The sequence below is a fragment of the Panthera tigris genome, chromosome D2 (assembly GCF_018350195.1).
Source record: "Panthera tigris isolate Pti1 chromosome D2, P.tigris_Pti1_mat1.1, whole genome shotgun sequence".
In the NCBI taxonomy this organism is placed as follows: domain Eukaryota; kingdom Metazoa; phylum Chordata; class Mammalia; order Carnivora; family Felidae; genus Panthera; species Panthera tigris.
Window position 1 is genome coordinate 57,988,681 of NC_056670.1, and position 288,358 is coordinate 58,277,038.

The following is a 288,358-nucleotide window of genomic DNA, read 5'->3' on the forward strand; positions in this document are numbered from 1 at the left end:
ATTCAGAAATCTCCCTTGAGAGTCTGCTATGTTGCAGGCTCGGTGCTAGACTCTGGAGGCAAAGCAGCCAATCAGCCTGAGCTGGTCTCCAGATGCAGCGCGGACTGGCACGGAGCCTCCTGGATGCAAACCACAGCCCCAGAATCGGGAAATCTTACTGAATCCTGCTGAGTGTGTGCACCGCCACATCAGAGGGCTAACCCCGGGAACAGAGACCATTTGGAATTGTCGTGAATACATTTATATTTAAATATGTCCCAGATAATAAAATAGAAAGCATGTTTCATCTGATGGGAGAGCAGGAACAAGCCTTTCTAACGTGTCACCCCAGCGCTGTGGATTTCAGGCAGGGACTCTCTGGGGCCGCTTCGTCTCCTCATCTTCTTCCCTAGCTGACCCGGGGCTGAACTTTCTTTGGTAAGACTCTGCGTCCGTGCCCTGGGTTGGGAACTCTCCTCCTAGGGGTTGCTTGAGGGATGCTTCTCTTGAGATGGAAGTTAACCTGGAAGAAAGAAAGAAGCAACTAGGTGGGGAGAGGAGTCAGTTTTCCATTTCCTGGAATTCCAACTGGGGAGAACCTGTTTGGACCTGGTTTGACCACACTTCCAGGTCCTGAGGGCAGGGCACTAGGGAGCATTAGCACAGCAGGGAGCCACAGCAGCACCACGGCATCCAGCCTGGCTAACGTTCCCAAGAGGAGGTACATAATCACTGGTGATGACATAGGGTATACCTGGATGAACTTAATATACATTTATTTTATAAGTATGAGAAGAAAATGACATCCACACTTCAAACAACAATTTCACGGATACTGTTGCTTAGGACCAGAGCTATGACGGATGGTTCCATAATAATCCCCTTCATGCCAATGTGTGAATCACAGGTGTTGTGCTCAGGCATGCCAATGAATACCTCACATCTTCAGATCTAAACCTGCTGCCATAATTGCTTGAAAATATAGATAGTGGAGATGATACAGATTATTCATATGGATTCTTAAATTCCAAATTTCCATGTGCAGTGAACGTGTCCTTTCTGGCATAAGGCTGAAACCTGCCCTCTGTCTGTGGCCTGCAGATGTGAAGACGCTTCTGACTGAAAAGTGTAGGTCTGCAGGCTGTGGAACCTTCCTAGGAGGAGGGAGTGGCACAGTGTTCTAACCACATTCCCCTGAGGGATCCCTGGCTTCCAGGCCTTGGAACAGTCTGAGCTGCTGAAGCCAGCTGGGAGTTGAAAAACATGCACGCAAGCTCTCCATGGGGTCATTTTCCGCCCCTTCCACGAAAATCCATAGCCAGCTTTTCTGCCAGTTCCCCAAAGTAGAGGAAATCAGAGCTAATTACATCATTACCATTTCTTATATAGTAATTCAGAGATCTAGGAGAAAGAGAGAGAAAGAGAGGGAAAGGGAGGGAGGGGAAGAGAGACAGAGAGGGAGAGAGGGAGAGAGAGGGAGAGAAAGGGAGAGAGAGGGAGAGAGAGGGAGAAGGCAGCAAAATAAAGGAAGGGCAGGACAAGGAAAGGAGCTGACCTCTGGCAGGCTGTGGGGAAAAGCAAAGAGGACACTGGACTCTGGGAGATGGTGTGAAAGAGGCTTCACTGTAACATGAAAACCCTCCAGTAAATAATCCTTTTTTCTTTTTTCTTCCCTTGGCCAGATGGATCTCTGTTTAGAAAAACGAAAAGAGAAAGTGGCTCTACCGTGATCCGCAAATGGATTCTTAGTTGTTTTCCCCTCTGGGTATCATGTCCAAAAGACAACTTTTTTTTCCTTTCTGGGGTATATTTGACATAATGATGGGCTATCTTAATTTACTGAAAGGCTATATCACAAAGAAGTGACATCTTTTGAAGTAGATTACTTAAGAGGCTGCGCAGCCGTTTGCACCTGGCATTGAAGAGGGCTTGCCACGCAGGGCGGAATCCGCCCGTGAGGCTGCCTATCAGCCATTTGACTTTGGGGGAGAACGAGAAAAGGGCTGGAGGCTGGTGCGGGGAGAAAGCTGGCTGAGAAACTGGGGCCAGATAACAGGTTGCAGTGGGAGCTGCCTGATCTGCAAGTGGAAGTAGTTTTTATAAGGGGCACGAGCTAGGACTAGCAGGAGGAGAGGGGAAAGGGGGAACTATCTAGAAACTTCAGAGGACTCTTCAGAGGACATAAAGAATTCTCTACTTGGGTCCTCGTGTTAAAACCTGGGTTATGCACCCAGGTTGTGAGTTTAGCATGAGGTCCTTCAACACACTGGCTAAGATGGCAGCCCTGAAGGCCCCAGAGAGGTTCCAACGGGGGCTCCACTCGCTCACTGTGTGACTTTGGGCATGTTTCTTCTCTAAGTTTGTTTCCTTGGCCATAAAAGGGAAGACTTACGTGTCCCTGACAGGGATGTGAAGGTTAAATGAGATAGTTCTGGAAAGCTCTCATATAGTGTCTCATACATAGGAACCATTCAGTAAATAGTACCTATAACTATTGAGGACAACAAGCTACTTGACTGCAGAGTCAACAGAGAAAGGGGTGAGTGGGTCTGCTGGGCTCTAGGGTTGTACAGAGAAGGAACTGGACAGAGCAAGGAGGCCCCAGAGAAGAGCAGACCTGTGGGGAAACAAGGTCTGTAGGTGCTCATTAAATAGAACTGCCTCATTACCTCTTCTTCACTTGAGAAATCTGAGGACTAGTGTCCATGACCTCTGAGCTTCTTCAGCTCTGGGATCTTAATCTAATACGACCAAAGCTGAAAAGGTCCAGGCAGTAGGTCAAAAACATTCCTTGCTTCTCGTCCTACCTATAAAAGCCAGCTGTGGCCAGCTGAATACCGGGGAGTAGCTGGCTCTTTGGTCAAGGTGAGTGGAAAGCAAGACTGCCGGGCATACGGGGCACCAGGAGGGGGCAGAGTGCCATCTGGTGGTAGTCCTAGTTGACGGCACAGAGCTGGCAATCCAAGGGAGTGGATCTGGGCAAGGTCTGTGGGATTATAAAGGAGCATTTGTCGAGCACTTTCCCTGTGGAAGTCACTGTACTAAATACTTTATGTGCACTTTCCCATTCCAACCTCTTATAAAGCAGGTGCTGTTCACACCAACTTACAGAGGAAGAAACTGAGGAAGAATGATTAGGTAATTTGTCCAAGGTCTCTGGACAGAAGATAGTACTTTTTAGAAGAAGACAGTGCTTTTCATCACTATGCTATGTGAAACAGAAGAAAGAGAAAAAGCCAAAGGAAGTGGGGAAGGATATAATAGGAGAATGACAGAAGAAAAATAAGCATATGAGAGCAATGAATTTTTTTTTAAGTGAAACAGGGAAGCTCAGCAGTGATTAGAACCATGCAATAGGCTGTTTATGACTTTGTGTAAGTGATCTTTACAGTGCTCTGTGAATGTCAGCCTAACTCACCAGTTTTGGTTCTCCAGGACCCACGGTCACGGTCACTGTCTCTGGGTCGAACCCCGGTGCTGTGGCAGTGACAGTGTAGGTACCTGGAAGCAGTAGCCGGAAGTAATCGCCATGGTCACCTAAAAGTTACAAGAATAGAACTCAGTCTGCTGATTAGAAATCTGCCATTTGGGGCCTTGATAAGACAAATGATCTGAGGGTTTTAGCTGACCACAAGCTTGAATTTTTTTTTAATAGCATGATGAAACTGGCTAAGATCTAAAAGCATCTTAGGCTATTTTATGTAATAAGAGCATGGGCTTCTCAGCTCATGGGAAGTAGAAGTTTCACTGTGCTCTGTACTGAGCACAGCAGTGTGTTTAATTCTAGACCCTGTATTTTAAAACAAACTCATGTCCAGCGAAGGGTCACTGGGAGATATGCTGAAAGATCTATGAATGTTTTGTGTGGTAAAGAAACTACATGAAACTTCTGTTTCAATGTTTGAAAAGCCACTGTGAAGAAATGACATCTACCTAAAAAAGTAAGAATGAGAAGTATGAGTTTAAACTGTAGGAGGAAGATTTTGCTAGAAAGAAGAAAAACTGCTGTGACAAACAGAGCTATTGAAAAAGACATGGATGCTTTGTGAAATCGTGAGCACTTAGAGACTGAATGAGCATCCCTGGAACAGCTACACAGTTGTGCAGTGCACAGTCTGAACTGATGGCCATGGTCCTGCACTAATGGACAGGACAGGACGGCCCTGGGTTAGAAAACCAGCCATCAGTGGTGTTGTATGTATGTAATCTTATATTGAGTCAGAGGGCTGGACTAAATGACCACTGTAGGTCTGATTTGAGAATCCTATTTTCAATATTTCTTCCATCGCCTTCTAAAGGGGAAAATAAAATTCAAAAGAGAGCCTATTTTTCTATGGCAGGGATATACCATTTTGGCTAATGACTTTGTATCTCTTTAGAAACAATTGTGACCATGCCTTTAACATTTAAGTGTATAGCAATGCATAAGTGAAATAGTAAATGCAATTAAGAATGAGACAGGTGCGCCTGGGTGGCTCAGTCAGTTAAGCTTCCAACTCTTGATTTTGGCTCAAGTCATGATGAGTTTGAGCCCCACATCAGGCTCCTTGCTGGGCTGCTTAAGATTCTCCCTCTCCCGGGGCGCCTGGGTGGCTCAGTTGGTTAAGCCTATGACTCTCAGTTTCGGCTCAGGTCATGATCTCATGGTTTCATGAGTTTGAGCCCCGTGTCAGGCTCTGTGCTGACAGTGTGGAGACTGAGATTCTCTCTCTCCCTCTCTCTACCCCTCCCCCCGCTCATGCAGTCTCTGTCTCAAAATAAATAAAAAAAACTTAAAAAATTAAAAAAGATTCTCCCTTTCCCTCTGCTTGTCCCCCCATCTCTCTCTCAAAAAAATAAAATAAAAAATAAGTTTAAAAAAGAATGAGACACACAATAAATAATAAGGCAGTATCTTCTCTGCCCCCTTTAAATGCCTGTAATTTCTTTTAAAATACTTTAGCAGAAGCAGTGAATTATCATCCATATCTTGGATAGTGTAAGTTACACCCCAGGGGCTGTCATTTTCTTAACTGGGAACTTACACCCAAGAATGGTTAGATAGCATGTATCATAAAGGCCCAATTCCAGATACAGCTATGACTAGGGCTTTGGCTATGTTTATTTGTAATCAATACTAGATGCTTTTCTAAATAGCATAATGAATATTGGCAATGAGTTTCTTCAGTAGTGAAATGAGTAATTTGTTAATTTAGCATAGTGAGTGTTGGAAGTGGGCTCTTATTGGTGGAATTAGCGGTATTCAATATATAGTGATTGGCTGGAATGTTTCAAAGACATTCCCTGCCTGTGCATGAATAGGGTATGAAAATCTAGCAAGCCCTGAAGTTCTGAGGGACGCCCAACGTTTGATCCCTAAACGCAGGTCCAGCCACTGGTATGGAGGATTCTGGTTGCATTGGGGCTTGAACTCACGAACCATGAGATCATAACCTGGGCTGAAATCAAGAGTCGATGCTTAACTGGCTGAGCCACCCAGGTGCTCCCCTGTCCCTGTTTCTATCACCTTTCCTGTCCCTACCCCCAGTGTCCTTGACACCCCTGCTAGTCTCTCTGGCGTACAAACTGGCCTCCTGATATGCTGAAAAGAGGTGAGGACACGAAGGCTTCCCTCTCACTCCACCAAGCAGTGGCCACCTACCTGAAGTGACATCATGGTTAATCCCACTAACAGAAATGACAGCCTCCGCAAGGTTATTATAATTCTCATCAAGCACCATTCCCTTGATGCCCTGGTGTACCTGTAGGAAAGTTTACAGGGCACAGTTAGGACCACAAAACAGGCATCCAGTGTTTGGGAGTCCTCAAAGCTTTCTCATACATTTTTGCCTTTGATCTTCACAAAGATTATGGTAACAGCCGCTTGATTAACTTGGTCTCTCTGTCTTCCTATTCCCGACAATCTCTTCTCACAGAGCAAGGTGACCCCTGAGAAAACCTAAGGCAAATCACAACACTAGCCTACTGTCTATCTCTATGGAACTGACTACTGTTGACACTTCATGTAAGTAAAATTATACAATAGTTGTCATCTTGTGACTGCCTTATTTCTCTTTGCATGATGTCCTCAGAGTTCATTCATGTTGTGGCATGTCTCAGAATTCCCTTCTTTTTTAAGGCTGAAGAATATTCCATTTTATGTCCCTACCACATTTCATTGATCCACTCATCCATCAATGGACACTTGGGCTGCAACCTGGGTTGCTGTTACCTTTTAGCTATTGTGAATAATGCTGATATTAACAAAGGTGTGCAAATATCTCTTTGAGATTCTGCTTTCAGTTCTTTTGGATATATGCTCAGAAGTGGGATTGCTGGATCATAGAGGCTATTCTATTAGTAATTTTTGAGAAACCACATACGGCTCTTCATAGTGGTTGCATCATTTCACAGTCCCAGCAACAACACACAGGGGTTCCAATTTTCCGCATCCTTGCCAACGCTTGCTATTGTCTGTCTTTTATTGTAATTTTTTTTTTTTATTTATAGAAGCCATCTGAATGAGTGTGAGGTGGTATCTCATTGTGTAATTGATTTGCATTTCCCTAACAACCGCTTGTTGGGGGCCTAGCACTTCCTGTTGTGCCCACATCAGGGAGCCCCTTCTCCTCTAGACAGCTGCATGATCCTCTCCCTCACCTCCTTTGTGTCCATTTCAATTCATTTTCTCCATAAGGTTTTCTTCACTACATTTTGCATCTAACATGTTATGAAATTTACTTTATTATTTTGTTCATTGTCTATCTCTCCTAACTAAAACATAAGCTATATATGGGCAGGGAAATTTGTTTGCCCATAATCCCTAGCATACAGTACTGTTTCTGACAGATAACTGTGCTCAATAATGTTGAGTGAATAAAATGGCTCAGTAGAAGCAGCCCAGATGTACTGTACAGAATCAAAGCAGAAGTCAGCACTGAGCCTCACAAAAACCCTTGCTACCATCAGAAAACACATCTCCTTCTGTAACTAAGAAAGTTAAAGAATAGGATTTTACCTGTTCCAAGAATTGGATTAGGGCTTCCCGATTACCCAGCCACTCACGCTGTAATTCCTCTTGGCGGGGAAACTTGTCACAACTCAGTTCCAGTGTGATCTCAAAACAGTTGGTGTGGAGATAGTTAAAGTCTTGCATTCCTGAGGGAAAGAGAGTGGTAGCGGATCTACAAAACCAAGATCACACAAATGCCCCACTTCAACTCTCTTTTTTTTTTTTTAATTTTTTTTAATGTTTATTTATTTTTGAGAGAGAAAGAGCGTGAGTAGAGGAAGTCCAGAGGGAGAGAGGGAGACACAGAATCTGAAGCAAGCTTCAGGCTCTGAGCCGTTAGTACAGAGCCCAAGAAACACGGGGCTTGAACCTGCAAACTGCAAGATTATGACCTGAGCTGAAGGTGGACGCTTAACCAGCTGAGCCACCCAGGCGCTCCCCACCTCCACTCCCGTTAACCAAGATTTCTCCTCCACCACCACCACCCTACCCCTCTGTGACCTTCTATTCTACCTCTTGATCTCCACTTATTTTTCTCCTCCATAAAATCTTCCCCAATTTCCCGGTTTTCTCTCTTCATAAATGCCCATTTTGTTATCACCATCCTCTCCTTTTCTCCATCTCAACGCTTAAATTCACTTCTTGACCTTCTTAGCATTTCCAAAGTCTGCTTGTTAGTCATGCCTTGATATTAGACTGCACCTGTACTGCTTCTGGGGGGACAGATCTTCTCTCTGGGTGATGATGTTCTTCAGACCCTGGAGCTTAGAGATGAGATAGATATCTTGTTTTCACAACCCTCCTCCTATCTGAGACTGCTGCACTAACCTGAGAGCAGTTAACTCAGGAAAACAGGCCCCTGAAAAAACAGAAGGCAGCTATAGTTCTCTTCCATCTAATGCTTGTCTGCGTCTATCTTCTACATTATTCAATTGAATCAATTATTTTTTTAATATGTTCCTGATCATTAGAGTGGTGTTTATATCACAAATGTGTTTGGGTTAAAAACTATTCATTTAATCAACTTTTACCTGCTCTAAGTTAATGAACATAAGCAGCTGTTGTAGAAAGAATAGAGAGAGCTGAAGAACAACTGTGACCTCTTACATTGGATCTCTCTCTGCATCAGAATAATCTAGAAGGCTGTGTCCAGCCAAATACAGGTTTCTGGGCCTTAGGTATGGGGTGAGGTCCCCTAATCTGCAGTTCTAACAAGTTCCCAGCTGATGCCAATGACGCTGGTCCAGAGACCACACTATTGGAACAATCATTTTAATGAACTGAATAACCTTGGAATTGTATCAGCTTATTTTGGGGCAATGATTCTCAGTGGAAGCATGGGCCATGCTTTCTCAGATGATGGGAAAGGGGAAAAAAAAACAAGTACAATTTGGGAAAGTATATTTGAGATTTTAAACTGTGTGGGGGGCACCTATTGCTTTCTTAATGCAAACTAAAAAAAATAAAGTTCAACAAAATCTTCTTACCTTGTGTTCAAGCAAGTTGTCAGCCATAAGAAGTCTACCACTTCCCAGTACATGGTGACTCCTTAACCTTCCTCCTTCCCACTTTCCATAGAACCAGCCATCAGTTCAACCCTTACCAGGGAGCTTTCTGTTATCTGGGCTCTGTCCAGGTCAGATTTGAAAGGATAGGAGAGACAGCTGCTAAAACATGATGCCTAAAAGAACCTGGCTTCCTGCTTCAGTCTCTTCTCTATCTTTACGGTCACTGTCTACCAAAGGTTCATAAACAGACTTCTTGCCTCTTGGTGATGGGGAAGGGCCAGAGAATGGAGAGAGAAGCCTCTTGCTCAAGGTTTCTGCTATGCTGTCAGTGGCCAATGTCCATGGCAAACTCCAGCTCACAGGAGATGGGCAGACAGGGCACAGAGAGCATATATCACAGGAACTGTTGGCATCTAGGCCAGCTCCTTTGGTCATCTGCTGCTCTGTGAGGTATACCTCCATGCTACTTAGAAAAGACCCTAACATCTATAAGCCATGCATTTCCAATGCTTTATGTACATTGTTTTATTGAATATTCACATCAAAATTATAATGCAAGTATTGTTATTCTTAAAGTACAGATGAGAAAAAGAGGCAGAGAGATTAAGTAATTACCCTGAAGCCACATAACTGGTAAATGGGCAAGCTGGGATTCAACCCAATGTACCCTTACAGCCATACTCTTAACCACTTGACTACAGTATTTCCCTCCTATGCCCTAATCTATAATGTAAACCCCAAGTTTTAAAGGACCACATAGTGGGACACCTGGGTGGCTCAGTTGGTTGAATGTCTGACTCTTCATTTCGGCTCAGGTCATGATCTCAAGGTCGTGGGATTGAGCCTTGAGTCAAGCCCTACATCCAGCCCTGCATTGGGCTCCATCCACTCTGAGCATGGAGTCTGCTTGGGACTCTCGCTCTCTCCCTCTGTGCTTCTCCCCTGCTCTCTCTCTCTCAAATAAAACAAATAAATAATAACAAAAAATAATAAAATAAGAATTAAAAACAAAAAATAATAAAGGACCACAAGGTATCCCTACCTTCATTTTAAAGAATCAGAACATGACATTAAATGCCAACTTAAGACTTCTCCATTGCTCAGATCTCTACTTGAATGCAAAATTCTATAGTATTCCTGTTGTTTCCCTGAGAAAAAGTGATAATTTAGGAGAGATGAGCCCTATTCCACCTCAACTTAAAGCACTGTTGTGCCCAGGACTCTTCTTACCCTTGCTGAGAGAATACCAGGAGGCCCCATTGGTGATGCCGTCTGGGAAGTAATCCCCACAGTTCCATCCCTGGTGCATCCATCCATGTGCATAGGAGTACACCTTGGCCAGCTGCGGGTAAAGTGGATGGAGAACGACTTGAGTGCTCCCGACTCCTCGGCAATGCTCACACTTAGAAGTAGGGTGATACCACGAAGCCCCACCCTGTATAAACAACTCATTACTTGCTTTAGTGAAAGAAAATACCAGCAGGCATAGGGAGAAGGTGTGTGTGTGTGTGTGTGTGTGTGTGTGTGTGTGTGTGTGTGTGTGTGTGTGTGTTGGACTAGAGTTAGGAGAACTGTGTTCTGATTTTTCCACCTGCCTGGGGATAAGTTTCAAGTGCAAAGTGAGGGGTGACACGAGGTGACATATAAACTCCCTTCTAGGTGTACCATATTCTAGCTTAATTTTATAAAACAAGGAGCAAGTAAAATAGGCCTTTACCATGAAAAGAATTACAGTAGAACCCTCTTACCCATGGTCTCCGTTACTTGTGGTCAATTCGGGTCTGGAAGCAGATGATCCCCCTTCTGACAACATGTCAGAGGGTCAGTAGTAGCCTAACACTAGGTCACAATGTCATTCCCCTTTATCTCACCACATAGGGATTTTATCATCTTGTATCATCACAAGAAGGGTGAGTATAACACAGTAAGATGTTTTGAGAGAAATTCATTTAACTTTTATTGTAACTTATACATAACTATTATTATAGCATATCGTTCACATACCTTTTATTATAATATATTGTTATGATTGCTTTATTTTATTATTAGTTATTATTGTTAATCTCTTACCGCACCTAATTTGCAAATTAAACTTTGTCTCATGTATGTATAGGAAAAAATTATATATAGGGTTCAGTACTATTGCAACTTCAGGCAGTCACTGGGGGCCTTGGAACACATCTCCCATGGATAAGGGGGGAATACTGTATATATTAGGTGTGAGAGGTGTGTGTTGGGGGAAGAGGAATATATGCGGAATCTCTATAATTCCCTTTTAGTGCTACTTTATAACAGTGGAAAAAGGAGATTACTAGAGAAAGTTATAGTAATCTATTTTCTTTGCAAAGCAGTAACTGGTGTTATTCTCTATGGAATTCATTAATTGATGAATTGATAATTAATGTTTATTATTTGTATTAATTATACATTACTACTAATATATTAACTATAAAATAATCTGTTGATTTTAATCTCTTGATTTTATTTGAACTATTAGGTAAACATTTTTTCATGCACATGGTCTATTTTTCATTAACATAGTCGTATTACCATAACCTCGTAAATCAGACCCCCTAAATCCTCTCCTGAGTCCCACATTCCTCTGGCCGGACAAGCTGCCATTCTGCGTACCTTCTGGAAAAGCTTGTCATCGGGTGTGGGGGTATTGGCAGTGCGGCGCACCCCTCGGACCCGATGCTCCAGGGACTTGTCATATGGATAATTGGCCACCACTGCTCCTCCGTGGAGATTGGCTGAAAGAACAAAGTTGAAGGAGCGGATCCAGTGGATCACAGCCTCAGTCTCGGGCTCCACCTGTGGACAGACGAGGGGCTGGCAGTGAAGCTGCAACCGGAGGTGCCATCCAAATGAGTTTGTCAGGAAGTGGCCCGAGAGGATAGTACGTCTGAATAAAACAAAGAGTGTCCTCCTGGATATGAGCAGAGGAGATGGGAAAACTCTGGTCTTTTGCATAATAGTTTGAAAAATTTAAGTGGAAGGATGCCTGGGTGGCTTAGTCAGTTAAAGCATCCAACTCCTGATTTCGGCTCAGGTCATGCATGACCTCACGGTTCATGGGTTTGAGCCCTGTGTCGGGCTCCATGCTGACAGTGTGGAGCCTGCTTGGGACCCTCTCTCTCCCCCTCTCTCCCCCTCCCCCACTCATGCTCACTTGCTTTCTGTCTCTAAATAAATAAACTTAAAAAAATAAAAATAAAAAATGAAGTGGATGGACTCTTTTTCAAAATGACATTAAAATTGGAATGTGGAATTCCAATATATAAAGTAGGTAAAGGGAGAGCATTTAGGGAGGTGAAACTATGGTATATGATGCTGTAACAGTGGACAAATGCCACAGACCATAGAATGTATACCATGAAGAGTGAGCACTAATGTAAACTATGGACTTGGGTAGTTCATCAAATGTAACAAATTACCACTCTGGCTGGGGGATGTGAACAATGGGAAGCAGGGAGTATATGGGGACTCTGGACTTCCCCTCAATTTTGTTGTGAACCTAAAACTGCTATAAAAAATAAAGTCTCTTGGGGCGTCTGGGTGGCTCAGTCGGTTAAGCGTCCAACTTTGGCTCTGGTCATGATCTCGTGGTTTGTGAGTTCGAGCCCTGGGTCAGGCTCTGTGCTGACAGCTCGGAGCCTGGAGCCTGGAGCCTGCTTCGGATTCTGTGTCTCCCTCTCTCTGACCCTCCCCCGTTCATGCTCTGTCTCTCTCTGTCTCAAAAATAAATAAATGTTAAAAAAAATAAAAAATAAATAAAGTCTCTTATTGAGGACTCATCTCAGCAGGCACAACTCGCGGCTACTGAGAAACTGGAAGTTCAAGATGAAGCTGTCTCAGGCATTCAAGAAAACACACAGACTCCAACTGTACAAGAGCAGAGTAAAGAAGAAGTTGATGAAATAGGTGTGGCAATTAAGGACATAGAACTGGTCACGTCACAAGCAAATGTGTCAAGAGCAAAGGCAGTCCCAGCCCTGAAGAGCAACAGTAATGACGTTGTAAATGCTATTACGGAATTAACAATGTAACCATCTGAAAACAAGAAACTTTTTTTGGTGTTTCAAAAGAATAGCTGCAGCTTGGTCTGGAATTTTGTACTGTTTCTATGATTAATAAGTTATGGCTTCTTCTTGGATGAGAAGAGAGAAAGAGAGAGAGGTTTGAAGAGGGTGGCATGGCTGGAGAGCTCAGGGACCCGGCTTGGCTTCTTTCTGACAACAAGGAAGGGATTCTCCAATTTACCCATTGCTCCAGTGGCTTCTGAAGCACCTCTGCAGATATTAAGGGCTCTAGTAAATACACCTGGGAAGCTGGTTGACCCAAATGATTTTCAACCTCCTCTTTACACTACTGCATCCGCTGTAATGTTGACAAGTAGAACACACTCCTGTGGTCATATTCAAATTTAATGGATTAGATATAGTATGATACGGGCCAGTCTTGCCTAAGTAGTTGAATTCTACCCTCTTGATTGCATATTATGTTCCTAGTGAGTGACAGCATTCTAAAGAAAGCCTTGAATCTACTTGGATTGGCAGTGTAAGTAAATAATTTACAGTCTTCAGTGTTTTCCCTCCTCTCAGGATGGATTTGCTTAGAGGTTATGTGGTGTTAATGTGTTAATGGCTCCCCTTGGACTAGCGGTCAGCTGAGAAGGCCCCCATCTTTGCCATTCCTGAGGGACTGGATGAATAGGGTTGAGTCTTGCCCGATCAAAATGGATAAGATACCAAAGGCACCAGTCCTGCTCTGTGACCAGGGCTCAGATCCTTTGAAGCAGCCCTTTCTCCATGTCCTAAGCCACCATCCATCAGCATGAGGCCAGCTTCTCACTGCTCCTCTCCCATCAGGAGCAAGAAGACTTACTTTTCATTGCCTTTTTTCTTCTAATATGGAGAAAAAGGAGCCAGTGGAAGTCTAATTACTATTGGCTCAATTACCTTATTTTACTTGGACCAGTTTAATAAATCAGGACATCCTTCCGGCTAGATATGCCAACTACTACAAAGTTAGTTTTGACTTATTATTTACTTGAGCCAAGGGCATAGTTGCTATCTGAAATCTAAACTTGTCAGCAATGACTCTGCCTCATTTTCAAGGGGGAAAAACTGAGACTATTCTTTCTGGAAACTCCCAATAGAAAGCCTTACACCTGCAATCTCTAAGTTTAAATATTCACAAATAGAATGTTTAAAGTACCTTATACAGTAGAAGGAACAGGGTGGTGGTGGGAATGCTCTGAGAATCACAGTGGTTATTCCCAGGAGCACTCGCATTACTACGGGTGGCATTCCAGGCCTCCAGGCCTGGGTGCATCAGCTGGGCTCCTCAGATTGTGAGTAAGGGAAATGACAGTAAGGTAAAGCAGCTGAGAGTTAGACAGAAAGGGCAGAGGAAAACTGTAGGAGTGAGCTGCCTGAGCTTCCTTCTGTAGCTAATTGTTGGTGAGCACACAGTTCATCACATGTAAGAGAGATTTATCTACAGAATGCTAGAGTCCTCTTTTGATGGGATAATGTGGTAGAAAGAATGTTGCCTTAGGAATCAGAAGGCCTGGGTTTTAATCCTGAGTCCACCAATTACTAGCTGTGTAGGTGTAAACCAGGGACGGATCTCAGCCCTGCTTCGTATGTTCACTTCACAGCATTACAAATCAGCTGAAACACTGGCTAAGTAAGCATTTTGTAAAATGGTAAAGTACTGCACAATGGTATGATAACCGCTTTCACTTCGCTACCACTAACATCAAACAGCATGTGCTCTGGGAGGGCCTCTTTGCTGGGGGAGAGAGTGAATACAAAGAGCGGAAGATATAGTTCTTGCCACTCTACACAGATTAACACAGAGTTGAGTGGATGCTTAATTCGTGCTTGTTTAATTGATGTGGAGATTTCGAGAAGCGATTCCAGAAGCTGATTTACCCGCTTTGGCATGAACATTTCATCTCCTACCTGACTCTTCCAGTTGTCTGGGAGGGGCAGGTGGTGGTTAGGGCCTCCGTGTTTCTCATTGTAGTAGACATAGGTGTTGAGGTCGGGGAAGTTGCGGTTCAGGTCCACTCCATTTGCGTTGTTCCTGCCAACCAGGTATCCAGAAATGTCTGTGCCCTAGCAGGAAAATGGAGAAACGAGAAAGGAAGATTTCAGACTGGATCCCATATTTGAAGTACACTGCATAGTTTTGGCGGGGGGGGGGGGGCGCATTAGGTTAATCTATCAAATGATGCACCATTTTCTCCATTAATTTATCCAAAGTCCCAGCGGTGGGGTTCACATTTCCCTGTAAACCACGTGTCGATGGTAGAGATCCCAGGAGACACTCTGACAAGACTGGATGTTTCAGGATAATGGGAACCCTATTTTTAAAATATGGCTTTATTGAGGTGTAATTTACATACCATAAAATTCACCCATTTTAAGTGCACAATTCAATGAATTCTAGTTCCCACTGAGAAGAGTCGTGTGAGCATCAGCATAATCAAACTTTGAAGTATTTCTAACGCCCTGAAAGGAGACCTCACGCCCATTCAATCACTCCTCATTCTTAGTCCAGCCCTACGTAATCACTCTCTGTCTCCCTAGATTTGCCTTTTCTGGTCATTTCACTAAGTGGGATCACACACTTCATGTTTGGCTTTTATCACAGGACACAATGTTTTTTGAGGTTCCTCCACGTTGTAGCATGTGTCAGTATTTCATTCCTTTTCATTGCTGAATAATTTTCCATTATTTGGGTTTACTTACCAATTAATAGACTATTAGTTTCCTAGGGCTGCTGAAACAAATTACACAGACTGGGTGGCTCATCACAACAGAAATGTATTCTCTCACAGTTCTGGAGTCCGGAAGTCTGAAATCAAGAGATCAGCGGGGTCATATGCTCCAAAGGCCCTAGAAGAAGGTCCTTCTTTGTCTCTTCCAGCCCCTAATGGCTGCCAGCCATCCTTGACACACTCCTTGGCTCACGGATGTATTGCTTCAATTTCTACTTCCATTTTCACAGGGCTTCTCCCTGATGGGTGTCTCTGTACAGATTTCTTTCTTCTTAGAAGGACACCAGTCATATTTGAGTTGGTCACCCCAAGCCAGTATGATTCCACCTTAGCTTGCATATGTAAAGACTCTATTTCCTAATAAAGTCACAGTCAGAGGTTCTAGGTTAGACACGAATTTTGGGGAGGGTGCTATTCAACCCTGTACATGGACATCTGGATCATTTCCACTTTTTGGCTACAGTGAATAACGCTGCTATAAGCATTCATGTACAAGTCTTTGTACAGATGTATGTTTTCATTTCTCTTGGGTAGTCACCAACTAGTAGAACTATTGGGTCATAATTGAAGTCTATCTGTAACCTTTTCAGAAAATGCTAAACTGTTTCCAAAGCGGCTACACCATGGAAACCACCCCCACTGTTTTTATTTTTTTTTTTATTTAGGATCCTTGTTTACCTTTCTTCTCATCAATGTCAACCTCCTGCATTCCTTTATTTCCCTGCTCACACTTCAGCTTGTTATCATTTATTTGGTCATGTATTCACTCATTCATTCATCCTTTTAGCCAATCAACATTTACTTAAATGCGTCTCTACTCAAAGTCCTCTGAAAAACACTAGGAAGGGAGATAATGAGACGTTATGCTTACCTTCCAGGAATTCACATTATATACGGGGAGATAGATATATATGTAAATAATTAAAATATATAAAGTGGCAGAATAGTGATATGTTCAAAGGCCATCACAAAACTGAAATGCCATCTAATGTTTTGTATGGCATTAGAGAAGGGGAGGAGTGTTCACTGGAGCCCTGTGGATGGAGAGGGTGGAGCCCAAATTAGTAGCAGTTCCTAGAAGTGGGGTGAATGGATGGATGTGCTAAGCTAAACACTCACAGATGTACTACCATTTTCATATTTAAAAAAATCTTTATTGTTCTTAGATTTCTCTATTTTTCATGGCACTCTGCTCATATTTTATTCCTATATCTCGTTGAGAACATATTTTTTTTTTAAAGTTACTTTAAGTTCCCTAATTCATTCTGCTCTGATATAAAATATCTGTGTGATTTTTCAGTTTGGGGTTTAATTTTTCACTTCTATGAGATAATGATTTTCATCACGCTTCCAGGAGTTTTTCACTCCTTGCTCATTCATATCAATGTAGCTCACAACTGTCCATATTAACAGTTACATTAATTTACTTATTAGTTGATTTGCCACTCACATCAGATCATTAGTTAGGCTGCAGGTAAAGAGTTTCCTTAACAGAAAGTTCCCATAAACAGGGTAGGTGGTGTATTTGTTTCCTATTCCTGCTGTAAAAAATTACCACATACTTAGTGGCTTAAAACAACACAAGCATATTATCTTATAGTTTTGGAGATCAGAAGACTGAAATGGGTTTCATAAGAGTAAAATAAAGACACGAGCAGGGCTGTGTTCCTTTTGAGGTCTCTAAGGGAATCTGCTTCCTGATTTTTCCAGCTTCTAGAGGCCACCCACATTCCTTGGCACGACATCTTCAAAGCTCTCTGTGGCCTTCTGCTTCCCTCTTCCACATTTAAAGCACCCCTGTGATTGATTACACTGGACCCATCCAAATAATCCAGGATATTTTAAAGTCAGATGATTATTTTACCTTAATTCCACTTGCAACCTTAATTCTCCCATGCCATGTAACATAACATATGCACAGTTTCTAGGGATTATAATTTGGGAAACTTTAGTGGGGTGGAGGAAAGGGAGATTATTCTGTTTTACCTACAGGTAGCTTTAAAGTTTGGTGGCCAGGCAGGTCTCCCCTGTATAGCCCTGCAGACAGGTTTCCTCTGGGTATGGCAGGTAGTTCTGGAAGTCTGAGAACCTGAATAGGCTTCTCTTGCACTCAGGTTCAAGCTCTGCTCCCTCTGAACAAGTACACAGCAGGTGAGCAGAGGTGACTGGCTCCCCAGAGATGGCTCTAGGATTTACAAGGCTGGCAGGGATTCCCCCCACTTCCCCTCACCCCACTTCATTCTACAAGAGATGTGGGCAAGTCTGAGGTTCTCTGGTTTCTCCACTGCAATATAGGGAAGGTTCAATAGAAGGAAAGCAACCAGGCTGGAGGTCTCCCCCATATCTCTTCCAAATTTTCCTGCTGTTTTGGAAACTCAAGCCTGAAGATGTTAATGTGCACTTCTCTGATTTTCCAGTGGAGGAACAAAGCTTTCTTTTTTCATTTGATGAGTTGTGTTGGCAGGAAGCTGTGAGAATGCAAGGGTCAAATTTGTGTTTCATTCAGCATCTTGGTTCCATTCTCCTCCCTGCCTCTACTTACCTCCCCAGCACTATTCTTAAGTAGGTTAAAAATGGGATGGGCCAAAAGGACAGACGCCTCATGGTTCTACTTGTACGGGATAGAGTGGTCGGATTCATGGAATCAGAGAGGAGGATGGTTGCCAGGGGCTGGGAGGAGGAGGAAATGGGAAGTTACTAATGAAGGTACCTAAAGTTTTGGTTGAGCAAGATAGATAAGTTCTGGAGACTAGCTATATGACACTGGACCTATAGTCAACAATACTGCATTGTACACTTAAAATTTTGTTAAGAGCATAGACTTGATCTTTGGTGTTCTTACCACAACAAAATACAAATTTTTTAAAAGTTAAGTAGTGAAATCTAGTTTTAAAAATGAAAAAAATTTCAAGACTACCCCAAATAAATTGGAAAAAAAAAAAAAAAAAAAAAACCTCTTTAATTTATAATTCTTTACCCCAAACCCCAAACAAACCAGGTTTAATTAAGCACAGCTTTTAAAGGAACATATCCATTATGTAAAGCAGATGCCTGGCTTCACGCCCCTCCCCCCAAATTCTAATTTAGTAGATGAGGGTTGTGGGGGGGGGGGAACCTAGGAATTTATATTTCAAAAAATCTTCAGGTATGATTCTGATGCACAGCCACACACACACAAAATCGTTGATTTAAAGTTAGGCACACTGACATTTTAAATTTACGTCAAGAAATAAAGTAAAAGCCCACAGATCCCTGCAAAATGTAACTCTAAAATAAAGAATTAGGGCTCCTGGGTGGCTCAGTCAGTTGAGTGTCTGACTTCAGCTCAGGTCATGGTCTAGCAGTTAGTGAGTTTGGGCCCCTGCATCGGGCTCTGTGCTAACAAGCAGCTCAGAGCCTGGAGCCTGCTTCAGATTCTGTACCTCTCTCTCTCTCTCCCTCCCCTGCTCATGCTCTGCCACTCTCTGTCTCTCAAAAATAAATAAATGTTAAAAAAAAAAATATTTAAAATAAAGAATTAAAAGGCTGAGTATGATGCTAGTAGAGGAAAAAGTCGTACATAAATACAGTAAAATATTCACTGAGCAAAGCACACAAATGTCTAATCGCTATGGTGTACACCTGAAACTAATATAATATTGTATGTCAATTATACCTCAATTAAAAAAAAAAGAAATATAACCAAATGCATGAAGAATCTAGAATTAGCCCCTGACTTCGCCATTCTGGGCCAAGCTAGTTCTGTTTCCCTCCCCCCAGCCCAATGCAAACGGTAAGTGTAGTGTGGCAGGGAGAAGAGTGTTTAGAGTAAGAAGCTAAAAATTGAGGGAAGGAGGTTTTGCAAGAGCCCTTCACACCTGGTTAGTAGTTTCCAGTTTAAAAAGCACTGTCACAGATATTGCCTCATTGATCCCCACAACAAAACCGGGAGGTCAGCCGGAAAGGTGTGGAGGCAGCCCACGTTCACTGCCTAGGGAGCCACAGCGCTGAAGCGGGTCGGCACACTGTTGTATTTCCACCCGCCTTTTCTCTATTGCACAGTGGCATCTACAGCGGGACTGGGCTGATGCTTTTACGGACTCCCCGGAGGGCTCTCGCCCCGGGGCTCAGTACCTGGGCGGCAGCCACCTCGTAGCCGTCTGGGTTCATGGACGGCATGATGTGCACGCGCGTGCCCTCCACCAGCCGCACGATGCGCTGGTTCCCGTTCCGGAACTCCTCGCACAGGAACTCCGCCAGCTGCAGCAGCAACTCGCGGCCCAGCACCTCGTTGCCGTGCATGTTCCCCACGTACTTGACTTCCGGTTCCACTGCAGGCGCGACAAGAACACGTGAGAAGAGAGAGGATGGGGAAAGTTTGCAAGTGGCAAGGATTCCTAACGTTGCATAGGAACCTTTTCCCTCTCTTCGCGTAATGAACACATGAAAATCTTATGCTTCCATTGGGTCTTTTCCAGTGATTCCCGAGGCCCTTTTGAACAAATTACAATCATAAATGCTACAAAAATCCATGCCATGGAGCCCCTTCTGTGTTCATTACTCCTAATCTTCACAGAAAACCTGTGAAGTAGGCATCATTAGCTCCAGAATGAGGGAGGTGCGGAAGCAGCTGAGTAACCTGTTGGAGGTCACCTAGTTATTTAATAAGATGGAGGCCAAAGCCCAGGTGCATTCACAGTAGCCTGGTGCTTCTCAGAAACAAGTCTTTTCAGGTTAAGAATGGTGTTTTCACAAGAAAGCAGGCTTTCCCTACTTGGGTTATGGCATAACAGTTCCTAATCATCCCAGTTGAAAACTTAATTTTACAAATTTAAGTCAGATCATGTCACTCTTCTGCTTAAAACCCTCCAGTGGCTTCTCACTTCATTCTAAAAGCCAAAATCTTTACACAGGCTTATAAGGCACTACCTGATCTCCTGCCTAGGATCCCTATCCCCAACCATACTGCCCTGACCTTGCTTCCTCATCGTTCACTCCGCTGGAGCCACAGGGGGCTTCCTTGCACTCACACACACCAAGCACACTCCTGTTCTTTCCTGTCTGCAAAGACTTTCCAGTTACAGTGTGGCATGCTCCATCACATGCTCAAAACTCACCTCAAAAAAGAAGCTTTTCCTAAACAGCAACAACCCCCTCTCCTGCTTATGGCATTCTCTATCTCTCTTTTAAAGGTTATTTTTTTCTCTATAGCACTTTTTTTTATCTGACTTAATATGTATTTACTTAGTTACCCATTTGTTGCCAGTCTTACATGGCTAAAATTAAGGCCCCTGAGGGAGGTGTCTTTGTTTTATCCTGTTTGTTGTCTATTCAGAGTCTACAAAATAGACAATCAGTAATTGATAATCAGTACTAGATAATCAGTAATATTTGTGGAATGAATGATGAATGCATGAAAGGAATGAATGGATTAACAGCTAAATTATAGGGCATCAGAGAAAAGAGAGATTAGCGAGGGCTGGAATAGTATGAAAGAGCTTCAAGAAGGCCTTGAATGCATGGAGTGAGGGGGTTGCCCTAAAACTAGTACCCACAAGCTTCCGCAATGAACACACACCCCAAAAAACATGGTGCTTTCTATGCAAGTGTTGCTTCAAAGCAAAGTCCTTATCCTTATTTAATGACATAGACTTCCTTGAGCCAGTGCCCCCCCCTCCCATACCCTCCTCACTGGCCATGTAACATTCTAAAGCTGTCACAGACAGGATCCATTGAGTGTGAGGTTGTCACTAAAGGATTTTAAGCAGGGGAGTGAGAAGATTAAATATTTGGGAAAAGTATTCTGGCATCTGTGTGCTGAAGGGAAGTTTTAGAGAGTGGTGGCAGGTAGGGTTTGAAAGAGTCGGGAACCTAGTGTGATGATATAGGCAGGTTGCAATGATGTTTGGCTGGTGTGGGTGGTGTGGAAGTGGAAAGGATGAGAGAGATTTGAAACTGACGGTGTTTAGGAGGAACAGACATAACTTGGATGTCACAACTGCTCTAAGTCAAGATATGAGAAATTAGACACAACTTCAATGCCCATCATTCAATGAACTGTTAAATACAACCATGCAATGAATATCATGCAGCCAAAATTATGATGAAGATGTACATTTACAGATATGGATATTACTTATAAAAGACTATGAAATGAGAAAAGCTGTTCTATTATGATTCCATTTTTATAAAAAAAAATATGTGTATGTGTGGGGGGTTGTTAAACATGCATACAAAAAAGTCTGGAAGGATATGCATCGATATGTTAACAATGATCATCTGTGAGTGGTAGGATTATGGCGTGAGCTTTTTTGTTTGTTTGTTTCCATACCTAATTTCTATTTTAATCTAAATACAGGTTGCTTTTATAATAGAAACAAATTAACAAAAAGTAATGCAGTGCATAAAACCAATTCCCAAGACCTCAAACTATCTCCAGGATCCCATACGTATCATACTGTCATTCCCCAAAGAGAATGACAAACCCAAACCCTTTGAGGCTTCCTGAAAGAACTAGAAGAGCTGATTGTTTCTGCTTATGTCTCCTGAAGCACTGGTTAAAGACAGCGTAACAGCAAGGAAGAAAGAAGGGTAATGGGAGGGAAGGCAGGGGGGCTGGGATGGGAGGAGGGAAGATGACTCACCTTTTAGCATTAAGGTCTTGAGCAAACAGAACCTCCAAAGGAGGAACAGACTAGAGCCTGAATTAGGGTTGTAGCTCCCCAGAGGCAGGAGCAATTTGAGGGCTAAGTGGGGAAATATTTAGCACAGATGGAGGAAGAGGTGATATTTTATAGGTGGAGGGGTCCATGGACTTCCCCAGAAAACAGCCCCAATTACTGGATTTGTCAGGGAAGGGTCCTGTCCCATACACTCCAAGAACTGCTCAGGGCTTACAGGGCTCGTGGATTCCAGGGTAGTCGCTGAATTCCAGCACGTAGAGGTGTCTCCCCTTCACACTGCGCCCGATGCTGTAAACCCGCGTGATGTAGGGGCATTCGTTGTGCACCTTGTACAGCGTCCGCACAAGGTCATCATAGCGGTGGTGGCGAAAGGTCACTGGGGCAACCAACTTGAAGAGAAGGAGGAGATGGAAGAAGACTGAGAGCAGGCCTGACATCTTGACAGGCTTTTTCAAAGAGACCCACTAAAATGGGCTCCACCTTTCCCAACAACCAGTCAAAATCCAAGGGCCAAGAACCAGCTCTTCCTAGTTTCCCGCCAGTAAACACCAGTGCCACAACACCTGGCAAGGAAGTTCAGAATTGTCCCGTTCAACGCTGGAAATTATTTATGTAGCTCTGGGATAGCCACTCATCTCTCCTCCCCCATCTCTCTGATTTTCCTAATCCAGGGAAACCTTTTGAAAGGCTTTTGTACTCCCCCAGATTGGGTAGTTTCACTGATTCTGGCTTACTGATTAACTGGACTGTAAACAGGCTTCAATAAATAGTTGCTTATAACCCTTTGATTCCCAGAGAATTTTGAGAAACTTGGCTTGTGCTTATTCCCTATATTACAATTTAAGGAGATGTATTAATTAGAATTCTCTGTCCATTTCGATCAATCCCACACACTGCTGCCAGACTCTTTCTGAAGCACAGCTCTGTCTTGTCTCCTTGCTCCTCAAAAATCTTTCAACAGTTGCCATTGAGAAAATGGAAAGATGAGCCATAGGCCAGGAGAAAAATAACTGCAATTCACAAATCTGACAATATATCCAGAATACATCAAGAACTCTTACAACACAATAATAAAGCAACCCAATTCGAAAATGGGCAGAAGATTTGAATAGACATTTCACCAAAGTAGATATATGAACAGCTAATACGCACGCACATTTAACGATGTTCGCCATTATTGGTCACAAGGAAATACAACACAATGAGGTATCACTTCACATCCACTAGAATGGCTATAATCAAAAAGTCACAATAACAAGTGTTGGTGAGAATAGGGAGAAACTGGGACCCTCGTGTGGGAAAATAAATGTTGCAGCCACCTTGGAAAACAGTTTTGCAGTTACCTAGAAGGTTAAGTTTATACTTACTGTATGACCCAGTAATTTCACTTCTACGTATCTACCCAAGAGAAACAAAAACATACATCCACACAAAATGTGTACATGAATGTTCATTGCAGTATTATTTAAAATAGACAAAAAGTGGAAACAATCCAAATGTCCATTCACTGGTGAACGGATAAACAAAATATGGAACATCCAAAAAATGAAATATCATTTGACAATAAAAAGGAATAAAGTACTGGCATATTGTATAACATGGATGAACCTTAAAAGCATTATGCTTGGTGAAAGAAGTCAGATACAAAAGACCACATATTATATGATCCAATTAACATGAAATGTTTATGAAAGGCAAATGTATAGTAAATAAAAGGTTGCATAGAGCTGGGAGTGGAAATGTAGAATGACTATAAGTGGGCAGATGGTTTCTTTTTAAGATGTTAGAAGTGTTCCAAGATTAGATTGTACAACTCTGTAAATCTACTAAAATTCACTGAATTGTATACTTAAAGCAGGTGAATTTTATGGTATACAAATTAGATCTCACCAAAGCTGCTTTTTTTTAAAAAAGAAAAAGAATGAAGTACAGTCCCTCCCCCCACAGTTAACTATAAATTTACTATATAACCTAACAACTCCACTCTGGGCACCTATGCAAGAGAACAAGGACTTGCACATAAGAATGTTCATAGCAGTCTTGGGGCACCTGGGTGGCTCAGTCGGTTAAGCGTCCGACTTCTGCTCAGGTCATGATCTCACAGTTTGTGAGTTTGAGCTCTGCGTCGGGCTCTGTGCTGACAGCTCAGAGCCTGGAGCCTGCTTTGGATTCTGTGTCTCCTCCTCTCTCTGCCCCTCCCATGCTCATGCTCTGTCTCTCTTTGTCTCTTAATAATAAATAAATGTTTTTTTTAAAAAAGAATGTTCATAGCAGTCTTAATCATAATAGCCAAAAGGTTGAAACTACCCACATGTGCATTAACCAGTAAATAAATAAATCAAATGTGGTATAACCATATAACTGAATACTTCAACATGGATGGACTCCAAAACCACTATGCTAGACGAAAGAAGTCAACATGAAAAACCACATATTAAATTATTCCACCTATAGGAATTGTCATACAAAAGTAAACCTACAGAGATAGAAATCAAAATAGCGATTGCCTGGGGCTGGAGATGGGAATGGGGATTTACTGTAAATAGGCATGAAGAATCTTGCTGGAGCAATGAGGATGCTCTAAAACTGGATCATAGCAATGACTGCACAATTCATTGAATTGTACACTTAAAATGAGTGAATTTTATGGTATATAAATTACACCTGTTTTCCAAGAACAAAGTTTCAGTAGATCTTCATGTGCTGCAGTGTTAAAATCCAGAGGCCTCAGCCTGGTCCTCAAGGCCTTCCTACATGGTCCAGGTGTGACTTGTCATCCAGACTCAGCACACCACACACTGTCTTCTGAGCATGCCCTCTTCACCTGCCTTCCTGCTTTTGCTTGAGCTGTTTCCCCAGGTGCCTCGACCCAGCTCTCAATCCTGGGTCTTCCTCACCTCCCCTTGCAATTGCTACTACAATCAGTCTTTGTATTTCCAATTCTTATTGCTTTGCCTATTAATGTACTTACCTACTATGTGCCTGGTGGGTGTTAGGATATAGTGCAGGCTCACTGACACCCTGGTCCTGTCATCTCGGATGGCCGACAGCCTCTAGCACAGAGCCTGGCATAGAGGCACCCTTGTTAAATGAATGAACGAACAAATCCATTAATGATGTTTCATCTTGCATCCTTCTGCTCTATCTCTAGCAAACTTTCCCAAGGAAGTCCAATGCTTTTATAACCTGTCAGTAAAGACCACTATTCCCTCTTAGATATATCGGGTGAACACTGTATATCCAGGCCAACCTGGCCCACAAATGGTCCAGAGGGTTGACCCTAGATAAACACCAAATTCGTAGTGGCATAGGGCTGCCGCCTTACGCCCATTACTAAAATCCCATGGTATCTGATAAGATCCGGACACCCCAGGTGGTGAATCAAGAGAGAAGGCTGTGAAGGCATTACGGACGCTGTCACACATTAGGCCTTTTTTCTAGGACAATACCTACTGTGACAACTGAAGGCTTGGCTTAGTGGCCCTCAGATAAGCCCAAATTGTTCCTCGGTAGAAGAATTCCCCTTTCTCTGGCAAATGTGCCTATAGCTCTTAGGGGACCTCACTCATGCTACACAGATGACTCCTCTTCTCTAGGAGAGGGATGTACCCTCCCTGCCTGTTTGAACTTTGGGTTGTTGTAAACAGGGAACCCTCTATATATCAGAGCTGAGGTTGGCACTTCTCTGGGATTCCACTTTGAGCACCGGAACACATGTCCTAAAGCCAGAATGCATGCAATGCCTCTCAAAACACCTAGAAGTGGAAGGAGTCTGAGTGTCAGAGAGATATGATATTAAAAAAATTTTTTTCCAGCTTTAATGAGATAAAATTAACATAACATTGTGTACATTTAAGGTATACAATGTGATGATTCAATACATGTATGTGTTGCAAAATGATTACCACGATAGGGTCAGTTAACACTTCTATCACCTCACTTATCTTAGTGTGTGTGTGTGTGTGTGTGTGTGTGTGTGTGTGTGTGTGTGTTTGTATGTGTGTGCATATGGCGAGAATATTTAAGATCTACTCTCTTTCCAAGTATATAATAGAGTATTGTTAACTACAGTTACTGTGCTGTACATAAGATCTCCTGAACTTATTCATCTTACAGCTGGGAGTTTGTATCCTTTGACCAACATCTCATTTCGTCCACTCCCCAACCCCTAGCAACCACCATTCTGTTTCTATGAGCTTGGCTTTTTTAGATTCCACATATAAGTGAGATCATACAGTATTTGTCTTTGACTTATTTCACTTAGCATAATGCATAAGGATATGATTTTAAGTAAAGTTCAACTCCCTCTTAGGTCATTTGACCTTGGGCAAATTAATTAATTTCTCTAAACTTCAATTTCCTTCTGTATAGGATGGAGAAGAAACAGGTCCTTCCTCATGAGTTGGGTGGATCAGATAAGATAACACATGTAAGGCCTTTTGCACAGTGCCTGGCACACAGTAAGGGCTCCATACATATGATTAGCAGATTAATAGTAATAGCAGCAGCATTAAGCAATTATTCTGTGCTCAAGACCATGCTAGATGATGGCATACAATTCATTCATTCAACAAATACATACATAAGGCCTTTACCATTAAAGGCTAATGGCTTTACTTATTATTTTTGATATAGAATAAACCCCAACAAAGACCCCTGCTCATGTGGTGCTTACATTCTAGTGACGTGACAATCAATAGCGGAAAAGGCAGTCCCTATCCTCAAAGCTATGGCTGAACAAACACAACACTGTGGGGGACATGATGTATGTATTCACTTGGGACCACTGAGCTGGGTCACGTAACAGCTTTGCTGGGTTTGGGAGAGCATGTGGGCACTGAATTAGATCAGAAGGTCCTGTCTCCCACTGTGGCAGGTGTAATAATAGGCCCCCCAAAATGTCCACATTCTAATCCCTAGAAGCTGGGAGTGTGTGATGTTACACGGCAAGGCACAAAGAAGTTTGCAGATGGAATTATGGCTGCTTATCAGCTAATCTTGAGACAGAAGGATTACCTGGCCCAGCCCTGTGTGATCACAAGGGTCCTCAAGAGTGAAAGACGAAGGCAGGAGGGTCAGAGCCACAGTGATGAGATGTGAGAAAGAGGGCAGATTTTAGGCACTTCCTCTTTCCTGGGTTCTCAGTATCCTCACAGTTACCCCCTGCCTGGTCCAAGAAATCTCCACTACTTCACAATTCTACATTGTTTTACAGGGTGCCAACTAGCTCCTTATTTATTCCCCACGACAGCCTGGGGAGGAGGGTACTGTAATTCCCGTTTCAGAGGAGGGATTTTCCCAGGGTCACACAACTAAGTAAGTAGTGGAGGAGGGCCTGAACTCAGCACCCTTCAGCGCAGTGAGCCCAACATCCTACTCAACTAGCTCCAGTGAGTACAGATATGCAGCAGAAGTAAGGTCCCACCAGGGACATGTGAGCAAAGAAAGGAGCTCACCAAAACTTGTAAGGGATTGAGGAGGGGTAGAAGGATGTTAACATTAAGTAGGGAAGTGGGCAGCAGTCCTCCTCCTGCTGTTACTCCTCCCTAGACCCTAGACAAGGGAGAGAGGGAGTGAGAAGGAGGGGGAAGAGAGAGAGAGACAGAGACAGAGACAGAGAGAGAAGGCAGAGGTTGTGGGTTTTAAATTTTAAACTTTAAAATTTCTTTCTATCATCCAGCAGTAACTCTGAGCTCCTGCAGGACAGTCTCAATGTCATTTAACCCTGCTTAATAAACATTAGTGGGCTAGACATATAGATGAATCATACATCCAGCGCCATTCAAATCACCAATCACTCTCTGAGATAGATTTGGGGTTTAAGTGTTATGAGAGAGCAGAGCAAAGAGGACCTGGCCAAGCATGGAGAGTAAAGAATATTGGTCCTCAGGACAGACCAAGCTCCTACCGATGCTCCTTGCTGGACTGTTCTTCTCACAGCTTGTCACATGGGACCTTCCCCTGATCCTCTCACCTAAAGAGGCCTCTCCCTAGTTAGGCTTGGTCTTAGCTCCTATTTATTTTATTATCTTTTAATTTTATTTCTTAGAGAGAGCATGAGCAGGGTAAGGGGCAATGGGAGGGAGGGAGGGAGGAGGGGGGGAGAGAGAGAGAGAGAGAGAGAATATCTTAAGCAGGCTCCATGCTCAGCACAGAGCCCAACATGGGGCTCAATCCCACGATGCTGGGATCATGACCTGAGCTGAAATCAAGAGTCAGACGCTCAAGTGACTGAGCCACCCACGTGCCCCTAAGGGGACCATTATGTCCCATTTACATATATGAGAACCCCTAAAATTTAAATGATTTTCCCAGATCATACAACTTACATCTGGCAAATCTGGAGATTAAATTCGTTGTCTGACTCCAAAGCTTTCCACAATGCCAGAATGCCTCTGTCACGTTGGCCTGGTTATATCATGACACTGCCTCCAATTTGGCTTCCTGTTCTTAAGGGTACCTTGAAAATAATTCTTTTTTAAAAATGACTTTATATGCTTAAGTAAAAATGAAATATGTTTGTTATAAAAATGCAGACAATACAGAAAAGAACAAGGAAAAAAATAAGATGCTACCCCCACACCCCATCAGCTGAGAATAACCCCTACTATCAATTGGTGATAGGCAATTCCATTGGGATGACTCTTAAATTAAATTTGCTCTTTCCCTCATCTGCCTCCTCAAACTGGGAAATATTACCACAATTGATCCAATTTCTCAGGTCAAAACCTGAGACTCATCTACAATGCCTCTTTTTAAATTTTTTTTAAGTTTATTTATTTTGAGAGAGAGAAGGAGAAAGACAGAGTGCAAGCGGGGGAGGGGCAAAGAGAAAGGGAGACAATTCCAAAGCAGGCTCCAGGCTCTGAGCTGTCAGCACAGAGCCCGAACTCATGAGAGCTCATGAACCATGAGATCATGACCTGAGCCAAAGTCGGACGCTTAACCTACTGAGCCCCCCAGGTGCCCCTCTTTTTATGTTACTCATCATGTCACCAAGTTATACAGACTCCGCTTTAAGATATATCTGGAAACTGACTACTTCTCTCACCTTGACCACTGTCATCCTAGTCCAGGTAACCATACATTTCTAGCTTGAATGATGACAATAGCCTCACCATGTATTTCTTCTTTGGATAATGACAACCACCTCCTTGAATATTTTCCTGTTTCTATTTTTGCCCCACTAGTTTTATTAACAACATCATAGCCAGAGTTTTTAAAACATAAATCAAATGACTTTCCAAATCAAAATAGTTCAGTAATTTCCCACCATACTTAAAGTGACATCAAGGCCTAGTAAGCAACAGTCACAATGTCCTTTCTATTCCTTGGACATACTAAGCTCATTTCTGCCCCAGGGCCTTTTTAGTTGCTATTTTCCCTGCCTGGAATGCTCTTTCCTAAATCTGTGTGGCTTTTCCCTTTACATCATTTAAGTTCACACTCAAATTCCACCACTTTAGAGAGGCTGGCTCTGACCTTCCTATCCACCTAAACTAGTCCCAGGCTGCTATCTCTTTCCATTCTCTATCCCTTTACTGGACTCTTCTTTGTAATACTTATCATTACCTAGAGGCATATTATGTAATTATTCCTTTTTTTTTGTTTTTTGTATTCACTACTAAGATATAAGCTGCAGGAAGGCAGGATTACTGAGTTGTTTTTTTCACTGCTTTGTCCTCAATGTTTAGAATACTGCTTAGCACATACTAGGTACTCAATAAATGTTTGTTAAAATGAATGAATTCACAGATAGAAGGATAGATGAATAATTTTCCAAAAAAGGGATCATAGGGTCTTAACAGACTTAACAGAAGAAAAAGAAGTTGAAATAAAGCTGAAGGAATTGCTTGCCTTTAGAAAAATATCTCTTTGTAAGATGAAATAAAATGCCAAATAATGGCTCTAAATTTAAAAAAAAAGCATAGAAATCATTAAGGGATGGTGGTCGTGATGCTGTTATGTTTTTCAACCCCATATTTCATTGTTAGATGGTAACTATTTGGTCCATGTGGTAACAGAGCTTTTTGTTTGTTCATTTATTCATTCCACAAAAATATAGTCAACACTTTGTGTTAAACTCTGGTATGGGGATAGATAGTAAGACAGGTAAGATCCCCACTCTCATGGTGTGTGTGTGTGTGTGTATGTGTGTAGAAAATAAATAATAAATACATAATGATGGAGATATTTTCAGATTTTATTTATGAAGAAAATAGTATGTGGTGATAGAGACTGGCCCAAGGTGGGCTAGGGTGAGTTGGGGTGGCTGATTCCATTTGGGGATCAGAGATGGCCTGTGCAAGTGACATTTGACTTGAGCTTTGCATCATCAAAGGAGTCAATCAGGGGACTCTCTGGGGACAGAGAGCAGTCCAGGTAGATGTGGAGACAGGGCACACACCCAGAGCAGTGAGGGATGGCTGGTCTCGGGACTGGAGAGCCAGTCCAGTGTAGGAGCTTGGAGACCAAGGAGGCCACACATCCAATGGGAGAATAGGAAAGTGGCACACACTTTATTCGTGTGGCAAGGGGTTCAGATTTTATTCCAAGAGTAAGGAGAAGCCATCAGAAAGCTTTTTTTTTTTTTTTTTTTCTTAAGTAGGCTCCACACCCAGCGTGGAGCCCAACAACACGGTGCTTGAACTCACAACACTGAGATCAAGACCTGAACTGAGATCACAAGTCAGATGCTTAATAGACTAAGCCACCCAGGTGCCCCACCCCAAACTTGAAGTGAGTTTTCCCTTCTCCTAAAAGCTCCTTTGCAGTCTAATGACTCCAGATTTCTGTTAGTCACATTATTGGTCATGCTGTAAAATTTATATTCAGCTCTGTGTCCATAACTCTCACAAGTGTTGAGCTGTCGTTCAGATTTAAAATGGTACAATGTTTATCATCATTGTTAAAAAACTGTGGCTCCTCTTTCTCCCTTCCTCCCTCCCCCTGTTTTTTTTCTTCAGAAGAAAAACTAAGTTTATTGTTTCCCATCATTACATATTAAACAACAAATTTGTGGAGACACACACAAAAAAAAAGACAACAGAAATGCAATTTAAACCTGATACAAGTTATTCTTTCCATGATATTAGGTTGATACCTTTCCAAAATGTATTTGTCCAAAATAAGTTTTGTTTACTGGTCAAAACCTGCCATAAAAATCAAGGCTGTCAGCGTCTTTTCTATTCCACAGGTCTTGATAATAGAGTCCTCATAAAAAGTCATGTACTCTCCAAGCTTTAAGGCTGTGCTGATGCCTGGACAGACATTCCAGCCACCAAGAAGGAGCCCACTTTCTTCCTTTAAAAGCAAACTTCCCACTCTCACACACTGCCAGTGAGAATGGATAACGGGAATGTGGTTTATACATATTCAGCAATAAACAGGAATGAAGTACTCGTACATGCTGTAACACGGATGAACCTTTTAACCATTATGCTAAATGAAGGAAGCCAGTCACCAAAAACCTAATTATTGCATGATTCCACTTGTATGTGGTGTATGCATGATAAATAAAGCTGCTGAGAAAATAAAAATAAAAACAAAAACAAACTTCCTAGGTTTACACCATGGCTTCCACTTACATTTCACAGGCCAGAAGGCAGTCACATAGTCGTGCCTACATGGAAGGGAAGCTGGTACATGTAGTTTTTGTCCCAGACAGCCATAAGCCCAGCTAAAAATCAGTTCTGTTACAATAAAAAGAGAGGACAGATACTGCAGAACATTTGATCATCTCTGATCCACCTTAGACCTTGGCATGCTACCCATGGAGGGTCACTGGATGTACTCCCCAGGAACACGACACTTCATTTTAGGTAAAGTGATCTCCTTCTCAGAGTCTGTGCAGGAATGTGTTGGCTTTGTGTGCTCACATATTCTAGATCAAAATTAATTTCATCTGTCAGTCATTCTTTACAGTTTCGTTCTGTAACATGTCCCTTATTTATTGAAGGTAGAAGTTTCTTTTTAACTCTTTGCTATTTTATTTTGTTTTCAGTTGGTTTCAAGAGTTAGAGGTGAACCCAAAATGACCTTTTCCTACTATCTTTAACTCCAGTTTTTCAGGATAAATACTCTTGAATTCATTTTCTTTTAAATGCAGCCCTTTCAGGATTTTGCAGAAGGTAAAAATCCTCTGGGGTTTCCTCTAGTTTTTGAATCTAGCCCCAACCTCCAGTGCTGGATTTCTGTGCTCCCTAGACAGGCTGGCTGCTCTCCTCCAGGTAAACTCCCCTGAGACCTCACCCCCAAGCTGTCGGCTCCAGTCATGTCTCACTTATAGATAAAGGTTTGGTGTAAACTATGGAGTGCTATGTATACATTGGGTGTATTGATTAATTTCTTATCTCCTTGACTAGGATGCTTTCCCCTTTTGCTTGTTCCTCAGGGACCTCAAATGCAACCCCTTCGAATCTAAACACAGTGTCTCTTAGCCGCTCCTCTTGGGAAACGGCACCACCTGTTGCCCAAGTCAAAAACATGGGAACTGTTGTAAGTTCTCCCTTCTCACCCATTTCCCAAATGTCCTCACTCCCTAAGCCCTCTCCATTCTCTTTCTTAATCATCCTCACAGCTGCCCCATGCTCTTCACCTCTACCGCCATTGTCTCAGTTCTGTTCTCATTCATCCTGGACTGGATCTGCCTTCCTGCCTCGGACTCAACCTCCTCCCGCTGCATGTGTCACACTGCAGCCAGCGACATTTTTCTTGGCGCAAACCACACCTTGTCTCCTGTTCGCCCCTCCCATCACTGTTCAGATCCTTTTTTGGTTCTCCACTCTCCTCAGTTAAGTTCAAGCTCTTTCCCTGGCAACCAGGCTCTCTATGGCCTTGTGTTTACTGCCTGTCCCACATCAGATCTCTCTTCCCCAACACCTTTCCTTCCTGCTAGCCATACCAAACAACCCACAATCCTTCAAAGCCTCTACGTGTTTCCCCCCAATCTCTAAAAATTATGGTAAGATACACCAACAGAAAAGAGGTTTGATACCTTCTCTCTCTCCACTTGGAAGCTATCTGCCTCCTATTTGTGTTTCAAATCTAAGTTAGGCATCATTTTCTCTAAATCTTTCCTTTCACTTACCCCTAGTCTGATTCAGTGTCCTTCCCTCTGTTTCATAAAACTCTGTGCACACTTCTCTACATAGTATTATGCTGTAATTGTTGGCTTACTTGTTTGTCTTCCCTGATTAAAATATAAGGTCCTTAAGCCCAGAGGCAATATCTTGTTTCAGGATTCCCAGTCCCTAGCCTATACGTGAATTATAGAACAGAATTAAACAAATGTTGAAAAGCAATAACAAATAATGAACTACCTCCTCTGCATTTACATTTTGTTGACTTTAGAACAGGGCAGGAAATGACTAAGTGGAATTTCAGAAAACCAGGCTCTTCCATATGCCCCCACGAACCCTAATTCCAACAGGGCAATCATTGGTTCAGTGACATGTTGACTCAGATTGCCCTCCAGCCAGTGGAAAGCATGCACAGCATGGACTCTGAAATCTGTTCTGTGTACCAGTATTGCCTAATTTGTCAATAGCTTGTACCTGTGTAATCCTTATCCTTGTTGGAGTAAAGTGGTTCTGAGTTTGAAAAAAAACTAATGTAATGTGTGTTTACTGATATGACATCATATCAGGTATCACAGTATCAGGCAGAAGGTTAACTGAAAAAAAAGAAGCCTGATTCTAAGTGATCTGGTCATCTGGGATGAAGGGACTAATGTACATCAGACTTTGAGCAATGGACCATGGGTCCAAAAGTAGTAGGGGGCAACTATATTTATATGTGCTCTTATTTCACATTTTAATGTCTCTGAAACTAGACGTATCTTCAAACAGATGGCATCTTAAATTCAGAGAAATACAGTATTACAGTGAGAAGTATAAGAGAGACCCAATGTCACTATTATACCAGAGAAATATAATAACAAGTATTAGTTGGTTGAATAGTGCCTCAGCTTGGAATTTCACACGAGTCCAGGAAACAGAATGGGAAAAAGCAATGAATGGTTTACAAAGAATGTCTAAAAACTGGGGCACCTGGGTGGTTCAGTTGGTTAGGCATCTCACTTTTGATTTCAGCTCAGGTCATGATCTCATGCTTCGTAAGTTCAAGGCCTGCATCGGGCTCTGTGCTGACAGCGCTGAGCCTGCTCCCCTCTTTTCTGCCCCTACCCCACTCTCTCTCTCTCAAAATAAATAAATAAACTTAAAAAAAAGAATATCTAAAAACTTAAATTTGCATTGACTATGGGAGAATTTTCAGTGACTTGAGAGTAAAAAACCATCACATATGAGCGCCTTCTAATTGTCAGAGAAAATACATACGTTTCATTCATCCTCAATCTCCTAACCTTGGAAGGTAGGTGTTACCAATTCCACTTTTTATATGAAGATCAAGAAAGTCTGGTCCTGCCCCAAGTCACACAGCTGGAAAATGTCACAAATGATCAGATTTGAAAACCTGTTATTAGCTCTGTTCTATTCTATGCTCCCTCCTGAAGTAAGCACTAATGCTAAAGATAAAAAACTGTCATCTAAGACTGCAAGAAAATTTTTTTCAGTTTGAGCAACTGGAGCATCACTGAAGATCAACAGATCCCTTCCATGTTAGAAACTAACAGGGAACGAAAGTAGGAAGGAGAGGCCTGAGCAAGCTTCTTGAGTGTGGCTTATAAGACCCCTGAGAATGGAAATTGATGAGAGATATTTCATCCCAAACAATCATAAATGTAAAGTTAAGTCCAGCTTCAGGAAAAATTCAGAACTAGAAATGATCACTCTGACTATAACTTTTGGATCTAATTATGTAAAAGTCTTGGGATTTAAAATTTGACATCACTAAGGCCGAAGGTATTTTGCCCTAAATCCTTCTTGTTGTGATTGCAAATGTGTAGAAATACCTATTTACCTGACAAGACCTTTGCGTGAAATCAAATCCTCCTCATACATCAACATCAGCCTGTCTAGCCTGAGTTCACCAAGGCCCCTTGGAAACTCTAGACTGGACTGTTGACTGACTCCCTGTAAGTAGCCCGATTCCTTCCAGTTCTGGTTGGTGCCTGGTACTAGGAAATTTCCCTTCTTCTTACTGGCCTGTTTCAATCCCATACTTCTGACGTTCCAGCATGCCTTCTGCTGGGATATTTTCTTGAACCTGAGTCTTGACACTGCATATCCTGAGGCAAGGTTTAGAAGACACCTATGAGCCATGAAGTACTTTCCAGTCATCATGCTTCTATTTTATCAGGACAATTTGTTCTAATTATAATTTGGGGCTTGTATATATATTCTTTCTTTTAAAGAAGTTTTATTAAGATATAATTCACATACTATAAAATTCATCCATTTAAGTGTACAGCTCAGCGGTTTTTAGAAAACAGTTGTGCAGTCATCACTGCAATTTAATTTTAGAATATTATCATCAGCTCACCCCCAGCCCCCAAAACTCTGTGCTCATTTGCTGTCACTTTCCAGACCTAAGCAACCACGACTCTGCTTTCTGTCTCTATTGATTTGCCTGTTCTGGACATTTCATATAAATGGGATCATACGATATGTAATCTTTTGTGTCTGGCTTCTTTTATTTAGCATGTTTTCAAGGTTTATCCACATTGTAGCATGTATTCATTCCCTTTTTATGGCCAGATAATATTCCATCGTATGGCTATTCCATTTTGTTTATCCATTCACCAGTTGATAGACATTTGGGTTGTTTCTACTTTTTGGCTATTATGAACAATGCTACTATGAATATTCTCGTACAGGTTTTTGTGTGGACATAGGTTTTATTTGTTCTGGGTATATATACCTTGGAGCAAAATTGTTGGTCATATGGTAATCTTATGCTTAGCATTTTGAGGAACTGCCAAGCTGTTTTCCAAAGTGGCTGCACCATTTTACATTCTCACCAGAAATTCATAAAGATTCTAGCTTCTCCATATTATTTAAGTACTTGTTCTTATCTGTCTTTATTTTAGCCATCACAGTGGGTGTAAAGTGGTATTCCATGTGGCTTTGCTTTGCATTTCTCTGGTAACCAGTGATCTTAATGAACTTTTCATTTGTTTATTGGCCATTCATATATCTTCTTTGTAGAAATGTTCAAGCCCTTTGCCCATTTTTGAAATTGGGTTATTTGTCTTTATTGCTGAGTTACCAGAGTTCTTTATATATTCTGGGTACAAGTTCCATATCAGATATGGTTTGCAAATATCTTTTCCCATTCTGCGGGTTATCTTTTCACTTTTTTGATGCTGCCCTTTGAAGCACAAAGGTTTAAAATTTTGATGATGTCTAGATTATCTTGTTTTTGTTATTTGTGCTTTTGGTGTCATTTCAAGAACTATTGCCTAACTCAAGGTCATGATTTTCTCCTATTTTTCTTCTAAGAGTTTTATAGTTTTAACTCTTACATTAGGTCTATGAGCCACTTAGGAGTTAATTTCTGTGTATGGTTTAAGGAAGAGGTCCAACTTCATTCTTTTGCATGTGAATATCGTTATCCCAGCCCCATTTGTGGAAATAACTATTCTTTCCCTATTAAGTTGTCTTGATACCCTTGTTGAAAATCAATGGACTATGTGAGGTTTCATTTCTGGATCCATTTCTGTATCTTCAATCTATATGTCTATCTGTATGCCAGAGTCACACAGTATTAATTACTGTAGTTTTGTGGGTTTTTTCCTCCAAGTATAATTGTTTTTTAATAAAGAGAATTACAAAGGATGGAAAAATCAGCTCAGAAAGTCCAATTACTTTTTTTTCAATGTTTATTTTTGAGGGAGGGAGGGAGAGGGAGAATGCAAATGGGGGAGGAGTAGAGAGAGGAGAACAGAGGATACAAAGCAGGCTCTGTGCTGACAGCAGCAAGCCTGATGTGGGGCTCAATTCACGAACTGCAAGATCATGACTGAGCCGAAGTCGCACACTCAGCTGACTGAGCCACCCATGTGCCTCCCAGTTACTTCTTTTAATAGATCGATTTTTGGACAGAGTAACATCAATTTTAAATACTATTACATAAAGCATGATGGAGAAAAGAAACTTTGCTTTATAATTAGAAAACTCACAATAAAACTTGCCACAAGAAACAAAAACAAAAACAAGCCATTTTGAAAATAAACAGTCCATGCCAAGCTAGTCTAAAATGAAACCAGAAGTCTTCAAAAAGAAAAAAAAATTCTTCCTTTTCTCTCTTTTTTATGGTTTCTGAAATTGGTGAAACTCTAATTCAAAGGTTGCTGAGCTGTTCTGATTTGGCTCCTTTGGTATTTGTTTTTTCACTACTCTTGTCCTTGGATTTCTCTTCTTTCGTAACATCTACTTTTTTTTGCCCTCAGTTTCCTTCTTGTCTTCTTTGATTCTAGCTTTCTTTGCTTTTTCTTTATGATAGCATTTCTACGATCTCCTTTTCCTTCCTCCTCAGAACTGAGAATCCCTCATCACAAGCTATCTATTTACCTGATGTTCAAATAGAAATTCTCTTATCTGAATCTTCTCCATCTTCGTCTTCACTGTCTTCCTGAACAGCATCTTCTGGAATAGTTTGAATCTGGATGCCACGTGCATGAGGTAGCATGTGTAAATTTTTGAATAAATGCTGTTTTATCTTTTCCATAAATTCTGTGGTGTTCTGGTTTGTCATGATTGAAGAACTAATACGCAGTTTGAAGACTGGTCCAAAATATTCAAAGTAATCATTATGTGGCAATTCACTGGAAACTTCACAATTATGGGTGGGCTGCAGTCTTACATGTTCAATATCAGGCAACATTAGATTGTCTATCCACCCCACATGCCAAGCATCAGTTAATGGTAAATTGAAAGTTTTTACAACTGCTACACATTTAGCATGACCTTTGACCATCAGATTGAAGCAACCAAGTCTCATCAGTGAGTCCACACCACACTGTAACCATAGCACTAGGCTGATACATCTCCATCACTTTTGAGATAATAAGCTTACATAGCTGCCCATCTGACTCATCATCTATACCGTCTCTTATTGGAAAATTGACAAGAGTATTTGCCTTTTCTTGCACCAATGTCCCTCAAGTCTCCTGTTCCAGGTAAGTGTTCCCCATATTTATGGAAAGATACAGTCATTACATGGTCTGTTACATAAAAAGCTTCTTGAGCACCATCACCATGATGAATATCAATAATATATAAGACTCTCTGGTGATACTTCAGTAATTTAAGGGTGGCAAGTACAGTATCATTAACATAACAGAATCCTAATTCTTCGGATTTCTTAGCATGATGTAATCCTCCAGCCCAGTTAACAGCCGTATCGGTTTGAGGTTTGTTTGACTTCAAAGCCCCAAGTACTAGTTGAAAGCTGACAAAACTCAGAGTCCATGAAACTCTGGGCAATTGTCTCCATCACTAAATTTCTGCATCTGCTTACGATACTCAGACATGTTCATGTTACCTGGTCTTATTGAATGCAGACATTTGAGATACTCATCACTGTGGTATTTTGTCATTTCTTCAGCCGTGGTTTTATGGGAACTGTATATTTTCATTTTTCTATATAACCCATAAGTTCACAGCAAGTTATGGGTCATGAGGATTCTATGAGATTTCATAGGCTGACCCTGTCCATAAAAATAATTTCCAATGTCACCATCTTGGTAGTAGACTTTCTTCTTGCCACTTTCCTAATAGGAGGCCATGTACTCCCAGGCCACAGCTGGCTCCCAGCTCTGGCTCCTCCTCTCCCTCTGGTGCTGTGGCCTCAACCCAACTCAGCGTTGGCAGTGCGGGAGAGAAGGGCAGGCTGAAAGGTGGAGAGAAGAGGGTGACAGGAGAGCTCAAGAGCACTTAGTGTATATAGTAAAATATTGACAGTGATTATCTCTGTAGGGTAACATTTTTATTTTTTTGGTTTGCTTTTCTGCATTTTCCATTTTTTATGTTGAACACTTATCATTGTAATTAGAAGCAAAACATATCAACTGTTAGTTTTGAAACTACCAATAAAATGATTGGATAGGATAACAAGGAAAAAAAAATGTGTGCTGACCAATCCTAAGTTGTCTGTATGACCTTATGGGGAATAATAACTGGAAGCCAGCCAACCAGCTCCTGCACAGAGGCAAGGATATGTGGGGCTCTGAATTTCAGAGGGGAAGAAAGAAGAGAAAATGACCAAGATCTTTTTGATGGCCCCTGGCTTCAGAAATCAGAAAATTAATAATGGTTAACAGTTTGCAAAAAACAGAAATGGGTACATTTTGTTTTGGAAAAGTCTGTAGTACAAAGGGGAGATCAACAGACAAAAGTATGCAAAAACAAATTCCTTGGTCAGCTGGTGATATATGACATCTGAATTGGACTTTCTTTGGTTTCTTTAAAAACTTGCATTGGGGGCACCTGGGTGGCTTAGTGGGTTAAGCATCTGACTCTCAGGTCAGGTCATGATCTCACAATTCATGGGTTTGAGCCTGTGTAGGGCTCTGTGTGTGCTGTTGGCATGGAGCATGCTTGGGATTCTCTCTCCCTCTCTCTGCCCCTCCCCCACTTGTGCTTTCGCACTTGCTCTCTCTCTCAAAATAAACAAACAGTAAACAAAAAACCATGCATTATACTCAATTACCAAACACAAAATAGTTCCTGGATGACTTGCCTGATCTTACTGGTGTACAAACTTAAATGGCTTCATCCAGATTTGGAGAATTGTAACAATTTGATTTGATTGACTTGGCTATCACCAGTACATTGCTTATTTATGCCATAAACTCAGTGAAGCTAACAACTGTCCAGAATGTGCATGTGTATGACCTGGGTGGATGTATTTGTAGTAACCAAGGGAAAAGGGCACAAAGTATTGTTTACCTGAAGCTGCTATTTTTATCCAAAAAGTGTCCTGGATCAAACTTCTCTGGGTTGGGAAACTCCTTGCAATTGAAAAAGACCAAAGACAGTAATGCAATACAGTAGTACCCTGGAACCAAGAAATGGAGAGTGAAATGGTACTTTATCACATTTCGCCTTGGTTCATAAAAAAAACTAACACTCTTAATTACAGTGGCTTGAAAAGGCCTGAGCACTCTTAAACTTGTCTAATGAGTGATTTTCTAGAGTTATGGCTATTTTACACACACTCTCATACATTATCTTTTTTTTTTTTTTTTTTTTAATTTACATCCAAGTTAGTTACCATATAGTGCCACAGTGATTTCAGGAGATTTCTTAATGCCCTTTACCCATTTAGCCCATCCCCCCTCCCACAATCCCTCCAGTAACCATATTTTGTTCTCCATATTGAAGAGTCTCTTATGTTTTGTCCCCCTCCCTGTTTTTATATTATTTTTGCTTCCCTTCTCTTGTGTCCATCTGTTCTGTGTCTTAAAGTGCTCATATGAGTGAAGTCATATGATATTTTCATACATTATCTTTTACTGAGTAATAAGATAGTGCTCAGTGGGAAGAGCAACATCATGGTCAATGTGCAATGATTAATTGTTGAAAAACCCGGGTTTGCAACCCATATTGTCTAGACGTGAACTTCACTGGAATTGCTGTCTCAAGTCTGGAGCTTACATATCACAATTTTTTCTTTCTGAATTCAGATGTGAATGGAAGAAAATGAGACATGAAATTTTATGAATCAAGCCCACTTCCCTCACTTGTAAAATGGGGTGGGGTAACCAAAACAACACACTTTCTTCCTCTTGTGAAAAGGTTTTTATGAAGATTAAATGACAAAATATGATGATAGCCACAATTTATACTGGACCCATCACATTTACCTGACACTGTGCTTAGCTGTTTAGAAATCTCATTTACTTTTCACTTCAGCCACGTCCAGTAGGCTCTTTGTTCACAAGTGTAAATGAGGCAACTGACATTCAGAAAGGAAAAATAATTTGAGGTTAGACTTTTAGCAAGAGGCACAATTAGAATTTCAACCAAATTCTGATTATAAAGTACCGCTATTTAAGTGAAGGCTTTCTTTTACCATTTTTACTTTATTTTGTTTTTCCTTAAACATTATTTTTTGATTACTGGAGTAGGTGTTACATGCACATGGTATAAAATATAAAAAAATATACAAAAGGGTGTAAAGTGGAAATGAATCTCTCTTCCTATACTCTTCTGGTTTCCTTCTTGATGTAATCACTGTTACTCACTTATGATATATCCTTTGGGAGATAACTTATAGATTAAAAAAAACAAAAAGACACACACATACACATCCCCATTTTCACACAGCAGCATCCTATGGCATTCTGATGCTTGCTTAGTATCCTACTTTATTAGAATAAGGGAATTGTAAAAAAAATCTTTTTAAATGAACATTCAGGGATATTCCAGTCTTTAAATATCACAAATATTGCTATGATGAATATTCTTATTTGGGGGGAATTACTCATGAAGGATAAATTCCTAGTAGTAAAAGTGTGTATTTGTTTGAGCCACCAAGAATACATTTCCATGTAAACCCCTCCATGTGAGGTAGGGGTATTTTTTCCAACTCCCCCAGAGTTTTCTAACCTCCATTGAATAATCCATATTTTCCCTCTAGGTTACAAGCTTTCGAAAAGGCACCTTTAATCATGTACTAAGTTTCCATATATAATTCAATTTATTTCTATACTTTAATTGACTAAAGAAGCTACAGTACAGTACTTCAATAACTGTGATTTTTTACTTTAATATTAGGTAGGGCTGTTGTGACTGTTCTTTTAAAATTTTCCCTATCAAATTTGGGATGTTAGTTTAGATCAAAAAAATATCTGGTTGATATTTTTTATTGAGATCTCATAAATGTATAAATTTGATTTTGGGATAATTGCTATTTCTTCCTTCCCATTGAGTAAGTTATTATTATACTTCTCTTTAACAGTTTAATGTTTTTCTATAAATCTTGAGATTTCTTGTTTATTCCTAAGTATTTTATCCTTGTTTTTATTTATTTTTTAAATGTTTATTTATTTTTGAGGGGGGTGCAGAGAGAGTCCCAAGAAGGCTCCATGCTGTCAGCACAGACCCTGACACAGGGCTAGAACTCACAAACCACAAGATCTTTACCTGAGCTGAAATCAAGAGTTGAATGTTCAACTGACTGAGCCACCCAGGCTCCCCATCCTTGTTTTTATTATTAAAAACTTGCCTTCATTATGTTTATTTACTTAGGTTTTATTTTAAATAGGGCAGCAATTAATTTAAATAATAAATTTGTATCTAACCAATGAATAATTCTATTTTTACAATCATGTTCAGATAATTTTCTTGTATTTTCCAGGCACAATTATATCATCTACAAATTTGCCTCCTTAAATTTTTTTATCTTGTTCCCTTTTTTTACTTCTAGTAATGGTAGATAGACATGTTTTATTCTTGATATTAATGGGTATCCTTTTATAAAGTATTTTATCAATTAGCATGATTTGAGAAATATGTTTTCTCTGGCTAAAGAGGCATTCATCTATTCCCATTTTACTAAGGACTTAAAAAATTTTAAATGGGTATTAAATATCAAAAGCATTTTCTGTGCAAGTGAGACCATCATGTGATTGCCTCCTAAATTCTATTTACGTGGTGAATTTTACTAAACTAGATTTCCTGGTGTTAGACCATTCCTGTGTTCCTAATTATCCTCACTTGGTGGTGGTGTAGTGTTTTTTTGTGTTTTTTTTTTAATTTTTTTTAACGTTTATTTATTTTTGAGACAGAGAGAGACAGAGCATGAACAGGGGAGGAGCAGAGAGAGAGGGAGACACAGAATCTGAAACAGGCTCCAGGCTCTGAGCTGTCAGCACAGAGCCCGATGCGGGGCTCGAACTCACGGACCGTGAGATCATGACCTGAGCCGAAGTCGGACACTTAACCGACCAAGCCACCCAGGCGCCCCATGGTGGTGGTGTAGTGTTTTTAATGTGATGCTAAATTATGTGTTGATATTTTTAAGATTCGTAGCTGTTTCTGTTTTGTAGTGTTTTGGTCATGCTTGCCACCTTTTCTTCCTCTTCTATTCTTTGGAACTGTTTAAATGTAAAACCCAACCCCTTGGGGCACCTAGGTGGCTCAGTTGGTTAAGCGTCTGACTCTGGTTTCAGCTCAGGTCATGGTCTCAGTTTGAGAGTTCAAGCCCTGCGTCAGGCTCCTCGCTAACAGTGCTGTTAGTGCGGAGCCTGCTTGGGATTCTCTTTCTGCCCTTCCTCTGCTCACTCTCTCAAAATAAACAAACTTAAAAAAACAAACAAACAAACAACAACCCAACACCTGTTAATCACTACAGAAAACTGACTACATCCTCAGTGTGCATGTAAATGTTTTGGTAAATGTCAAGTGCTCTACAAATATTAACTGTTAGAGGTAGCAATATCCCAAATGTCATGGCATGTGAAGTCTGGGGAGAGAATTTGGGTTAAAGGTTGACACTTGGCTTGATTATCTTAGAGCTGCAGACACATTTTCTGTCTCTTCTTCCTTTTTTAAATCCATCATGAAAAATCAGATTCCAGTTCCTATGTGATTCTCATTACTAGAAATCACTGCTCCCCTAATACATTCTGTATGAGAGTGGAAGGGGACCCTGGAAACCCCAGATCAGCCTCCCCTACTCTAGGAAGGGAGAAATGCACCCCAACAATTACCATGCACAAATCATTATGCTAGGTGTCTAAACATATGCTGCTGAACCCACTGAAGAATGCTGTAAGGATGTATAAACAGGCTCAGAGATGTTAGGTAACTTCCCATGGTTACACATTAAGTCCTGACATAGACACTCTACCCTAAACTCTATGTCCTTTTTCCTCCACTACTCCCTTTCTTGCATTTCACATTCACCCTTTTGTTCTCTCATGAAACAAAATTCACCAATGCCTATGGGCCAGGTCCGAGCAATAGATACCACTCCAAAGAGCAGAATCATGGTCCCTACCCCGAAGAGCTGAACACTTGTGAGAACAGACATGAAACAGGTAATGGGAGATATGTGAAATAGTACAAAGACAGAAATGTGGAATGCTGACCTGAGCCAGCAGTTGACCTTTCTGAAGACATGAAGACTCACCAGGAGTTAGCAAAGGAAAATTAGAGCTATATGTAAGGGGGAAAAATGAGCCAGGTGGATGGAACAATATATGCAAAGGGACAGAGAGAAAGCACATTTAAGGACCCAGGCTGGAGAGGTCTTTGGGAGCCAGATGACAAAGAGCCTTGTATGCACACATCTGGGATTTATTAATCCCAAAGCAACGAGAAGCCACAAATTCTAATTCACAAAATCCCTTCCTCCCAGCAAGAGGCAGAAATCACTTAGTTCTAAATCACTTCATCTTAATACGTAATACTTAACATCTGAATTAGGTAAACTCCCCTGGTCTGCAGCAGCAGATGTAGGTTACCATGGGGTTGGATTCCACCGGAACCCAAGTAAAGGGCTGCTTTCCCCAAAACTCCCCCTTACTGAGCCCCGCTGCCCCAACATCACTGTGAAATTGTTCCCTATGAGGGAACGGTGAGAGCTAGGAAAGAGCAGGTCCAACCCTGGCTTGTGGACTAACACTTGAATTAGTGAAGTCAGTTCTAGTTTGTACAATTTGCCCTTCCTCCTCCTCAGTACAATTGTCTCTTCCCTTCCTCCCTTCTTAGACTCACTCAGAAAGGGCATGACGTTCCAGCCTCCCTTTCCTCTTCGGCTGCTGGCCACATCCCACCAAGAATCAGAACATTCCTTGTTACATTCTGTGAGTCAGGAAGAGCAGAATCCCTGCTTTCAAGATTCTTCTACCCAGGAAACAGTATTTTGAGAAGAGTGTAAGAAAAGCCTCTACAGTTGAGTTAAGCTAGTAAATAAACTGGCTACCTAGTTGAAATGGGCAAGACAGCCTTAGGGGCATGTGAAGACAACAGACAAGAATGGAGACATAAGGAAAAAATACAAATCACTGATAGTAAAATAATTTTATTTAGTTTCTTTTTTAAAAAAGGTAGCATTTCACATATAAATTTAGACTTCAAGATTACAGTGTGTATTTGCCAAAAGGAACATCCCTGCAGGAGGGATAGACTTAGAGCCTGAGCGAGCGCTGGGAAGCACACTCCAGGGAGAATCTAAGTGGAAGTAGTTTCTTTACAACTTCACAAAGCTAGTTCCCTGTTCCTCAACTCTGCCACTGGGGGGGTTGTAAGAAAACCCACATCCAACACTTCGGGGCAACGGCTTTTAGCTTATGGGAATAGGAAACATCTCTAGGAATGAAAGCACAAAGGTCAATGACCCAAATTTCCCACAATAATCATTACCTATCTGCAGCAACAATACATGACAGGTGAAGAGTTTATTCTTCTATTTCAAATGTTCTTTGAAGGAGAGCTAGAGAACATAAAGAGAGCGTATATAATAAGCGAAAATGAAAAAAGGATTCTCTCCATATTACAAATGCCTCTCTAGTATAAGGCCCAGGGAAAAGCCCCACTCAAATCTGGGATTCCTTCCCCACAGAAAGTGTTTGGCACAACCCACAAGCTGTCATGAGACTGACAGGACTGACAGCAAAAAGGTTTCTGGAAGTGGTCCCATGACTTTTCTGTCTGGCTTGAACACAGTATTCATGAAAGGTGTCTTAACAAGCTACAAACTCAGGCCTAACTATGGGGCACACTGTTTCAGGAAAGCTAATCTGAAGGGGAAAAGGCCCAGATGAAATAGGTCTCCCACAGCCACAGGAAAACTCGTAACTCACTCTGTCATCCTCTCAAGGGAGATTAAATCCCCTGGCTGCCCAGGAAGTCAGTGGAATCCTGACTTCCTAGGGAGGGTGAGAGCCAGAGAACAACTTTGATTTCAGAATCTCAGAGCCAGGAAAAAAGGAGACAAAGATGACCAAAGATGCTTTCTAAGTTACTCTGTCCCATACTATGTAGGCTCCAGAAGAACAATATTGAGGAGAATCAGTGTGCTAGTAACCATGGCAGCCCTAGGATTCGGCCTTCAGGTAGAGGTACTGGGGCAAATAAATGTACCCCAAATCCAGTTTTACAAATAAAAACTTCCTGCAGTTATGATACAATACTGTGCAGTGAACAGCTGGGAACTGTATGCTGCTCCTATTTCCGGTTAAAGCCCTGTCCCGCTCTTGGCCAGACAGAGCTGAGAAGTGACACATAAGGAAGGAGTGGCTAAAAGCCAGGCACCTTAGTTACAAATGGCCTGGGGCAGTGATGCAGACAGTCATCATCCAATGGAGAGGAAGCGGGGGCCCCAGAGCTGTGGTTCAAAGCAAAGGTTTCATCTTACCCAGAACTTCAAACCAAGCTCTCTGAGCCTACTAATGCAGTAATAACTAGTGATTAGGAATCCCTGGCTGGGTGGCAAGGTACATATCTCAGCAGGCCACCAACTCAACTATAGGGAAAAAAAGGTGCAAATAATATCAAGTAAATCATTGCTCAAGTGGAAGATCATTTCCTGGAGAACTTCAGTGGACTAGATGCTAATCACATGGATGAATGCTGGGACTGGACCCCAAAGAAAGCCTGGGCCCCAGGCGTGATTGGTCGTCTTTACACTTACCGCATCCTGACATCTTCTCTGGCCTCTTATGTCTCGAATGGCCAAGCACACATTTCCCCGGGGACCAATGTAAACATTATTCAATAGATCTCAGCTTAGAAAAACACAGCTTGTTATATAATTCATGTCTAACATTCCAGTGCAGGCAGTATCTTAGCATCAGACTTTCCCGGATTTACGAGTACCAGTTCAGAAGGGAACACACACAGGATACTTGATAAACTGTGGCTGAAGACATTTGGGTGCCAGACAGTTGGTTCTACCCTGCAATCAGTTGATAAGCCAGGGCTATCACAGGAGAGGCAGAACAGACAGAGCACAGGTTCTCTGTGAATCTGAAGAGTCATATAACCATTGTTCCCACTTAACCCCTTGGGCCACATCTTGATATGGGAGTACATTTCCACCTCTTGCATCAACCTGTGCTCTCCTTGTTTTGGATGGGGCTCTCTCCAGAGGGTTCAAGAGCCTCCTTAGAGAGGAGAGAGCTTTTTCTTCCAGTCCTAACATCTGAATATTTTGAAGCACAAGAGGAGTCCATGAACATGCTAGGGATGTTGCTGCCAAAGTAGATCTTACTGTTAGAAGCAATGGCCTGGTACCTTTTGAGCTCCAGATATTCCGGGGTCAATTTGTGCTGTGTGGGGGCAAACAAGAGCAAAGGCATCAGGACACTTCAGTGCAATAATCATCCGTCTCTTTCCTTACACACATTTCCCCTACTGCTCTCCTGAACATCACTACTCGACTCTGAGTCATTGCCAATGATCTTCTCTCACTCTGAAGTGTGGCTATCACATTAACAGCTGTATTTTAGACTTGAAGTTCCTTACACAAGCTCCTGTCCTAATGTAGAGAGAAGTTGTTCATTTAAAAAAAAAAAAGGATTGAGGAGATGGGTTTGGGGAACAATGGTAACTAACATTTCTATAGTGACTTGGGGCCTGAAAAATGCCTTCATATATACTTTTATATTTCATCTAGCTAAATTCAACCTAGAATTAGTCTGGAATCTCTGCAGGTTCTCTTAAGAGGACAGGTCAATGGATGAGAATGGCAGAGCTTCAAAGGGGCTAGGCTCATATCCTTATTTGTGATTCTGCTTTTCTTGACCACATTCTAGAAGTGGAAAAGATCTCAAGAAATCACCTGATCTGTCCTCTTGCCTCTACTTAGAAGCTAGATGTTTAAACTGATTGTGATAGATGTTTGTCAATCACCAGATCGGTCACAGTTTTAGTTTTTAAATTTAAATCATGATGCCAAGATGTATCTAACCAAAACCTCTCAGGGTTTATTATTAAAACTAATTTCTAATATTCCGGGAAGATACTTCCCCCAAAGCCTTTCCCTAGTAATCCTCCCCTCATTGCAAGTCCCTGGCCTGTCCTCTAGGCCAAAGCCCATCTTGACCTTCATAGTACCCCCCCCCCCACCCCAACACCTTCCACTCCCTGGGTCTACACTCTCTCCAGTTGATTCACATCCTCTGCTGAAACTGCCATCAAATATGGTCACAGTGCATAACCAAATTACCTCCTAATGCCTTATTAATATAATACCAATATCCAAACAGCATTTTTCAAAATGGCATAAAACTGCTGTCCCTTTCAGCATAAGGCTAACCTCAAGGACAAGGTCTTGATACTTGTGCCTGGATAGCTTCTCCCATAACAGATTTGGATTGCTAGTTTTATTATTTATTTATTTGTGTTTGTTTGTTTTTATTTATTTTTGAAGGAGAGAGAGAGAGCACGAGTGAGGGAGGAACAGAGAGAGAGGGAGACACAGAATCTGAAGCAGGCTCCAGGCTCTGAGCTGTCAGCACAGAGCCTGATGTGGGGCTCAAACCCACAAACTGTGAGATCATGACCTGAGCCAAAGTTGGACACTTAACCAACTGAGCCACCCAGGGGCCCCTGGATTGCTAGTTTTATAAACTAAAGTTTCTCACCTTGCCTCCACCTTGACCAAATTCCATTGTTTCGATAGAGCTGTGTCTCCAATATGTTAAATTTACTTCTAAATTTATACTGGATTTCAAAGTACTGACAACTCTCACTCTATCAACCTATCATATCATGCCTTATCATTTCTTCTGAGCCCAGAGCATGTTGTTCCTTTCTAAAATGAAAGAATTTAAGACCTGTGTATACTTTAAATCTTGACTCTAATCCTTCAAACCACACCACTTTGGCAACCTCTTTCTCAACTCTTTCAACGTTCTAATCTGCAATGTTCTCTCTGCAATTAATAACTTTATCAACCTTGGCCATATTCTTCCCTTTTCAGAATACACAGGGGTTCTAGTTGCCTCTTACCAATTCCTGCTTACTAGGCCTGCATTCTCTAGACTTAAATTAACCCGAGTCTCTATACAAAAACTGTTCACCCATTTCACCCAACCTCCTACCTCCAATTGTCACATGTGAAATTCCTCACAACTAGAATATTTTTTAAATCCAGTAAACAAGCAGTATTCAGTTAGGGGCATTTGGAAAGGTATGGGGGGCGGGGGGGAGAAGGTGCTGACTGTTCAAATAACCGGTGAGCACTACTGACACGTAGCAGGCAAGGGTCAGGAATGCAAAATAGTCCGTAATGCATGAGATACCATGTCTTCAACAATGAAAAAGTTTGCCACCTCAAAATGCCAAGAAAGTTTCTGATGAGAAACACTGCACTAAACGAACTTAGCATCTATGCAAAGCTACCTGGAAAGCAACTCTAAATGGACTTTACTCTTCTCTTGTTACTCCTGTCATTCCATGAGAAGATCCTCACCTTTCCTGATTACTAAGCCCTGACAGAGCAGTACAGATGAATGGTTTATAGCATTTGACCTGTGTTTATAGATTTGTCCGCTATTGTCCTATCTCCCCACTTTTACAAGGAACTACACAAAGGTCTCTCCCCGTTGAGTGTGCAATATGACTTGATAAGTGATTGGTTGTTTCTGGAGAGTATGATGGTAACTACCAATCTTTGACACTGGATAAATCACCTCTATCATATTAGAGCCCCCCCACAAAGAAAAGCAAAACCCCAAACACTATATTATTAGGAGTGTGGCATGGAGAGCCAATCACCTTGTTTGAGGTGGCATATTTGTGTGCAGCGTAATACTCAGCATCTGCCTTCGCCTTCTCTCGGGCCAGGAATGCGGCATCTAGCAAGCAAAATAGAGTCAAGAGTGTTTAAAACAAAGGAAAGTTGCAATCCACTTCCTCAGCTGTGTAAGGGTTTACACACACTATGTTAAATAGGGGTCTCTTTTTCCGCTGCCTGATATTTTGATCACTTATTTTTATTCATTTATTTTTAAAGATTTCATTTTTTTTTTTAAAGTAATCTCTATACCTGACACGGGGCTCAAATTTACACCCAAAGATCCAGAGTCATATGCTCTACTGATTGAGCTAGCCAGGCACTCCTCAATCACTTACTTTAAAGGCATGTAACAACATTAGCAGTTTTCAAAACCCAGTCCCCAGACTCTTTTCCAAGGAGAATACTCTCGTCATTGTTAAAGAACTTTCAGCTCATTGCAGCCTACTTCATTTTTCACCTAAAGCTGCTCCTTCTTTTCTCTACCCATCATCACCCAAAAAGCCTCACACCCTACCCACGTCTAGACTTCAAGTAAAACAATGAAGTCCAGACATGAAAGCTCTGCTCTATATATTGCACTGTCCCCATCCCCTCCAAACTGGATCCAGAATCAGTTAATGTAGAATGACAGGACAGGAACCAGCAATATACAAGCAAAAGAGGTTGAATGTTTGGTCTTCAAGACTGTGAGCTCAGAACATTAGCATCTCACTGTATGAAATCTAGGAGTTTGAGAGCCTTTTACGAAAACTAAGGCTGCTTTTTTCCTGGCTAAATTTTTTGTTATATTTTTGGTTGACGGGTAGGAAAGAAACTAGTAGTGGTGGGGGTTTCTTATATATTCTTTACAACTGATTATAGGTAATTCTCATATTTTGTCTGCCTGAGGACAAAGTGGTAGCTAATAAGCCACAACTTAAGGACAGAAAATGAGCGATGAGTTGCCTATAGTCACAAACCAACCAAGAGCTAAACATGTAATGGTAATTTAAAAAAATCTGTCTATGAGCATAACAGGGCAGCCACTTCCTCCAGACCGGATTATTCTGTCGATGGCCTTCCCACCCACCATAATCAAGAAATCAGTCTCTGAAGCAGAGAGGCAGTTCAAGATAGTCAGAGCCTCTTTTCTCCCTGATGTACCTTCAATTTCAGAAATGCGCTTTTCAGTTTCTTTCTCCATCACCTTCTGCTGAAACCGAATTTTTGCCACTTGTGCAATCTTCTCTGCTTCTATAATTATACACAAAAAAAGATACATTCAAAAACATTTCTCTAGGTCTGGAAATACTTAGAATCAGCAGCATACAGTTTTAACACTTAGTCATATAAGGTTTTATGGGCTGTTTCATTGTTTTAAACATCCAGACTGTACACAACTCAACAGAAAAAAGGGAATTTATTTCCTATTTCACTGTTGACAGTGCTGGTTTTGTGGGAAATGGGAGGGAATACAAAAGGTTAACAACAGTTCCAGTCCTTCATGGGATTACACAGCAGCGGTCCACAAGCTAATGGGGAAAATGATACTTCGTGAAAGTACTCAGAACAAAAACAAAGCAACATAAATGCATGGCAACATAGGACAATCTTATAAAACAGCAGGAGAAAGAAGGAATAAAGATAAGTTAAACCAAGAAAGGTCTTCTGGAAAAAAATCTTAAAGAAAATAATGGACATGACCTAGGAGGACATGGCAAAAGGAGTAAAGACAAGAAGAACAAATGAACAGTCACAATGAAGAGGTCATTATGGAGCCAGCTGACCAGAGAACAAATAATTAGAATAGAAAGAAAGCTAGAAGACCTCCATCTTGAGTAATGGGCTAAAGAATTTAGCTTTAATATACTCAGGATCAACTTGTTGAAGTTACCAAGAGGGAAATGACAAGATGAAAAGATCAGAGGAGAATTCTGACTGTGGTAGAACATAAAAGAGAAAGCAGGCTAATTCATCTGACACTGTGAAAACAAGTGTTGGGGGTGAACATGTTGGTTGCAGCAGACAATTATAGGCAGGGAAAACCAAACACCCTCAAGTACACCAGCGGCCTAACCAAAAGATCCAGGACCAGGGAAGAAAGACTCTTATTACACTTTTAATTCAATCACTGCAATTCTTGAAGAACATTCTCAGTTCTTCTTTTCAGCCAAAGAGGATGAGTATTTTAACACATCTTATCTCTGTCCCTGGGGGAAGAGTATAATAGAAAAAAGATTTCTAAGTGTTTTCCTATTTCCAGAAGATCCAGTATCCTTTAGCATTGACGCCAGCGCATACTTCCCTATTTCCTCATTAGCAACACATCAACTTGTATCACCCCAACTCCCAAATAGACTATGACGTTCTACTGGAAATAACAGAAGGCATTTGGAGCCTATAGCTATAATCCAGAGAATCGTGTCTCAACGTAGGGAAATGGTTGTGGTCATCCCACTTAACGCTACTCTCTGATGTGTAGAAATAAACCAATAAGAGCATGAGTCAGGTTCTAGTTCTAGAAAAATGGTGACATAGAGTAATGAGAAAACCCCCCAGCTAACAACACCTTAAAGTGCTAGACAAAATGTAACAATTTTTTTTTAATGTGTGGCTAAGATGCTAAGAAAGAATGAGAGATCCTGAAGACACATAAGCAAAGGAAGAGTTGAGAGCTGAGAGCTGGTATAGGAAGAGCTGAGAACTTAGACAAGCAAGGGAGATGGACCTGGATTGTTGCCCATTCATGGCCAGGAGGTGACGCCTTGAGAACTGTATAAAACTGAGACCACTAATGGGCTTCAATTCCACTGAGACTAAAAACCTCTACCGACCACCCCAGTGAAGAGAAGTAAGCTTGTCTCTACCTAGACACACCACAAAGACAGAGAAAAATTATAAAAGTAAGAAGACAAGAGGAAGCCAAACAAAAATGAAATAATATCACCACAGTGACAGAAAAAAAGTAAGTTTTGTTGGGCTTAGAACTGTAGGCTAAATTACTAATTCAAGAATGAAATAAAATCATTTCAGACTAAGGAAGAATGAGTAAGTTATCCATTCCTTAGCATTTATTGAAAAAAAACCAAAACAAGAGTAACAAACTAGTAGAAAAAGGAATGAATTGCCAAAAACAATGGAGAGGGAAAAAATTAAGTAACGCCTATAGATCAAAATGGATGTTTACTGTAAGAATACATGATGATAGTAATAATGAGGGAATAAAAAGAACATAAAACTAAAATACGAGGTAACTATGTAAAATTGAGGGACAGTGATAAGAATTAAAGCATTCTACGGTTTTAAGAGGATAGAATGATTAGCTTTAGATTCTGTCAAGTCAGGTACGCTTATTAACATTTTACAGGTAATGACTAGTTATAGAAACATTCTAGAAACAACATAAACTTCCAATTAAGTAAAAGGAAGAAAAGAATAAAGAAAATCCAATCAATTCAATACCAATCGGAAAAGAGAGAAAAAAGAAGCAAAGGAAAAAAATGCGTGGTAAATAGCACAAAACTAAATGATACAAACAAATCCAAATATAGCAGTAACCACAATAAATATAAAAAGACTAAACTCACCAGTTAAAAGACAGATTCTCACATTGGATAAGATAACAAAATCCAGCTATATGCTGTTTACAAGAGACACACCTAAAACATAATGACATAGAAAAGTTGAAAGTAAAAGGATGGGAAAAGATACATCAAGAAAATAACTAACCATGAGAAATCTGGCATAGTTATAATTTCATTAGACAAAACAGATCTTAAGCCAAAAAGTGTGTCTGGGATAAAGAGGGTTATTACATAACAGGAGCAATTCTCCAGGGAGATGTAACAATCCTGAATGCTCTTAATGATACAGCTCTAAAATATGTAAAGAAAAAAAATTACAAGTCAACAAATCTACGGTCATGGTGGGAGATTTTAACACACCTCTCTCAGTAACTGATAGCTCAAGAAGGCAAAAATTAGAATACAGAAGATATAAACAACACAATTCATAAGCCTGACTGAATGGATAAACAGAGAAAATTTGCATCCAACAAATAAAGAAAACACATTCAATCTTTTCAAGCACACAGAGAACATTTACCAAAAAAGTACCATGTACTGAGAGGCCACAAAGCAAATTTCAACAAATACTTCAGAATCCATATAATAGATCATATTTTCTGACTATCATGCAATAACATTAGAAATCAACAATAAAAAGGTAGCCCCCTAAAAACCCAGAAATTGAAAAATATACTTTTAATACTTCATAAGTGAAAGAAGAAATCACAATGGAAACATTTTACAAAAATTAAAAATGAACACCAATAAACTACATTTCAAAACACGTGAATAGAAAAAAAGAAAATATATAATCTTACATGTTTCAATCAGAAAAGACTGAAATCTAAAGAATTAAGTAATTCAAGAAGTTAGAAAAGAACCAGTGAGAAAACTCAAAAAAAGAAGTAGAGGAATAATAAAAATAAGTGTAAATAATGTAATTGAAAAGTAAGAGACAAAAGAATCAACCAAATCAAAATGCAGTTCTCTGAAAAGATGAATAGAGTATCACAGACCTCTGGCAGAAGTAATCCAGCAAAAGCGAAGGCACAAAAAAACAATACTAGGAATGAAAAGGGGCATGCACATTTGGTAGCAGATTTTAAAAATTATAAGAGAATTCTGCAAATTTATGTCCCCACATCTGAAATTTCAGATGTGAAACAATTTTCTAGAAAAGCATAACTGCTCAAACTTAAAGAAACAAGTACCTGAACAGACCTATAGTTAGTACAGAAATTAAATCAACAGGCTAAATGTTACCACCAAAAACAAGCATATGAGAGAGCACAAACCCCACTAGACCAAGATGGTTTTTTACAAGAGTTCCATTAAACCTACAAAGAGGAGATAATAACATATTTTATACAAAATGTTCCAGAACACAGAAAAAAAGAATGCTCTCCAAATCATTTTGAGGCTAGTGTAACCATTAAAAGAAGAAAAAACAAACAAAAAAAACCACCTGACAGTACAAGGAAAAAATTATAAGCTGAAATTTATAAAAGTAAAAATGAAGACATATAAAAGTAAAAATTTTAAAGAAATTATAAGCAAGACATATAGAGAAATGTACTGAGGTATATCTCCTATATCATGATCAAATGGGTTTATCCCAAGAAAGCAAAATAATTCAGGAAAAGAAAATCTACTAATATAATTCACCACATTAAAAGCTTTAAAAGGAAAAATTAGAAAAAATATACAAAGAAAAAATTCTAAGAGTTTTAACAGTCATTTATGATAAAAACCTCTTGGCAAGCAAGAAACAGAAACTTCACGAACCTGATAAAAGTTAAGTACAGCAAACATCACTGGGACTATTTAAAGTTAGGAACAAGACAAGAATACTTGACGCTACCTTTCTTTTCAACACTGCACTTTAAGTCATAACCTTGAAACCAGGAAGATAAGAAGAGTAAAGAGGTATGGGACTACAAAGGAAAAACCAGAACTGTCCTGATCTGAAGATAGTTTGACTGCTCACAACAGGAGACTATTAGAAATAATAGCATTTTCAGCAAGACTACTAAACAACAACAACAAAATGAACAGCATACCTATACAAAAGCAAAAACCAGTTAGGAAAATCCTTCAAAAAAGATCCTATTTATAATGGCAAAAAGGTTGAGGAATATATAGGAATAAATCTCTAAGAAAGAAAGTGCCAGAACCTTAAGAAGAAAATTATGATACTTTTTGAAAGACACTTCTCATAAATGGAGAAATAAAACAGATTTATAAGACTCAGTATAAGTCTGAGTAAATAAATAAACAATTTAATTAATCAATTCTCTCCAAACTGACATGTATAGGTAATGTAATTCCAATCAAACCTCAACACAGCATTTTGTAGAACCTGATCCGGTTCTAAAATTTATATGGAGGAATAAAGGGCCTAGGATAGCCCAAGACATTTATAAGAACATTTAGGAAGAGTAAAGCGGAATAGTTAAGGAGAAACTTGCTCTCCCAGATAGCAAGACTTAACATAAAAAGCAACAGTAATTAAAACAAGGTAATTCTGGAGAAGGATAGACCATGAAATTAGAACAAAATAGAGACCACAGCAACAGAACAAATTATATACAGTACCTTGTTATATGATAGGTGTGGCATTAGAAAAAAGTAGAGAAAATAATGAACTTCTCAATAAATAGCCTAAAATAATTGGCTTGCTATTTGGAAAAAAAAAACTGAATTCCAACGTCACACTAAACCCTAAAATAAATTCCAGATGGACTCAAGATTTAAATATGAAAAGCAAAACTTTAAACCTTTTAGAATAAAATTATTACTTTGGGGTTGGGAAAGAATTCTTAAACAGGATGGAAAAAGCACAAATCAGAATGGAAAAGACTGATGAATTTGATCACATGAAAATTAAATATATATGAATGTCAAAGACATCATAGAGTTCAAAGGCCACAAAGTGAGAGAAGATATTTCCAATGCATAAATCTGGGAAAGGATTAATATCCAGAAGATACAAAGAACTTCTATAAACCAGTCCAAAAAAAGTAATCAAATGGGCTAATAATATATTAACAAGCAATTCACATACAAAAAAAGAAACCTGAATGGCCAATAAACAATATTCAACTTTACTAGTTATCAGAGAACTACAAACTGAAATTACATGATACATGTCCACCAGCAAACTGACATAAAATTTAAAAGGTCTAATGACTCCAAGAGTTGAGGAGGATATGCAGAAATGGGAATCAATTATGGCAGCAAATGAACTGGAACTCAAACCCTGCTGAAGAGAAGGTAAAATGGTAGAATCACCACTGGAGAGCAATTTGGCAATACCGTATGTTATAAATTTGAAGATGTATGTACCCTATGACCCAGCAATTCAACTTGGAGGTATGTATTCCAGAGTAGTGCTTCTTCAACTGCCTATGGAAGGAACAGCACCCTCCCCCCCTTTTTCTGTATTTCAATTTGTTAGGAAACAATATGTTATAAATTATAATAAAAATTAATTACTTGGAAAAATATTAAAAACAAAAACACAGGGTCCAGTTTTTTATTATTAGACATAAAATTACTATATAATACTATAAGAATTTCTAAGCACTCATTGTCAATTTCTGTCATCTCATTATGGATCAGAAACAAAAAGCCGATGATACAAGGCAGTGACCAACACTACATGTTGAGTAGCACTATCACAGGAAAACTCCAAATATGTGCACAAAGACACATGGACACTGGCGTTACTGCGGCACTGCTCATAGTAAGGAAAAACTAGAAACTACCTAACTCTTCAACAGTAATTCATCAGAATGAACTGAGGTCCACTCATAGAATGAATGCACAGCAGTTAAAAATAACCACATCTACACATACCAATATGAATAAAACTCAAACAATGTTGGTACGATAAAGGCAAGCTGTGAAATAAAAGGTAGAGTCTGATACCATTTTTAGGGTTTAAAACAATCCTATGAATTATTATTACATAGTTATAATAAAAATATAAAAATATGGACAGAAAGATTACACAAGCTTTAGAGCAGAAGCTACTCAGAAAAGATGAGTCAAGAAATAGGACCAGGTAAGAGAACACAGGGGGCTTCCAACAGATATATAAATTTATTCTTGAAAGAAAGTATGACCTGAAGGGATGTGGCAAACACTAAGCCTTCATTTTATTATTCTCTGTACATTTCTGCATATTTGAAATAGTTTACAAAACACCTCTTAAACTTTCAGCATCCCAAGGAACAACAACTGACAGCCTAAGAGGTCAGTCCAATACACAGTCTCCTGGAGTGTTTGGGAAGCCTCTGTGATTCAAATAAGGTGTAAGCAATCCCGCCGTACTGTCGGAGAGGGCAACATCTAGCCATCCAGATAAAACTAGGTACATGTCAACAGCAAGGATGCATGCTATAAACATAAGCTTTGGCCAAAAAACTTCCCATTCTTAAATTGTATGAACAAAAACTCTACCCCACAGAGGCCAGTGGTGCCCAAAAACCCTATCCATTTTCCTTGTCCTTGAAAAAAGTAGCAGTAGCAGCCACACATGGTCTCGAGCCAAACCACTTCATTAAGTACTGGCACCATCAGGTTTTAAAGGCTGTAGGGCATCTGAATGTACAAAAGAGTTTCCAGAATTCTCCACTATGTATGATGCAATCTTATTTGATCCCATCAATATCCATCATCAGACTGACAAAGAACAGGACAAACTCGTAATACATGTACTTTAGAAACAACCAATTCAGAAAGAAATCAAAGTACCTATAACAGCCTTTTTCCTCTCTGTCTCAGCTTCTTTCTCCACAACCTTTTGTTTCTGTGCAGCTATAAGAAGTTTTGTCTTTTCAGCCTCCCTGTGAAGCAAAATATTATAAAAATTAGAAATGATGTGCAGTCACAGGCAGTAATTCTGACTCTATGGTGGGTCAGAGAACCATTTCAACACGAACTTTCTGATCCACTATGGTGCCAAGAGAGGTGTTACCTTATTTTACTTATAATAAATCTGAGGCTGAAAGGTTAAATGATTTGCCCAAAGTCACCCAGATATAGGCATCAAATTTATACGTCTGAATTTAGTCTGACCTTTTCCTCTAACTGTATCATGGAAAGGCCTGTGATCTGGAAGTACCCGGAGTATATAAATGGTTCTTTTACTGTTAGGCCTCCAGCTAGCCCATACAGCACTCTGGGCCAAATAGCAAAATGCAACAACCTCTGGGCAGATGCAGTCCCTCAGGTACATGGTCTGACAAGCAGAATGGAGCTGGATTTCAGCCCCTCCTCAGGCACTCTTTTGCAGTGGCCCTGCTTGTTGTATGGAAGACATAATTAGGTGGCAGTTATTAGGTAGTGAACTAGTGCTCAATGTAAAGAAGACTTTTCTGAGAACCTGAGTGTTCTAATAATGGAAATGGCTGGCCTATCACTAAGCATGTACAAGTGGTGACTGGGTGACTACATGGCAGAAAAAGCATAAAAAAGACTACTATTAGGTGGAAGGTTAGATCTCAAGGTGGCTTTTAATTCTGGGATTTCAATAGTCTACAAAATTAGAAAGATCCAGATTTATCTGAAAAGTAACTCCAAGAGTTTCCCTAAAACATTTCCCCCCAAAGATCTCTTCTTTCCTCCTGCCCAAATTGATAAAGACATAAAATGGCATTCTGGATACTACAAATTATTTGAGGGCAGAGAACATACAGTCTTCATGTTTCCATCACTAGAAGCTATCATGTTGAGAGCCTAAGTTATCCTGAGCCTTCAATTAAAAAAATTTTTTATACCAATGGATCAGACTCATGATCTACCCAGCCTGGCACTCTGCTTTATAGCTTCAAAAAAGAAGTTCCTTTTCTACAAATGAAAAGAGAAAATAAAACTCAGCATAATAAAAGATACAGACTCGGGAACAGTAAGGACTCAACCGTATATTACCCCAGGAAGAATTATTATTACTTCTTGGATCCCCTATACTTATACAATCTGTTGTATTCTTCACTTGTGCAGTTATTTTTCCAGCATTTCATATTTTTCCTCTTCAAATACCAGCCAAATTTCCTAAAGACTTTTGTTTCTTCTTTTCACTACCTGTCACACAAGAATAATACTGCCATTTCAACTACAATAGGTATTCCCCTAATATGGATCTTCAGAACACTTAGAAATTAATTTCATGTCAAGCAAGTAACTTCTCATTCCCAGTCAGCCCTGGACACATAAAAGAGAAGACTACCAGGAGTCAATTAAGGCAAAGCTTCCCCAAAGCAAATTATAAAGATCTAGGTGTCATTTTGGATACACAACCACATAAAATGAACATCAAACTTTACGCCAATAAAGTGTTTCTATTCTTACCATTACAACACAGTAACACAATACAGGCACTCCCTTCAACCTTACCAGCCAGGACTCCTTCTCTTCTCTATTAGTATTTAATTCAAGATAATCATGTCCAAATTACAATTCCTTAGCTTTCCAACAATAGCTCTATAGCAAACTGCATACTTAGCCTCTAACGCTGCTCCTGAAATGTTCATATATAAAGGGAAAACTCATAATAATCTAGTGAATTAAGACACAAGAATAGATAATATTATTAGAATTAAAGAATGGAAAATAGATATACACCCCACCCCAGAGTGTAATATCTCATATAGAAGTTTTCTCTACACTGGTATATTAATAACTAGACAGCCCTAAAAAAAAATATTGGGCTCCCAAGCATATTACTCACATTAACTCAAAATTTCTTCTTATGGCTTCTGGGATTTTGGGTTTTGTAACACGCACAGCCTAAAAAATAAAAGTGAAAAGCCAAAGTATATTTGAAAAATAAATCTTCAAACTAAATCTACAGAAAAGCTCCTCATATGAAAGTAATAAAGCAACTATGACATAGCTGCCTACTAACACGTGTGGAGATTCCACTAGAAAATCTGTTTTTCATGCCATCACACCAAGAATCAAAGATACTCTGCTTTTTACTTCCTTAAAAAAAAAAAAAAAAAAAATGCTTGGCTACAGGAAAAACCACTCTATCCACTGAGGAAATAAACTCCTTAAGGGAAAAGGTTCTCCCTTAAAAGACCTCCACAAAGCTCTTCAGTTGGATACTTTTGTTTCCTTTCCAGGCTTGCCAACCAAAGAAACACAAGGAAGGCAAAATTCCAAGATTTAAATTGTAAAGTAGGAAACAGTCAACAACAAAAATAAAAGCAAACAAAATTCAGGTCAGTATATGCAACTTAATAACAGTAGACAATAAACATATTTACTGTTTCTTAAACCTGTAATCACTCAGTACTGGCCATACAGAAACAGTCCAAAGCTGAAGGAAAACAAATACCAGTTAACAGCTTACATTCTTTCTTGCCAGGAGCTCACTTAGAACAAAGTCTACTTGTCTTTTTTAGACATTGTTTACGAGATACTTTGTTTCCCTAACCGTAGTGTACTTTGACATTAATTAAGATTATCTATTTGGGAACGGCAGCTTTTTGAAGGCTGACTTCTCCATCAGAAAACTGATCTTTCAAAAGCTTTTGATTTAACTAGTTAAACATCACTCCCCCCCCCCCCCACATTACAAACACACACAACAAACTCCTGATGTGAAGAAAGTTTTAATTTCCCTCTGAAAACTGGCTAAACTTAAACAAAGCCTCTATGCACATAACCTTCTTTTAAAAGCCTTTTAAAAAGACTTAAAAACTTTTAAGCAACACAGCCTTTCCAAGATGTGAGAGAACAGTCAAATCTGTGAAGAATTTGAGAGCTATCATAACTAAATACAAGAATTAGTGAAACGGAGTAAGAAGCTGGGGACTCTAGTGAGGAAACTCACTACGTGCTGAAGGTGGGGCATATGAGGCCCTGAGGAACAACGCACAGAGATACCCAGAAGACCAAAATTCCTAACAAGCATTTGTGAGAGATGCCAGATTTCAAGATGTGACTACCAGAACACAAATGACTTCCAGTATGTTTTAATATGATCCAGGAGGAAGCACTATCATTTTGCATTTAATTAAGAAACTGGCCATATATTTTTAGTCTTTTTTTTAAATGTCTATTTATTTTTGAAAGAGTGTGAGCAGGGGAGGGGCAGAGAGAGAGAGAGAGAGAGAGAGAGAGAGGGAGACAGAGGATCCAAAGTGGGCTCTGTGCAGAGAACCCAATGTGGGGCTCGAACTCACAAACCATGAGATCATGACCTGAGCTGAAGTTAGACGCTCAACCAACTGAACCACCCGAGCGCCTCAGGTTTGTTTTTTAAAAAGCATAAAATAGGACTGTCTTCTGAAGATTTCTATTTTGCTGTATGAGGGAGGCTGAAGAACATACTACATGCTTGCCAATCTTGGGAATCTCATAATTTTCAAGTATGTGTAAAGTAAGCACCTACTGTAACAGGTAACGTAAGTTATCATAACAGACTTAAAAAATAAAATGACAACATATCCCAAAACAATGCCCAAAACACACACACACACACACACACACACACACACACACACACACACACAGTAAGTGGAGAGGGGAAAGAAAAAAGCTAATGAAATGAATATATCTGAAAGTGACCACTGGGGTATAAGCATGTATTTTATTTTATTTATTTTTTAAATGTTTATTTTTGAGAGAGAGAGAGAGAGCATGAGCGAAGCGGGGAAGGAGCAGAGAGAGAGGGGGACAGAGGATCCAAAAGAGGCTCTGTGCTGACAGTAGAGAGCCCGATGCAGGGCTCGAACTCCCAAACTGTGAGATCATGACCTGAGCTGAAGTCAGACGCTTACCCGACTGAGCCACCAAGGTGCCCTTAAGCATATATTTTAAATGGAAAGCCAGCATATAATATAGTCACTCTCTTACATAAGAAAAAAAAATATTTAAAAAATATCAAAGACACATATTTTCACCACTCAAATTTGCCACAGCAGTTGTTCAAGAAGAAAAAAGTATAAATACAGACAAGGGAAAAATTAAATACTGATTATTACAGAGAATGCTTGTAAGTATTAACTGGGTGCCTCATCTGTGCCAAGTACTGTTTGTTCTAGGCACTATGAATACAGCAATGAACAAGGTGAGACTGCTCTCATGAAATTGAAATTTTTAAGGGGAGAAAACACAATAGATAACAACAAAAAGCAAATAAATGAATAAAAAAGTTTCAGATAGCTATGAGTGTCATGTGAAGAATTAAAATAGGATGACTTGGAGACTGGGAAACACTAGGTTGTGGAGGGGAAATTAAGATTTTTATTTTGGCATAATTATATAAATAAAAATCTAAGGAAATTCATAAAGTTTCAGTCAAGTAAGATATATAGGTCTAAAGATCTGTTGTAGAACATCGCACATACTGTCAATAATGTATTGTGCACTTAAAATTTAAGAGGGTAGATTTCGTGTTAAATGTTTATACTACATACACAACAAACAAATTCAAGGAAATTAACCAAAAAACTTTATTAGAGACAGTGAAGTCAACAAACTAGTAGATACACAATAAATTCACCAAGAATCATTTGGATTCCTCAATGCTTACGCAAAAAGAGACAACATATTTAATAGCATTAAAATTCAGTGAATTCATGAGTATTGATTTAATTTGGGATATGGGTTTCTCACCTAGGTCAGAAATTCTAAAAGAAACAAAAGTGATGATATGCCTAAGTAAAACCATAAACTGTGTTCCTAATTTTAAACTTATATGTCAATTTAGATACCTGATATAGCTTGAAAATATCAATAATGAAAGCTCATCTGGAAGAATAAGCTGGCAGAAATATCAAAGGCCACTATTTTTGAAAAGATAATATATCTCACGAGATTTTAAAAGTGAATAAAATGTTAAATTATCATAACAGACAGTAATGTGTTAAGGAAGGAAGGCTGACAAATAGCCTGGAAGATCTGAAAAAGCATTCCAGCTCTTGTAAGAAACTTTAAAAAAATTTTTTTTTAATGTTTATTTATTTCTGAGAGAGAGAGAGAGAGAGAGAGAGAGACAGAGCATGAGTGGGGGAGGGGTAGAGAGAGAGGGAGACACAGAAATCAGAAGCAGGCTCCAGGCTCTGAGCTGTCAGCACAGAGCCCGATGCGGGGCTCGAACTCACAAACTGTGAGATCATGACCTGAGCCAATGTCGGTTGGGTCGCTCAACCGACTGAGCCACCCAGGTGCCCCTCGTAAGAAACTTTTATGACAAAATTAAGCAACCAAAACAATGAAGATCTTGATCAACCAGTTTAAAAACGTATTACAAAGCGACATTTTTTTCATTCAGTGACTGGTTTTATAAAAACAAATAAATATAACTAAATTTGAAAGATCTTTCTCACGCGATGCAGAAAATGACGTAAAAGTGAAAGTGCGGCAACTTGAGAGGAGGGGAGATGGTGAGAGATAGTGACTTGGCTTAATGAGGTGGCAGTGAAGATGGAGGAGTGAACAGTTTTATGGATTTTGGTGGTAAAATCAGCACGATATGGGGTCTGATTAGATGCCAAGGATGAGAGCATTGTCAAAGATGCCTCCCACATGTCTAGATTTGTCTGAAGAGAAAGAGGGGTCATTACTAACAAGATGGAAAAAATAAGGCAGAAACAGATTTGATGGGAAAAAGTTTAGGGCTGAAAACTAATGAAGGAATAGGAAACGGAAAGATCAATGGAATAAAGTCCAAAAAAACAGTACTACATAATAGGATTTAGCAGGCAATACAAATGGTATTTCAAACAAGGGAGATGGAGGCATAAATTATTCAGTAATTCTTGTTGCTACCAAATTGGGGGACAGAGAATTGGAACCCTACCTCACAACTGACATCACAATGGACTCCAAATGAATTAAAGATTTAAATCTATTTTTTTAAATTTATTGATTTTTGAAAGACAGAGTGTGAATGGGGGAGGGGCAGAGAGAGACAGACAGAATCTGAAATAGGCTCCAGGCTCTGAGCTGTCAGCACAGAGCCTGATGTGGGGCTCAAAGAACCGTGAAATCATGACCTGAGCTGAAGTCGGACACTAAACTGATGGAGCCACCCAAGCGCCCCTTTATTTTTGAGAGAGGGAGAGAGAGAATGCGCGCAGGGGAGGGCTACAGTGAGAGGGAGACAGAGGATCCAAAGCAGGCTCTGTGCTAACAGCAGATAGCCTGATGACACGGGGCTCGAACTCATGAACCTTGAGATCATGACCTAAGCCAAAGTCAGACGCTTAACCAACTGAGCCACCCAGGTGCCCAAAGATTTAAATCTAAAAACACAACTGTAAAAGCAGAGAAAAATGTGGTAATTTCCAATTTTATTTAAATTTCTATATTATAAAGTGGGGAAAGTGGCTTAAAGCACGCCAGCACTGTAAAAAACCATAAAGGAAAAAATACTAAAATTACTACATAAGTTTAAAGCTTCAGAATTGCCAGGGGGGAGGGAGGTGGAAATTAAATGGTAAAAAAAAAAAAAAAAAAAAAACTAGGAGAAATGTTTCCCATGCATTTAAGAGTTGTAATAACTAACATAATTCACAAATGAAATACAAATGGCCAAGAAATATCCTAGGGCATTCAACCTCGATAATTAATAGAAAATACCAGAATAATTTCTCTGAAAGGATGGAGAGTGGGCATGCATCTGTTTTTGGGTACACTAACAATCTAATGTGTAGGAAACTACAGCTCACCAACACTAATGATGACAGATGTAAGATACTAAAATTTTCTGAAAGGCCATTTGGCAATATGTATCAAAAGGCCTCCAAACAGGGCATATAGTTTGACTCATCAATCCTACACTTAATAATTTGTTTAAGGAGCATACTTTTTGGGGATGAGCCCTGGGTCTCATATGTAAAAGATGAATCACTGGGTTCTACTCCTGAAGCCAAAACTACACTGTATGTCAACCAACTTGAATTTAAATTAAAAACAAATAAATAAATAAACTAGAAAAAAAAAGAATCTATTGTAAGGGAAGGACTGTAAAACCCTGTCATTGCAACGTGTGTGACAGTAAAAATTGGAACCACAGACTAATTAAATAAAGCCATTAAAGGTGATGATGTAGTGAATCTATATTTTTGACTTGAAAAGATGCTTATATATACTGTTAGTGAAAAAAGCAGCTATGGTATGATTCCACTTTAACATTATTTATACCTATAAACAAATATACGCTCCTCTAGATTAAGAAGAATCTAAAAAAATACAACTGTTATCTCTGCAATGGTATGACTATGGGTAAATTTCATTTTACTATTCATCTTTTTCCCAATATCTAGTTTCTTTACAACACACAGAACACGTTTGTATAAAAATATTCAGAATATACAAAATACGACAAATCAGTAAGAAAATTAAAACAATACAACAGAAAAGTGGGCAAAGGATATGAATAGGCAATTGACACAACAGCCAAAGAAAAAAAATCAAAAGATGCTCAACTTCATTAATAACTAAAGAAATGCAAATCAAAGAGAGATAGAACATCACTCCATACAGCAAAAATTAGCATATCTAATTGCTTCAAATGCTTGTGAGGTTTACGTAGAAACAAGTATGCACATATATTGTTAGTAAAAATAAAGATTTATACAGGTTTTTGAAAGATAATTTGTACATAACAAGATGTGTCAAGAATGTTCACTACCCTATTGTTTACTAATAGCAAAAAATTGGCAACAGAGAACTAATTATGTAATATAAGGCAAAGTATTCTAGGCAGCTGTTAAGAAGAATGAGCTGCATCTCCCAAGTAACAACCTGAGCAGAATCTAAGAATCTGTCACATTCATATTTTTTATCTTTATTTTCTTTTCATATTTTTTACCTTTAAAATTGAAAAGCAACTCCAGCCACAACTGAATGGACAACCAAGAGGATTTTATGAAGTTAGCTGTGGACTTTTCAAATGACCTCTTAACTTTGGCAACACCCCCTCAGGCACCAGTCAGAGATAATGGCACAGTGTGAATGGGAAAAGGGAAAACCCTCACCACCTTTCCAGTCTTGTTTCTGAGCTCACATATGATCACTCACAGTGAAGGTACATTCTCAATGGTGTGACACTTCGGACATGTGACACCAAGAAAAGTTTTCTCTTTAGCTTCAGTAACATTCGTCACCACAATAGCAGATCTCCTAGAAACTCTAAGAAAGGACACTAGAGAAGCCATATTACCACTTCTCAGGTAATCCAGATCTACAGCAACACCTTTTAATGTTATTGACCATGACCACAGTAAGACATGTATTTTACAGTGACACCCAATATAAACACCTACACACTTAAATAAAAAAAAATTTCACAGAATGACAAACTTAGTACATGTCATGTGCTCTGATTTCTTTTCCTCTTCAATTTCATTTTATTTACAATGCTGGTCATGATCCACTAAAATTGATTTTAGAATCTACTTACGGATTTCAACCCAATCTGAAAATATACTGACCCACAAAAGCAGGCATATAATCTCTCACCATTCTATCTCCTAATACCACAGCCGCCACCACCACGGCCACCAAATTCACCTGCTATCTTACTTTCATTCAGGCCATGCTACCCACTTGAAATACCTTCCTTATTCCTGCCCCCCCATATAAATCCTGATAATTCTTCCATTCCCATCTAAAATCCCAACTCAATCATAGTCGTTTCCAGGCAGACTCTCTTGAAATATTCTATAACTCTAAACTCTTACAGCAATAATCATCCAATCAATATATCAATTAATCATACATGACATCTATTTTGATAGAATTATTATTCAAATTTTATATTTGAAATCGTTGTTCAAAATCTTACTGAGACTAAAGCCTTACTCTTACACTGATTTATCACCATTATTGTATCTTAATAATGCCTCACATACAAGCAGTGCACGAATTTCATTTCCTTGTAAGAGTCTCTCAGCTTATCTGTTCCTTCTAAGAGTTCAGAAGAAAAGGACACCCAGGGTAAGCTACAAGACTATTTTACTTTGCAGAGACCTAAAGTCAAAGTGAGAAAGCTATTCTATAAAATACCTTAGCGCTTCAATTCAATAACTGCTGAATAAACAATGTCCAATGAAAGAACAATTAAATTCAAAGCCCTCAAAATTCCTAGAGATTTTCCCTAAGAAAAGGGCTTACCTGTATGGTGAGGCCTGGAGCCATGATGTTCAAATCTTTCTGCAGAGCTTGCTTCAGATTTTCATCTATTTGATCTGTTTTTGAGGCCAAGAACAACAATTCTCATGATACTCAAAAAAATTTTTTTCATTGTATTAACACTGAAAGAAATCCAATCACTATTAGACCTAAAGTTTCCATGGTACTGTTCTTTTGTAAAGCTTAAACCACTGCACATATATATGAAAACAAAACTACCTACATATTATAAATGTATAAATTATTACATATATTTAAAACTTATATTTAATTTTCCTTTTGTATAGGAGAAAATGTGAAGAACTGTCAAACAAAGAAATTAAGGGAAGAAAGATGATAAACAGGTTGTTTATCAGAAGAAAAATGATAAACAGGTTGTTTATCCAATAAATGGAGACTCTAAGTCTCTAATATCTTAATTCAGTGTTGTTACTTAACATGTGTCCTGATTATCATAAAAACCAAATTCCTATCCTCAATCCTTAACCCGAATCTCCAAATAACTAAATTTCATTTCCATGGACCTCTGCCCATTATTTTGGATTTAAAAAGGGTGCCTGGGTGGCTCAGCAGGTTAAGTCTCTGACTTCGGCTCAGGTCATGATCTTGCAGTTTGTGGGTTTGAACCCCGTGTCAGGCTTTGTGCTGGCAGCTCAGAGCCTGGAGCCTGCTTCAGATTCTGTGTCTCTTGCTCTCTCTCTGTCCCTCCCCTGCTCATGCTCTGTCTCGCCCCGTGTCTCAACAATAAATAAATGTCTAAAAAAAAATTTTTTTTAATAAAAAGGGAGGGGGGAGAGTTCACAGGAAGGTCTTTGAAGTATACAAGAATGGACAATAAAGCTATCACTTCACTTGGCTTTTTAACTTATAAATTTTCTACCTCAATAGTACTCTCACCATTATTAAAATGACCAGTGATGTGACAAATCAGGACAGTTGTCTCATATACCTAGTAGTTGTGAATCATCAATGAGGGATCAATTGGTAGATCTCTAAAATGATTAACCATCCCTATGCCTGCCTGTAAGAAATTCACTAAGAATTCCAGGAGGGAGAAGTGAGCAACCAACAGCAACAGCCCAATCACGGGTCACAGCTTTCACTATCACAAATGAAAAGTAACTTGTGCAGAAAGAGTTAACATAGCAGTCCTGAAGCTGTGATCCTTAGAAAGGCTTGTCTGTAAGTTGGCCTTTGGCTGTCACCTGGGAACTTGAATTTGGAAAGGATTTCCACTATTCCAGGAACTGGTAAGAATGACTCACTGTGCCTAAACTGTTTATACAACCAATGTGGTTTATGCTGAACATGTGCCTTCCTTCTGGGAGTCTGGAATTTTGTTATGTACTAGGCAGAGGATGCCTATATGTTAGCTTCCAATAACAATTCTGGGAATTAAGTATCTAATGAGCTTCCCTAGCAGACAACATTTCATATGTGTTGTCACCGTTTAATACCAAAGTGTATCCTTGCATGACTCCACTGGGAGAAGACTCTTGGAAGCTTGTGCCTGCTTCCTCTGGATTTTACTTTGTATATTTTTTGCTATAATACATCTTAGGTGAGAGTAGAACATATATTGAGTCCTGTCAGTCTTCCTAGCAATTCATCAAACATGGTGGTGGGTCTTGGGAAACACCAAGAAACAGACTTCTACTAAATTTCCTCAAATTATCTATTAAAATAACAACAAAGCTAATTTTCACTAAATTATCATAGTAAAAAAACAGAATATAGTCTATAAATAATGATCTTTTTCTAATCTCTATCAAATTATACATAGTGCATTTCAGAAAATGGTTCTCATTCTTAAAATATCTTTTGAGTAACTATTTGCTTAATTTAATGATAAGAAATTTTAAACTTCAGATAAAGAATATTTTAAAGACAAATGCTCTATTATAAATTCAGAAGAAATGCTGAAATAACATAATGTTTACTAATATTGTTATAGTGTCCACAGAGTTGACTAAGATTTCCAACTCATCATTCACATATTTAAAACAAATAAGACACTCACCAAACAATTCAATGTAAACTTCTTGAAGTGTATGGGCACTGCAAAACTGGTTCAGTTCATGGTGGATTTTATTGAAGATTAAGGTCTTGTCATAATCTGCAGTGTAGTTCCTCACGATATCAAACACTGAAGGAAAGGTACAATCCATTTTTACCCATGTACCTTCTAATTCAGCCAAGGTAAAAGTTATAATATACATGAGAAAAAGTGACAACAGAATAGTGAAAACATGAAACACAATTCACAAACATTGAGCATTTCTTGTGCTGAATTTTCCAGATATTACTACATTTGCAATTCTAATGGGCAAATTTTGAATTCCATACTAAGAAGAGTCTACATTATCTTGGAGGTAATAAGGAACTGTCAAAATTTTCAAACAAGGGCATGACACAATCACATTTGTACTGTGGCAGCAGTGTGAAGATGAACTGTGGGGCAGGGCAAGTATAAGGCAACTACTGCAAAGCAAAAGTTTAGCTAAGAGGTAAAGAGGGCCTGAATCAATTGAAGAACAGTGGAAATAAAAGAAGGAAGCAGCTGCAAATGACCATTTTGGAAAGGTGATTTTTTGTTTTTCCTCAGATTTTTATTTAAATTCTAGTTAGATAACATATAGTGTAAGATAAGGTCCAGGAGTAGAATTTAGTGATTCATCACTTACATATAACACACAGTGCTCAAGTGCCTTCCTTAGTACCCATTCCCCATGTAGCCCATCTCCTCCCCAACGAAAAGGTAGTTTTTAAAGGCTGTAAAAAGATACCAGGCTCAAAGGAGAAGAAGCAAACGTTCACTGGGCCAGGCTTTATATCAGGGAATTTATGTACATTACCACTTAATTTCCACAAAAAAACCCTCCAAATTTTGCATAATAGGAAACAGAATTTCAAAAATGTGCCTAAGGGCACATACTAGATCACACCAGACCCATGCTCTACCTATTAAAACATTGCTTTCTTCCTTCAGACCCAAAGACGAGTTCTACTGGCTTTCCCATGGAGGATATCAGGTATAACTGGATTCCAGATCACAACTGATAGGCATTCAATAAATACTTGCTGACTAACTCATTTGCTTGGTCATTACCAAATGAACTGTTGATCCAACAGTTTCCTTATCTCTGGTTAGAGAACCAGCAATAAATTCCCTTCGTCTATTTTTCCAATCATAATCCATTCCACTGATTTGTAACCAGGGAAAGTAGATGGAAAAAAAAGACAAGGAAAATAATCACTGAAATATATAATCCAAATCCACTTGACAGTAATACAGCTTGCTCTCTACTCTGAAATTCTTTTGCTATTTGTGCCTGTACCAGTGCCATGAAATTTAGCATGACCTTATATTCCAACATACATAAATACATACACACATCTATGTATATATATGTGCTGGTATCATGTCTTCTGAAGTACAATAAAAAAACCCTGAAGGAAAAGGCTCTAACTTCACCTTTTTAAGCTGTTTTTGTCAAACACAGTATCCTGTACGTATCAACATACATGCAAATTTTAATAAAAAGGATCAAGATAAAATGGCAGATCTTTCAAATGAAAGCAGAGTCTCAAACAGACCCACATACACCTGTGTTCATAGAAGTATTATTCACAATAGCTACAATGTGGAAGCACTCCAAGTTTCCATCAATGGATAAGTGGACAAACAAAATGTGGTATATACACAAAGTATTATTCAGCCTTAGAAAAAAAGGAAATTGTGACACATGTTACAACACTGACGAACCTTGAGGACATTATACTAAGTGAATAAGCCAGTCACAAAAAAGACAAATACTATGGTTCCACTTATTATAAGGTACTTAAGAGTAGGCAAAATCATAGAGACAGAAAACAGAACAGTAGGTGCCAGGGGCTGGGGAGAGAGGGAAATGGGAGTTAATGTTTAATGGGTAGTTTCATTTTTGCAAGATGAAAAGAGGTAGATGGCGTTAATGGTTGCACAACAATGTGAATTTTTTTTTTTTAAGATTTTACTTTTAAGTAATCTCTACACCCACTGTGGGGCTTGAACTTATAACCCTTAGATCAAGAGTCACATGCTCTATGAACTGAGCCTGCCAGGTGCCCCTGTGAATGTATTTAATACCATTGAACCGTACACTGAAAAATACTTGAGACTGTAAATTTTAAGTTATATGTATCTTACCACAATAAAAAAAAAAAGTTGGGGGAAAAAAATCAAACATAAAAAAAAAAAAAAGCAAATCTTTCTCCATAACTTCTAAGTTTTTGATTTGAATAGTAACCACTCCATCTCTGTGGCTTTTCATCTTTTACCAAGTGTTTTCCCCATACTGAGAACTTTCAGATCACTTTACAAGTTATAGCAAATCTCAACTAGAAGCTTTCTATGGTTATAAATCAATGTGTTCTGATCTGTTACAGATTTTTAGCATGCAAGAAAATTCTCTCTCATCCTGACTGGATAAAATGCTACTTTCTAGAAACTCTAGAAATAATCAATGACCATCTTGCTCTTCGAAAACTCAGATGAGAGAAGAGTAACACATAAAGTTACAGAAAGTCAACTCTGTTTAGGACTTGTGACCTGTTTCTGCCACCATTTCCCAGAAATAGAAAAGATTCTCATTTTTTTATATATATCAGAAATGAATGAGGTCATAAAACTTTAAAACTACCCTTTTATTCCTTAAGGAATCTCTTCAGATATAAATACTCTAATTGTAACTATAAAAACAACAGAATATATGGGTACCATACCTGCACAAGGGGCCAACATATTAACCACTTCTATTCGGTCAATATAGATCATGACCCCACCACTAAAAACAAAGAAATGGAAAAAGTGTGAGCTAAATAAAATTTATCATAATCCCAGATTCCCACATTGTCAAACATATCCCACATGGTAGAAATTTAGAAGGAAAATCTAAAGTCATACACTACTCATTAATTAAAATAACCACTACTCAATCACCACTCAAACGTCCCTGTACACATTTAATCTGGCTCCTCTCATAACCAAGTCTCACCTCTGTAACTGAAGCAATCAAATCAGCTCACATGAAGACTAAATGTATAACGTAGGGCTACTTAGGAACTTTGCCCTTATTAACTGAAGCCAACAGCTAACGCAGTACACTTCTCAAACTTTTCCATCAAGGGACCAAGTAAAATGGTTCCCCAAGGTGTATTAAGACCAGCCACGGGCTGACATTTTTTTTTTTTTTTGGTCTCCTGCCTTATCTTAATAATTCATGAGGAGTTTTAATCTTTTTAAACTGTATTTATTCTAATATGAAAAAAGACTTTCTCCTCAAACCCTCAAGTAAAATTGACACTCCAGAAAGATAGGTCTTGTTAAGTAATGGCTTCCTGTACTTCCTGGCCTATTAGCACAGACCCTGAGGTACATGTGAATCTCAATTTAAGATTCATGAAGTTAGAGATTTTGAAACTAAACAACTAAGTCTTCCTAACAACTTACAAGGACATTTTCTTTCTGATATAAAAGGTAATACCTGCTCACAGAAAAAAATCTGAGAAAATAAGGGAAGCATGAAGATAAAATTTACCCCAAATCTCATCAGCTGCCAATTTTGAGTCCTCTCTAAAGGAAATCCATAAAAGAGAGTTACAGAGAGATCTAGGAAGAACCTGATATCAAATATATAAACTTAAAACAGAGGGAAATTCTCCCTTTTTATAAGCATTTCTGTCCGTCCATAGATGGCCAAGTCTCTTTTACAGGCTTGTAATACTGACAGTCATTTGAAATAGGGCATTTAAAAAAATACCTTGAATTTTACACTCTTTTTTTTTTGTTACACAATTCAATGTTCTGATTATACTCTAGAAATAATTTAGGCTTTGCTTGCTGTTCTTTCCCTAAAACTCTTTAGGGCAGAGACTTTCAAAGTAAGGTCCCCAGACCAGCAGCAGCAGTATCACCTGGAAACTTCTGCTAGAAATGCAAATTCTTGAGCCTCATTCCAGACCTCATGAACCAGAAACTCTAATTAGATAGCATTTAGTAGTACAGATGACAAGAAAGTGAGATGATTTCATTTGAACTATTTGTTATTGAGTACGTACTCTGAGTCAAGTGCTGGTTAGGCACTTTATATACACTAATCCTAATCCTCACAATAACTCTGCAAGATAGGTCTTATTACCCAACTTTTAACAAACAAGAAAACTAAGCCTAACTAAATCCATAAAGGCATGTATGGGAACAAGGAGTATATGGGAACTCTCTGTCCTTTTGCTTAGCTATCAAACTATAAGTGCTCTAAAAAATAAAGTCTATTAAAAAAAAAAAGTCAATAAAGCACACAGGGCAGTGCTGATGTATGAAGTTAGGTCTGCCGGTTCCGAAACTACTTTTTCCAGTACCAAATGGCTTCTAAGATGGAAAGCTCGGAGACACAGCTTTACTCAAATAATCCCAGAAAAGAAATCCTCCTGGGTTACTATCATGTCTATCTGAAAGATTAGTTTAAGTAATCACAGTTTGTGGACAGAAACTCCATCTGAATTAAAGAGAGGTTAGTAAGCAAGGAGAAAAGCTTACCTTGTTCCGCAAGGCACATTTTTAACTTCATCAGTTTGTAGTGTTGTCTGAGGAAAAGAAAAATATTTCATGAATACTCAGGACACATATTGTCAAAGAACTACTGGTCCCAGAGGAAAACCTACAGAGAACTGCTAAGAGGTAAGTACAGAAGAGCTCCATTACAATTTCAGTCCCCAAAGATTAGCTATCAGAGTAATTTCTTTTTGCATCCTAGTAGATATGAAAAATAAAACAAAATATTTTATAGCTAATGTCCCAATCAAGATGCATATGGACAACCCAGAGTGGGAAGGTTGATTGGGGGTGGGAGCTGGGGCCAAAAAAAAAAAAAAAAAAAAAAGGCACCCTTAGAAAGTTTCAATGTTTAGTCTCTCAGAGTCCCTTATTTGCCTGGAGCTGGCCTAGGATTGCAAACTACATGGCTTACCCACAAGGATACTACCATTAGGACTTCTGCTCTGCACTTTAATTCCACTGCATATTCTGGATACACTGAACCTTATTTAAGAATACAGCAACATATTACTTTATGGAATACGAACAAAAAAGGAAGCATGATCTTTGTTTCTAAAAGCTCACAATCCCACATAGGACATAAAATCCTCATAAAGCAATTGATGACATGTACACAATAACAGATTATAAACTGAATTGCTAGGTATTAAGTGATAAAGAGTAGAATAATAGTTTGGAAAGCTCTCCAAGGTGAAGTATTTATAAGCCACGTCTAGAGGGAGAGAAATAAGAACACATCTTAGGTTCAATAGCTCCTCGTGCCAGGAGCTTCTTCAGTCCTGAGCATATAGACTGTACATTATGAAGAACACACAGGAAGACCTTGTGACCGTCACTGGCTTTTTGCTTTTTCTGCGCTTAAGTAACAAGTATTGGCAAATGACACTTTCTCCTGGCCCTGCCCATAGGGACCAACATTGTTGTCTTTCCAGTCCAAACCACCCATCTTTCTCTTGCCTGAGTGCGAAGGGAGGCAGTCCATCTAGGAAATGGGACCATGAGTATACACTTGAGGAACATCTGGACTGCTATTCTGGAGCTTTATTTCTGGTGTGTTTGTTTCACAGTTATTTGAAATGTTTAATAAAGCTTCAAAAACTTAAAAAAGGAGCTATCCTATCAAATACACACAACTAAGGACAAACCACATGTATAATGATAGGAAGCAAGCTGGCTTGCCTGGAGCAAAAGGGGCGATATAGAGGAGAGTGCAAATTCTGAGAAGAGAATGTGAAATTAGACAGTGGGCCCTAAATGTTCACTGGCGGGCTTGGGCTCTCCCTAGCTCATCTAACATATAGCCACCAAATGAACCTTTCAAAATATGTTTTTTCCTAATTCCTGTGCTTATATGTGATGCAGTCCTCATTATCCATCTTATCTGGAGGTAGAAAAACCAGCTAGGAAGCTAAAGTATTGATTTATTTAAGTTAATGTAGTAAAGGCCATGGAAATTGAAAGCTGTCAGTCCAGGAGACCTAACAGAGGAAGGTTGTAATAACTGGTTGTATATAACATTCCAGGGGAGAAAAGAATAGAATATAACCCTAGGGTTGGGAGATTAGGGTGACAGTAAACATTAGTGACAGGTTCTAGGCACAGTGAGGGGAGGTGAAGAGAGGAGTTCAATTTATTTCCTTCAAAACATTAACCAAATTCAATTTCCATATTCCACGTCAACTCTTAATATACATCCCTATTTAAACCTAGAGGATAGGGGCACCTGGGTGGCTCAATCGGTTAAGTGTCCAACTTTGGCTCAGGTCATGATCTCACAGTTTATGAGTTTGAGCCCGGGGTCCGGCTCTGTGCTGACAGCTTGGAGCCTGGAGCCTGCTTCAGATTCTGCGTCTCCCTCTCTCTGCCCCTCCCAGATGTGTACGCGTTCGCATTAAAAAAATTTAACAAAAAACAAACCTAGAGGATATTCTCTAACCTTAAAGAACTAGGAAAGAGTTCAAACATTAAATCCTCAATATCCTATCTTCATGTCCTTTTATAGTTCTTTTAAATTATCTCCAAAATTATCATCTTCCCAGTATGAATATTTATTTTAAGTCTTTTTAGGGGCGCCTGGGTGGCTCAGTCAGTTGGGCGACTGACTTCAGCTTAGGTCATGATCTCATGGTCTGTGGGTTCGGGCCCCATGTCGAGCTCTGTGCTGACAGCTCAGAGCCTGGAGCCTGCTTCAGACTCTTTGTCTCCCTCTCTCCCTTCTCCTCCCCTGCCTTGTGTTCTATCAAAAATAAATAAACATAGAAAAAAAATTTTAAGTCTTTAGTTATGTAATATACTTTAAAGGCTGAAAGTTTTTATATTTCCCTAAGCATAGCTTTTTTTCTTTTTATTTCATATACAGGATTTCACATTTCCCGAGATGCTACTTATACATTCCTTTCAACTGCCAAGTTCGTTAAGCCACTTGTTTATACAGGTTGTCTTCTCATGCGTTCCAAAAATTCCTAAAAATAAATTTGTCTTGTTCTTATAAGAACAGTTTCTTAAAAATTTTATTAATGTAATCCTTTCCTAGAATGTTATTGTGTCCCATATGAAGAAAGAGCACTACTATTTAGCCACAATGGATCCAGCCTTTAATATTTTGTAGATGTATATTAGCTTACACTAAAATCTTTTTACAAATTTCATGTCTTAAGAGTTTGACAATTTATTATTATATATGTATATATACATATACACTGCATATCTGCTGTATGCAGTTAACCTTTAAATTTGTTTTAATGTTTACTGTCTGTATCTTTTATATATCTCCGCATCAGTATGACTCAAAATACTAAGCTCCAAGAAAGCAGAAACAGATTTGACTGACTTTGAACAAGATTTTTAAAAAGCTCCTTATCTATAAGGGTCTGATGATGCCATTGATAACATCATTACTGACTGGGCTGTTGTTGAGGTCATGTAATTTAAACCCCTTCTTTCATGGAGGAATAACAATGGTTAAGTCATTTTTGCAAAGTCATGTAACCAATTAGTGCCAGAGCCAGAGCCATTACCTAAGTCTCCAGGTTTCTGGCCCCATGTTCACTACACCATACTGCTTCCTAAGAAATCAGCTCAATTTAACAACTTTCATAAGCAGAAAGGTCAGAAATACAAATGTGTTACAACCTCTGCCTTCAGGAAGTTTGGAGACTCTCTGGAAAGAAAATACACAAAGCAACTTTGAGAGTACAAGCAACATTACTAAAGGAAACATGACTAAGAGCCAACATTTACCATACAGACTTTAGGAGCTATAGATTAGAAGAAGGATTTGCAGTGAGACTTTAAAAGGCTAGCAAGATTGAGATAGGAGAGCAGTAATGAAGGAGAGTTGGTGAGAGAAGAGGCGACAACATGAACCAAGGTAAGAATGAAAAAACAAGGGAAAACAATATGGAAAGAAGTCTGACTAGGAGAAGAACACTACATTTCACTTGAATGGACACAATTCTTGCCCAAAGCCATCTAAAAGGGAACTGGAAGGAAATCTGGAGGATTTAAGTATTCGTAATGAAACTCTCACTAGAAGGAAGCCTAGACTTAAATTACAAGATTAAAAACATTGAATTTTCCTGAGTTCTGGAAAAATTAACAGCAGATACTACACAAACTTCTGAATCCAAAGATGTATGATCACACTGAGCTTGCAAAACTAGGCACAATCTAATCCTGTTTTTTCATCTTGTTATAACAAAAGATATTTACTAAGTGTCTCCCATAGCCAAGATACTGTTTTCAACGGACAGATGCTTATTTCAAATATTCTGGGATGCTGTCAAAATAAAACACTCAAAAAGGTTCCATATAAAATTGTGCTTAATGTCCCAGGTAGAAAAGTTGTGTGTAAAAATTCAGATCCTCCTGGTTAACAGTGGCCCAGGAACTGGTCTCTATGGAAACCAAACACCTTTCTAAACCAAGTAATCACTGGTTTGTACTTCTGTGTTTCAAAGTCCTATTTTACTTTGACATGAGAAACAAAAACCATACTGCATACCACTATATAGATGGGGGAGGTGGGTCCTTCCAAGTTGCCTGGCTCATACTTCTAACACACTTCGAGAGAGTGAGGTGGTTCAAAACCAGAACTTGTGCTGTGACAGTTGTACTCTGAACTTTGTAACTCCTGCTTTTAAGTAAATACCACCATTTGCTTAAGCAATAAGGAAATCCACCTCCACCCATGAGTGTGGTAACTATTCCTGTCACACTTGTCTACCCAGCGTGGGGGCTTCCCTAGGAATCACTCACCTGCACAGATCTGAACGTAGTAATGAAAGGCAACATGATATGATAGCCTGGTCCACTGGGGCTAGTTAGTAAAGCTCCTCCCCTGCAAAAAGATGTTTCAATTTGACAAGATTATAAAGACAGAAATCCTCTTTCCAAATCTAAAATGCTATAATAAATATTCACTCTTACTCATGCTATGGACCTACTAAAGCCTCACTAATATGAGTTGCTCATGAGGAACAATTACTGGTCTCTAAAATATCTGCCAAAGGTGAAAAAGATCAAATTAAACTGCCAATGTTACACTTTGTTTCATAAGCTCAAACAAGGATACCTCTGGGTCTCTAGCACTGCTCTCGGTACAAAGGATCCTCCCTCATCTTTAAGCTTCTGAGAAATAATCGTGAAAAAAATTCTAATGGCTCTCAGTTGCTGTACTTTAACTGTACATAACATGAGCCCTATTAAAACATAATACATTTCATCACCAGGTTGAAAAAAGAACACAAACTTTCAAATAAAGAGAAAATTTCTGAGGTTCAAGACTCTTTTTTTCTACCTACCTATATTAAAATACTGGAGGCATAAAGTCTGTGTTAAAAATAACAACAAAAACTCGGCATGGAAAAGATGAAGGGTGAAAAGATAAAACTATAAACAGATAGTATATAAGTGTGGGCTTATTCACCAAATTCTGAAATGTGAGAAATATGAAAGTACATCTTGGAAATTCTAAAAAGGAGGCACTTGGCAGGCAGGTATAAAAAAGAAGTCCTGTTTACATAGTGAATAGTAAATCCATAGAACCTGCCTTCTTATCTTGAAAACATTAATAAGTTTGCAAATAATTCATAACAAATAACTAAGAAAAAATGAACTGAAGTCTGTCTCTAATTCTTTGAGAGCCATACCTTGAAATGTTCCTTCCTTGGTTTTACCATTAGGAAGACAACGCTGAACCAGATGGAAATATGAATTAACCTGTCATTTGTTATCCTAGATCTCCATCTGCTAAGACCTATCACTAAAATTGTATTTGAAACTAGCACTTCACAGGAAAGACCGTTTCTAAGATTCAGGATGGATCTAAAAGTAAAGTTGAAGTTCCTTCAAATACATTATTGCAATTTCTCCAAACTGTCCTCGGTCTACATCAAAAGGAACTGGTTGTAACTACATTGAAGGAAAAGCTATTCTACCTCAATTAGACAGCAACACATCCCACGCTACTCCCTTCCTCAATTTGAAAAGAAAGGGTAAGGTGGGAGGAGGATGGCCCATCAATGCTATATTTATGTCTCTCAAGTTCCAGGGATATAACAACTGTCATGGTCATCATGGCCTCCTAAGCCAAAACCAGTCACTACGGGCTATCAGAGGAAAAAAATCGAAGAAACGACCACAAACAAGAGCAGAGTTTCTCAATGGCATCTGCGACTACAAACTAAAAGCCCGTACAGCTGTATGGAATATAGCAATGACTTATCTACCTCTTCAGTCACAGTGGAGCGACTACTGCCTCTCTTTCTTCCTTCTTCGTTTTTCCCACAAATAATTGAGTTTGCGGTCTATTAGGAATAAATGTAGAAAATCTGAACCTCTGCACAAAATGCAGAGAGCACTAAAACTGTCCAATACTTAGAGGGTGCTTGACCCTCATCCTCCCCTAGGGCTGGGACGAAAATCACTTCCTAGGACTGGAGAGCTCCCCGATGCTGCAAGAGGGGACAACTTCGTAGACTCACTCTTAACGGGAGTCCCCTTTCAACCTACTCCGGAATCTGAACTGACTGCACACGCTGCTCACCTGTAGTACACAGCCAAGTGTCCTTCCTCGATCTTGTGGATGGAGGCGTAGAGAAGGACAACCACCAGACCCACCACCGCGGCCACCAGAACCCGGGCTTGAGTCATATTCATCCTTGTTCCTCCTAGATGGGGGAGGAAAGGATCCCCAGCCTCGTGAGTACCGACGCCACCCCCCCCCCGCCCCCCAGTTTCCACCCTGTCTCCGGAGACCCGGCCTCCTTCCGCAGGGCGAGCCAGAGAGTTCTGTGCCCCTTTTCTCGCATACTTCCCTCCTCACACAGCCTACTTCTCCCTCGCCAACCCCTCCGCCCGAAAAGGGCCGCGGGCCGCCCCTACTCGGTGAGCGTCCTGACACCCCCAATCTCAACGGCCGCTGCACCCACCCCCAACCTTGGCGGAAGGCACTAACTGAGAAGGGGCCAGCCGCAGACACCAGGGGAAGGCCGACCCTAAGGCCGCGCCTCACCGATCAGTGACGCATCGCCCCCGCCTGCACGTGCAGCCGCCTCCCGGGCCGCGCCAACCGCCGCCAACAGCCGGCCCCGCCCACTCGCCCGGCACTGCGGCTGCGCAGCCACGCACGCCGACGTAACTCTCCCCGCGCCACTAAGAGACGGGGAGCGGGCGGGACAAAATTCTCCCGGCCGCCCGCCTGCGGTGGTACTTGCGCTCCTCTCTGCGCAAGGCTGGTTTCCTGCTATGAAAAGAGAAGGGAAGTCCGCAGTGTGGAGGAAGCAGAGATATAGAGGGAAGGAGAGGGCGCCTGGGACGAGGGATTGGTCAGTTTGTTCTTGTGCAGAAATCCACTCCCGTGCTCTCTGTGGTAGCTGCTCCGTTTGTCCTTTTGTGGTTTATACCTTGTGACAACCACATGCTTCAGGCACGGGTCCTGCACGAATTCAGGAGCAATAGACCTGTTGCAATAAAAGTATTGTAGAAGTTCAGGAGAGGAAGATATTCAATCTGACCACATCTTTCATCCTTCAGGTGTTTTTCTGAGCACCGATTAACGTGCCAGAATATTGATCCAGTGAGGGCTTTATGAAGGCCATCCCAATAGAAACAGAATAAGCACGTGAGTGTGTGTCTGTTTGGGGGAAGGGGGTCATCCAGGTAGCTCAAAGAGTATTGCACCTTTCTTGAAGCCCGAGTGATGGAAAGGAGTGGTATAACAGGTTTGGCCAGGCCCAGATTTTGAGAGGCTTGCATGCAGTTTTTCTTCAAGGAGAGGGAGCTGAATGACTAGAGAACAGAAAGACTTTCTTTGTACTGCAGTCTTCTGTTCTTTCAAGTTATGGGTCATGTGCATATATTACCCAAAACAAAAAAGGCAAAGTTAAAGAGTAGAGATGGGAATGAGATGAACACAAGGGAAATAAAGGTAGCGTATTAAAGTAGGTTGGGCAGTAATCCTGTAAGCTCAAAGCCTAGTGGGACCAAAACCGGACAAGGGAGATGAGGGTCCCGGAGCCCTGTAGCCTTGGGCAGAGAAGTGTGGGAAAACAGTACTTTAGGGCCAAAATAGCTGCAAAATGGCTTAGAATGGAGGCAGAGAAGCCAAGCAGTTAGGAAACTGCAGGCCTAAGGTTACGAAGGTAGTAACAGTGGAAATGGGAAGTGGTAAATAGGATTTCAAGCCTTCATTAAAACAAGACCACTCTGCCCTCTCCCTTCAATAAATGTACTTATCTGTACTGTTCATAGGACTTTTATTACCTACAAATGTCTGGGACCTTGTCTGTTCTAGGCATATAATATTAGCAAAGCTTAGCTATTTTAACTTCCAGAAAGCAAAACGAAGTTAAAACAACTTGTTCCAGCCCGTTTTCTGGATTGATTTTCTTAGTTTTTCGTAATATTGCTGGAATTAGAAAATGAAATAAATGTATACCATTTACAATCGCCATTCCACTCTGAAAAGGTGTGACCCAGTAAAAAAATAGTCAACTCATGCATCAGAAACAAGTCTGAGGTGATCTCACTATAATTTACTGTACTGAGTCAGAACACCTGCCTGTATTACATGGATCAGGCTACCCTGACGTCACCCCAGCCACACCATAAACTGGCCACACCCGAACACAGATCTCTTATCAATTATTATAGTGACATTTAGAAAATATGCAGTCATCTAAACAATAAATTTCTTTAATAATCATTTCAATGCTTGGATGGCTTGCAGTGTTCAAACTCCCAGATAAGCATTCTTGTAATGCCTTTGTTAAGGGTTTCTGATCTTGCCATCTAGCTCAATATTCTAAGCAACAGGTATCCAATAAATGTTTCATTGATTAAAACCTTCTAGAACTAGAGGGGTATCTGGGTGACTTAGTCGGTTAAGTCTGCCTCTTGATCTCAGCTCAGGTCCTGATCTCACGGTTGGGAATTCAAGCCCTACACTGGGCTCCATGCTGGGTATGAAGCCTACTTAAAATAAATAAGTAAGTGAGTAAGTAAATAAACAAATAAATAAATAAAATAGGGGCAACTGGCTCAGTTGATTAAGCATCTGACTTGTGATTTTGGTCCAGGTCATGATCTCACGGCTCATGAATTTCAAGTCCTATGTCAGGCTCTGCACTCACAGCACAGAGTCTGCTTGGGATTCTCTCTCTCCCTCTCTTTCTGCCCCTCCCCTGCTCTCTCTCTCTCAAAATAAATAAAAACAAAATAAATAAATACATACATACCTAGAACTAGAGAAGCAAGGGACAGGCTGCCTATTAAAACAGCAGACACAATTTCCATATTTAGAGAAACAGTAGTACCAGATGACTAAAAAGTTAGAAGACAGCCCCAAGATTTCAAACTTAGATGATGGAAAATGACACTACTAGGAAAATGAGGATGGTGTGACTAAGACCTCAGTTTATAGAGCAAGATATGAGTGAGTATGGTTTTTAGACATGGAAAGTGGTGACGGGAGAAAAGACGATATTAAAAGAAGCTACCCAATGCTGTTTTTACTATAAGTCCTGTTTAATTCCTAAGGAAAGTACAGTGAGGGCCTGTTATGTTATTCTGTGCTTCAGTTCCACTTCATTGAACCATCACATTCCCAAACCATATTCAACATTCTGTTGTAATCTGATCATAATGAATAGAGATTCTACAAGTAATTTAAAAATCATTTAATACACAAAGTGGAAAACTGTCTAGAATATAAAAGCATTTCACATTTTTTAAAAAACACAAAAGACCTTCTAATTTATTTATTTAACAGATGATAGATGGACAATCCTTTATCTGAAACCCTTAGGGCCCAATGTTTCAGAATTAAAAAATTTTCAGATTTTAGAAAAGTAATTCAGTGCATACACCATCCTCCATAAACACCCAGCAGGGTCTGTGGCAGCGCTCCCCCGCCCCCAATAATCAAACATGTTACTATTTCCACAGCAAAATAAATGAATATTCACACTAAATGGGATAAGCAGATTCAATATCAGTTCAGGTTAGATTTGCAAGCAAATGAGTTTTGTTACCAAGCTTATGAAAAATGTTTTCAGAGCTTTATATTTGGAATTACAGATAAGAGAGTGTAGATCTTTATACATTTGTAGAACATGAAAAATTCATTAAACAAATGACCCATTTTTTACAAATGAAAAAACAACAGTTTTCAAACATATTATAAATTAACGGCATTTTCTTGATATTATTAAATGTACATCTTAAATACATATACACATAGCACATTTAACAAGATTTATTTGAATCAACTGGTATTAAAGACACAGATGCTGGGGTCCCTGGGTGGCTCAGTCAGTTAGGCATCCAACATCAGCTCAGGCCATGATCTCATGGTTTGTGAGTTCAAGCCCTGCAAAGGGCTCTGTGCTGACAGCTCAGAGCCTGGAACCTGCTTCAGATTCTGTGTTTCCCTCTCTCTCTGCCCCATCCCCTGCTCATGCTCTGTGTCTCTCTCAAAAATAAACATTAAAAAAAAAGAAAAAAAGGATACTGTCAAATGTGCAGTAAAAATGAAACTATTAGGATTAAGTTAACTCCTTATGATGCCAGGAAGAGCATTTTTTGAATGCAACACAAGGAGGTAGAGTTTAATCTTCATGAAGTACAGTTTTACTTGTGAGCAGTCTCTTCCACAGAAACAAAGGCAAACAACTTTTACCTTGAATGCATGTTAGTCATATATATTTATGTGTGTATACACACACACACACACACACACTTTTGGCCTTATGCCCAAAAGTTAAATGACAAAAGATGTTTTTAGTCAGTTAAACATTTTATCAAGTTTGAAAACAAATGGATTGCTGTGCTTAAATAGCTATCGTATTTAAACAAGTCCACTAATGTTTAAGATTCTGTCTCTTCAGAGATTAAAATTACCCAAAGTGAAAATACTGTCCTTGTAAAATCATGCAAATTTTCTGATCATAGTCATTTCTTCAATTTGCTGGTGTCTGAAGAATGATTTCATGGGAGAAAAACAAATTTCCAACACGTGCTGCGACAACTTCCATAGGTTTGGGGACAGTGAATAAGTAGCAAGTCATTCTGTTAACCAACTCCAATCAAGATTCTAAAACCAGGCATGAAAAAATTATAATTAGATGTTGACTATAAGTGGTAGGTTTATGGGTGTTACTTTTTGCAAGTTTTCTGTTTGGACCTGTTATAATAAAAAGTTGAAAAATCAAAAGTATAAGTAAAATTACAAGTTGAGAGTTTAGTTTACCTTCTTTCCTGCTAATTAAAAAAGTATTTCAAAGAGTTTTCATAAGTATTGGAAGTAAATAATTAATAAGAGGATATACAAAGAGTTGACCTTGAGACTAAATGTAGTAAAGTTAATTCAGTAAACATTTTTATTATAGTTTCTCCAAGTTTTAACAAATCAATAATTCACAGTAACCAAATCTTAATATAAATCTATTAATTACAGCTATATTAACATCATTCATTTTGCACACAGTGGTTACTAGATTTGATTTATAGTACAAATCCTGCTCCATCTTATTAGAGAAAATTGAGTGCTGAAGCAAAAAGGTACAAACCATTCAATTTCAGTGGTCACATTGCAAAAAAATGTTCACCCTTCATTTAATTTGACCAAATATGCTACTGTTGAAGATTAGTGCTGACACAATGCTAGTATACCCATGAGTAAGAGAAGAGGGATTTGAGGTCAAGGATATTCCTCAAATGCTCTCTTTCTTCCATTCTCCACGTGAATCCCAAATGCCAGATAGGGCTCACATGGAAAGTTTAAAGCTCGCTGCATCCAACAAACCTAAAACACACACCCATATCCATATAAAACTTACCATCATACTACTGCCCTGTTCCTCATTTGCTTCATGAATAATAGTGCTTAAATGGCCAAGACAGTTCAAATTTTCTTCTATCATTTGTGCTACAGTCTCCCTGTATGATGAAAAAACAAAGCCTTTTCAAATTCAAAGGAGCATATGAACTTCCTCTACCTTCTGGTCTTCAGGGTCAGGATGATCACTGGCTTTCCTGCAACCCTGCAACCCAGCACCCCAATGCAGCTGCTTCCTACAGTCTTCAGTCCTACTTGTTAATCCAAGCTGTTGCCTCTGCCCAGCTCTAATGATAAGAAGTCTACTGTACGTCCAATCTGACTTCCCTCTGAAATATAAGTGGTGATTACATACAACCTTCCCCCCCCCCCCCCCCCGAAAACGGTAACTAGGCGGTGGGGAGATAACTGCAGCACAGACAGATGAAAAATCTCTTTTTGTTTCTGGAAATTTCCTTTTCCTTACAAGCAGTGAAAACATCAGTATGCCTACTTCAGAAACACAAATGTAGGGGTGAAGATACAAAAGATCAAGGAATGTGAAAACGATGGTTGGAAACTACAGGTGACAACAATGAAAAAGAAAACAAGCAAGCTGATTCCTGAGGATAGCAGAACAGTGTCACAGGGGAAATGCCCAGAACCGACAAGTATCTCTGGAAATTTATATTTGAAGGACATCCTGATTCTGGTTTCCACCTTGCCCACTTTCCTCTTCCGCATGGCCTCTATCCTCACCTTTTACCAACTCTCAGTCTCTCCTTACTAGAACCAGTTCTAGGCCAAGGATGATAGCCACTATAAGCTTAGAAGTAAATTCTAATTTAGCTCGTGTTCAACAGATGAAAACACGGAGGCCTACAGATCCCAATCCTTGGTGGTTAAGTACTATGTGTACATTAAAACTGAAATCAATTTTACTTTATAATGTATTCCTACTGGAAAATATATTTAAAGCTCCTGTCTGACATGCTTTTGCTAACAACCACAACCTCAAATTAGAAATTACCTATATAGAGGTGAAATTTGCAACCATTAGCATCCCCTAACAAACCTAAATGCCTTTAACGAAAGCAAAAAGGTTAGGAATGTATTACATTTTATTTGCTTAAACTCTGTTTAATGGAGTATTTCCTAAAGTCAATCAAATTATAGCCTATGCTGCAGCTGGATGTATTGCATTGGGCCAAATCTCTAATGACCCCCAAGATATACCCTGCAACTTGCTTTCTTTAAAAACATAAAATACCTGGTATCAGCTTTCCTTCCTGCCATGTGCTTTTCTCTCATAAAAGTAGAGTACAGAATGTGCAACTGCATGACCTCCTGAGCAGTGATGTAACATGGCTGCACTTCTGCAAAACTAATTATGGGCAGAGTTTCCAGGTAATGCTGGTGCTGCTGTAGAGGTCTCCATGAGTTGTGAGAAAAGTGACAATACACAAGCTAGCAAAGAGCCACTGGCTCTGGATACGGCACATCTTATGCTGAGAAAAATAACAGAAATGGATAGTCATTCAGCTTTTGGCAGAAGAGCAGGAATTAATAAAAGAAAATACAGGATTTCAAACGAGTTCTTATTTGCAAAACTGATTTAAGGCATTGAAAAGTCTGATTTTAGAAATACTAAGTTATAAAACAGAGTAGATTAAACTCAGTAATTCATTAGAGGGGTGGTGATCAAGGACCCGAAAATGATAAATACAAATACAAAAGACCATAATTTCTCAGAGATAAATGGTTAAGGAAGAAATAGTTTGGGTAAAAGAATTCATAAGCCAGTTACAGAGAAAGAACTTAGAACTTGGATTGAGCCCAATAAATAACATTTACTGAATATTTACTTCCCAAGCTCTTTCATACATCATCTAATTGAATTTTCACAGAAGTTCCCATTTTATAGGTGAGGAAGTGTGCACATTAAAAGAACAAAGTTAATTGGGGCACACGGGTGGCTCAGTCAGTTGAGCATCCGACTTCGGCTAAGGTCATGATCTCATGATTCACAAGTTCGAGCCCCGCGTCAGGCTCTGTGCTGACAGCTCAGAGCCTGGAGCCTGCTTCAGATTCTGTCTCCCTCTCTCTCTGCCCCTCACCTGCTCATACACTGGCTCTCTCTCAAAAGTAAACATTTAAAAAAAATTAAAAAAAAAAAAAAAAGAATCAAGTTAATTGCACAAGGTTATTACAAAGGGATAGTCAAGATTCAACCCTGGTCTATAAGGCACTAAAGATATGCTTTAACCACTATGTTCTCCTGCCTCATTCCTACCACTGCACTTGATAACTATCTATTGTTGCAAAGTGAACCCACCCATCTTGAGGAGTTACCACGCATGACAGGGGATGTTCACGTTCTGCTGAAGTTGGGGGAAGCCATGCTGATGCCTGAGGCGTTATTGCACCTTCTAGACTGGATCCTACAAGGGACCGGGCAGAACTCTGTGTCTGAAGGGGAAAAAAGTAAATAAAAAGATTATAGGCAAGCACCTCCATTGATTCATACAATTTCCTATAATATTCCTAAGATTTACACTTCTACCACTATATGTACAACCAGAGTATTTCTGTACAAAACTATTCCCCACCTTTATATATTGACCCCTTTCTTCACTGACTAAAACCAAATGTAGCTACCCCTTCTCATTCCACTTTTAGTTGGAGAAAACAAAAACAAAAACAAAAACCAGTTGAACAAAGGATTACTTTTATTAACTGGTCAGGCACGTCTACCCCCAAATTAGGTTGGGATACCCCAGTGGTCTAGGGCTAGAAGGAGTAAATATGAGACTGCAGAGGAGAGAAATAATGAAAGATGATCATGAAATCCCGCATCTGAATTGCCAGTCAGACACCAAGCAAAGAACATGAACATCAACCTAACACAAAATCCACACATGTCTAAAAGGACCCAGATCAGATCATGCTGGTAAAAAATCCTTTTTGCAGGGAATACCAGCAAATCAATGTCACGTTAAATAATTCATTAAAAGTTACTTACACAGGCAATTTTAAGGAGATGCCATATTTCTTTCTGCCTCTTTCCCTGCATAAACATGACAGTATTGTCAGCTTCTTTGATGTTACTGAGGGCCATTTCCACCTTGGGCAGTAGATCAATAATCTTCTGCTTACAGCCCAATAACTTGCTGGAGAGATGAAATCACTGTCAGACAATTATACATCCCCTTCCCCCACAAGACACCATACTCCCACACCCAGCTGGGGAAATGAATCACAGTCCGTATCAGATTTCGTGACTGATCTCCAAAGCAATACACACAAACAGGACACCTAAATGCACACAGCTATGGTCCAGTTACTCAAGGTATTGCCAGATACCTTCCTGGGTCTAGTGTATTTACCAAAAAGGGATATTACACTTTAAAGGAACATGATACAAGTACCCTGGCTTTTCAGTAGGAAATAAAACAATTTCTCTACCTCAGATGACCAAACAGCTCCTTGAGAACCCGGTCCTGACTCTGAACAGTATGTACAATGATCTTCACCATTTCTGTGCTGTCGCTGTAGGAGTGATCTATAAAAGATCTCAGTCAGTAGGTATAACCTCTCCTCTGCATGAACATATCAGCCTCCAAACAAAAAAATCCTAAAAATCTGAAACTAATTTTAATTAATAAGCATCTCTATTTAAATTTAAAACTGGATTAAAAATTTAAGATTATAATATATAAATAATTATATATCTAAACACAAAGTATGTGTATTTGTGTTTGTATAAAGCATATACAGGGGCTCCTGGGTGGCTCAGTCGGTTGAGCATCCAACTTCGGGTCAAATCACGATCTCGTGGCTTGTGAGTTGGAGCCCCGCACAGGGCTGGCTCACTGCTGTCAGCACAGAGCCTGCTTGGGATCCTCTGTCCCCCTCTCTCTCAGCTCCTCCCCACTCACACACTCTCTCTCAAAAATAAAACAAACAAAAAAGCATATATAAATTTATCACTCTATCTTCAACAAACCTTAGTTGTCTGTTTTGAGAAGAATATGTTACTGAGAACAAACTGAGGGGTTGATAGGGAGTGGGAGGGAGGGGAGGGTGGGTGATGGGTATTGAAGAGGGCATCTTTTGGGATGAGCACTGGGTGTTGTATGGAAACCAATTTGACAATACATTTCATATATTGGAAAAAAAAAAAAAAGAAGAATATGTTTAGTTCCCTTTAACCCATATTAACCCAAACCCCAGACACAAATGCAATTTTCTGGCCAAGAGATCAATTTTTCTTGGATAATTAACATCACTTATCTAGAAACAGCAGGACAATACATCAAACTTCCACTGGTTGAAAAGGAGACCCTTGACCCAACTAGGTTGCTTGGGATTTCATGTTTATCTGTTTAGAGCCCATGAAAACTTTGAAAAAAAGCGGACTGACTTAAGCCAAATATGATGCACTAATAAAAGGACCTATAGACGCCTGACAGTTCAGTTTGAGGGTAGTATGACATCTTAAACTGCCAGCTGACAAATGTTCTCAAAGAAAATGGCTGTGTGGACACAGTGAGGTCTACAGTTTATAGGAGATGGTACCCCAATTAAAACAGCAACAACAACAGCAACAACAACAACAACAACAACAACAAAAGCATTAATTGTTATCTTTCAGAAGTGGTATTTAAAGTTTTGAAAAACCGGAAGACTGCTCATAGATCATGCTAGTATTTCCTTGGACAATAATTAATCTCAAATGCAAAAATATTATTTGTTATTACCAACTCAGTTTTCTCATTTAACCCTCACAGGAGTCCTGGGAGATGGCTACTACTGTTACCCACATTTTACTATGAAAGGGGTATCAAAGAAGGTTTTTTAAAAAGTTCAACGTCCTTTGTTATCACTGCAAAGATCTCCCCCATAGCTCAAGTTTATTCCACACACATGTCCCTGTTTGTCTCTCCCTTACCAACAACCAGACACAGGGGCTCCAAACAGGCTTCTCTCCCAACAGCACTCCTTCCTAAATCCTGTAGACCAGGACAGCTTCCCCATTGTACTAGCTCTCTTAGATGGTCAGAGACCACAGAACATTAACTTTCTCCAACATACAGAATGAAGAAAGTTGTTTTTTACCATTTTCAGCTGAACTAGAGTCTCAAATCAACTCTAAGGCAGAGAAGACACTAGAGACCATGTATCAAATATGATTATATAAACACCAATAAGAGATAAAACTTGTTACAACTAGTTTGTTCTCAAGGTAATGATCAATTCAAAGAAGCAACCTGGATAGCAAGTTTATTTCTGGGCTCTATGATATGTTAGTATGCTGACAGGACTACTGCAAAGTTTTTATAAAAATAATCCAGGGGCGGGTGCCTGAGTAGCTCAGTCGGTTAAGTGTCCACTCTTGATATCAGCTCAGGTCATGATCTCAAAGTTGTGGGATCCAGCCCTACCTCTGGCTCTGTCCCAAGTATGGAGCATGCTTGGGATTCTCTTTCTTTTTCTCTGCCCCTCCCCTGCTCACTTGTACTCTCTCTCTCTCTCTCAAAATAAAAACACCCTTAAAAAAAATAAAATCTTTAAAAGAAATAATTCAAACAAATGTTATCACTTACTATGGAAGTTAATTTGAGCCAATGGATGGAATTTTGTATGTCTTTACCTGCAATACCCAATTCATTGGTCAGAAGACTAGAAGTAATGAATACTGATTCAAGGGGGGAAAAAAAGAATTAGACTTATTCTATTGGAAATCTTAAACTTCAATACTTTATTCTAACCACAACTTCCATCACTTAAATCACTTTCTGTCAATACCTTGAACTTTTTTGTCCTCTTCTGAGCAAAATCCTAACCCTGAATCAGTCTAACCATCTGCTCTATCAGTTCCTGCAGCCATACCACTAAACACCAGCAACAAAAATATTATACTACCATCTCCTCTGTGGTCACTACTGATTCACAGGTTTTCACTTCTGCTCTGGATTCTTTTTTTTTTCTGCTCTGCATTCTTAATAAATGTTATGGATCAGCAACATCTTCCATTGCACATACCAGCTTTTAAAAATCATTAGCGTAGTCCTTAAATCTATGCCCTCATCACCTCTTCTGTTAACCCCATCACTTCTGTTAACAGTTAACCCCACTTACTTTAGGATGGGAGGCCACAAGGCAGTAAGACTCTCAACCTTCCAACCCCTACACTCACAAAAGTGTGGGTACCCACACACTCACCCTCAGTGGTAGCAAGCCTAATTGCTCCCACTATTCTCTGGAGTCAGCCTCTCAAGCTTGTTCAGGGACCAGCCCCTGTTCAGGGGCCCTTTACTAAGAAGTTTGTTTGTTTATTTAACATTTGTTTATTTTGGGGGAAGAAAGAGAGCGTGCGTGCGCCCAAGTGGAGACAGCCAGAAAGAGGGAGACAGAGGATCGGAAGCAGGCTCTGCGCAGTGAGCACAGAGCCCGACCCAGGGCTTGAGCTCAAGAACCGTGAAATCATGACCTGAGCCAAAATCAAGCGTCAGCTGCTTAACCAACTGAGCCACCCAGGCACCCCTAAACTAAGAAGTTTAAGTATTTATTTACTTACTTAAGAATAACAACAAACTTGTTACCTATTAACATATTTTTATTAAAAACTATTTTCCAAAAACTTTTAGTGAGAAAACTGGCCTTATTTTACCTTTCTGCAAGTTTTTTTAATCTCACCACTGATCTCATCAAAAAAGTTAAAGTATTGAGAAGCTGACAAATTTCAGTTGATGGGTACCAGTTTTCCTAAATTTGAATTTTTTGCATGAAATATGGAATTTTATCACAGACAACTAACATTGTTGGCTTTTTCCCTTAAAGTGGTGGTCATGCTTCATTAATTTTTGAGAAAATGCCTGCCACAGTGGCTTTAAGAAAAATATCAGACTTTAGTATGTAGCAGAAGCACTTTAGGAGTACTTCCTGTTTCATCACACAGAATATTTAAAAGACATATACCCAAGGGTTGAGATTTAAATAAAATTCTTAGTATTTTATCAAGGACACACTTAAATGAAACTTTTTTTTTTTTTAACTATGAATGCATAGTGGAGAAAAGTATAATGACTACCTGCATAGATGGTACTAGTGCCTTGATTAATGCTAAGTAAGGAGTAAACCATTTACCCACCAATGCTTTTGTAGCATCAGTGAAAATGTCAACATAGTGAAAAAGGCAAATAATGTCTTAGTGTTATGAAACTAGTTTTGACCTCACTGACTCCCTGAAAAGGTTTCAGGAGTCCTCAGGGGTTCATGAACCAGACATTGAGAACTGCTGGTCTAGACTGACTGGCTTCTCTATTTCTTACTGTCTCATTCCTTCCTCACCCTTCTATAATCAGATTTCTGTTCCCAAAAGGCCATATTTTGTCAAGATCAACAATGATGTCCAAACTGGTAAGCTGAACGAATATATTCATCATCATTTTTATTACCCACACCCTCTGTAGTATTTCACCCTACTGAACACTTTCTTTTTGAAACTCTCTCTGTCCTGTTCCTATCATATCATTCCTTCTACATATTCTGGTCATTTCTCAGTCACCTTTGGAGGCTCTTCTCCTTTTAGCCATTTCTTGAATGTTGGTATTCCCTGGGATTCCATCCTTGAGGATACTCAACCTACTTTTTCAGGATAATTACTCTACTCCTATGGCTGATCACTCTTAAATGGCTACATATCTATCGCCAACTTGTTTACTAAATCCATATACATATATATGGGTGTGTGTGTATGTGTGTGTATTTATATATACATACCTACATATATATATATTTAATACTGTTTATTAGACATCTCTACTTGAATATCCAACTGACACCCTAACATCAACATGTACAAAAATGAATTCACCTTCTTTTCCCATCAAGACCATCATCCATTCTACACTTCCCATTATAGCAAGTGGTCCTGCTGACCATGTACACCTAGCTGCCATAGAATCTTGAGAGGCATCATGACTCCCTACTCCAGCTCCAGCCACCCATATTCAATCCATCACCCAACACTATCAGTTCTACCTCCTAAATGTCTCTCTTGCCCTTACCCTACTCTCACCCAGCATCTACAGCTCAGGCTCTCTACCTTAGCTCATGGCCCACTCTATACTGAGTTATGATTATTTCAATAGCCTCATAACCAATGCTGGTCTCCAGTGTAGACACATTTTAATCCATTATGTGAAATACTACCAGAGCAGTATTTCCAAAATGCTTCTGATCATGCCATTCTCCTACTATAAAACTTTTTAAGGTTTCTCTTTGCCATCATGATGAAATCCAAACTCATTACCATAACATACCAGATCCTTTATGATCTAGCCACATCTGATTCAGCCTTTCTCTCCTGAAACTCTACAATCCAACCACTGCATTTCTTCAAACATGCTAAGTATTACACGTACATGTCTTTATTGATTATATTTGTATATACAAGAGTCCATCTCCTTTCACTTAGCTATTGCTACTTATCCTTTAAGGCTCATCTCAGATGTCATCTCCTACAGGAAACCACCTCTAACTACCCCTGACCCCCAGGCAGGGTTAGGTATGTATCTTATATATCTACCTCAAAAATGTCTGTAGAAATAAACTGAACAAATTCCACACCACCAAAAACCAATGTAAAGGACATCATGTTATTTATTAAAATAGAATTTCATTTGTATATTAATTTGCATATGTTTATAAATTTTAAAGTATAAAACATATCTTTTATTTTACTTATGTATTTGTAATTTAGGTATATGTAGCGAATTAGGGCACAGGATTCACCTTTTCAGTTCTTGTAGATACATACTTTATACTTTCCAAGGCATTATCACAAACAGTCTCTCAAATATATCACTATACACATTCACTGAGTTAGGAAAGCTAGGTTTCAGCCCCATTTTGTAGAAGAGGAATATGAGATACAAGAAAATTAGGTATGTCGTCAATAAAGTGCCCAATCTGGAATGCAAGCCTTCCAGTTATCACTCCAATGCTCTTGCCAATAGATCATGCTCTGTATTCAGCAGCTGTTCAACACGAATTGTTTTGCCAGTGTAATAAGCAGTAGTGAGGTGCAGATGAAGGCATCATTTTCAAGGTATACCTACTTTGGCCTAGCACATGGGCCTTCTGATCATTCCACACCTGAACCCGCCATATCAAATTCTTTCCAACCTCTCTAATCTTAAGCGGCACTTATTTTTTCCATCTTTCCACACATTTTCTTGCTTCCTTTTACCCTTCTTTGAGTCCCTTTTTTTCTTTCATTCCTTCCTTGCACTTCCCTTTAAAAATTTTTCTGTTTTCCTTGTTGCTTTGCCTTCCTAATCCCTTAAATCCCATATGCTATACCATAAACATATCTATAGCAATACCAAAACTAGAATTTATCCTGCAGTTTGTTTAAAATCCAATCCCCTGGATTTGTTAAGTTTATACTGGTTTCCTAAAATGCCTGTGTACAGTGATAAAAGTGTCTTACCTGAAGGTCTGTGCTTTAACTGCTTATACAGATCAATGGCACGCTGTTCCCTAGGAAAGAGAAACCAATAAGCAACCTTATTGATAAGAATGTGGTAACTGCAGGAGACTTAAATACTCCATTTACAACAATGGACAGACCATCTAGACAGAGAATAAATAAAGAAACAAGGGCCCTGAATGATATATTGGATCAGATGGAGTTGATAGATATATTTAGAACTCTGCATCCCAAAGCGACAGAATATACTTTCTTCTCAAGGCACATGGAACATTCTGCAAGATAGATCACATACTGGTTTCACAAAACAGCCCTTCATAAGTATAAAAGAATTGAGATCATACCATGCACATTTTCAGACCACAATGCTATGAAACTTGAAATCAACCACAGGAAAAAGTCTGGAAAACCTCCAAAAGCATGCAGGTTAAAGAACATCCTACTAAAGAATGAATGGGTCAACCAGGCAATTAGAGAAGAAATTAAAAAATATATGGAAACAAACGAAAATGAAAATACAACAATCCAAATGCTTTGGGATGCAGCGAAGGCAGTCCTGAGAGGAAAAGACATTGCAATCCAGGCCTATCTCAAGAAACAAGAAAAATCCCAAATACAAAATCTAACAGCACACCTAAAGGAAATAGAAGCAGAACAGTAAAGACAGCCTAAATCCAGCAGAAGAAGAGAAATAATAAAGATCGGAGCAGAAATAAACAATATAAAATCTAAAAAAACAGTAAAGCAGATCAATGAAACCAAGAGTTGGTTTTTTAAAAAAATAAAATTGGTAAACCTCTAGCCAGGCTTCTCAAAAAGTAAAGGGAGAGGACCCAAATAGATAAAAATCATGAATGAAAATGGAATTATTACAACCAATTCCTCAGAAATACAAGCAATTATCAGGGAATACTATGAAAAATTATATGCCAACAAACTGGACAACCTGGAAGAAATGGACAAATTCCTAAGCAACCACACACTTCCAAAACTCAAACAGGAAGAAATAGAAAATTTGAACAGGCCTATAACCAGTGAAGAAATTGAATCAGTTATCAAAAGTCTCCCAACAAGTAAGAGTCCAGGACCAGATGGCTTCCCTGGGGAATTCTGCCAGACATTTAAAGCAGAGATAATAGCTATCCTTCTCAAGCTGTTCCAAAAAATAGAAAGGGAAGGAAAACTTCCAGACTTATTCTATGAAGCCAGCTTACTTTGATTCCCAAACCAGACAGAGACCCAGCAAAAAAAGAGAACTACAGGCCAATATCTCTGATGAATATGGATGCAAAAATTGTCAACAAGATACTAGCAAATTGAATTCAACAGCATATAAAAAAAAATTATCCACCATGATCAAGTGGGATTCATTCCTGGGCTGCAGAGCTGGTTCAATATTCACAAATCACTCAATGTGATACATCACATTAATAAAAGAAAAGATAAGAACCATATGATCCTGTCAATCGATGCAGAAAAAGCATTTGACAAAATTCAGCATCCTTTCTTAATAAAAACCCTCGAGAAAGTCGGGATAGAAGGAACATACTTAAACATCATAAAAGCCATTTATGAAAAGCCCACAGCTAATATCATCCTCAATGGGGAAAAACTGAGAGCTTTCCCCCTGAGATCAGGAACATGACAGGAATGTCCACTCTCACCGCTGTTGTTTAACATAGTTTTGGAAGTTCTAGCATCAGCAATCAGACAACAAAATGAAATCAAAGGCGTCAAAATCGGCAAAGATGAGGTCAAACTTTCACTTTTTGCATATGACATGATACTATACACGGAAAACCCGATAGACTCCACAAAAAGTCTGCTAGAACTGATACATGAATTCAGCAAAGACGCAGGATACAAAATTAATGTACAGAAATCAGTTGAATTCTTATACACTAATAATGAAACAACAGAAAGACAAATAAAGAAACTGATCCCATTCACAATTGCACCAAGAATCATAAAATACCTAGGAATAAACCTAACCGAAGATGTAAAAGACCTGTATGCTGAAAAGCATAGAAAGCTTTTGAAGGAAACTGAAGAAGATACAAAAAAATGGAAAAACATTCCGTGCTCATGGATTAGAAGAATAAATATTGTTAAAATGTCAATACTACCCAAAGCAATCTACACATTCAATGCAATCCCAGTCAAAATTGCACCAGCATTCTTCTCAAAGCTAGAACAAGTAATCCTAAAATTTGTATGGAACCACAAAAGACCCTGAATAGCCAAAGTAATATTGAAGAAGAAAACCAAAGCAGGAGGCATCACAATCCCAGACTTTAGCCTCTACTACAAAGCTGTAATCATCAAGACAGCATGGTATTGGCACAAAAACAGACACATAGACCAATGGAATAGAATACAGCCTCCAGAATTGGACCCACAAATGTATGGCCAACTAATCTTTGACAAAGCAGGAAAGACAATGGAAAAAAGACAGTCTCTTTAACAAATGGTGCTGGGAGAATTGGACAGCAACATGCAGAAGAATGAAACTAGACCACTTCCTTACACCATTCACAAAGATAAACTCAAAATGGATGAAGGACCTGAATGTGAGACAGGAAACCATCAAAAAGCATGATAAAGCAGGAAAAAACCTCTCTGACCTCAGCTGCAGCAGCAATTTCTTACTTGACACATCTCCAGCGGCAAGGGAATTAAAAGCAAAAATGAACTATAGGGACCTCATGAAGATAAAAAAAAAAGCTTCTGCACTGCAAAGGAATCAATCAACAAAACTAAAAGGCAACTGATGGAATGGGAAAAGATATTTGCAAATGGCATACCAGACAAAGGGCTAGTATCCAAAATCTATAAAGAACTCACCAAACTCCACACCTGAAAAACATATAAGCCAGTGAAGAAATGGGCAGAAGACATGAATAGACAGTTTTCTAAAGAAGACATCCAGATGGCCAACAGACACATGAAAAGATGCTCAACGTCACTCCTCATCAGGGAAATACAAATCAAAACCACAATGAGATACCACCTCACACCAGTCAGAGTGGCTAAAATGAATAAATCAGGAGACTATAGATGCTGGCAAGGATGTGGAGAAACGGGAACCTTCTTGCACTGTTGGTGGGAATGCAAACTGGTGCAGCTGCTCTGGAAAACAGTGTGGAGGTTCCTCAAAAAATTAAAAATAGATCTACCCTATGAGCCAGCAGTAGCACTGCTAGCAATTTACCCAAGGGATACAGGAGTGCTGATGCATAGGGGCACTTGTACCCCAATGGTTATAGCAGCACTTTCAACAATAGCCAAATTGTGGAAAGAGCCTAAATGTCCATCAATTGATGAATGGATAAAGAAGATGTGGTTTACATATACAGTGGAATACCTACTTTGCAATGAGAAAGAATGAAATCTGGCCATTTGTAGCAACGTGAATGGAACTGGAGAGTTATGCTAAGTGAAATAAGTCAGGAAGAGAAAGACAGATACCATATGTTTTCACTCATATGTGGATTCTGAGAAACTCAACAGAAGACCGGAGAGGAGGGGAAGGGGGAAAAAAACCAAAAACATTACAGAGAAGGAGGGAGGCAAACCATAAGAGACTCTTAAATACTGAGAACAAACTGAGGGTTGATGGGGGTGGGGGGGGGGGGGGGGGGAAAGTAGGTGAGGGGCATTGAGGAGGGCACCTGTTGGGATGAGCACTGGGTGTTGTATGGAAACCAATTTGACAATAAATTTCATAAAAAAAAAAAAAAAAAAAAAAAAAGAAACAGAAACCATACCTCCGTATGTGAAAAAAATTCAATGATTAATAATCCATAACTTGAAATGAAAAATATTATTTGAATAGAGTATGATCCCATTTTAAAGTAAGTATATATTGGGGCACCTGGGTGGCTCAGTTGGTTAAGCGTCTGACTTCAGCTCAGGTCATGATCTCACAGTCCGTGAGTTCAAGCCCTGCGTTGGGCTCTGTGCTGACAGCTTGGAGCCTGAAGCCTGCTTTAGATTCTGTGTCTCCCTCTCTCTCTGCAACACCCCCTCTCGCACTTTGCCCTCTCTCTCTCTCAAAAATAAATAAACATTAAAAAAAAATTTTGTAAAGCAAGTATATATTGCCAGTGAACATTTTACAGAAAGTATTTCACTGAGTCATAAGCAAGATCTAAAAATGCAAAATTAGAGGCTCCTGATGGCTTAGTCAGTTAAGTGTCCAACTCTTGATTTCAGCTCAGGTCACAGTCTCAGTCGTGAGATGGAGTCCCGCCTCAGGCTCTGTGCTGGGCGTGGAGCCTGCTTGGGATTCTCTCTCTCCCTCTGTCCCTACCCCACTCGTGCATGTGCTCTCAAAAAATAAATAAATAAAAATGGAAATTGTATTTATTTCACATCTGCTTTGATCTACCATCACATATACAACATCCTTGCACCAAAAACAATTAAATGGGAAAAAATGATGGCCTGTGATTAGGAAAAAAATTTGAAATTTCTATCCAGACACTTAGGAAGTTAACCTCATTTAGGACATTTAATGGACAATAACTTGGCCCAGAAGTATGTTAAGTAGGGAAAGAGTTTGTAACTTAGAATACTTGAAAAATTCTTAACACTCACATGAAAAGATGTTTTGATTAAAAAAGCAAAGGTCAACCCTGAAATTATTTCCAAAATTTCCTGTGACTAAGAAAAAACTTCCTTTTAAAATATGATGGCAATATATTTGGAGAAAGAAAAACCATAGAAAAGAACAAATACAGGCTTAATCTGCCAGATCTACACAGAAAGAATCGTCTGCTACAAAAAAATTATAGACACTCATACCAATAACACAAGACTTTCTTACAGAGATTCCATCAAGTCTCCCTGACGTCTTCCATAAGGGCTCTTCTGCAGCTCCATGATTTCAGTATGCAGGGACATGATCTGATCCTCCAGGTAACCAATGACACCCACCTAAAATGTGATGAAACACAAAAGAAACGACAGGCTCACCACCACACAAACTGGAAAAGAACTCAGAGAATGACTTGCTGCAACAGTAGAATTAAATGATTTAATACAAAACACCGATTTTGTTCAAGTGTTTTTATCTTTCGGATTCTGGTGCTTAATCTTTCATGCAAGGACAGACTTAATACCTAGGTCTCTCTTTTCTCTCCCGACAACAGTAAACTGCTAGTATTTGCTTTCTCCCCCGAGAAGCAAAAAGATAGATGTGTCACTAACAAGACAGGGGGAAAATGGCCATCAAAACCACTGCTTCTCAGTTCTATGATTTTTCATTGCCTCTTGTTCCTGACTGCCTTGAAAAAGAATGCAGAAATATAAAGATACTGGATTTCCTACCCAAGGATATCTACTGCCTTACCCATGTCCTTGGAGTAAGTACTGGCATCCAGGAGAGTAACAATTTAGTGGGACCATGGACAGATGTAACCAGTAAGGAAGGAATATGCCACCTAGAGAATGACCTATAACTAGCATGACCATATATATAATTTATTGTTCAAACAAGCATAATTTTGAGAGTGAAAGGGAGTACTATTGCTAAATATGGCAAGGCAGGTATAAACTAGAAGGTATAAACCAGGATGTACAGCTACCCTATCTAACTAATCATAAAAATAACAGTGATAACTACCATTTATTATTTACTCCCATGTAATCTGCATAACCCTACTAAAACCCTACTAAAAAGGTAAGCACATTAATTGGAAACTGAAGTTTAGTGAGCTTTCAGTTTAATCTCATTTGCCCAAAGCCCCTGTTTTATCAACTATGGTACTTCCCTCTATACACACAGAGCATCTACTAGATTTTTGTCTGATATGCAGGAATAACATGAAAAATACCCTACATATCGAAACCAAAGACAATTTCTAAGAATTACAGAATGAGCTAGTGATTTTACCTCAGCATAGTGGATAGCCTTTTCTTCCATTTCCTTCCATGCTTTTAACATTTTTTCTGAGGCTAAAAAAAAAAAAGTCTTAATCGGTTATCTCAGAAATAGCCACAGCTTTAATTACTGACCTACCCACCTCCTTGCCATATCAGCATCAAAAATATATAGTTATAGGTTGAACTGTCCCTCAAAAAGATATGCTGAAGTCCTAATTCAGTACCTCGGAATGTGACCTCATTTGGAAATAGGGTCACTGCAGATGCAATTAACTAAATTAAGATGAGTTCATCCTGGAGTAGGGTGGATTAATCCAGTATGACTAGTATCCTTATAAGAGAAGAGACACAGAGGCCCAGACATATGAAGGGAGAGCTCTATTTTGACGACAGAGGGAGAGATTAAAGTGCTATAGCTACAAGCCAAGGGACACCAAGGACTATTGGCGTGAGAAGCTAGAAAGAAGCAAGCAAGGATTTTTCCCTACAGCTTGCAGAGGGATCATGGCCCTGCCAACATCTTGATTTTGGATTTTCAGCCTTTGGAACTGTGACATGGCAAAAATTTCTGTGGTTTTTAGAATTTCTAATTCAAATGGTTTTCTCTTAAAAAATGAAAAAAATAATACATGAACATGATTTAAAAAAATCAAATACTATAAAACAGAAGACAAAAAGAAAACACTCTCTCCTCCTCCCCTCCGCCGTAAGGGATCTTACTATTAATCACTTGCTACACAGACACCTACACTTTACCCTTATAAGAGAGACCATCTATATATACTTTTCTTTCTTTTTTTTCCCCAACTTAAAACATCACTGCCATTAAAGACCCAAGTGATCTTTTAATATCAGTACACATGTCTATGCCATTCTTTTTTAACAGCTGTACAAGGTATGCCACTGACAAGTCAAAGATAATTTGATGTGGGGTGCCTGGGTGGCTCAGTCAGTTAAGCATCCGACTCTTGATTTCGGCTCAGGTCATGATCTCATGGATGTGAGATCGAGCCCACATTGGGTTCTGTACTGGGTATGGGGCCTTCTTGGGATTCTCTCTCCCTCTCCCTTAGCCTCTCTTCCACTCGCCCTTGCTCTCTCAAAAAACAAAAAAATAATTTGATGAAATAATTATAGTGTTTTGCCATTCACCAGAATGCCTATTATACACAAATAGAAATAAAACACTAATCATAGAACCAACTCTAGTAGATAAACTTATTTACCCAATTGGACACTGTTGATCATTTATTCTAAGACACACATACCTTGCTTAAGACAAGTTTACAAAGAGGATTTATGATAGAAAACAAATAATGGTGGTGACCCCTTCAGCTTATTATTTGAATTTTAGATCTGCTTTTGTACATTTCCTTAATATAACTGAAGAGAGAGAGCCTGGAGTTAAATATTGAAAAACTGGAGGCTGTGTATTTTTTAGAAATGGGACTCCACAGTAGGTGGTTTGAAAGGAAAATAACCCTGGAATTATTTGTGTTATTATTTATAGAAAGGTAAGTAGTTTAAGATTTCCCTGGCTAAGAAGTCATCCCGATACAGACTTTGGATCTATTTTAAAACTGAGGCTTGAAAATCAAAAGTTCTTAAATTGCCTTTGAATTTTTCTGGAGCTAAACGATTTTAGTACAATTACAGTCCACCTGGGGAGGTGGGGGGCGGAGTAAAGTTGCTAAACTAAAGGTTAAAAGAAAGAGCTACTATTCAGTACAAACACAGTTTATGATGACTTGAGGCGTCCTGTCTCTTCTTCTAACATGAACAGAAGTCAAACAATGGGCTATGAGGCAAGAAGGCAAAATGGGAGATGGCTTCGAGAGACCTGACACTTCTTTCAAACACGTTACCCAAACACTCACATATCCCGTAAGTCATCTGCTCACTGTATCTTTCCAAGTCAAGTTGAATGCTTTTGTGGAAAAACTCCAATTTGGCTTTCAGTTGCTGAGATGCTGAGATCAAAGTGTTCTTCATTTTTGTCAGATTTGCATTATATCTAAGAAGACTTAACCTAAACCGTAGCCAAAAAAAAAAAAAAAAATTGGTATTTCAGAAACACTGGACAAAAACTTAATAGCTTAAATTGCCATAAACCCAAAGTCTAACTTTCTATTATCAGTCTATGAAAAATAGTTAATTTCTAGAATCAGCTCTCTAAAGACTCCCTATGTGTGATATTCTAAGATAAAACAATCTTCTTATACTAGGACTGTTCAGGAACTACTCTCAAGCCATTGCGAATGGATGATTTCATACCATTAGAAAGAATTCTTTAAGTTTGTTGAGAATATTACACTCCAGATTAGCCCAATATTTTAGTATTGTGTGAATACTGATTAGTGAAAAAAGCAAGATTAATTCTTGAGCATTAATGCACATGACACTGTACTGATAAACAACAGAATCCTCTTACATTGCTGCTCTTTGTCCCTGAAAGAGCCTGCTGTAGTCTTCTTTTAGCCCAGACACATAATGCACTGCTTCAGCCCATACTTTACGTAGCTGTATAATTGGAAGTTGTATTTTGCTGTCCCGTACTATACGTAAGAAGATGGGAAAAAGAAGATGCTTATCATTCTTTGTGATTTCCTGTCCATGCAAATATCATTCCCAAAGATTCTAGAAATGGATGCTAGAAAGAACCAATTGTTAGTGTTTCATTCAGTTCAATATACATTTATCAGCATCTGCAATACACAGCCCTATTCCAGGTATGAGGGGAAATAAAAATGAGTAAGACATAATCATAAAATTTGCAATTATTCTTTTATCTGTCTTTTTTCTTGCTTCTCTCCAGTCGGAAATACTTTTTTTCTTCATTAATCCAAATTCTTTATTTCTTTCAAGTTCTAAATCAAGTCCCAAGTCCTCTATAATCTGCTATGGTCTTTGCTGCCTCTAAATAATAAATTTCATCTCCTGGACTACCAACCCAGCTTCAGGAAAACAGATACAGTAAACAGCAGTTTAATAAGATATGTTCTCTTCACTGCCAGATTTACAAAATTATTTATTGAGGGTTATCTCTTGCCCTTGGTAAAGGAAATGCTAGTTTCTAACACCATGGCAGATATGTGCTAAGTTCAATGAAATTCCATTTTAACATTATGAAATTCTCCAAGATTGAAAGAGATTCATCCTATACTTTAAGGTGGCAATTACATTCTGTTATTCTTTTCCAATGAAAACATTCAGAGAAAGGACACTACACTATGGTTTATATTGAAAAACCGTATTATCTGAAGCAGACTTAAAAAATAATAATAAAGCTATGTACCTGGAAAAATCTCTGTCTCCCCTAATAATTGATAGTCTGAATTAACCTTTCTTCTATTCCATATGCCCATAATTACTCCTGAGATTCCTACAACAGACAAAAACCCCAAACCAAATAAAAAAATTTATATAACCCAAACACTTTAAAGAAAAAGTCTAGGGGAGGGGAGCCTTTTCACACACAAAAAAATCATATACATACTTTAAAAAATAAAGTCTAGGGGTGCCTGGGTGGCTCAGTCAGTTAAGCATCTGACTCTTGGTTTCGGCTCAGTTTATGATCTCAGTTTGTGAGTTCAAGCCCTGTGTTGGGCTTTGCGCTATCTGCTTGGGATTCTCTCTCTCCCCCTCCCCTGCTTGGGTTCTCTCTCTCTCTGAATAAACTTTAAAAACTATATTAAAAAAACAAAGTCTAAAATTTGACACTCCAGTAGCAAGAAGCACACCTAGTGCCCAAATCTTGGTTTCTAATACTCCTCTCCGATTAAAGGAACCAGGGGTCCTTAGAGAAATGGCTGATCCTAGGACTGGGGCAAGAAATATACAAGATGGACCTGGAACATCTCTTGCTGCCAGAAAGGAAGTGCTAATAACTAACTAAGTAAATAAATAAATAAAACAAGGAAAAGTCTGAGAAACTGTCACAGCCCAGAGGAGCCAACTAAATGTAATATGGTACCCTGGATCAGATCCTGGAACAGAAAAAGGACACCACATCAAAACTAAGGAAATAGGAATAAAGTATGGCCTTAATTAATAATTGGTTGGTTCTTTACTTGTAACAAATGTACCATACAATATAAGATGTTAACAAATGAGGAAACTATATGTGTTGGGAAGGTGAATAACATAAGAACTCTGTACTATCTGTAAATCTAAATTTACAGATTCACTATCTGTAATGTAAATTTAGATTTACTATCTATAAATAGTAAATAGTTTTTACAAAAAGCTACAAAAAGGTAACACAGATGAAAGATTACAGAATTTTAGCCCCATGCCAGTTGTGTTCTTGATTTTACAATACTGTGCTTGATTTTAGTTTTGGGTATACAGAAATTGATCACTTCTTCCAAAGAAAAGAGTAATTCTTATAGGATAAATGAAAACATTTGAACATTAAGCAGTATTCATACAATAAAATGAAATATTTGAATATGTTTAAATAATGAAGAAGCAACTAGAAAGTAGGCTTAATTAATAGTGGAGATTCATTCTTCTGTGACAGCCCTAACCCACAGAAAGTAAGTCTTCTTCCAAATGAGGGTTTTAGAGTGATTTGACATCTACCATTTCACCTTCCAAACTATATAAGTTCATTTTTAACCACACTTAAAAACCTGAAGTATGAAGTACAGAACAGAAACACCAAAAGACCATTTCTACTAACCATATTGAGTCAAAATAATATTATTTCATGTTTAAACCTCACTCAGTAAATGGGCTATACATACTTACCAATGTAATTTACACAGTCAGATAAACTTCTGGAAGCAAATGGTCCTTCATATACAGTCTTACTTTTATCAAACAAATATACCATATAGCTATCACAGCCTCTCTGAAAAAGAAACAATTAAAAAAAAAATCCTTGAAAATCCTAGGTTCTCTAAGTACTTAAACATCACATTTCCTAATGTGAAATGCAAATGATTAAGGTCAATGTTTACTAGCATACCTTTTACAAATTTAAGATCTAGACTACTATTTAAGAAAAATGACTGTAGTATGGGCTAAGATGAAAAAGAATCACCAGACCCAAAAGTACAAAAGTAAAGTCTAACAACATATATCCACACAATGAATACTAGTCAGTAATCAAAAGGAATGAAGTTCTGATACATGCTAGTACATGGATGAACATCCAAAACATGATGCTAAGTGAAAGAAGTCAGACACAAGAGACTACAGACTGTATGATTTCATTTATATGAAATGTTCAGAAAAGGCAAATTACAGAGATAGAAAGTAAATTAGCAGTTGCCTGATGTGAACAGAATGGAGATTAAGAGTTAGTGGACATGAAGAGTATCATTGGGACGTAAATGTTTTGAAGCTGATTTATAGTAATGGCTGCACAATTACGTACATTTACTAAAAAAAAAAATGTACACATGAAATGGGTAAATTACATGAAATACAGAATTTGCCTCAATAAAGTAAAACGACAAAAAACAATAAAAGAGTCACGAGCACAATATTTTACCATCCATCTATCCTCTGGCAGGATCTATGAGACTGCTGGTCTAATTTCAAGGTTCTAGGCTTCAAGTACAAAAGAGGGAAAAAAGAGGGGGGGAGAGAACTGGCACCAAAGAGAAAGTCATACAAAGTTCAAAACATATCTTGTTCACCTTGCAAAGCAATAAGAGAAATGAGCAGGATAAAACTAAAGTAAGAATTATAAGGTGTGTACCATCACCTCCCCCAGGGGGATTCCAAGTATGCATCAGAAAAATGCAAGGCATTCAATCCCTCTATGCTAACAGACTTCTTATACTTCTAGGTATATTAGAATTCTCTTACAACTCCATCTAGAACACACTGAGAGGCTGGTTTCCGAGGATCCAGAGAAATTCCCGTCTCCGAAAGAAGCTCTTGAGAACCAGTACTTATTCCAGTTTCGCGCTCAATACGAGACTGCAGTGAGTGAAGACTTTCATCAGGTGGTAACAGAAAAGAAATTATCTTTGCAGAAGTCATATTTAGGATGTGTACTATCTGTATAAATAAGAAAAACAATGATTATTGATCATTTACTACATAAAAGATTCAGTGCTAGATACTAAAGGGAATATGAGCAAAAGGTATTATCTTTGCACTAAACAAGGCTTAATCATTTTCCAAAGTGAGATCTCCTTCAATAATTACAAAATAACATTCTGAAAAATGAAGAGTAGAGTTTACTTTTCTGTAACAGATGTTAGTTCCAAAGAATAAAGCTTAGAAACTATAGGCATGTACAGAATCTAGAAATAAAAGCCCTAATTTAGAAAGGCAATATTTATTTATTCTCAGAAACCTATTATAGATCTGGAAGGAAATACTCCCATTTATGAAGTCCCTAATAGATGCCGACCACAGAGTTAGGTGTTTTCACATGACATCCTGTTGATTAGATCTTCTAATTTCCATTTAGGCAAAGAGAGAAACCAGAGCCCTGAGAAGTCTTTTGAAGACAACATGATTTTAAATTCTCTTCCTTCTACTATCCTCAGATAAGCCACACAAAGTTAATACCTATGTTTCTCCAGTGCCCTACATTGACTCCACAGGATAATGGCCAAATAGAAGATATTAAGAAACACTAAGAGAACTAAAATACAAGTCAAATGTACCAAATAATGTACCAAAATATGTAAAATATGTACCAAATATGTACCAAAATAATGTAAAGTATTGTACAGATTCCAAAGGAGTTTGCTTGGTGTGAGGAAAGGGATGCTTTCTAAAGGAGGCAATTATGAGCTATACTTTGGAAAGGATAGAAAATTAGAACAAGAAAAGATCAAAAGAAGAAAGGTTCTTCTAGGTAGAAAACAAGGTAGGCAGAGGGGTAGAAAGAGATGACCATAACCAAAGAATATAAACAACCCAGTTCAAACGTACCTAAAATGATGCCCCTTTAATAGGAGATAAGGCTACAAGGAGACTAAGGCAGATTCTGAACATCAATGTAAGGGTTTGGACTTTATTCAATAAGCAAAGAGGAACTATGGAAGGCTTTCTAAATTGAGAATCTGACAAGCTCAGAATTGTTAAAACATCCAAAGGATAAATCTGACAAAATAATTGGATATGTAATTGGAAGAGAAGGAACAGTCAGACAAGCCACCCCACCTAGGTAACTAAAAAGGTGATAGTACAAGAGGCATAGGAAAAGCTATAGGAGATTTAATGGAGCAAATCTGTTCAGTTTTTAATAAATTAAGTCTTGAGTGCCCGTGGGACCACCAAGGATAGTTATAGAGCAGTGATTAAACACTACAGAAAAGTCACAACTGAGGAAATAAATTTGGAAGTGATCCATATTCAGTTTATAGTTAAAGTTATACAACTAAAGAAATTACTAAAGAAAAGGAAGAAAAAGTAATATGGAAAAAGAAAAAAATTAGGAGAGAGAGACACTTAGGGTATAGTTACACTTAGGGGCATAAAAGAGGAGGCAAAGAAGGAATAATTAAATACTTCTGTTTTACCATTACCTTCAGTGGCAAGTTCAGTATATTTTTTTCAACTTTCCTATATATTTAGAATATTTCATAATATACAGTTAGAAAACCATGCAATCAGACTCTCTGAATTTTTTAAAAGAAAGAAGTATTCCAGTAACTGTTTTGATTTCTTTTCTTTTTTTAAGTGAAAACCAAACACACATCATTCCTTCTTTGAATAATGTAACACCTTAGAAAATGTTCTACAATAGCAAACTATTTTTGCAGTACATGCTTCTGTGTTCATGGTATTCCCCTGCCTATCTTTCCCCCCGTTAATCCTCCTCTTATCTTTTTTTTTTTTTCTTTTGAGAGAGAATGCACAAGGTGGGTAAGGGGCAGAGGGTGAAAGAGAGAATCTCAAGCAGGCTCCATGCCCAGCATGGAGCCCAATGTGGGGCTTGATCCCACGACCCCAGGATCATGACCTAAGCTGAAATCAAGAGCCAGGTGTTCAACTGACTGAGCCATCCAGGCACCCCAATTAACCCTTACTTATCTTTCAAAATTCAGTCCTATTATCATGTCTAGGAAGTATCTCTGAATTAATTAATAGTATCCTACACATACCTTATCCTGTACAACGTCACAATAGTGAGCCTTTGAATAAGATATTACTGTACCTGGGCTATAAATAAAATACAATAAATAAATATTTGCCCAGATTCACAGATAGGAAAATAGTGGTTCTACAGACTGAAGTCTACAGACCAGAAGACATACAAAGAGGACTCTTTCCCTATGCTCTGTAACAAGCAGATGCTCGCTCACAGACTCCACAGAGTGGAAATGATGCTATGATTACCATGACAAATCTGAAAAAATCTGGGATAAAAGATAAAAATTTTCAGGGGCAACAAAGAACTAAAAGGTGTTATCAAATCCTGCTGGGCTAACACACTGAGGAATCATTCACTCCTTGGCACAATAAAAGAAAGCCAAATCAAGAAGGCAGGTAACTTTTCAGTGTTAGCCAAGAATGACATCGACAGAGCCCCAAGTTCCTATTTAATAAAGTATGCCAAGATTACAGTAAAACCTTACACATTATAATTTCTCATTTCAATTTTTCAAAAAATAAAATTTAGCCCCATGCCCAACTGGCCTCCTTCCACCTGCAGGATGGCCTTGATCGCTCACAGCCAAGCCCTCACCACAGATTCTGCCCCTTCATGTTTCCAATTTTAGAAACCCTATCTACTACTACTCAATCAAATAGCTATGGAAAGACTGCATATGAGAATCGTTTCTGGGTATACAGCATAATAGAGCCTCTCATTCCTATCAATGAATATTTACTGAGAATCTGGTACATGCCCTGCTTTGTACAGAACACTGGGGTAGAGTGGTAGTAGGGTGAGCAAGTGTTAATAAAAGTAGTAAGAACCATCCCAGCATTAAAGAAGAAGATAACCTATATGGAGAGACATGAGTGGAAGATGGGAAACAATTAGAAAATATAGTAAATATGATTATATGACAAACTATGTGACAGAGATCAATCAGAGAAAAGGAGAGTCGAGTATGTGCCAGTGTAGCTGAGGAGATACAGAGACAGAGATCATTCTGGGCAGAGGACAGCATCTATCAGAGCACAAAAATGGATAATGTGCTTCATGGCATAAGGAGCAGTGACAAGTGAAGTAAAGGGTAAGAGAAGCAGGTCTGGGGCAAGCACTTGGTTGGATGGAATTGCATGAGCAAAGCTCCAAAAGCCAGGGAGATCAGTTTAGACTTGACTTGGCAGGCAAGAAGAAGAAATATGTTAGATTCTTAGACAGGAGAATAAAAAAGCATTTTCAGAAGATGAAATGGGAAGTTCATGCTGCATGAATTGTAGGATGGGGAGGAGGTATAGAGGCATGAAAGCCAGACAGGACATTTCCTCACCAAACCAAATCCCATAACATTATACCTAAATGAACACGATCCAATGGCACCAATACGAGGAAGGGGAAAATCCAAAAGATGTTTTTTAAGAGTAATCAACAAAGACCACTTAGAAGTAAAACTAAGGGGTGCCTGGGTGGCTCAGTCAGTTAAGCGTCTGACTTTGGCTCAGGTCATGATCTCACGGTTTGGGAGTTCAAGCCCCACGTCAGCTGTGCTGACAGCTCAAAGCCTGGAGCCTGTTTCAGATTCTGTGTCTCCATCGCTCTCTGCCCCTCCCCCACTTGTGCTCTGTCTCTAAGTCTCTGTCAAAAATAAATAAACATTAAAAAAAAAAAAAAAAAAAAGAAGTAAAACTGAGAAGGGGCGCCTGGGTGGCTCAGTCGGTTAAGCGTCCGACTCTTGATTTCAGCTCAGGTCATGATCTCACAGTTCCTGAGTTTGACCTCCATGTTGGGCTCTGCACTGGCAACATGCAGCCTGCTTAGGATTCTCTCTTTCCCTCTCTCTCTGTCCCTCCCCCGCTCATGTTCTCTTGCTCTTTCTCTCTCTAAAATAAATAAACATTTTTTTAAAAAAAGAAGTAAAACTGAGAAGGCTTACTAAAGAAATAAAAGCAGATCAGCTCTAAGGATATCATTTTCTTTTCAAATAAGCATCAGGAAAAAATTACCAAAATATATTTATGCTTATTTCCAGATAAATTTGTTAACTTCAATGCAAGTCTTATGAAGTAGACCACATTCAAACTAACCTTCAAATTCAGAATGTGATCCATTAATAGAAAACATCTTGGCTGCTTCAAAGTGAGATCAACAGGTCCTCCTCTTTGCTGAGGATCCCAATTCAGCATCAACTGAAGCCAGTTTTCCATGGGCTCTACTATTAAACTAGAAAGTATACAAAAAATAGGGTGAAAATCTTTATGTTCCAATTTTCCTTTAGTATTCTAAAAAAAGTAATTTTATAGGTTTCCCATGTCCTTTCTCGTGACTCATCTGTGCCATTTTGTATCTTACTTTCAAGTAATTCATGAAATGACAAACTTTTTTTTCCATAAAAAACAACCCCAAACCTACATATGTAAGTACTAGCAACTTCACTAGATGAGCCCAGTTCAATTTTCCAAGGAACCCATTTACTTCAGTATCCCAAAAGTCTTCTTAAAGCAGGAGTTCTTGTTTCCACTAGACCTGTGCCGTCCAATATGGTAGCCTCTAGTCACAAGTGGCTATTTGCACTTATACTTATGTTAATTAAAATGAAATAAAATTTAAAATTAAGTTCTTCTATCACACTACAACCTTTCAAGTGCTCTATAGCCTCATTTGGCTATCACGGATATAAAACTTTCATCATCACAGAAGGTTCTACTACATAATACTACTTGAAACAGACAACAACTCAACTGTTCTTTTATAACCCAAAGAACCAAGAGGTGAACTTCCTCAACTACAATATACTTACCTACAAAGGCTATTTGGTTGAGGTAAATGGCTACTAAACCGAACTTCTCCTGTCATCTCTTCACATGCAAATATACACTTTGGATCCTTCTTCTTGATCTTCTCATGCCTATAATACAAGTTACCTCATTGACAACCTGATTCTCACAAACATTCTAAGATTTTTTGCCATGTAGTTTTATTCAATTATGTATTTAAAAGGTAATTACATCATATAAAGAGGGATGGAAGAAAAAAAAGCATGTAACTTAAAATTTCCATTCCCATTAAGCACACCAAAGTTCTCTCCCATTTCTTACCAGGTAAATGGCTGCAGATGATGCAAAAAGGGCCTATATCCAGCAATACATTCAAACACCATGGTCCCAAAGCTCCAGTAATCAACAGTAGCTGTATAAGGCTTGTTCTCAAAGAGCTCTGGGGCCTTAAAAAGGAAAAAAAAAAAAAAAGCTTTAAGTGTCAATACTATAAGAGAAAAGCTACTTTATTTTTGACCTACTATATTCATGACCTTCAGAAATAAGAACATGAATCCTGTACACTTAAATTCAAAGAAACAATACATGTCTCACCAGATATTGCAGTGTTCCCACAAAAGACGTACACAGACTTCCTTGATCAACATCTTTGGCATATCCCAGATCAATTATTTTATGCATAATCTGCAATATAATAAGTATTAAATGACTGAGAAATTTGAAAGGGAAAGGCAACAGTGTCCTTATAAGGCTCTGGAGTGGGTGGTGAGAAAGAGCTTGGGCTCTGGAATATGACAAACATATTTCAAGCCTGAGCTCCACCACTTATGTGATCTTGATCAAGTTACTTAACTTCTCTCATTGTATTTAGTTTCCCAAATAATGGTATTACTAACAATCCTTACTTCACCAGAATTGTTATTAGGATTCAATGAAATAATAAAAAAAAAGAATTTAACACAGTGCCTGATACATGGTAAAAATTAAGTATAGACTGGCTATTAATTTTTATTTTGGTATATTCAAAATAAACTTGATCCATTAACCCACAAGGCAAAGGTAAGGATGACTTCCAAACTTGAAAAAGCATCATACCACTGAATGAGTAAAGACCTATCTAACGTCCAGAATATCCTGAAGTCTTTAGATACAAAGAAAGCAGAAATGGTTGGTTGCCAAGCATACACGAAAGGCTCCTAAAAGAAGAAGCACCAGTAAGATTTCATCACCTCCAACTGACCACCACGTATCATTCACTAAAGACCACACAATCCAATTCAAGGTTCAGACTCTTGGCTTTACATCTTTATTAGTATGGAACCTGGGTGCTAGCTGCAAAAAAACTATTCAAATTATTCTGATAAATACAAGTATTCCAGAAGTCAATTCACAATTTCTGGGTCTTCTCATGATGACCCATTTAAGAATCTGAAAAATCAAGGTTTTGAATTTTACTTAAATATAGAACTTAGGACTTTTGGGGGAGGAGAATGAATTTATTCTTTCTTAAGTAAGAAATGCAGTTAAGTAAACATATTTTTCCCCCTTAAAGTAAATCTAGGATGTATGTGTGGGTGCTGGATGTTCTATGTAAGGGATTAACAAATTATTTTTACTCACTATCTATTATCTCTACTAGATACTCTGTTAGAAAACAGAAGTGAGCAAGATAGGTGTTCTGTCTCTAATGAAGCCCCTGTGTTAGCAGAGGAGACAAACAACTAAACACAAAACCACAGTTCAGTGTTGTAAGGCCTGGGATAGAAAAAGTATAAAATGCTGTGGAAGGGCACAAACTTCAAACGCTAATTACACCAAGGAGACTGTATTCAAATGGCATGTAATATTTCTTCAGGTTTCACCTACCTTTCCACCAACATCCTGAAGAACTATGTTTTCAGGTTTTAGATCACGATGTATGATTTTGTTTTCATGCAAATATCGGATCCCAGACCCTAAATAAAATTTAAAATGTATTTTGAGGTTAACAGAAACACTGAATTAAAAATAAATTCATCTCAGGAAGCCTGGGTGGCTCAGTCGGTTAAGTGTCCAACTCTTGATTTCAGTCAGGTCATGATCTCACAGTCATGAGATGGAGCCCCGCCTTAGGCTCCATGTTGGGTGTGGAGCCTGCTTAAGATTCTCTCTCTCCCTCCCTCTCCGTCTGCCTCTTCCCTACTCACGAGCTCTCTCTCTCTCTCTCTCAATAAATAAATAAATAAATAAATAAATAAATAAATAAATAAATAAACAAACTCACATTTTGTACAGATCTGCTCTGACAATCAAACTTTTTGAAGTTTTTTTTTTTTCTTTTTATTTAAGTAATCTCTACATCCAACATAGGGCTCAAATTCATGACTCTGAGATCAAGAGTCATATGTTCCTCTGACTGAGCCAGCCAGGCACCCATCTGATGCTCAAATTTACACAGACCATCATAACTATATGATTAATGATATTATAGCAGTTAAGATTCTCTCCGCAGAAAATCCAAGAACATTAAACAATACTGCAGAATTATATATATGTTCCTTTATGAGAATGAACATTAAAAAATGGAATAAGGAATTGAGAAAATCCCTCTAGTTTTCCTTCCCACCTAAATCACCCTCTTCAACTAGACTTGGTCTTCATAACCTAGGAAAAGAGGCAAAATCAAAATATACAGGGAAACATATCCTTGGCTTCTGAACTTCTTCCATGGGCCTAAGTGCAGATAATTTTAGGGATTTTTCAGGAGTAATTCTGATTAAAAAGAGATTTCATCCTAAGAGTTGACTTGAAAACCTATGACCATGAGATGCAATGCCACTGGTAAATAAAATTACTATGTTAAGCACACAGGAAGGGAGAGTAAAATTGAATAAGGTCATTTCACACTATTTTTTTTTATCTGTAATTGGAACATCTATTTGTCAAAAATGGACTCCTAGCATAAAACAAAAAATTAAATATCCTAGTTTTAGTATCAGCTGCAACAGTTAAATTTTTCTTTCTTATAGATGGTAAAAATGTAGGCTTTGTGCAGTACATAAAAGATTCTCCTTAATTCTCAATATGTAGAAACTTTTATAAACCAAATTAAATTATGATGGTATTTTCAAACTGATTACATACCTATATCACTCAGTAAAGAAAGTATCTGGCTTTCTTTAAGCCCACAGCAATTTTCTGGTTTGTTGAGTAGCTGAAGAAAAAAAAAAAAGAAGTCTAAAAGTGTATAATGTCAATATAGCTTGTCTGTAGTAGCAATACATTAATCACTATACTTTAATAGAATATTCAAATAAGAAGTTATAATTAAGAAAATATAAGAGGGGGAAAATTACGAAAACCATACTGAGGACTTTATGTTAAGACTTACATAAATAAAGATAAAGGAGGAAAGTCTCTGAAACTGAAAAAGGCTGGACAAAACCTCACATATATAAAAGTAGCCATAGGGCATATTTAAAATGAGATGAGAAAGATGTGCAATAGAAAAAACAACTTGTTTGTTTGTTTTTGAAAACAACTTCTTTATAAACACCTTAGACATTGATATTTTGGTCTAACACCATCAATCCAGTCCCATCCTGCAAACACCACCACCTACAAAAAGACACAAATGTTCCCAGTAAAGGGCCATACAGTAAATACTTTAGGCTTTACAGGCCACACGGTCTCTGTCACAACTGCTCAACTCTGATGGTATAGTAAGAAAGCAGCCATAGTACAGGTAACAGGCCACAGTTTACTGACCTTATTCTAGATTATCATATTAAATATGATTCAAACATTGCTAAGGTTCATGATTTACTAACTCATCATCTTAAAACATCCACACTACCTTCCGGAGATCTCCGCCAGAACAGTATTCCATTGCTAGAAGAGGAACATCATTAATTAAAAAATTCAACTCCTCAGGTACATCACAGGCCTTTACAACGTTGGCATGGTTCAACCTAACAAGAAGGAGAAAATATTATAATTAAAAAATTTTTTCCAATGAAAAGGGATTGGATTTGAAATGGTAGTTAATTGGGGGGCAGTGAGGGGAAGAAAGGCTGGCATTATTTATAATAAATAATGCCATTACCCACTTTACATATATTAACTCATTTACTTATCAAAATAATCCTACTATAGGTAGATTTATTAATAGTCTCATCACACAGGAGAAAACTGAAGCACAAACTGGCTAAGTAATATAGGATCACACAGAAAGGAGGTGGTCAAGTAAGGATTCGAATCTGGTAGTATGGCTCCAAAGCCTGTATCATACTGGTTCTCTCATAATCACTTACAATGTCACGCTGGGGTGGTATATTAAAATTATGGCATGTTTCCTTCTAGTTTCAATCTGTACATAAACACATTTTAAAATAAATGTTAAATCTCACTATATACTGTTTTCTAACACCTTTTTTTTAACTTAACAATATATCATCCCAGGTATTATCAGCATCATCAGCATCATCATCATGCAATGGATCTCAAAACTGGAATACATTACCAGCTCCTAGGGACCTAGGGAAACAGACTCTCCATGTGTAGAGCCTGAGAATTTATATTGTTAGCAAAGTTTCCTGGTCATTCTGCCAGATAGCCAAGTTTGAGTGCCATTTAAGTGAACTGAGAAAAGACACTGGAGTCAGAAAGTACTTATTTCAAATCCAGACTTCATTAGCTACCAGTTGTATGACTCGATGAGCTTCAACCTCCTCATCTATAAAATCAGGATAATACCTAAACACACAGGGTATCTGTGACAAATGGAAGGATTATTTGTAAAGCGCTTAACACACTACTTGTGCAGGTTTTAAAACATGCCCACTTCTTCCTTTAAGAGCTTAATTCTTCTCCTTCCCTTGAGTGTAGGCTGTATGTACTTGGTGACTCATTTCTAACAAACAGAATGTTGTAGAAAAGATATTACTTCTGAGGAAAGATCATAAAAGATGTCTGCTTTCACCTTGCTCTCTCTCTCAGATCACTCACTTTGGGGAAAACTAGCTGCCATGTCATGAAAATATCCAAGCTTCACTACACAGAGCCCATATGACGAGCAACTGATACCTCTAGTCAACAGCCGTATAAATTAGCTTGGAAGTGGACACTCCAGCCCCACTCAAGCCTTTGGATGACTGCAGCTCCAGTCAACATTTTGGGATTTTTCAGAAGGGATGTTCTGAGTCAGAACCACTAAGCTAAGTCACTCACAAATTCCTAAACTACAGAAACTGTGAGACACTAAATGTTTGTCTTTTTTTTTTTTAATTTATTTAAGTAATCTCTACACCCAATGTGGGGCTTGAACTCATGACCCCAATATCACGAGTCGCAGGCTCTTCCAACGGAGCCAGTCAGGCACCCCTAAATGTCTGTCATTTTTTTTTTTTACTTTTAATGTGCCTCAATTTATATTAAAAAAAATTTTTTTAATGCTTATTTTTGAAAGAGGGATACAGAGAGAGAGACAGAGTGCAAGCAGGGGAGTGGCAGAAAGAGACGGAGACACAGAATCTGAAGTACGCTCCAGGCTCTGAGCTGTCAGCACAGAGCCTGATGTGGGGCTCAAACTCATGAACCACGAGATCATGACTAACTGAACCACCCAGGCACCCTAATGTTTGTCATTTTAAGCCACTAAGTTTTGGGGTAATTGTGTACAAAGCAATAGATACACTATTCAACAAAAGTAAAGAGAGTAGTGATTATATTTAACTAGAAAGTATAATAGATGAACACTGCCCAATATTCAAAAGAAAAAGATTCTGCTCTCAGAGAACGGAGTTTGATAATATCTAGCTGACTTTTAAAACTAAACCTACTTAATCATAATGTGATGTTATTATTTGAAATAGAACATATATATTTGATAAGAAAAAAAAAATATGTTCCCAAAAAGATCCTGAGAAGAATGTATTTCTACCCTCATTCCCTATGGTGACATCTGGCTAGGCTGCAGAACTAGGGAAATATAAGTCATCAAATACACTTACTTCTTCATGATCTGGATTTCATGGCACCACCGTTCTCTGTTTTTGGTACTTAGTTCTACACGACATGACTTAATTGCTATTTTGACATCAAGTTCCTGCCAAAATAGAAAATCAACATAGAAAAATATATTAATTAGGTTCTTGTGCAGATTTGCTTGTCATCAAAGACATGCCAATCTGGGGAAACAAAACTCTTTAGCTTTACTAATTAAACAGATTTATCCAAGGCGCTCTTGAGCCATGCTTTTGCTAGGTAAACACTGAGTCGATTAAACCAATGCTTTAAAACTGACCTTCACCTCAGCCTCCATAATATGAAAATCCACAGCAAACATCATACTCAATAGGAAAAAACTGAGAGCTTTTCCTCTAAGGTCAGGAACAAGACAAGGATGTCCATTCCCACCACTTTTATTCAACACAGTCCTAGCCATAGTAATCAGACCACAAAAAGAAATAAAAGGCATCCAAATTAGCAAGGAAGAAGTATAACTTTTACTATTTGCAGACGACATGATACTATACACAGGAAACCCTAAAGATGCCACAAAAAAAACCTACCATAACTAATAAATGAATTCAGTAAAGTCACAGGATATAAAATCAATATTCAGAAATCTGTTGCATCTCCATACACTAATAATGAAGCAGCAGAAAGAGAAATTAAGAAAACAATCACGTTTAGGGGCACCTGGGTAGCTCAGACGGTTAAGCGTCCGACTTCAGCTCAGGTCATGATCTCATGGTTCATGGGTTTGAGCCCCAAATTGGGCTCTGTGCTGACAGCTCAGAGCCTAGAGCCTGCTTCAGATTCTGTGTCTCCCTCTCTCTCTGTCCCTCCCCCACTCGTGCTCTACCTCTCTCTCAAAAATAAAAACATTAAAAAAAATTTTTTTAGAAAGAAAACAATCCCGTTTACAAATGCACCAAAAATAATAAAATACCTAGGAATAAACTTAACCAAAGAGGTGAAAGACCTGTACTCTGAAAACTATAAAACATTGATGAAAGAAATTAAAGACAACACAAAGAAATCAAAAGTCATTCCATGCCCATGCACTGGAAGAACAAATATTGTTAAATTGTCTATACTACACAAAGAAATCTACAGACTTAATGCAATCCCTATCAAAATACCAACAGCATTTTCATAGAACTAGAACAAATAATCCTAAAACTTGTATGGAACCACAAAAGACTTTGAATAGTCAAAGCAATCTTGAAAAATGAAAATAAAATTGGAGGTATCATGATTTCAGATTTCAAGTTATAGTCAAAGCTGCAGTAACCAAAACAGAATGGTATTGGCACAAAAATAGATACATGGATACATACATAGATCAATGGAACAAGATCCCAGAAATAAACCCACGATTATATGCTCAATTAATCTACGACAAAGGAGGCAAGAATATGCATTGGGAAAAAGATAAGTCTCTTCAACAAATGGTGTTAGGAAAACTGGGCAGTTACAAAAGAATGAAACTGGACCACTTTCTTACACCATAAACAAAAATAAATTCAAAATGGATTAGACATAAATGTGAGACCTGAAACCATAAAAATCCTGAAAGAGAACACAGGCAGTACTTTCTCTGACATCAGCCACAGAAACATTTTTCTTGATGTCTCCCGAGGAAAGGGAAATCAAAGAAAAAACTATTAGGACTGTATCAAAATTAAAAGCTTCTGCACAGCAAAGGAAACAACAAAACTAAAAGGTAACCTATTGAATGGGAGAAGATATTTGTAAGTGACATATCTGATAAATGGTTAGTATCCAAAACATGTAAAAACTGATATACTTGAACACACAAAAGACAAATAATCCAATTAAAAAATAAGCAGAGGAGGAGCCCCCCCCCCCAAAAAAATAAGCAGAAGACATGATTAGACAGTTCCCCAAAGAAGACACACAGATGGCCAATAGATATGTGAAAAGGTGCTCAACATCACTCATCATCAGGGAAATGCAAATCAAAACTACAATGAGATATCATCTCACACCTGTCAGGATGGCTAAAATAAAAAACACAAGAAACAACAAGTATTGGCAAGCAGATGAAGAAAAACCCCGTGCACTGTTGGTGGTAATGCAAACTCGTGCAACCACTGTGGAAAATAGTATAGAGGTACCTCAAAAAGTCAACAGAACTACCCTACGAAGAAGTAATTCCACTACTGGGTATTTACCCCAAAAATACAAAAACACTAATTCAAAGGGATACAGGCACCCCTATGTTTACTACAGCACTATTTACAATAGCCAAATTATGGAAGCAGCTCAAATGTCCATCAATAGGTAAATGGATAAGGAAGATGTGGTATACAATGGAATATTAGTCATAAAAAAAGGAATGAAATCTGGCCATTTTCAACAACATGGATGGAGCTAGAGAATATAATGCTAAATGAAATGTCAGTCAGAGAAAGGCACATACCATATGACTTCACTCCTATATGGAATTTAAGAAACAAAACAAGCAAAGAAAGACAAACCAAGAAACATACTCTCAACTATAGAGAACAAATTCGTGGTTACTAGAAGGGGAGGTGGGTGGAGGGATGGGTGGAATAGATGATGGGGATTAAAGAGTACACATCATAATAAGCACTGAATAATGTACAGAATTGTTGAATCACTATAATGTACACCTGAAACTAACATAACACTGTATGTTAACTATACTGAAATTAAAATTAAAAACATAATAAAAAATTTTTTTAAAAATACAGGAGAGAAAATCCTAACAGGTCAAATGCCCAAGAATATCAGACAGACAAATACATTTTTTCTCTCAGAGGAAAAAAAAGAAAAGTCCTCTTGTATGAACATATTTAGAGTTGAAGATTTTAATAAGAATTAAATGAACACTTCTTTATAGAGTGAACTCAAACCTCTTTCACTTTTTTCAGCGATTTAAGAAAAAGTCACACCTGTCACCAAGGTACTTAGGGAACTAACAATTTTTGTTTAGAAATACTCAGAAAAGTTACAAGTTATGAAAAGTGAGACTCTGAGGTCTTAAGTTGGCTTGAGAAGAAAAAAATCAATCAAATTTCAAACACATCAAAGCACACAAGCGAAGTGACTGAGGCTGATCCCATTACAGGTCTCTCTCTTTAGAACACTGTCTCCTATATACAGCTAGAAAATTACAAAGACTTGTCTCCCCAACAAACTCCTTTTTGGGCTTAGTCAAAATAGCTAACAAGGGCCCCAGCCTTCAGCATAACTGGAATGAAATGGATAATTCAGGGCCACCTGGCCCTACCAGCAAGAAATAGTTTTAATATGACCAAAGCTAACAACAACAACAACAACAACTCCAAAATTTGTTCCTAATCTTTACATTTCAAATGATATTTAAAAAATACTAACAATGGTTATACTTCTGTTTCTATAACTATAAAATGAACCTAATAGCTCTTGCCTTGGCCTAGTCATTTAGCCAATTCTGACTGAAATTAAGTCCAACCTGATGCACATTACAGGGAACAGCCAGACCTCATCACATTCTGGCAACAGTAAAAATGCAGCCCAGGAATAGCCGTCAGGACCAAACAGGAGGAAAAAAAATATAGTATATGGATGAGGAAGCAAGATATAGGCTGTATGGAATATTCTAAATGGGAGCAGAGGGATGGTGAGGGGAACAAGCTAGAGATAAAACAGTCCATGTACAGAGAAAGAAGAAAGGAATTGGGACACACTACAATCTAGCCTAACTGCAGTCCTCACTCCCTTCAATCTTTCTTTTGTTTTGAGCAGGCACCTGGCTCTAGCTGGGTCCCATGTAAGCTTTTACCACCATGGAGACAATGCAGCACAACCATGAACAACATTAAGCCCTTAAAAATGGGAATATTCCAGAGACAGTGGCGACTGTTGCATAACAATGCGAATGTACGTAATGCCACAGAACTGTACATTTAAAAATGGCAAAAATGGTAAACGTTATTTCTATTTTACCACAATAAAAAATTGGCAAATACAAAGTTAAATTAGTTTGTAAAGTATTTCTCAGAGCTTTTAAGATGCTAATGTGGATTATGATTCTCCAAATGAAACAATAGTACATGCAGCATTTACCCAATGTATTTGACCACAGTATCCTTTTTTCAAAGCATTTCACAGGATTAGTTTTTCCAAATATACTTTGAGAAGTGCTACTCTGTTCCCTAGGAAGAATTCTTTGGTTATTTTTGTCATGTTTCCATATAACTTTATAAATACCTTTGTTATATAGGTTACCACATTGTACTTGAGTGTTTCTGTATTTGCCCCTCTCACTACACTTGAAATCTACTTAAGGGCAGCAAATACTACTTTTGTTGACCTGGGTACCATCAGCACCCAGCATAATAATCAGATAAATAAACCATCTCATATCCTTTTCTCTCCCTCATTGTGATTTAAGTGATGTAGATAAAATACTGAGATGTGGCTTCTACTAAAACCCAAGGATCTTGAAATTTGTTATGGGCCAATTCTAAGTCTGGCTTGGAAAAGTAATGATGCTGTTAGCACAGAGTATTTCTTCTCTTTTCACTATAGGCCCAGGCATCAAATGTCCCAGTTTGGGGGAAGGGCCAGTCTAGACACGTGGAAAGTTCCTGAGAGATTTCTAAGATTCTAGAAGAACCCAAATCTCTTCCATTTAGAAAGTAATGAATTCTAGGGCACCTGGGTGGCTCAGTTGGTTAAGCGTCCGACTCTTGGTTTCAGCTCAGGTCATGATCTCATGGTTCGTGAGTTCAAGCCGCATGTCGGGCTCTGTGCTGGGAGCGCAGAGACTGCTTGGGATCCTCTCTATCTCCCTTTCTCTCTGCCCCTCCCCTGCTTGCTCTTGTGCTCGCGCGCGCGCGCGCTCTCTCTCTCTCTCAAAATAAATAAATAAACTTAAAAAAAAAGTAGTGAATTCCATAGAGACAGAAAGTAGAAAGGTGATTGCTAGCTGGCAGGGGAAGGAGGAAATGGGGAGGTATTGTTTAATGGGTACAGAGTTTCAGTTTGGTAAGATGAAAAAGTTCTGGAAATGGATGGTGGCGATGGTTGCACACCAACGTGAATGTACTTAATGCCACTGAACTGTACACTGAAAAATAGCTAAAAACGGTAAATTTTACATTATATACTTTACCACAACTTTGTTAAAAAAGTGCTGTGTTGATCTATCCCCAGTCAGGGACCAAGAAAAGCAGTCACAAAAGCATGCTAATAAGCATATATTTTTTCTTTTCTTATGACCAGGCTTAGATAACAAGGCCACAGGCAACATTCCACTGGAAGTACTTGGCTCCCCCTTCTCTCTTGGAGAGAGAAGCCTTATGTCTTCTCTGACGGTGAAAATTATTAAATTTACTGCTTATCTTGCTGTCAAAGTGCTTAATGCCTTAGTCCTCCACCTCCCATTCTCCCTCTCTCCAAGATTACCTCCTATGCTCAATCTAGAAAGCTGCTTCACAAAACTTCCTCAGTTCTATCAGTGACATTTGCCACTGTGCCCCACAAGCATGTCTATTCCTCCCAGATACTCCCATCTCCGCCCCCCCCCCACTCCTTAAGACAGCAAATCTTGAATTCAAGTCTCTATTCACAGGCCGATTGCAAACATTTTAATAATATTTTCATTGCTCATCCTGTCCCATGTTTTTCACTCAGATTTACCTTTTACAAACAAACACTTCCAGGAACACCACTTTTATCTGGACATTTCCTTTTTTAAGGTCCATCAATAATGGTTAAGATGATGATAATAGTAACAACACAGCAGCAGCAGGAGCTAACATTTGAGGGCTTATCTTAGGCCAGGTTCTGTACTTAGTTTTACAAACATTATCTTATTTAACTCTCAGACCCATGATGTACATAATTATTATAACCATTTTACAGATGACAAAACAAAGGCTATCCTGCAAGGATTATTAGTCAAGGGTCTATATCTCTAAAAGGTTTATACGTTATTCAGAAGAGCATGACCCTCCTCAAAGGGCAATGCGTTAGGTGGTGGGGATGTGCAATTGCTCATTTTTCTGGGGAAAGGGTTCATAGCTTTTATAGGTATGTCGAAAGATGCATAGCTCAAACATGATTATTAACTCCTGCTACAATGGTTAAACATTTACAACTAAATCAAAGCAAAATTCTTAGTCTGATGTTACCTGTCTTCCACCCACTAGAGCACCTCACACCCAATCTACTTCCTTCCCTTAGGAAGCCACGATCATTTCACCAGCTGATCCTCACACTGTTCCCTACCCAGAAGGCATCCCCAAATCTGAAGCCTACCCGATGCTTCCAAAAGCTTAACTGGGGACCCACCATGAAACCTTCCTTGTCTACTCCAAACCCCTACAGATATCAAGTAGCCTCCAAGCACACGCATGAACACGCACATTCCAACAGACAGCCCCCTTCCTCACCCATTCGTGCTCACAATACAAAGCCTTATGTGCATCTGCCTCGCACACCCCGGCACTCTACATTCAGAGACACACATACGCACCGTCACACCCGGTAAACAATTTCTCACATCTTGACATCCGTACCAAAAGTTCCCCCTCAGAGCTCTATCTCACACACACTGACCCAGGACCTCGGATACAACCTCGGACTCAGTCACCAGACTCGCAAGCACAGTATCACACACTCACTCACACAGGCTCACCGGACCACAGTGCTGTCCAAAGGCTCACCGACAATCCCTCATGTACTGAGTGTCACTGTGTCCCAAAGACGCTCTGACAAACACCCACCGCCGCTCCCTCTCGCGCCCCACCTCACCCGATGCTGGTACAGGCAGACATTCCCGAAGCCGCCGGTGCCCAGCCGCTCGCGCATCTCCCAGGGCCCGCCCGCACCCGGCCGCAGCCCTGGGGGCCGCTCCATGGGGCGGGAGGGCAAGCGACCTCAGGTTCCGCCGCTGTTCCGAGGCCGGTTCCGGGCCGCCGAGGCTCGCGCGTCTCTCTTCTCGCGAGAAGTATGCGTCACTTCCGGTAACGGCCACAGGAAAAGCTCTACCCCGGCTTCTCCCGGAGGCGGGCCAGCTAGCGACCAGAGAGGGAGTGTGGGAGGTCGGCTTCAATCCGTTAAGCCCTCTGGGCATTTTCCTGGCTGAGAGAACCCACTTGTTATTCGAGTCTTCAAAACCATAAGCTGTCCAATCCTTTCAAGTAATTTTCTAAATTTCACATCGTCTCCACCCCGTGTACATTTTACCTTTCTTCAAACCTCTGCCATCTATCCTCCAACCACCACCCGCTGAACTGGCGTTGGCAAAAACCACCAATGATTCAAATGTTGCGGAATCCGAAAAACTAGAAAGAATCCTGCACTAGTAGGCCCACTGATGCATTAAGTTTTATAGTCCTTTTATTTTTTAATGACTGATCATCTGCCATAGACAAGTCAGGCTCAGCTCTTTGTACACCTGTTCCAGGAAATCACTAAAGACAAGGATGTGACGCTGTTGTTGAGTAAAGAATGTAACTCCTGATTTCCGGAGCTTTCCCCTAAATTCCTCACAGCACTTGCAGTCAAGCAGTCTTCCATTTATGGGTTTGCCAGCGCGGTAGTTGCTCATTGCGGGATTGTTTTTGATGTGTGATGCAGGGCTTCAGAGGCAAGCCTCAGGAATGCTGCTGGTGGAACAAGAAGTGCTTCCCAGTGGTGGATAGCTGTAGCATAGAAGAACCAGCTTTCCATCTTCACTGAGTCGGTCATATGCCTCAGCCTCACAGAACTTGGGGATCTAGTCGGTCACTCCAAGTATAACAATCAGGGTGGAGTCCAGTTCTCTGAAGAGAACTGTTATCAGTTGCGTTAGGTGGTCATTTGAACCCCTTTGAGATCATGTGCGCTTGGACCATGGTTTGCACAGCCCCACGTGTGGTGATCTCAGTACTTAAACTCCAATTAACATTTTGTGACCCACAATTGTGTCACAACAGAGGTCGGTCATATCCTGAGATGCATAAAGGTGGATACAGCATGTACACCACACCAGTGTTGCTGGCTGCTCTGAAAGCATTGAATTGGCTTCTGGCAGAGTACATGCGTCTACTGATTCAGAATCCCTGAATAGTGCAACCCGAATGTCAAGCACTGCATGGCACAAACCATGTCATGCTGTTTACGTGTGGTGGCAGATTCTGGGGGCCCACATGTACTTAGTTGCCATGGAGCTGGAGTATCAGATGTGGAAGTGATGGCAAATGGTACCTCCCAAACATGGAGTTGGGCAGACTGCACAGAAAATTGTAGTACCAATTGCCCCTAACAGTGTAAAGCCCTTTGTCTGCTAGGTGTACTGCAAGCTGGCATGGGAGTGTGTCTGATCTCCACTGGTGGGGCCAAATTCTTGGAACACTCGCTTGGAAAAGCTAGGGAGGGATGCTGAGGACCTGAGGATACTGATGAGTGGCTGACCCTAAAGTAGCCATATTTTCAGGAACCAGGTTGTTTCTCATAGTTCACTCTTTGAACATCCCCATTCTCAGGGATGCTGCATAGTTTGTTTTTAAATCCTGGGATGGTTAGCATCAGGCTTCATGATCTTCCAACTCTGAGAGTCTGTTTTTTCATGTGTAAAATGGAGGTAACAATACTTACCTTAGAGACATTTTCTGAGGATTAACACTGTCTGGGCCATAAATGTCCCAATATAAAGGAACAATTATCTTTCTTTTGGCTTCCAAGAGCTAGCATTCCCCTGTGATCCTTCCCTCTCTCTTCTCCATGTACTTGTGGATCACTCTATTTCCAAGGACCCCCTAAACATGGATACGTTTTAGGAGTCGTCTTCATCTTAGGACTGTACTCACCCTTATTTTCATCATTGTCATCATTTCAGCTACGGCCTATGCCCTGATGATCCCCAAGCACTATCACCAACCCAGGTCTCCATGCATTTAGAACTGCCTGACAACATACTATGACTCAACACATCCAAAGAAGCAGAACTTCTTTTCTTAAAATCTGTCCCTTCTCTTCCCAATTAGACTGTAAACTCTGGGATAACAGGGACCATGTTGGGACATGACCATACTCCTGGAACCTAGAAAAATGCCTGGCACATAGGAGTTCAGTATTTGCTAAAGGGCTGAAAGAGCTCTTTTATATCAATAAGATGAATGTTTTAAGACAAAAATGGCAAAGGCTTTGGGTCCTTCTTCACCCTTGACTGTTCAGGGAGAAGCCACCTGTTAGATCCCGGGATAACAGCTGGCCTAAAGCCCCAGACCATATTATACACACACACACACACACACACACACACACACACCCCTTCATCTCAGTGGTATAGGTAATATGAACATAAGATGATTCCCATTGTGGAAAAGCATTTGGATTTTATTTGATAGTTTAAATGGTTTTGAAAATGCTGATTAACACAAGCTGTACTTGGAGCAGGAAGACAGACGTGCTTATTTTAACACAGGATTTTCATCCTAGAAATATTTTCAAAAAAATATTCAATCTTAGGCCTCTTGCTGCAGGTAGGTTCCATGGGAATGCACAAAAAAGAGGCAGAGAAACAGTCCCCATGGGAGACTGTAAGTTCTTTTAAAAACAGGCTACTACTACTTCCTGTCAAGTTCATAAAGTGCCTTTTCCCTTTGCTTAGTCATCCAGAGTAAAGTCAAAAGGCTCAAAGTCTTTCCGGAAGCGGCGAGCCAGCATCTCCTCCTCTTCCTTGCTGACCTGACATTGCCTCCAGTCAGACTTGTCAGGAATATTAAGGATGGCTTCGCTGGCCAGTACCTCCCTGCAGAAATAAGTAAAAATGGACAGTATTAGCCAGAAGCCCTCCTCTCTCTAATTCTCTCCAGCTAGAGAGCTCTCCTCAGCATTACCCAAAGAAGGTATGCAAATTCTTCTTTGTTCAGACCATTTCTCTTGCCCTGAGCGCCATCCCTGCTATTCTATCAAAATAATACTCATTTTAAGTGACCAGCTCAGGTCCTACCTCCTTCCTAAACCTTCAAACCCTATTTATTTCTCTCTCTCTTCAACAATTTGGAACTACATTATTCGTACTTAGAGTAGCAATACTGACACAGTACAAAGAAGACAGGCCCTGGTGTCAGGAACATCAGAGGCTTAATTCCATTCCTAGCTCAACCACTTGCTGTCTCTGACTTGAACGGATTACTTCATTGCTGAGTCTTGATTTCCTCACCTATGAAATGCACAATAAAGTTTTGTGAGGTATGGAGATAACACAATCCAGGCACCAAACAAGTTATGAATATATCTTGTCTTAAACTCTAGTTTTGTCATCCCAATTAGAACATGAGTTTGCTGAGGGCATGGTGCAGATCAGGCCTAGTATCCTGTCTCACTGACTTTCTGCCTCTCCTAGAGGACTCAGGCATATATAGGCACAACAGCACAGGCTCAATGTCAACAACAACTTATCTTGGCTCTCAAGGCTAAGGAATAACTACATACTAACACATACACTCACATACAGGCTACCTTCTAATTGTCACTGCTCTACATTTTTATTTATTTTTACTCATTTTGATATATTAGAAATAACTCTATTTGGGGCACCTGGCTAGTCTAGTTCAGTCGGTAGAGTATATAATACTTGGTCTCAGGGTTGTGAGTTTGAGCCCACACTGGATGTAGAGATTACTTAAAATAATAAAATCTTTTTTTTTAAAACGTAATTCAGTAGATATGATTTTTTAAATTGTTTATTTATTTTTGAGAGGGAGAGAGAGTGTGAGTGGGGAAGAGGCAGAGAGAGAGGGAGACAGGATCCGAAGTGGCCTCTGTGCCAATAGCAGAGAGCCTGACAGAGGGCTCGAACTCATGAACCATGAGATCATGACCTGCGCTGAAATCAAGAATCGGATGCTTAATCAACTGAGTCGCCCAGGTGCCCCCCCCCCCCCCGCCCAACAAATAAAATCTTTAGGGGCATCTGAGTGGCTTAGTCAAGTGTCCACCTTTGGCTCAGGACAGCCAAAATAAATCACGAGTTTTCTAAAAGTTACAGGATCTGTGCTCAAGTTCTAGGTCCCTGGGCAAGCTTGAGCCTACTTTTCACCTATAAAATGAAGACAGAATCACCTCTCTTATACAGCGGGGAGAAAAATGTCTTTTCAAGTACTTTGTTAACTACAAAATGCTATATAACTGTACACTGGTATTTTGAAAAATAGTCAATGTTGAAAATACAACAAACTAACATGAGCACAAAATCATTCAGAGAATCTCTCTTGCGGGCTTAGGTGCCAGTGTGTATCTGCAATTATGTGCCTATGGCATCAGTGTCCACATCTGCATCTGTTGCTAAGGCAACAACAAAAGATAATGTCAGATGTTTGAAGTCCCTAATCATACCTACTCTCACTTATCAGTATCTTTTTGAAAATGTAGATAACTGAATTTCCTGGACTTACCCAATGGTAGCAGTCTCTTGGAGGCTTCCCAAGTTAGTCCAAGAAGGGTTCAAAGTTGACTCAAAGCTCAATTCTTTTTTTTTTTTTTTTTTTTAAGAGAGAGAGAGTGGTGGAGGAGCACAGGGAGAGAGCCTCAAGCAGGTTCCACACCCAGCAAAGAACCCTACACAGGGCTCGATCTCATGACCATGAGATCATGTCTTAGGCCCAAATCAACGGTCAGACATTTAACCAACTGAGCCACGCAGGCACCCTAAAGCTCAGTTTGGACTAGGGAAGGAAACAACTACACATCAGACAATAGCATCACATAACCTGTTCTGCACATCTTTTTGCTTCTCCATACTCTATCTTCACATTTTTTGCTCTCCATACTCTATTCTTTCTAGCCAGCAACTTTCTGTCTTCTGTCAGCCTAGTTGATGCCACTCCCTACATGGTTTCACAGTCATGTTCTGTCTGATATGAGGAACATAAATGAAGCCTCATCTAGGCCTTAGGACACTACAGAATAAGGAGGTTAAAATCTCATGTTTAGGAGATCAACGTACCTGGGTTCGAACCTACCATATGTGCTCAGGGGCAAGCTACCTAATCCCTCTAGAGCCATATTGTCCACTTACAGGAATCACTAGCCAGGTATAGCAATTTAAATTTTAATCCTAATTAAAATCAAGTTAAAAATTTAGTTCCTCAGTAGCCACATGTGGCTAGTGATTACTGTATAGGACAGTGCAGATATAAAGCATTTCCATCACGGCAAGTTCTACGGATACAGCTCTAGAGCCTCATTTTCCATTTTGGTAAAGTGGGATGACAGTACCTACCTTACAGAATTGGGAAGATTAAATGAGGCAATGCGTATAAAGCTCTTGGCACAGTACATATGCTCAGTTAATGGTAGCACTTCAGTCCTTTGGGCTAGAAGGCCCACACCCCGACATTTGCCCTCTAAATCTCTCAGGCTCAGTGTCAACCTTTTCTTAAAGCCTTTCACAAAATAGAAATAACTCTCCCTTTTCTGAATTTCTAAAGTCCACTGTTCCTCAGAACTTTGTTACGGTACTTTTCACATTCTGCACTACATTACTGCCGCGTAAGCAAATATGTGACTTGCCCTAAGACAAGGTTCCTTGGGGCAAGGATTGTTTCCTATTTGGCTTTTTATTCAACTGTCTATGCAGCCCACTAATCTGTTCATAACAGATCTCGGGAAAATACATTTAAAATAAGGAAAAGTATACAAACCTTCCAAACTGCAAAGGAAAATTCTTTTTAATTCTATGGAAAAGCTTCTCTCCTGTGTCAAGTTCAACATAAAAATATGCTGCTCCTGGCTGTGCAATCTAGAGTGAACAGAGTTGTATGAGTACATATCATAGTACTTTAAAAATGTGAAACCTAGCTCATCTCTTTTAAGCTTTAATTTGGCAACAAATTCAGTCCAGAAGTCCAAGAAAAAAAAAGGATGTGAACAGTACAGACCCCAAGGTACTTAGTGGAACAGAGTTTTGCAAAGATATTACAAAGATCCTCCCAGTGGAACTTCGAAGTTCCTGCCTTAGGAAAGATCTAATTTTTTGCTCTTCCCAGGAATGACTAAGGCATTGCTTTAGTGCCATCCTCATCACCAGTCTAATCAGCATCCCATGCCCTAGGTCCAAACTGTCTACCTGCCTATTGAACATGTTTGGAATGCCTTGATAGTACCTCAGGCTCAACATATCAGAAACCGCATTTTTACTACTCCCGGAACGTCCTTCCCCTCCTGTTTTACCTGCTTGATGTCAGAGTGTTCTGGGATTTCCAACAGTTCTATCTGTTGTTGCTCTGCCTGGGTAACGAAGGCATCTTTAATGTCATCGGTAGTGCAGCGGCTGAGTGGCACAGGAATGACCTGAGGTGGGGGGGTGAGGCGGGTAGATAGGAGAAACTCTTTGTACAGGTTCCAGAGAAGAAGTGCCTCCTGCACAGTCCCCGAGAAGTAGCAAATCCATCACAGGGGTGGACAAATACCCCTCAGCAGAGATTTTCCTCAAGCCAGCCAGGCTTGTGTCAGCCTGTCTGTAAGGACTTAAACTTATGAGATAGCTTGCCACATGTGGGAGCCAATCCCTGATGCAGGAAAGGCTAGAGAGAGATCTCTCTGTCATCAAGCCCTTGCCAGCTCCTATATAATATATGTGGCAGCGTCAGGCCCATTTGAAAATTTAACAAATGTGCCAGAAAGAAAACCACCACAACCACAAACGAATTATCCATAAACAGTCCCCAAATTTCTGAGCTGATAGCCCCATCAAAGCTCTGGGACTATTTCTCACCTTTAAGACTTCACTTATGCTGGGCCTCACACAAATACCTACTCTGTTCCAACTCTACCTAACAAGGCCCAAATGTTTCCTGAAGTCTTCCTCAACTATCCCTTCCTTTTCTAAACAAAGCACTTACTAACTGTGTTGGCCCACTCATACGGACCATGCACTCCCCTGTGGAATCTCTGGATTTATTACCAGAGGCTCTTTAACCTTTTAAATGAACGCTATTCAAATATTAATATGAAAATTTGTAGTAGGTATTTTTCAATATTAAACATTTAAATATTAAAATTTTAAGTATTTCATTTCAGATTGGAATCCTGTATTTAAATATTCAATAATAAATAATAGATGTCATTTAAATATTTGCCAACATCCACGTCCTCATAGGGTCCTTCCAAGTTCCTGGGTGGAGACCACCTACCTGTAGCTGGAGGTGATGGCTCTTATAATTTCTCTCAAACAGAACACACCGTTTCCCTTGACTCTTGAAGAACCGCCTCAGTGTCACCTTGTACTTCTCCACCTCTTCCACCACCTCAGCTGAAAGCTCCACCACTGACTGGTAGTGCCCAATGGGTAGGATGAGGACGTGGTCATCAGATAAGCCTCCTTTGGCCAGGGCAAGGTAGCACTAAAGAGAAAGCACACAGAATCAAGATACCAATGCCACAGGTATGATTCGTCAGGGAGAAAAGCCTATACAAAGAGTGAGCATGAGGGTGTAGGAAAAGTGTTGAGAGGCTATTAACAGAAACTCTCTGATGTTAAAAACCTGCTTTTAGAAGTTATAACAAGAACCTGGTGACGAAGAAGATTAGATGTAACAAATCTCTATCCAGCTATCAAATGAACTGGGAGCAAATGAATGGCACACAAATGGGCTTTTGGCTTCAAAACCCCCAAAACTTAAGGAGACCAGAACAACAAATAGTCGGCCTCCCAGGCTCCAACCTGGAAAACAATTTTTCAGTTATTATGGCCTTCAACCACAGAAAGACACCACTTGATTTCAAAATGACCACTTTCCCTATGCTAACATCGAATCCCACACCCCACTCCTAAATACACCCTCTGGGCTCACAAAAAAGGCTAAGATGTCATGATTAGCATCCAGTGTCCCTACAGCCTTAAGCTGCTGCCTAACCTCTACAAAATTAAAGCAAACATATAACCTAATGGGGTGGAAGGAAGAAGCAGAAACCTCAAACTCGGACATATCCAAAGAGGTAGAAAACCATGGTTCCCAACAGTGGATGTCAGCAGCTAAACAGCAACTAAAACTATCTCTGTCAAAACCAAACATGCAAGACTTCTCCACACTTAGACACTCTCTGAAAGGAAAACATTATGAGTAGAGAAATGGCCAGTGAATATCAATGCAGGTGAATGTACTAGAGCTTTAGAAAAAGCAATCTGACATTTCCTTTTAGTGCCGTGAGTTCAAAGTTAAGACTGAAGGAAGGAGTAATTTATTATTAACACTGAGAAAATCTAATAGAAGGGCAGAAGAGGTATCAGAAACAAACTACAGCATGATCATCCTTGATTTACTTGGCATAGAGGACCAAGCACATCTACAAACTTAATCTTCCAGATGACTAAGGTTCATTGAAACTTCATTAAGTGCTCATTTTCTTCATTTTTACAACTATTTTTGATTGTATGCTTTAGGTTACTCTTGAAGCCTGAGTCTTCAAGCCTTTTCTTTATGTCAAAGGGTCACTACCATAAACATCAGTTTTCATATTGTAACAACCAGGTTTCTAGTCCAGACTAAAAAGCATCCCTTGCCCCAATGCGGTACCTCCCAGTTCTTGTGAACAATTTCATATTTGCCCAATCTCCTCCTCCTCTCAATTTCTCTCCTTTTGTTCTGTACTTGAATTATCTCTAAAAATGTGTAAATAAGACCTGAATAAATGTTTCTCCCATAAGTAAAATACATCAATTATTTTGGACTCTTAGCAGCGCTTCCCTCATTTTACTAGTTTGTGGTCATGGGCCATTAGCACAGTTCCATGTATATCCCTTGAGGAAGGCATAGCAAAGACAGAGAAAGCCAAGACAAAAATGTAGTGAGAGGAGATCAAGAGGAATGGTTGCAGGGAGGAGATTCTAAATCCTATGCCAGATACCCAAAGGTCCCAGAGGTTCCCAAGAAGTTTCTACTAGACAAAGAGCAATGTAAGAGCAATGAAGTGCAGACTTGAATACTGGGCAGACTCTAGGCTAAAATTTTCATATGGCCTCCTACTTGCAGTGCTGGGCTGGGCCACAAATAAGACCTGAGATATTTTTTGCCTCTCCAGCTTCAGGCCTAGATGAAAAGGAAAAAGGTTTCCTTGATCATCCCCTATGCACATACCCTAGGCTAGATAACCCTGGGCAATTAAAAGGTGAATGGAAAGGAAAGATCAATTTTCCCTGAGGACTACAGCAGCCCTGAGCTAAGTCACCTATTCCAAATCTCTCTTCCCCTGTGTGCCATTTTGAACTACTGAAGCTTCCCAAACAGAAGGCAGTCCAAAGCCTGCCTACCTTACAAGTTGTATGGGCGAGAAGAATGGCATGAACTAATCCAAAGAGGAAAACAAGGGCCAAGAGAGATAATCCATAAAGGGCGTTCCTGTAAAACCAAAAACTTTTCAAGTTTGCTTTTCTTCCCACTGAAGAGTTCATCCACAGACTCCATGACCCAATTAGGTCACAGGCCTTGACCCCATTAGGGCTCCCCCTAGAGACAGGGGAGTGTGCCGATAATCAAGACAAAAATTTAAACGTAGAAGACTGGGACTCTTCAGTCTGAAACTATAAAGGCAGACAGAGATGTGACTAAAGAAGTAAAGAATGATGAAATCGAGACTCTGGTCAGTCTGTAGGAGGCCACGATAAAGGGCCCTCAGATAGGATAAGTTGAGGAAATGGTCACCCTCGGAAACCAAAATTAGAATAAATCAATGAAAAAGAGATGAAAGTCTCTATTTTGCAGAAGCACTACACACTAAGAAATGGTCTGTAAATATTGCCATCAAAGGCCACAAGAAACAGCCAATTCCTGTTTCGGGTGACTAGGGTGTAACTGTAACCCTAAGAACTAAGCTTTCTTCATTCTAAGTGAATGAACAAGAACGATAAGGGTCTACACAGATCCCAGGAAAATGGGTCAAAGACCAGTATTATTCAACATCTAAACAAGTCCTGCCCAAGGAAAAGTATCTGGGGAAGTCTCAAATAGGACCACTTTACAGTGAGACACACATAATTCATCAGAGTTTCCATAGCCTGAATAAAATCATCCTCAAGATCATCCAGTTATTTGATTCAGTGCTTACCAAGCAACCCTGTAATTATTATCTTGGGTTCCCAGTTACCCACACTAAGAATGTGGATATGGGTATTCTTCTCTTAGGAAGCTATATTCTCTATTACAAGGCAAAACTGAGAATTTATCACTAGTCTTTTATGTAATTATTTAGTATGAATCAGTAAGAAGGTCAAGAAGTATCTGAAACCATCGCCCTAGGAGATACACCTATTTGTCAGAAAGGGAGGTAGGGAGGGGGCAATCTTGTGAAACTGGCACTACAAAACCACAGGAGAATTACTATCATCAAAAACACATACAATAACTAATATTGGAAATGTGGAAAAACAGGAACCCTCATACATACATACACACACACCGCTGGTCGGGATATAAGATGTTACAGCCATTTTGAAAAATAGTTCAGCAGTTTCATAAAAAATTAAACATAAATTTACCAGCAATTCCATTCCTAGTTATCTATCCAAAAGAAATGAAAATATACGTCCAAAGATACGCATGCGAATGTTCATAGCAGCATTATTCCTAATAGCTATAAAGTGGAAACAACCCCAAGCCCATCAACTGATAAATATATAGAATGGAATACTATTTGACAATAAAAAGGAATGAAGTACTGATACATGCTACAACATGGATAAGCCTCAAGAATATCTGCTGAACATAAAGAGCCAGACACAAAGATCGCATATTGTATGATTCCATTTATATGAAGTGTCCAGAAAAGGCAAACCTATGGAGACAGAAAGTAGATTAGTGGTTGCCTGGGGCTGAGGATGGGAATGGGGATTAACTGTAAATGGGCATGAGTGAAGGACATATTCTAAAACTGTGTTATATGATGGTTACACAACTTGGTAAGCTTACTAAAAATTGGTGAATTATTAAAGTGGGTAAATTTTATGATATATAAATTTTAACTTTATTAAGTTAATAAAAAACAAACAAATAAGGATGTCCTTCTCTGTAAAAGGTCCGAGGAAGTAACTCACATGTGTGCCAATGTTGACCACCAAGTGCTTTTCCACTTCAGGGCTGGCAAGGCAAAACCAGCAAGGTCCTGGAGGCTGAGCTTCATATGGAAGAAAGCACATGTTACTATGGTGCAAGCACTCCAACATTTAATCACCCTGTAGAACTCAGCCTTGTCTGATCTTTATACCTTGCAAAGATTCATATACAGCACTGCCGTAAAGAGCTGGTCCTGCTGTGCTTCTACTGTGACCCCCGCGATCCCAGCACTTTTATCAATGAAACTAACCTGTATTAGAAAAGCTCTGAATTTGCAATCACTTCACAGGTGGATAACCACAAGTGGATGACCACATACTGACCAAAGTAGCATTTAACTGGCAACAGGCTGCAATGACAGACCACTGAACTGGATGTCAGGAGTCCCAATTCTAGCCTCAACTATGCCACTGGCTCACCACATGACTCTGGGTAATAAGTTTACTCCAACAAGGTCAGCTTCTTCAACTTTGAAACAAGGGGTGGAGAAAGAGGGTATCAATGCAATAACCTTAAATTCCTTTTTTGCCAGTTTCATTATTCTATTATTTTATGAACCTCGTGGGTTTTGTAGGCTCTTTACCTCATATGTTTTATAGACATCCAGGGAAGGGAAGGAACTTTCCCCAGAGTTCTTTCAAGAACAGCACAGACATTCTCAAAATCAGGCCATCTTAGTAGTATTTTATTTTTGGTCTTAATGACCCATTGTACAGTTTTCCTCTGCCAGAAGAAGCTCTCTTAGCAATGCCATGTCGCACACAAGATCTGAAATAAGTCACTGCTCACACAGGAGACTTCAGGAACCAAGATACTTACGAGGTTTGCGAGGCTGCTTTGGGTGAGGAGAAGACTTGCTATCTCTGCCTGTAGATGAACGCTTCCTTCCCTGCTTTTCATTTAAATCAAAGAAAAACTGACAGGCTGATTCTTCCTGAAATGGCCAAAGGCAGAAGAGTAAATGTTATTAAACTAATCTTTAGACAAGGAGTCAACCATTCACATACAAGGGAACATTCTTGCCATGTCATATCTATCTTGCCTCCTGGCCCTTTCTACCTACTCTAGATAAGAAAAATATCTTCCTAATCCTGATGCCTGGACTCTCAGTCATACTTCTCAACACATACCCAAAATAGCACCAAATCCATCTTTTTGTAAAAGCAAGTTAAAATGCAAGTTATAGAGCAATTCTTGCCTAAAACAGAGCAATACAAAGCCCTCCAAATGCCTTTTCCTTTCTCTTAGTAGCGCGTTGGTGTAGTCCTACAATCTCACAGGTCAATCAAGTCAAACTGAGCTTTAATTAAAAAGATGAGGAGGTTGTCAAAGAGGTGAAAAATCTACACACTGAAAACTATAGAAAGCTTATGAAAGAAGTTGAAGACACAAAAAAGTGGAAAAAGATTCCATGCTCCTGGATAGGAAGAACAAATATTGTTCAAAGGTCAATACTACCCAAAGCAATCTACATATTCAAAGCAATCCCTATCAAAATAACACCAGCATTCTTCACAGAGCCAGAACAAACAACACTAAAATTTGTATGGAACTGGAAAAGATCCCGAATAGCCAAAGCAATCTTGAAAAAGAAAACCAAACCAGGAGGCATCGCAATCCCGGACTTCAAGCTGTATTACAAAGCTGTAATCATCAAGACAGTATGATACTGGCAAAAGAGCAGATACTCAGATCAACGGAACAGAATAGAGAATCCAGAAATGGACGCACAAACGTATAGCCAACTAATTTTAACAAAGCAGGAAAGAATATCCAATGGAATAAAGACTGTCTCTTCAACAAGTGGTGCTGGGAAAACTGGACAGCAACATGCAGAAAAATGAACCTTGACCCCTTTCTTACACTATACACAAAAATAAACTCAAAATGGATGAAAGACCTAAATGTAAGACAGGAAGCCACCAAAATCCTCGAGGAGAAAGCAGGCAAAAACCTCTTTGACCTTGGCCGCAGCAACTTCTTACTCAACACGTCTCTGGAGGCAAGGGAAACAAAAGCAAATATGAGCTATTGGGACCTCATCAAAATAAAAAGCTTCTGCACAGCAAAGGAAACAATCTGCAAAACTAAAAGGCAACCAACGGAATGGGAGAAGATATTTGCAAACAACATATCAGATAAAGAGTCAGTATCCAAAATCTATAAAACTTATCAAACTCAACACACAAAAAACAGATAATCTAGTGAAGAAATGGGCAAAAGACATGAATAGACACTTCTCCAAAGAAGACATCCAGGTAGCCAACTGACACATGAAAAAATGCTCAACATCACTCATCATCAGGGAAACACAAATCAAAACCACCATGAGATACCCCCTTACACCTGTCAGAATGGCTAACATTAACAACTCAGGCAACAAGAGATGTTGGTGAGGATGCAGAGAAAGAGATCTCTTTTGCACTGCTTGTGAGAGTGCAAACTGGTGCAGTCACTCTGGAAAACAAATGGAGGTTCCTCAAAAGAAATTAAAAATAGAACTACCCTACGACCCAGCAATTACCCTACTAGGTATTTATCCAAGGGATACAGGTGTGCTGTTTTGAAGGGGCAAATGCACCCCAATGTTTACAGCAGCACTATCAACAACAGCCAAAGTATGGAAAGAGCCAAAATGTCCATCAATGGATAAATAGATAAAGAAGATGTGGTATATATACACAATGGAATATTACTCGGCAATCAAAAAGAATGAAATCTTGCCATTTGCAACTACGTGGAAGGAACTAGAGGGTATTATGCTAAGTGAAATTAGTCAGTCAGAGAAAGACAAATATCATATGATTTCACTCATATGAGGACTTTCAGATACAAAACAGATGAACATAAGGGAAGGGAAGCTAAAATAATATAAAAACAGGGAGGGGGACAAAAACAGAAGAGACTCATAAATATGGAGAACAAACAGGGTTACTGGAGGGGTTGTGGGAGGGGGGATGGGCTAAATGGGTAAGGGGCATTAAGGAATCTGAATTATTGTTGCACTATATGCTAACTAACTTGGATGTAAATTTAAAAAAACAAATTAAATAAAAATTTAAAAAAAGAAGATGAGGAGGTTGTTCAAAAAGAAAAAGGTCTGGGATGCCTGGGTGGCTCAGTCGGTTGAGCATCTGGCTTCAGGTCAGGTCATGATCTCACATTTCATGGGTTCGAGCCCCATGTCTGCTGACAGCTCAGAGCCTGGAGTCTGCTTCGGATTCTGTGTCTCCTTCTCTCTCTCTGCCCCTCCCCTGCTTACACGCTCTGTCTCTCAGAAGTAAATAAATGTTTAAAAAAAAAAAAAGAAAAGAAAAAGGTCTAAGAAAGTGGACAATGCATACTAGTCAGGGAACTTGACACTCCTTGCTTTAATGCGGGAAAAATTAATTTCAGAAAAGTCTGCTATTAGGAAATTTCTTCAGAGTGAGTCCTATTTACCCGCTAGCACTTGTTATAAAATCACAAATTACATTGCTTCCAAGCTGTTGGATCCTTGCCTGAAAAGTTAAAGTCTCAACTTTGACAAAGAAAGACTCAACATTTGCAATGCTAACACCCGAGCCAAGTTTAGACAAGGACGTAAAATATGAAACTGTTAACCCCAAGCTACAATAAAAAACACTGCACTTACGTGAAATCTACTAAGCCTTTCTAAACACCATCATAATTTCCCAAGGAAAAAAAAAGATTTAGATTCTAGGGATTAAACTGGTCTTATGAGCTAAACTATAACCAGGAAAAGCACGTATGCAATAGGCAGTCCTGCCCGGAAAATACCACCTCCCAATCAGAACATACCTCTGGGGCAGGAATTGGCTTTCCCATGGATGCTTCCTTCCCAGATTTTCTGTAAGGGTTTTCAGTAACATCGGGAGGCTGTTTGACCAGTTCTGCTGCATCCATTAGTTTCATGGGAACAATACTGAATGCATAAAGATACTGTGGAGGAAAAAACAAACAAACATAAGATTAGGAAAAATACCATTTATCCAAATGTAACCAACCTAATTTATTCACAGAAGCTTCAGAAACTGAGTAAAAGTAAAAGAACAGCAACTGGCCTGTTTATGGCTCAGAGAATACACAATAAATCAAATGTCAATTTAGTGATCTCCGTAGAAGCTAACCAAGGGCTGATGAAGTCAAGATACAAATCAAAGCCCTAGTCCTTACAAAAATCAGCTTTTACACAAAACTACAAGGCTCAGGTGGGACTTGTTCCATAACCCTTGCAGACACCCTGCTTCTGTCTCTGATTCCTTTATCTTTGTGTACTTTTTGTTAACGGAATTGTGGCACTGCCATTCTTTTTTCCTAATGAAAATTAAATTAGACACCTTGATGTTTCCCTCTGATATTATACAATTTCTGCTGCATATGCTGATGGGTTTTCTTAGGGACTAATAGCAAAGAAGTAAATATTCATACAGGTATCTAGACACTCACGCTAATGGCACAGATACTGAAATCTTTAGATGAGACAGGAATAGATATTTAACCTCAGTACTGCCCATGGAAATGCAACTAATTAACAATGACACACCATCTTTCACCCATCACATTGGTAAAAGTGTTAATAAAAATCTGACACTACTCCGTGAGTATACTGTTGGTGAGGGTATAAACTGGAACTGGAGATGAATTTAATAATGCTTGCCAAATTTAAAAATGTCCCTACTTTTGACTATAGTCAAAAGACTTTGAATTGCTTAGGGCCGGGGCTAACATGGCCCTGAGAATAAAGCAATAGTAAAATATCGCTATCATAAAAATAGTGAAAATACTGTGAGTGCTACAATAAAAAAAAAATCACAAATCTAAACTTACTAAGAACACGTTGGGCTTAAAAGTTTAAGAAACTATGGGAAAAAAAATATGTACTTGCTTATCTTTTCTGTGCATGTGGTTTATGACACGTTACAGAATAATCTTCACATTATTTATCTGCCTATTCTTCCCTTGCCTGATTGTTCTGATTTTAGCTGTCTCAATCCACAATATCCTGCTTTTGACCCTAGAGAATCAGAAATGCTCACAGGGAAGTGAGACAAATAACATACTTTTCTGGTATATTCTCTTTCATTCACCTGCACTGTTTTCCAGTACAAAGATAGATTCCAGGTATCACTAAGATTTTCCAAAGCCAAGGAGCGGTTAGGTAAATCCTATAAAGGCTTTTATTATTTCTGCTAAATGAAGTTGCTGAAAGAAACAAAGCAAGAGTACCATCTGAGGGCAAACTCATGAATACTTACAAAGACAACTACATGGATATGGGAAGAAAGGAACTTCATTCTTTTGAAATTTTGTCTTTGTTCCACCGGGCCTATTTTCCCAAACCCTTCTCTAAAATCTCCTACAAAGGGCCCAAGGAAACCTGACTTTTTATTATCACATCTTTAGAAAGGAGTCACTAAAGTGCTGGAAACTTGCAACTGGGGAGAAGAAAGATCTGAATGCTAAATTGGCAAGAAAAACATTTATCAGGCAGACAATGAATACTAACCTACCATCAAATACTCAAATCTTTACCTTTTTCTTTTCGGGATTTCCAACACTTGCCAAAGCTATGAACCTGGTGGCATGCTGTGTGGTTTCCTGCAGAACGATGTGGTTTCTATAATGTATTTGACAGATAACAGATTAGCAACAAACTTTACTTCTGACTTACAGTTATGAAATATGTACACTCCATAGGACCACAAGAGAGCACAGATTGTAAGTCTATCACCACCAATAACATAATCTCAGAGGTTACCTATAAATCTAGTAAGATACTCATCCCTACTTCACAGGGCTATTGTTAGAAAAAAATGAGATCATATATCTGAAAAGCACAAAAACTCCAATATTTGGTTTTAAAAGAGTTGTAAGATTGGCAAAATGCTGATAATTGCTTAAATTGGGTAATGGGTATAGGAGGGTTCATTATACTATTTTTTTAGTGTAATGAAAATCTATAATAATAAAAACAGAATGAAATGAGTTTTAAGAAGAAAAATATGCTTCAATAGTAATTTATAGTATGATTTCATTTTTCTAGGAAAAATACAAAAATACAGGAGTGTCTATACTTTACAGAAAAAAAAAGTAACTGAATACACCAAAACACTTCTTCGAGCTTTTCTATGTTTTAAAAGTATCCTACATTAAGCAACTTTTAAAATTAAAAGAAAAATGTTATGGGTTATATACATTTTTTATTTTTAGCAAGTTGACCATTAATACAGATAGCAACCCTTAGAGCTCTTTCCTTATGCTACCGAAATTTCCTGAATCATCACAAAATATAATTTTATTTTAAAAGTCTAGCATAGTACCATTTTTTTATAAGCAAATACACAAACATATGTTTTATATTCACATCACTGGAAAGGAAATAAGCCAAAACACAGTTTGTCTGCTATAACCTGTTTCTTTAAAGAAAGGAAGTACATTCATAATTGGCATAAGGTGAAAGTCATGCTGCTTCACCTGCAACTTTTTCCAACTTTTAAAATGACTGAAGCAAGTTTAGCCACAATTAAATAGAAGCTTTAATAATACATCAAGACATTAAGGAAAAACAGCTGAATGTCCTACACAAGTGTCTTTCTTTAGAGCAAGCAGTGACTAGGGCAGTGGCCTCAAGAACTGCTAGTACTTCCCACTGTTAGACTATCCAGGTGTGGTAGGCAAAACAACAGCCACCCAAAGATGTCCACGTCCTAATCCCTATAACCTGTGAGTGGTAGCTTACATGGCAAAGAAGAACTAAGGTGATAGATGGAATCAATCAGTTGCTAATCAACTAACCTTAAGATAGGGAGATGATTCTGAACTACCTGGGCAAACCCTACATAATCACAAGGCTCCTTAAAAGTGGAAGAGGAGCTATGTGGATCCTGAGAAACTTAACAGGAGAAACTCCCATGGGGGAGGGGAAGGGGGGGGGGGGGAGAGGTTAGAGTGGGAGAGAGCCAAAGCATAAGAGACTCTTAAAAACTGAGAACAAACTGAGGGCTGATGGGGGGTGCGAAGGAGGGGAGGGTGGGTGATGGGTATTGAGGAGGGTACCTGTTGGGATGAGCACTGGGTGTTGTATGGAAACCAATTTGACAATAAAAAAAAAAAAAAAAAAAACTGGAAGAGGAGGGGCGCCTGAGTGGCTCAGTTGGTTGAGCTTCCGACTTTGGCTCAGGTCATGATCTCGCATTTGTGGGTTCGAGCCCCGTGTCGGGCTTTGTGCTGACAGCTCAGAGCCTGGAGCCTGCTTCAGATTCTGTGTTTCCCTCTCTCTGCCCCTCCCCTGCTCACGCTCTGTTTCTCTCTCTCAATAATAAACATTAAAAAATTAAAAAAAAAAAAAGTGGAAGAGGAAAACACAGGCCTACCTCAAGAAGCAAGAAAAATCTCAAATACACAACCTAACCTTACAACTAAAGGAGCTAGAAAAAGAAGAACAAACAAAACCCCAAACCAGTAGAAGAAAGGGAATAACAAAAATTAGAGAAGAAATAAACAAAATAGAAACTAAAAAACCAGTGAAACAGATCAATGAAACCAGGAGCTGGCTCTCTGAAAAGATCAAAAAAATTGATAAACCTTTAGCCAGACTCATCAAACAAAAAAAAGGACTCAAATAAACAAAATCAAAAATGAAAGAAGAAAAATAACAACCAACACCACAGAAATATTAAGGATTATAAGAGAATATTATGAAAAATTATATACCAACAAACTGGATAACCAAAAAAATGCATAAATTCCTAGAAACATATAGCCTCCCAAAACTGAATCAAGAAGAAATAGAAAATTTGAATAGATTGATTACCAGCAATGAAATTGAATCAATAATCAAAAAACTCCCAACAAACGAAACATCCAGGACCAGATGGCTTCACAGATGAATTCTATCAAACATTTAAAGAAGAGTTAATACCTATTCTTGTCAAACTATTTCAAAAAAAAAGCTTCCAAATTCATTCTATGAGGCCAGCATTACCCTGATACCAAAACCAGATATAGACACTACAAAAAAAGAAAACTACAGGCCAATAACTCTGATGAACACAGATGCAAAATTTCTCAACAGAATTATCAGCAAATCGAATCCAACAACACATTAAAAAATAATTCACCATTATCAAGTGGGATTTATTCCTCCCATGCAAGGATGGCTCAAAATTTGCAAATCAATCAGTGTGATACACCATATCAACAAGAGAAAAGACAAAAACCACTGGATCACTTCAATGGATGCAGAAAAAGCATTTGACAAAGTACAACATCCATTCATGATAAAAAAAAAACAAACCTCAATAAAGTAGCGTTAGAGGAAACATACCTCAACATAATAAAAGTCATATATCAAAAACCACAGCAAACATCATACTCAATGGGGAAAACTGACAGCTTTTACCCCAAGGTTAGGAACATGAAAGGGATGTCCACTCTCGCCACTTTATTCAACATAGAACTGGAAGTGCTAGCCACAGCAGACTACAAAAAAGAAACAAAAGGCATCCAAATAGGAAAGGAAAAAGTAAAACTTTCACTATGGCAGATGACATGATACTATATATAGAAAACCCTAAAGACTCCATGAGAAAACTACTAGAACTGATAAATGAATTCAGTAAAGTCACAGGATATTACATCAACATACAGAAATCTGTTGATTTCTATACACTAATAATGAAGTAGAAATTAAGAAAGAAAAATTAAGAAAAAAATCCCATTTATAACTGCACCAATTATAAAATACCTAAGAATAAAGTTAACCAAGGAGGTGAAAGACCGGTACTCTGAAAACTATAAAACACTGATCAAAGAAATTGAAGACAACACAAACAAATAGAAAGATATTCCATGCTCATGGATTCGGAGGACAAATACTATTAAAATGTCCCTACTACCAAAAGCAATCTACAGATTTAATATAATCCCTATCAAATACCAACAGCATTTTTCACAGAACTAGAATAAAAATCCTAAAATTGGTATGGAACCACAAATGACCCCGAACAGCCAAAGCATTCTTGAAAAAGAAGAAGAAAAATGGAGGTATCACAATCCCAGATTTCAAAATATACTACAAAACTGTATTAATCAAAACAGGATGGTACTGGCACAAAAACAGACACACAGATCAACAGAACAGAATAGGGAGCCCAGAAATAAACCCACGATTATATGTTCAATCAATTAATTTTTGACAAACGGTATTGGGAAAAGTGGACAGCCATATGCAAAAAGAATGAAGCTGGACCATGTTCTTACACCATACACAAAAATAAACTCACAATGGATTACAGACATAAACATGAGACCTGAAACGATACAAATCATAGAAGAGAACATAGGCAGTCATTTCTCCGACACTGGCTATAGCAACATTTTTCTAGGTATGTCTCCTAAGGCAAAGGAAACAAAAGCAAACAAACTATTGGTACTACATCAAAATACAAAGCTTCTGCACAGCAAAGGAAACAATCAACAAAACAAAAAGACAACCTACTAAATGGGAGAAGATATTTGCAAATGCCTTATCTGATAAAATATATAAAAAGCTTACACAACTCAACACCAAAAACACAATCCAATTTAAAACAGACATTTCTCCGTATGAACAGACATTTCTCCAAAGAAGACGTACAGATGGCCAACAGACACATGTAAAGATGCTCAACATCACTCATCATCAGGGAAAGGCAAATCAAAACCACAACGAGTTCTTTACACCTGTACCTTTATACGAGTACCTTATACCTGTCAGAATGGCTAAAATCAAAAACACAAGAAAAAAGCATTGGCAAGGACGTAGAGAAAAAGGAACCCTCATGCAATGCTGGTGGGAATGCAAGCTGGTGCAGCCACTGTGGAAAACAGTATAACAGTTCCTCAAAAAATGTGAAGTCGATTTATTGCATGATCTAGTAATTCCCCTAATGGATATTTACCCAAAGAATACAAAAATACTAATTCAAAAAGATATATGCACTTCTTCGTTTATTGTAGCATTATTGACAATAGCCAAAATATGGAAGCAACCCAGTGTCCATTGATTAATTAATGAATAAAGAAGATGTGGTATATATATACAATGGAATATCACTCAACCATTAAAAAAATGAAATCTTGCCATTTGCAACAACATGGATGGAGCTAGAGTGTATTATGCTAATTGAAATAAGTCAGAGAAGACAATACCAAATGATTTCACCCATGTTGAAATTTAGGAAACAAAACAAACGAACAAAGAAAAAAAAGAGGGACAAAAAACCAGACTCTTAAATACAGAGAACTGATAGTTACAAAGAAGTAGGTGGGGAGATGGGTAAAACAGGTGAAGGGGATTAAGAGTACACTTACTGCAATGAGCACTGAATAATGTATAGAAATGCTGAATCATATTGTACACTGAAACTAACAGAACACTGTATGTTAATTACACTAGGATTTTTTTTAAAAAGTAGATGAGGGAAGAGGAAAAGTCAGAGGGAAAGTGACTACAGAAGGTTAAGAGTGACAACATTCAACCACAGTTACTGGCTTTAAGATGGAGTAAGGGGGCCGTGAGCTATGGAACACAGGTGATCTCTACAAGCTTAAGAAGGGAAAAAACCATTCTCCTGTAGAGCCTCCAGAAATGAACATAACCTGGCCAACACTTTGAGTTTAGCCCAGTGAAACCTGGGTCAAACGTCTGACCTACAGAACTGTAAGATGATAAACTATATTGTTTTAAGCTACAAAGTGTGTGGCAACTTTTACAACAGCAATAGAAAACTAATACTACAGGGAAACTGCAAGTACCCATAAAAAGCTGTGAAGATGCTTCCCTCATTTATTTTAAAATAATAATGACTAATGAAGGTTGCTACCTCTGAGTGGTGTTTTTAATGATGATAAACTGTTCCTCAAGGGAAGCAAAACACTCACAATAACACCCACAACACAGGAATGCAAAGCATGGACTGACTGTAATACCAGGTGCAAATGTTAGTGGAAATTTACCTATGTTAGTATTTGTATCGTGCTGGTTATGGGGTTTTGTTATTGCTCTGGTTGAAAACTTGTATAGGCTTGTCTTTTTTTTTTTTAACAGCTTTATTAAGATCTAATTCAAATACTATATAATTCGGCCATCTAAAGTATATAATTCAATAGTTTTTAGCATATTCACAGAGCTGTGCAACCATCACCACAATCTAATTTTAGAACACTTTTATCACCAGTAAAAGAAACCCTGTACCTATTAGCAGTCACTCCCATTTCCCTCCAACCAGCCCCTGGCAAACACTACTCTACTTTCTATCTCTATGTATTTGCCTACTCTGGACATTTTATAATAAGTGGAATCATATAATATGCGGTCTTCTGTGTGTGTGGCTTCTTTGATTTAGCATAGTGTTTTCAAGGTTCACCCATGTAGCCTATCAGTATTCCATTCCTTTTTCTTGAATAACATTCCAAAGTATGGATGTATCACTTTTTCTTTACCCATTCATCACATGATGGATATTTGGGTTGTTTCCACTTTCTGACTATTATGAATAAAGCTGTTATGATCATTTGTATACAAATTATTGCATGGGCTAGTGTTTTTATTTCACTTGGAACAAGAGTGGAATTCCTGGGTCAGACAGTAACTCTATATTTAAATCTTTTGAAGAACTGCCAACAGTTTGGCAAAGCGCCTGCACCAGCAATGACACCAGCAACGCATCAGGGTTCAGATGCTTCCACATCCTCGCTAACACTTTATTACTTGCCTTTTTGCTTGTAGCCATCTTAGGGGATGTTAAGTGGTATCTCCCTGTGGTCTGGATTTGGATTACCCTAATCGATAATGACATGAGCATCTTTCATGTGCCTATTGGCCACTGGTATGTTTTTCAGGGAAATGTGTATTCAGATCCTTAAAAGTTGGATAGGTTAAAAAAAACCGTTGGATACGTTTTGAGAGGCTTGATAACCTCTGTTTTTAGTGCATGATTTCAGAAAACAATAGGCTTTTCTATATGGCGATATAACAGAAAAGGCTGTATTATTTATGATTATATCTTAGGCTTTGAGATTATAGGGAAAGGATAGGTTATTTTTTTCTTTATGACAGAGAGAGAATGTGCACATGTGTGTGTGGGAGGGAGAGGCAGAGAGAGAGGGAGAGAATCCCAAGCAGGCTCTGAGCTGTCAGTGAGGAGCCCAATGTGGGGCTTGATCCCACAAACCTCAAGATCATGACCGGAGCCGAAATCAAGAGTCAGACGCCTAACCAACTGAGCCACCCAGTCGTCCCAGGAAAAAAGTTTTTATAAATTATTTTAGAAATTATCCATGCTCTTTACCAGTGAAGATAATCCAGAGCTAACTTAATTCTATCCGTTAGAAAACACTGGTTTATGGTCTCTGTAAGACATGCTTTAAAAACTCCACCTCCAGGGGCGCCTGGGTGGCTCAGTTGGGTTAAGCATCAGACTTCTGGCTTCAGCTCAGATCATGATTTCACAGTTGGTGAAACTGAGTCTTGCATTGGGCTCTGCACTGACAATACGAAGCCTGCTTGGGATTCTTTCTCCCTCTCTCTCTGCCCCTCCCCCTCTCTCACACACACTCTTCTCTCTCTCAAAATAAATAAACATTAAAAAAAAAAAACCCACCTCCAAACTCAAACTATGAAAAAGCAAAAAACAAATCGATACAAGTTCTTGATTCTTAAACTGAAATACTGCTGACATGCTTATGCTGAGAAATGAGTTTTCAAGACTGTACAAGGAGTACCGGTTTGACCTAATGTGCTATGCTACATAAAGCAGTGATGATTAATACTGTGATAACAGTATTATTACTTCAGACGTTCAAACTGTTAAGGGGCTGTATACAGTCCAATCCCTTGTATTTCTAATTAGGAAACAAACTCAGAAAAGTTGAGTAATTTGAGAGCCACTCACTTCGGTGCCTGAGTAACCAAAAGGAACAAAGATGTTACATGGCTAAAATGAACAAGAGAAGTTCCCATAGAATCCAAGGCAAATTCTTCAAGAAGCCAAAATAATGAAATGCTACTCACCGATAGGGAAGTCTCTCATAATAGGTCTTTTCCAAAGCAGCAAAATGGTATCTTGGTTTCAAGTCTGTGGCAAGACCGGAGATCAAAGCAGAGCCACATTTTTTGGTATCCACTTCTCCCTAGGAAAAAGAAACTCAGTCATCATAACAGACCTAGGAGTTATCAAGAAATGCAAAGAAATAGGACAATTTAAATGTCTTTGAAATTTTTATGTCGATACAAATGTAGGCAGTAGGATTTGGAGAGTAATATCCACAACTTGTGGCAATCAGAGAAACCTCAAACACAGAAGAGGAAGCAGGCTATTGTTAAGTGCAGAGAGGACAACTGCAGGAAGCAGGGGTTAAAAGGTAAGGTGAGCCCTCCATACTAATACCCAAAACAGGGTTTATTCTAATCTTTTTGGAAAGCAAGCTCTCTCTCTGGAGCCCACAGACTATGCTTCTATAATCTGCGCTGTTACACATCCATAGTTCTGACAATGCAGACATTCAGAGTCAATGCAAAAAAATAAAAAATTAAAAGCTAGCTTCCAGGGTCCTTAGGATCCATAGGACATCTGGAATGGAATATTCAATGACCTCATGACATAAGCATGCAATCCTTTATTTTGCTTCAGTCAAGAAAGGTGTGGTTTGTGGAAGGCACAACCACACCCTGGTCAAAGTCTGTAACATAAAGTTCATCAAAAATATCAACTTTATTCCCCAAACATCCCTAGCTTTCATTAACAACAAATTATGTGATGTCTCATTCATATTACTTATGAACTTAAGAGAAGGTATTAGCTGCAAATAAAGAAATTACCAAAATTAGTTTTCTACTAAGTAAAGCAAGAAATTCCTTTTTCTTATGCTCACTTCCTTCAAGTTTCTGCTGAAGTGCAGGGAATCAGCCTCGAGGTTAGTCGTAGTATCTCAGAGACTGATAAACTGTATTGTTTTCTCCCCTATAAAGATCATATGTAGTCTTTTATAAACTTTAATCAAATGCTTTTGTTAGCACCCCCAAAATGAAGGGGCCTCATTTTTCTCATCCTTCCTCACAGAGTATTATACGTGTCTTCCTCCCTTCCACCGGCAACTTAGTCCTCCTCCTATCTTCCCTAGCTTTGCCGCACCTTCTCACTGCAACCAGCACTGCCCCTTGAATTCTAGATGAAAACAGCCATGGATTGATGGCAGGGGAAGACAGCACTGTGCCTTTTCCTTTCAACACCCCACCCCTGACAAGGCCTGGTATCTTGTTGGCTATTTTGGTCCAGACACATCGTGAAGTTGGCAGAGAGTGGTCTACAAGACCTTTTTCTGGATCATTACTGATAACTCTGCATCTACTAATTGATACTTGTCTCTAAATGCATTCTTAGGTTTCCCTTCACTGAAACTCAGCTGATGCTTTCTGCCCTCATATACAACCTTTCAAGATCTTCCTTAGGCTTATTTCCACCAATGTGATGGTGGTCACTCCCCAATCTGATACACATCCTCTTTTAGACTGTTTATTAAAATATTAAGATCAAATGCAATGGTGAGCTCCAATGCATCCCAACATTAAAGCTTTCACATTAGAGAAATAACAAGTTTTCAACATTTCTTTTCCCATCTTTAGATCACTATCTTTGATCTCATAATGATTCCATTAAAAAAAATATTTTGAAGTGTGCCTCAATGGCTAAGTCAGTTGAGTGTCCAACTCTGGATTTTGGCTTAAGTCACGATCTCCCGGTTGTGGCTTTGAACCCTGTGTTAGGTTTGGTGTGAAGGATGGAACCTACTTGGGACTCTCTCTCTCCTTCTCTCTCTGCCCCTCCCCCCACCCCTTTCTCTCTCTCTCTCTCTCTCTCTCTCTCTCTCTCTCTCAAAAATAAATAAAATTTAAACTAGGAAAAAACTAGTTAAATTAAACTAGTTAAATTTAAACTAGTTAAATTTAAACTAGTTAAAAACATTTAAACTAGGAAAAATTTAAACTAGGAAATAAAAAAAATATTTTAAAAGCCAAAATACTACAATGTGCAATGGAATGTGGGGAGGAGAGGGGGGATACAACTAAAGAGCGGCCATTAGCTGTAAATCTTTTAACTAAAAATTAGTAATCCCTCAAAACACATTAAGAGGAAGCTTGAAAGAAGGCACTTGATGCAGAGAATATAATTTAAAGAATAACTCACTTATAATTAGAATTTTAGCAATCTCATCTGTGAATGGTGCTTTCATAAGATCAATCTGTTTTAAAGTTTTTGCTTTGGTTAACTGATATACTTTTAAGTATCCTGAAACAATTTATAAAAAATTTCTACTGAAAGGTCCTAAGAGCTGAAATATTCAATATAAAGAGCAAAAAGAGCCCAAAATAAGCCAGTGCAATTTGCTTACAGAAATTCCAACTGAACAAGCACTACTCACAGAAGAATTCCCAAAGTTCCCCACATACTTGGGCCATGGGGATGTGAGCAAGATATCAACACCCTTAAACTGGGATGTTGAACACAGCATTGTCCTCAGGGAAGACACATCCTTGGGACTAAAACTGTAACCTGGGACTGGCTCATCTACGGACTCTGTCCCACTGAGGTACACAATCTGCAGCCCCGAGCTTCCAGTGAAGATACCTTTACGACCTGGGTTCAAAGAAAAATGGACAAGTTTTAGTCAAAACTGCAGAAATGTTATTATGGTGATGAATCTCTCTCCCCGCCATGACTTGCCTACCTCCCTGCCATTCTGCATGTCTAAATAAGCACAGACTCTTCTAGAGTCCCTCTTCTGGCTGCAGGGTCTCAGTGGTGGATGGCTACAACTGTGTTCCTGTTCAGGGACAGCAGCCCTTATGTGGAGGCCACTGGAGCCCATGAGCCAGTCTGTTTACCCCAGATGCCTTACAAATGAAAAAGTTGGGAAGCAGTGATTAAGAAAAAGCCTTCCTGTCTTCTGGAAGAGATTCTACATGGATTAAAAGAAACCCAGGGGTGCCTGAGTGGCTCAGTCAGTTAAGCGTCCGACTCCTGATTTCGGCTCAGGTCATTATCTCACAGTTCATGGGATCGAGCCTTCTCGGGATTCTCTCTCTCCCTCTCTCTCTGCCCCACCCCTCATTCTCACTATCTCTCTCAAAATAAATAAACATTAAAAAAAAAAAAAAAAGAGGGGCACCCGGATGGCTCAGTCAGTTAAGTACCTGACTCTTGATTTCAGCTCAGATCATGATCTCATAGTTCATGAGTTGGAACCCTGCATGGGGCTCTGCACCAACAGTGCAGAGCCTATTTGGGATTCTCTCTCTCTGCTCCTCCCCCACTCAAACTGTCTCTCTCTCAAAATAAATAAATAAACTTTAAAAGAAAAAAAGAAAAAGAAAGAAACCCAGACACTTGGACCCAGAGAGACGTAATAAGAAAAAGGAACTGCAGTTCTGAGGAAAGTTCAGTCTAGAATACACATACTCTTCATGCAGGCAGCAGCTTCCAATGGGTGGAAAACATCTGGAAAGAGCAACTGGGAAAAACTTGAGACTCTATCCTTTTTTAAATTTATTCCTGGCTTGGGCCCTTGATCCTGTTTCTTCCTGCTGCCTTCAAGACCTTGCTCTGTCAATTTTCACCTTCCTTTCACCTACTCAGTCTCCTCTTCTCAGCTGGCTCTTTCCACTCAGAAAAGAATAAAGTATTAAACATACTAATAGACATACTAATTACTAAAGGAACATGCCAATTAACACACATACTAACTGACAAAGGAACACACACACTAATAAAAAACTAATAAAAAAAAAAAAAACTAATAAAAGAACTCACACACTAACTGAAAACTCCTTTCTCTTCTGTTTCCAATTTCTCAAAAGAGCAGACCATGCTCTCTAAGTGCTTTACCTCTTAGTTCCTGAACTCACTGTACTCTGGTTTCCATCTCCCACCATTCTCGGAAAGGTCATGAATCACCCTGTAACTGTCAATGGTCTCTCCTCCCAAATCAGTCTCTCTTCATTTAGAGTCTATGAACTTGACAATATCTTTACCTCCCCAAACACTGCTCTAATCGCTTTCAGCGATCCTGCCTGCTGCCTAGGTGAAGATATATACGCCCACCACAGCGTGGTGCTTTCCTTCTCATTTTATTTCCCCTGAAACAATTTGATCCTTCTCAGCTTTGTTTTCCATCTTTAAGGGACCAACTCCCCAAAACCTATTTTTCCACACTGACCTTGTTGATATACTCTAGAAAGGTCACTTCCAGTGACATGTTGGATGTACTGCCAACACTTCAAGCTCACTATCAAGTTCATTGTTTGCTCCTCCTACTGGACCTCGAAAAATCTCTTTCACAGAAATAACCCAGTACCTCCATGCTCTTTCCACTCCTGGCACTAAATTCATGTGTTAAATGGCTGCCATAAATACCTACAGCAGGGGTCTTAATCCAAATCTAATAACTACTGTGAGAGTTGCCACAAGTTCAGGCCTATGCTAACACCTACAACAAAAGGATTTCAAAATGTGTACCTTGCAACAGTGGTTAAAAACAACAACAACAAAAAATCCATCCCTCAAGTTTTTGCCTAAAGGAGCCCCATATGATTGAAGCAAGATGAGATAAGATTGTTTACATGAGGGCCACAGCCAAATGTAGAGAATAAAGGTCAAGATGGACTATGGTGGGGAAGGATGGGGAGGACACTTACAGCAAAGGACATGTAGAAGCTTTCCAGAGAAGTAAGAGACCAAGAAAAAAGAACTGTGAAGAGCAGTGGAGTCGTTTTAGGAAAAAATAAGTTGAATGATCCAAGAAGTCACAGACTGACAGCAGGTGAGGGGAAAGCAAAAACAAAATCTGACAGTGCTTTTTTAAATGGCCAGGCATTAAAAGAATCACTAAAAGAGATTCAGGAGGGTCAAAAGGGAACAACTGTAACCCAAAATTAAAAAGTGGACCAAGAACCAGAGAAAGGACAAAAGGAGTGAAAAATGTGAGGATCAGCACCGAAAACTTAAAATCAGCACCAAAAGTTTAATGAGACACAGAGCTATAGCTAGTGAGGATCCTAATAAACAAGTTGTATATATCTAGCAATGTTACATGGTGAGACAACATACATGGAATTTTTTTCAACATAATTTATACCCTAAGTAGTCCCTATACCACAGTCAAGTAGTTTATTCCTCTAGTTGGCCACACGAGTATATATTGGGTTGTGGGAGTACAAGGAGATTGGGAGGAGGTGGGAGAGACTACAAAGAAAAAAATGTCAGAGTCTTAACGGTATAGACACAGATTTGGGGAAAGAACCCCATTTTCTCAGCAGTAATGGCAGAAGAATTCAGCCACAAATTTCCCAGGAGACTAATTCCTGGGGACACTTTATTATATTCATTACAAACACAAAAAATATGAACTTACCCAGATAAGTAATGTTTTCAGCTAATTCACACCCATCAGCATCTTGGAAATATTTTACTGTTTCCTGGTTATTAGCACCCAGCACATATGTCTGAATAGGAGCTAGTGAGAGAAACAGACATGACACCATATAGTTACCAGATCTGATTTGGAATTTGAGAAGTATTTCCGCACAGGAAAAATAATCACAGCAAAAGTAAGGAGTCTGCAATCCTATCTGTGGAACATATCCTACCCAACCTGTGGCCTGACTATTAGTGTCACTAGGTTGATAAGTGACATCTTAAAGAGAATGGTTAATGTAGAATAAGGAAAACACAAATCCCTAAAGAGCTTCATAAAAGAAAGAAAGAAAGAAAGAAAGAAAGAAAGAAAGAAAGAAAGAAAGAAAGAAAGAAAGAAAGAAAGAAAACACTCCAACTAGAAAAAGGAAAGGACACATATGGTCCATTTCTTCATTTCCTGCCTTAGAAGAGAATTATTTCTTTAAACCAAATCCAACCAAACTCAAAATGTGAACATTTTAAAAAACTTTATTTTTATTTGAGAGACAGAGAGAGAGAGAGCGAGCGAGCATGCACAAGCAGGAGAGAGGGGCAGAGGGAGAGAGAGAGAGAGAGAATCTTTTCTCTTAAAAATATTTATTTCCATAGAGTATGCTGCATGCCTGCATGAGGAGTGGAGAGGAGAGGACAGGAGAGGACAGGAGAGGACAGGAGAGGAGAGGACAGGAGAAGAGAGAGACAGAAAGAGAGAGAGAGAGAATCCAAAGTAGGCTCTGCACTGTAAGCCCAGAGCCTGACTTGGGGGCTCGATCTCATGAACTGTGAGAGCATGACCTGAGCTGAAATCAAGAGCGGGTCACTTAACCAACTGAGCCACCCATGCACCCCGAGAGAGAATCTTAAGCAGGTTCCATGCTCAGTGCGTAGTTTGACACGGGGCTCAATCCCACAACCCCGGGATCATGACCTGAGTCAAAATTAAGAGTTGGACACTCAAATGACTGAGCCACCCAGGCGCCCCCAAAATGTGAACATTTAGATGCACAGGCATCCTTCCCAGCTCAACGTGGAGCTCAGAGGGAAATTCTTAAATAACTACTACATGTGAAAAACAACCCATCAAGAACTGTGTAACTTTGAAGCTTTGTTAGAACTCATCTGTTAAATAAAAATAATTTCTATACCTTTCTTGATGCCAGTTTTATACTCCTCCCATTCAGCATCTGGAGTGGAGCCAAAGAAATTTCCTACACACAACAGCAGCTAAAATGAGTTTTTTAAACAGATAAATGAGATTTTTTTTTATCAAATAGTACATAATTGATAGTTAACATAATTCAGCTAATTATCCTACTTAATGGCCTCACGCTAGGTTTTTTTTCCTTAATCAGTCTGCAGAATCTCAACACATAATTCTTTAGCAGCAATTGCAGAAGTTAATTTGAATCTATAAATTAATAAATTTTGGCTCACTGGCTATCAAATTCAAATTAGGGATGGGGAAGAGGGGGTCAGGGAAAGATGGAGAAATCTACTTCCACGAGCCTCTCTCCAAATACAAATTTTTAAGTATTAGATACCCTGGGAAGATACAAGGTACAAAAAACACATTTCTTGCCTGTTATCTTTACTCAATCTTTAACCCCATGAATAGATTATCTCCATACCCAGAATACTCTTCTGTATGCTAGGGGTCTGCAGTCTAGTTGGCAACCCCATGTAACATTTAGATAAGGCTCTTCGGTCTGTGAAGCATCTGCACATGTTATCTGACTTAATCCACACCATACACTCAGGAAATATATCTGCGATTCCCAAACCCAGTGATTAGAATCACCTAGGGACGTTTTGCTCGTCTGTTTTCAGTTTTGTGGATAGTAAGAAAGTAACAAGTGTAAAAGTATAAAAGTATAAAAAGTATTAAAGGGGGGGAGTATTAAAAAATTCAAAAAGTATAAAAAGGTAAAGAGGTCTCCCTTTCCCTATCATTCTGTAGCTACTAAGTTCCTGTGCTCACAAAAGGAACTCAATCTAACCAAAAAGGGAGAGTATGTGTTCAATCAAGAAATGAAAAAAGAAGTCCACACTTTATTTTACTATGTTTGACTATAACAGTAAAATTAGATTCAGTAAAAGGAAATGTCTTACGTCAAAGTTTCCACTTTTCTTCTGAATTGCTCGAACTCTATTGAATAAAACATCAAACTTTCCTTCAACATCTCCACAAGCCAAGCTGCAAATGAGATAAATGTTACGGCAATTGAGGAAACTCGAATGGGCCAGCTGGGTTTGTAACATGTTAGTCTTTCTGGATCAGGCAGATATGTGACCCAGTCTCTGGGTTACCAGAGGTTCAGTCTCTGGGTTACCAGAGGTTACCAGAGAGATTCAGTGCATGTGAACTATTACTGACCAGTGGGCAGTTCCACCTAAAGGTCACCAAAACTTTCAACCCATCACATCTAAAAGTTAGCTTCACCTCCTCCAAAACTGAACCAGCTTCTTCTCCTCACTTCCCAAGCTTTGTGGATGGCTGTATCACCAACTGGGTCACCAAGAGTCACAAATCCCCCATCCAGTCATCAAGTCTCATCAATTCCCCTTTCCAAACGTCTTTCACATTCATTCCAGCTCTTCCTTTCCACTGTTACTATCAATCATCCATTCAACAACCATATACTGAACACCTACAATATGCTAAGTGCAATATGTCCAGAACTGTGCTAAGATCATGTTAGGAGTACAAAGAGGAGAGACTCAGTTCAAACCTCAAAGTTGACAATCAGGGAAAGGGAGATACTCTGATACAAATCTGTATGAAAAAGGCTACAACAGGAGGCATGCATAAAGTGTTAAGGGGCAGAGAGGGAGAAAGTGGCAAGAGCTGAAGTTTATAAAGAAGAACTGGCCTTAAATTGTGACATAACTTGTTCTATCATCTCATTTCTGAGTTTTTGTAATTCTGACTTAAGTTTTTCTATTTCTCATACCATTTTTTAATGCCTTTGAACTCATCCTGAAATATAGTTCTTATTGTTTTGTCAGTACATCTTTCTGGTATGTCCATATCACTTAACACTTTTTTTTTCTTTAGTTTATTTATATTTATTTTGAGAGCTGGAGAGCAAGCGGGGGGGGGGGGGGGCAGAGACAGAGAGAGAGAATTCCAAGCAGGCTCCATGATGTCAGCACAGAGCCTGATGCAGGGCTCAAGCCCACGAACTGTGAGATCACTACCTGAGCTGAAACTAAGAGTCGGACGCTTAACTGACTGAGGCATCCAGGCACCCCATCACTGAACATTTTCAAGCTGGGTAATGACACGTTTCAGGAAGTTCATTTTAGTAACAGAGTGAAGGATGGTCTGGAGGAACAAGTGATTACAAGCAAAAATATCACCAAAAAGGGCAATACTCAATGAAGACGAAAAGGACAGAAACAGATGAAAAATTTAGAATTCTGAGCCCCTGAACACAATTTGAATGGTGAAGTAGGGTGGGAAACGAGGGAGGAAGAGGAATGCAGGACACTCCAAGGCAGAGCAACCAAGAGTCCTGTGATAGAAAAGAGGCAGAATCAGAGAGAGATCTAATGAATCTGGTACTGGATACAAAGTAGGTAGCATGCTTACGTTTATTTCCTCTAATGCCATCTCTTCTTCCTAACCAACCTATATAAAGTCAACAGTTTAATGTTCTTTCCTCAAAAACATTAAGAGAACCCCACTACCGGGGCCCTTTTCCAGTGTTTTCTATCATGCTGAAGGGCAGAAATTTAGGACCTCACAGTGCCGACTCTTTCTCACAGCCAAACCTTCTCCAAACCCTGTTAATCTCATCTCCTTGATAAGCCTTGAATCCCTGCACTTTTCTTCTGCTATCACTCTAGCTAATCCTCGCTGTCTTCTTCTTCTTTTGGCTCTGATTTGTTCTTACACTGCAGCCAGAATCGCTTTCCAAAACAAAAATATGATCCCGCCAAGGAGTTCTTAAACATTTCAATGACTTTAGGATAAAGACAAAAATATTAACCAACTTCAATCCTCCCTCCCCTGATTCCTCACAATAGGCCAAATACCCCTATTATACTCCCTCCCATAACCGTGAAGTTTCTCTTCCTGACATTTATAGACCGTAATTATACATTAATCTGGATTCTCTAATTAATATTAGCTCAAAACTCTAGGCTCCATTAAGGCAGGAACTCCATCTGTGCAACGTCTAGCACAGTGCCTGGCATACTGTAATTGTTCAATAAATATTTGTTGAGTGGATGGATGGATCGACGTACTCCACCCCAGCGCCTCCTCGCAAAAAAGTGCGCCAGGGCAGGAGCCCTATCTATCTAGTCTGTTCGTAACTGACCAGGACCCACCGATCGGCCCCACGCCTAGGAGTTTTCGTTAATAAATGGGCTGTGGGGAGAAGTGAAGTGTAAATGTGTCAGAGGCCAGGACGGCCTAAGATGGAGGAGACCTAACCCTGGCAGTTTCCGCCTCTCCTAGCCTGGGTCGCCAGGACAGCCTCCTCTCGGAAGCGAGGAGACCGGCCCCAGCCAGGCAAAGACGCGATCGGAGCTCACCAGCCGCCACCACCCTCCCACCCCCGCCTTTTCCTCCTCCCTTCCAGTCACGAGAAAGACCCAGGGAGCAGACGCGCGCGCGCACACACACACACACACACACACACACACACAGAAGCGCGCGCGCACGGTTCTGATCTGATCTGTGGTCACTCACAGGCGCAGCGGTTTCTGAGCCATTTGTGCCAACAGCCTGAGTCGGGGCGACCACCGAAAACGGACCCTGAACCCGTACACCTCGAAAAACGCGGCGGCACAGCACTAAGACGTGGGCGCGCCCAGCCAATGAGGGTTCGCTTATCTACGGAGAGCGCCGAGGGACAGCAGTCTCTCCCAGTTGTCTGGGTCTCAGAGGAATCAAGGAAGGCGAGCAGTAAAGGAAGGAAGGGGATGTGACAAAAAGAATTACAATTATTTGTTTGTTTGTTTGCTTTATTTTGGAGCAGTTGAGGTTGTCGAGCTGCTAGAACGCTCCTGACATAAGATGGGCCCTAACCTAACCTAATCTAACCACGTTAGTCCAATGGGCAAGACAGACTCTGTTCACACACGCTTTTTTGGTAAGAATAATGGCCATCACCTTGATGCAATAAGTGTCAACATGTTGCCACATTTTCTTCCTTCATCTCTCTCTCTCTCCCCTTCAAGGTGCACAGGCACTTTTATTCTCACTGAATCATTTGAAAGTAAATTGCAGACATCAAGAATATCTTAGCACGCATTTCCTAAGAAGGACATCCTCTATATCACCAAAATACCGTTAAGGCACCTAAGAAAATTAATTATTCAATAATATTATTTAAAGTTGTCCATTCTCCCCCCCCCCATTTTTTTTTTTTTAAATACCTGGGGCTTGTTTTCATTCAGGATACAATTAAGTTTCATACTTGTATTCAGTTCTCTCTAGTCTTTTAAAATCTACAATAGCCCACAGGCATTTTTGGTTGTTTTTCCTGACATTGCCATTTTGGGGGAGTTCAGTCCAATTTGTAGACAACAGTATATAAGAAAATGGAAGCAAAGGAGAGAGTTCCTGACAATCCAGGGGCACGAAAAGTTCAGCCAAGTAATTAAAAATTAACTAGAACATAAATTAGTTTAAGGAAGAACCACAAAGTTCTGGTTTTCCTCCGTTTGGAGGGATTTATTAAATTCCCTGGCTCATTAACTATTGACGCCCTGCTTTGATGGAACACTGAGCATGTGTCTTTTCTACTTTTGGGGTAATTCAGCACAATCCAGGAATAGAAATCAAGATTGAATCTAGAAGAAGAGTAGAAATTTGCCAAACACGGGCAGGTAATAACTTCAGAAAAGGAAACAAGAGTGAGATACGAAATTTCATCAGTGGAATTCTATATTATCTTTACGCCTTTCTTGCAAATCTAAATCTACACTGAAATATAAACTTTATGGAAAGAAAGCTCGTCCATGGAGATTTAAGCTAGCTCCAGATAGCTGAATATAGTGTTAAGTGTCAGAGTAATAGGAAATGAAATTGAAAAAAATGAAAGAAATAGGGGTCTTGATCCATGCTAAGAGGTCTGGCTATAGAATACACATTCTTCTCATGAGCATGGAACATTCCTCCAGGACAGATAATATGTTAGGCCACAAAACAAGTCTCAACAAATTCAAGTACAAATTATATCAAGTATCTTTTCCAATCACAATAATACGAAACTTGGGCACCTTGGTGGCTTAGTTGGTTAAGTGTCCAACTCTTGATTTCAGCTCAGGTCATGATCTTGAGGTTAATGCGATCCAGCCCCACATTGGGCTCTGTGCTGACAGCATGGAGCCTACTTAGGATTCTCTCTCTCTCTCTCTCTCTCTCTCTCCAACTCTCTCTCTGTCCCTCCCCTGCTCGTGCATGAGAACTCGCTCTCTCTCAAAATAAAAAATACTTTTAATAAAATGATGTGAAACCAAAATTAAATGAAAAATAAGGAAGAAAATTAGAAAGTTTAAAAAATACATGGAAATTAAACAGCACATTCCTGAACAACTAATAGACCAAAGAAGAAATCACAAGGAAAAATAAAATCTTGACACAAATTAAATGGAAACACAACACACCAAAACTTACGGAATGAAACAAAAGCAGGTCTAAGAGGGAAGTTGATAACTATAAATGTCTGTACTAAAAAGAAAGGTCTCAGGTAAACAGTCTAATATTACACATTAAAGAATAGAAAAAGAAGAATAAGCTAAGCCTAAAGTAAGCAGCAGGCAGAAAAATAATTTATTAAAAGAATTAAAGAATAGGAAAACAATAGGAAAGATCAATGGAAACTAAGAGCTGGTTTTTGAAAAAGATAAACAAAATTGACAAACCTTTACCTAGACTAGCCAAGAAAAAGAGGGGACTCAAATAAATAAAATTATCAACGAAAAGGGACACATTTCCACCAATACTACACAAATACAAAGGGGCATACCAGACTACTGTGAACAATTATATGCCAATAAACTGGACAAGCAAGCAGAAATGGATAAGTTTCTACAAACATAAAATTTACCAAGACTCAATCAAGAAGAAATGGAAAATCTGAACAGACCAATAATGAGTAAGGAGTTTGAATCAGTAATCAAACAACTCCCAATGAAGAAAATCCCAGGATTGCATTATTTCACTGGTGAATTCTACCAAACAGTTAAAGAAGAACTAATGCAATATTTCTCAAACCCTTATAAAAAACTGAAGAGGAAGAAACACTCTCAGATTCACTATATGAGGTATTACCCAATACCAAAGCCAGGCAGATAAGGATAATGTAAGAAAACTGCAAGCCAATATCCCTGATTAATAGAGATATAGAATTCTCAACAAAATACTGGCAAACTGAATTCAACAGCACATTAAAGGGATCATACACCATGATCAAATGGGACTTGTCCCTGAGATGTAAGGATTGTTCAACATACTGGAATCGATAAATGCAATAAACCCCATTAATAGAATGAAAGATAAAAATCATATGATCATCTCAATAGATGCAGGAAAAGCATTTAACAAAATTCAACATCCTTTCATGATTAAAAAACCTCTCAACAAATTGTGAATAGAAGGAATGTACCTCAATATAGTAAAGGTGATATATGACAAGCCCACAGCTAACATCATACTCAATGGTGAAAGGGTGAAGGCTTTTTCTCTAAGATCAGAAACAAGACAAGGGTGCCCACTCTTACCACTTCTATTCAACATAGTACCAGAAGTCCTAGCCAGAAAAATCAGGCAAGAAAAAGAAATTAAAGGCATCCAAATTGGAAAGGTAGAGGTAAAATTGTCTCTGTGTGCAGAAGAAATCATTTATAAAAAATCTTAAAAGACTCTAACAACAACAACAACAACAACAACAACAACAAAAACAGAGTAAATGAATTCAGTAAAGTTGCAGGACACAAATTCAGTGTACAAAAATCAGTTGTGTGTGTATATACTAATAACAAACTATCTGAAAATGAAATAATCCTGTTTATAATAGCATCAAAAACAATAAGATACTTAGGAATAAATTCAACCATAAAGGTTACAGATCTGTATACTGAAAACCATAAGATACTGATGAAAGAAACTGAAGAAGATACAAGTGGAAAGATATTTTGTGCTTATAGATTAGAAGAATTAATATTGTTAAAGTGTCCATACTGCCCAAAGCCATCTACATATTCAATGCAATCTCTATCAAAATCCAGCACTTTTCACAGAAATGGAAAACAATCCTAAAATTTGTATGGAACCACAAAAGACTGTGAATAGCCAAAACAACCTTGAGAAAGTAGAGTAAATCTTGAGGTATCACTCTTTCTGATTTTAAACTATGTTACAAAGCAGTATCAATCAAAACAGTATAGTAGTGGGGGGGGGGGGGGGAAAGGCCAGTAAAGCAGAAACAAAAGCCCAGAAATAAACCCATGCATATAGAGTCAACTAATATTTGACAAAGGAGCCAAGAATATTCAATAGGATAGTCTCTTCCATAAATTGTATTGGGAAAACTGGATGTTCACATGTAAAAGAATGAAACTGGACCCCCTATCTTACACCACTCATAAGCGTTAATTTGAAATGGATTAAAGACTTAACTGTAAGAAACTGAAACTGTAACACTCCTAAAAGAAATAGAAAGCACTTAGACATTCGTCTTGGCAATGATTTTTTGGATATGACACCAAAGCACAAGCAACAAAAACAAACATTACTAACTGGGACCACATCAAACTAAAAAATTTCTGCACAGCAAAAGGAATAATCAACAAAATGAAAACGCAATCTATAGAATGGTAGACAATATTTGCAAACCACCTATCTGATAAGGGGTAATATACAAAATATATAAGGAACTCAAACAACTCAATAACAAAAAAGCAAATAATCTTATTTTCAAAATGGGCAAAGGGGGGGAGGGTGCCTGGGTAGCTTAGTTGGTTAAGCGTCCAACTCTTGATCTCAGCTCAGGTCTTGATCTCATGGTCATGAGTTCAGGCCCTGTGTTGGGTTCCACGCTGGGCATGAAGCCTAGTTAACAAAATCATAATAACAAAAACAAAAATGGGCAAAGGACCTGAATAGATGTTTTCCCAAAGACATAACGATGGCCAATAGGTACATGAAAAGGTGCTCAACTTGACTAGTCATCAGGGAAATGCAAATCAAAAACACAATGAGGTATCACCTCACACCTGTTAGAATGGCTATTATTACAAAGGTAAGAGATAAGTGTTGGTGAGGATGTGGAGAAAAGGAAAACCTTGTGCACTGCCAGTGAGAATGCAAATTGGTACAGCCACTATGGAAAACAGCATGAAGCTTCTTCTTGAAATTAGAACTACCATATGATCCAGCAATCCCACTTCTATGTATATATCCATAGGAAATGAAATCACTATCTCAATGAGGTATCTGCACCCCTACATTCACTACAGCATTATTCATGATAGCCAATATATGAAAACAACCTAAGTGTCCAGTGATGGATGAATGAATAAAGAAACTGTAGTGTATAAATTTACAATGAAAAAAAGAAGGAAATCCTGCCATTTGCGATAACATGGATGACGTTTAAGGGCGTTATGCTAAGTGAAGTGAGTCAGAGAAAGACAAATACTGTACAATCTCATATGTGAAATCTAAAAAAAGCCAAACCCATAGAAACAGTAGATTGGTGGTTGCCAGGGGTTGGGGCAGTAGAGAAAATGGGAAGATGTTAGTCAAAGTGTTATAACTTCCAGTCATGAGTAAGTTCTAGGGATCTAATATATAGCATGGTGACTGTAGTTAACAATATTGTATACAGTTGACCCTTGAACAACACAGGGGTCAGGGGTACTGACCCCTTGAATGCTCAATAAACTGTATATAACTCTTGGCTCCCTGCGCTATTGACTGGAAACCTTACCAATAACACAAATAGTAGACTAACATATATTTTGCATATGATATGTATTATATACTATATTTTTATAGTAAAGTGAGCTAGTGAATAAAAAATGTGAAGAAAATCATGAAAAAATACACATACAGTACTATATCTAACAAAAGCCGCATGTAAGTGGATCCATACAGTTCAAACACATGCTGTTCATGGGTCAACTGTATTTGAAAGTTACTAGGAGAGGAGATCTTAAACATCCTTACCACACATACAGAAAAGGTAACTATGTGGAGTGAAGGCTGTTAGCTAACCTAAATGGTAATCATTTCACAATATGTACAAATACCAAATTATCACATTGCACATCATAAACTTACAGAATGTTGTATGTCAATTATAGCTCAATAAAGTTGGGGAAAAAAATAACGAACTTACACCCCATGCCCCCAACGAAACACACACACAGAGAAAAAAATTAGCATTTTCAGCTTTATCTTGGGAGCACCCTGTATCCTAAATGTAACTGGGTAGCTTGTCCACTATATATATCAATTCCAAAATACTAGTTTCTGTGTCATGATATATATCTGGCCAAATGTTTCAAATCTTACATGAAAAAGTTATAGAAAGTTTAATAAAGAACCAAAGAGAATCACGTTAAACAAGTTCATCCTCAGAAACACAAAAGCGAATTGAAGTATTTTGTTACAATTTTGGTTTCTAAGTAAAAGAAAAAAAAGTCTGGCTTTTTCAAAGAGGCTATGAGAAGTCACTAAAGGAGTCTAAGCAGGAGGGGTAATGTGGCCACTTCACATTTTAGAAAAATTGTTCTGGCAGCAGTGTAGAAGGTTGGAGGGATCGTTATAAGAGACACAGCAATAGTGCAGAGGGGCGGATGATAAATGACGGTCTGGAACAGAGATACTGGGAAATGACAGAAACAGGGTTAAGAACTCTTTTGGAGATGGAATTGGGGACCTCAGACATCTTCCTAGCTGCTAGCACCCAACTCTGAATAAGGATGCCTATCTTCCAAACTGGACTGGTCAGTCAGTATCCTCCATCCGTTTATATCTTTAGTCTAACAGGGAGATGATCAGGTCCCTAGGAGCCCCCCTGACCCTGCAGGCACAAGTAGGAAGATATTTTACAAATGCTTTCCTTTATGAGTGGCAGCCCTACCTCCCCATCCAGTACCTCTGTGGTACTAGAAACAAAACAAGTTTGTTTTCCTTTTTTAATTTAGGATCTTATTAGCAATACATTAGCATCATTAATAGAAAAACAATCATCGACACAGAAACTCAAAAACCACAGTGTATGTGCACGCACACATACACACTCTTTGTCTTCACCACATTTCCAAAGGGAGCACATGGCAAGATGTTATCTATCTCCAGACATCTGACTCACACAGAAAAGAGACAGGTAGGACCCATCGTATACATCAGGATATCAAAATACTCCCTTCACAGCTTCTGCTCAGTCTACAACACTCAGCCTAAAATTATTTTAAGATTTTCTGCTATTTGATGGGGCACCCGGGTGGCTCAGTCAATTGAGTGTCTGACTTTGGCTCAGATCATGATCTCATGGTTCATGCATCGGGCTCTGTGCTGACGGCTCAGGGCCTGGAGACTGCTTCAGATTCTGAGTCTCCCTCTCTCGCTCTCTGCCCCTCCCCCAATGGCACTCTGTCTCTCTCTCAAAAATGAATAAACATTAAGAAAACTTAAAAAAAAAGATTTTCTGTTATTTGCAATGTTATGGAAAAGTAAATTACTGACATTCACAGGGTGACAATCTATAAAGAACAAGTTTGTTTTCCTTTTTTAATTTAGGATCTTATTAGCAATACATTAGCATCATTAATAGAAAAAAACAACCATCGACACAGAAACTCAAAAACCAACCATTAAGAAAATAATGTAGTAATCAACCACTGTGAGAGAAAATAGGTCCTCTCATTTGATTCTACTGGCAAGCCCAGGTTTATCCTGAACTTTGAGAGACTCTCTGTCCTGAGTGGATGATGAAACATTCAAGTAAAAGGTAAGGAGTTTTAAGTGTGGGTTTCTGAGGGATACTGCCTCCAAAGAAGTTCAGGGGTAGCCACAGTCCTCCAGTTTACTCCAATGTTGGGACGTTTCTGGGACGACCCATCATAGTTTCCTTTTGAGGAGTTTTGACAATTCATCAGCCTCAGCATTCAGGTCTTATAAAACATTCCTCCATGTTAAAAAAAAAAGACATTGTTCCACAGGAATGAGTTTTTCATCGCTTCTCCAGCTTCTTGTACTTGGCTTCTACCAGGGAGAGAGAGAGAGGAAGTTAAATCTTTTAAAATCAGCTCTTACAAAGATCTTTCTTACTTAGCATTTCCAGGCACATTAAAAAATATCTATTATATAAAAAAAAAACAAAAAAAAAAACCTGTTGGTTTCAATCTCATCATCTGTCCAAACCGGGTCCAAACTGGAGGCACGCCATAAATGTTAACTATCGTATTAGCTAAGGACAGATATTTGGGTATCGATCAACCATGTGCTCAACTTAAGATAGGGAGTCAAACACACACACACACACAGAATTAAGAACAAGTCCACTAAGTTCTAACCCTGTCAACAGCACCTGCTCCAATGGCTCCACCAGGATTAAGTAGATCTACTGGCACTTGAGCCATGGGGAGCCTTACTAAGCACAGGAAAGTGCCTCTCCAGGCGCTCTCTGGGAGCCAGACTCTCTGGACACACAATGTATGTTTCTCCTTTTCTTTTCATTTTTTTTTTAATCTTTGCTTATTTTTGAGAGAGAGAGAGAGAGAGACAGACAGTGCAAGCAGAGGAGGAACAGAGAGACAGGAAGACACAGAATCCAAAGCAGGCCCCAGGCTCTGAGCTGTCAGCATAGAGGCCAACACAGGGCTTGAACCCACAAACAGTGAGCTCATGACCTGAGCTGAAGTCAAACGCTTAACCTGAGCCACCCAGCGCCCCACTCCTTTTGTTTTCTTATCCCTACACCTCACTATAGGAAAGCAATTTTGAACAACAAAGAGATTTAAAAGACCATCAGATAAGCCTCTTATTGTGATAGATTTTCCTTTTTCTTTAAAACCTTGAAAGCATTTGGTACAATGCCTTCTCTATAGTCAGGTTCGCAGTCACCATTTAGTAAATTTAATTGTGGACAGTGAAACTGTTAATCGCCACTCATGTCAAATCTCAGTTACGAACCACTCTCCTGAAGTAGTCAATAATTGTCAATGATGAAAATAAAATAATCTATAAATTATACCTAGGATAAAAACAACTTCATTGTTTTTAATCATGGATGTAAGAGCCAGATAGCAAGCCATCAACAATACAAGTACCAGTTTCCTCCTTAAAGGAAAAGTAAACTCTTGATTGACTTTTCAATTTTTTAAAACAATGTTTATTTATTATTGAGAGATACGGAGAGACAGAGCATGAGCATGGGAGAGGCAGAGAGAGGGGGAGACACAGATTCTGAAGCAGGCTCCAGGCTCTGAGCTGTCAGCACAGAGCCTGACGCAGGGCTCAAACTCACAAACCACGATATCATGACCTGAGCTGAAATCGGACACTTAACCGAAAGAGCCACCCAAGCGCCCCTGATTTTTCCATTTTTTAAGACATATGTATCTACATTATCAAAGATGCTTCAGCCTGCCGAACCATAATTTTAAGAGCTTGAGCTCTGTAACCAAACAGACCTGGCTTGGAATGTAGCTCTTTCACATGCTAGCTCGGTATCCTTATGCAAGTTATTTGTTTAACCCCTTCAACCAGTTTCTTCTTCCGAAGAATGGGGATAAAAATCAGGCACTTATCTCACAGATTATTGGGAAGATAAAAAGAATAATACATGTACAGTACTAAGAACAGTACCTGATATATATCATTAAGTATTCAGAAAATAGTATTGTTATTACTACTACTACTAATAAAAAATTACTCTCACTAGGTTATTGTATAAATTAATTAAAATAGATCATTATGGGCACACCATAAATGACCTATTAGCTAAGGTCATATGGAGTGCGGGTGGGGGCTGGGTGGATTACTCTTATTAAATCAAAACAGAAATAAAAATGGTTACCCAGTTTTTTTGAATATGCATCCAACTTGTAGGCTGCCTGCTCGAGAGCTGCTACCTGTTCTTCAATTACATTGATCTGATCCAGATAAGGCTGCAGTCCAGCATCTTTGAAAACAAAGACAGGCCACATGTTCATACAGCCTCCACAAGGAGTGTAGAAAAGACAGGCAAAGTAAGAATGCTAGTGTCACTCCAACTGTGCCCAGGACACACTAGGTGGAGTGACATGTTTCTGGTCACTCATAGGACAAACACTAGCAGACAGTAGCTAGCTGATCAGGCAGAACTGTGACCTGGACAAAGCAAGTCTCTCTCACCCACTAATTTCCCTCTTTTTTAAATTCCTTGCTCTACAAGCAATCTTTCTGCAACTGATTCAGTTTCTTGGGTAATCCCATACCAAGGAAGACTGTCCTAGAGATAGGGAACATACATAGAAGTCAATGGAAAAATATATTCTACCAGTCTCTAAATTAGCATTTTCCATTTACAGATGTTCTGGTTTTCCACTTATAAAGTGGTCCTTTATGGATTGCATTGTTAAAATAAATGCACTAGAATCTGGCCACTGTTTTTCTCCCCTCTCCCTTTCAGGAATAAACTGACCAAATCAAGATTCCGAAGCAGAAATAACCATACTGAAACATGCTAATCTTCAAAATGGAAGAAATCCACCTTAACTTTGTAATTCACTTTTAGAGAATGAGCTCCCTCAGGACAGGTGCCATGTTCCCTCCACTTCTCCGCAACCCCAAGCACAAAAGAATATTAAATACAAACGTGTTTAATTATAAATATTATTACTTACACTTCTCGTTTAAGTCCTTTAAGTTTCTACTAATGTTTATAGCAATATCTTTCATTTCAAGATACTTCAGGCTGGTTAGTTTATTCATATTTTCCAGGAGCTTATAGTCTTCGCTGGTGGCTTTAAAATAAACAGAAGATGTGATGCCTTTAAGATTTGTCATAGATCAGTGGAATGTAGAATTATAGGCCAAATGGTAGTTCAAGGCAGGACCCAGAGAATGTCAAAGGTGCAGGCCACTATTGATTTATGACATTTATATTCAGCAAACTATATAAACCAGTTAAGACCCAGAGACTTCAGAATCTTTGTTAGAAAGGGAAATAACAAATTCATGTCCTAAGAAAAGAGAGGTGACATAGTCTTCGTATTTCTATGGTATGAAAACATGTAATTTCGGGGACTGCATCATAAATATATATAAAATCAATTAGGACCTCACGGCTTCTTAGTAACTAAATCATTACTATTTGATTCTATATTGCATTTTATGTACTGACTTTTCCAAACCATTTGTCTTCTTCTTATATCCTCAGTTCCCTTCCCCATCCCTACTTAAAGCAAATGGCTTCTACTCACTTTACCTGAAAAGTGGAAAATTCCCCTTACATAAGCTCCCTCAACCTTTCTGCCTCACTTCAAAACTTCTCTGTACCCTAATATCTTCCCAAGAGGCATGAGGGCTCCTATTCTTGTCAAGACAACTTCTCCTATGCTCTTGCTTCTAACCCTTCAGGGTCTCTCTTCCATCATATCCTTCCCCTGACATTTCCAAACTCTCCCTCTATTCTGGCAGCTTCCTCTCTAACTAGAAATATATTCAGGTTTCTTCCAGCCCAAAAGCACTCTGTCTTCTGCTGCACCGACATCATTTGTTCATAAAGCAAAGGAGCTTTACCGCTAATCCTTTTTAAAGAGTAACTTATATTCACTGGTTCCTCTTCCTCACCATTCACTCATGTAAACCCTTGCAGCCTGGCCTCTGCCCCCACTATCCAGGGAAATTACATGCTCCAATGTCATTGGTGCTTTCTTAACCACCAAATCCATAGTGTCTTCTCAATCAGTATCATCTCTTCATAGTACCTGACCCTGTGATCTCCCTCTTTTCACAAAATGCTCATTTCCCTTGTCTGCTACATCATATTAGCCTGATTTTCTAATCTCTTTCAACCTGCCCTTTGTAGGTTTCTATGCCAGATGCTTTCTCATTCATCCTTGACTATCACTTCCCAATTTTTACTCAGCTGTGACACAAGACTGATGTTTACATGGGCGGCACATTCCTATGGGCAATCTCAGGGTGATGCTAGATTCCTTTCAAACTCAAAAAAGCATTTGTACAAGTAAGAATGACAATCACAGGGAAATTACAATCTGCTTAAAATTAATTTTATAAGTAAAAATCATTTGTTATCAATCCTAGGTACCTTAAGTACTGTTATTAGAAACAAATTATTTGCCCTATACAGGCATTCTCCGAGGCTGTAGTTGAGGCCCTTTAGCTACCCCTAAGTACATCCTTGCCAATTTCATCCTTCAGAGCCTCAACTCACACCACGGTGCAGGGGACTCCCAAATCTGTTTCTCCTGCTGTGATCACTCTCTGAGCTCGGGACTCACATGTGCAAGTCACCTAAGTGTCCTGGTAAAATCTAAAATCAGCCAAGCCAAAACCAAAAATATTTTTACACTAAACATGGTTCTGCTTTCCCACTTCCCTATTTTAGATGATGGCACCACCAGTTTAAAACCTCAAACGTGTCTTAGGCTGCCATCGCTCCATAGACACAAGTCCTATAAATTCTACTTCCATGATATTCTTGTACCCATGCTCTCCTTTCCATTCCCTCTACCATCACCCTGTCACTGATCATCATCATTTCTTTTCATCTGGACTCTTGCTCATATGTCTCTGGCTCTATCCTCCGTATTCATACCCTCGTTGCTAGCAAATTAGTCTCTCTACAACAAGGGTCACACACTGTAAGACCTAGAAGCCAGCAAGATCATACAAATGAGTGAAGCAAGCCAGGTGTTTGTATGTTAAACATATAAGATTATTCACTTCCATAAAGAAGTATGTTCTCTCCTACTTTTTGGCACATGCAGACTTCTTATCTATCATTTACTTTACCGACTTGATAGAAATATTGGTACAGAAAATTGATTCTCTACCACTACTAAAAAGCAACAGTATAAGAGCAGTAATAAATGGCAACTGACCAGGTGTCAGTAAAAGGGACAAAACAGAGTAGTGGGGACACACTGCATAGCCCTAATCCATTCAGAGGAGACAGCGCCTCAGCTATGGTTGATCATAGCATCGCAATGGGGGAGTTAGTATTGCCAAAATCCTTGGGATTTTTAAAGAGAAGCCAAAAATCTAGATTTTGCTACTTGGTTTCTCTTGCTCAGAATAATTAAGTAACTAATCAGAATGATAGAGCCTCATAAGCCCTCCCATTCTGCATCAAGCCTTTTCTCATTAATTCTGGTTCCCAAATTTGGCTCACAGCAATTGCTTGGGGAAGTGAAACCATATAAGAAATGCTTATGAGAGGCCACACAGGACCAGACTTCACTTTTTGGACCTTTCTTCACACACAGGTCATGTGTTGACCTGGAAATACACAATGAGCCCCAAAATTAATCACGTCCCAAAGGGTGGGTCACCAAATCCTCAGACCAACCTAGTAGGTCCCTAAATCTGCAGTTCACTCCCTATTCCCCAATTTAATTTCTCTTTGCCCCAATAAATACATCTGTTTTAAGGGAACAAACTGCTTATATAACCTCACTCGCTAACCGTTTCCCCCTTTTTGGTCAATCCTTCTCTTCACAGTCCTGCTCAAAATGCACCTCCCCCAAGGAAGCACTTCTATATGAATTCGTTTTATGTCTTCTCATAGTTAGTCTACACTTATGGAGGCTTGCAGAGTTGTATTAAGCATTTTTATGCATTTCTGAAATTAGCCAGTGAACTTCTACAGGGAAGGAACAGATCTTTTTCTTTCCCATTCATGACCATCCCAAACTTCCAACAGGCGTATTCCAGGGCATGAAGAGTGTTGGGGAGGGAGCCACAGACTGATGCTGCTAAAGCACCTCACAGGTCTCCCAGAGCCAAACCGCAGCTCCATAGGGTTGTATAGAGCAGTACCCGAATCAGTCCACACCCCGCCTTACCCGTCAGTTCCCCAGTCAGGTAAGTTGCCATTTTGGAGAACATGTCCCGGCAGAGCTCCGTGATGTCAGCTTCAGCCGGCTCCTTTGCTTCCTCAGCTGTTTCCACGGCGGCATCGTCTGGATCAAAGGAGAACGAGTAAGTGTCCCACCGTACACCGGGACCTAATCCAGCGATGGCATCTTCTCCCCACACCCCTTCACTAGTCCTCATTGGATCAAGTCGGCTCCATTCTCCATGTGCCATAATTTCAAGTCCCTCACTTTGTCCTTGCCCCATCTGACACGCCAACTCTGCTCCCTGGCCACCGGCCCTTGGCTCACACCCGATCCCGCGCCAAACTATCTCAGTCGCCCGGTCAGGTGCTCCCCTCCGACCTGCTTGCTCCTGCCAGGCGAGCCCCCGGCCTCCTGCTGGACACTTCATCCCCAACCACTCTGCGTACCTCGAACAGGCTCCTCTCTTTGGGTTGCCGGGACATCCTCGGCAGCCGTCGCCGCCGCCGCCATGCCTGGCCCCGCGCTACTTCCGGTTGTGGATGTCTGCGCATGCGCGCCGGGCGTGTCCCGCCCTGCCCCCCCGCCCCCGGGTTTGCAGCCCTGGGATTCTCCATCTCTCCACTGGGTCTTGCTGCACAGCCTGAGTGATATAAGCATGAAGCTGAAATTGAAGCTAAAATAAGCTATTGTGAGTCGTTCCTGTTGCCAAGAGCCGCGATGCCTGGAACTGAGAATGCGCTCATCCCTGTCACTAGTCTAGTAAGACCAACGGCCTGTCTGGGGTTGGTTGAGCTCAGGTGGCCTGCTGACCAAAGTCACAGAGACAAGTTACCCCGCCCCAAAGACTCCCCACCCAGGCTCTGCCCAAGACGCCTCAGGGAATCCTTTTGAAGGTAGTCTCATCCAACCTTTAGGAAATCTTCACTCATTGATCCCGGAACCGAAATACTCAAAATACTCGACCTTCAATGTCTTGGATAAACAACTCATTGTCCCCCTTTTCTTTTTTAAAGTTTATTTATTTATTTTGAGAGAAAGCGAGAGGGAGGGAGAGAGAGAATGAGCGGGGGAAGGGCAAAGAGCGAGAGAATCCCAAGCAGGCTCTGCACTGTCATCGCAGAGCCCAAAGTGGGTCTCGAACTCACAAACCCAGCGGTCACAACCTGGGTGGAAACCAAGAGTCTGACACTTAACCGACTGAGTCACCTAGGCGCCCCAGCCCCCTTTTCCTTAGGAAGCAGGTTGGAACCTACTTATCTTCAGCTGATACAGCCTTTCTGGAAGACAGCTTTGTAACTCTTTTAACGCTGAGGATACACTCTGGTTATCTTGATCGCATTTAGCTGTTTCACAAGTTTCCTAGGTGTATAGAGTGTATGTGATGGGATGGTGAAACAGGTGGGAGAAGGAAATGGATGAGAAAAAGCAACTGGGGAGCAAGGTGCAAAATGAGGAAGAGGTAAAGATCACAGGGCAAGGGAAAAGGGATATATAGCAGGTCTTGTGATGCAAACCTATACACCTAAAATCTTGGTGAAATTTTTAGTCCTTTCCCTGGTTATCCTCCATCTGCACCCTCTCACCTCTCTCTCTCTCTCTCTCTCTCTCTCTCTCTCTCTCTCTCACACACACACACACACACACACACACACACACACACACACAGAGCTACCCCCTCATGCCAGAGTAAGGGCTACCTTACACTCTTCATCCTGAGGACCAGGTTTCCCTAGGTCACTGTCTCCACTCTCTCTAACAGTACAGTCATAGTGCCAACCATTTCAGATTATTGCTATGAGCCAGAAGTTCTTATTTCAGGGCTTCTCGGGCAGCCCAGCCCCTTCACATTGTCACTGCCCCCACTCTACACCGCCCAGCAGATATGAGTGCCCCAGCCCAAGTACAAGAATGGCTCACAGCTCCAGCCTCTCTTCTTCTTCCTACAATCCCAGAAGCAAATGCAAAGTCCTGATTTTCCTAAGGATTTTTATTGATAGCCACCAGAGAAACCCATATTGTTCTTTACAAGAATAGAATCAGAGCCCACCACATTTTAGTCCAAAGATCTCTGAATCCGGAGGTCATTTCTTTGTCTGATTCTCCTTAGGTTCCATCTTTGTCCCGGTTTACAGCCCCCTCAGTTCCCAGTGTTTAGTGGAATGTTGGGAGTAGGCGCCTTCATGGACTTCGCCCTGAGAGGAGGGGTCACTCCAACTCCTCTGTAACATTATAATCTCCGTACCTGAGAAAGTCTCCTCTCTTCCACGGCTTCCCCTTCTCTTTCTCCTGGAAACTATGGAGAAGACAACAATCCTGTGGGTGCTAGCCTCAGATCTCTAGGTGCACAAAGGATAAGATTCACTGGCAAATACGAAGACATTCAGATAATGCTGCTCCCTTCTATTTTTTTCCCCAAATTGTGGCTATCCAGGTGCCAGGTACTTAGGGAACATCACCTTCCTTTCATTATTGCCTTTTTTTTTTTTTTCCATCACAGCAGAGCTAGGAGCACAGCAAGTGAGAGGCCCAGTGGGAAGTGTTATTTCACAGAGCTACACAGAGCTACGTGGCTGCACACAGAAACACTAAGTCACAAGCCTAGGCATGATGCAAGCTCTACACAGAAACACTGGTTCAAAAGGCCCGACACAAGGTGGACTCGGCAGGAGCAGTGGTGGAAACTGCTGCCCTAGGAACAGAGGACGTGTCCTGAGGAGGTCTCTGCGGAGGCAGTGAGAGAGGAGCCTACTGTCTGATGCTTTAGAACCCCTGCCCCACCACTCTCCTGCCCACCCTGGACTCCTCAGGGGGCTGGAGTCATAGCTGGGGCTGGCTGCAGGTGTTCCCAAGCACCTTGATCCCCCTGTTGGAAGAAAAAGGGACAGGTCATATGAAGGAGGAATTTGCATCCCACTTCCTTTTACCTACAAAATCTGGATCTGATTCTCCAACCTCAGACCATCTCCTGGAGGCTAAGGCAGCCCTTAGGCCAGAGCAATCATCTTCAGGCCTTCCCTCCACTCCTTACTTCCACTGATAGAGTGACTACTATGAATATGTTGCCCCAGGAGCCTGAAAACAGGCTCTTTCCAAAATGTTTTGCCTCCACCCACTGAGTGGAAAAGATGGCAGAGTTCAAGTGTGGGGGAGCCGAGGGGACCCAGGTGAAGGGCCACTTACCATGCCTGGGGAGAGAGCTAGCTGCCCCTTCCTTTCCAGCATCTTCAGTTTTGAGCCCACAGCATCTACCTGGGACATGACTCCTTCCAGGACAGTCTCCAGATGCAGAACTCTCCTTGTGAGTCTGTGTAGGATTTGAGAGAGACCGAGGGAGCAGAAGTATGTGCCTGGGGGCCTAAGTGGCTGTAGGGGCAGGGGGTACAGAATGGTCTGTGTCTGGATGAGAGTAAGGAAGGTAAGGCACAGCCTTCTAGGGAGAGTTAAAGCGGGGCCAAAGTTCTTCCTGGGTTAGGGCAGAGAATTAGAAAGTTGTGGAAAGAAGGTCAAGGAGAACATTATAAACACACTTTGCCCTGGGGCCCTTGTTGCACATACGTGTAGAATTCTTCTCCTGAAACCCAGCCACCTGCTCTGGTAGGCTCTGGACACAACTCGCCTGGTGGGCTACTCACAATGGACCGGCCCAGGTTCTCAATCTCAGCGTTGAGGGCCACCTGATCAGGAAGTCAGAGAGGAGAAGATGACTCTGGGAATTCATCAGCTCCTATTTCATCACCTGCTCTAACAGGACCTCCGGACCAGTCCCTTGGGCTCCAGTTCATGCTAGTCCCCTTCCCTCTCAAACTCTAGAGACAATAGGATAAGTGTGGTGGTGCTTGGACACATAGCTGGACCAACCTCTGGGGAATCACCTCCCAAAGAAACAAAACATGAGCTCTTGGAAGCCTCGATTAATGAGACCCTCCCTAGAATCCAACTGAATCTGGGAAAGGAAGAACAGTACCAGGATTCCTGCCACTTTCTCTCCTGCCCCTGAATTTTTGGTCTACAGCGGATAGGGACGAAGCAGGCACAACTGGGGGAGCTAAGGATCTGAGTTTGAAAATCCCAGGGAGACGGCAAGTCCTCACAAGGAATTGTCAGAGATTCTTGGGCAATTGATCCTTTCCCTCTAAGACTGTGTTTTATAGCAGTGGTTCTCAACTTTGGCTGTGCATTGGAATCACCTAGGGAGTCTTTTTAAAGCACTGATGCCCGGGCCCGTCACTCTCCCAGAGATTCTGTCTAGGGTATGTGGCCTGAGTATGAGGATTATTTGACTCCCCACCCCCACCTTACCAGCGTATGCTAATGTGCAGCAGTTTGAGAATTGACTATTCTAGAGAGTACTTTCCTGCACATCTATCAAAGGATTTTCAGTTTGGATCTGTGTTCTCAGTATGTTCTCAGGGAGGGGAGAGTGAACATTTTTCTTTCGCTGCCTGTCCACCAACCAGCTGGGCTCACCCTCTTCTCCTCGAGGTCCTGTTGCATTTGTTCCTGTTCTTTCTTGTCCAGGATGTGATTCCCATCTTGGTCAAACCTGGTGAAGGCGGCTGTGAGCTCAGTGATCTCATGCTCTGCGTGCCCCAGTCTGAGGAGAACAGTATGATGGATGAAATGACTTCTGGCCTTTTGTGGCCGTGATCTCTCAATTAGGGACTTCCTACTTTTTTCCAGACTCTACAACTCTTGTTCTCTGGGAAAGAAGGGGACCACATGGGAAAGCCAGGATCGCCAAGGTCTAGCAATTTTACTCCCAAGAAATTGCTTTAATCTATTTCTTCCTTCTCTGACTCCTGCTGACTAGATTCAGGCCCTCATGATGTTCTATAGGAATTATTGCAAAATCTCTGCCTCTAAATAATCTGTCCCTCCACCCCCACCCTGCTGGCTTCTTCTTCACTCCCTACCCCCTGAAATCCATCCTGTATAATGCAACTAGAGTAATTTATCTTTCTAAAGTGCAGGTCTAACTGTACCCCTCCCCTGCTTAAAATCCCTTCTGGGCACCCTATTCTTTGGATTGAATGATGGTATTCAAGGCCTTTCCCAGGGTGGTCCTGGCTCATTCCCCTGGCCTCATTTCTTGCTATGCCCCACTTTTATTTGATAGCTTAGCAACTTATTATTCCTGTATATGTTGCTCAACTTAAAACGTCTGTGCCTTTGTATATGCTTTCATCTCTTCTTGGAGTGGACTTCCTCTGCTTGTCTACATGTAAGCTATCCATCCTCCAAAACCCTATTTATACACCACCTCTTCCAGGAGGTCTTCCCTTAAACTCAAATATAGAATTGAATACTTTCTTTTTTTTTGTGCTCCCTCTCTTCTTGTCACTTCTGTTGTTGAAGTTGTTCTGTGATTCAGTTTATTTGCTGAATATGTGTATGAGCTCCTGGAGGAAAAAGACTTTGTCTCATTTAATTGTGTGCCCTGCTCAGGGCCTGGCCCACAGCTGGTGCTCACGATGTATTTGTTCAGTGTTTGTTAACATGTTTAACTAGGAGGCAAGGAGGCTAAAGGAATAGGCTAGTGTTTGTGGTGGAGCAAAGAACCAACTACAGAGTTATGTGGGAGTGAGAAATGTATGCAATGAATAGGAAATTATATTATTACATTAGTCCTAATAATTGTTCAACAAGGTCCAGAATGTTACAGAATGTGGTCGGAGACCTTTAAACCAAGGGCACAATTCTGAAGGTCAGAATCAGAGACCTATAGGTCAAAGTCAAAAGCTGAAAGTCAAAGTCAGAGGTCCATAGGCCAAGATCAGAAGTTTTTAGGCAAAAGGTATATGGTTGAGGGTCAAGGACTTATAGACCAATGTCAGAGAAGGTTGGATCTCTGGTTGCTCACTCCCTCAAGGTGTTGGTGAAATCCTCAAATTGGATCTCCTGCTCTCCACCCTGCAGGACCTTCTGTACATCTGAAACTCGCTCCTTCCTCAAACGCAGCCTCAGTAGGGTCTTGTTGTAGCCCTGGAAGGAGAAAGGAAACAGGTATGGTTCCTACAGCCTTCTCATCATTCCTTGCCCCCTCCCCCACCCACTGGATGCCAGGCTTCCAGGGATAGGTCAAAGGCACACAAGGGCACAGGGCCCTACACCAGTCAGGAACAGACCAGGACACAGAGCCTTGGACTTGGGCCCTGACACAGACGTATCACTCAAAGGGAATGGGTGGTTACCTGTTTCAGGAGGTCAGAAAGTTGCAGCTCATCCTTCTGTCCAGCTAACTCTTCCTTGACCTCTGAATATGTATCATTGATAATGGCCAGGAACATGTTCTGGAGATAAAGTGGGGACTTAAGTCCTCACGCCCAGACTCACTAACAGCATTGAGCCCACTAACCCTATTAGAGTCCCAGACATATGTTCTAAAAGGGCCAATGCTTTCAATCTCAGCTCGGCAGGCCAATAACCCCAGCATCTCATGGTTCCAAAGACCCCCATTTAGCACAATCCTGTTAGGGATGGATCAAGCTTCCTCACCCACCTGCTATCTTCACTCAGTTGCTGTAGTAACCTGACTGCAAAGATAGCCATCATATACCAGAGTTTGCTTCCATATAAGGGCCTACCAATCACTGAGAGTACAGTTTTGTTGTCTTTACCATCTAACCCCAGTCCAACCCATCTATCCCTAACCATGATCAAATAAAGAAACTTGCTGGCCTTGTCAATAAAAATTAATCCCAGATCTTTCATAGTTGGCAGAGAGAAAGAGAATATAAAGCAATGGTAATAGAAATAGCCAGAAATTCCTAGAGGAAGGGGAGAATAGATGTAGAAGATTTCAGGTTCAACTACTTCTCTTCATGGGGCACTTTTCTCTCCCTTTCCATTCTTAGAGAATAGGGGTTTGGTTTTACTGAGAGAGCCTGAAGATTCTCTTATACTCTGCAAACTGCCTGACTGTGCTGGCCATGCTGAGCACATTAGCCAATTCTCGGGTGATCCAGAAGCCCCCCCCCCCACTTCACTGTCCATCCCTGATTTGAGATACCCATTTTAATACTGAGTACAGAATATGGGGGGATCAAAACCTCATGCTGTAGGTCCTTTATGTCTCCACCCCTCAGGCTCCCAATTCCCACCTTCCAGAGGGACCCTCACCAGGAGCACGAAGAAGACAAAGAAGACATAGGTGACAAAGTAGGCAGGTCCCAGGATGCGGTTGGCATTGTCAATAGCGTTGTAGTCAAAGTCCCCAAGGATGATCCGGAACTGAGTGAAACTGAGAGACCAGGGTCTGTGCTTCACCTAGGGCCTAACCATAACCCTGTCACCTATTCATACCCCCAAACCACTTTCCTAACTACCATTCTTCAGTGAACGCAGACAGACCTCTCTTGTACCTCCAGCCCAACCTGATAGAGACATAGTGAGGTGCGTAGATACTTGAACCCATCCACCAGAGATTCTCACACAGATGTTTTAAGCACAGACACACCTGTACACATGCACTTAGCTTCCCCAAGGATACACACACCCACAGAGCGGGAGGGAGAGGGTCCAGGAGGGAGTGAAGAGGGCAGGACACACACATGCACTTGATGAAAGTGCTGAAGTTTTCCACTTGGGTCCCAAAAAGCAGGTAGCCGAGTTGGGCATAGGCGAAGAAAACAATGAAGAACATGACAGCAAAACCCAGGATGTCCTTGGCACAGCGGGCCAGCGTGGAGGAGAGCTGAGTCATGGTTTTGTTGAAGCTGATGTACTTGAATATCTGCAAAGGCCATGTGGAATCAAACAGTAAAGGAAGAAAAGAGAAAATCTTTGAATAGTGTACTCCAGGGACTTATGGAGGCCACTGGAGTTGTCAAACCAGACAAGGAAAATGACACAAGTGCTAAACAAGGGAGAATGAGTGCTTTGAGGTGTTGTTGGGGATGAGGGGTCCCAAGGTACCTTGATCCAGGCAAAGAAAAGGTTCACAGCATTCATGTTGTTGTACTGTGTCTGCCAGAAGGCGAGGAACTCGAAGTCAGCATACGTGTTTGGCTGCTGCAGGAGCTTCCCCATCAGCCGGTTCACCTCAAGGGTTCGGAATATGTGGAAGCCCACAGCCACAATAGAGAGCTGTCATCACAGGGGTCAGAGGTGTCAGAGAAGTCAGGCTCTCAAGGGAAGTTCAATGATAAGGTCCTAGGGGAGAGCTGGGGTAGGTAAGTCAGGTGGGAAAAAAAATCCTTCTCTTCTGAGCTGTTGACTATCTAAGCTTCAAATGGAAGTGAATAGGATGATTGGGGAGTATCTTAAATCCTGAAACAAGGCTTTGGGACCAATGGTAAATAGGTAGGTTTTAAAGGACCATGGAGAATTGGAGCCAAGTAATTTTATTTCTCCCATCACTTCCTAGTCTTGGTCAAGAAATTGTGTCCTGTTAATAGGAAGAAGATGAAGATGAAGAGGCAGGCTATTTTAATAGAAGAGAAGAGAAAAGGTAGGAGTTTCAAAGGGACAGATAATAAAGGCAAAAGACAGAAGAGGAAAAGAATATCAAGTGAACCTCTCACAGGTCAGGGTGGGAGGGAATGTGGGAGACAGGGTTTTTCCAGGGGCTGAGCCAGGGGAACATCAGCCTCTGGCTCTGGGAGTTGTCACACAGTGATTTGACTGGAAATCATAAGGAGGACTCGAGACTCCAAAAGGAAGAACTTGGAGCCCCTATCAGGGTAGATCCCCGTCCTCCTCCTAATATATCCCAAGTATAAGATATCTGTCCCTCACCAAGATGACCACCAGGTCCAGAATGTTCCAGATGCTTCTGAGGTAACGAAACTGGTGGATGTGGAGCTCCAGTATCTCTTCTACCACATAGTAGAAGATGAAGATGCAGAAGATGATTTCACAGACAATGATAAAGAAGTCCCAGTTACTGACATAGCGGATCAGCTTAACTGTGCGGATTTGCCAAGATGGGATGGCACCTCCTGTAGCTGGAAACTCCACCACCAGTCTGTGGGAGGAAGGGGAGATACCTGGTGAGGCCTGGGCTAGGATAGTTCCTCCAATCCCCTCTTCTCCACGCCCACCACAGGGTACACATTTAAGGAAAGGTCTTAAGCAGAGAAGGGAACCAGGAACCATGGATGGAGGTAAGACAGGGAAAGGAGACCCACCTCAGTACACAGAAAAGGTTGATGTTGGCATTGTAGACTGAGAAGTCAATGAAGACCACCCGAGTGCCCCTGTCTAGCCACAGGCCCTCCTGAAGGTCCTGGAGTGCCTCTGCACTGGCCTGTCGGGACCCTGGAAGGTCCAGATAGTAGCCACCTCCACTGTAGCTTGTCAGCCGGCCCCAGTGAGAGGAGCCCCCCAGCTCATCCTGCGAGTGGTATGTCCACCTGTCACAGAAGAAGCCATCTGAGCAGAGAGGTCTGAGCCAGTCCAAAAGCTGATCTCCTGAGGCAATGGCAACACTTGATGATTGTCTGGGCATTACAGTTTCATATATATTATATATACATATCATGTATAATATATATTCCACACATATCATCTTGTTTGATACTAACAACTATTTGAGAATGGAGGGTAAATATTATCCACATTTTGAAGATGAGGAACCTAAGACTCAGAAATGTCTAAGATAATCCAGCTAGTTAGTGGCCAAACTAAAACTCAAATATAAATGTCCTGATTTCTCATGATGTCACCCAAAACTATGGATGACAAACCCATGCCCCACTTTTGATCTCAGACTGAGGAGTCCCCACTAGGGAAACACCTGGCTCATATAATACAGAAAAGACCCTTTCTGCCCTTGTGGTTGTGCACCTGGCTGCTTTGTCTCATGATTCTCTGTTCCATCCACAAACTTTCCTCCCTGTGCTCTTCCTTCCTTCCCCTTCACATCCTGTCCATCCTTTCCCCCTTTCTTTCCTAATTCTCCATTGACCCTTAACCCCTTGTTTCTTCCCCTACAGTTCTAAGGGTCAGACTCTTCCAATTATGACTTGTGTGGCAGTACCAGTGCTTCAGCTATTCTCCATACCCATAAGAACACCTGGACAAGAAAGAATGCTTTCTCTGCCAGGACTGTCCCCAGGGTAGTGCAAATGTGACCATGACCTGTGTGTGGAAACAAGTCCAGAGGCTATGGTCTTGTTTGCTAATGTATCTTCTCTGTTCCTGAGTGACCCAAACCAAGACCTCCTAACAGTCACAGATGGGACTCAGAGAGATGCTTCCCCTGTCCCTCCCCCAGATCCCCCCAAGGCTCTTTAAGACGAAGTGGAAATCGTTCCAACCCTTGGGATGGTGTCAGGCTCAGAGAAGCAAGCCTAGCAACATTGGTGGGGGGATTCACTCACGCTGTGCCATTGAGAGGCCCAAAGGGGAGCTGTTCTTCTTTGTCTGGAGAGTAGACGTCGTAGCAGCTCAAAATGTCCTCACGGAAGTCTTCATGCACCACGCAGGAGTCATTGCGGACCCTCAGCTGCCGTAGCCTTGGAACCCCCAGCAGCAGGTTCTCATAGTAGATGAAGGAGTGGGAGCCATGGCCCAGGCTCTGGTTGTTGTACCACTTGGTCCAATACAAACTGTCCAGTAGTGGGCCCTGGGCAAACTAGACCACGAGCTGGGTTGGGCCTAACCTAACCTCATCTTGACCTTTACTCTTGGAATGACCTTTGCCATCACTCCTTGACCCCCTGGCTTATCTCTAGTCTACTTCTGTTGGATCCCTCAGCTGACCCATGAACTTTGACCACTTCTTGACCTGACGTGGCCCTACTTTTTGTTTGAGATGCATTTTGAAGTTCAGCCTTACCTATAACTCCCAATACTAGTTTAACTAACTAGTATAGCTTGACTCTCTGGTCATCATCCCAATTTCTCATCTATCTCTACCTAAACTCTACTCTGACCCATTGATTCTTGCCTGACCCTTTGACTTGGCCTGATTCTAGAATAATCTGGTCTCTGGATATGGCCTGGTCCACTGTCTGACATCCCTGAATCCTGGCCTGTGGCTTCATGCTTCAGGCCATTGAGAAGGAGAAAGGAGAGGTAGAGGGTATCTCATACTCACATCCCAGAAGTCCGCCATGCTGCTGATGGCCTGGAAGGAGACTCCGGTGTCTGACGGGGTATGTAAGAAGAGCTCAGACATCACTTTGGTGTAATAATAGGCACTGGAGCTTGTCATTCCGTAGGTCACTAGAAACCAACCCAAGAAGCTGTGTCCTGCTCACTGTTCCCATATCCATTCCCCAGAGAAGATAGGAAAGCCCATTGCCCTGGGGACAGAGATGCTATCTAGATGGGATCCCATGGCAATAGTGGCATTGGGGGAACCAGGGAATTTATTAGGGAAGAGTTATGACTATAAGGTCTCTTCCTCTCCTCCCAACTTACCTTAGAAAGACTGAACTCCACTCAGAAATAGTTTTTTAGATTGTCATTCTGAAAATCCACTTTTTTCTTCCCAAACCAGCTAACTTCCTAGTTCTTATTCCCCAGAGCCAAGATATTTCCACCTTCTGCATCAGGCAGTGCTTCCTTTCCTTTGTCCTATATTTATGCCTTTGGAAAAGTACCTTTTAATTCTAGAGTAGTCCAAGGCCCTGGCCAAACACCTTACATGGAGATTGGTGTCCTGGACCTTGGAGTCAGTGACTCCACAGCCATGGGAGTGGGAGGTAGGCATGGCACCTCTGGCCCCAGGGCATCCTGGCGGGGCACAGTTATCTCATGAGGGAAGGACTCAGAGCATACCCATCAGAAAAAGACCAGGCTTTTGCCTTGAAACTGAATCTCCCTTAACCACCAACCAAATACACCCAGTCTAAAGTAGGGTTCTCAAGGGAAGCTACAAGTTTTCTAGCTAAAAGATAACATTTGACGAGTATAAGCTATTTATTTTATAGATTGTCCCTCAGTCTAGATTTGCCTGACGTTTCCTTGTGTTTAAAAATTCAGGTTAAACATTGGGCAAAGCATACCAAAGAAGATATGTGTGTTCTTCTCAGAGTTTCCTATCAGGAGGCATATATTGTCTAATTGTATCATTACTGGTGATGCTAACTTTCATTCCTTGTTAAGGCAGTATCTTCCAGCTATCTTCAATGTAAAATTATTTTTCTCTTTGTAATTAATATGTATTTTGTGGGGAAACACTTTGAAACTATGTAAATATCCTTTTACTCATCAATCTTTCAACTACTAGTTTTAATATCCTTTAATGACTTTTGCCTGATTATTACTACTAAAGTTGTCAAGATTTGATTTTCCCATTCCATCATTCCTTCTGCATTTGTTAGTTAGCATTCTCTCTAGGAAGAACTTATCTTTCTTCCTCGTTTATTTATTCATTTATATATATCAGCATGAACTTATGGATTCTTGTTTTTATAGTTTTTAATTTGTTAGTATTATACTTTATTGTTACTTAATTTTTTAGCCAAGTCATGCAGGATAAAGAAAAACTAAAGAGTTGTTCCATATTAAAAAAAAAAAAAAAAAAAGAATGGCACAAAAACAGACACATAGACCAATGGAATAGAATACAAACCCCAGAACTAGACCCACAAAAGTATGGCCAACTAATCTTTGACAAAGCAGGAAAGAACATCCATTGGAAAAAAGACAGTCTCTTTAACAAATGGTGCTGGGAGAACTGGACAGCAACATGCAGAAGGTTGAAACTAGACCACTTTCTCACACCATTCACAAAAATAAACTCAAAATGGATAAAGGACCTGAATGTGAGACAGGAAACCATCAAAACCCTAGAGGAGAAAGCAGGAAAAGACCTTTCTGACCTCAGCCATAGCAATCTCTTACTCGACACTTCCCCAAAGGCAAGGGAATTAAAAGCAAAAATGAATTACTGGGACCTTATGAAGATAAAAAGCTTCTGCACGGCAAAGGAAACAACCAACAAAACTAAAAGGCAACCAACGGAATGGGAAAAGATATTTGCAAATGACATATCGGACAAAGGGCTAGTATCCAAAATCTATAAGGAGCTCACCAAACTCCACACCTGAAAAACAAATAACCCAGTGAAGAAATGGGCAGAAAACATGAATAGACACTTCTCTAAAGAAGACATCCGGATGGCCAACAGGCACATGAAAAGATGCTCAACGTTGCTCCTCATCAGGGAAATACAAATCAAAACCACATTCAGATATCACCTCACGCCAATCAGAGTGGCCAAAATGAACAAATCAGGAGACTATAGATGCTGGAGAGGATGTGGAGAAATGGGAACCCTCTTGCACTGTTGGTGGGAATGCAAATTGGTGCAGCCACTCTGGAAAACAGTGTGGAGGTTCCTCAGAAAATTGAAAATAGACCTACCCTATGACCCAGCAATAGCACTGCTAGGAATTTACCCAAGGGATACAGGAGTACTGATGCATAGGGGCACTTGTACCCCAATGTTTATAGCAGCACTCTCAACAATAGCCAAATTATGGAAAGAGCCTAAATGTCCATCAACTGATGAATGGATAAAGAAATTGTGGTTTATATACACAATGGAGTACTACATGGCAATGAGAAAGAACGAAATATGGCCCTTTGTAGCAACGTGGATGGAACTGGAGAGTGTGATGCTAAGTGAAATAAGCCATACAGAGAAAGACAGATATCATATGTTTTCACTCTTATGTGGATCCTGAGAAACTTAACAGAAACCCATGGGGGAGGGGAAGGAAAAAAAAAAAAGAGGTTAGAGTGGGAGAGAGCCAAAGCATAAGAGACTCTTGAAAACTGAGAACAAACTGAGGGTTGAGGGGGGGTGGGAGGGAGGGGAGGGTGGGTGATGGGTATTGAGGAGGGCACCTTTTGGGATGAGCACTGGGTGTTGTATGGAAACCAATTTGACAATAAATTTCATATATTGGGAAAAAAAAGAATAAAGAAACATAAAAACTAAATGTAACATGTGCATTTAGCGAGGATTAAATCCTGGACAATAATTTATTTTCTTGTACTATAAAGGCTATTAGTGAAACAATTGGTGAGATTGTAATAAAGTCTGTTCATTAGATGATAGTACTGAATCAATGATAATTTTCTTTCATAAGAGAATGTCCTTGTTTTTAGAATTACATATTAAAGTATTTAGGAGCAACAGGGCATTATGTCTGCAATTTATTCTCAAATAGTGTGTGTGTGTGTGTGTGTGTGTGTGTGTGTGTGTGTGTGTCTAGAGAAAGAGAAAGAGAGATTGGGAGAGAGAACAATAAGGAAATGCAAGCATGGTAAAATGTACACATTTGGGAAATATGAGTGAAATGTATATATAAGAATTCTTTGTATTATTCTTGCAGCTTTTCTGTAAGTCTGTAATTACATCAAAAAATTAAAGTAGGATTTTTCAGTCTCTTATGGGCACTTCTCTTTAAGAATTTTCTTTTTCAAATTTTGGGCCGTACTTGCTCCTACCACCCCTGGAGCTCATCCATAGTCTTGTAGGAAAGAGGGACTGGTGAGTGATCCTAAAATAGGCACAAGCAACATCACATCTTTCCAGGGGAGAAATCTGCAAAGAAGGAAGCATTATGGCTTCACATTCCCTCATTCTGCTCTTTTTAAGTCCAAGAAACAACTTGACTCCTCTCTAATTCAAATCTGTGATCATCTTCCCTTAGTATCTGGAGGACTCATACTCAGCTTTTTAGGACTTGGAAAATGGGTTGGAAGTGAAGCTTCTGTCTGCTGAGAACCCAACCACAGAGTAAGAATGATCAGTAAGCTGAACTTTTCCTAATGCCATAGGCTGATTAAATTGATATAACTTCTAGATGGCCACTAGGTGGTGCTCTTGCTGTATCTTTTTCTCTCCAATTCTCCAATCCTACTCAGAATTACTACTCAGAATTAACATTGCTCTGAACTGGTTGTCAACCCCATATGGAGATGTAGCATTTCTGATTATTATCCAAGATAGTAAAGACTATGTATTTTGAGAAAAATGGTTTTACCTGGTCAAATGCCCACCGATACTCAGAAACAGTATTCTTTGTAACTTTTTAATTGAAGTACATGCAAACAAAAAAGACCAAGAAGTTGTTAAAAAACCTCTTGGGGGCACCTGGGTGGTTGAGCATCTGACTCTTGATTTCTGCTCAGGTCATGACCTTGCCCACGCTCAGCATGGAGTTTGCTTGGGATTCTCTCTCCCTCTCTCTCTGCCTCTCCCCTTCTCTCTCTCTCTCTCTCTCTCTCAAACACACACACACACACACACACACTCGCTCTCTCAGTAAATAAATATTTATAAAATAAGTAAATACATAATAAAAATCTTCTAAATTAAGGTTTAAGCTTTGTTTGCTGCCTATTCACTACCTTCTCCCCACCCAAATACCTTCTCTCCCTTGTTACTTCTTACTTCAGCAAATTTTGTACTTTGTCTCAGGAGATAAGGGGTGTTTACCCACCCACCTCTATGAAATTCAGCTTACTATTTTGAAAGCCCAAATCGATACTTGGTAGAACATATTATCAGTCTATCACCCTGATTATTCTAAAGACACATTTTATATTCATTAAACAAACATTACTCAAAGTCCAACATGTGTGAAACACATGGTCATTGGCTTCTATCCTTAAAAACTTCTATTGAGAAAGATGTCCCAGAATGAACTTTCTTTAGTACATCTTTAACATTTAAAATTGAATTATACAGGATAGAATCTTTTTTCTTTTTTTTTTTAATTTAATTTTTAAATTTACATCCAAGTTAGTTAGCATATAGTGCAACAATGATTTCAGGAGCAAATTCCTTAATGCCCCTTACCCATTTAGCCCATCCCCCCCTTCCACAACCCCTCCAGCAACCCTCTGTTCTCCATATTTGAGTCTCTTATGTTTTGTCCCCCTCCCTGTTTTTATATTATTTTTGCTTCCCTTCCCCTATGTTTATCTGTTTTGTATATTAAAGTCCTCATATGAGTGAAGTCATATGATATTTGTCTTTCTGTAACTGAGTAATTTCGCTTAGCATAATACCCTCCAGTTCCATCAGAATAGAATCTTTTAATAGTATGCTGACCTACCCTGATCATGTATGCACTCAGAATGAACTTGTAGAATAAGCATGAGCTTTGAAGCCAGATTGACCTAGGTTCAAATCCTAGCTCTGTCACTTACAGTATAGACTTGGGCTCTGAGTCTCAGATTCCTCATCTGAATGGGGGAATACAATGTCTTTCTTGTAATATTATGAAGATAAAAGATGATGTCTTTAGAATGCATTGAACACAGTGGGTGCTTAACAACCAGTTCTAGTCATCCCACTATATGCTCCTGAGGGGACAAGGACTATGACTCATTCATTTAGCATGGTGCCTGGTATTTAATAGTTTTTCAATAAGTGTTTGTTGGGCTGAACCAAAAGTGGGGGGGAAATTGCCATGTAGAGTAGAATGAAAGAAATGAATAATTTTCAAACTAAATAAGGTGTTATGGCTCTGTATTTGACACATACCAGCAATATCATAAAATAGTCAAGGATAATTCCTATTTAATAGATGGAAAGAGGCTAGAATATTTAGTCCAAAGAGAGGAATAAATTCATAAAGTCTCAGGTAAGAGAAACAAAGCCAGTCCTTGGCTGATGTATGGAGCAAGTAAAGTCAGCAACCCTTACACAATGTGATGGTAGAAATGATGGTAGAAATCAATTTTCCTAACATGTCAACCGTCCAGAACACCAGATGAATACGAGGCTTAGAGGTTGCGGCAATCTAAACCCAAAAGCAGGGCAGGAGAAGCCCAGGATTGCTAGATTGAGTGATGATTTCAGCTCCTATGTCTCATAATATGATATGGAAACTGCAGCATGCATCAGAATTACTTAGAAGGCTTATTAAAACAGAGATTGATGTAGGTCTATATGGGGCATGAGAATTTTCTTTTTTTAATTTTTATTTATTTATTTTGAGAAAGAGTGTGTGTGTTTGTGTGAGCAAGAAAGGGGCAGAGAGAAAGAGAGAGAATCCGAAGCAGGCCCTGTGCTAACAGTGCGGAGCCTGACACGGGGCTTGATCTTACCATCTGTAAGATCATGACCTGAGCCTAAATCAAGAATCGGATGTTTAACTGACTGAGCCACACAGGTGCCCCGGGGCTCAATAATTTTCATTTCCAATACATTCCCACGTATTGCTGGTGCTACTGGTTCTGGGACTGCGCTAGAACCACTGCCATGACCTTTTGCTATATAATCCCATTTGTCTTTGATAGCGTCGTCAAGAAGGCAGGGGGTTTCCTATTGTCTGTTTCTGTGATTCTCAAGACTGGAAGTACAGGGTACCTGAGTGGCTCAGTTAGTTAAGCACCCAACTTTCAGCTCAGGTCATGATCTCATGGTTCATGGGTTTGAGTTGATAGCTTAGAGCCTGGAGCCTGCTTCGGATTCTGTGTGTGTGTGTCTCTCTGTCCCTCCTCTGCTTGTGCTCTCTCTCTCTCAAAATAAATAAATAAACATTAAAAAAAAAAAAAGACTGGGAGTGGGGAAGAAGAAATAACATTTTTCCCAAAGGACTCTCAGAACCTCTTTGGGATATGAAAGCTTTGACAAACTATACAGCCCTCTTAGAATAGCCCCTTCTCACCACCAAGGGAAAATCACTGAATCCATTGCCCTAGGGAGCCACTGGTAGTTACTGGAGGGGACCATATCCCTCCAGCATGTTGTAGGAGAAAAAGATTAAAAACAACTTGTTGATCTTTCCTGTGTCTCCTTTCCCCCACTTGACCCCATTAATTACCATTGAGGTAAATCATTTGACTTTCCTTTAAAGAACCAGCTTGCCTAAGTGGAACACCTGGTTCAGAGATTTCAGAATCTGACAGGGACTCAGCATATCCATTTTACCACCATCCTTCTCCATATCAAGAGAAATAAAAGACCAGCTATTTACTACCTGAAAACATCCATTATATGCCCTATGCTAAGTTTTGACACACCTATTGCGTTTAATTCCACAATAGCACTACGTATTTGGTGCTATTATTATCCCCATTTTCCAGTGTCAGATAGCTGAAATAACTGGCCCATGGAGCCAGGATTCAAATGCAAATCTATCTGCTTCCCTAGTAAACTAATTCTTTTCTGCTCCTAGGACCTATCTATATTCAAGGCGTAGAAGTAACAGGAGGGAAAATGTAAGCTCCATAAAAGGCAGAACATCCTAGCTACTAGTGCTTTCAAATTATGAAATGGATCATTTCACCCACACCCATTTCATCTCCAGCAGTGTCTGTGAGGACTGCCTACTGAGGATCACGTGGTGTGGGCTCCTGCAAGCAGCCTTCCTGGTTCCTTCTTTTAAGATCCAGTGAAGGAGTCGAATTGCTCTGTTTGTTTCAAAAGGCAACACTAGACAAGGGAATGGGTCGGAGCTGGAAGGAATCAGACAGAATTTGAGTAAGTATATTGAATGTCCATATGTCAGTACGTTACTTCCTTTTTGATATAGTGAGGGCCTCACTTCAGGACATTTTCAGACACTGGACAATGACTGCTTGAGAATGCTATGAAGATTCAGAGACCAGGTGGTGGCTCACCATCCAGCACAGAGTGATTTTTTTTCCCCCTTCTTGGACAAAACTAAGTTCTCTTGCATACACTATATCATGCCTTTTAACCTTGGCCTCAGATCAAATTCACAGTTGCTAAATAATAATAACCGCCATTACTGACACATTATGCACTGGGCTTTGCACACATTGTCTCCCATAAGCCTAAAAAAAACCTCAGAAAGTAGGAACTACCATCTGCATTTTATGCTGTTAAATAACTTGTCCAAAGATCATACAGCAAGTGAGTAGAACTTCTATTCAAACCCAGGTCTGCCTTACTCCAAAGACCATGAATTTAGCCATCACTCTACATTACACTAATATATCCTCTACCACTCAAATCCTTCTGATTAGGGACTCTAACTCTCCTTCCAAAAATCAAGCCAAATGTTTAGTATTATGCAAGTTTATAAGGTGCCCTTATAAGAAAACTCTATTTAAAGAGTCCAATATCTGAGTTAGGAGGTGAATTGCAAAAAGCTATTAGTAAACTCAAAACATCACCATCTTAAAAGAAGCTCCAAAGTCCTTCATTCTAGTATAAACAATAGCAGATAATTGTATATAAATCTGTATGAAGAGTCATACTTTGACATAGGTGAGCCCAAAGAAGGAAAAACTCACATGTACAAAAATGTTACCTGGGTTATTTATAGTATCAAAAGATTGTAAACAACTTCAATATCCTACAAAGAGGCAATATTGACGTAAACTATGACATGATCGAGTCACTTGTTGGAGTGTTACAAAGCCATTGAAATGGTAATAAAGATAGAATGCAAAATTGTTTCTTTGTCATCATGACAATTAAATACTTTACAAAAATACTAGGTATGTAAAAACTTGAAGGAAAAATGGACTTTTCAATGAATGAGTAGTGTAATAGGTGGATTTTATTTCTCTTCATTCCCATGGAGTTCAATTAATGCTATAATAATAATACAACATAAAAATCATAAAATTATTTTTAAAAATCTTTCCTCCTATTTGTTTCCAAGTCATAGGTTAAAATTTCCAGGTGCTGGATGCTGTACTAGACTTTGTGACTGCTTCCTTAAGATCTTCTCTTGGTTAATACCATGATTTTATTTGAGATATCACACCTCTGTGGATCATCTCATGAATGTTGCTAGAAGCTGAATTCAACCCTGGCTCTTGGATTTGGGTGGGAAGCTTAGACCTAAACTAATCCATGAATACCCCTTCCTTGGCCCCATTACAGGTTAAGGGATGAGCATGTAACACATTTCAGGTCAAGAAATCACAAAGAGGGGCATCTCGGTGGCTCGGTTGAGCAGCCAACTCTGGATTTCAACTCAACTCATGATCTCATGGTTCATGGGATCAAGCCCCACGTTGGGCTCTGTGATGACAGCATGGAGCCTGCTTGGGATTCTCTCTCTCATTCTCTCTCTCTGCTCCTCCCCCCACTCGGCTCTCTCTCTCTCAAAATAAATAAATAAACTTAAAAAAAAAGAAGTCATGAAGAGAGACTTCTGGAGTCTTTTATAAGACCTTCTCTCTTATAATAGATATGAATGAGAAAGTCCCAGAGGATTCAGCCCTAAGATGAATCTGTGCAGCTGGCAGAATTGAATAATAGAAATAGACAGGTCTTTGATGATTAAGTCACTGGATGGGTCATCCCTGAACCCTACCCTCCTTTGGACTTTCATTACCTAGACAATAAATCCCATATGGTTTAAGCCAGTTTTGCTGCATTTTATTCCCTTGTAACATGATCCTTACTTATGTGGAAATGATGACATTTTCAAAAAGATGGCATTATTTCCAAGAAAATAGAGGTAGAAAGGCTTCTGCTACTGTTGGAACATCTCTGGAGAGCAGCCAATGACTTTAGCTTATTTGTGCCAAATCTACATTAATTAAAATACATTAATCACCCTGTATTAAAGGAGGCTTACTGACTAAAGCGACTGTTGATGATATTCTAGGAACATACCTACAATTAATTCCTCAAGGCTCTCCAAGCTTTATTTCTGGGTAAATCCAGGTCTCTAGAATACAATAAAAATTTACACACACATATATGTGTGTATGTATAAGCATATATATATATATATATATATATATATATATATGGATATATATGCCTATACACATATATACATACACAAATGTGTACATATGTCTGTAGAGTATATCGCTACTCCTAAAAATTATGTAAGAATGGAATTTAATATGGATTTTAAAGGAGGCAGATATAAAAGACAGCCAAAAGAAGAGTAGCTTCAGTCTTTAACATTGCTTTTATCCATTACGATATTCCATGTCTCATATAAAACCCAACAAAGCCAATTCTTCCCAGAACTAGGGTCTCCTTATTAACTGGTGTGCTTTTTCTTACCAGTGAGAACTGCACAGCCTGTTTATGTTTTCTTCTTGCTTTGGGTGCCAGGAATCTCAGGCTTTGTTCTTATTTGCAGTACTTTTGTTCATCTTAAGTTTTCTGGTACAAGGTGTCTTCCCCCCTATGTTTTCCCATTTCTTTTGTCAATTTTTTAAATTATAGTTCTAGGGGCACCTGGGTGGCTCAGTCGGTTAAGCATCTGACTTCGGCTCAGGTCATGATCTCACGGTTCATGAGTTCGAGCCCCACGTCAGGCTCTGTGCTGACAGCTCAGAGCCTAGAGCCCATTTCAGATTCTGTGTCTCCCTCTCTCTCTGCCCCTCCCCTGTTCATGCTCTGTCTATCTCAAAAATAAATAAACGTTAAAAAAATTTTTTTTAATTAAAAAAAATTATAGTTCTAATGGGCTATATTTTATTGCATCTGTGCTTTTGAGAAACTGTTTATTTATTTATTTTGAGAGAGGCAGAGAGAGTGCAAGTGGGAGAGGGGCAGAGAGAAAGGGAGAGAGAGAATCCTAAGCAGGCTCCACACTATCAGTGCAGAGCCCAACGAAGGGCTCAATCCCACAACCATGAGATCATGACTGAGCCGAAATCAAGAGCTGGATGCTTAACTGACTGAGACACCCAGGCACTCCCGTGTCCTGTGCTTTTTAATGTAAGCTGGCTCAGGTGCCTTTGAGCTGGCTCAGGTGCCTTTAATGTAAGCTGGCTTAGGTGGGGCATAATATATTATTATTATTAAAGAAGCATAACTGTAATAATTATTAATCACCACCATCATCATGAGCTTGGGTAATAACCTGATTTTATCCATTCCAATATTTATAGTAGAGACTGAATATTAAGTCCTCTCTTTTGAACTGCTGGAAGACCTTCCCAGCTCAGAGCAGTAACAAGAAGTCAGCAGTTGCTTTGTGTGCCTACCTCCCCAGGTGATTGCCATCTAGGCCATCATATGCTACTGAGCTCCTTCTTTGGTCCTAATTACTATTTAATGGAACTTAGCTGTTATTTTCTAGAAGCCCTCTCCTTGGGCAGGAGAGTGCCAACTAAATGACAAAGAACCTTGAAAAGCTGGGGTGCTTCTGCCAGCGAGTGTATAATTATAATTCCTTTATATGTCAATACTACTCCTCTGTTGGAAACTCTGTGCCTTCAAGTTTTTGAAACTCAAAAGACAACTACTCCTTCCTAATCTGGATAGCTGTGAGGAAAAGCAAGGATTTTTTCTAGCGATCTGGAGGTCTCTTCCCTCCACCCCAAACCCAGCCCTGACAGTCGTTGTGCGGATAGAACTCCACTGTTCCATCAATCTTCCAATTGTTGAAGGGTTGGAAGTTCCTTGGGCTTTACCAATCCTATAAATTTACCCTGTGGTTACTTGGATGGCCTCTTCCTGAGCCCCTCTTATCACCTGGATTGCGGAGAAGCTCTCTGAAACATCTCTACCTATTTCTTAGCACACTGGATCCAGTTTGGCTTTGGTCATATAATTTGAGAGGGAGGGAAGTTTGTTTTATGCTAACTTCTCCAGGGTGATTCTTCTTTCTTGTGAAATAAAATAAAGAACCCTGAAACTGTCACTTCTTATGCCTCTGCAACAGTCTCTGATAATAGTTTCACAATAGTTTAGTGAAATACTTTAATACCCACTCATGGTGGAAAACTATCAGGCCTCATCAGCCTCCCTGGTGATTTTGTATCAGGGAGGTTATAAGTGCCTTGGTTTCTCTGGGTTCCATTAATTGTTGCCACTCCCATGTCAAATTATGGGCAAGAGTTCTCCCCCTATTTGGCATAGACTACTAGTCATTCCTCAATACCTTTCCTCCCCTTCTTACATGATCATGTAATTTTATCTAGAAGCACATGGCTCCCATCTAAATACCACATTACCCAGCCTCCCTTGCAGCTAGTTATGGTGCCTGAACAAGTTCTGGTCAGTGGAATGTGAGTGCAGTAGTAGGCTTCCACTTACAACTTCCGGCTCATGTCCTTAAAAGGATGGAATGTACTTTCCTTTTCTACTTTCCTACTTCCTGATGGCTGTAATATGCACTTAAGAGCAGGAGCTGGAGCATGAGGTAGAAGGCATACGTTGAAAATGGCAATGCAGTGAGGTAGAAGCAACCTGGGCTCCACGTGACTGTGGAGCCCCATATTAGTCCAGGGCTTCTCATACCTCAGAATGTTACGAGAGACAGAAATAAACTCCTGTGAATGTTTCATATGAATACCTCCACGTCAGATGGGTACTTTGGAAAAGGAATTTTTCTAGGAAAATTACGGAAAAAGAGTTGAAGTCAACAAACTGACAACACAAAATTCCGATGTTAAGAAAAGTCAAGTCTAATCACAGATCTCTTAGTTAAAACTATTTACTGAGTATATAAAATCCTTTTCCTTTTCTCAGTAGGAAGTGCCCTGTTAAGAAATCCTCTTAGAAAAAAAGAAAAAGAAAAAGAAAAAAGAAATCCTCTTTTCCCGAGGGGCTCAGGAAAGACGTGGGTGCCTGGATGGCTCAGTCAGTTGAGCATCTGACTTTGATTTCAGCTCAGGTCATGATCTCATGGTCATGGGACCAAGCCCCACGTTGGGTTCTGTGCTGACAACGTGGAGCCTGCTTGGGATTCTCTCTCTCCCTTGCTCTCTGCCCCTCCCTTGCTCATGTACCTCTCTCTCTCTCTCTCCAAATAAATAATTAACTTGAAAAAAAGAAGAAATCCTCTTATTGTTGCTGTTCTTCTTGGGCAATTCCTCCTTCTACTCACACGTTCTAATTAACTCTATTAGGTCATTTATATAAAGTTGGATTCCAAATGTCTCATGTTTCTTAAAATGGACAGTAGGCAGAAGAAAGTTGCGACCTAGAAATGAGGGAAGGGTTAAATCCTCAGAGCATTCTCTAGAGGATTATATAAAACGAGTGCATTTCACTAAAATTCAAATATAAGTGCCTGGAAAATGGCTGAAATGATATACACCAAACTATTTACAGTGTTTAATAATAGTGGCCTTTAACATTTTCCATATTATTTGACTTTTGTTTTTAACAAAGAACTATGTATTAGTTAAACTTTTAATAAAGATATTCCCAGGGTTTTGGGGGGCAAGGGGTAGAATTCTTTTGGAATGGAATGAGGAGAAACACTGTTTTATATTTTCCTTTCATTGCCCTTCCAGACTCTGACTCTGGCAAAGCTCTTGCATATTCATAGCCTGAGGCCTCAGTTGGCTCTTGCTCCCACCCCTGCCTACTCCAGGCTGAGAGCCAGTAATGTTAAAACAAAACAACAGCAACACACACACACACACACACACACACACACACACACAAATGGCAATGACTTTGGGTTTCCTCAGACTTGAATAGTTGCTTGCTTCTGAGACCTGCGAGAGTTCCCAGGTCTCTCTGAACCTTCTGTCCACCTTGCTGTCACCCTGGAGCACCTCTCCATCTGTGTGTCACTGTCGGTTTATGTGTTGGCTTCCCTTGCTCCCTGAAGGCAGAGTGTGTATCTCATGTATCTGAAAGCCTTTAATAGTTGACCGAGGTAATAGGACTTCATAAATATTTGAAAGAATGAATGTGTGAATAGCCAGGATCTTGTCCTTAGTTTGGATGTTTTGCTAATAAGCTCTCAATATTTCATTTGTTGAACACTCCATGCTGAGAAACAATATGATTTGACTGAGACTCATTCTCTAAACAAGTGGTTGTCAAACATTTTGTTCTCAGGACACTTTTGTGACTCCTAAAAATTATTAGGAACTCAAAAAAGTTTTAATTTGGGTTGTATCTAACAATAATTACCTTACAGAAATTAAAACTGAGGAAAAATTTAAGCATTTATAATAATGATTCATTTTTAAACAATAACAAACCCAATATACATAAACATAGACAACATATTTTTATGAAAAGCAATTATTTTCTAAAACAAAACAAATAAATTTGGTGAGGAAAAATGGGATTGTTTAACCCTTTTGCAAGCCTGTTTAATGTCCATCTTTAAAGAATACTGCTGGATTCTCACATCTGCTTCAGAATTCAACATGTTGTTGTATGTTGTTTGGTTGAAATATATTTGAAGAGGGGCGCCTGGGTGGCTCAGTTGGTTAAGCTACCGACTTCGGCTCAGGTCATGCACGATCTCACAGTTTGTGAGTTTGAGCCCTGCATCGGGCTCTGTGCTGACAGCTCAGAGCCTGGAGCCTGCTTCAAATTGTGTGTCTCCCCCTCTCTCTACCCTTCCCCTGCTCATGCTCTGTGTCTCTCTCTCAATAATAAATGTGAAAGAAAAAAAAAATTTAAAAAAAAGACATATATATGAAGAAAATATGACCTCTCTCAGACATGTAATTTGGTAAAGGAAGACCTCACAAACCCCCTGAAAGGGTCTCAGGAGGCCCCAGGGTCCTTGGAGCACAACTTTGACAATATTGCCCTTTGCCTTATATCTGTGACTAGAACCTCCATACAGGTCTAACGATGTACTTGAACTTAAAATCATAGACTTACTGTTGCCACCACCGAATAGCATAAGGAAATTATTACCAGCGTTATTATAATCCTTTACCTGTGTACCATGTTTCATTGTTTTCAAGCATTTTCTCATGCAATACCTCCCAACAGCTTGTCAGACATGGTCTAACTATCCCACTTTGCCCACGAGCAGTTTTCCTATTGTCAAATATCAAAATTCCATCAAGTAAATTTTAAAGATCTAATTGGCTTTATTAATTGATCTGTGAATCAGGCAGCATCCCATCTAGCAAGTAGAGGGGAGCTCCAAAGGGCTTCAGAAAAGGAAAGGTTTTTAAAGAGGGAGTGGAAAAAGGAAATTATTAGCAAAGAAGCCATTGTTTTAGGCAAGATCGCCCTTCTATGTGGAACAGAAGGGACCTAGCAGTAAATTTCCTAGTGTTGGCCAGGCAATTCCCATGGCAACTGGTTAAAGGTTACATTTTTGGGAGGTTGAAACTGCAATTGGGTCAGGTAGTAAGTCTTCATTTACTGACGTGGGGCCTTAACCTAAGTGACACCATTTGGGTCCTGTGGTTTTCTTTTTAACACTATGAATCATGAAATTCAAATTTATGTGGTCTGCTCAGGGTCATTCAATTGGCAAGAGGCAGAGTCAATACTCAGACTCATGCTTTATGAATGAGAGCTACATGCTCTTTCTCTGGCTACTCACACCAGCAGTGCCCCAAACTGAGCTCATTTATAAAAATCTAGAATAGCTAGATTTTATCAGCTACTGCTGCCTGCTCTTTGTACTTGATCAAAGCATAGTTGTAGGTAAAAAGCCTTTCCCTGATTCCAAGAACTGGCACTTAAATGTACTACTGTATTCCTAGAGACCAGTGACAGCCTCATGAGGGGGAAAACTAAATGACAGGTTATCATCTAGCATTGGACAACAAGATATGTCCAGGCTCACCAGTCTTGTAACAGTGATCCAGGCCCTCAGAATTCTGGGGCACCAGGGAATTCTACTACAGTAAATATAGGCCAAAGTGTGCTAGTGGGCCTAAATCCCTATTATTTAGGTAGAGCTGGCTCAGATCACTTCACCCTAGTACCAGAAGGACTTTGTAACTTTCTGTGTCTGGGTGGGCCATAGGTAACTGAGCATGCTAGGAAAAGCATGAAATCATGCTTTTCATGATTTCATGATTTCATGCTTTTCCTAGCCATGGCCAAACTTGATCCCCAGCAACTGTTTCTAGAGGGCCTAGTCTTTCCGATCCTTCATAAGCATTATCCTGATGCCTTCTCAGGCTTTTCTCAGATCTCAGGCTTCCAGTGGGTTAAACTTTACATTTCAATTATTTCCTAACTTATAAACGAAATAAACTGGTATTTATTAAAAGCCTACTATATGCCAGGCACTGTTCTATTTGTACTTACTTCTTTTCCACCAATCTTACAGAGGTGGTCATTACCATCATCTGATATGTAAAGAAATCAGGGTTTCCAGGGATTTATGTATCTTGAACTATCTTGCTAAAGGCAATGGCTAATAACTGGTTGTACTGTCATTTGAACCATGTCGTCTTATTCCAGGTCCCATGCTCTTCCCATCACCATCATACCTTCACTAACGTCATGATTCTATGTGACCAATTATCTTCTGCCATCCTTACAGTCACATAGGGTATGAGAGCTCACCCACAGACATTTCCTGAACCTCCAATATGTTTCTGTTCCTTTCCTTGCCAATTCTAGGACTGTCCAGTCAAGAAAGACATTTCCTACGGACGTTCCTCAAAAAATTAAAACTAGAACTACCAGGGGAGCCTGGATGGCTCAGTCAGTTAAGCGTCTAACTTCAGCTCAGGTCATGATCTCACACTTCCTGAGTTCAAGCCCCGCATCGGGCTCTGTGCTGACAGCTCAGAGCCTGGAACCTGCTTTGGATTCTGTGTCTCCCTCTCTCTCTGCCTCTCTCCTGCTCATGCTCTGTTTCTCAAAAATAAATAAGTGTTAAAAAAAATTAAAAAAGAAAACCTAGAATTACCATATGGTCCAGCAATTCCACTTCGGGGTATTTATCTTAAGAAAATGATATCACTATCTCAAACAGATATCTGCACCCCTATGCTCCTTGCAGCTTTATTTACAATAGCCAAGACATGGAAACAACCTAAGTGGCCATTGACAGATGAATGGACAAAGAAAATACGGTACATATGTACAATGAAATATTATTCAGCCACCAAAAAAGGAAACCTGCTATTTGCAACATAATGGATGGACATTAAGGACATTATACTAAGTGAAGTAAGTCAGACAGAGAAAAACAAACGCTGTATGATGTCACTTATATGTGGAGTCTAAAACAAAAAACAGAAACGAAACCCAACAAACTCATAGATACAGAGAATAAATTGGTGGTTGTCAGACACAGGGGGATGAGAGGGGAAGTGGAATCAGTGAAGGTGGTCAAAAGGTACAAACTTCCAATTATAAGATTAATAAGTCCAGCATGATGACTATAGTTAACAATACGGTATTGTATATTTGAAGGTTGCTAAGAGATTAAATCTTAAAAATCCTCATTATTAGAAAAAAAGTAACTATGGTGACGAGTGTCAACTAAACTAATTGTGGAGATCATTTCCCAATACATACATATATGAAATCATGTTTTACACCTAAAATGAATGCAATGTTGTATGTTAATTATATCTCAATAAAGAAAAAAAGAAGGACATCTTCTTCCTAGACTCCAAATTTACTTCAACTTCTCCTGTTAATGCAGGATTCTACCAATCTATGAACAGATCCTTGAGATCCACTCAAAAAAGGCAGAGTGAACAGAGATAGGCATTTCCTTACAACCATTGATGAATAAAGAGCATCCAGTTGACATTAGTTGGTGTGGAGGCACAAGTCAGCAAAGATTGAGGGTCTGTGCCCTCCTCCCCAACTGCATGGTGACCAGACCCAGCCGTGCCCTGTCTCAGAGCCGCTCCTATACAGGGCCAGTCCCAGGTGCACCTTTGAGATAACAATACTGTCTCCTAAAACAAACAGCCATTGTTTTCATACAAAGACCTTCAATGTTTCCTCCAACAACAAAAGGCTACAGCCATCCTGCCAAGAAGACAAAGCGCTGGAAGCCCTTTCATAAATATCAGGATGGTGGGAGGGGAGGAGTGGAGGCAAGAAGATCATTCTCCAGCATTTTCTATGTAGAGGAAGAGGACAAAATCCACCCATCAGGGACTGTTCTGAATTACTGATCGTTCCTGAACTATTCATAATGACAATAATAACGGCTTCCTAATCTGTGAAATGGAAGTAATATCTATTCCTTACAGGATTGTTGTCAAGACCAAATGAGATAATAGGCGTAAAAGCTCTTTGTAAAACTTAAAAGGCTGCCCAACTGATAGGGTTATTGTGGGAAGACTGATGTTTCACCCACACCGCCTGCATAAAAAAGATAGCTCTATTTTTGCTGATGAAACTCCTAATAGCTCTGGTATCTAGCGCCACCCAGGTCCTAGAATAAAGCATATGGGAAAAGGAATGTGGTCAGTATGGCTGCCCACCATAGATTATGAGGGCCTGTCCCAGGCCAAAGTAGGCTATTTTTCCTAGCCCCAGGAATCCAAATCCTGGAAATGAGCCTCCTGGTGGTTGGTCCCTCCCCTAGGGTCTAATGTTCCAAACTTCACGCCCCATCCCCTCTCTTGTCCCTCTTAAAACATGCCTTCCTTAAACAATTTACACAAAAGTAGATACACATAATAAATTAAAGCTTGAGAAAACTGTCCATCCTCACTGATAATCAAAGGCAAATTAAGGCAAATTGTACCATGTTATGCCTACTTAATAACAAAAATTACAAATGAGAATATCCAATGTTGGTGAGATTGTGACAAAATTGGTCTGATCTCAGAGTACTAGTGGCATCATAAATTTGTATGATCCCTTACAAAGGTAAAGATAACACCACATAGCAAGGATTAAGAAGGTATTCCTATCTTTTGGCCTAGTAATCTCCCTCCCTGGAAATTCCAAAGGAAATAATTTAACAAAAATGACAAAAAGTACCAAGTATACATACATTTACCTATAGTTGGCAAATACTGAGACAACAAGAGAAGTATTATAGTTAATTGTGATGTGACTGTAGTCATTAAAATGAAAATATAAAAACTGCTTATGAACATGAAGAAGTATTTAAGATACAATTGTAAGTGAAGGGAACCATATGATACAACTAGGTAAAATATGTAAGTATGTGGATAAGGACTGGTGATAAGTGACAATTTGTGGTGGTAAATTATAGGTGACCTATATTTCAAATGTTCTTTAATGTTTTTATATCATTTTTAAAATACAACAATAAAAAGAAAGAAAAATAACCAGCTGGTAGAATTCTCTCAAAATTATGCTTCTCCTAAGGTAGGATGGGTAGTTTTCCTTGCTAAGATGTTGATGGGTGTTAATAAATTAATGTGTAACACATTGACATGCAGAGAGGCCGTAGCAGATTCTGGTTAAAAGTCTCAATAACTGAATCAAGCCAACAGTCACTGAATTGGATCCCTGCTTCTGCCACTTACTTGCTGTATGGCCCTGGGCAAGCTATTTCACATATCTAAACCTTTCTGGATTTATAAAATGGGAGTGATGACGGAACCAATATCCTAGAATCACTGTGAGTAGTCAACAAGATAATGCACATAGCGTAGTGCTTTCATTCAGTAAAAGGTTGGTGTGTGTGCTGTTAATAACAACAAGGATGTGGTTGTAGTGATAAACTGAGGTCTTCTGGAGAAAATGCCTTAACTTAAATGGCGCTGTTCAAATGATATTAGCCCTATATGCCTATCTGTGAAGCCAACCACAAACCAAATAGACCTTACTTTTTTAGAGCAGGTTTAGGTTCAAAGCAAAACTGAGTGGAAGATACAGAGATTTCCCATATACCTTTGCCTCCACATATGGACAGACTCCCCCATTATCAAAATCATCCATCAGAGTGGTACATTTATTACAATCGATGACTCTACATCGACACATCATTATTCGAGGTCCATACTTTATATTGGTGTTCACTCTTGGTTTTGTATATTATATGGGTTTGGACAAATGTATAATGACAGGTATCTATTATAATATCATCATACAGAGTAGTTTCACTGCCTTAAAAATTCTCTGCACACCACCTACTCATCTCTCTCACCTCTCGGATCCCTGGAAACCACTGATCCTTTTACTATCTCCATAGCTTTACCTTTCTCAGAACGTCACACAGTTAGAATCATACAATATGTAGCCTTTTCAGATTTGCTTCTTTCTTGAGAGGTATTTTTTTTATAACCACTCTAGAGGACCAAGTGAGTATATTGAAATTCCACTAGATGATACAAAGATAATTACTATCAGTGATTGGGTTAGATTATTTATATATGTTATCTCCATAAGATAAATAGTATTATCCTTGTTCTAGCAACAAGAAAGTGCCCAAAGTTATAAAACCAGTAAGTGCCAGAGCTGGTATTTGAATTCAGTTTGTCTGTCTCCAACCTTCATATCTTTCCATTATGCCACAGTATTGACCCTAATACCAAATATGGGTCCTGAAACATCTGAATCCATAGGAACTGACAGGGAAAACACACTGATAAAGGTGGATTTCCAAACACATGTCATTGAAGCTCTTGGAAGACAGCATCCTAATAGAACAACACAATAGCCACCCTGAAATAGACCTGCCTAGCTGTAGAATGGGTTGCCCCATGAAATAGTGAAATCCCCATGGATATTTCCCAGGATGGGGCTAGTTGGCCACCTGACAGAGCACCACAGGAGGAATCATAGAGAAGGGATTTCTGTGTCCTTGAACTGGACAACCTCTAAATCTGGCTGCTCAGGGACTCTGCACTTATTGGACTGAGTTTATGACTCAGACTTTGGCAAGTCACAGACCATTTAGCATTCACCAGTGCATTAAAATGCCCCTAAATATTCTCAGTGGGCTTCCAGAAACCCAACTTCAACCCCCTTCAGTTCCATACACAGGAGTCAGAAATGGTTCACTATGACTCTGGGGAGCTAGGAACCTCCCAATCTTGCTCCAGAGGCTAATCTGGAAATAGAGACATTTATATAGAAAGGCTCTCCCTGCGGGTTTCAGCTGCTATCATGGGATCTGAAAAAGGAGAGGACACTCCTTCCTAACAGATGGTTAAGACAAAAAATCAATATGTCAACAAATGAATTTCTGATGGTCACTTGCTGAAAGGAATCAAATGGCCCCCACAGAACGTACACTCGGTCGACTGTTGTTTCCCGCACACACTGTCTCCTTTCACTCTGTGCTGATGACCCATGGTAAACACTCAGAACTGCCCCTTCTATTCCCACAGAGTAAGTCCCAACAGAGTGCAACCAGAGAAAGTGCTTTCTGCTCAGTTTTCCTACAGGGCTCACATAAATGCAGTTGGCTCTAAGATGATGACATTTTCCATCTACACTTATGTTTTCAGACACTTTCAAAAGATTCATGCATCCTAAAAAGAACAGAGCTTTCTGTGGAGTATAAGGTCATGTAATAATGGAGGCACCTTAGTTGTAGGGTCCAAACTTCAGTTTAATTAACACACACGTACACACACAACTCCATGAAACTAGCTAAAATTCACTTGTGCAAGTTTTTGAAGAAGCCATTGGCTATGTACAAAGCATCCTATCTATAGGCCTTATACCATCTATTTGGTGCACCTTTGTTATTATCTATAATTATTTGACTCTATCCTTTCATGGCTCAGTGTTTTATCCTTTCACTGGGTTCTTTCAACTTAGATACCAAACCTTCCCAGTTTGGGAAGTTCCCAGAACTTCAGATAAGCTTGCTTCAATGTCTGTGGCATGGTGATCTCTCACATGGGAGAATCTTAGCTGTATTGACCACCATAGCACTGGCATCTTTAACCCCTTTATCAGGAATCTGAGCTCTAAGGCCTGCTGAACCTTTTTCCTTCTGCCTCTAAAGAAACGGGGATCAGACATAGCATAATAACCATGTAAAACCCACCAAACTATTTTTGTTCCAAATAGAAAGGAACCATTTTCCACATTTTACAGAAGGGTAAAAACTTCCACTTTCCAAAAGAACATGGTGGCGGCTGAATTGGTGCCAGGAACTTGAATTTAAAAACTGTATTCCCCTCATAATGCTTGACAAAACAACTTTAATAATAGCTTTCTAACAATCTGCCTTCTTCTCCTGAACTCAGTGACAAAAATTTCTTTTAAATTTTATTGTTATTTATTTTGAGAGTGAGAGGAGCATGAGCAAGAGAGGGACATACACACACAGAGGGAGAGAGAGAGAGAGAGAGAGAGAGAGAGGAAGAAAGAATCCCAAGCAGGCTCTGCACTGTCAGGGCAGAGCTTGTGAACCAGGAGATCATGACCTGAGCCAGAGTCAGACACTTAAATGACTGAGCCTCCCAGATGCCCTGACAAATTCTTTTTAATAAAAATATCTTTAACTGAAAAGGTATCAATCCCAGGACACGACCTGCTCACACACAGATGCCATCTCCATGGGTGTTGCTGCGGAAGTGTGTACACAGATGTTGTATGCATAGATGCTTCTCACAGAGACACAGAGACAAATGTTACTCACAGAGACAGATGTCCACCAGGAACACGATGTATACTAAAAGCTCCCGCAGGGTGGTCTTGACATACAGCTCCCGGTTTTCAGCTGTGTTCTCAGTCAGGGTTGTTCCCCAAAGTCCTAAGGGACATAGGAGAGACATCTAGGATCCCTAAGAGCAGGGTTCCTCCCAGTTGCCCGGCCCATCAGTCCCTGGACTTTACTCCTATTTCTACTCTGGCTCTCTCCTCACACATCACCGTATTATTATCTTCCTGAATCTGGCTACTCTAATCACACTCAAGCCTGCCCTCCTTCATCAAACACCCTGAGGTAGATAGTGGAAAAGACACTGGGTATTAGAGAATGAAGACCTGGAAAGGAGGTCCTTGTTTCAGGTGGGGCCATCTAGGGTATCATCACAAATATGCCCTCCCTCCAGCTAACTCCCACATACCTTTCTGGGTCCCCAGAGATGGAGATGACTGCACCAGGCTCTCTCTCTGAGAGACCATGAGACTGGCCTCTGTGTTCTGGGGACATCGGCTCTAAGGGACAATTCATAAAGCCCAAAGAGATACTGACATCCCACCTCTTCTTTAGATCACATCTCCCCCCAAAGCTTTTGGGACCCCTCTTCTAACTCCAGTATCCTGAAAGAACCCTCCTCCCACCAGGTACCTCTGATGCCACGGCAGATCTGGAAGCAGCAGTTGGACACCAGGGTCCTGTATGCCTTCTTTTGGGGTCCATCTTCAGGCTTTTTGGGCTGGGATTCAGGGGGTGTCACACTGGAGATGGTGCAGATCCTCAGTGTCCCATGTGGGGACCGGGGACCACTGTAGGCAGGGTTGTCCCAGGCTCCTCTCCCCATAGTTTGGAGCTCTTGCCCCTTGGGACTTCCCATAGCATTCGCGGGGAATGAGGTAGGGGACCTGGCACGTCAGATACCCGCTGTCACCTGAAGAAAGAGGGAGCAAAACACAGTCCAGTCTAGTTAGCAGAAGGCAAAGGAAAGAGAGGGAGAGAACAGCTGGTCTCAGAAAGCCTCTGCTTCCTGCCTTTTGTAGGGAGAATCTATACTAGCTGTGGGGAGGGAGCAGACAGAAGGGGGTGGAGAATGGCCATCAGTCCTGTCTGGGGCTCTTTCTTCCTCTACCTTGGAGAAAGGGGGGTGGGAGGGAGCTAGAAGGCAGGGGTTTGGCAGGAGAAAGAGAAGACTGGGAGGGAGGTGTGGAGATGGGGTGGAAGGAAGGAGGAGCGAGAGAGGTGTCCTGGGAGGAGAGGAGGGCTGTTTATAGATGGGCCTGGTGGCTGATGGGGGCGGGGGGAGGGTCCCAGTCGGAAAGAAGAGGGGATGAAAGAGCAGTGGGAGGAGCTGGCAAAAGAGGATGCCTGGCAGACTCCGTTGTGGGTCTGGGCTAATTTCCACTAAAAGCTCCTGAAAGGGCCGACATGGATTGGGCTAGGGACCAAGGCCAGGGACAGGAGACTGGAAAGTGCTGCCCCCCTTCCAGGTTCATTCAATGGTGTCTGAGGCCCCTTTAATGTCTCACCTTGGGCCGTCCCCTGTGGTGGCCCTACAGCTGGGGAAAGGAAAGAGGCAGGAGGAGCCCCTGTTTTAGACACTTAAGGGGCAGGGTCCTGACTGCTGATGAGGTCGCGATGGTGGGGGGCACTATGGAGGTCCAGACTGTCTATATCCTTTCTCTGAGGTCTGCCCTCCTATGGCTTATGAGAGAGCTACACTGGCAGAAAAGTGTTCCTCAAAGGTATGAAGCTCAGCCTAGGGAAGAGGCTAAGCCCTGATTGGGAGAATGTATCAGAGAGCAAAGGGCAAGGACAGTGTGATTTGGAACTCCTTAAGAAGAGTAGATATCTGGACTCAGCTCAGCTGACAACTTTATCTTATGACTCTGCTAGGTACTGGACCGAGGGCTGTAAACATGAGCACATAATGGAACTATGAGAATTATCAGCACTGGTCTGCTTTTTAAAATTTTTTTTCATGTTTATTTTTGAGAGAGAGAGACAGAGCACCAATGGGGAAGGGTCAGAGAGAGAGAGGGAGACAGAGAATCCAAAGCAGGCTCCAGGCTCTGAGCTGTCAGCACAGAGCCCGATCTGGGGCTTGAACTCACAAGACATGAGATGGTGACCCGAATCAACGTCAGATGCTTAACCATCAAAGTCTGAGCTACCCAGGCACCCCAGTATTGGTCTGCTTTCTTCCATCTCAGATGTCTGAATTAAAACCCTGGCATGTGCCCCCAGGTACATCTCTGCCTCTGCTCTGCTCCAACCTCTGATCACTTGCCTGGGGCTCCCTTACAAGCATGTGTCCAGAATGGCACTGGCCCCACAGGTGCAGGGGTTATATCCTCCTTGATGGCTGGGGTGGGGGCTGCTCTCTCTCCAACTGCTGGCTCCCCATCTGGGCCACTCTATTGCTCACTCGACTGAAGTCCACCTCACCGCTCAGGAAAACACCAATCTGGTGGAAGTCACCAGTCTTAAGTGTCCCCATAAAGAGATCCTGATTCCAGACAACCCAAGGCTGGCCTCAGGTCCTTGATAAATAAGTGTACTCCAACACCTGAGAAAGGGTTGAAAAAACAGCAGCTATCTTACCCCTGGGTCTGCAGCATGGATCTCCTGTCCCAGGCCCAGATACTTTTAGGGAATTAACTCTGCATGGCTTCTCTGTGAGCTTCCCTAGAAGGAAGAGTTTCATCTCTACATGTTATTGGTTAATGAGACATAATCTAAAGTGCTTGTTTTCTTTGGGAAGACAAAAGACAAGGAAGTGTGCCAGTTTTGACCAATTTGTGCAAAATCTGCTGATAGTGAAGGAACAGGAACTGATGCCTCTCACCCACAAGCTCTTCAAACAATTGCAAAAGGACCCCTGGCTTGCAAAACTGAACATTAGCACAGAGGTGATAAATAGGAAGCTAGCAGTGTAGTTCAAAGAAATGATGAGAGGAAGAGGAGATGGTTTCTGACTCCTTGGGGGTAATTTTGTATTCTGAGAGAGGTATTCAACAAGGGTTCGGATGGACTCAAGGAGGTTCGTTATGTGACGGGTCCCACACCCTTGTGACCAGAGCTGGACTGCTTTATTCACAGTCACCCAACCTAGGTAACACTGCTTTTCCCTGCTCAGTCTCCTCTCCCCATGTGTGTGGATCAACCCATAATACCCCTCAGGAGTACAGGTTATGCAACACAGCTTGAGAAATTTTCTCTAAAGGTGCTGTGCATTCCTAGGGTGTTTAGTCTTGCTCAAGAAGGTCATAAACATATTAATCAAGTGGGATCTCCTGATACTTTTGTGTCCAGCCGTTCTTAATGTCTTCAAGCTTCTAAGGCACTTGGCTTTTCCTGAGTGGCCAGATCCAGTTAATAAGGGCAACCAATATCAGAGTCCTGTGACTCAGGCTGCTTCTTAGCAGTTTAGCAAAACCCAACAGGCTTGACCTTGAAACTCAAGCTGCCAGGTTGAGCTCTTGGCTCAGCAGCTCACTAAGTGTATGGTTCTGGGAAAGTCCCTTTTGAGACTTAGTTTATGTATCTGCAGAGTGTTCATACTAAACCCTGCTCTGCTGAACTTAAGGACTGTTTTAAGATTAAAACAGTAGATACAGAAACCTTTATGAACTGTGTGCTATAAAGCACAAAACAAATTTGGTTATCTTGCCATGGCATCCATCCTTGTGCCCAGCACAAGAAATTCATGTTTAAGGAAGATACCTTCAGTCAGGACTCTGTTGTCATTATCTCTGAGAGACAAGGGTCTCAGAACTCTCCATATCAACACCCATTCCATTCCAACTGACACCAACAGAGAGGAATGACGGCCTTTCACTTGGAGAGTGTTACAACAGTAGTCAGGAACGAGAGCAGCGCTTAGCAATTTTTGAACACATGGCAAGCCTGGTTGTCCATCAGAACCCAAAATACCTCTTCAGCATGATGCCTCTTAGCCCACTTGGTGAATCGATCCCATTGCTTCACTGGGATACACTTTGTGGTTGCACACTATCCTATTGCACACACCAGCAAAAGGATTGCACCATTTCTGCCATGAGTACACTCCTTTTTCATGCCATGCCCATCCTAGCCAGGCTCTTCAGTGCCACTCAGATCCACTGGGTCCTGACAAAAAGCCCAGAGACAGCAAAGGCCATAGGAAGGAAACCTGTGACCCATCTTCTTATAAGTTCTCCATGTAAATTCCCCCGGGATAAGTCACCTTTCATATTTTAAAGAAGGAGCCCTGGCATGACTCACAGTCCAGATTCTACAGGGAGAAGCAAGCTTCAAACCACCTTCTGTGTTTTACATAGTGACCCTTGACTCTTCCCACCTCAATGAACATAAATAATAGAGTTCCATAAGTAACAGTGGCTCACCGTGGCAATGATTCTCAATGGAGGACACGGAAGATCACTTTCTTATAAGAGAACCCTGCATTTAAGAGCTTACCCTTCACCAATATGCCACTAGTCATCTGCATGGCACAAATATTGAAATTTGAGGAGCTGAAGTTTTCAGCAATAAACACAGTGGACCAAGCAAACAGACAGGAGTAGGCTAATCCCAAGGGAGTCCTCCCCTCCCTGTTTTTGTGCAATAAACACCACAGCACTGCAACACAAGCCACAGCTTTTCAATACCTTAGAACAGACAAGCCAGATCCATTGGAAGGTTCCGGTGTATGAAGTCCTGTTGCAGCTGTTCCAGCCCAGAAAGCCAAGAAACTAGCATTCTGTTGTATTTCATCAGGGACCTCACAGGGGAAGGCTGGAGGAGACCCGCCTCCCCTCATCACAATGACCCATTTCAGTCTCTTCCTTCCTTCCCATTACCTCCTGGATTTAACATGTCCTGCTGGAATACATTTTGCATCTTCCATCCCTCCAAAGAGAACCTTTTTGAAATGAGCCCTTCAACTTTCCTCCCATATCTAGAGAGCCCTCCTGGATATCTATCCCCATTTGTCTATGCCTTCTGTAGAAGATTGGACAGGTAGATGGAACCAACCAAACCCAGGTGGTGGGAGATGATGCCATCAACAAAAATAAGGAAGTCAGTCTTCAGTTGTCTGGAAACTTGGGTCTGAGGCCGTGATCTTACCCCTTGGCATGAGTGTAGTCCAGACGCAGATGTTCACATGGTCCTGAAGTGATCCATCAGCATTATCCCTTCTAGGAAGAGCTCCAGCTGTGGCAGGCAGGGTTCTGTGTGGGATGGTAAGCATTAGCCAGGCCTCCTGCTAGAGAGGGTGGAGTCGGGAGGAAAGAGCTCCATGTGAGCCGGAGACACTAGGCTAGAAAGAAAGGTAGGAGGTGGAGGGGAAAGAAAGGCATGAGAGAGGAAGTGGATTATGGGGAAGAGGACCTGAGAGGGCACAGTTCTCTCCTTCAGAGCTACTCACTAAATTTCACAGGAGGCTTGGTTGACAAGGTCCTGAGGTTGTGAAAATGGAAGACTGGGAACGAGGGCAGATCTCCCAGATGCTCACTCTGCCAGCATCATTTCAGGGTCTCAGGGCAATCACCCTACATACCTCCTTGTCCCTGCCTCTGAGGGCCCCATCACAGGAGACACACATCTGTCCATCCTGAGTCCTCATTCCCGTCATAACTCATTCCACAGGTATTTATTGAGTGCCGACTCTATAGTAGGGACTCTGGGGTAGGCAGCAAATAAGATCATCAGGGCCCGTGCCTCACAGAACTTACATTCTGGAAGAGAAGATAGGCATCAAGCAAATAGACAGATAATTTATGATTTGTAATCATAAAAAGTGCTGCAAAGGAGAAGTACAGGGTGCTAGGAGGAAATATGGCAGGACACCCAAATTTCTAAGGCAAATGAGGAACAGAATCAGGATTTCTACCTCTCTTTCCCCTTCTTGGCCTGGCAGCAAATAGGGTTTTCTGAGATTCAGAAATGTTTTACTGCTAATATACACAAGGAAACAGACTTAGTTAAATTAGAGAGAGAGTTAAAGGAGTTAAGCAAGGAAAAAGTTATAACTGTAAGAAAGGGTACGACATACAGTAATCTTTAATCCTTGTGGTCACCAGTACGAGAGTTGAGCTAAGCTTGAAGGCTTGCATTGGATTCCTTCTGAACACATGGAATCCAACCACTCTTTCATTCCTGAAATTGATGATCACCTCGACACCTGGAAAGGAGCAGAAATTAATAAGAGAGGTAGAGTAGCTGGCAAAACTACAAACTGATTAAAAATTTCCTCAGGTGATGGTTTTACAGGTGTTTACTTATCTCCAAGCTCATCAGGTTGTATACTTTAAGGATGTACAACTTCTTGCATGCCAATCATACCTCAGTAACAGTCAATACTTCAAAAAAATTTGTTTTAATTTCTCAAACAGGAATTTGGAACCAAGAGCTTAATGTTTCTTTTATTCTGTTCACCCTGTAACCCTAAATCTAGAAAGCTATCCTGATGTTTCTATCAACATAATTGATAACAATCTTTTAAAAGCTGACAAAGAGGAAGCTCAAATATCCAACACTAGAAAAAAATATTAAATAAGGATACAAGGTTGAAAACTACCTGTGTGTTAAGGATGTAGTTCCTTTTAAAAGGAAGGCAGGCCTCAAAAGGACAGAGTAAATGTGTTGTTTATTAGTCCTTCTTTCTTTGGGGGCTAGAACTTGATCCTCCTGCCCTGCCCTATCTCCTGGCAAAGAGGGAAGATATAGATTTGGATTCCCCCTAAGAGAAACTTAGGATCCATCCAGCTTTCTCTTCCCTCAACTTGAGGTGAATGTTGGATGACACAAAAAGAAACAGTTTTAGTATTAGAAAAGGTTCATTAGAAAATTCTCACCCTGAACCCACCCAGAACTGCATGTGATATGCTACTGCCATTCATTAAAACTGACAGGAAATTAAAAAAAAAAAGCAGACATACACATGATGTGTTGTGCAGAAATCAACATTTTGAATAGTATTTAATATCATGAGAAAATGCTCATCACAAGTTATGTGAAAAATTCTGGCACATGTGTCTACAGCATCCGAATTTTATGTGTAAATTAAGTTATGGTTAATCAGATGCATAGAAACTAGCTCTACACATCAGCCAGAAGTCATGAAAGTTCCATGCAGTAGATTTGCTTATCAATCAATCGCTTGCTCCCAGACTGTGTATTAATTACTACTTCCTTGGAGATTACAGTTGAGGAAGAATATGGGTGGAATGTGTGACAAAGATGAGAATAGCCACAATGAGAAGTAATGTAATGAGAAGTACAGCATCTAACAGCAGTTCTGAGGAAGGAAAGTGGGTCCGGAAGTGGAAGGGTCAAGAAATGAATTTTGAAACAAATGGCACTGAGATGGACTTTGAAGGAAGAAAAATATTTTAAGGAACAAAAATAAAGCATAGCTGCCATTATTAACCATACACATGGCACACACCTCACAGTGCATCATGTCAGTTAATTCTCACACAATCCAATGGAGTAGGTTTTTATTATCTCCATTTTATGGGGGAAGAAATTGAGGATCTGAGAGACAACTGATGGTGGAACCTGTCTTCTGAGTTAGATCTGTCTGACTACAGCGAGAATACTTCCTGTGTGTCATCCACACAGGGACAGCGGTGTATGCAAAGGCAGGTAGGTGGGCAGTCCCACCACTCTCACTGGGGAATAAGCCTGGAAATAAGCCTGGAAAGAGGGTTGGGAGTGAATATGGAAGGTCTCAAATGCCCAACATTTAACTCATTCTGGCAATAAAAATTTAATTCTATTCAGGCAACAGAAAGACAAAGAAAGCTTCCAAACAGTAATGAAATCAAAGGTATATTTTATGAAAAATAATCAGATAAGAAGATGGGCCGATTTGGGGGGGAGATTGGAAGCAAGGAAATCAGTTGGAAGGTTGCTGGACTAGTTTAGGGACAGGGCATGAAAGCCTGAATGATGGTTGTAAAATAAGAATAGAAAGGAATGGAAAGATATGTGTGGCATCTCATAGGCAGAACCTGCAGGGATTGGCCCCTGACTGGATGTACGGTACAAGGGAGAGCAAAATCAAAGGTGGCTCCAAGGTCTTAAGTCCCTACAACTGGAAGGATAATGATGCTATAATGGAGTGGGGGTGGGGGTGGGGTGGGGAGAAGGATCAAAAGGAGCAGGTTACAACAGGAAATTCAGCTTTAGGTATGTTTGAGTCTAAAGTGTTAATGGGACACTCAGATGATGAAATCTGAGAGGTCACCAGAAAATTTGGGTTAGAGTTTGAGACAGTAATAAACCCTGGTGGGAGTGATGTGGGGATCATGTAGCTAGACATGTTTATTGGAGCCACAGGAATAGCTGAAATTGCCAAAGGATTGCATGAAGGGAGAAAGGAGTTGAGGGGAAAGGAGAGGAGCCAGAAAGGGAGAGAAAGAGTCATAAGAGAGACAGGAAGGCAACCAAGAGTTTTCAAGACACAAAAGTCAGAGGAGGAGTATTTTAAGAAGGGAGTGATTATTGACCGTATCAGTGCTAAAAGGTCAAGGATTCTGATAAATTAAAAGCCTTCAGATGTTTAGACTAGAATCTCTCAGGTGACCTTGGAAAGTGAGAAGGCTACGGAGGCCTGATTTGGAGAAGTGGGGAGGCAGAGGTTAAAGAGTGGGTGGTGAGGCAATAAATGAAGAGGCTCCATTTAACTACACAAGAAATTTATCAAGTGTTTATTGAATATTACTGGGTGAACTTCTTGCGTATCTGGGGATATCCGAAGAAACTGAAACCAATATCCTCATCGTCATGTTCGAAAAGTCTCACTTTATTCCAACTCCTCTTATGATGCTGATTTTTAAAAACAGCTTTATTGAGGTATCATTCACATACCATACTATTCACCCGTTTAAAGTGTGTAATTCCATAGTTTTCCGTAAATTCACCGATGTATGCAATTATGGTACTAATTTTCAAGGTAGAACATTTGGGAATATGGTTTGGAAGTCAATAGTTACAATTAATGCTGTAAGGGAGGGAGAAAATGGACCCCAAACACCACCACAACAAATTCTCCACTGACGCCTCTTGGGCAGAGTCACAGAACGGAGGGAAGACGCAAAGGTGCTTTGCCTATAATGGCCACCAGATGACAGCAGAACCCTTGCCCTGTCTCAGGCCGCAAAAGACAAACCAGTTGGGAGCGTCCAGAGACCTTTTCTCTCCCCAGTTCCTTCCTGTTAATTACTCTTTTCTTCTAGGTAACTCTAAAAGCTCACGACAGGCGCTGCTAACAGGTCCTACCTAATCCATAGGCATTTATCATTCTGGAGACTTAGTACACCTCGGTGTTGATCTGGGTCCTCTGAGCAGACACCAAGATTAGATGAGGGTCCTGAGGTGTTTAGTAGGGGAGCCCAGGAAGGCTAGGAGAGCTGTCAGACCATGAGGTAAGTCTGCCTCTGAGTCAAGGAGAGAGGGTAGGAAGATTGGGTGCACTTCTGCCGCATAGTTAGCAGTTAGCATAAGAAAGGTTTGTTGAGGTCTTCAAGGAGAGGGAATTCTGTGTCTCCCAGGAAGGGGCCTCCCTTAGTATCTTGGCTAAGCTCAATTATTGGCTGGGCAGCTCCTAGCTACCCCCCACCAGAGAATAAGCTCCTCCCATCCCCTGCATCTGACTCTGTTCCTTCTCTCCTGCATGAATCCAGATACAAACATCCTCCCAAGCAAGCCCTACCTTTTCCACGCCTCTGTCTTTGGCTCCTTCTTGCTTGTAAACAGGGAAACTTGAAGGTAGTGATGGGATTAGGTGTGTGTTGACTTTAACCCTGATCCACAGGCCCAGGTGCCAGTCTGTCCTGGCAGGAAGCTGGTGGGCCAGCACCAGGCCCCATTCCTTTTCCTGGGGTCCCCACTGTCTCAGGTGATCCTCCCCAGGCATCTAAGTGGTTGGCAGCGTGGTTCTGGTCTCAGCCAAGGCCTAGTACATGGTAGGGCAACTGTAGCTTTGCAGGTGGTCCAGAGGGCCAGGTAGCTCTTAGGGTTTCAGGATGAAGAAGCTGGCATTTGTCTAAGGAAAGCTGAGATTTGTTAAGGAGGGTGATAGGGGAGAAGAGTAATGGGCACCCAGCATGATAGCCACTGACTGTGTCAGTGGCCCCCGTGGGCCTGCCTGAGTGCTCTTGGGGCTGAGGGACACACTGTATATGGGGTTCTGGGTTTGGCTCCTCTCTCGCCTGGCTGGGTCTCAGTTGCCACACAGGCTTGGGAGGGATGGGATGAATACAGTTGGCTTTCTGGGCTGCTGCTTGACAGGAGGGCCTGGGGAAACCAACAATTCTGCAAGAATGTCGTCTGGGCCAGATGACATTGCAAATCCAGAATTCTCAAGGCAAATATAAGGCAATAACTCCAGGCTTTAATAGGGAATCCAGCCAAATCCTGATGTGGGAACAGCAGAGAAATAGCCTGGAAATCCACCATGATTACGTTATTTTATACCTTCTGTGTCAAAGGCAAAGCTGAAGGCAAGCACGAGATTTTCCCTTTTCCATCCTCTACAGGGAGCATTGGAGAAGAAAGGTGGAAGCCAGGTGCCTCTGGGTGACCATGGGGCCTTCCAGACTGTAATTTGCCTAGGGCCAGGGCCCCAGGTTCCAGGGTTTATGGAGCCTGGATGGGACCATGGGTGCAGTGGTAGGTGGTGGGAGGGCAGAAGAGGGATGGGACACATCAAATCTCCTGTCCACTCTCTGCTTAGCATGTTTGTTCTGTGGTTGGAAAGACTGCTTACTAGATGATCTGTGAAGTACCTACCACCCACCCAGCAGGTGTATTATTCCTAGCACATCACCCCCTACCTCAAAACCCCGAGCTGGCACAACTTTTCTGAGCCTTACAAAATAAGGTTAAATATAGGGGTAAAAAAATTTTTTTAATGTTTATTTATTTATTTTGAGAGAGAGCCAGAGAGCATGAGTGGGGAGAAGGGCAGAGAGAGAGGGAGAGAGAATCCTGCGCTGTAAGCTCGGAGCCTGGTGTGGGACTCAGGCCTATGAACCATGAGATCATGACCCTAGCCAAAATCAAGAGTAAGATGCTTGACCTACTGAGCCACCCAGGCACTCCAAAAATAAGCGTAAATATTAATAGATTAATAGATTGTCACACACACAAAATTAATGAGTCTGTTTCAAGCCTACCCTGTTCCCCTAACCAGTTCTAGGGTATCTATATTAGCAAGGGTCCTTCTCCATTTCCTGAACCTGTACCCCACTTAATACGTTTACACTCTGCCATTATCAGATACTATCTTGCCTAATTGGCTATTGTGCTTTCTCCTGTTTCTCTTAGAAATCTGTGGGTTCCCCAGGGGCAGGACCAGAATTCTGACTCCATTCTCCCCCATGCAGAGCACAGCTCTTTCTGCTGGACACATGGGTGGCTCGGTCAACACTAAATCCCCAGGTGGACACATTGGCTCAGAGAAACAGAATGGGAGAGCAGCAGACTCTTGGCTGGAAAAGGCTGGTAGAAGAGTCACAGAGGGAAGCTTGGCTCGGAACACAGCCAGCTGCCCTCTGGACCTTGCAGTCCTGCTGTGCCCAGCTCAGCTGCTGTGTCAGTGCAAAGCAGAGGTGAAATCAGCTGTGGAAGAGGTTACTATCAGACAAAGGGAAGGCCATGGGAGGGAAAACTATCTACGCTCCCTGGCATGGGGCTAGATCGAATGGGGAAAGGTTGTAGGACTAAGGAAGGTTGGGGGGCACTTCTTAGTTCTGGTAGAGGCCTGCAGGGGGCTACAGACAGGGAGTAAAAAGGGAGAAGAGAAAAAAGGGGGGTAGGGGAAGGGCTAGAAAGGCTTGGACCCTGACCTTTGACCCTGGAAGGGAGGCACTGGTTTGGAATCCTGGAACACTAGTTGTGATACCCTCAGGGCACTCTTAGCAACCTAGAGAAACAAATGGGGTTATACTTCTCTCTCTCAGACCACAGTAGAGGCAGTCCCACCCCCTCATCCCACTTTGGCTCCACAGAACCAGGGCAAGAAGGACTTTCCTTCATCTCTTTTGCTGTGGCAGGTGCTGTGCCTGTGTCTGCCTGTCCTCTGTGCGGTCTATCCTACATGGAATACTCAAATGTGGGATTGCCTTTCCAGAATGGAGGAAGATGCCCTGCAGGAGGTCAGGCCACCACAGAAATCTCTAGCCTGGCCCTGGCCCTGTGATCTCATCCCTGGGTCTTACATACCTGGGCAATCAGTCCCTAGGTCACATATTATGCCCCAAGACATTAACTGTTCCCAATCACACTATGTCATCTGGAGACATACCCCAAAGCCCTGGAGATAGATCGTATGTCCTGGTAGAGACCCTTCCCAGGTATGCACACCTGAACATGTAAGCACAAGTCCAAAAGACACACTGCAGGGACCTCGTCGGTGGGGTGTCAGATTAGAGTATCTGTGCTTTTCTGGGCACATAAACTCATCAACTGCTGACCTACACTTTCATCACTAATGGCCCCATTGGATTTAACACCACCATCTCCTTCAGGAAGTATTCCCAGATTCTCTCAAAAAGGTCTGGGGTGTGCCTCTTCTCACCCTATGTTAAGTTCGTCATAAGTTACTCATAAGGATCTCCCCCCACTATGGTGACTCCCCAAGGTCAGGAGCTCCTTATGACCTCAGCACTTGCCACTATGCCTGGGACCATGTGGTTGTTCCATAAACGTTCACTGAACGAGTGAACCAGTATAGTCATGGAGGTATGGGGGCCCCAGCCCTTATTTCTCTCAAGCACTTCTAGAACCCAGTGGTGCCAGGACAGGATCCAGAAGGGCAGACAAGCCTGGTCCCCTCTCCTCTGGGAAGGAAGAGGGGGGGTCCACTCACACTAGCTCTACCGGTTGTCTGCTGCCTGTGAGTCAGCTTGGGCCAAGGGCAGGGAGGATTCCAAAGCTCAAGGGGTCCTTCCTCTGTCTCTCAACACAGAGAGCTAGTTAGGGCACATGTGTGCTGGGCCAGATGCAGGAGCTGGCTTCCATCCATTCTCCACACTGAGCGTGTCCAATGGGAAAGCCTGAGGTCAGAGTTCTAAGGACACTGCGTACAGTGCTGGCCTCCCGCATTGCTGCATGATGCCATGAGCAGTGTGGATGGACAGATACGTGGGGCTGGTTGGATCACAACTTGTCTCAGTGTGCTTGTTTATTCGGGCAAGTTGACATATTAATCTCAAAACCTAGAGCTTCAGGAGCTGACCTGTGGCTTCAGCAGCTGGGACAAGCCTTGGGTCCAGTACCTGTCAGTCATGGGGGAACAGATGGGCCTAGTTTTTGTGACTCATGGGGTAGAGACTTAGGTAAGGCAATGGGTTGTCTTTACTTAATGTGCACCCAGAGTTGACTTAGATCTGTGTTTTAAAGTGTTAAAGGGTGAGGAAGGAGAAGGTAAGAAGGCCAGAGCCAGAGGGCAGCTAGGCCAGGAGACAGTCATGAGTTCCCCCAGTGCCCCTGTGGTGCCCAGCCAGTCCTTCTGTGGGTCTTGTATCTCCAGGCTCAGAGCCTTATGGATGTTGCTGGCCTCTTCTTGCAGGGTGTCCGGAAGGGCAAAAGGAAGGGAACGTCAAGCGCGCTGTCCAGGTTGCATGAAGATCTGCGAGCATACCTCCCCCCAACCCACCACCCCCATTTGACATCTGGCTGGGGACAGTCACAGGCCCACAGAGGAGGTGTTCCACAAAGACTGGACCCAATCACAAAGCTGCAACTCCATCTTTCTCTTTCTTTCTGCAGCCTAATGTGCCATAACTCTATGGATGTGTCTCCAAGCTCCCTCTCCCTGAACAGGTCAAGAAAAGACAAAAGGGAGGCCTAATCTGTTCCCAGTGCTGGGGCTTGTCCAGGTGATGAGTCAGCATTCAAGAGACTCACAAGCTCTCCTGGGATGAGGGTCACTCACATACAGAAAGCCTATCACAGGGGCTCTCACCCTTTCCCCAAACACCCGGGAGGCCAGAGCTGGATCTATTGACTTCCCACCTGAGAGGGAAGCACATGATGATCAAAGTCTGCTTGCCCCCACTTCACAGAAGAGAAACTGAGGGACAAAGCATTGAGAGAACCAATCAAAGATGAAGCTGGGAGTAGAGTGGGAAGAAAGAAACAGGCTCCGGAAACTTGTTAGTTTCCATCCTCCCAAGTGTCAGCTTGTGACTACTGTGTCACCCCCTTGCCTACTGTGGGCTAGGGAAAGAAACTGAAACCTACGAAGGGTGTGATTGGGATCAGCCACAATGCAATGCAGGGTCAGTATCACGATGGCCAGGACGTGGAGTCCTCAACACGAGTCCAGGAAGCAGAGACCAGCACACGGTGTGTGCCCATGTATTTCAGGCCTTGTCAGAGTCAACAGAGGGACTGTCTTGACAGATGTGGCAGCTGAACTTGCAGCCGAGAGTGACTCACAGCCACAGGAGGTGAGGCAGAGAAAAGCCATAAGGCTTCTTATTCCTGAAAGCCCAGGAAAGCTCTGGGAGAGGGCCACCCCCCTCTGACCCCAACCCCCCATGCCCGGAAGACCTCCCCTTCCAGGAACATCATGGCTTCCCACGGAAGTCTGCCCCACCGTCACTGGGTTCCTTACACTGGGAAACCCAAAGCCATGACTGGGGCCACGAGGTCATTAAAGAGAGGCTGACGCCACTCTGAGAAGTGCCTGCCCATCCCAGAGGCACAGAGATCTCTCTCATCTCCTTTGACAGTGACCTGCTTGGGGTCATGTCCTTTCTTTGTGGGGGAGAGGAATTGTACAGGCCAATCAACCTCTTTGCCCTCTGAGCAGTGGGAAGAGGCAGGAGAGTGCTCTGACTGCCCAGCCTTCTACCAGGCGTCCCTGTGAGACAGACATCAAACAAATGCAACAGGACAAGTGCTGGAGAGGGTTCAGCTGCCAGGCCCCTGATGGAAAGAAAATCAAATAAGAACGAGGGCACAGAATTCCTCAGAAAGATCCTTATCCTTGGCAGAGGTCAGGAAGTTTGAGAGGTCAGGTGGAGACACTCAGGTGCTCTGGTGAGGTCTGCCCTCAGGCTGTCCCCTTGCAACTATGTGCAATCTAGAAATCAACATCTCCTGATGGAGGTTCTGCCTACTCTGGGCCCAGCCCACCCATGAGGGTGAGACTTGATTACAATATTTGTGCCCCAGAGGGGAGCCAGGAAAGTCATAGGCTGGTGAGAACTCAGCTAGGAAATGTGTAAGGCCCAAACATGGAATCACCAGGCTTACAGGGCAAGGGACGGTAATTAGAAGGTAGAGAGGAAGGTAGAGAGGTAGGGACATAGGGTGTAAGGAGGTAGGAAGGAAAGAAGGAAGGAAGGAAGGAAGGAAGGAAGGAAGGAAGGAAGGAAACAAAGAAGGAAGGAAGGAAAGAAGGAAGGAAGGAAAGAAGGAAGAAAGGGCAGGGCAGAGGGAGAGAGAAAAGAGGGGCTTTGGGTGCCTGTTGAGCAAAGATGATGCCCATAATGTGCAAAATTTCTGCATTTAGTAGAACAATTTATTTTAAATCCCTTTATCCCTTCTTTCTCCATCTGACCTTTTATATCTGTTTATTTTGTTACTTGTCCCTCCCAGCAGAATGTAAGCTCCATAAGGGCAAGAACATGGACCTAATTCACCAGTGATACTAGCTTTCCATAACAGTGCCTGCTCTGTATAGCGGGGGCACACTAAATATGTAAGGTATTCTGAGTGTATGAATGAAGCAAGCAGATTTTAGGACTCCCTTTCCTGGGCTCATACTCGGGGGCCCAACCCTTCCTAGCTAAGCTGAGGGAAAATACCACACCCTGAAGTGTGCACCTCATCAGTGTTCAGTTTGATGATCTTGACAATTGTATGTACTCAGATAACAAGCACCCAAAACAAGACGTAGAACATTTCAGTGACCAAAATCTTCCCCTGGCCCATTTCCAGATCAAATCCTCCTATCCTGGGCAACCTCATTCTGCCTTTTTCACTGGAGACTAGTCTTTCCTGTTCCTGGATTTCCTATGAAGGGAATTGGCTGTCATGTCCTTTCAGTGGCCACCTTCTTTGTTGAGCATGTTTTTGACAATCATCCATGTTGCTGCATGTATCTGTGGTTCATTCTTTTCGATTCTGATCTGTCTACTGGATGAATGGCCCATAAGTTGTTTATCTGGTCTCCAACTGGCGAACTTTTTAGGTGTTTCCCATCTGAGGCAACAATGAATGAGGCCACAGTGGATTTTCTTGTGGACACGGGTTTTTGTTTCACTTGAGGACATTCCTAGGAGTGGAATTACTGGATCTTAGGATGGATGGACGTTCACCTTTATCAAAAACTGCCCAACCATTTTCTGAAGTAGTTGTACCATTTCATGTTTCCCCCAGCAATGCACGAGAGTTCTGGCTTCCTACGTGCTCGCCAAGACCTACTGTTCTCAGTCTTTTTACACGTAGTCACTCTAGTAAGGATGTAGTGTTATCTCACTGTAGCTTTTTGAAAAATCATTTTATTGAGATCTGATTTACAGCCCACACCATTTATCCATGTAAGTTGTACATCTGGCGCCTTTTACTATAATCACGATGTTGTACATCCATCAGCAAAATCAATTTTAGAACATTTTCATTACCCCACAAATGGGGGGGGTGCACTCCTTAGCCATCACCCCTTCTTCAGTCTCCCTCATACCCTCTCCAAGCCTTAGGCAACCATCAGTCTACCCCATTTTTATAGATTTCCCCATTCTGGACATTTCATTTATTTTGGATAGTAGGATGTGACCTTGAAAAAAATTTTTTTAATGTTCATTTTTGAGACACAGAGAGAGAAAGAGCACAGGCAGTGGACGAGCAGAGAGAGAGGGAGACACAGAATCTGGAGCAGGCTCCAGGCTTTAAGCTGTCAGCACAGAGCCAGATGTGGGGCTCGAACTCACAAACTGTGAGATCATGATCTGGAACGAAGTCGGACTCTCAACCAACTGTGCCACCCAGGTGTCCCTGATGTGGTCTCTGAGTTCTCTCACTTAGCATTATATATGTAATATATTATATAATATATGTGTATATATTTTTACAGTAATAGTAAGGGACTTTCTTTTTTTAATATTTATTTTTATTTATTTTGAGAGAGAGAGAGAGAGAGAGAGAGAGAGAGAGCGCTCAAGTGGGGGAGGGACAGAGAGAAAGAGATGGGGAGAGAGAATCCCAGGTCAGCTCACCACTGTCAGCACAGAGCCTGATGTGGGCCTTGAACCCACAAACTGTGATATTATGACCTGAACCGAAAGCAAGAGTCAGGTGCTCAACCAACTGAGCCACCCAGCAGCACCAGGTTTAACTTCTTGAGAAACTGCCAAAAAGTTTTCAAAAGTGGCTGCACCATTTTACATTGCCTCCAGTAGTGTGTGGGTATTCCAATATCTCCACATCCTCACCAACACCTGTTATCATCTGTCTTTTTAATTTTTTAATTGTTTTTTTTGAGAGAGAGAGATGAGTGGGGGAGGGGGAGAAGGAGAGGGAGAGAGAGAATTCTGAGCAGCCTCCATTCCCATCTCAGAGCCCGATGTGTGGGGCTTGATCTCATGATCTTCAGATCAAGATGGTGAGACCATGACCTGAGCCAAAATCAAGAGTCAGTCGCGTAACCAACTGAGCCACCCAGGCACCCTATCTTTTTAAAAAAACTATCCTAATGGGTATAAAGTATCTCAATGTGGTTTTGACTTGCATTTCCCTGATGGATAAGATAGTGATATTGAGCATCTTTTCTTGTGCTTATAGGCCATTTGTGAATCTTCATTGGAGAATATCTATTCAAATTTTAGTTGGGTCACTTGTCTTTTTATTATGGAGTTGTAAGAGGTCTTTGCGTGTTCCAGGTGTAAGTCCCTTATCAGATATATAATATGCAAACATTTTCTCCCATTCTGTGGGTTGTCTTTTCACTTCCTTGATAATATCCTCTGAAACACAAAAGTTTTTAATCTTGACAAAGTCCAAATTATTTATTTTTTCTTTTCTTTTTTTTAAGTTTATTTACTGAAAGTAAATATGAGTGCACATACACACAAGTGGGGGAAAGGTCAGAGAGAGAGAGGGAGAAAGAGAATCCCAAGCAGGCTCAGCACTGTCATTACAGAACCCAATGCCAGGCTCAAACTCACAAACCACGAGATCATGACCTGAGCCAAAATCAAGAGTCTGGCGGGCATGTAACCGACTGAGCAACCTGGCGCTCTTCTATTTTTTCTTTTGTTTGTTTATGCCTTAGGGGTGATATCTAATACTAGTGATGTTGAACAATTTTGATGGGTTTATTGGTCATTTTTATGTCTTCTTTTGTGAAATGTCTATTCAAATATTTTGCCGCTTTTTTTTATTGAGTTGTCTATCTTTTTAAGTGCTGTAATATATGTTCCCATTCTCTGGCTTGTCTATTTGTTTTATTTGTTTTCTTTCTTTCTTTTTTTTTTAATGTTTATTTTCAGAGAGACAGCGTGAGTGTGGGAGGCACACAGAGAGAGGGACAGAGGATCTGAAGGGGTCTCTGCACTAACAGCCCCAAGCCCAATGCAGGGCCGGACTCATGAACCATGAAATCATGACCTGAGTCAAAATTGGATGCTCAACCGACTGAGCTACCCAGGCTTAATATTTTTTTGATACCAGAGAATTTTAGCTTTCATGACATCTAATTTATCTATCTTTTCATATAATTATTGCTTTTTGTGTTCTGTCCAAAAAATCTTTTTCTACCACAGGTCACAAAGATATTCTTCTGTGGCTTTATACACAAGCTTTGTGGTTGTGGGTTTTGCATTTAATACTATGATCAAATTAATTAGGGGCATAGAGTGAGTTAGAGGTTGAGGTTCATTTATTCTGTATGGATATACAGTTGTTATAGCAATATTTGCTAAAGAGACTTTCCCCTCCATATTGTATTGACCTGGGAGCTTGGCAAAAAATCACTTAACCATATATGTGTTGGTGTATTTCTAAAATTTCTAGTTCATTTTATTGATCTATTTGTCTCTAATTTTGCTAATACGACAGTGTCTTGACTACTCGAGCTTTACAGTTACTCCTGAAATAAAATAGTTTTATTCCTCCAACTTTGTTCTTCTTTTTCAAGACTGTTTTTGCTATTCTAGGCAGTTTGCATTTCCATTTCCATTTAGAATCAGCTGATCTATATACTTTTTATTAAAAAAAAAAAACATGTTGGATTTTTATAGAGATTAACCTATAGAACATTTGAGTTTTTTCATCCAAGACACAATGTATACCTGTTTATTATATTCCCTCTGGTTCTTTAAAAACTTTTAATTTCTATCATAAAGGTTTTGTTGTTTTCAGTGCAGATATCCTGCAAATATTTTTTAAGATTTATTCCTTTCTTTATGATATTCATGATGTTATTTTTAAAAATATATTTAAAATATATTGCTTTCCAATTGCTCTTTTAGAGTACACAGCAGGGAATTATTTTTTATCTTGACTTTGTATCTTTGATCTTTCTGAATTCTCTCGCCAATTTTGGCTTTTGGGGAATAAATGTCATAGAGTTTTTCATATGTAAATTATGTCTCCTGCAAATAATAACAGTTTTTCTTTTCCTATGTTTAAGAATTTCATTTCTTTTTCTTGCTATACACCAGCTAGGATTTTTAATGCAGTGTTGCACGGAAGAGGTAAGAGCAGACATGCTTGCCTTTTCCCACATCTTAAGAAAAAAGGATCTAATACTTCATCATATTAGCTACAGGGTTTTTGCAGGTGTTCCTTATCAGGTTAATGAAGTTTCCTACTACTCCCAGCGCTCTAAGAGATTTCTACCTTGAATCCCACCCCTAGCTTTAACAACAGTACTGAGCCCTCTTACTATTTCCTTCACCACATCAGTACAACCGAAATGCACACTAATTTCCCTTTATTCAAACAACCAGCTCAGTGCCTGAGGTTTCCTATACATTTCCCTCCTACTAGAGCCAATGAAAGAGTCGAATGATGACATTAAGACTTTGTCTCAGGGAGCTTGGAGTTTGGTAAGAGAGGTGAGATTCTTGAAGGTAATTATTCTTAAGTCTGTGTAAGAAGGGCCATAGATTTTGCAGTACATTCTCTGGAGGCCCCATGGAGGAGGGAAAGCATATCCAGCAGTGGTGAAGTTCAGGGAAAGCTTTAAGAATGGGATGGAGTTGAATTTGCCTTGAATATTAACTACGATTTGGACAGGTCGAGTAGAGGGGAAGAAAAGTTGGGAAGATGGAACATGATGGCTCCATGTTAGAGAGCCATCCTTACGCACAACGAAGGGTACAGCCCTAAAGGAACTCTGGATCTTCTCCCTGGAAGAGTGACCCTGTGGTTGGTAGAGGAATTGAGTAGACGGTGCAGAGCAAGCCCGAGGAGCAGCATGTGCACAGACTTCCCTTCTACACGCCCAGCACTTCGCAGCCATGACAAGACCCGCTGCTCCTAAGGGAGGCAGCCAGTCAGTCTCATTCAAAACTTTCGCACCGGCCAGGGAGCCACGACTGGAATGCAGGTGCCGGTGACTGGCCAGGGAGGTGGCCTGACCCCGAGACCAGTGGCCAACAAGGGAGCTCCTCAGTCCTCCTCCCAGGCAATCCCAGGTGCCTCTCTTGCTGGGAAGCCAATGGCTGGCACCAGCCCCTTGTGCTCTCCTCTTCCCAGAGGAAGGATCCTGGGACAGGATTCCGGGAGGCCTGGCTGTGGAAGGAGGCTGGGAGGAATGCATGGCCTGCCTGGTCCTGGGCTTGCTCTCATGGTCAGCCTCCCACAGGCCCAGAAAGACAGGGGGCATGAGGGACAGGGCAGGGAGGTCAGAGCGTCTCAGGGACGCAGGATTCTGGGCAGGGACTTAGACTTTGGGCTCTAGCATCACGCTTCTGAAAGGCTCAACTCCTGGCTGCTGTGACCAGAGGCAAGCGACTTAACCTCCCCTTATCTCAGCTGAACGCACAGCCCGCCTCATGGAGTCGCAGTAAGGATGACATAAAATGATCCTTGCGAAGTGGCTTGCAGTAATAAGGCAACACCTGTTGGTTACTCGTGTTGCACACACCAGTCCTCTGGCCTGTGTCTGTGTGAAAGCGAAAGCGTGCGCTCTCTGCCTTTTTCCTTGGAGGAGAACCCCGAATTACAACCTGGCTCAAGTCTCACCAAAACATCCCAGAGGCATAGAGGCCTGTGCGCAGCACAGAGGGATGGGATTCCTACCCCCCCACCCCCACCCTCCACCGCGGTGCCTGGCAGTGACTGTCCCCTGCTGAGCGCGCTCCAAGGCGGAACACCCCGCGCGCGTGCAGGTACACACACACACACACACACACACACACACACACACACACACACACACACACGTGGATGTGCAGGCATGTGTGCGGGCCGCCCGCCCCGAGACCCCGCGGGTTCCGCAGGCGGGTTCTGGTGGGCGGGGCAGGGCCATTGTTCCGCAGCAGCCCCCGGCCCCGCGCCCGCCGGGGAGCCACGCGGGACCCCGCCGGCCCCCTTTGCCCGGGACCCCAGCTCTGAAGCCACGTCTCGCCTCCCACGCGTCTCTGGGCGCGCGAAGACAGGACCGAGCTGCGCGGAGTGGTCGGCCCCGGGGCTTCCCCACTGTTGCCAGGGAAACTTCCCCGGTGCCCAGGCGTTCGCCCGCGGTCGGGGGCCAGTCCCGGGCGGGTAGCCACCCCCCACTCCCGGACCGGGTCCTCTCCCGCGTGCGGAGGGAAAGCTCCCGAGCGCCTCCGAGCCCGCAGGGTGCCGGGCACCGGGCCAGCGGCCGGGGAAGAGGAGCTGAGAAGGAGAAAGAGACTGGAGGGGGTGCGAGTAGCTCGAGGCAGAGGGAACAGCAGATTGCGTCCAGCCAATGGCGATGGCTGGAGAATCTCGTGCCCTGGCCTCTGTCCTGTGATCTTTGTCCTCAGGCCTCACTTCTACCAAGCAATCAGTGAAATCTCTGGCCCTGATCCCGGTCCCTAGGTCTCGCTTACCCAGCTTGATGGTCCCCAGGTCACCCATTCAACCCAAAGACATTAACTGTTCCTGGTCACACTATGGGTTCTGCAGACATATGCCCAGGACTCAGAGATAGGTAGTAATAATCTGTTAGAGGACCCTTCCCTAGTAAGTACACCTGCACACTAGAGCATGGGAAAATACACACACACACACACACACACACACACACACACACACACACACATTCCTGTAGCCCTGTGCTTACAGGGGAGAACCTCCTGGAGAAGGGCTGGAGAGAGTTAAATCATGGCTCTACAGATAGTGTGGATACACATACATCTGGTAAGACAGGATGCTGGTGGGAAAAGTGCACTGCCTCCTCTCCACCAGGATCACTGAGCAGAGGACCTGTGCACATCTCTCTAGCTTGGAGTCTGGAAGGCACCAAGTTGGAGGGTCCTAGTCAGGGAAGTGTCAGTTTAGAGATTCTTTCCCTTGGTGCTTCCAAACTCACCCAATGCCCTGGCATATAGGAACACCATATCCTCCAGGAATCCTTCCCTGATTCTCCCAAACAGATCTGGTGTGTGCCTCTTCTCACCCTGGGTTTAGCTCCATCATAGTTTACACACAGGGATCTCCTCCACTATGGTGACTCCCCAAGGTCAGGAGCTCCTTATGACCTCAGCACTTGCCACTATGCCTGGGACCATGTGGTTGTTCCATAAACATTCACTGAGTGAGTGAACCAGTATAGTCATGGAGGTATGGGGGCCCCAGCCCTTATTTCTCTCAAGCACTTCTAGAACCCAGTGGTGCCAGGACAGGGTCCAGAAGGGCAGACAAGCCTGGTCCCCTCTCCTCTGGGAAGGAAGAGGGGGGTCCACTCACACTAGCTCTACCGGTTGTCTGCTGCCTGTGAGTCAGCTTGGGCCAAGGGCAGGGAGGATTCCAAAGCTCAAGGGGTCCTTCCCCGTCTCTCAACACAGAGAACTAGCTAGGGCACATGTGTGCTGGGCCAGCTGCAGGAACTGGCTTCCATCCATTCTCCATACTGTGTAACCATGGGAAAGCCTGAGGTCAGAGTTGTGAGGAAACTGTGTACAGTGCTGGCCTCCAGCCTTGCTGCATGATGCCATGAGCAGTGTGGATGGACAGATATGTGGGGCTGGTTGGATCACAACTTGTCTCAGTGTGCTTGTTTATTTGAGCAAGCTGACACGTTAATCTCAGGACCTAGAAGGGCTGAAGCCACAGCAGCTGGGAGAAGCCTTGGGTCCAGTACCTGTCAGTCATGGGGGAACAGATAGGCCTAGTTTTTGTGACTCGTGGGGTAGAGACTTAGGTAAGACAATGGGTTGTCTTTACTTAATGTGCACCCAGAGTTGACTTAGATCTGTGTTTTAAAGTGTTAAAGGGTGAGGAAGGAGAAGGTAAGAAGGCCAGAGCCAGAGGGCAGCTAGGCCAGGAGACAGTCATGAGTTCCCCCAGTGCCCCTGTGGTGCCCAGCCAGTGCTTCTGTGGGTCTTGTATCTCCAGGCTCAGAGCCTTATGGATGTTGCTGGCCTCTTCTTGCAGGGCGCCCGGAAGGGCAAAAGGAAGGGAACGTCAAGCGCGCTGTCCAGGTTGCATGAAGATCTGCGAGCATACCTCCCCCCAACCCACCACCCCCATTTGACATCTGGCTGGGGACAGTCACAGACCCACAGAGTAGGTGTTCCACAAAGACTGGACCCAATCACAAAGCTGCAACTCCATCTTTCTCTTTCTTTCTGCAGCCTAATGTGCCATAACTCTGTGGATGTGTCTCCAAGCTCCCTCTCCCTGAACAGGTCAAGAAAAGACAAAAGGGAGGCCTAATCTGTTCCCAGTGCTGGGGCTTGTCCAGGTGATGAGTCAGCATTCAAGAGACTCACAAGCTCTCCTGGGATGAGGGTCACTCACATACAGAAAGCCTATCACAGGGGCTCTCACCCTTTCCCCAAACACCCGGGAGGCCAGAGCTGGATCTATTGACTTCCCACCTGAGAGGGAAGCACATGATGATCAAAGTCTGCTTGCCCCCACTTCACAGAAGAGAAACTGAGGGACAAAGCATTGAGAGAACCAATCAAAGATGAAGCTGGGAGTAGAGTGGGAAGAAAGAAACAGGCTCCGGAAACTTGTTAGTTTCCATCCTCCCAAGTGTCAGCTTGTGACTACTGTGTCACCCCCTTGTCTACCGTGGGCTAGGGAAAGAAACTGAAACCTACGAAAGGTGTGATTGGGATCAGCCACAATGCAATGCAGGGTCAGTATCTCGATGGCCAGGACGTGGAGTCCTCAACACGAGTCCAGGAAGCAGAGACCAGCACACGGTGTGTGCCCATGTATTTCAGGCCTTGTCAGAGTCAACAGAGGGACTGTCTTGACAGATGTGGCAGCTGAACTTGCAGCCGAGAGTGACTCACAGCCACAGGAGGTGAGGCAGAGAAAAGCCATAAGGCTTCTTATTCCTGAAAGCCCAGGAAAGCTCTGGGAGAGGGCCACCCCCCTCTGACCCCAACCCCCCATGCCCGGAAGACCTCCCCTTCCAGGAACATCATGGCTTCCCACGGAAGTCTGCCCCACCGTCACTGGGTTCCTTACACTGGGAAACCCAAAGCCATGACTGGGGCCACGAGGTCATTAAAGAGAGGCTGACGCCACTCTGAGAAGTGCCTGCCCATCCCAGAGGCACAGAGATCTCTCTCATCTCCTTTGACAGTGACCTGCTTGGGGTCATGTCCTTTCTTTGTGGGGGAGAGGAATTGTACAGGCCAATCAACCTCTTTGCCCTCTGAGCAGTGGGAAGAGGCAGGAGAGTGCTCTGACTGCCCAGCCTTCTACCAGGCGTCCCTGTGAGACAGACATCAAACAAATGCAACAGGACAAGTGCTGGAGAGGGTTCAGCTGCCAGGCCCCTGATGGAAAGAAAATCAAATAAGAACGAGGGCACAGAATTCCTCAGAAAGATCCTTATCCTTGGCAGAGGTCAGGAAGTTTGAGAGGTCAGGTGGAGACACTCAGGTGCTCTGGTGAGGTCTGCCCTCAGGCTGTCCCCTTGCAACTATGTGCAATCTAGAAATCAACATCTCCTGATGGAGGTTCTGCCTACTCTGGGCCCAGCCCACCCATGAGGGTGAGACTTGATTACAATATTTGTGCCCCAGAGGGGAGCCAGGAATGTCATAGGCTGGTGAGAACTCAGCTAGGAAATTTATAAGGCCCAAACACGGAATCACCAGGCTTAAAGGGTAAGAGGACAGTAATTAGAAGGTAGAGAGGAAGGTAGAGAGGTAGGGACATGGGGTGTAGGGAGGTACGAAGGAAAGAAGGAAGAAAGGAAGGAAAGAAGGAAGGAAGGAAGGAAGGAAGGAAGGAAGGAAGGAAGGAAGGAAGGAAGGAAAGAAGGAAGGAAGGAAAGAAAGAAGGAAGGAAGGAAAGAAAGAAGGAAGGAAGGAAAGAAAGAAGGAAGGAAAGAAGGAAGAAAGGGCAGGGCAGAGGGAGAGGGAAAAGAGGGGCTTTGGGTGCCTGTTGAGCAAAGATGATGCCCATAATGTGCAAAATTTCTGCATTTAGTAGAACAATTTATTTTAAATCCCCTTATCCCTTCTTTCTCCATCTGACCTTTTATATCTGTTTATTTTGTTACTTGTCCCTCCCAGCAGAATGTAAGCTCCATAAGGGCAAGAACATGGACCTAATTCACCAGTGATACTAGCTTTCCATAACAGTGCCTGCTCTGTATAGCGGGGGCACACTAAATATGTAAGGTATTCTGAGTGTATGAATGAAGCAAGCAGATTTTAGGACTCCCTTTCCTGGGCTCGTACTCGGGGGCCCAACCCTTCCTAGCTAAGCTGAGGGAAAATACCACACCCTGAAGTGTGCACCTCATCAGTGTTCAGTTTGATGATCTTGACAATTGTATGTACTCAGATAACAAGCACCCAAAACAAGACGTAGAACATTTCAGTGACCAAAATCTTCCCCCTGGCCCATTTCCAGATCAAATCCTCCTATCCTGGGCAACCTCATTCTGCCTTTTTCACTGGAGACTAGTCTTTCCTGTTCCTGGATTTCCTATGAAGGGAATTGGCTGTCATGTCCTTTCAGTGGCCACCTTCTTTGTTGAGCATGTTTTTGACAATCATCCATGTTGCTGCATGTATCTGTGGTTCATTCTTTTCGATTCTGATCTGTCTACTGGATGAATGGCCCATAAGTTGTTTATCTGGTCTCCAACTGGTGAACTTTTTAGGTGTTTCCCATCTGAGGCAACAATGAATGAGGCCACAGTGGATTTTCTTGTGGACACAGGTTTTTGTTTCACTTGAGGACATTCCTAGGAGTGGAATTACTGGATCTTAGGATGGATGGACGTTCACCTTTATCAAAAACTGCCCAACCATTTTCTGAGGTAGTTGTACCATTTCATGTTTCCCCCAGCAATGCACGAGAGTTCTGGCTTCCTACGTGCTCGCCAAGACCTACTGTTCTCAGTCTTTTTAAACGTAGTCACTCTAGTAAGGATGTAGTGTTATCTCACTGTAGCTTTTTGAAAAATCATTTTATTGAGATCTGATTTACAGCCCACACCATTTATCCCTGTAAGTTGTACATCTGGCGCCTTTTACTATATTCACGATGTTGTACATCCATCAGCAAAATCAATTTTAGAACATTTTCATTACCCCATAAAGGGGGGGGGTGCACTCCTTAGCCATCACCCCTTCTTCAATCTCCCTCATACCCTCTCCAAGCCTTAGGCAACCATCAATCTACTCCATTTTTATAGATTTCCCCATTCTGGACATTTCATGTATTTTGGATAATAGGATGTGGTCTTTTGTGACTGGTTCCTCTTAGTTAACATTATGTATCTGATACTCATTTAGGTCGGCATGTACCAGGACCTCATTATTATTGTTGCTAAATAATACGAGCGTACTTCATTTTATTATGCTTCACTTTTTAAACGTTTATTTATTTGGGGTGGGGTGCGGCGCAGAGAGAGATGGTGATGGAGAATCCTAAGCAGGCTCTACACTGCCAGAGCAAAGTCCGATGTGGGGCTTGAACCCACAAACTGCGAGATTGTGACCTGAGCTGAAATCAAGAGTCAGATGCTTAACTGGGTCGCCACCCAGGTGCTCCATGCTTCACTTTTTTACAAATTGTTGTTTACAAATTGAAGGTTTGTGGCAATTTTGTGGAACAAGTCTATCGGTGTCATTTTTTTTTTCCAACAGCATCTGTTCACTTCTTTTGTCTATGTCACATTTTGTATATTCTCATAAGATTTCAAAGTTTTTCATTATTATTATATTGGTTACAGTGATCTGTGATCAGTGATCTTTGATGTTACTATTGTGATTATTTTGGGGTGCCAAACTACATGGTTTTAATTGATAAATAACATACATTCTGCCTGTTCCACTGGCCATTCCCTCCTTTCTCTCCCTCTTCTCAGGCTTCCCTGTTCCCTGACACACAACAATTTTGAAATTAGGTCAGTTAATACCTAAACAATGGCCCCTACATGTTCAAGTGCAAGGAAATGTCACATGTCTTTCACCTGAAATCGAAAGGCAGAAATGATAAAGCATAGTGTGGAAGGCATGTTGAAAGCCAGAGATAGGCTGAAATCGAGGCCTCTTCTATGAAATAGCCAAGTTATGAGTACAAAGGAAAAGGTCTTGAAGGAAAACCTAAATGCTGTCCAGTGAACACACAAATGACAAAAAGTGAAACAGACTTATTATTATTGATAGGGAGAAAGTTTTACTCATCTGCACAGAAGATCAAACCAGCCACACATTCTTTTAAACTCAAGCCTAATCCGGAGCAAGACTCTGACTTTTTTCAGGGCACCTGGGTGGCTCAGTTGGTTTCGTGTCCAACTTCAGCTCAGGTCATGATCTCACGATTTGTGGGTTCAGGCCCCACATCGGGCTCTGTGCTGACAGCTCAGAGCCTGCAGCCTGCTTCAGACTCTGTGTCTCCCTCTCTCTGCCCCTTCCCCTTCATGCTCTGTGTGTGTGTGTGTGTGTGTGTGTGTGTGTGTGTGTGTGTGTGTGTGTGTCTCTGAAATAAGTAAACATTAAAAAATTAAAAAAAAAAAGACTCGGACTCTTTTCAATCTATGAAGGCTATGAAATGGTGATGAAGCTACAAAAGAAACGTTTAGAGCTAGCAGAGGCTGGTTCATGAGGTTTGATGAAAGAAGTCATCTCGACAACGTCAAAGTGCAAGGTGAAGCAGCAAGTGCTGATGTAGAACCTGCGGCAAGTTCTCCAGAAGATCCAGCTCAGCTCATTCATGAAGGTGAATTATCACTAAACAACAGACTTTCTGTGTAGGCAAACAGCCTTATATTGCAAGAAGATGCCATGTAGGATTTCATAACTTGAGAGAAGTCAATGCCTGGCTTCAAAGCTCCAAAGGACAAGCTGACTCTCTTGTCAGGTGCTAATGCAGCTGGTGACTTTAAGTGGAAGCCAATGCTCATTGACCATTCTGAAAATCCTAGGGCCCTTGAAAATGATGCTAAATCTATTCTGCCTTGCTCTAGAGTGGAACAACAAAGCCTGGATAAAAGCACATCTATTTAAAACATGGTTTACTGAATACTTTATGCCCACTGTTGAGACTTACTGTTCAGGAAAAAAAAAAGATTCCTTTCAAAAAATTACTGCTCATTGATAAGGCACCTGGTCACCCAAGGGTTCTGATGGAGATGTTTTCAGGCCTGCTAACACAGCATCCCTCCTGTGGCCCATGAATCAAGGAATTATTTTGACTTCTGAGTCTTATTATTTAAGAAATACATTTCATAAGGTTATAGCCGCCAGAGGTATTCTACCGGATTCTTCTAATGGATCTGGGCAAGGTCAGATGAAAATCCTCTGGAAAAGATTCACCATTCTAGGTGCCATTAAGAACGCTCACGATTCATGGGAAGAGGTCAAAATTTCAACATTAACAGAAAGTTGTTAGAAGTTGATGCCAGTCCTCCTGGATGCCTTTGAAGGGCTCAAGACTTCAGTAGGGAAGTAACTGCAGATATGGTGGGAATAGCAAGGGCGGTAGAATTAGAAGTAGAGCCTGAAGATGGGACTGAGTTGCTCCAGTCTCATGATAAAAATTTACCCTGCGAGAAACTGCTTCTTACTGGTGAGTAAAGAAAGTGGTTCCTTGAAGGGGAAACAACTCGTGGGGAAAATGCTATAAAGACTGTTGAAATGACAACAGAGTGGGGGCGCCTGAGTGGCTCAGTCAGTTAAGTGTCCAACTTCAACTCAAGTCATGATCTCAAGGCTCATGAATTAGAACCCCACGTCAGGCTCTCTGCTCCCTGCCCCACATCAGGATCCCGCTACAGATCCTCTGTCTCCCTCTCTCTCTCTGCCCCTCCCCTGCTTGCCCTCTCTCTCTCTCTCTCTCTCAAAAGTAAATAAACTTTAAAAAAAAGAGAGAAATGACAACAAAGGATTTAGAATATTACCCAAACTCAGTTGATGAAGCAGTGGCAGGGTTTGAGAGGACTGACTCCAATTTTGAAAGAAGCTCTCCTGTGGGTAAAATGCTATCAAACGGCATCATTTGCTACAGAGAAATCATTCATAAAGGGAAGAGTCAGTTGATGCAGCAAACTTCATTGTTGTCTTATTTTAAGAAATTGTCACAGCCACTCCAGCCTTCAGCACCCACCTGATCAGTCAGCAGCCATCAACGTGGAGGCAAAACCTTCCACCAGCAAAAAGATTATGAGGTGCTGAAAGCTCAGGTGACAGCTAGCACTTTTTAGCCATAAAGAATTCTTTTTTTTTATTTAATTTTTTAATGTTTATTTATTCTTAAGACGGAGACAGAGGGTGAACAGGGGAGGGACAGAGAGAGAGGGAGACACCGAATCTGAAACAGGCTCCAGGCTCTGAGCTGTCAGCACAGAGCCCGACGCAGGGCCCAAACCCACGAACTGTGAGATCATGACCTGAGCCGAAGTCGGACGCTCAACCGACTGAGCCACCCAGGTGCCCCAGCCATAAAGTTTTCTTTAATGAAGATATGTACATTTTTAGACATAATGCTATCACATACTTAATAGACTACAATGTTGTGTAAACATAACTTTTATAGGCACTGGGAAACCACAAAGTTTTCTGACTTGCTTTATTGCAATATCTGCTTTATTGGAGAGGTCTGGAATTGAACCTACAACATCTATGAGGTATGCCTGTACTCCTTTGTAAAAATACACCACATCTTATTTATCTATTAGTCATTTGATGGACATTTGGGTTGTTTCCACCTTTTCTACAATGAATAATGCTGCTATGAATATTTGGGTACAAGTTTTTACGGGGACATGTTTTCATTTCTCTTGAGTGCATACCTGAGGGGAATTGCTGAATCAGTTGGTAACTCCAGGTTTGACATTGAGGACTGCCAAAATGTTTTCAAAAGTGGCTGCCCCATTCTACATTCCCACCAGCGGTGTATGAGGGTTCCAGTTTCCCCACATCCTCACCAACGCTTGTTATTATGTGTCTTTTTTAAAAAGCCATTCTAATATAAAGTATCTCACTGTGGTTTTGACTTGCATTTCCCTGCTGGCTACGGATATCGAGCATCTTTTCTTGTGCTTATAGGGCATTTGTGAATCTTCACTGGAGAAATGTCTATTCAATTTTTAATTGGGTCTCTTATCTTTTTATTATGGAGGTGTAAGTAAGGTGTAAGTCCCTTATCAGATATGTGATATGCAAACATTTTCTCCCAATCTGTAGGTTGTCTTTTTGCTTTCTTGATAATATCCTCTAAAGCACAAAAGTTTTTGATCTTAACAAAGTCCAAATTATCTATTTTTTCTTTTGTTGTTTATGCCTTAGGTGTAATATCTAAGATATTGAGCAATTTAATGTGCTTATTGCTCATTGTTATATCTTCTTTTGTGAGATGCCTATTCAAAATCTTTTGCCATTTTCCTTATTAACTTGTTTATCTTTTTAAGTGTTATAATAGATGTACCCATTTTCTGGCTTGTCTATTTGTTTTCTTTTTTTTTTTTTTTTAATTTTTTTAATGTTTATTTATTTTTGAGAGAGAGAGAGAGATACAGAATGCAAGCCAAGGAGGGACAGAGACAGAAGGAGAAAGAATCTGAAGCAGGCTCCAGGCTCCAAGCTGTCAGCACAGAGCCCAACTCAGGCCTTGAACCCACCAACCGTGAGATCACGACCTGAGCTGAAGTGGGACACTCAACCAACTGAGCCACTCAGGTGCCCCAGTCTATTTGTTTTCTTAATTTTTTTTTTTTTTTGATACCAGAAAACTTTAACTTCCATGAAGTCTAATTTATCCATTTTTTTCTTATGATTATTTCTTTTTGTGTCCTATCTAAAGAATCTTTTCCTACTTCAGAGTCACAAAGGTATTTTCCTATGGCTTTATACACATGCTTTAATGCTATGGGTTTTGCATTTAGCTCTGATCCCTCTCAAATTAATTTTTGTGTATGGGTGAGGTGCATTTATTCTATATCCAGTTGTTGCCAGAATATCTGTTAAACAGACTTTCCCTTCCACATTGTATTGACCTGGGAGCTTTGTGAAAAATCAGTTAACTATATATGTGTTGGTGTATTTATGAAGTTGCAAGTTCATGTTATTGACCTAAATAGAACATTGATCTAAATAGTTTCTACTTTTGCTAATACCACAATCTTGACTACTCTAGCTTTACAGTAAGCTTACAGTAAGCTTTTATTGAAATAAAATAGCTCAATTCTTCCAACTTTATTCTTTTTCAAGATTGTTTTTAGCTATTCCGTAAACCCTTTATATTTTTGCTTACTTTTATAATCAGCTTATCTATTTCCTCAAAGACACCTTTTGGATTTTTATAGGGAATAAGTTAATCTATAGAACAACATTGAGTGTTCCCATCCATGAACATTGTATGTATTATTTCTTTTTTTTTTTTCTCCCCAATTCTTTAGGAGCTTTTGAATTTCTCTCATAAATGTTTTCTAATTTTCAGTGTAGAGATCCTGCAAATATTTTGTTAGATTTATTCTTTTATATGTGATATTTTTGATGCTATTTCAAAGAATAGATTTTAAATTTTATTCTCCAATTGTTTTTTTTTTTAAGTTTATTTACTTATTTTGAGAGAGAGAGAGGGAGAGAGAGAAGGGGCAGAGGAAGGGAGAGAGAGAATCCAAAACAGGCTCTGCATTGTCAGCACAGAGCCCAATGTAGGGCTTGAACTCAGGAAGCATGAGATCATGACCTGAGCTGACGTCAGATGCTTAAGCTTCTGAGCCACCCTGGTGCCCTTCTCCGATTGTTTTTAATAGTATATAGAATGAAATTATTTTTTTTTATATTGACTTTGTATCCTTGACCTTTCTGAATTCGCCTACCAATGTCTTTTTCTTGCCTATTGTACTAGCTAGGATTTTAAGCACAATGTTGAATAGAAGTGGTGAGAGTGGACATGTTTGCCTGTTTCCCCTATCTTAGAGAAAAGAGATTTAATATTCCCCCATTAAGTATAATATTAGCTGTAGTCCTTCTGTGGACCTTTTTTATTAGATTGGGGAGGTTTCCTTCTATCAAGTTTTCCAAGAACTTTTTATTTTGGAGCTGAGAGATTTATCCCTCCCATCCCCCTGCCCCCACATCCAGGCTTTAACAGCAGTACTGAGCCCTCTTAGTACTTCCTTCTGACACAACAGTATGACCCCCGTGCACAGTTAACTAACTCCCTTACTCTTAGCAACCAGCTCAGTACTTAAGGTTTCCTATTCGTTTCCTTCCTATTAGGCCCAATGAAAGAATGAAGCAAAAGCCTTGTCTCAAGGAGCTTGGACTTTGATCGGAGAGATAGGTTACATGCAGGTAACTATTCTTACCTCTACGGAAGAAGTGCCAAAAATGATGGTGCTCTCTGGAGGCCCCAGGCGAGAGAAAGAGAGCGAGAGAGAAAGCAAGCATATCCTGCAATAGTGAAGATCAGGGGAGGCTTTAAGAAAGGGATGGAACTTGAATTTGCCTTGAGAAATGACTAACATTTGGGCAGGAAGAGCAGAGGGGAAGAAAAAGCTGGGAAGATGGAGCATGTTTAGAAATCAGCAAGTGTAGTTTGAGGGAGGTGTAAGATGCACCAAACAGGTAGTGGAAATTAAGGCTGGAATGGGAAGTTCATGGTCAAACCATGGAGCGCTTTGAATACTAAAATTATGGAGCCTAGATATAAATAAAATAATAATTGCACCTGATTTTGTGTCCACTAGAGTATTTTTTTATGTTTATTTATTTTTGAGAGAGAGTCAGAGTGTGAGCAGGGGAGGGGCAGAGTGAGAGGGAGACACAGAATCCGAAGCAGACTCCAGGCTCGGAGTTGTCAGCACGGAGCCCCATGTGGGGCCCGAAACCCGCGAACCGCGAGATCAGGACCCGAGCCAAAGTCAGATGCTCAATTGACTGAGCCACCCAGGTGCCCCTCCAACAGAGTATTAATCACCTTAATATGTTATTTAATATTCACAACAATTCTGCAAAACAAAGATTATCCCCCTTTTACAAATGAGGAAATTGAAGTTCACAGAACAAAGTAAATTGCCCAAGGTTACCAGGTGCCTCAGTAAATTTCAGAAGTAGGATCTCAGCCTAACACTTTTTCCTCCTTTCTAAAATAATATTTTACATAGTTGAGATCTCATAAATATATACGTTTTGTCCTCCCTCATTAACATTATAGCATGAACATTTTTCTATATCAATAGAAACGCTTCTTACACAGTATTCTCGTCGGTGTTGAATACATAAAGCTGTAGCATCACTGACAGTTTTTGCAATATTCTGTTTTATAACATTATTTTTAGTATTACAAATTATAAACAATACCGGGGCGCCTGGGTGGCTCAGTCAGTTAAGCATCCAACTTCGGCTCAGGTCATGATCTCACGGTTCGTGAGTTCAAGCCCTGCGTTGGGCTCTGTGCTCACAGCTCAGAGCCTGGAGCCTGCTTCGGATTCTGTCTCTGTCTCTGTCTCTGTCTCTTTCTCTTTCTCTCTCAAAAAAGTAAACATTTAAAAACATTTATAAAATATTATAAAAAATACTATGGTGAATATGTGTGAATCGATTGATCCTCCTACCAGCAATCTAAGAGAATACTTACCTCATCTCATCCCCCCCAATAATATTGAATATTCTCAAGTCTTTAGTACTGATGAATACATATTATTCTTACTTTGTGTTGAATGGTTAGCGAAGTGTAACAGTTTCAAAGTGTTTGCACCTATCTGTCCTCCCTTATCAAATGCCTGCTCCATTCCTTTGCTCCTTTACCATTTAGAGTCTCAGCTAAGCTTATCAGTCTGTATGAGCCCTTTGTATATAAAGGCTGTTGTTGTCATAACTGTTGGGACAATTTGTTTCTTTTGCTGACTAAAGCCCCTTGACCGAGAAATAAGCTTAAAATACAAGTCAGTGTGTTGGTTTGACCACTGTCATCTGAGAGCCAGACTGTGACCAGTCCCTCAGGAGTGCAGACCCAGTCCCTCTGCTTAAAGGAGAAACAACATCCCAGGTAGGGAAATAGAATAAATATATTCTCAGATGGGGGCCCCTGGTGGCTCAGTAAGTTAACTGTCAGGCTCTTGATTTCGGCTCAGGTCATGACCTCATGGTTTGTGAGCCCGAAATTGGGCTCCACTCGGGCAGTGTGAAGCCTCCTTGGGATTCTCTCTCTCTGCCCCTACCTCACTTGTGCTCTCTCTCTCTCTCTCTCAAAATAAATAAATAAACTTAAAAAAAATTTTTTTTAATATTTTAAAAATATTCTCAGATGATTAACTTGAGGTAGCTTTTTTTTTTTTTTTTTTTCCAGTTCAAGCACCTCTAAATTCTAATGCTAACAAAGGAGAATGGAGCGGTGGTTTGACATATCGTTTAATTCTGGGGCACCTGGATGGCTCAGTAGGTTAAGAGACCAACTGTTGATTTCGGCTCAGGTCATGATCTCAAGCTTCTTGAGCTCAAGCCTGCCATCGGGCTCTGTGCTGATGGTGCAGAGCCTGCCTGGGTTTCTCTCCCTCTCCCTGTCTCTCTGCCCCTCCCCAGTTCATGCTCACATGTTCTGGCTTTCTCTCAAAATAAATAAACTTAAAAAAAAAAGAGAAATATCATTTGATTCTAAATCATGTTCTCATCAGGTTTATGTCAAAAGTGGTGACGATTTTCCAAGGCTGTGTCTGAAGGACAAGTACACTGGTGGCACATTGCTGCACTGAAATACTCCTCTGGGTCCATATAATTACCAGGCTGTGCTGGATAAGAGAACCTCAGGATTTCCAGGCTCAGAGTACCAGGATACCCAGAGAAATGGGAGTGAACCAAGGACATCTGCAAACACAGATAGCATTCCTAACCAGGTCCTGATTATGAACAATTCCATGCCTATAAGAACCAGATGCCAGAACACTTGGGAAGGGCTGAAGGAACAGGGAGACCATTATCTGTGACTTCCTGTGATCGACATTTATCTACATGACTACAGAGGTCTGTTTCTTCTTGTTCTCTTGAGTTGAAAAATCAAAGTGAAATGTTAAAACTGCCATGGTACTTTGTGCCCCTTTGCATAGAGGAAAATTTGTACCTCCAATCTCTACCTCCCAAGCTTACTTGTGCTTTCTCTTAGATACTAAATATCTATCATCTAAGTCAATACATAAACTCTACTGTATCCAAAGATTGATCACATACTTATATATAACTTCCAATTTACTTGCTACTAATACTTCTTAACAACAAGGCCCAAGATTTCCCCATATTACTCCTACTGTGCGGTCATATTTTGTGGGCAGAGTTTTAAAATTGGGGGTGACACACTCGATTCCATGTGACACGCCCCAGATGAACTTCAGGGAAAAGCCCAAGCTAGGGAACCAGAAGTCACCTTTCCATTATATTTATCAACAATGACATGGGATCTGACCATTTCTCCCTGAAACTCCTTAATCTAGACCTTCCCTAGATTCCCAAAGTTTCCCCCATAGGGCAGCATCTTACCTTTAGAGAGAAATACAATACCCCAGTTCTACTTTTTTCTTGGCAGGCCTTCCCTTGCTTTCTCTGGCAGAAAATGAATGATCTAGTTGAAGTCCAGGATCTGGAAGAAAGGTCAAATATACTTAGGCAGTTAAGGAGAAGGAAAATTGGTCTCCAGGTTAGAGAGCCACCCTCACGCACAATGAAAGGTACAGCCCTAAAGGAACTCTGGATCTTCTCCCTGGAAGAGTGACCCTGTGGTTGGTAGAGGAATTGAGTAGACGGTGCAGAGCAAGCCCGAGGAGCAGCATGTGCACAGACTTCCCTTCTACACGCCCAGCACTTCGCAGCCATGACAAGACCCGCTGCTCCTAAGGGAGGCAGCCAGTCAGTCTCATTCAAAACTTTCGCACCGGCCAGGGAGCCACGACTGGAATGCAGGTGCCGGTGACTGGCCAGGGAGGTGGCCTGACCCCGAGACCAGTGGCCAACAAGGGAGCTCCTCAGTCCTCCTCCCAGGCAATCCCAGGTGCCTCTCTTGCTGGGAAGCCAATGGCTGGCACCAGCCCCTTGTGCTCTCCTCTTCCCAGAGGAAGGATCCTGGGACAGGATTCTGGGAGGCCTGGCTGTGGAAGGAGGCTGGGAGGAATGCATGGCCTGCCTGGTCCTGGGCTTGCTCTCATGGTCAGCCTCCCACAGGCCCAGAAAGACAGGGGGCATGAGGGACAGGGCAGGGAGGTCAGAGCGTCTCAGGGACGCAGGATTCTGGGCAGGGACTTAGACTTTGGGCTCTAGCATCACGCTTCTGAAAGGCTCAACTCCTGGCTGCTGTGACCAGAGGCAAGAGACTTAACCTCCCCTTATCTCAGCTGAACGCACAGCCCGCCTCATGGAGTCGCAGTAAGGATGACATAAAATGATCCTTGCGAAGTGGCTTGCAGTAATAAGGCAACACCTGTTGGTTACTCGTGTTGCACACACCAGTCCTCTGGCCTGTGTCTGTGTGAAAGCGAAAGCGTGCGCTCTCTGCCTTTTTCCTTGGAGGAGAACCCCGAATTACAACCTGGCTCAAGTCTCACCAAAACATCCCAGAGGCATAGAGGCCTGTGCGCAGCACAGAGGGATGGGATTCCTACCCCCCCACCCCCACCCTCCACCGCGGTGCCTGGCAGTGACTGTCCCCTGCTGAGCGCGCTCCAAGGCGGAACACCCTGCGCGCGTGCAGGTACACACGCACACACGCGCGCGCGCGCACACACACACACACACACACACACGTGGATGTGCAGGCATGTGTGCGGGCCGCCCGCCCCGAGACCCTGCGGGTTCCGCAGGCTCGGGTTCGCGCGGCGGGGCTGGTGGGCGGGGCAGGACCATTGTTCCGCAGCGGCCCCCGGCCCCGCGCCCGCCGGGGAGCCACGCGGGACCCCGCCGGCTCCCTTTGCCCGGGACCCCAGCTCTGAAGCCACGTCTCGCCTCCCACGCGTCTCTGGGCGCGCGAAGACAGGACCGAGCTGCGCGGAGTGGTCGGCCCCGGGGCTTCCCCACTGTTGCCAGGGAAACTTCCCCGGTGCCCAGGCGTTCGCCCGCGGTCGGGGGCCAGTCCCGGGCGGGTAGCCACCCCCCACTCCCGGACCGGGTCCTCTCCCGCGTGCGGAGGGAAAGCTCCCGAGCGCCTCCGAGCCCGCAGGGTGCCGGGCACCGGGCCAGCGGCCGGGGGAAGAGGAGCCGAGAAGGAGAAAGAGACGGGAGGGGGAGCGAGTAGCTCGCGGCAGAGGGAACAGCAGATTGCGCCCAGCCAATGGCAACGGCTGGACGAGGTGGCACCAAATTCCCTTCGGCCAATGACGCGCCAGATTCTACAGAAGCACATTAGCATTTCCCCGGGGGCAGGGGCAGGGGCCTGGGCTGCAGCCGCGGAGCCGCGGTGTGTCTGCAGTATCCTGTTTGTGCGTCTCCATCCCGCAGCACGCCTCAGCCCTGTCTCCTCCCCTCTCCCGCCCAGGCGGGTCTCCCACGGCGAGCCAACTCCGCGCACTTTGCCCCTTCTTGGCAGCGAATAAAAGGGGTCTGAGGAAATACGGGACATCCACTGCCAGCTCTAGCCTTTAAATTCCCATCCCGGGTAGAGCCACGTACTGCAGATCGGATCCCGACACCGATCCGGCGCGCACCGCGCAGAGAGGGGTTCGGGGCGCAGCGCCGCGGGTCACCACGCAAACGCGGGCTCGGGAACCGAAGTCTACCCTCTGTTCCGGCTATCCGGAACTCCGCTCTGCAGTCTCAGCCCCGGGAAAGTGATCAGAGAGCCCAGATGCCGGCCCACTTGCTGCAAGAGGAGGTGAGCTCCAAGTAATTGCCCGCACGCTGCGGGTTCGCAGGCGCTGGGTGGACGAGAGCGTTGAGATCTCCGTGGACTGTATAGTCATCTTTTGCGAGTTGTACTGCCTTCAGTTTGTTGGGAATGTGGATTGTAATTTGAGGACTTGGTTCCCCAACTTTTGTTTCTTAAGCTTTAAAGAAAAACCTGGTCGTGCCGGTACTTTGATGTCTATATATGCATGTGGGTTTTCCTTTGTGTGTTCTTAAGGGTGCGAGTGTTTTTCTCCTCCTTACTATCGCATCTTCACCTTGAGGTTCCACCACCTTCCACGATCTATTTGCACAGGTCCTGGGGGCTTCCCTCTCTTCCATCAGAGGTACCCCGGACTCTTCAGTTAACGTGGGCTTTGGGCGCAGGGTCTGTCCCTACGCCACCCTCCCTCCCCCCTTGATTAGAGTGAAGTGGCAAGGGCTACGTGCACGCACGTGTCCTCTTCTCCCTCCTGACTCTGCTTCCTCTCCCCTCCAGATCTCTAGCTCCTACACAACTACCACCACCATCACAGCGCCTCCCTCCAGGATTCTGCAGAATGGAGGGTGCAAGTTGGAGAAGGCTTCCCCATACTTGGAAGAAGACATCCGCCCTGAAATGAAAGATGACATCTACGACCCAAGCTACAAAGATCCCGAGGGCCCAAGGCCCAAGCTTCAGTATGTTTGGAGAAACATCATCCTTATGTCTCTGCTACACTTAGGAGCCCTCTATGGGATCATATTGGTTCCCACCTGCAAGGTCTACACCTGGATCTGGGGTAAGAGATTCCCTTGTCCTTCTGACCCAGTACCCTGGCTTCTCCCCACTCCTCTAATAAGGTAGGATCTTGCATAGAGCAGAGGCAACAGCCCCTCCAGGCCCAGGTTTTCCCAGCCATGTCTCTTGTGACTCAAGAATGGTGGGCTGAGAACGGAGCCTAGGGGGATCGGGATGTAGGAGTGACGATGCTGGGGGTCCTTTAATATGGGGGTTGGGGAGGGAGCCCTGAGACCGGGTGCTGCAGGCTTTGAAATAAGTTGACCTGGGCCAAAGAGTCAGCTCTCCCTGAAAGAGCATTTCTGTTTCAAGTCATTTGCTTGGCTGCCTGTCCTAGCCCTGCCGGCCACGAAAGGATCAAGGCCACAACCTGGGAGGCATGGGAACATGGGACTAGACCAGCAGCTTTAGAGGGAATATGCTGAGCACAGTCCTAGGAAAGCAAGAGAACCCGCTCAGGAAAAGAGTTAGTAGAAGAGGGAGGAACAGAGAAGAGGTTATCTACAAAATAATTTTGCCTCGGCCCTTGGCCCGACCAGGCTTCTTTGTTAAATAGACGAAGAAAGCTCCTGTATGAAGCAGGTCACACAGATGTTGCTGCGACTCCATGGACGTCTGCAGGGAACTGAGCATGCCACCAAATGAAAATGTTCTGAGAACGAAATATGACGGAGGAAATGTTTCATGTCCAGTGCCCATCTGGCATGCTCTGGCCTCTCTCTCTTGATGTCAGGAAGTCCCTCCTTGCCAGGGACAGCCAGGCCAGGCAAGAGAACCCTGAGCAGCCCCAGCCTTGAGGCTGCCGCAGTGAGGGAGATGGTTTCCGGTTTGTCCCTAACCTGCCCTTAGCTCAGCTTTTTCAGGGATCCACGGGGATGGGCTGATGGCAGGGCCCTGCCCCCTGGATACACACATGTGCTTTGCAGGCATTTTCACCTCTGCCACCAAAAGCCTGACCTGGGAAGGGGAAAGGGAGAGCAGAGGGCTCCAGTGCCCCAGGGGCTCCACGTTGCGCCTCTCTGAGGGTAGTGAGCCAGAACTCCCCTCCAAAACACAACTTTAGGGTTTCCAGAGCAGTCTTGGGTGTGGGATGCCTGCCGACAGCTGCACTCTTGGCCGAGAGTTGTGTCGAAGGGCTGGTAGGCCAAGCCCCCCCACGGACCTCTTGGTGTAAAGGTGGTGGGATCCGGTCCCTGAAGCTTTGTCTTGGGAAATCTCAGTGCCACAGAGAAATGCAACTGGGTAGATCCCCTCTCTTTGGGATCTCAATTTTTCCAGATACAAAGTGGGACAAACAGGACTTTTTTGGGATTAGGAAGGTAGTACTCTTTGGGTTACATGTGTGTCACTCCTGGGGCTGGCCGGGCACAGGAAATCAGTTCATCTGCAGACCAGGAAGGGCCCTTATGCTTGGGAGGGGAGGGGACATGTGTTCTGTACCCCTCTGAGAACCCAGCAGAACTTCAGCTGTAGTGTGAGAGGTCAAGAGCAGGTTGAAGGATCCCCCAGGGAGACTATGGATTCTTCTCTCCGCTTCTTCTTCCCAGTAGAGGATCTTCACAGGTAGTTTTGTCACCTAGCCCCCTCTAACCTCAGAACTCCCTGTAGGCCTCGTGAGGCCCGGAGCTTGGCCAGACAATTGCTGATTGCTCCTTGCCCTTGGCTGCTGGTGCAGGGGGAACAATGCTGCCTTTTGGGGGCTCTGCCCATGGGTGTGTACTGTACCTATGGACAGAGAAACATGGCACACAGAGACTGGATGGTGATTTACACACACACACACACACACACACACACACACACACCCGCCCCCGGGCCACGTGGTGGATGGCTTGTTGATGGGATGACCAGCTGTATCTAGGAAGTCAGAACTTCTCTGTCTCAAGGAACAAGAGGGGTGAAGGGAGGGTCAGAGGGCCACCTTCAGAGTTTAGGAGCTTGGCTTCTCCTTTTGTTTTATCCCTAAGGACAGTGTTAAATTAGCAACTCGTAGTGATTCCAGTATTTCTCATGGTTCCAAGCATCTCAGAAGAGCCCTTAGGGCTGAAGAGATACCTCGGCAATACTGGCCAAGGGGCAAAACTTCTCAAATCTTTCTTAGAGTCAAAGCTATGAGACTTTCCTTAGGCTGACGAGTTGGACATTCATGAAGAAATGAATCTCCAATGGACTTAAGGCTTTCTATTAGATAGGCTTTAGAGATACTGATAGAAAAAGGCACCAGAGTGGATGGGCTCTTTTCCCAATGCCCCTGTTAACACTAGCGTCTTATGTGCTTTCTGAGTCAACTTGCCAGGTCCTCTGTGGCATGCAAAAGCCCTAGCAGCTTCCTTGGTTCTGAGCTGAGTGCTTTTGCTTTCATGCCCAGAGCCATTTTTCTTCCTCATTGGTGACTGGTCGGCTGTGGCTCAACTGTCACTTTTTCAGACGCAGTTGCAGGCAGCTACTATACATCTGGAAAGAACACACCACATGGCTTAAAGCCAGCAAATCACCTGAAGCCCCAATCCCAGCTCAGAGAGACTATGGGTAGAGCTTTCACTGGGACAGACTCTGGCCCCATGGCTCTCCTCCAGATCCTGTAGGAGGAACAGGAGACGGTGGAGGAAGATAGGATAGGGGAGGAAGGGGGTTATTTAGGAAACTGGTATCTATGGCTGGAGGAGAACACAGGACAATTTGTTACAATGTGCAGTGTCTCCAACTGCAACTAAGTTCCGTGGCCACTGAGGATCTATTGTTTCTAGCAGTTTTCCTAGGAATGAAATATTGTCAACCGTCACCGCTCTACCAAGGCCTCAGGCCCTGCCTCCTAGAGCAGAGGAAGATGGGTATACCCAGAAACCCACTTTTCAGCTCGAGATTATATCTCTGTATAATCTAGAGATTATATCCTGCAGGCCTCCAGGAAGGCGGAAGATGGCTATACGCAGAAACCCACTTCCCAGTTGGAGATTATATCTCTGTATAATCTAGAGGTTATGTCCTGCAGGCCTCCGCGAAGGTGAGGCAGGACAGTGTTGGGGTATTCCACCGGTAGCTTGGAGGCCATCCCACCACTACCTAGAATTAGCCTTGCCAGAGGGAGCAGGGACTGACTGAGGCACATGGCAAAGGAGGGACACAGGAACCGTGGGGCTGTGGAGAGTACAGTATAGCCGGGACACAAACTGCTTGTTGACAGACAACTTGGTTTCGAGCCCACTCAGCCTCTCACCGCGTACTGCAAAGTACACGTAACTGCAAAGTGAGGATATTAGATCCCATTCAAGGTATCCGATGAATCAGAGAGCATAAAAGCCTTGGCAAAGCTTCAGACACTGTGCGGATATGACTTATGTGCAGGGCGGGTTTTCCCCCGATATGGCCCCACTGCCTGCTAAAATATTGAAATGTTTTTATACTAGTTGGTAAATAGCCACGGTTCAGAGCCCTGTGAGTGTCCTCTAGAATCCAGGGTCCCTTGAACTGGTTAATGCGTAGACCATACTGGCTGTCAAACATTTTAATACCACCCTTGCTTATAGGTCCTAAACTTTGCAGGAGTCGTCTGTGGTCCTTAAAATTTTGGAAAAGTTTAACTGAAGGTCAAAGGAAATGGGATCTGGGATAATGTCCTTCATGATGGAGAATGACAAGTGGCTGAGTGATAAGAGCCCTCTTCTCTGCCTGGCCTTTCTGAAGTGCCTGGGATTTGGCTCATTCCAGAGGATGGGAGGTGATGGTAGTTTTCAGTTTGTAAAACGGAAGGGGCATGGGAGACCAAGGCATCCCTGGAGTTTAGGGTAAAACAGATCCTCACCCGAAGCCTAAAGAACACACAGACCAGTCTGGAGAACGTCATGTGAATGTCTTCCCAGATTAGTGACTACCCACACTGACTTCTCCCGGCAGGGTTCTTCTACTATGTGATCAGCGCCCTGGGCATAACAGCGGGAGCTCATCGCCTATGGAGTCACCGGACTTACAAAGCTCGGCTGCCCCTGCGGTTCTTCCTGATCATTGCGAACACGATGGCATTCCAGGTAAGGAGCTGGCTCTGCTCAGCTCTTTTCCCTCCACTCTTCTGATGGTCCAGGGACAGAATGCAGGAGCTCAGTGCCTGGAGAGGAGCTATACCTGGACAGCACCTCAATTTCCTCTCCCCTTTAGGGTCACCTCCAGTGCAGGCCCAGTCCCTAAGTCCACATTGGAAAAGGGAGTAGGAGCTACATAGGAAATAGTCTCAGCATCATGGGATTATTTTTGATCCTAAGGTCCCTCTGTTGTCACACAGTCTTAGCTGTTGGGGGCCTTATCATAAGGGGCCGCAGTGTATAAGGAGCTGACCCTGTGTTCCTGGGCAGACACTGGACAATAAATTCGCCATTTTAGGCGAATATTTTAGGATTCCACCATAATGGGATTGAAGCTGATATTTCAGACTCTTGGACTCTGTGTTCTCGGGTATATGAGCAAATTACTTTGTAGCACTGATTATGTGCCTGACTATTCTAGGCCCTTGACGTGGATTACCTCATGAAACCCTCACAACGATCTTAGAAGGTCGGTGTGATTACCCCCATCTTACAGATGAGGAAATGGTGTCACTGACAAGTTAGGTAGACCGACATTTTGGTCCTATCTTGGGCTGCCAGTCTGGCTAAGTCAAATATTGAAGTTTGTTGAGGCAAAGAGTTCATGGCAGAGATAGAATACAGGGAACTGGGGAAAGGGAACTCCCAGTTATTAAGTGGAAGAAATGGACAAAAGATAGCCTGTGGTGCGGGGCTTAGCTTGGAGCAAGAGGAAAAAGGAAAGAAAGCAAACTGATCCTCTCCTTCATGGCAGCATCCCAGGTACTTGCCACAGTTGTATAATCATTTCCGTCACAGCACTGACGGTTCCTGATGTTGTCTTTGTGGGGCAAAGGAAGAGATTCTGGCACATTCTTTAAGGGATGAAAAGAATCCTAGGGGAGCCCACAGGTCATTTGGAAATGGAGTCAAGATCGTGATTTCTTTGCCTGGCCATCGTCTATGTGGCAAGGCGTCAGAACGGAGCTCTCTGAAGCTTCATCCACCGGCCGAGACCTGGGATGCAAGGCTGCCTCCCTCGTGATCTCCATGCCCAGGGGTTTGGCGCCCCGTGAGGACCTTTTCCAGCATTTTTCTTGCTTGAAGAATTGCAATGTGCTTTTCGAATGAAACTCTCTGAGTTCTGTGTGATCTGCCTCCGTTCTGTCCACCATATAACCTGCAAGAAGAAGCTAGTCCTGTTTGTGGTCCGGGGACTTTAAATTGCCCTTCCACCGAAGCTTCAGGGGCAAGCTGGGGGACAAGAGGAGGCAACTCCATGACCCCTTTGATACCCAAACCCCTGGGCATTTTGTGAGGTGGAGCTGAGAGCCATGGGCTCTTAAAGTTGCCTATCCAGTGGAAGTCCTCTCAGAGGGTATTTCTCATCAGGCCTACATTCCTCTTCTCTGTCCCTTCAGAATGACGTGTTTGAATGGGCCCGAGATCACCGTGCTCACCACAAGTTTTCAGAAACAGATGCTGATCCTCACAATTCCCGACGTGGCTTTTTCTTCTCTCATGTGGGTTGGCTGCTCGTACGCAAACACCCAGCCGTCAAAGAGAAGGGTGGTTTGCTAGACTTGTCTGACCTAAAAGCTGAGAAGCTGGTGATGTTCCAGAGAAGGTGAGTGAGGGGATAAGGGGGCTGGGCATCTCGTGTTTGGGGAGCCCCCTTTTTTCCCCTAGGGCTTATAAACCGAAGCTGAGTAATTTAGTGAGTTTGCACGTTCTGAATTTAACTTAAAACCCTCATACTTAACGGCCCACAGGCCCCTGCCCGTGGACTGTTGTTCTTTCTCTCAGAGCTCTCTTAATTAAACCAATTAGATTCAACAAATGCTTATTGGCCTAGGACATTCACAGATACAATGATGACTGTGTCACAGTCCTTGCCTTCAAGGAGTTTGTAGCCTGTTGGGAGGTGGAGGGAAAGCCAAAGATCTGGACAGCCATGACACATGCAAGATGTTTTCTATACCAATGAGGGGCCCAAAGGAGAGGGAGGTTGTGTAGTGGGGGGCATGGGGGAAGGATTAATGCAGAAGATAGCTTTGGAATCCCCTGATGGATAGAGATTTTCACAGGTGTGTGTGGGAAGGGAAAGTACAAACACAAAGAAGAGAAGGAGCTAAAGCATGAAAGCACATTCCAGCCACAAAGTCCTTTTGCTTGAAGCACAGGGTGTGGTGGCAATAAGACTAGAAAGAGAGGCTGACACTATTCTTGTAGAGCCTTAAAAGCAAAAGTAGGACTTAATTCAATAGGCAACGGGAAACCATTACAAGTTTTTTGCACAGCAATGTGGCATGACCGGAGGTGTTCTTTAGAAAGGTCACTCTCGGGATGGTCGAAAAAAAATCCATTGAGTCAGAGAGCTGAGAAGCAGGACCACAAGTAAGGAGTTAACAGGGATCCAGTTAACATGGCAGGAACGCAAAGTTTGATGCAGGGAATACTAATGACAGGAGAGTAGAGAACACTGGCCACTGAAGAGAAGCAGGAAACCAGTTCCCTAGAAATGTCAATGGCGTAGCCTACATTGGAGAGAGTGAAGAATGGCACGGAGCCTCCAGAGGGCCTGCGGGCATCAAGGACGCTCTGTGCCTGGCTCAGGAAGGAGAGGAATGATGAGAGGGGTGGGCAGCAGGATGTGGAGGCAAGACACAGAGCACAGACTCTCAGAAACCATGGACAGGAAAGAGAAAGGGGCCTACAAGGCAGAAGGGAAAAACAGCCTGGGAAGGAGGACTGAGTTTATTAAGTTGGTAATTGGGACGTCACCTGTCTTACCAAGGTGATATTAGGCTACAGTCAAAAAGAACATTGGATGCAGACGCTGGAGACAAGCATTCCAATCCTTGCTCCACCGGTTCCTACTGGTGTGATCCTAGAAAAGTCAGTTCACCTGCCATTACCTCATTTTCTAACCCCGGAGACATTCTCAGAACATTTCCCCACCCCGTTCCCTCTTGCTTTGACTTCTGCTATGTTGTACCCCATAGAAGGAAGGAGCCCCACCGGTGACAGTGGGGAAAATCAGGCAGATCTGGGAGTCCTCTCCCCTCTGACTCAGCGTATGGTCTCTCAATGTAGGTACTACAAACCCGGCATCCTGTTGATGTGCTTCATCCTGCCCACTTTTGTGCCCTGGTATTTCTGGGGTGAAACTTTTATACACAGCTTGTGCGTTGCCACTTTCTTGCGTTACGCCATTGTGCTCAATGCCACCTGGCTGGTGAACAGCGCTGCCCACCTCTACGGATATCGCCCTTATGACACCACCATTAGCCCCCGAGAGAATATCCTGGTTTCCCTGGGAGCTGTAGGTAAGTCAGCAGTCCGCAGCAAGACCCCTTCGAGTGGTCCGCCGGTTAGGGTGTTAGGCTAGGAGCCAGAAAAACCAGAGTAACCTGTTTTAGGACTTCTTTCTGTCTGGGATTCCACTACAAAACTAAGGGTCAATGTATTAGACAACTTTTCAGAGTCAGGCAACAGATTTTCTGTGGGAAGAAAAGGGTAAAAAAACAACAATGCACTTGATTTCACATTCCAGAACATTCCCAAATGCTATGTATAGTGAGCCCCTTTGGGTTTTCCTTTTTCCAGTCACCTCTGGGCTGGATTGCAGGTCTTGCTTGGGGCAGGGAATGCATAAACGGGCCAACAGGATCATTTGGGTGGGCGGTAAGCCTAGGGTGTTATATGTAAACGTGCAATATACAATGTAGACTAAGTCCTTGTAATTTAATTGCACCAACTTCTATTTTGTCTTCTTGCTGTATTCAGGGAGGCCACATCTGAAGCATGTGCCAACGCCTTATTCTTTGGTGATGCCAACATGAAGGGCATCAAAGCAATTGTTGGTGACCCTTCGCCACCACTCATCAGTCCTATCTCTTGCCCTTTATCTTTCTCTCTCCTGCTTCTCCTCTGTGCTAGGAACACACCTTTCCCACAACATGGCTTAGGGAACCATGAGTAAAGTGGTTAGTTTGATCACAAGTACCTGCTCACTGATCTAATGCTGACTATTCATGAATGTATTTCTATCATTCCAGTCTTAATAGCCAGAGGCTAAGACAACAGGCTTCTAACCATCTGACTCCCTGCCCCCCCCCCTTTTTTTTCCCATCACTGTTTTCAACTAAATATAGACCTTGACCGAGGCCTGGAATTTATTTTCCTGAAGCAGACCCCGTGACCTCTTCCTCACCAATGATCAATGCTATTGGTCATCTGGTATATCTAGGCAACTTCACTGTTCCACATATTTGCGCCCACTGTGGCCTAACCTTCACTTTTTCGCTTTAAAACCTCCCATTAGATTCTCAATCCTCATCATCTTTACTATCGGTACTAGGGCGTTTTTTTCCCATCTCTTCGGAACTTTCATGCGCCTCCCGCGCCTCGCAGGCACCGTCTACCAGTGCGCCTGCTCATACTCTGAACCATGTTTGAAATCAGTCACCTAGGCGATGCAAGTCTGAGACTTTCACAGAAATGGAAGTTTCTGGAATGACACTTGTCCTCTCCTGGCGCTGGGTCTATGGCGAGCTTCCCCAACTGCAGCCTCTTGCTGAGCACGACTTCAGAGTGGCTGCCAGTATCTTACTTTGTCTCGGCTCTCATTCGTTTCTCCGACCTGTTGCACTCCTCCCTTTTCACCTCTGGCCTTTGTTCTCCTGGGGCTTATTTTTCTGCCGTTCTAACCTTTTTCTTCTTGAGTTACCTCCCCCACAGTCACACGCTCTTTTTCTCTCTGCCAAGGCTGCCCTCCTTCTTTGAGCCTTGCTTGGGCTCTGTCTTGCCGCCCCAGTTGCAGAGTGCTCTCCCTGTTCCATCCATGGGCCTTCCTCTGTTTCTTGGCCTCTTGGCTATGTGTGTATCTGGTTTAGTTTTAAATCTGATAACCGGAGGCCTGGTTGGTGCTTGTACAGAGCCTTGGTACAAAACCATTTATGGAAATTGGTAATCTTGTCAGTACGTTCGGCCTTGTGGCGAGCCCAGCCTCCTACTCAGTTCACACTGTGGATAATCAGGTGTCACAGAGAGAGGACATACCTTGACTTGCCCTGGATGGTGTCATTTACTTTGCAGGACTTCCTTCACTTGCTTGTTATTAATATCATTACTGCTCTACTAGGGTTCTTTTATCTTCAAAGGGCTCAGAGTGTGCTCTTTTATTAGCCAGTCTTTCCCAGCTTTCCCCCAGCTTTCTAAGGGTCAGTATTGTTACTGTTGAATATGATCCGGAAGGAAGAGTCCTGCCAGAGGTTGGAGGGCTCACTCTCTGCGGAGTTTCCAAAGCTTTACCTGTTCCCGAAATTCTCCTAAAACCGGAATTGCTTTGTTTTTCTTCTGTCCAGCAAAGTGACCTGCTCATCTCAGAATCTCAGAGGTTAGAGGGAATATCTAAGCATTTTAAGACTTTTTCCTTTTAAGTTTATTTATTTATTTTGAGAGAGAGAGAGAGAGCGAGCAGGGGAGGAGCAGAGAGAGAGGGAGAGAGAAGGAGAGAAACAGAGAGAGAGAATTCCACACAGGCTCCTCACTGTCAACGCAGAGCCCGACACAGGGCCTGATCCCACCAACCGTGAGATCCTGACCTGAGCCAAAGCCAAGAGTCAGTCGCTTAACCGACTGAGCCACCCGGGTGCCCCATAAGCATTTTAATTCTTACTCCCTCAGAGAGATTCTGTTTTATCAGCATCACCCTACACCAGGGTCAAAGCTCAGAGTACTAGAAGCCGGAACAGTCCATTGTAAACCAGTAGTGACTGAGGAAATTCGGGCCCCTGCACTGGGCCTTTTTTCTTCTGCCTTTGGGCTGTTACCGCCCAATTCTGTCAATATCTTCCCCCCTTCGAGGTGGCGCTAATGCCGTGGTGAAAGGTGTGGTCCTTTGCTCATCTCTGGAAGAAGCACAGCAAAAGTCCTTCATTCTCGACTCTGTCCTCTCCCCACGCTGACACATGCACATGCACACAAAGAGCCTGTAGCGGCTCAGACCAATATTTAGCGAGGCTCTGGAATCTTCCAATCTGAAATCCATTCCCAGCCATAGCGATTTCTCTCTAGTTAGCTTATCCTCTGGGAGAAATTGCCGGTCCTTCTCTGACAAAGGCTCCTAGAAAGGCTTGGGGGATCAGGGCTCCCCAGCGCCTCTGAGGGAAACAATTGGGTTCAGAGGCGAAGAGCCTGGGTTCATTGGTTCATTCAGCAATAGCAAGTTTCTGAGGGGTTTGAGGCCCTCTGCTAGGCAACCAGCGCGCGGAGACCACGAAGACTGCAGCTCACAGCGTGGCCCCATAACTCTCATTGCTTCTGTTCCAGGGGAGGGCTTCCACAACTACCACCACTCCTTTCCCTATGACTACTCTGCCAGTGAGTACCGCTGGCACATCAACTTCACCACATTCTTCATCGACTGCATGGCTTTCCTCGGCCTGGCTTACGACCGGAAGAAAGTATCCAAGGCCGCCATCCTGGCCAGGATTAAAAGAACTGGAGACGGAAGCTACAAGAGTGGCTGAGTTTTGGGTCCCTCGGGTTCCTTTTCCGAAAGCCAGCCGGGCAGAGGTTTAATGTTCTGTTTATTAACTACTGAATAATGCTACCAGGATGCTAAAGAGGATGACATTAACCCACTCCAGTACAGTATTCTTTTAAAATTGAAAGCCAACAACTCTGCCTTCACGACACTAAGCTGATATTCTTATTTTTGCTCTTCTCTTCCCTCTCTTCTAGTCCATCGTCATTTTCTTTGCTTTGTTCGTATCCCTTCCCTTCCTCTCCTCGCTCGTTGCCTCCCAGGCAAGCAGCTCGTCATTCATTGGTGGGCGTCCAACTTCCAAAGCCTAGACAACCGTTCTGTAGCCCAGAGCTTGTGGGCTTTGCCCCACATAACTCTTTCCTTGAGCTGTCCTGAGACTCAGGATGGGTGGCTCACGCCAGAGCTATGATAAAATCTTCTGGGAAGGCCCCCGTTAATTGTCTTCAGCCCAGGCTTTTGCGAGTTGGAATGGAAAATAACTTTATTGGGCACAAAGCTTCTAAAGCAGGTAAATTGTCAGGGGAGAGAGTTAGCGTGTATGGTATGATTGAGAAAAGTAAAGATGGGGTGAGGTGGGAATCAAGGCAAGAAGCTCCTGCTGTGATTGGACACACAGTTGCTTGCCTGGTGGGGACTTGGAGCCCCACCAGATGGCATGCCTCCTCTCTCTCCTGACTCTGAATGGGGAATGGGCATAGAGCTTGGCAATGTCCCACTGTAGTTTAGTCTGAGGATAAAGAAGAAGCATTTAGTTTGTAGTAAAAGTGGTCTCTGCTGGGGAAGGATTTTTTTTTTTTTTTTTTTTTTTTTTTTAATAACGACAAGATTTCTTATTCCATATGACAAGAAATCTTGAGGTTGCTTGTGTCCAGAATCGGTGAATCTAGCGGATCACGGAATCATCAAAATTCTTTCAGCTTTCTGCTCTGCCATCTCCGGGACATTGGTCAGCTCCCATCATAGTAATAAGGTGGCTCAAGCGTTTCCAGACATCCAAAAAAGGAACATGTTTGTGGCATAGTGGTGAGCACAGCCACCTTCCACGGAAGGAAGGATTTTAAGAGGTGGGGTTGGGTCCAACATAAAAATATACATACATACATCCTTTGCTTGGAATGTTGAAGTAATTCACTTAGAGTGCCTCCCTCTGAAAGAGGGATGCTTGAAAAAGAGGAGAAATGAGGTGGGTTGTCTGCTTTCCTCTCACTGCTGGACAGGAGATGGAGAGGTTCCGGGGCAAGGTCTGTTGGCAGTTCCTAAGAGATAACTTTACAAAAGAAGGGCTCTGAGAACACCTTGCCAGGGGATTCAGAAGGTTACTGAGATAGTCATTGGATGTCCTGATTTGGAAGGTGGTTATACAAACAAGTTAAATGTTAGGCTCATTCATGAATGCCAATTTCTCCTTGGAATGAATAAAAACTAGAAGGCTTCTCCCCTCAGTGTTGAACCATTTCATCCATTCCTTCTCTGTTAAAATTTTAGTCTAAAGTATAGGACTGCCTGGGCCGGGGGAAGGCGAGGTAGGAATCTCTTAACAACTGTGGTTATTGATTCCTGGCTCTACCCTAGCTGTCCATTTTCTCCTACAGGTTCTATCTCCTCCCTGCTGTTTTCTTCTTTCTCTGGGCAGGAAGGCTCTTTTGTAGATACTCAGAGGCAGTGATGGCTGTTGCTCACCAGGAAGCTCCCCTTCCTGCAGACAGAATGCTCAGGGCCACTGAACCACTGTTTCTCTTTATAAAGTTGAGCTAGCTGCCACTCTCACTTGGCCTCCAGAGTCTCTCCATCTACACCTCTGTGCTCCCCTACCACACTGATGACTCAAGACAAAGCTGGCAAACCTTACCAGAAACATCCCTGGCTCAGGCACAGCCAGGCCAAATGCTCATGTGGTACCAGTGAGCCAGCCATCGGGCAAAGAAGGGTTTGTTTTTATCCTCCTCTGTCTGGATCAGAACACGAGAGAGCATGCTAGCTGCCCCCTGCTCGCTCAGTAAGCCTGCCCAGCCCGAGTCTGCTCCCAGTGGACAGTGCAATGCTTGTAGAAGTGGGAGGGAGCCTAGTCTTCACTGGGAAGCACAAGAAGCAAAGGGAAGTTCCAAAGTGCCTCACTCAAAAGGAGGCCCCGTTCCCTGGAGCCAGGGTGTACTGCAAAGCCGAGACTTGGGATCTGAGATGCCATGAACTTGGCTGAACAGCGTCTCTGTTCAGTAAACTAACCAGCATTCCCCACCCCACAGCCTAGGGCAAACAGTAGTATAGGAGAGGTCTGCAAAAAATCATCGGTGTTTTGAGAACCTTGGACTATTTCTGTCCCTGTACCTAAGTCATCAATGCAAAAGCCTGGCTGTACTCTGTGAAAGATTGGAAATGTACAATACCAAATGTTCTGTGCACTGTTGAGCCCTAATAGTGGAAGGGAAGAGGGCCTTTCTTCCTGTATTCATCAAATAGACAGAGGCTACAGGGGTTAACCTGGACTAAAGGCATCCTTGTCTTTTGAGCTCTTCCTCTCAGTAGAAAAGAATCTACTGGAAGATCACCGTAGTTTAGATCTGCTGACCTGTGTACTTATCCCTTGGGTAGTTTTAATTCCACAGGTTATCAGATGCCTGCTTTATAAATTCTGATCAAAAACAAGGTTATCTTTCTGTTCGAATTATGTCGCAGGGATCTGATCCACAGCATGACCTACACAAGGCTGGACAGGGTCCTCAAGCTGAGGGCCCCAGTATATAGGAGAATGTGTAGGTAGAAGGGTGTCTGCTGAGTAAGGAACACTTTTTTCAAGATTCTAAAGCTGAGTTCAATTGACACATTAATGTCCCAGAAACTCAAGTCTGAATTTCTAACAGTCCTCGCTTTGTGGGTGTGCTGACAACTTATTTGGGTGCCTTACATCTTTTCTAATCAGTGTTGCATATGAGCCCTGCTCTCACTTCCTCTGTGGAGTTCCTTTGCACCTGAGAGCCTGCAAAAAGTGGCTGGTAGAAAAGGGGGCCTGGCTGGAGAATTATCAGTATAGTTATTTGCAGGATTCCCTTCTGGGCTTTATTTTGGAATCTTTTCTTAGGGCTATTTGTATTAAATGCCCACATTTGATGGAGGGTGGAAGTAATTTGAATGTATTTGATTTATAATTTTTTTTTTTTAGATGAAAAGATGGTTGTAGCATTTAAAATGGAAACTTTTCCTCCTTGGTTTGCTAGTATCCTGAGTGTATTCTCTGTAAGTCTAGCTCAAATGGGTCAGCGTGAAAGGTTAAAGAAAACAAGATGTCAATGTTTCGCGGGTGGCTAAGGCCAGGGCCTCTCCTACCACTGTGCCACTGACTTGCTACGTGACCCTAGGCAAGTCACTTAACTATAATGTGCCTCAGTTTTCCTTCTGTTAAAATGGGATAATAATACTGACCTACCTCAAAGGGCAGTTTTGAGGTGTGACTAATGCTTTTTTAAAGCATTTTGGGATCCTTCAGCAGAGGAATTCTTTTAAGTCCTGAGTATTTTTATAGTAGCAGTATCCACCATGAACTTGTGTCCACCATGAACCGTGGGTCCTGGATGCTATCATTAATCGATCTGGTTCTCTCTGGGAGATTGAGTAAATCCATTGGATAAGTGGTGGATAACTAGCCAGACAACATTTGAGAATGCATAAACTCATTGCCGTGGAAACAATACACAGGATACCTTTTCCTTGATTGGGTGGGATTTCCCCCTTTTTATGTGGGATAGTAGTTATTTGTGACCTAAGAATAATTTTGGAATAATTTCTATTAATATCAACTCTGAAGCTTAGTTGTACTGATCTGAAATTGTGTTTGTTCATAATAAAAGTGAAGTGAATCTGATTGTACTGTGTCTGGGCGATTTTTGGCTGTGATTCAAAGTTTCCTGGGACTTTAGTTTAGATCTGCTGACCCGTACACTTATCGCTTGGGTAGTTTTAATCGATTGTTTACCACGCTGCCTATACCCTGTCCCTGTACCTTTAAGAGTAAAAAAGAAGTAGACGCTACACTGGTTGACTCACCCCAGTAACCCGCCCTGCCCTTCCTAAGGGTAACTTTAGGTTAAACTCGGCCTTGGCAGCAGGAAACCAGGAGTCTGTTGCCATTGAGTCAAACACATTTACACCAGCTGGCACTTTGGCCTGGGGAAATGCCAGGTCTCTTGCGTGTCACACGATCACACGGACCCAAGACAGAGATACTCAGAGAGGAAGAGAACAACAGGAGAAGCATCTCTGGGAAAGCTGTTTTTTACCTTGCAACCTAGGCCGGGCAGTCCGGGTCGTTCCTCCAAGAAAGGTGAAGAAATGTGGGCCTCCTGGGAATTAAGTGGCTTCCTGAACATGCTGATTAACGGCAGCAGGAAGAAAGGAAAAACAATCCAAGGCAAGGTTAGGAAACTCCCAGAATAGGGCTCTGTGATCTTAAGGTGGAAAAGCCTTTAGCCTTTACCACTTATCTGAGAATCCTCATGGAAAAGAGAATGTGGACTTTCCCGAAGTTTGAAGAAGCTCCGTCTTCCCATAGGAGCCACCTTGACAACACCCAGGCTTCTGAGTTCCCCAGAACCAGCTCCCCTTGCTTGTTACCGTAAGTTGCTTAGGATGGCAAGCCCTTAGGACAGGGTTACCCTTACTTAGGACGGCAAGCAAGATTCTCTCAGAGTAATTCTGAGCAGGCAAAATCAAGTCTATATTCACTGAGACCTTGCCGGACCTTAATAACTTAAGTGGATAGTGGCATTTTCTTCACCATATCTGGCTTTCCACCCCTTTCCCTTTAAAATGTTTAGGCTGGACTATTATTTCGGTTGTTCTATAATTGTTCTGTTCCTTCTAAGTATTGGCTTTGTTTCCCATTAACTGGCGTCCAATTAAAAAAATTTATCCTCAGTAAGCTCTGCTACCTTCTTTTCCTTTCCTCCTCTCTTCTACCTGGTTGTCCTAATTGAACGAGCTACTATGCTTCCTCCAGGCAATCTGTATTTTGTGTATTTGCTATTTCACCCTGTGGCAGTTTTCTGATTCCTATCTGCGAAAGTTCCAAGAAGGAAGAAAGGAAAGAAAGGAGAGAGCTCTTCGAGCTTGATCAATACGTTCAGTTGAGAGAACTGAATTCAAGATTGAGAGAGAAAAGGAATAAGTAATGAACTTAACTGTAAGGGTGAGTTGTAAATAATGAGCTCCTAGGGGGCAAGGTAATGAACTCTTCTTGACATGTTAAGAGGTTAAGGCTCTAGTTAATAACCCAGATTTAACCATGGGACAAAGGATACAATAATAATGGAGAAGAACATGGAAATAAGGCTCCTGGTGTCCAATGAACAAGAATTTTCTCTCTCTTCCCTAGAGGAAGATCCAAGACAGTCCCTAAAAGTATTCACCGGGGCACAGAAAGAAAGAAAAGCATCCAGATTGGAAAGGAAGAAGTAAATCCATCTCTGTATGGAAATGACAGGATTTTGATTTTGTATATAAAAGAAGTCCTAAAGAATCCACACAGAAAAAAACTATTAGAACTAAAAAACAAATTCAGCAAGGTTGCGGAATACTAGAGTGATACACAAAAATCAATTGTATTTATAAACTAGCAAAGAATAATACACAAGAAAAGAATTCCACTTATAACAGCATCAAAAAGAATAAGATAAATAGAAATAAATCTAACGAAGCACACACATAAGAATGGTACATTGTTAACTACAAAATGTTATTGAGAGAAATTAAAGAAGGGAAGCCCAACTGGCTCAGCCTGTAGGGCATGTGACTCTTGATCTCGGGGTTGTGACTTTGAGCCCCACGTTGGGTGCAGAGATTACTTAGAAACAAAATCTTGAAAGAAAGAAAGAAGGAAAGAAAGAAAGAAATAAGAAAGAAAGAAATTAAAGAAGACCTAAATAAATGGAGAGAAATCTCTCATGTTCATGAAATGGAAGATGTAAGTTAGTAATACTCCCCAAATTTATCTGCAGAGTCAATGCAATTCTTATCAAAATTCCAATTGCCTTTTTAAACAGAAATTGACAAGCTTATCCTAAAATTCATATGGAAATTCAAGGGACCCAGAATAGTCCAAACAAGACAGTGTTAGTGCCAGCATAAGGACATCAATAGAATAGAATTGAGAGTATAGAAATAAACCCATATATTTATAGTCAACTGACTTTTGACAAAGATGCTTAGACAATTCAATGAGAAAGAATAGTTTTTTCAACAAATGGTGTTGGGACAGCTGGCTATCTACATGCAAAAGAATGTGGTTGACCTACTACCTCACATCATGTATAAATATTAATTCAAAATGGATCAGCTAAAACTATAAAACTCTTAAGAGAAAACAAAAGTGTAAATCTCTATAACCTTGAATTAGGCAATGGTTTCTTAGATATGATACCAAAAGCCTAAATAACAATAAAAAACTAAATTGGACTTCATCCAAATTTAAAAATCTGTGCTTTGGGGGCGCCTGGGTGGCTCAGTCGGTTGAGCTTCCGACTTTGGCTCAGGTCATGATCTCACAGTCGGTGAGTTCGAGCCCCGCATCGGGCTCTGTACCGACAGCTCGGAGCCTGGAGCCTGCTTCAGATTCTGTGTCTCCCTCTCTCACTGACCCTCCCCTGTTCATGCTCTGTTTCTCTCTGTCTCAAAAATAAATAAACATTAAAAAAAAATTTTTTTTAGATAAATAAATAAAAATCTGTGCTTTGAAGCGCCTGGCTGGCTCGGTCGGCGGAGCATGCACCTCTTGATCTTGGGGTTGTGGGTCTAAGTTCCACGTTGGGCGTGGAGCTTACTTAAAAACAAACAAACAAACCTCTTGCAACTTAACAATAAAAAGACAACCCAACTTTAAAATAGGCCAAGTATTTGAACAGACGTTTCTGCAAAGGAGATACACGGATGACCAACAAACGCACAAAAAGATGTTCAGTGTTGGCTCTCAAGAAATGCCAATCAGAACCACAAAAAGATATAGTCACACTCCCTAGGGTGGCTATCATGAAATAGACAGTTAATAGCAAGTGCTGATGAGGACACAGAAAAATTGGAATCTTCACTTATTGCTAGGGGGGAATCTAAAATTATGCAGCTGCTGTGGAAAACAGTTTGGCAGTCCCTCAAAAGGTTACAACATAGCTACTGTATGATCCAGCAACTTTATGCTTAGGCATCTGTACCCACGAGTATTGAAAACGTATGTCCGCACAAAAGCTTGTACTTGAAAGTTCATACCAGCATTACATACTACACAATCGCCAAAAGATAGAAACAACTCAAATGTCCGAGAGATGAATAAGCACAAGGTGGCACGGCCATATGATGAGATAGTGTTCAGCCCCCCAAAAAGAATTACCAATGCCTCTGCAACACGGATAAACTCTGAAAACATTAGTCTGAGGAAAAGTAGCCAGACAGAGAAGACCATGCCCCATACAATCCCATCTGTGTGAAAAGCAGCACGGGCAACTCCGGAGACAAAAACAGACTGGTGGTTGCCAGAGGCTGGGGTAGGAAATTCAGGTGACTGCTAGTAGGCATGGGGTTTTTTTTTTTTTTTTCTTTTTTGGAGGGAGGGGGATGATGAAACGACCTAGCGTTAGATTGTCGTGGTGGTTGCACAACTCTGTGAATATGCAGGGAACCACTGAATCATGCACTTTAAAGCGCAGTTTTTATGGTAGATGAATTATATCTCAATAAAAAAGTCCAAGAAAAAATTGTGTTTTAATGTTTTTACCATTAGTTGTAAAAAGCTGAGATTCAAACTCAAGTGTAACGAAAAGAAACACTCTACATTTTCTTAATTATAGAATGATATGATCTCTGTCCTCAAACTACAGGGAGACAGGACACCAGTCACATGAGAAAAGGCAGCTGCTATAAACTAAGCAGACTAGGAGGATATTCTTGCTAAACCAAAGCCCTCGGAAAAATCCACATACCATGTACCACGTTCCACATTCGGTAAAGGGGTTGAGGCCAGTGCATAAGTACACATCTAACAACACTTTGATGCGGGAAACCTAAGCTCTGAGTCCACCAGACCTATGCACACAATGATAGAAACAACAACACTTACCGCACAACCAGGCGTCGTACGGAGGGCTTGAGAATGCGTCATCGCCCTGTATCAGAAGCAGGTGCTATCACTGCCCCGATTTTACCGACAAGGTCATTGGAATCACTTGGAGAGAAGTTGAGCTGTAAGAGAGTGATCAATGGTTCTGCGATCCAGCTCCAGAACTGGAGGTCATTAACTACTCTATATTGGGTGTAGAGTAGATGATACACCAAAGCCCATGTGCATCAATCACATATATTCATGTATATGCCCCGTGATATTCAGTTACACTCAGAGGCAAAGCCTAGTTAGAATGGCAGGGAGCTTAACTGATGCGAAGTCAAACTGCAGATGGGTCTTCTGTTCCAGAAGAATCTCACTCCACCTCATGACCCATTTCAACTACACCTGAGTGAAGCTCTCCCAAACATTAGAGACATATGTGACATTGCATCTACGCGTTTCCAAACCATACGCCCCCCCTCCTGTCAGGTTTTGAGATCCTCAAGGGCATCTTCTTCTTTGAGAATATCTGGTTGATAAAATTATCGAAAGGTCACATGTCTTGGTTTAAATTCTGCCTCTGCCACGAACCGTTGCTATGTCACAGGGAGCCTGAGCTGTATTGTGACCTGTAGTTAACTTTGTGTTCCGCGGGCCGGCAGGCAAAGTGCTGATTCTTGTTCACCAACTTCGGGGGCAAATACCACAGGCCTTAATTGCAGGCTCCAGGGAACTGAGATGCTATACTGGGGTTGCTGGAGGCAGAGCCCTCCCCTTTTTGGGAGGGGGCCTGGCCCTCCCCTGCCTGCTACACCCAAGCCACAGATGGCTCACAAAGGCCAAGTGTCTGCTGTGCTGACTCACGGTGGTTCTCTGGCCAGGCGGGGACGGTCTCAGAGGGCCCAAAGGGGCCCTCTCCCTCCCGGCCATTTCCCACAGGAGCAGAGAGTAGCCAGGACCGTGTCAAGCTTTAAAAAACTGTGTGACAAACCGGAGGAAATGAGCAATGAGAGGAAAGTGAAAGTGAAAGGTGGGGGAGGGCGCCAAATTGCTCATTAATAGTCCTATTCCTTTCTTAGAGCACTCCGGACAGCAGTAGGCATTCACCCTGTAGTCTTTTTGTTTGTCGGTTTTGTGCTGTGTATGTTTTTAAATTGAAGTAAAATTCACAGGCCATAAAATTAACCATTTTAAAGGGAACAATTCAGGGGCGCCTGGGTGGCTCGTTCGGTTGAGCATCTGACTTCAGTTCAGGTCATGATCTCAGGGTTCGTGAGTTGGAGCCCCCCACCCAGTCAGACTCCGCTGACAGATCGGAGCCCGGAGCCTGCTTCAGATTCTATGTCTCCTGCTCTCTCTGCCCCTCCCCAGCTCGTGCTCTGTCTCTCTCTCAAAAATAAACAAACATTAAAAACAAAAACAAAAACAAGACCCTCCAGGGATTAGACCCTACAATGAGTTATAAATGGAACAATTCAGTGGTATTTAGCCCATTCACCATGTTGTGCAACCACCACCCGTAACTATTTCCAAAACCTTTTCATCACGGCAAAAGAAGGCTTTGTACTTGTTAAACGGTCTCCATCTTCTCCCCTCCCCCCAGCCCCTGGAACCACCAATCTGCCTTCTGTGTCTATCAATTTACCTATTCAGGATATTTCACATAAAGGGAATCCTACAATACGGGACCTTCTGTGTCTGGCTTCCTTCTCTTAGCATAATGCACATTGTAGCCTGAATCAGGACCTCATCCCTCTTCACTGCCAAATAATATTCCATTGTATGCAGACAGCACAGTTGGTTTCTCCCTTCATATGTTGATGAACATTAGAGTGGTTTCCACCTTTTGGCTATTAAGTACTGGAGTACCTGTTTTCCATTCATTTGTGTATGTACCCAGGAGTGGAGTTGTTGGGCCACAGGGCAATTTTGTGTTTAACTTTTTGTGGAAGCACCACACTGTCTCCCACAGTGGCTGCAGCATTTGACATTTCCATCAGCAATGTGTGAAGGTCACCCTTTATTCTTACCATGGGCCCGTCTGTTCCTTTCCTCTTCCCTACTTCCCAGAAAGCCAGTCCCCACAGACTTCCCTTTCCCCCCGGAGTAGAGAGATGGTGGGAGAAAAACTGCACTTCCAGTGGAAAGGCTATCATCCAGGAACACTGAGCATCAGGAACCTCTCTGGCCTGAAGCTGTGCCCCCACTCTTGCCTTTTCCACAAATAGGACTGTGAACAGAAACAGGCAAGGACAGGCTCCCATCTCCCTGAGGCACACCCACTACAGCCATTTAGGCTACCCCCATAAAACCACCCTTCAGCGCCCTCCAACACCTTCGGCCTCGCACAGAACATTCCATTAAGCCCTCTTAAACAGTCAAAGCTGAGTGCGGAAAAGAAGCATCTCTGTGTGGAAGCTGTCAGCCCTGGATCAGACCCGCGGGCTGGTCTTAACTCTTAGCTCTAGCTTAAGATCTCCGAAGACACAGCCCCCAGGCTTGTCCTGCCCAGCCCCCTCTACTAAAGAGCCTGCCTGTCTGGGCCTGGCTGGTAGCAGACATGAATGGAGAGAGGAAGAGCCTCCCTCTCCACCCCCTCCCCTCGGGGTTACTGCCGGTCACAGAGCTATTTACATTTACAACAGCCCAACAGCGCCTGATCAAGCCGGAGCCAATCAGCAACCCCCAAGCTTGTCTGACTCCGTCTGCTCCAATCAGGAGGTGCTATCCTTACAGCCTCTCTCTCTTTGAATTGCAGGCCGGCTGTCTCCTTTTTTGGGGAGGGGAGCCTGACTCAGAGCCCTGCTCTCGTAGACCTCAGTCTGCCCTTCTCAGGAATGGGGAAAAAATACCGAAAATACCGTTCAGTTGGCAAGACATCTTGCACTTTAGAAGTCGAGGAGAGTTTTACAGAGGGATGGAGAACACTGTTCCTTACCAGCACAGATCCAATGCATCTCGGCTGCGAGGAGATGTGAAGAGAGATTTTCCCCTTCCTCCCTGCCAGCCCCTCCCTACCTCAGGGCTGTCCTGATGGGCTCTTAATCTAGGGCTTGCCTTTGAGGTGATGTGAGCCTTTGCTAACCCGGAAAGGTCTGTGGGCAGAGCACGTTTTGATCTCATTTGCAATACTGCAAACACCTGTCGCGTACGAGGCGGCAGGGAGCAAAGAAACAGCAAAACAGACTAAATGTTGAGTAGTTACCGGGTAGAGTAGAGCAGAAGCGCGTGCTCCGGAACAGCTCAGGGGTGATGTAACCCGAGCATAAAGGAGGGGTGGGAGAGTGGGAAGGAACCATGGAAAGGAGGGCTTGATATCCGGCCTGGAAAGTTTAGGCTTGCTTCTGTAAGCGATAGGCAGCCATCAGGTGTTTTCAGGCGGGAGAGGAAAATAATCTCCATGTTTCAGAAAGTTAACTGGTGATAACCATAAAGAGCAGATCAAAGGAGGATCAGATTAGGGGCTGGAGGATTAGTTAGCAGGTCATGGAACCTAAAAACCAGGATAGTCCTAGTGGAAATGGATAGGAAGGGCACAAGCTGAGAAGCATTTTGGAGTCGAATCAATAGCATTTAATTGATTGGAAATGTGAGATAAGAGAGAGTCAAAGATGACTTTCAGGTTCCTCTCCTCAGTGACTGCAAAGGTTAGCACCTCCACTCAGAGGGCAGAGGGGGAGAAAGGGAGAGAAAGAAGCAGATTCGGGAAAGGGAATAGGAGTTCAATTTTTGACGTGTATAGCTTGAGTTATGAGAAGAATATCCACCTGGAAATAATACCCAGCAGACAGTAGGGAAGAAGGGTCTTGGTGTTCAGAAAAAGAGAGGAGATCCAAAGAGTGTATGGTGAAACTAGAAAGGAAATTGATCACCTAGGAAGGGATTACAGGTACGAAGATTCAACGACAGAGTTTTGGGAAGCACCAACACTTAACAGGTAGAAAGAGGACACAGAGTTAGCAAAACAGACTAAGGAATATCAGCCATGAAAGAAATAATTCCAGGAAGAGGGAGTAGGACATTGTAAAAACTAGGTATCTGACAAAAGGACATTGGTTAAATAAATTATGAAACAATTTATGGGACTATGATGCAGACATTAAAATTACATTTTAAAACTATATGAACTGTCAGAATATGTTTAATACATCTTGTTAAGAGAAACATTCAAATTAACAAATAGTACATACAAAATTATCCCATTAGAAAAGTACATATGTGGGGGAGCCTGGGTGGCTCAGTCGGTTAAGCATCCAACTTTGGCCTAGGTCATGATCGCATGGTTCTTGAGTTTGAGCCCCATGTCAGGCTCTGTGCTGACAGCTCAGAGCCTGGAGCCTGCTTCGAATTCTGTGTCTCCCTCTCTCTCTGCCCCTCCTCTGCTCATGCTCTTTGTCTCTCTCTCTCTCTCTCTCTCTCAAAAATAAATAAACATTTTAAAAAATTAAAAAAAAATACATATGTGACTACAAAAGGGCATGAGGGCACTTTTAGGGTGATGGAGCTGTTCTGGATCTTGACCCGGGTGGTAGTTACACAGCTGTGCACAATTACGAAAATTCTCAAACTGTAATGCCTTAAAAAGGAGGGGTGGGAGTGGGAACCATTGATGGTACCGTTCATGGGGTTGCTCTGGGAATTAAATGGCACAGTGCCTGGAATACCAGAAAGGCTCAGTCAGGGGAGAAGAGCAGGGTAACCCAGGACCATTGCATGGAGGAGGAGATATTGGAAACAAGGCCTAGAAGGATGAGACCACACTAGGCCCTCCAAAACAAAACCCTCCATCAACAAATACACACTCTGGCATGGGTCCAGACGAAAAAGAAAGTGGAAGAAACTGAGTGCTTTTAGGAGTACTTTTAGACTGAAAAAATGGAAGAGGGTACTTGGTATAGAAGAAGGGACTTGGTACCTAACTTAAAATATGTCGCAAAAGAGGAAACAGACCTATTGCTTATTGTTCTGGAGGGTGGGATAAAGGAGTGAAACTATGTGGGAATGAGAGTGTGGTTTGTGGGGACCAGGGGGTGGGGCCAATTTTAAGTAAAAGTAACTTGAACGGTTATGAGGCCTAAGGAGAAGGAAGCCACCCCTCACCGGATTTGTTTGCCCTGTCAGAGGGAGATGCTGTGAGGAGCTTCCTGTATGGATGACCTCTTAGGTTCCACCTAGTTTTTGACTCTATGATTTCAAGTACATGAAAGCCCTTTCCAAAGATGATAGGAGTTAAGTTTTGTTATTTTTAGTCTGTGGAATGGATGTCAACCTTGTCTCTTTTTAACTGCCTAGCCATATCCCTTCTCTTCATGATCTTAAGCACCTCTATTTAAGCTACCTTTATGACCTGGACTAGATGAGTTTAAAGTGACCATATCTGGCTGATAATTACTAATTGCGTTTTTAACTAGATCTCTGGTAGCAGTTCAATTAAAGTTGACCCTTGAACAATGTAGGGGTTAGGGGCATCCACCCCCATGCAGTAGAAAATCTGCTGTAACTTTTGACTCCCCCAAAAGTTAACTAATTATAGACTACTGTTGATCAGAAGCCTTAATGATAACATAAACGTTGATTCACACATATTTTGTATGTTATATGTATTCCATACTGTATTCTCATAATCAGGTAAGCTAGGAAAAAGAAAATGTTACTGGGAAAATCACAAGGAAGAGAAAATATATTTCTAGTTCTGTACTGTATTTATGTATTTTAAAAAAAAACTGCATATAAGTGCACCTGTACGGTTCAAGGCCATATTTTTCAATGGTCAACTGTATTTGATCACCACTGTATTTGATCAACTGTATTTGTTATATGAGTTCACATTATACTTCATATTGGTGTCACTCACTTCGACGTTCTAATAATGGAGACACTCTCAGATGAGGAGTCCATGGGTCCTACTTTCACGTATCGGTTTCACTACTTACTATATGCATAAGCGGAAGAAGCATTTGACACAGAGGTTCTCAACATGCGATCCATGGATCTCTGAAGATCCCCCGAGAAACTTGCAGTGGGATCTGTGAGACCAAAATGATAATATTAAGACTTCATTTGCCTTTTGTCACCATCATGTTGACATTTGTACCCAATGGTGGGTAAACTCTTTGCACCTTGATAGGAATAAAGGCAGTAGCTCCACATCCTACTAATGGTCATTGCTTTCCCCACTGCCATGCACTTGGGGGGAGTTAAGTTTCATTTAAAAGTGTTTTTAAGAGGCACCTGGGTGGCTCAAGTCGGTTGAGCATCTGACTCTTGATCTCAGATCAGGTCTTGATCTTGGGGCCGTGGGTTCGGGCTCAGCATTGTACTCTGCATTGGGTGTGAAGCCTACTTTTAAAAAAAGCGTTTTCGACAACAGAGTAAAAATTGTTACTTGTATTAAATCTTGACCATTGAGAACATGTCTTTTAAAAATTCTGTGTCACAAGACAGAAAGTACACATCAAACACTTCTGCTGTGTATCAAAGAACAGCGGTTGGGGGGTGCCTGGGTGGCTCGGTTGGTTAAGCGTGGTGACTCCTGATTTCGGCTCAGGTCATGATTTCACAGTTCATGAGATGGAGCTTCTGACACTCACTGACAGTGAGGAGCCTACTTAGGATTCTCTCTCTCCTTTCTCTCTGCCCCTTCCCCTGCTTGCCCATGCACACGTGTGCTCACTCTTTCTCTCTCAAAATAAATAAATAAACATTAAAAAAAAACCAAACCAGTGTTGTCTTGAAGAAAAGCATTACTGTAATCATTTTAGTTGTGAGCTGAATTAACCACTATTCATTATAACATCAGTTTTACTTGAAAGAATGACGGACAAACTATGGATGTTCAGACTTGAGTATTTAGCAGACATTTTCTTGAACATTAGTAAATTGAATTCGTTACTTCCAGAACTCAAAATATTCGTTCCAATGGTAGAATCTGAGATTTCAAGAAAAAAATTAGAGTCTTGGAAAACTTGCATGTGGCACTGAGTTTGACAGCTTCCCGATAATTAAAGACTCATTTGATGAAATCAGTGGTGATATTAACAAGTGTGATTTTTTTTGATATTATAGAATAAAATTTGTCAATATTTTGGAAGATTGGCATAACTCAGGGAATGAATATTTTGCAAATGACCAAAGCATAATGTTATAAAATCATGCATGGATAAAAGGTGCATTCAAAATGCGAGAGAGACCAGTAGATTCTTACATAACAGAAAATGAAGTTCATTCATATGGTTTCAGAGTCTAGCTTACAACTAACCTTTAAGAAACTCTTACTTGTTGGGGCACCTGGGTGGCTCAGTCGGTTGAGCGTCCGACTTCAGCTCAGGTCATGATCTTGCGGTCCGTGAGTTCAAGCCCCGTGTCAGGTTCTGTGCTGACTGCTCAGAGCCTGGAGCCTGTTTCAGATTCTGTGTCTCCCTCTCTCTGACCCTCCCCTGTTCATGCTCTGTCTCTCTCTGTCTCAAAAATAAGTAAACATTAAAAACAAAAAACAAAAAACTCTTACTTGTTGAGTTTTAGTGTAGTATCAAAGAAGAATATCAACAATGATCTTTTAAAAAGCTATTAAAATACTCCTCCCTTTTTCAATTACATATCTGTGAGGTTAGATTTTCTTCATATACTTCAACCAAACATATGGCAACTGATTTGAGAATCTAGCTATACACTATTAAGTCAGACATTACAGAGACTAATAAAAATGTAAAACAGTAACACTATTCTCACTATATTATTTTTGTTTTGGAAAATAGAGCTATTTTTCATAAAAATTTGTTATTTATGTTCACATGTAACAGGCATATTGTTATTGCAAAAATAAATATTTTAAATGTTTATGTTTTAATTTCTAATAGAGGGAATGTTTAATAGATATAAACTTCATAAACAAAAACTCTTGATCCTCAATTTTTTTATAATGGCTTTACTGAGATACAATCCATATACCATAATATTCGCCCATTTAAAGTATATAGTTCAATGGTTTTTAGTATATTCACAGAGTTGTGCAATCATCATCATAATCAATTTTAGAATACTTTCATTATCCTAAAGGAACCCACTAACAGTCATTCCTCATATCCTCCAATGACTCCCACACTATAGTTTTGGACAACTGCTCTCTATTTTACTTTCTGTCTCTATAGATTTCCCTATTCTGGATATTTCGTATGAACAGGATCATACACTATGCAGTCCTTTGTGTCTGGCTTCTTTCACATAGCATAATGTTTTCAAGGTTCATCCATGTTGTAGCATGTATCAGTATCTCATTCTTTTTACCACTGAATAATATTCCACTTTATGGATATACCATGAATTTTGGTTGTCCATTCATCAGTCAATGGATATTGGGTTGTTTCTACTTTTTGGGCTATTATGAATAATACTGCTGTGAACAGTCATGTATAAGGTTTTGTGTGTACATATGTGTTCGATTCTTTTGGACATATATCTAGGAGAATTGCTGGCTCATATGGCAGTTCTATGTTTAACCCTGAGGAACTGCCAGATAGTTTTTCAAAGCAGCAGCACCATTTTACATTCTCACCAGCAGGGTATGAGGGTTCCAATTTCTCTGCATCCTTACCAACACTTGTTATTGTCTGTCTTTTTGATTATGACGGTCCTAATGAGAAGTGGTATCTCACATTGGTTTTGACTGGCATTTTCCTAATGACTTATGATATCGAGCATCTTTTCATATGTTTATTGGCCATTTGTGTATCTTTGGAGAAATGTCTATTCACACTCTTTGCCCATTTTAAAACTGGAGTCTTATTTTTAAAAAAATTATTGAATTATAAGAGTTCTTTATATATTCTGGGTACTAGTCTCTTATCAGATATATAATATGCAAATATTCCTCTCATCTTGTGGGTTGTATTTTCACTTTCTAGATGGTATCTTTTGAAGCACAGATTTTAAAATTTTGATGACATCCAACTTCTTTTTTTTCTTTTGTTACTTGTACTTTTGATGTCATATCTACAAAATCGTTGCCTGATCCAAGGTCACAAGGATTTACCCATAACTTTTCTTCGAAGAGTTTTAGAGTTTTAGCTCTTACATTTAGATCTTTGATCCATGTTGATTTAATCTTTGTATATGGTCTGAGATATCTCGATAATTTTAAGAACATAAACAGGTCCTGAGAGCAACATGTTTGAGATTCAGTGATTTACTTCTCTGAGTTTCAGTTTCTCATCTTTAAAATGCTGATCGTATTTGACTTACCACCTCATAATGCAACTCTAAGTTTCAAAGGAAAGGATATAAATGGTTGGATATGATAAACTAAAGCACTCTTCAAATATAGGCCATCATTACTGCCATCACTTCTTTTGTATATGTTATCTGTCAGCCTATGGAAAGATCCTTGAGTCCTTCCTCTTGTTCTTTACCTGTCACAGCACTTTCCTCATACTACCATATGGCAGATCGTCAGTAATATTTATTGGTGAATGGGCTGCTATAGTATAAACAATCTCACCTGTGTTCTCAGGGAAGTAGAAAGGGAAGAATTTACTTTTTTTTGTTTTTTTACATTTTCTTTTACATTTTTTTTTTAATGTTCATTTATTCTTGAGAGAAAGAGAGAGAGAGATCATGAGCCAGGGAAAGGCAGAGTGACAAAGGGAGACACAGAATCTGAAGCAGGCTCCAGGCTTTGAGCTGTCAGCACAGAGCCTGATGCGGGGCTCAAACCCACAAACTGCGAGATCATGACCTGAGCCAAAGTCGGACGCTTAACCAACTGAGCCACCCAGGTGCCCCAAGAATTTACTTTTTTGGCATTCATTCCTCAGCCACTTCCTGCTGTCAGATGGTTAAGCTTGCAACTAGCGCCTAGTCTTTTTTATTTGAACTGTTTAGCTAAATCTTCCACATGCTATGCATGTGAAATTAGTTTTTTGAACATACATATGGGACTTTAAAATTATTTCTGGTTTATTTGTTAATCCTAACTTTGGAACCTATTGAGAGCTTTTCAAATCCTAATTCTTTCTCCCCAGATATTAAATATCTGTTCAAGCTTTAATTGAAAATAGGATAAGCTAAAGATTAAAAAAAATTTTTTAAATCGGATTCTGTGTCTTCCTCTCTCTCTGTTCCTCCCCCGTTCACACTCTGTCTCTCTCTCTCTCAAAAATAAAGATTAAAAAAAAAATTTTTTTTAAAGAAAATAGGATAAGCACGCTTTCCCTACTGCAAATAAGAGTGTTGTCTAAGTCAGAGCCAAGGACAGTGTGAAAGGTTTTGTTTTGTTTTGTTTTCAACTAATCTAAAATGAGATATTCTTCTCCTTCGAGTACCATACAGTGAATGGATGGGCTCACCTGATCTACCAGGGTCACCCTGACTGTGTCCTCTGAACAGTTCCCTTATTTATGTCAGCTACCAGATTTAGAATCAGAGCCAGGAGAATACTCCGTGAAAGAGAGAGGGAACATACTTTAGAATTTGGTAGGTAACAGGTAATATTCTGTACAAAAAAATAACTATAGCTAATAGTACCTCTGCCTTGTATCCAGGGTGAAGGCAACAACGTGAGGTGAAAGGGTGACAAAAATAGTCTGTTACACAAGTGTTAAAGACTTGGTAAGTGCATTTGCCAAGAGCAGATGGACCCTGAGGTCATTCTTGCCTCTAAAGGAGGAAAACCTAGAGAAGGAAAGAATAGAGGGTGCATTTAGAGTTCAAGGGTTTTGAAATCAGGTTACGCAGTGAAATGTAAGGAAGATGAAATATATTAGGAGAAACAATCTAGTTTTGATCTTTGTAACTTCAGTAGAAAACCTTTAAGTTGCCTAAAGTTATATAATACGAACAGGTTAAAAACGACCCGGGGCCCCTAACAAGATCTTGGCAAAGCAGATCCTAGACTCAACCAGTGTCTCCCTTTCCTCTCTTAGTGTGCTGGTTTGGGTGTTGAGGTGGTAGCAGAATTGGGGGGAGGTTGGTGACATTTGAGATAAGACAATGTTGTGATGGTAGAGTTGGTGGTGGTAGGAGGGAGGAATGTTCTAATGGGCTCTGTTCACTTAAAAAGTCTCAAGAGTTTCTTTGCGTTTTGTTTTTACTTTATGTGTAAGGTGTGCTTATACATAAAGAGTCAAATAGTTTTATAAGGCTTATTTTGAATTTTTTTATTTTTTACTTTTATTTTATTTTGGGAGAGAGAAAGAGACAGCATGCAAGCAAGGGAGAGGGGCAGAGAGGGAGAGAGAGAGAATCTTCAACAGGCTTCATGCTCAGCCCAGAGCCTGATGTGGGGCTCTATCCCATGACCCTGGGATCACGACCTGAGCTGAAATCAAGAGTCAGAAGCTCAGCCAACCAAGCCACCCAGGCACCCCATAAGGCTTATTTTGAAAATAACAATACCTCATCCACCTCTTCTTACCATGCTTATACGGCTACTTATTGATTTTAAAACTTTTTTGTGTGTTATTTATTGACTCCCACCATGGAAGATGAGAATTTCACCTTCTTCACCATCACAGCTACTCCCACCACCATATACCCATTCGGTCACATGGGCGTGGGCATGCTTCACTTTTCCTGTTCTCCCAGTACAGTTGTGTTTTAATTTTTGGCTATATCAATATTCAGTATTGATATTACCATGACTATGGAAATATTGTTCACACATGAGCCATGCAATACATCCATGATTTCTCTCCTGCACAACTCTGTTTTCTCTGAACCTAATGATTGTCTTTTTTTTTTTCTTTTAGTTTTCTAGGCACTTATCATTAATTCAACCCAAATTCCCCACCAGTTGTCTATATCTGTTCTAAATATATTTGGTTACTTGGGCATTCTATCAATTTCATCTTATTAAAGAGATCCCTCCTGGAACCTTCTCACCTGCTCCAGCCTGGACTGGCTGCTCTCCAAGCCTGCTGCCTAGCTCTTGTTTGGTGAATTCTCTTCAGCATCATTCTAGAGTCCCTTTTCTGCTCTCCTACTTAGGATTCCCTGCTCCTGGATCCTTTGTGTTTCTCTTTCTTGGTTTCTTCTTACTTTGGAGAAGCCCCTTCTCTATTAGTCTCATGAAAAAGACTGTTCTTAAGTATTCTCTTTGTCTTCCATTTTCCAAAATTTCATGATGATGTGCCTTGGTATGGATCCATTTTCATTCAGTGTCAAGGACTAGGTGGACTCTTTCAATCTAGAAATGCTTGTCCTTCCGTTCTGAGAAATTTTTTGATTAATTATGTCCTTCTCTGTTTTCTCTCTCTCTCTCTCTCTCTCTCTCTCTCTCAAATCTTCAGAATTTATGCTCTATTTTTTTAAATCTTTCTCTTTTACTTTCCATGTCTTTTTCTCTTGCTTAGTTTTCCAGGAGGTTTCCTCAATGTCGTCTTACAAACCTTGTATTGAGTTTTTAAGATCTGCTATCATACTTTAATGGGCACAAGTTCTTTTGGAATTTTCCTTTTTATTGCATCTTGTCCTGTTCCATGGATGCAATCTTTTCTCTGTTTTCTTTGAGAATATTAATGATAGTTTTCAGGAATATTTTTCTTCTCCCTGAGTAGTCTCTTGTCCTCCAGCTTTTTTTTCCCCCCTATTTTTTGTTTTGGCAAATCTGTTTCCGCAAATAACTGATGATCTTTCGCGATGTATTTGTGTAGATAGTGGAGCACCAAAAAGCCAATCAGAGGCTCTGAGCGTGTGATAGAGCACATTCAATGCAAGCAAATCTTTGTGTTCCTGATCGGACTGCTTCTTTGAGTCATTCCCAATACTATATCCCATGTTTTTCCTTTAAGCTGTCAGAGTTTGCAAAGAGGCTTCCTTCAGTCTCCTGTCTGAGTAGTTCAGCCTGGCTGCCAGCATATTAGAAGCTGAAAGAAGAGAAGAGAATGAGGTATCTAAGCTTCAGAGTATATTCTACATAACCCCTACTTTTTTGTATGATACTGCGTAGTTTCTGTCTCCTGGTTGGATATGAACAAATACAGTAACGCTGCTTTTAAATGAATCTGGTGTTCCCCTGTCAAGAGATCCTTGATTACATCCTACCAATGAATAAGCCTCCAGTGTTTTGCCTGGAGTTGGGGGATCTTCTAACACAGAACAATTACCCTGTACTTAGCCACCCCTTCACACCATCTCCTCCTCCCCGCCCCCCCCCCCCCACTTCCAAAGGTAGCTGGTACCACCAAATCTTGAACCTTTTTGGGTTTTTTAGTGTAAATCACATTGCTTCTTGGATATCCTCACTGCCTGCTTAAGCTTCAGCTTTCTAGGTTCTACTAAGACAGTAATTATTCATCCACCTGCCTTCCAGCTTCCAAAGTCTTACTGTGGTCCTTTTTTCTGTTCTTTTTGACCTTCTGGGCTTATGCGTTAAAAAACAAAACAAAACAAAAAACCCTCCTTACTGTTGTTTTACTAGAGTTTGGGGAGGGAGCAAAGGCAAGTGTTTAAAACGTCTTCCTTATCTTGAAACTCCTACAGTTTCTCAGAGCCTATTTATCCCACACATATTTATTGAGTGCCTCATATATGTTAGGTACTGTTTAAACACCTGGGAACAAAACAGAATATCCTTGCACTTGCGGAGTTTACACACTAGTGTGTGTGTGGATGGAGAAATAATAAAAATTAAACGTAAATGTATACATTATATAATAGCGATTATATAGGTGAGGTAAAAAGTACATCAAGAGGGGTGCCTGAGTGACTCTGTTAAGCATCCAACTTCAGCTTGGGTCATGATCTCATGGTTCATGAATTCAAGCCCCACATAGGGCTCTCTGCTGTCAGCACAGAGCCCACTTTGCATCCTCTGTCCCCTTCTCTCTCTGCCCCCCTCCCCACACTCTCTCTCTCTCTGTCTCACTCTCAAGAAAGATGTATGTATATATATACACGTTTACAAAAAAGTACATCAAGAAATGGAAAATCAAAAGTAATGGGCAGGCAGGTAGGCTGCAGTATTTACAGTGATCAAGGTAGGTGGCACTGAGAAAGTAAGATTTGAGCAAAGACTTGAAGGAATTACAATCATAAATATGTATAATCTTGGGACGCCTGAGTAGCTTAGTCAGTTGAGCATCTGACTCTTGATTTCAGCTCAGGTCATGATCCTAGGGTCATGGGAATGAGCCCACATTGGACCTGGAGCTTACTTGAGATTCTCTCTCTCTCTCTCTCTCTCTCTCTCTCTCTCTCTCTCTCTCTCCTCTCTCCACCGCCCCCCCCATCTACCCCTCTCCACCTCCCAACAAACAAACAAATAAATAAGTATATTCCTAATAGGATATGTTTGTACATATTTTCCACAAGTTTTATCCTCTCTTTATTCTTAGGCTGAGGGTAGACCAGTATCTTCTCTTTATTTTTCACCCTCACTGCACCTTGCATATAATTTTACAAAGGACCCGAAATCACTGGCTCCCTAAGGGCCTGGAGAGATATTTGAACTTAGGGCCTGACTTACCGTATTCTTTTAGGTAAAATACGACCTGAATCTCAGTTTCTTCATTTGTATGTAGAGTAACAGTCAACTGCTAGACCTCATCCTCTTCCTCGAAGCTAGTATCCATGGGCTTCTAAGAATTATAAAGGAAAAGTACAATGATAATAGAGGTATTATAATGACATCTTTAATGATGAATGGGTGATAATCCACATTTTTTTTTTTTTTTTTGGCAGGGAGAAAATATTCAACTTAGCCTGGACATCAGCTTTACATTGAGGTATATTGAGGTAAGCTGGTTTGACTTTACCATTCCCCTTCAACCCACCCCTCAAGCCCCAACCCACATTCTTACAAGCTGGCTTGTTGATCAGATGGCCAAGCAATGTCCTTCTGTTCAGCATCACATTATAAGGAACTAACTCTGAGTATTTACGGGCCTGGCACTATGCTGGTGCTATTGATACTCATAACAGCCTGGTGAGACATAAGCTACTGGCCCTATTTTCAAATAAGGAACATGAATCTCAGGAGAGTAAATGACTTGTCTAAAGTCACACGGCTAATAAATGGCACAACCAGAATTCAACCCATGTCAGTCTGATTCCCAAGCATGAGCCCTTTCTGCACACTACACTGCCTTCTTAGGACAGGCTCTGAATTGCATTTCAGAACACTTTGCGATTCACCAAATGCAGACACTAAATTGAAGAGTTTTGAAATGTCAGCAAACTAAGCGTACGAAAGTAAAGTAAAATCCTCTTTTATATAGTAAGTGTTTTAGTATGGGTTCTCCAGAGAAAGAACCAATGGGATATCCATCTTTATCTTTTATCTGTCTGCCTGTCTGTCAATGGATAGATAGATTTACTATAAGGAATTGGCTCACGTGATTATGGAGGCTGAAAAGCCAAGATCCACAAAAGTCAAGAGCTGCAGTCAGGGAGCTAAAGACCCAGGAGAGTTGATGGTATAGTTCCGGTCCAAGTCTGAGTCAGAGTCCAAAGGAGGGAGAAGACCCATGCCCTAGCTTGAAGACAGTCAGGAAGAAAGAAAGAATTCTTTCTTACTCAGCCTTTTATTCTCTTTAGGCTTTTAGCAGATTGGATGGAGGCCCACCCACACTGGAGAGGGCATTCTTTCTTACTCAGTTTACTGAGCCAAATGTTAATCTCATTAAAAAAAATCCTCACAGAGACACTCAGAATAATGTTTAACCATATATCTGGGCATCCTACGGCCCAATCGAGTTGACACAAAATTAGCTAGTACGGTAGGTAATAAATTCAGAAAATTCATTTCTCTAAGAGAAGCTAGTGGAAGAGAAATAAAAATGTTCTTTTAATACATAGTAAATACTTTTTTAATACATGTAAATGCTTTTTTTTTTTTTTTTAATTTTAGAATGAGATGGGGTGGGGGGAGAGTGAGTGGGGGAAAGGGGCAGATGAATCTTAAGAAGTCTCCATACTCAGCATGGAGCCCAATGCAGGGTTCGATATCACAACTGCAAGATCATGACCTGAGCCAAAATCAAGAGTTGAATACCTGACCGACTGATCCACCCAGGTGCCCCCATAGTGTAAATACTTTATTTGTTGCATTGATGTATCTGTTGAATACTGTGTGTTCTTTGTTCTTTTTACATATTTTTAAATGGTTTGAGAAATTCATTGGCAAAAGCATAAATATCTACTAAGAGTACCTAGGATGAGGTTAGGGGGGCTGAGGATAATCCAGATCTCTTCCTATCATTTTGAGTGCTGTCAAAATAATATTTTCGATTCCAAGGATTTTCATTTTACTTACTGACATATTAAAACAAATAATATAATCTAATTTTAACTTAGACCCTCCAAGTTCCTTACATTCCTAGATTTCAAATAAATGTAATTAAATTTGTTTTGCCTATTGGTCTAACATGTGAGTGCTACATGAATTATGAATACACAGACTCTACCTCAACAGAGTCAAGGCCCTGATATAAATTCCCTGGATTACATCTCCTTCCCTAACTTCCTGAATTTACTATTCATTCTTCCCAGGCATTTTACTGCTATTTTACTCTTTACATAAAAGATAACATAGAAATTCTCCTGCAGCCTTGGGTTTCTTCTCCACTCAATATTACATTTGTAATACTCACCCATATTGATATAGCTGTAGTTATTCATTATATGTAACTAATATTAATATAACATATGTAGCTAAAATTATAGTTATTCATTATTGATAGATCTATAGTTATCCATTCTCCTGCTGACGGACATTGAGTTTGTTTCCAACTTTTAGCAATGAATAATCTATATCTGTCTCTTTGTATACAGGAAAAAACGTTTCTCTAGAATTAGAATTTCTGGGTCACAAAATATGAGCATCTTTGACTTTATTAGATGTTGATAAATTGTTCCCCAGAATGGTTGCACCAACTTACAGCCGAAGCAGCGGCACAGAAGACTTTCCACTGTTCCACTTACTCACCAACACTTGATAGTGTGGGACCCACTTTCCAACCTAGTTTTGTAGCTTTAACTCTCACTGCTCTCTTTCATGCGTCTTCGATTCCAGCCAAATTGCAGTACTCACCCACTCACTGTTCACACCCCTGAACGTATTCTGTAATTTATTTCCCTTCTCCCTCAAACAGCTACTCAGTAGGTATCCTGTATCAGAAACCCTGCTAAATGTTAGGAAAACAAACATGAAAAGACATGGTTCCTGCCCTAAAGGACTTTTTCTAGTTTCCTGGAGAGACAGACTTGTAAACAACAACTAGAATATAATTGTCACAATGAAAGTCGGTACAAATTACAGTATGCCATAAGGCAGAAGGGGCACACAAGTCTACTTCTGTTTGGGGCCCGGGAGGGAAGAAGGTCAGAGAAAACTTCGCAGAGGACGTGGTTTGGCCACGTTTTTACCAAGGTAAAACGTGCCTACCCCTACCTGGAAGATCTCATCCTGTACATTGCTCGCTTAAAGGCCAGCTCCCCACAAAACGTCCCAAACATTACATCGTCTAGCATTGCAGATATTAGTATACGTATAGTTTACCTCCTCTACTAAATTATCAACTCCTTAGTGAAAGGTATTGACCTCTTAGGCATCTTTGTATCTCCCATACAGTCTAGAAGGTTGCTGACACCCACCGTGTATTCAGTAAATGCTTGCTGAATGAAAGATGAACACAAAGTAGTGGGGGTTACATCATTTGGCTCCCATTCTTCCAGATGCTTGACCCTTCAGACATTTTAAGTAATTGCTAAGTCAGACTGCTTTTTGCTATTGTCAAGTAACAGGAAGACTTCAAAACAAACAAGAAAACGAACAAATTCTTTTTAAGGTCATCTACCCTCTTCCATGGTGCAAAAAACATGTTATGTAACATTATAAAATCTAGCCAACCAAGAGCGCTTTCTCTGGTCTTCTCTTTCTTGCTTCCTTAATAAACTCTACATTCTCCTTTCAAAAGATCTTGCCAACATTAATTCATTACCACTGTACTCATCAGCAGAATGGAAAATATTTGCATATCTCTTTGGTATAGCAAGGGAAAAGAGGTCAGAAGCAATTCAGGACTTGAAAGCTTGTGGCTTTTATACTCTGTATTATGAGTCTCCCTCTTTTCTTTTCCAAACTGCACTCTTACTCCATAATGAAATAGGGAGTTTGATTGTGCTCCAGGATTTTGTGAGAAATACATACGAGCTATAATCTAACAGATCAGTATGAAATGGTTTTTTACTCCATAGCTTTTTACACATGGCCACCCTATGATACTATCTCTACAGATGAAACCAGAAAGCTCTGAAAACATAGGTGAAAATATTTGTGAATAGGTAAAAAATTATATTGGCTTATAAATCCTCTATGTTAAAAACCAACCTGCAGACTAATGTATGGAATTGTTGAATCACTATATTGTACACCTGAAACTAATATAACACAGTATGTTCATTATACTGGAATGAAAATTAAAACCAACAGCAACAAAATTAGCCTGCAACCTTCCAAGATTTTAGGTTGCCAGAGAGACACCAAAGAGCAAACATCAAAGATATCCCTTAGATTCTCTGTTGTCACTGGGGCCATTTGGACATGGCTTGAAAGCAAAATCTACTAACAGGTGTACCCTTACAAAGAATTGCAACAGGATGGGGCGCCTGGGTGGCTCAGTCGGTTGAGCGTCCGACTTCGGCTCAGGTCATGATCTCACAGCTTGTGAGTTTGAGCCCCGCTTCGGGCTCTGTGCTGACAGCTCAGAACCTGGAGCCTGCTTTGGATTCTGTGCCTCCCTCTCTCTCTGCCCCAACCCACTCGCATTCTGTGTCTGTCTGTCTCAAAAATAAATAAACATTAAACAAAAATTAAAAGAAAAAAAAACACAAAGAATTGCAACAGGAAATCATTCATTAAGAAAGATAAGAGGCAAGTACTCGCCTATCATAGTGAGGATCTTTAGATTTCCTTCAGAAGGGAAATGTCTTTTGCACCTTGTCTTAGGACCAAGACAGGAGATTCGGGGGGGGGGGGGGGGAGGGAAAAAAATTCTTTTCACGAAGACATTTTCAATAGCAATTGCAATTCTTTTTATTTGCTTAAAACATTTTACACAAAAGGCTATTTTTGCAATGATTTCGTTACCACAAGAATCAGGAGGAAACAAACAGGAACTTGCTGGTTTCACTCTGGTGATGGAGGACCAGGATACACCATCTATGAATGTTTCCAAACTTCAAGATGAATATAACACTTCTATCAGTTACTAGACTTGTGTGAAGAAAGTGAACCTCTTCACAATTACGCAGTAAGGGACCTTATAAGGATGTAGCGTGGGATGAAGAGGTTGGTGAGTCTCCCCAGCCAGGTATAGGCTCTAAGATACAGTGGTGATAGGCTGGTGCCGGCCAAAGGGCAGAATGCTTGCTTAGGGCAGGAATGAATGGGAGCCTTCGCTGCTGTACTTCTTCCTTTCAATTTTGTGAGCATCCACTTTTCTGCATATTCATCCCACTCCTCCCTCTGTCTGGAAGAAATAGACACTGGCCCCTCATAGCCCTGTTCTTAATATAACACTGAAGGTTTACTTTCAATGATCTCCGGCCTTGGAAATCTATACTTCCTTCTCCCCAGCCTGGTAATTAAATGAGTGATGCAATAAAAGGAAAAGGAATCGGTCAGGCTTTTTTCGTTGCCAGTAAAAGGTATACCTTCTTATCTTTTGTATTCACCCAGCAAAGCTAATAAATTTTTTAAGATCCTGTATTTGTGAGGCTACAACTGACATAAACTCAGATTAAGATAAAGTGTCAAATCCCACCTCAGACAGACCGGGCTAGACCAGAATTTTGACACTCACCTAGAAGAATGGAGTGCTTCTCTGGTTCAGCTAAGCATCCCTGCTCCCAAACTCTCAACAAAATTAATTCCAGAATCCTAGAACTGGAAGGGACCTTTGTCCTTGTGATTACCCCTTAGTCTTGGTCCCCGTGAGTCTTTCCTCCAAAAATGTCCTTTTATGTGAAGTAGGGCCACAGTGAACCAGAGTTGTTTTGCTTTTTTTTTTTTTTTTTTTTTTTTTTTTTTTGGTCTGTTACCTCTTTGTAATCAGAGGAAAACAACTGGCTGAGATTGTTGTCAGTACGTGGGTGTGGCTGGAAAAAAAAATACCCTCTGTGACCAATAGTTCTTTCTTCACTGTACTCTGCTTTCATACTGTTTCTCATGAATAAAACATATTCACATGACATTTTGTGCTTTTCTCTCCTTATCCAGTCGATGCAGATAGCCACTTACTCCTAGGCGGTTGGAGAGAAGTGCCAGCTCCGGGGAGCGAGAGATCAAGCAAAAGGTGCATGAAAAAGCTATAGCATTTGCTTAAGAGCACATGATGGAACCCACTTAGAAATGCGATGAAAAATCAAAGTCCTAAATTCTGGTCGCTAAGCTTTTTATAGGGAAGAGAGCAGACTAACTTATCTACTTTCCAGGACAAAAGAAATCCCCGCCTCTGATTTTTAAATGAAAAGCTATCAATACTTATTGATGCCTATTACAATGGCGGGCACTGGGTACACAGTAAATACAACACAGTCCCTGCTTTCACAGAGCGCAGAGCCCAATGGGATGAGCGGATAGGAAACAACAACAACAACAATTTTAAATATAGCAGTGTTAGGAGAGAAAAAAAGAGCCTCATGATAGACAGTGAGAGAAGAAAGGACAGAAGGAAAGAGGGGAGGAAAGGAGAGAGAGAACCTGAGCAATTTCAAAGGTAAACTTTTTGCAAAAACTACAAACTTGGGCCAGTTTGAAAATACGAGCCTTCACTAAGGTGAACATGATAGCTTTGTTTTTGTCGAATAAGGTGAATCGTTTGGAAGGTCACATACAGCAAGAGCAGTGAGGTTCGAGCTGAATCAAGTGGAGACAGAGACATGGCTCATCCTAAAATGTCACAGGCAGCTATGGCTCGTCTAACCGGGTCGTGCTATCTCCAGTCACTGACCTTTCTGCTCTTCTGTTCTCTAGAGTGGCTGCTTGGCACGTATTGGCTTTTCCCATAGCTGAATTATTTCTCTGCCAACTTGGCTTATGAAATGTCTACAAGCAGTTTAAATCATCATGACGAAAGACACAGAAAGGTCCAGAGGGCTTTTAAATCACGTTTTCCTAATTTTTTTCTTTGCTTTGCTTTGCTTTGCTTTCTTTTTTTTTAAGTGAATAGGTAAGAAACAAAGGTTACCAGGAGGATTGTCAACAGGTTTGCCTCTAACCTTTGCAGAGCTACCTGTGAGAGAAACAAAGGCCCGCATACTGTATTTAAATATTTAGCATGCGTAGATCAAGCTAGTCAACTTAAATAAAATAGGATAAAGAGATAGTCTCTCCTTTTACCTTGACACACATGCCTTCATGTTCTAGAAGGCTAGATTTGGGTTTAGAATTCTCAAATGCCTTGGAGTTCCACACGAGGAAGCGATGGTGTGGGAACAGCTGGTCCCCAGTCCCCAGCCTCTGGTGCCCCTCTGTCCCTATGCCAGCCCCATCCCACACTGGAGGGCCTTTCTGCTCATTCAGGTGAACCCGGCAACTAACATGATTCAGTTCCAGTCACACAAGCTTCAAACAGCCACCCCTGGGGTCTGGCAATGTGCGCACTGGGGCTGCGGTTCACCCTTAGAGGAAAGACGCAGGCAAGCGGCCCATGGCTTGGGTCTATTTGGGAAGGAATGCTGGGGTTCTAGGTGCTCAGAGCTTGGTCTGAAAGAGGAGAACACAGATTCGTGGTGGACACATCCCCTTGGTCCCATGGATGCCTCCACTTGCTGAAAAGAGCATCAAATGGGACCCCAAAACCTGGGACTCAGGGCAGGGGCTCCTCTTGCCTGGGTCCAAGTACATATCAACTTCCAAATTTTTTTATTTACTCTGATTAAAGTAATAAAGTTATTTTTATTAAAGTAATACTTGTACACTAAGCAGATCAAATAGTAAAGACTAGTTTATAATGGGTGTCAACTCTCTCTCCCTTTCCTGCTGCCACACTTCAGAGACAGCCTCTTGGAACCACCAGGTCCTCTAGCATTTCTCTCAATAACCCTAGATTACATTCTCACTTCTACCTATTAATTTATCAACTGTAGACACTATTGTTTTTACATAAACAACCTTAAACTCCACAAAAGTTGCAAGTACATCACAAAGAACTTTTTTTGTTACTGAACCATTTGAAAGTAAGTTGCCAAGATGATCCCCATCAGCCTTGTATTTTTGTTAGTATTTCCAATAAGCGAGGGTATTTTCCAATATAACCACATTACAATCGTCAATCCTCCAACCTCATTCGGTTCCCAACAATGCCCCCCTTTTTTTTAAATTTTAAATGTTTTATTTATTTTTTGAGAGAAAGAGTGTGAGTAGGGGAGGGGCAGAGAGAGAGAGAGAGAGAGAGGGAGAGAGAGATTGAGAATCCGAAGCAGGCTCCGAGCTCTGAGCTGTCAGCACAGAGCCTGACACGGGGCTTGAATCCACGAGCCATGAGATCATGACCTGAGCCGAAGTCAGCCGCTTAACTGACTGAGCCACCCAGGTGTCCCCCAACAATGGCCTTTTTAGCAAAAGAATCCAATCAGGAATCATGCATTGCAAATAGTTATCATGTCTCTATAGTTTCCTTCAATCTAGAATAGTCTTTTGATTTTCACGGTCTTAACTCTTTTGAAGATTAAAGGTCACCTTTTTTTTTTTTTTTTTTGGAATGTCCCTCAGTTTGAGTTTGTCTAATATTTTCTCATGATCACATTCAGGTTATGGGCCTTGAGTTATCACGTGAGTGCATATGCTGTGTTCTCACTGGCATCCTCCCAGGTGGCACATTACTTAGCTGTGTCTCATTATAAGGGATATTGATTTTGCTCACTTGATTAAGGTGGTGAAGGAAGGGTACTATTTCATAATTATTCTGTGGAGATGGGGTGCCTGGGTGGCTCAGTCGGTTAAGCGTCCGACTTCGGCTCAGGTCATGATCTCACAGTTTGTGGGTTCGAGCCCCGTGTCGGGCTCTGTGCTGACAACTCAGAGCCTGGAGCCTGTTTCAGATTCTGTGTCTCCCTCTCTGCCCCTCCCCTGTTCACGCTCTGTTTCTGTCTGTCTCAAGAATAAATAAACATTAAAAAAAATTTTTTTTAATAATAATTATTCTGTGGAGAAATACTTTTTTGAGACTATTTCAATATCCTGTTTCTCAGCAAATGGACACCCTCCTCACCACACTTGAAGTCTAACATCCAGTGTCAGGTGGCCCCTCACGGCCCCCTCACTTCCTTAGACTCCAGCTCTGAACCCCAGGCACTGGCTTTGGATTGAAATGTTCATGAAGGGAAGGACGGGAAGGAAAGGGAATACAAAGAAAGGAAAAGGAGGGGAAAGGTAGAGGAAAGGGAAGAAAAAGAGCAATTCTGATTTACTCTCATTGAGGAGAATATGGAAATAATCTGAAGTAATGATAATTCAACATTAGAAAACTCTTGCATCTGAAAATAAGGGCTTACCGCTTACACTAACCTTTGATCATTATTCTCTTTCCTCATTGGCAAGACAAAATCATACTGTGATATTTATTTAAGTAGAAAAACTAAGAAAAAGATATCTCTAGGTCACACGGCAAATGAGTTGCTGAATTACAACAAAAAACTTGCGGGGTCAAGTGTATCACCACCTCATCTCTATGATTTCACCTGGCCAGCTCCTGCCTTTTGTTTAGAAAGTATAGGTGGAGTTAGTGCCTATACACTGTGTCTTGAGGAATACCGTGAGGTCCCAAATATCTGCCGGGGAAAAGTGTTCCCATTGATCTGTCATAGCTCCATTCTCTTTTCTATGTACTCTGAAATTCACATGATTTGTCACACATTTGGGGAAGTTAAAAAAAAATTGGGAGATAGCTTTCAGGAAGTCTTTGTTTAAATGTATATTTATTGTCTGAAAGACAGCAGGCTTTAAAGAGAGAGTCCTTTAGGGCGCCTGGGTGGTGCAGTCAGTGAAGCGTCTGACTCTTCATTTCGGCTCAGGTCATGATCTCACTGTGAGTTCCAGCCCCATATCGGGCTCTGCTCTGATGGTGTGGAGCCTGCTTGGGATTCTGTCTCCCCATCTCTCTGACCCTCCCCTGTTTGTGCTCTCACTCTCTCTTTCTCTCGAAATAAATACATAAGTTTAAAGAAAGAGAGAAAAAATCCTTTAAACACCCTATTAGTGGTGTATGTAACAAGTTCAGCTCAAAAAATACCTACTGAATATACCTCTTGGGCCAGGTACTAATATGGATTTGGTAATGAATGAGACAGATATGGTCCCTGTCCTCAGGGAGCACCATACTATAAATACGATGAATGTCACAAAAACAGAAACCACAGGGAGCTTACAGAGGGCATACCATGAAGAGCTAACCTGGATAAACTTCCTGGCAACTTGAAGAAAATACGAATTAGTTAAGTGAAAGGTTAGTGGGAGAAGGGAGAAGGGGCAGCAGACTGCTCTGGGCAGAGGGGAAGGAATGTGTTAACGCTCAAAAAGTAGAGTATTATGAGAGTAGACAACAAAAAGGAAGGGCGGCCAGAGATAAGGTAACTTTATAAGCAGGGAAGGAAGGACCAGGCATAGAGGGCCATGGTAAGACATATAGACTGAATTCCATTGAAGGGTTTTAAACAGGGAAATGATATGCAGATTTGCATTTTTAAAAGACCGCTGTGAACATAGTGTAGTGAATAGACTTTGGGCATAAGGATAGATACAGGGAACCCCTTAGGAAGCTATTCTAGTAGTCCAAATGAGAGACATTGCTTGTGGTGGCACGGAGAGAAGAGGACAAACTGAAGATATATTTAGGAGTTTGAACTGGTAGGACACATAGAATTGATACAATGCACAAAGGAGGAAGAGTCAAAGATGATTGATTCTTGGTCTTTTCCTTGGTAGTGTTTGCAATGATTACGGCCAGTTAGTTATTTGTGCCATTGTTTATTTAATGTCTGCCTTTCTCATGGGATTATACGCCACCCAGAGACAATCTTGTTCCACACCTTATCCCTTGCGTGCATGCTCTAGTGTGGTTTGTGGCACATAACCGTGCTTAAAAGCTATTTGTTGGTTAAATGATATTTTTAGGTATAAGCAGATGGGTTTCTGGTGGTATCATTCACTGAGATAGGGACATGGAGCAGGAAGGAGCAGTTTAGAGGGTGAATTTTGACCATGCTGAGTACCTGTGAAATTCCAAGGGGAAGCGTCCTGTATGCAATTGGAAATAGGAGTCTAAACCTCAGGAGAGAGAGATGGGCTGGACAGATATGGTAGTCATGAGCATAGGGAAGGCAATCAAAGCCATGGAGT

General features: G+C 41.3%; 7 protein-coding genes, 1 non-coding gene and 1 pseudogene across 31 annotated transcripts; 1 reads left to right on the forward strand and 8 right to left on the reverse strand.

Annotated features, from left to right (window-relative positions):
- Positions 1-225: 225 nt before the first annotated feature.
- Positions 226-23,339, reverse strand: CPN1 (carboxypeptidase N subunit 1). The gene is made up of 9 exons (XM_007080163.3): positions 22,148-23,339; positions 19,385-19,581; positions 14,451-14,606; positions 11,110-11,292; positions 9,709-9,820; positions 6,977-7,116; positions 5,621-5,720; positions 3,398-3,516; positions 226-502 (listed from the first exon to the last, which is right to left on the reverse strand). The coding sequence occupies exons 1-9, from the start codon at positions 22,368-22,370 to the stop codon at positions 389-391; spliced, it is 1,344 nt and encodes a 447-aa protein (XP_007080225.3). The 5' UTR covers positions 22,371-23,339; the 3' UTR covers positions 226-388.
- Positions 22,237-80,462, reverse strand: ERLIN1 (ER lipid raft associated 1). 17 transcript variants are annotated; one of them, XR_006209402.1, is made up of 15 exons: positions 79,931-80,054; positions 78,142-78,223; positions 73,867-73,913; positions 72,054-72,115; positions 69,310-69,435; positions 67,272-67,345; positions 59,869-59,927; positions 57,894-57,985; positions 50,734-50,823; positions 49,569-49,648; positions 47,082-47,116; positions 39,786-39,894; positions 28,263-28,393; positions 24,905-25,014; positions 22,237-22,322 (listed from the first exon to the last, which is right to left on the reverse strand). XR_006209402.1 is itself a non-coding variant. In XM_042961119.1 (13 exons), the coding sequence occupies exons 1-12, from the start codon at positions 80,041-80,043 to the stop codon at positions 39,822-39,824; spliced, it is 933 nt and encodes a 310-aa protein (XP_042817053.1). In that variant the 5' UTR covers positions 80,044-80,054; the 3' UTR covers positions 22,264-22,322; positions 39,786-39,821. The 17 variants fall into 17 exon arrangements, 10 of the variants coding, with proteins under 10 accessions (XP_042817053.1, XP_042817052.1, XP_042817054.1 ...); XR_006209403.1 differs by having other exon boundaries at positions 28,263-28,406; XR_006209404.1 differs by lacking the exon at positions 28,263-28,393.
- LOC102948710 lies at positions 36,837-39,612 on the reverse strand (annotated as a pseudogene).
- Positions 80,463-83,852: 3,390 nt separating the features above from the next.
- Positions 83,853-124,379, reverse strand: CHUK (component of inhibitor of nuclear factor kappa B kinase complex). Of its 5 annotated transcripts, none has more exons than XM_042961112.1 (21): positions 124,206-124,379; positions 117,419-117,513; positions 115,264-115,378; positions 114,552-114,621; positions 113,295-113,383; positions 112,023-112,112; positions 111,750-111,874; positions 111,452-111,559; positions 110,739-110,874; positions 106,407-106,601; positions 105,339-105,441; positions 103,018-103,141; positions 102,464-102,615; positions 100,597-100,658; positions 99,529-99,638; positions 94,701-94,750; positions 88,667-88,763; positions 88,224-88,371; positions 87,554-87,670; positions 85,224-85,323; positions 83,853-84,478 (listed from the first exon to the last, which is right to left on the reverse strand). In XM_042961112.1, exons 1-20 carry the CDS (start codon positions 124,308-124,310, stop codon positions 85,255-85,257), a joined length of 2,160 nt encoding a protein of 719 aa, XP_042817046.1. In that variant the 5' UTR covers positions 124,311-124,379; the 3' UTR covers positions 83,853-84,478; positions 85,224-85,254. The 5 variants fall into 5 exon arrangements, 3 of the variants coding, with proteins under 3 accessions (XP_042817046.1, XP_042817045.1, XP_042817047.1); XM_042961111.1 differs by having other exon boundaries at positions 87,537-87,670; positions 124,206-124,378; XR_006209396.1 differs by lacking the exon at positions 83,853-84,478 and adding an exon at positions 86,472-86,709 and having other exon boundaries at positions 85,242-85,323.
- Positions 124,380-126,752: 2,373 nt separating this feature from the next.
- Positions 126,753-158,794, reverse strand: CWF19L1 (CWF19 like cell cycle control factor 1). 4 transcript variants are annotated; one of them, XM_007080166.3, is made up of 14 exons: positions 158,687-158,794; positions 156,097-156,181; positions 155,133-155,211; positions 153,944-154,045; positions 150,956-151,170; positions 148,548-148,666; positions 141,026-141,110; positions 139,292-139,432; positions 136,310-136,424; positions 135,472-135,551; positions 131,576-131,785; positions 130,614-130,733; positions 130,085-130,182; positions 126,753-127,188 (listed from the first exon to the last, which is right to left on the reverse strand). In XM_007080166.3, exons 1-14 carry the CDS (start codon positions 158,707-158,709, stop codon positions 127,044-127,046), a joined length of 1,617 nt encoding a protein of 538 aa, XP_007080228.1. In that variant the 5' UTR covers positions 158,710-158,794; the 3' UTR covers positions 126,753-127,043. The 4 variants fall into 4 exon arrangements, with proteins under 4 accessions (XP_007080228.1, XP_042816550.1, XP_015392177.1 ...); XM_042960616.1 differs by lacking the exons at positions 155,133-155,211; positions 156,097-156,181; positions 158,687-158,794 and having other exon boundaries at positions 151,087-151,170; positions 153,944-154,031; XM_015536691.2 differs by lacking the exons at positions 150,956-151,170; positions 153,944-154,045; positions 155,133-155,211; positions 156,097-156,181 and having other exon boundaries at positions 158,687-158,742.
- Positions 130,934-131,081, reverse strand: LOC122232251. Its single transcript, XR_006209589.1, has one exon. It is a non-coding gene; the product is annotated as a small nucleolar RNA SNORA12 (small nucleolar RNA).
- Positions 158,795-165,724: 6,930 nt separating the features above from the next.
- BLOC1S2 (biogenesis of lysosomal organelles complex 1 subunit 2) lies at positions 165,725-172,551 on the reverse strand. The gene is made up of 5 exons (XM_007080167.3): positions 172,473-172,551; positions 172,030-172,146; positions 168,841-168,960; positions 168,033-168,137; positions 165,725-166,216 (listed from the first exon to the last, which is right to left on the reverse strand). Exons 1-5 carry the CDS (start codon positions 172,534-172,536, stop codon positions 166,185-166,187), a joined length of 438 nt encoding a protein of 145 aa, XP_007080229.2. The 5' UTR covers positions 172,537-172,551; the 3' UTR covers positions 165,725-166,184.
- Positions 172,552-174,797: 2,246 nt separating this feature from the next.
- Positions 174,798-210,407, reverse strand: PKD2L1 (polycystin 2 like 1, transient receptor potential cation channel). The gene is made up of 16 exons (XM_015536647.2): positions 210,231-210,407; positions 205,773-206,052; positions 205,119-205,232; positions 183,068-183,195; positions 182,349-182,602; positions 181,155-181,379; positions 180,763-180,991; positions 179,941-180,111; positions 179,577-179,758; positions 179,146-179,266; positions 178,218-178,316; positions 177,887-178,008; positions 176,494-176,620; positions 175,582-175,700; positions 175,207-175,330; positions 174,798-174,889 (listed from the first exon to the last, which is right to left on the reverse strand). The coding sequence occupies exons 2-16, from the start codon at positions 205,996-205,998 to the stop codon at positions 174,830-174,832; spliced, it is 2,301 nt and encodes a 766-aa protein (XP_015392133.1). The 5' UTR covers positions 205,999-206,052; positions 210,231-210,407; the 3' UTR covers positions 174,798-174,829.
- Positions 210,408-243,279: 32,872 nt separating this feature from the next.
- On the forward strand, positions 243,280-258,801 carry SCD (stearoyl-CoA desaturase). The gene is made up of 6 exons (XM_007080168.3): positions 243,280-243,542; positions 244,053-244,335; positions 248,229-248,359; positions 249,811-250,016; positions 251,486-251,718; positions 254,726-258,801. The coding sequence occupies exons 1-6, from the start codon at positions 243,516-243,518 to the stop codon at positions 254,923-254,925; spliced, it is 1,080 nt and encodes a 359-aa protein (XP_007080230.1). The 5' UTR covers positions 243,280-243,515; the 3' UTR covers positions 254,926-258,801.
- The last annotated feature ends 29,557 nt before the right edge of the window (positions 258,802-288,358 follow it).

Bases quoted from the DNA above. Each gene is read 5' to 3' on its own strand.
- CPN1 (XM_007080163.3), bottom strand. From the start codon at position 22,370: ATGTCAGGCCTGCTCTCAGTCTTCTTCCATCTCCTCCTTCTCTTCAAG. The intron at 19,582-22,147 runs GTAAGCCCTGAG...TCGCGCCTGCAG, and splicing joins CCCTGGAATCCACGAGCCCT to TGGAACCGGAAGTCAAGTAC. The intron at 5,721-6,976 runs GTAAAATCCTAT...ACTTTCCTACAG, and splicing joins TAATCCAATTCTTGGAACAG to GTACACCAGGGCATCAAGGG.
- ERLIN1 (XM_042961114.1), bottom strand. From the start codon at position 80,043: ATGAATATGACTCAAGCCCGGGTTCTGGTGGCCGCGGTGGTGGGTCTG. The intron at 73,914-78,141 runs GTGAGTGATTCC...TCTTTTCCTCAG, and splicing joins CTACGTTCAGATCTGTGCAG to ACAACACTACAAACTGATGA. The intron at 67,346-69,309 runs GTGAGTGTCTTA...CCTCAAAAACAG, and splicing joins AGTTTACATTGAATTGTTTG to ATCAAATAGATGAAAATCTG.
- CHUK (XM_042961111.1), bottom strand. From the start codon at position 124,310: ATGGAGCGGCCCCCAGGGCTGCGGCCGGGTGCGGGCGGGCCCTGGGAG. The intron at 106,602-110,738 runs GTTAGTTTGAAT...TTATTTATACAG, and splicing joins ATCACATTCTGAATTTGAAG to ATAGTACACATCCTAAATAT. The intron at 94,751-99,528 runs GTAAGAAAGTCT...TCTCTTTCCTAG, and splicing joins GGAGACTTGATGGAATCTCT to GGAACAGCGTGCCATTGATC.
- CWF19L1 (XM_007080166.3), bottom strand. From the start codon at position 158,709: ATGGCTCAGAAACCGCTGCGCCT. The intron at 154,046-155,132 runs GTATAGAAATTA...TTCTCTCACTAG, and splicing joins TAAAACTGGCATCAAGAAAG to CTCCTATTCAGACATATGTG. The intron at 139,433-141,025 runs GTAAAGATTTGA...TTTCCTCCACAG, and splicing joins GAAATCCCGAAAAGAAAAAG to TATCTTTATGCATTCAGTAT.
- BLOC1S2 (XM_007080167.3), bottom strand. From the start codon at position 172,536: ATGGCGGCGGCGGCGACGGCTGCCGAGGATGTCCCGGCAACCCAAAGA. The intron at 172,147-172,472 runs GTACGCAGAGTG...CCTTTGATCCAG, and splicing joins AAGAGAGGAGCCTGTTCGAG to ACGATGCCGCCGTGGAAACA. The intron at 168,138-168,840 runs GTAAGTAATAAT...TTGTTTTCAAAG, and splicing joins AAAGGACTTAAACGAGAAGT to ATGCTGGACTGCAGCCTTAT.
- PKD2L1 (XM_015536647.2), bottom strand. From the start codon at position 205,998: ATGGGAAGTCCCAAGGGGCAAGAGCTCCAAACTATGGGGAGAGGAGCC. The intron at 183,196-205,118 runs GTGAGTAACATT...GTTGGTTTCTAG, and splicing joins CCTGGTGGACATCTGTCTCT to TGACCTACGGAATGACAAGC. The intron at 174,890-175,206 runs GTAAGTGGCCCT...TTCTTCCAACAG, and splicing joins TAGCTCTCTCCCCAGGCATG to GGGGATCAAGGTGCTTGGGA.
- SCD (XM_007080168.3), top strand. From the start codon at position 243,516: ATGCCGGCCCACTTGCTGCAAGAGGAG. The intron at 243,543-244,052 runs GTGAGCTCCAAG...TCTCCCCTCCAG, and splicing joins CCCACTTGCTGCAAGAGGAG to ATCTCTAGCTCCTACACAAC. The intron at 244,336-248,228 runs GTAAGAGATTCC...TTCTCCCGGCAG, and splicing joins GGTCTACACCTGGATCTGGG to GGTTCTTCTACTATGTGATC.